This window comes from Aptenodytes patagonicus, chromosome 1 (genome assembly GCF_965638725.1).
Source record: "Aptenodytes patagonicus chromosome 1, bAptPat1.pri.cur, whole genome shotgun sequence".
Lineage (NCBI taxonomy): Eukaryota > Metazoa > Chordata > Aves > Sphenisciformes > Spheniscidae > Aptenodytes > Aptenodytes patagonicus.
Genome location: NC_134949.1, coordinates 127,896,668 through 128,185,025, shown reverse-complemented (window position 1 = coordinate 128,185,025; position 288,358 = coordinate 127,896,668). Strand labels below are relative to the sequence as shown.

General features: G+C 41.9%; 5 protein-coding genes across 5 annotated transcripts; 2 read left to right on the top strand and 3 right to left on the bottom strand.

Annotated features, from left to right (window-relative positions):
- The first annotated feature begins 125,721 nt into the window (after window positions 1-125,721).
- Window positions 125,722-140,782, top strand: ICOSLG (inducible T cell costimulator ligand). Its single transcript, XM_076354940.1, is given in 8 exon segments — window positions 125,722-125,742; window positions 125,744-125,838; window positions 129,270-129,310; window positions 131,294-131,656; window positions 132,150-132,434; window positions 133,996-134,172; window positions 135,298-135,333; window positions 138,147-140,782. Coding segments are annotated over 8 exon segments (1,014 nt in total). The 5' UTR covers window positions 125,722-125,736; the 3' UTR covers window positions 138,158-140,782.
- A 13,372-nt stretch (window positions 140,783-154,154) lies between these two features.
- Window positions 154,155-191,130, top strand: LOC143155908 (ICOS ligand-like). Its single transcript, XM_076328882.1, has 6 exons — window positions 154,155-154,226; window positions 178,796-178,879; window positions 179,296-179,348; window positions 185,108-185,452; window positions 186,649-186,684; window positions 189,468-191,130. The coding sequence occupies exons 2-6, from the start codon at window positions 178,872-178,874 to the stop codon at window positions 189,569-189,571; spliced, it is 546 nt and encodes a 181-aa protein (XP_076184997.1). The 5' UTR covers window positions 154,155-154,226; window positions 178,796-178,871; the 3' UTR covers window positions 189,572-191,130.
- Window positions 191,131-196,101: 4,971 nt separating this feature from the next.
- On the bottom strand, window positions 196,102-203,044 carry GATD3 (glutamine amidotransferase class 1 domain containing 3). Its single transcript, XM_076354935.1, has 7 exons — window positions 202,916-203,044; window positions 200,669-200,721; window positions 199,782-199,895; window positions 199,305-199,424; window positions 198,365-198,457; window positions 197,750-197,906; window positions 196,102-197,128 (listed from the first exon to the last, which is right to left on the bottom strand). The coding sequence occupies exons 1-7, from the start codon at window positions 203,027-203,029 to the stop codon at window positions 197,000-197,002; spliced, it is 780 nt and encodes a 259-aa protein (XP_076211050.1). The 5' UTR covers window positions 203,030-203,044; the 3' UTR covers window positions 196,102-196,999.
- Window positions 203,045-204,067: 1,023 nt separating this feature from the next.
- PWP2 (PWP2 small subunit processome component) lies at window positions 204,068-223,374 on the bottom strand. The gene is made up of 21 exons (XM_076354922.1): window positions 223,312-223,374; window positions 223,092-223,204; window positions 222,154-222,248; window positions 221,657-221,756; window positions 220,448-220,591; window positions 219,868-220,003; window positions 219,127-219,347; window positions 217,750-217,893; window positions 216,920-216,990; window positions 216,682-216,818; window positions 215,326-215,474; window positions 214,540-214,687; window positions 213,236-213,386; window positions 212,712-212,892; window positions 211,595-211,742; window positions 210,346-210,454; window positions 209,826-209,891; window positions 209,256-209,474; window positions 206,719-206,869; window positions 205,564-205,638; window positions 204,068-205,406 (listed from the first exon to the last, which is right to left on the bottom strand). Exons 1-21 carry the CDS (start codon window positions 223,327-223,329, stop codon window positions 205,247-205,249), a joined length of 2,736 nt encoding a protein of 911 aa, XP_076211037.1. The 5' UTR covers window positions 223,330-223,374; the 3' UTR covers window positions 204,068-205,246.
- A 2,097-nt stretch (window positions 223,375-225,471) lies between these two features.
- On the bottom strand, window positions 225,472-271,895 carry TRAPPC10 (trafficking protein particle complex subunit 10). Its single transcript, XM_076354953.1, has 23 exons — window positions 271,749-271,895; window positions 261,152-261,233; window positions 260,317-260,452; window positions 259,007-259,203; window positions 256,963-257,158; window positions 255,715-255,826; window positions 254,424-254,671; window positions 252,005-252,151; window positions 250,020-250,134; window positions 248,779-248,855; window positions 244,442-244,533; window positions 243,127-243,267; window positions 240,890-241,002; window positions 239,253-239,767; window positions 234,705-234,846; window positions 233,419-233,577; window positions 232,076-232,305; window positions 230,731-230,831; window positions 230,152-230,278; window positions 229,142-229,312; window positions 227,647-227,824; window positions 227,049-227,243; window positions 225,472-226,228 (listed from the first exon to the last, which is right to left on the bottom strand). Exons 1-23 carry the CDS (start codon window positions 271,837-271,839, stop codon window positions 225,990-225,992), a joined length of 3,804 nt encoding a protein of 1,267 aa, XP_076211068.1. The 5' UTR covers window positions 271,840-271,895; the 3' UTR covers window positions 225,472-225,989.
- Window positions 271,896-288,358: the final 16,463 nt, after the last annotated feature.

The following is a 288,358-nucleotide window of genomic DNA, read 5'->3' as shown; positions in this document are numbered from 1 at the left end:
AGGATGCTGAAACATGATTGTTTCCACTATTGGAGGCTGCCGTTTTTTAACGCCACACACTGCCTTAATGAGCTTCACCCCGAGTGCACGACTCAGCTGGCAGTGAAAAACAGGAAGCATTTTGGCACACATTTTCCCTTTGTGGGGTGAGAGAGGAAGCAGACGTGAGCCCTGGCTCAACAGTGACACAATTAAAATGGAAACAGAGAGCTGCCTTGCCCTTGGTGCAGTGTGAGATCAAACCTGAGTCACCCCTGTAGGCTGCCTCGCTGCCAAGACCCCCGGTTTGGATTGGAGACATACGAGAAATGTCCACGTTAGAACTCACATGTATGTGGTCTCCAGGGGCCTGAGACAGCAAAGTTCAGGGAAGTCTGTTTGCCGATTTCCACACGGTCTGGATTGAGTCCTATCTCTTCCCTTCTAGTGAGCAAGGATCCTTCCAACTAAGTGGGTGGAAAAATTTGTCAGGTGAAGACGGCTGCTGCATTTGGTGCTACGAGACTCTTTAAATGCCTATAGCATTAAAAAAAATAGTGGCATCTGTATTTACACTGAGTCACATGTGCCATGTAATTTACAAGTGCAGATATTCTGGACTTGGAAAAGCAAGGTATCTTTTGGTGGTAATTCCTGTAAGTGGGCCCATTTCAGCTGTTGGCAAAGATAGGATTTAATTCTCCCAGCTGTCTAGGTACTTTCCAAGTCCTCTTCATAGTTGTGTCTGAAAGACCCAATTGTTAATTCATCTTCATTGTACCCCTCTGATACGCAATCAGGCTAAGCTGTACCTAGTGATGACTTGGTCCATAAAACTGAATGTATCCATGAGCTGAAGAGGGGCTGACTGTATTCTTGACCAAATAAGTCATTTGGGAAAATATCCAGGAAAATGCTATTTAAGTGGGCCACTGGACTCAAAAAGTTCCTTTCCAAGGTTGTATTCCACTAGAGGCCACCATAAAGAAGAAGAGATATATCCCACTGGGTTGCATATTGCTTTCTCTGACTGTCCTCATCTACACATGGTCACATACAACCTGTTGGAAAAGCATGCCCCTTTCTCCAAATGGGACTACTCAGGTATGTGTACATTTACAAAGGCCTCTCCAGCACTGCCTGAGTACATGGACAAAAGAACGAGCTTCCTCTGTGACCTACTCTGTAAGTTGATAATAAAATATCACCCTCCTCTATCACAGATACCATACCCTTTGGACTGCTTGCCTCTCCAAAGGAAAAGTTGATGCTCAGTGTTGGGAACTGCTGTGCACCAGGAATGGAAGCTTTTGCATATGACTGCTTCTGCCCATGCTGCTCCCGGTTGCCTGCTACAGGCAGCCTAAGAACGGCTGCCTTTTCTTCTTAGCTTATGACAGGCTAACACTTTCCCCTCTGTAGCTACTAAGTGCCTAGATGGCTGTTGAGAATTTTTGGATGTTGGATTTCTTTCTTCATTTGGGATATTTTGTAATAGCAGCAAGCATGGGGGTGGGGGAGGGGACACTAACGTTTCTTTCTTTGGTAAATAATATTAAAAGCAACTTGGAAGCTATGCGGTTGTAAAAACAAAATATGATCCCATTCTACACCTTGGGATAATTTTTTTAATGCAAAGTGAGCAAAGGTGCATGAGAGAGCATTTTAGCATGACAGCATTAATCTATGTTTCATTGTGTCTGTCAGAACAGGGTTCATGAGGACAAAACCTGTGCTGAGCAGGAGCGTTCTCCTGAAACCGCAAATATGTTGTTTCTGAAAGATGGCAAGGTGAAATTTTTATCATCTTCATTAAACACCAAATCCTACCAGTCTTTACCAGCGGCCAAACAAAATTTCTGAGTTAGTGCTACAGAGACACTTCAGAAAGATAGCAAAATGCAAACTGATAGTGGTGTTAAGCACAGTCAGGATGTCATCTCTTTCTAACAAAAGGATATGCTTTCTGTCATAACATCATGGACAATGCCTATCTAAGGCAGTGTCACTCCAACAGCCAATTATTCCCACTTAGTGAGCAGAAACTGCATAATGAGATATGATGGCGCTTCCTGAGACGCAGAGAAAGAAGTAATTCAAAAAACCTCACTGGTTAATGCTCATCAGCTTCTGCACATTGTTCAGATGAACTGCTAAATCTTACGGAAAACTCTTCACCTCTCTCACCACAGTGGTCAGCCTTCATCTGCTCTGCATGCAAGGACTGAACGCCCATCAAGAACTGTTTGGTGTTTTCTCAGTGTAAATAAAAGAAGAAAGCATTTTGACAGTAAAGACCTTTGTCATCTGTAGATCTCCAAGCAATTTACAAAGAAGCCAATATCTCCATCTTGCAGATGGGAAAGCAGAAGACCAAAGATGAACTGATTGACCTGTGGTCACCCAGCAGCAAAGCCTGGAGAGCCCTGAAGTCCAGACCCCTAACAGAGGGCTCCATTCACAAATCCAGATGCAGAAAGAACATTTCAGGGAACAAATTCCAGCTTTGCTTTCCATATCATAACAACTATCTCCTTAAAAAGAAAAGTACTGATCGATACGAAATAAGACAGGTGGATGAGTGGTGGAAAGATGACATTTGATCACCTTAAATGGAAAATACAAGCAATGTAGACAGTCTACTCATATGTCATTGACAGGTACGAGTCTTTACAAGCCAGTTTTGCAAGAGTTTGTAGATCTTTTTTACGATTGTGTTTCAGCTTCAAATCTTATTGGCTTCTGCCCACAGACTTGTCATCTCTGGAAACCCCAGCTTATGTTGTGTAGGCCCTTTGAGGTCTCTGAAAACACATGGAATACAAAAAAGGCAGAAAAGAACTGGGAAGGGAGAGAAAGCAGAAGACAAAGCAGGGAAAGTAAAGAAAGAAAAAGAAATTTGAGAGAAAGAAAACAGGAGAATGAAGAAGATGAAGAGAAGGGAAGAGTCACGGAAGAAAAATAGGAGGAGAGATAGGGAAATTTGGTTTTAATTATGTTTATTGTAGTTCTTCATGCACAAAATTACAAAGTGAAAACAACATAAACAGCTCTGCTGCAGGCATGCTAGGAAACAATCCATAAAGCAAGAAAACGTTATACAGGAGGTTGTAGTGACTTACTGCATTATTCACTACGTAATAATTGCCCAAAATAAATTAATGAGCCTTTTTTCAATTAGTTTGGCAGATAACTGGAAAGACTTACAGGCTTCTTTGCTGCAGATACTTTACCTAAATAACAGATAAAAGACAACCAAGACCTTTAGAAGCTGGTTGTAAAAATAAGAAGTTAGATATCATCTGTGCAAGAGAGGCACCCCTGCCCCAGAGCAGGACCCATCATAGCAGGGAGGATATATTAATATAGCAGGAGGCAATCCCTGCTCAGAGAACTTGCAGAAAACAGCGGAAAGAAGAAAAAAGCTGTGCTGAAAAACATGAGAATAAAAGATTTTAAAAGTTCAAACCCTGAACCCCAACAAATTCACAAATTCACCTGTAAAGCTGGCCCACCTTTTGGCTACTCAGATAGTACAAGGGACAAGCTTGACAGGAATAGTCAAGTAATTTAGGTATGACAAGTTTTGACAGGGTACAGTCATGCTGCCCAGAGGACTGCGTTCTCCTCCCCACTGATTAAGGCCAACGAGGACCCAAATACTACAACCTTTCCAAATCTTCCCATTTCCACTCCACATTTAGGGCTTTCCCCCATATTCCTAAACCCATGCTCATTTTATTTTCTCTCTTGAAAGAAGGAAACATCAGAAAACCCTTTGACCTGAAGGGCTGAATGGAGAGTACCTCCTATCCACAGAAGATTTCTTTATTTCCCCCTAGAGTTTGGATGATGATCACAAAGATCTTTCTTTTAATTTCCTTATTACCTGTTTCTACCTTTGAACTTTTCTAATTTAGAAATCCATGATTCTTCATCGTCTTCATCTCAGATCTCTAGCTGCTGGATCTTCCCTGATAGCAGCTAACAAGGCTGGGATCATTAACTAAACAATCAGGGAGAAAATCTAGATACACGTTAATAGGAGGATATTCTTTCTCCTTATAGTACTGACAACATATCTTAAAGTTTCCTGTCAAAATGTCCTTGAAATCTGCTGAGTGTTATCCTTGCCAAACACATTGTCACAAAACTTCTGCTTGTTTCTAACAAAAGCCTCTGAACTGGTTGGTACAATTTCTGGCTTAAAAAAAAAAAAAAATTAAAAAATCAGCAAACTATCAATACCCAGGAACAATGTAAAATTATAATGAAGCATCTCCACTCCCAAAGGATATATGTGCATATAGAACTATCTCTGTGTGTCCACGTCCTGCACAGCGTGACTTGGCACCTGAGCTCTGAGCAGCTGGCACACCTGCAATGTCAAGAGTGCAGTGCATGTCACAGGAGGAGTTTCACGAGTCATCACACCAATAGCGATTAATTGGCGCAGCACGCCGGCAAAGCTTGGACCAGCCCAAGACTGTAGGGATTGGCATACTGTGCATCTTTTATACCGCCAACTGCCTCCGACACTCATTAAACACGCCTGCCCGATTGACCAGTCGAACACGATTGATGCATGCTACTTTCTGGAACAGTCTGTCTTCGCCTATGTCCTTAACCCGCTACACTAATACTGTATTTCTCTCTTAAAACCGTCTATCAGAGCAAAAAGGTGTCCATGGAAACCTTCCTTGCTTTACACTAGCTATGTAGTCTGTTGCTACACTTTCACATCAGATTTGTTACTGGTGCTTATTCACTTGGAATGAAACAGTAAACTTGTCTGGAGACGTCCTGAATTATTCATAGACAACATGTACAGAGATAAGTCAGGGCATGAGATGTACCTCGGTGTTGAAGCCAACATGGTATGTAAGAGTGAATGATGCTTGCGTGGCTTTGTGGGAGAGCTGCGTCTCAACCACTGTGAGTGACTAGGAATTGGGTAATGATCATTAAGACCTGCAAGCCAATTTGCCTTTGACAATGGAAGACGGGAAGTTTTGACACAGCAGCTGTCTTTGCCTCACTTTGATTGCGAACACAGCATTAAGGCCTGAAGTCACCTCCAGGTTTGTATTTAGACTTTCAAAGGAGCAGTTTTGTGGGCACATAGAGGCAAGTATATCTGATAGCGCTTAGACAGCTAATTACTTCATTATGCCTACCAAGGAAGTAGTTAGATAACTAAATATCATTGACTATGGCTATGGCGCTGCAGCCGGAAAACTATACATGGAAGTTGGATAAATCAGTTAATTCCAGATTTGTTACCCAGCATCAGCTTTGAGCTCATTTTTCACACAGTGAAGGTATATTCACCATACAAGTATTTGTGCTTTACAAACAATTTCTGCCTTCCTCTGAAGTCTGGTACCAAAAGAGCCAGAAGCTAGTATTTGTGAACCATTAGTGGACCTGCTTCGAAAATGATGGGTCCAGTTCTGGTTGCACATCACTCCAATACACATCATGTGACTTTGATCTCTAGTCTGAGTCTGCAGGATCAGAAATGGGCCCATTTATAAAGCCATCACCTAATCAGGTAGTCATGCTTTTCTAAAAAAACATGTGCATCTCTTACTCTGAGAAAAATTAAGTGAATTTTCCCTTGGCGATCTCCATCTGGGAGTATGTGGACTGGATGGCACAGAAAGCTAACACCAGCCTTCACAAGCCTCCAAGAGCTTGTCCATCGGTGTCTCATCAGCACTGCAATGACAGGCACTCCATGTCTGAACAGTGGAAAGATACTATATTTTCATGGTAGGTAAAATTGGGAGATGAAGTGATTCCGTACTGAAAACACTTCTGTAAACATTGGATGAAATAGTTAAGTTCTCATGTTCATCCTTGTCCAAAATAGGAAATTTTTTTTGAAATCACAAAATCTCTGAGAGAAGAGAAACTTGATTCTGACCCAGCTATAGCCATTAGCAGACTTAGGGAAGCATCCTAATTTGAAGACATTAGTCACAAAAGCAAGGTCCCACGTGCCACAGCACAAGATAATGGATTTAAAAATAAGAGAGCTACCTTCCTAAACCACCATTGGTTGACCAGTTTGACCACTGGGAAGAGACTTCTGTTTATACATGACATGTTCCTATTTAAATTAACTCAAACCTCCCTCTGTGCTATCTTTAGTTTAAAATCAGATTTATACCAGTTAGCAATTTTTCCCTGAAGCAGCTTACAGATCTATGCCATCCCAGTTGGTGTCTGATTTCAAGCTGTCAGTAGTGTAGTACTGCAAGATGTTTTTAACTTGAATTATATATATATATATCTTATATTTAAATGACTTTAGAATTGTGTATAGAGCCTTGTTTTTAAACACTTGTTCTCTTTCTGGAGATTGTGTACACGTGCACAGTTTGTTAGGAATCCAAGAATTTTATGATTCTAATACTCCTACGGAACATGACTAAATATTCAGCAATGCTTCAAATTAAGTTAATGCCCCACCCCAGAAGATCAGCTCTTCAAACAGCCTACATTCTTTCACCTGGGAGTGGAATAAAATCACAAAAAAAAAGAAAAGTAAATAAAGGAGTGAGATGGAAAGCATTTTGCTGTGCGATTATCCTGATTCTCGACTTGCACTCCCCGAGAAACAAGAGGGAAGAGCAATGCTTGAAATGTCCCTTGGTCATGGTAGGGAAAAATTGCTTACAGATCAGTACTATCATCCATACTCACCTTGACCAGTATCTTACTCTGGCAGGCCACTGAATCCAGAGAGAGATCCCAATGCCTTATGTTTTAAAAGCGTAACAGATAAGAATGAGATGCCCCTTACAGCATCACTTCTGCCAAGCTTTCACTGTGGGCTGCAGCAGAGGGGAGGAAGAGTTTTCAGGGCATCTTCTCTCCCATTATGCAGAAGAGCATTCTTCTCAGTGGTTTCCCCCAGACTACTCCATAAGGTGGCACTAAGCTTGAGTTCCTGGCTCCCAATGTAATTTTCACATATAACCTACCTATTTGGGGCAGAGGGTTGGGGGGGAGCATATTTGCACACATAGGCATATTTGAGAGTACGCTCATCCATCTGATTTGACCATTTCATATTTATTAGGCAAAAATTACAATGACACCAGACCTTCCTTCCAAGCTATCTGGGGGGAATAACTCAGAAATTTTGCAAGACTTTTCCTTTCTTCCCACTGTAATGATTTCATTACCATAAACCAGCCTGCTAGCAGACAAACCGGTGAATTTTGCCCCATGCTGAGCAAAGCTTTGGTGCAGGGTCCATATTTTGCCATTTAGCTCAAGACGAAACTCACATGTTTATCAGTCATACTTGGGAGCATTACTGCTCTTCAGCAGAGATTTTTGCCTTCTGAGGAGGCGGTTTGTGTTCCATACACCCTCTGAATCACATTCTGCTTTTTAGATTTTGGTATGCAATGATGACACAGCAAAATACACCCTTGTAATATAAAAGCATAATATTTTTCTAGCAACAGTTCATAAGGCTGTGACCAGCTGGTCCAAAATGGTTAGCCATGGTACATTCTCAAAGGGCTGCTGGTACTGCATCTCCTCAGAGTCTCTAATTCCCAGTTTTTAGGCTTGAAAAGAATGGAGCATCTTGCATGAAGGCATTCCGCTCTGGATCATACAGTAGTGGGAGTTTCAGAAGAGTGTAAGTTTCTCGACTGTAAGAAGCTCATCTTATATCTTGTGTCTTGTTCTCATAATGAGACAACATCTTTGACGATATCTATGTTGATGATATGGGGAGATAGGGCCACCCCTAAATTCTCTGCACCTCCAAAAAAGAGACAAATGTGAGCAAGGGAAACTCCATTGCACAGCATATGCTGCTACTTACTTACTTTGACTTGACATTGATGGATGCATTCAAGTATTTACAAGCTGCCTGATGAGATGACTCAGAGAAAGTTTGAAAGAAACAGCACGGCTGACACCCCTGCTTGAAGGGGGAGGAAGTGGGAGGGAAAGATTGCCTTGAGATCAGAGTTTGTGGTTTTTTAAAATGCTGCTGCTTCACAAGCCCACTCTTTGTGCTGGAGTAATTATGTGGGTGTACTAGGAAAAAAGGCTAAGCAGCTTGAGAAAGGTCTGCTGTGGGGAAACCCAAATTTAAAAAGCTTGAAGAAGTAGAGCAGCTCAGTAGTCCTGGAGGAGGACATGCAAGCCACCTTTGCAAGAGCCTAGAGCACTTACTGAGACAGTCCTGGGACAGTTTGGGGTGCAGGTCAGTCATCCCTGGGCAGCGAGCTCACCTTCCCATCATCCTGCCTGTACAACTCCTCCCTGCCGGGGAGGTCCCCCATCCTGTGGCACTGCAGGAGACCTAGATCAGCACGTTTCTCCTGTAACTCGAAGACTTCTTTAGTTGAGGGCTTCTGTGACCACGTGAGGATGTGAACAGGAGTAGGGACTGGAGGGTCAAAAAGCCATCCAGACCTCTTCCTCTCTCCCCTGCAATGTGTGTGGCTGGGCCTCAGAGACGTGCCCTGGTACTCACCAGCACCAAGCCCTCTTGCTTGGAGGCAGGCTAGACCCATGGCAAGGCACAGAGCAGCTGCCCTGGAGATTGTGTCTGTCATCACTGACGTTTTAATGAGCAGAAAACAGAAAGAAATGTGCATCCTGTTCTATGAATTACCATTTTTGAGCAGTCGGGCAGGAAATACCTGCATCAAGCTGGGAAGGCACTCCCATAAGCCATCGCATTTAACTCTTTCCCTCCATTTTTCTGACAGCTCGTGCAGGTCACAGAGCAACAGTGTAGAAAAAAAGCCAGAGAAGCTGGCTTTCTCCACAGATCCATATGGGAGTGATGCAACTCCACCTGTCCTTATACCACCTCCCCATGTCACAGCACAGGGAGGGGAGGTGCCCTTGTGAAGCCAGTGGTGCAAGGGAAGAGTGTGGTTAAAACTTGGACTTCATCCCCATCCTCAAGACAGCAATCCTCATACTGTAACCAGCATGGTAAGAAGAGCAAGTCCCCCAGGTAAACGGTTGGCACAGTTCCCCAGCGTGGAGGAAGAGGAGGAAAAAGACCATTTCAGCTACAGAGCGTATGCTACCCCTTACTGAGTCCTAACGGGAATTTTGTACAATGACAAACCAAGGATGCGAGCTATCTCTTGTATGCATTGCTGGTTTAATTCATGAGATAAGCTCCCTTCAGAGTCCATTTTGGGCAGCTCCAGAAACAAACTGGGAATGTCTGGAGCATCCTCTGTCTGCAGCTCACACCGGCGTGCCCAGGCGAGCTCCACGCCAGCTGTGGAGGCCTGGGTAGAGGTGCTGCTGTGGAAGTGGGAGCTTGGCCTGGATTAAGCACCCTGGGACCTACCCAGGCGCTGTAGCAGAGGCATACCCTAACTTGCAAAAGGAATGTGATGTATAAGAATTATTCTCCACCCAAGGAAATATCACATGCTACTATTTATATTCTTTTATATCCTCTAGGGGATTGAATACTTCTGGATGCTTCCTGTTCCTTCAAAAAAAAAAAAAAAAAGAAAGAAAGAAAAAAGGGGGAGAGATTGAGAAACTACTGGAAAATCCTAAGATGGCTGTCCTGTTCTGAAAAAATGAGAATATGTGTCTCTCAAAAGTTTTTTGTAAAAATCTCTAATTGCATTACAAGGTATTTTATTTCCTTGGAATTTCATTTTTCTGTCAGACTTCACTGAAAGGGATATTTTTCTTGTCAAATCTCGTGTAACTACAAAAAAAAGGCACATTTTCCTGAAACACTATGGTGGTGAAATTTCATTTGGAATGAAAGACATTACAGAAATGTAGGTGTATTGTTGTTGTTGAAAATAATTTTATGTAACAGAAAGTTGATGGACTTGTAGGTCTTTTTTGGACGTGAGATGTAGTTGTTACTCATTTCCCAATGCTCAGAGAACTAGCTGCCCCTGCTAACGCCAATGGGAGAACTTTGGTGGACTGCAGAGGGAACTGGTTTGGGCCACCAGTACCTCAACTTAATTCCTCCTTTCTTTTAGGAATACAAAAGAGCAAAACTCTGACTGGCAGAGTGCAGTGAGGAAATTAGCTTAATTGCTAAAGCAATAATGCTTAATACAAAGCATGACACATGAATAAAAAACAGGAGAAAGGAGCCTCTAGCTGCAAAAAAAAGCTGTATGAGGTTTTAAAATGTTCCCTTGCGTGCATATATGCAGTGTTTTGTACAGTAACCATAAAAATGACATGGTTGTTTTATACCTTTCAAGCACAAGCAACCTGTTTTGACTTTGTAGCACTTGGTGAGTCATTAGAGAAACTGATCTTACTAAAAGCTTTGCCATTTCTCTTGTTCTTACTGAGATCACTGAAAAAAAGGCTTGGGTGAGATACGTGCTGCAAAAACAAAATAATGTGCATGTTCACTGTCGCCCGATCCCTGCCGTGTGCCAGCTTGGGTAGCGGGCTTGCTCTGTCTTTGCCATCACCAAGCTAGGTGCTGGCTCCAGAGTCACTTATCTGAGACGGAGCCCCACTGGACTCACAGTATGCTTTCTCCCTTTCCCCAAGTGCATGGGGAGGGGAAAGGAGGGTATCTTTTTTCTCGTAAATAGGCTTAGACACTGTGTGATCTGGTGTAGCTGGTGAGTGTGACGGCACCTGGCTGAGCACAGTTCACCTGGCCATCCACCAGGTCCTGGCCACAGCACATCTGGGTACGCTAAGCCTCTCGCGTCGGAGTTGCAGATCCAGCCACTGCGCCCTTCACAGGTCCCTGGGCTCATCCCCTGCCTGGGACCTGCCTGCTGAGCCCTCTGCCCTGCAGAGCCCCTGCTCTGTGCCATCCTGAGCCCGGGCCTCCACCCCCGCTGGTGCAGAGCTTCCCTTTGCAGCTGAGCTCTGCATGGGGAACAGCACAAGTTAAAGCGAGAAGACAAAGACACCAGAAAAACTTTACCCAGAGTCCATGATCACACCATTGCTCTCCTTAATAATCAACCACCAGAAGTGAAAGCACTTTACAGGAAGAAAAGCAACAACTAACTTAAATAAATAAATAAAACCATAAATAAAGCATTGCAATCCTTCTCAAGATATTACTTTTTTTTCCCCAAGCAATCAATTAATGTTTCTGCAACAAAGAGGTTATCAGCTCGTGAGTAGGAAAGGATTGGTCTGACACGAGTGTGAGGGGGTTATGTTGCAGATGACATGTTGCAGAAAGTCCCCACATCCACCTCTCCCCCAAGATGTGGCAAATTGGATCCAAAAAATGGGAGAGGTCCCTGCACTATGGGATCATCTTATCTCTGAATCCAAACATCTGTGCATTTTATTTACTTATTTTTGAAGGCTGAATAAGCAGTTATGTGTGCAGAGAGGCAGCAGGGTATTCATTTGCTTTATTCTTCATACCTTCAATCTTACTCTGACTGGCTGTGTATGGTATTTTACCGCTGTGTACCAGTGGACTCTTTCACAGTGTCTGAAAGCTCGTCAATAAAAATAACTGCAACAAGAAAGGAACAGCTTTCCTATCGTGCGGCACTTTCAAGTTATCTCTTGATAGCAAGTGGTCAGATGTCACCACTATAAAACCATAGTATTCTGGGATAATGTATAACCCGAACAATAAATCCAGTATTGTATTCCTAGTCTTTCACATCAGATATGCAAGACCCAGTGTCACTGCTTTTCCCTTCAGTTTAACCAGGGTTGGTCTGTCTGCTTAAGCTGAATGTTCTTCTGACTCCTACTCCTTTCTAAAACTAACCCACTTCATCTGCTGCCTGAATAAAAAGCTTTGCGTTAGTCACGACATCTTCCTGCACTGTTTTATTCACAAAGTTTGACAGAAAAATACGTGTTATGAAACCAACTTTTAATGCTTGATGGAAATAGGTCCGAACCTGCCTGGGCAGCTGTCCTTCTGTGAAACTGAAGGCAGCATTAAGGGCTCCAATGCATTTTCACCCTACTAGACATGTTGCCAGGCTTAGGTACCCACTGAGCAGACCAAAGACCATCATGCTGGTGGACTAAAGGCCTGTCAAAGCCAGTATTTCACCTCTGAAGTGGTCAATAGTAAGTGCCCTGGGGGAGAAGAGGAGAAAAGGACAAGTAAACTGTGGTGATTGCACCCACAGTATATTCCCACCTTCCCTCAATCTGCTGCTTACAGAGTTCTCAAGCCAGATGTTGTCCTCACAGTTTTAATAGCTCTGGAAGTGCTTTTCTTCTAGGATTTTGGTCATTTTATGAAGCAATTCAGATTTTCCACCCCACAGTATCCTAAGTAATGACTTAAACATATTCAATGGTCATATGATGCATAAAACACTTTCTTAATTTGCTTCAAATCTTATGTCTGATAACACTGGAACCGGTTGCCCAGAGAGGCTGTAGGATCTGCATCCTTGGAGGTATTCAAAATCAGGCAAGACAAGGCCGTGATCTAATCTGGCCCTGCTTAGAGAGAGGGTTGGACCAGATTACCTCCAGGGGTCCCTTTCAGACTAAATTGTTCTGTCTTTATAACCTCTCAGGGTGTCCACCACCTTTTTTAGCATGAAATAGTGAAACACTGCTTTCTTTTCACTTTCTTCTTATCCACTCACCATGTCATTCATGATCCCATGAAGCACTGCAAACCAACAGCCCCTCTCTGCCCTTGCCAGGTCTCTCTTTTCCAAACTCAGAGAGGATTATTCTATTTAGCTTCTCCCTATAAAGGAGGTGCTCCATACCTTTGCTCATCCTTCCTGGCCTTCTCTGAACTTTTTTTACTTCTACTTCATCCCTTCTGAGGCAGGGAGGAGGCATCAAAACTCCCTGCAGTTTAAGAGGTGAGCAAACGAGGCACTTTCTACTATGGGAAAGTGGTATTTTCAGACTGTTAGCTAGACTTCTCCTAATAATCCCAGTCTGGTCAACTTTTTGAGAGCCACTGAGCCATGAGCCAACATTTTCTCCATAGTGACTCTTATTTCTCTCTTCTGAACTTGTTCTTGATTGTAGTCCCATCTTATAGCATCCTCACTCCTCTTCTTTCCCCGTGACTCCTCTTCACCCCTGCATTTCCCCATCAGCTGGGGCAACACCGGTGTTTGTGGGGCTGTATGGTAAGCCAGACAATCTCAGCAGCAGCTATCACCGCACCAGAACACTCTAGCTTGGAGGGGAAGGCTGCAGCTCCTTGGCAGCCTCAGTCAAGGCTGTAGAAAATGAGTATCATACCCACAAGACAATACTGCTGCTGTCCACCGCAGCCAACTCTGCTGCCCTGCCCTCTGCCCCACAGCCCTGCCCCTCTCCTGCAGCACCTCCAGGGCCCCTCTGACAGTGTCCTGCCATGCTTCAGAGCACTCCTCAGCAGAAACTATCCCCACAAAAAAAAAGTAACAGGTAGTTTTCTCTCAGGTTAACACCTCAAAATGGCTCTGCGAAGGAGCAGAGAACATCTGAGCCAATGTAGGGGATGGAGTGGGACTGTGAGAGAAGGACAGATGGTGGGACCGCACTGCAGCAGAGCCGTTGCATCAGCTTAGGCTGCCGTGGGACTGCAGCTGTGTACACGCTTATCCGAGAGGAGCCTGTGGAAGCTCATAGCCTGAGGAAGGAAGCTGCTAATGAGCATCTTTCCTTCTTCCCTTTCTCACATGCAAAAGTACAATTCTTCTAATGGTAACTGATAATAACTATAATATGTCATGATTACACCACATTTTTTCCCAGCAGATCCTTGTTGGCTTTACCTAAAGTCTGTCCTCACAAAGCTGTGTGAGGTATATAATATAGAAGGCTGTCTTACAGATAAATAAATTGAAATTTAGGGAACTAAAACTATGTGGTTGAGTTCATACAGTCCATTAGGAGCAAGCAAGAAACAGGACTTAAAGGTCTCAGCCTTCATTAATGCCTTTAAGTACTAGAAAAACTGCTTGTACAGAAGGAAGAATTCCTCCATGTAATACTGCTGGGGAGGAGAGTGCGGAGAAGCCTGATGCAGCTGTCTGAAGTAGATTCCTAATTCCTTTTTGTGCTTTTCAGGTACCTTATCAATAGCTGAGATGGTTGCCTTATCGTGTAGTATCTGGAGCCTTTCTTCCAGTTTCTCTTCCCTAAGTAGGATGGCTCAGGTTAGATGTCTCACACAGATCAGGAAACCAATTTTCTGTCTGGGACAGACTACTCCCCTTTTTCAGATTTCTCTTCAGAAATCCCTTCAGATTTCTCTTCAGAAATCTGAAAAAGATAAGCCCTGCTCTTCTAATAGGTAAGGGGACATCCTCCTCCCAGCCAAGGGTCTCTGCTCTCCAGCAATGACCCCTGCTAGCAATCTTCATGGGCCTGAGTCAGGAAAGCATTTCAACATCTTTTTACATCTATCCCCATTCAGGAAAGCACTGCAGTCAGAACCATTTGCACTCACTTGCAGACCCCCTGTACTGTCAATGAACTCTTGTAGAAAATGAGTATCATACCCACAAGACAATAAAAATAAAGCAGACCACTCTGACAATAAAGCGGCATAAGTGTAACATAATTGGTGGGACTTTCATGTTTGTCTAAGGTTTTAAATAGTCCGTATTTTTATATCATATGACTTCGAAAATGATATTTGTTCATGTAATTAGAGACTGCACTGTCACAAGGGAGCCAAATTCAGACTCTGTGTGCAACCTGAACATTGTCGTTTCCTGGCATCTGCTTAAAATATATTCTCAGTGCACTCTTTTATAGGTTTCTTTCCCCCTCTCCTATTCAATATTCTAAGATATTTTAAAAGTAAAAAATGATGCAGAGGGTAAAAAAGAAAACTATTCTCCTAACAACTATGGCAGTGCCAATCCTACATACCTCTAAACGTCGGCAGGAGAAGGTCTTTTTCTGCACACTCTGGGAGCTGTAATCACACCAAAGACACCACCAGCATCAACCATTTCTAGCTTTGCAGAGCCTGATCATAACCTGAACTGCCATCAGGAACTTAGACTGTCCCACCAAATCCTTTCCACCAGTAGATTCCAAGGTGAGTTAGGAAGAAAGGCAAGTATTACTGTCCCCATTTCATACTCACACAAGGGTACTGGTTTCCAGAGAAGTGAAGGGAGATATCTTGAGGAGGGAGGTCAGGAGCAGTAAAGTCATGGAAAAGCACAAGGCCCACCTAAATCTAAAACCAGACCATGACCATCCCCTGGAGTATGCTGCCTCCTATGGAGTTTTCCGTCATCAGAGGACACCCTACCACCCTGTTAAAGCACCCCACTCCATTTCAGTAAAAGCAAGAAGAATAAGATGGAGGCCTTTCTCATTCCTAATAATTTTTTTTTCCGCTCTGTAGCTGACTTACATGTAAACCACAGCCTACTTTTGCACCAAACGTTATTAAAAAGGAATGGTGCCACTTGTACGCTGAGGACCATAGCCCTGACTCACCCCAGGCCCACTGGGCCTTTAGGCCGTGACTGCTCCCTAAGGCAGCACTGGGGCCCCTGAGCCGAAGCAGGGCTCCAACCACATCGCAGCACCTCTTTCCCCATGCATTGAGCATGGAGGGCATGACAATGGCTCCCACTGCTCCTCCAAAGCAACCAGGCAGAGACAAATCGGGTTTCAATTTCATTTTGGTTTCGACTGCATATTGTACCTCCCATAAGAAAAAGCAAGGGCCTTCCCTAGGCTCCCCCAGGAAGGCCTTGTCCTGAAATTGGTGCAGGGAAGAGAGCTGTACAAATTGTTTTTCTATTAACGAAAACATGACGTGCAGAGCAACATGCTTGGCTCCAGAACCTGAAGATAAGGCAGGATGCGGGAATTGCCTCCCACCCTGGCCACGAACCCAGAACCACATCCTCTCTCTCAGGAACGACCCACTGTTTTTTCCTCTGTTGCCTACTACAGACCACGAGAATGGTGGACGTCCCACTCCAGCCTGAAAGGGACTGTTTACCCTGTTATGAATACCATGCCTCTGCAAAGTGGGATTTTTCAGCAGCCCACAACTAGTCAAATCACAGCCTCTGTAACCAGAGCGCAGAGACGCACTCCTGCTCTGCGAGGGCTCCCTTCCCATCCTGCAGCAGTTTTCTGCTTCTGATTGTTCAACAATGTGCTCGTCAAAACAAATACAAATGCAACCACTTTTCCGCCCTCTTGTTTTTAACTAGACAACGGTCTTTTCATATCCCCCAGATTAAAATACGAGATGGCTTCGCTTAAACCTGTAAACTAATATACATATTTTCATGCTGAGACAATGTTTAATGAGTTCAGTCCTGCCTACCTGAACAACTTCTATCTGACAGGCATTGCTTAGGTAGGTTCACAGTGATTAAAATCCAAACTTGAAAAGAATTACCTGGATACCCTTCATTATTATGGCAGCATCTTTAGTAAATAGGGAATCGTGGTTGGAGTTATAACAACACTATGTTGATTCCCATCTTCCTATATCAGCAACCCCACTAAAGCCCAGGACAAGTCTATCCTTAGGTGAGCAACTAGTGAGCATTCAATACCACTGGCATTCAGTTAGCAGCTCTTGTGCAAGCTCTGGAGGGGCTCAATTTCTACACTATTATTCTCCCTAAAATAGGACAAAACTCCATGAAGAGCAAGCCTTTTTACAGCTGTGATGGAGTCATACTCTCATTTATTCTAATAAAAGGATGAAGCCCAGAACAGTCAGAGTTGACAGTATAAATTAATCCCTCTTAATATTTGTCTTGCAGTTTAATCTCAAATGCCACTAACCAACATTTGTTTAAAAACAATCAACTGGTCTCTATTTCAATAGTGGTTTTGTATGCTCCAGAATCAATTTTCCCTATTTGTACTCTCTTCCATCCCTTCACAAGTTTAATCACCTTATTTAAAAATGTGCAAGAACTATAAATATCAGAAAAAGCAAACCTTTCAGCCATGAGGCTGAGTGGAGACATGCATATCAGTAAACACATTTCCTGAGTAATAGCACACTACGCAGTTTGTAAAATGCAATTACGCAGTAGCAACTCTTATCAGGAAACGTATTTACATTGATTCCTTGTAGCAATAGATCAAAGAACTTATTTTACTGACCTATATCTGTACTTAATTGTACAGCAGTTTCTTACATAAATAAGCAAATCGTCTTCCTTTTTCTGAATAATTTCCTACTAATGGACAGAAGTTTTCCTGACATAGGTGCTTTGCAAAGATTAATTTTTTAAAACTAAACCTGGTATCTGAATTTAATATAACTCATTGTTGGAAAATTGCAGACATCTGAAACATTGACTGTCTGTAGAGGAAAAGAAGAGCAGTACCCACAATGAGGCCACCGTCCTGAGAAGACATTAGCAGGTGGCCTTATCACAGAAATAGCTAGATTTTTTTTCTCTTGTCTGTTTTCTCTTTTGTCTCTACCCACCCATAAAACTGTCTAGAAAAGTGTAAGTAATATCCATCCAGCAGAGGACAACTGAGGAGCATGGAAGACCCCCAAGTCCTGGCTCCCATTCCTTTAGCAGCCAGGGGTCTGCAGGGTTTCTCTACCTCCCAGCCATCTAACCAGACTGCCATCAAGACAGGACTTCCAGGACAGCTGAGTAACCGATAGCCACTCCTTTATGGGGGATTTAAAACATTTTGTTTCCATTCTGCTTTAAAAAATCCCCACAAACAGTGTAAGGGCTCCCCATGTAGGATACATCACCTCTGGACTGTTGCCCTCCTTGCAGCCCTGCTCATTTAAGGGCCCTGAATCATTTAGCTGCTTCAGCACAGTCAGGAATACCTGCAAGTGCATTTGCAGCAATTAGCAGCACGCTCCAGACATCAGCTGTAGTTTTCTGTGATTATTTGTGTCAAGAGCAGCTGGGCTGAGAAGAGGAGCCACAGGTTGAAGACTGAGTGAGAAGGTCCAAGTCCACAGAGCAGCCCAAGGAACCGGTCCTTCTACCTCCCATTCTCTAGAGCTGCTATGGAAATTTCTACAAAATAAGCTTTGTTACAAGATGTCAACTTGTTAAGAACAGAGGTTCTTATGGAAATATAGCTGTTTAAGTGAAACTTTCAGTAAAAATAACAGCTTTTGTTGCTCCAGGAGCAAACATATCTACTCTGCCAGAGTTGGACCAGGGGTTTCAGTTTCAGGACTAGGTATGCTCCTGACCAGCATCGTTTGATGGAAAGGAGAAGGCATCTTCTCCAAGCCCACTCACTGGAGTAGTTTCCACTTTTTATATGTAAAAAACACCAGGAGCAGGAGCATGCGTCTGAGTCTCCCTTGTCCCAGAGGAGTGCTCAAACCCACACCCACACAGACATTATCTCTTAGAGAAGCGCAAGCAACTTATAAGGCCAGAGATATTTAAGGAGACCCATCACAGAGCAGCTGATGGACTGGTGTCAGGGGAATCCGTCCTGGTACATGAGAAACCCAGCTGAAGACAAAGAATGGTTTAAACCTGTTTCTCCAATAGTCCCAGTGTGAAGCACAAGCACCAGGATACCATCTACTCCAGAACAAACTTGCTCTTTTCCCTATTTGGAGAATACTTCTAGAGATCTGCTTCATCCCAGAACAACATGGGAACATTTCCCACCCAGCTCTGTTGTCTAAATTTGTTCTTGAAAATGGCAGAACCAGTTACACTAAGGTTTCCTTTGACAAATTTAAAAACAGAGTGACAAAATGATAAATCTTGGATTACCTCAATAATTGCAGCTAATTCATTACAGCTAATCAAAAAATGCAGGTCATTCACCTTCCAGGCAAGGAGTTTTCTATGTCTGGCACAGGCTTTGTTTAGGTGGAAAAATAAGTCATCTAACTTGTTTAATTTAATAACATCAGAGGAAGAAAATAATCAATGCCAAGTCCAAGTTGTGAAGGAATTTTGTGGATTTGAAATAGTTTTACAAGCCAACAAAACCAAAATATCATCTGTAAACTTCACAAAACCCTAAACTCAACTATCCCTAGTCTGTGGTTGTTACGGGAAAAGACATGATAGATTTATTAGTTGAATTGCGTGTGGAGGTTGATCTGTGTCAGCAGACAGTGCCATATGTGGCTGGCTTTCCTGTCATTTCTTACATAGATGCTCTGAAGTCTCTGAGTGACATTTACCAAGCTGTGCAGGAGAGCGTCACGCATGTCCCATTAATTCTAAGAGGAGATGTATCGCTGCACTTTTTTTGAAAATTTCCATCATAACTTAGATTGTCTAAGCATTTTGCATTTTCAATTAGCAATGGCACGGAAGTAGAATAAAAACTGATTACGGTTAATATCTGAGGTTGCAGAATGTTTGAAGAAGTTATTTTTGCTTGAAAGAAGGAAAGAAAGTGCCAGTCAACAAAGGCAACCACAGTTTGGAGTGCTGAAGAATAGTTTATATCTGTATCTACCTATATCAAGTAAAGATCCCTTTTAGTGTTGTTCTGGGCAGAAGGCTGGTTTGGGAGGCCGGTTTATTGACTGATTATTTTCTCTAACCCAGGATATTTCAATGATTGCTTTATGGAGCAAGAAACATACACCTTGGAAGGACAGGAGCAATTTCCTAGTTCAGGGGTTCTGCAGTCACACAGGAAAAGCATTCAAGAACTGAGGACAAATGTCACCAAATGCATGGCACTCGTCCCTGCCCTTGCAGGTGCCTCCTGAAAGAGAAGCAGCCTCATCCCGAGTACCACACTGGCTCTCGTTCCAGGGGGACACGCTATTGATGAACAAGTTACCAAGGAAATCAAAACTTTTGGACTCAATTTCCCTGAGAATAAGGAAGGCCACATAAGCTGGACAACATAGGCCAGTAGTTTTAAGTAAGTGGAAAATGATTAAAATATTTTAGACATGGTATAAAAACACTTGCCAAATTTTTTTTGGTTTAAAAACAGAAAGGCAGACGCTGTACCTCATTATCTTCTACAAGCCAGGCTGTCTGGCCATGCTCCCTTCATGCAACACCTCACAGTAGTCTTTATTATTGTTATTATTAACTTAAGTAAAGACTTTTTTTCATGAAAAAAAAATTTCCCATTTACCAGAACATTAAAAAAAGTATTAGTTACTACTGTTGACAAAAAACCTGATGTTTAAAATGATCTGTTAATCCATATGTGCTAAACTGTGCTTTGAAATGTGTTAATGTGAGTTTAACTAACGCATTTTGAAAACACCACCATTTTTCTCAGTTCACATATGTTCTACAGGAGTTAATGAAAAAGAAAGGAGGAAGCCCAAGATATTAAAAAAAATCCAACAGATGCTGATGGATGTAGTGGTCCCAAAGAGGCTACTGTTGTCCACACTGGCTATATATGGCTTAAGCTTCCCTTTACATCGAAATTGTGGGGAAGGAGAGGGTCTGCGATGTGCTGTGTAATTTAATGTCAGGCAAACTGCAGCCTATTTTTGAGACCAGAACCTAGCATTTGTAATAACCAGGTTGTTCATTTAACATGTACTGGCTTACTAAGTAAAGTAAAGACTGAGGTGGCAACAATGATAAACAGTAAATTTGTTTGTTCAGTAGGGAGCTGAAACGTGTCGGCTCATGCTTTGATCAAGTTAAATTGAGAGGTTTCAAAGTACACACAGGAAATGCTCCAACAGATAAACTTTGTCCCTGGAGGCTCGTCCTAGCCACTTCTCAGCCTCCTGCACTCTGTTATCTGTTTTGGCAGTTCTGTAACTTTAAACTCAGAGAATCCGCGGAGAAAAGTGACAGTGATAAAGGTCAAGAGTTGACTTCTAGGGTGATGGACAACATAAAGTCTTGGTCTTAAAAGACAGGTTATTGGGCAGTTGTTGGTCCTTTACAAAAAAAAAAAAAAAAGGAAAATAAATGGAAAATTAAGTGGTTTTTAAAAACATTTGCTTTAAATGCAGTTAAGGTGGTAAATCATTTCTGCAAAGCAGTATCCCCACCTGCTGTGGAGATCAGTACTATGAAGCCTGGCTCCTGAAAGACCTGAGCCTCAGACTCGATTGACTTTAAATCAAAGAAGCAACAAGCTTTCCCTGAAATGCTCCCCATGGACAGGCGTTTATAAATAAACACTTTCTTACAAGCGGGTTCTCCGCTGTCTGAAATGGTGCCTATTCGCACTGCAGCCTACCCCTCTGTGAGAGCACTACCTGGCAGGTTATTTTCGCAAAGCTTGTATGAACTTGATTTTCTTTGAGAGATCAATTGGTTGAAATTCGTCAATAGGTTCAAAAGATTTCGGGGGTGTGGAAGTGACGGAAATACAAGCATACGCAGCAGGATTGCATAAGCCTCATTTCTGCAGGAATCAGGATAAAAAGTTGCAGCAATATAAAAATAAATAACTGAGCAGGCATAATTCCTACAAAATACCAGTAGCTAGCCAAAACTTCATTTCTGCTGAGGGCAAAAGGAAAGGGGAGAGCTGTCATGTTCCTTAGCGTTTAGGTACTTTAGCCTGTGATATCTACTTCTTGAGAAGTGAGGACATATCACACATAAAAACGTTTCTCTCTGAAATAAGGAACATAGTATCTTCTTATCCTATGAGGGAATAATAAAATCTCCAGAAATTGGCAGAGGAAATACCATTTTTCTGTTGCTAATCATTCATTTAATTCATGGCAGCAATACAGATCTATTCATGGAACTCAATGCTACTAATGCTGACTTTTGTCCATCGTACGCAGTGTTTAAAGCTGACAAGTTCTTTCACTGGTAGGGATATCAATGCAAACACAACTACATAGATCAGAGAGGTACCTGCCTCTGTATGATGAAATAGTTTCCACGGCCATAATACTTCAGAGTGTCCCATCTTGACCCTAAAGGGAGCTAACTGGCAAAATCACACTCTAGGTACTAAATCTGAATTAACCACCAGCACAGTTAGTACGCAGCATCTCATATGTATTTCAGAAGCTAACTTCTATTAAATCCCTCGCAAAAATACGTTGCTGAGGTGGGGTTTTAATACATCTGAAAAAGATCTAGTTTATTTTAAAAATAATCCAATATTCTAAGAATAGTAAAGGCAGCAATTTTGCAGTATTGAAGAATATAATAATTTCTTATTTTATTGATGACATATGGCACCATAGACACAGAGAATTATTTCCTCATTGATATAGGACCAGCTAAAAAATCCTGCTGTTTGGCAGAGCACAATCCCTAAGCCGGGGAAGTGACCTATTGACTGAAAAGCAACAACAAAGCTATCTGGTCTGCTAGTCCAGTTAATTTCTCTGATATACTTACCTTTTGCAGGAGTTAAATATTAGAAACTTCAAGTACAATCCCAGAATCCCACAAGTACCTGCTTCTCTTAATTTTCAGTTTGGCTTTGTTTTTAAACAGTATTGTCTTCCATCTATCTTGTAGTCTTTAAATCCTGTCACATGTAAGATATTTCCCTTCAAAGAAGAACACGTGTACAAACAAGAAATTTTCATTCTCTCTGATAACTTGGGACGGTGACCATGACTGCTGCTGACTACTGTGCCCAGGATAATACGCCATGGTGGATACGGTACGTATTTGTCACTGAACAGCTAGGTTAAAATTCAAATGGTTGCTGCCTGTTTCTTCTCTTATTTAGTAACTTTATTCGCACTCTTATCTCTACACAGTCTTCTGGACAGTCCCTTTGTGCTTATGGTTTTCCTGACCCCTTCATTATCCTACATTAACTTCTTGTTAAAGACTTTCCTGCTGTGAAACCTAGAAACTTTCTTCCTTCCCCCAGTGAGATCTTAACTTAGAAAGAACAGTTATAGCAATAATTCAATTGGGGGAAGAAAAAAAAACCACAGCTGCTTAGCCACGCTATTCAGCACTACTCTTTTTTTTTTTTTCAGCCCTCTTACTTAAATTTTTCACTTTTTTTTAGGAATAGAAACTGTGTGGAGCAGAAATTTTGTTCTCATCTTTGTTGAAAACACATAGCACTAATTATTCATGCAAAAGTAGTTCTAAATTTAAACGAAAAGTAAACCATAACCTGAAACCATTTTTATTTAGAGCTAACAATCACTCCAGACAATTCATAGCAGTTTTGACTGTGAGTTCACAAGCTTAGCTTCTTGCTTGAGATAGATCAAAAATACTCCCAAAATAAACTTTCCTACAGTATTTCCATCAAAACCATAAAAAGAGCTAGAGACGAAAAATCTTCGAAGTCTTTTGCACCAAGGCAAGAGGTCAAAGTGCTTGTACAAATTGGTAAAGAAGTCGTGTTTTATCAGTGACACTGCAATTACAGAGGTTTGATTTCTGTTTGTAGGACAAGGTCCTCTCATTGATGGAGAACCCACCAGGCATGGAAAGAAAGGGATCTTTGTCTGAGCAGCAGCACATGACAGGCATCCTTGTGACCGGCCAACTGACGCAGCTCAGGCTGCCGTCGCTCGGGCTCTCCCAGCTCTTGCTACGCTCCACTCCCATGAGCTGGAGCCCAGTCAGCTCTTCACCAAAACAAAACCAAAAAAACCCAACCCACGACAGCAGCCTTTGAAAGAGGTGGCTGTGTTCAGGGTCAAAATTAATAAATAAAGAAAGAAAGAACAAACTACAGCCCCCTGGGCAGTGCTTGGCCGGGCTGTTCCCAGAACAAGCCTGTTTATAGATTGCAGCAGGTATCTTTCTCAGAGCTGAAGGGCTCTCCAATGAAGCAATTTTTTTGTTTTTTTTCTCAGGCATTTCAATGGGAAAGTTAAAAATAAATGAAACGAATCAAAGCCTTTTGGCTGTCACTGTTTCAGCTGATGCCTCCTTTAGCAAAACACAAGTTTGATATGGTGCCTGAGAGCTCTTCACGAGACAAAATGGGCTTCTCCACACAAGATTTTACAAATGCAGCCTTCCTTCCTTATGACTTTGAGTAATGTTTTGCTTCTGAATGTTTATGTTTCCCAGCTATCAGTGAATATATGAAATAGCTCTTCTGTGCAGTAGGAAGCAACCTAATAAGCCTGAGCTCCACAAGGCTGCTGGGGGAGAGTTTACAAATGCTTGGAGAGCACGTGTAAGAGCAACATAGGCGGACGGTACCACTCAAGGGAGTCCTCTGCCAGAGCCGGGGACAGCACTGAGCCTGGAGAGGAATAGGCAACCAACCTGAGCAAAAGGGGCGCCTTAACTTCCAGCTGGATGTAGGTACCCAAACCTGTGGTCTCAGTTGTGGTCTTGCTAGGTCTGAGGGAAAATCTATAGGCAAAAGAATGTAAGGTGGACTGATCTGGGGTTTACAGGGACAGTCTTACCCTAATTAGGCACTACAGGAAGTGCATGAATGGGGGAATAAATAACATGTTGAAACAATAGAGAGTTGGGGAAGAAAACAATCTCTTTGGGGTTAAAATTGTATTAAATTATTGGTTTTATCTGGGGAGGGAGGCCGGGGACAAAACAACATTGAAGGAGACTGAAGGGACTGAAGATGACTTTCCAGGAGGGAGAGAAGCACCAGCAGACAGGGAATAGAGGTAAAAGAGACCAATGTCAACACAGTCTCCCCAAGAAATTCAATTCAGCTCTTGCAGTGAGTGGAAGTTTAGCTCTCCCTGCAAGGCCCAAGCTAAAAGAGGGGCTGGAGAGGTGCATTGCTCTGTTAGGTACAGAGCCAGCAGTAAAAGCTACTGTGTGGATGAACTTCTCAGCCACTGTAGGACAACAGGGTGAATGCCACATTTATAAGTGGTCCAAAAAGAAGCAAATAATTATGTAAAGGAAGCAAATGGGGGTGCAGTGTTTTGAAAGTCTTCTCATACTAGGTATTTTCCTGTGGTTTTGCAAGAATGGAGTGGCACAAGTGCCATTAATAAAAAGGCCCCTGCCACCAGAGATCATGTAAAGATGAATTCAATACAGACATTTCACAGGGGTGGTCCATAGACTAAGGGAACAATATCTGTGAGACCTGAGCGTGACGTAAATGGCATGAAATAAGGGGGTGGAAACTGCTGGTTTTGGCTGGGATAGAGTTAATTTTCTTCATAGTAGCTAGTATGGGGCTGTGTTTTTGATTTGCGCTTAAAACAGTGTTGATAATTCAGGGATGTTTTAGTTAATTGCTGAGCAGCGCTGACACAGAGTCAAGGCCTTTTCTGCTTCTCACACCGCCCCACCAGCCAGTAGGCTGGGGGTGCACAAGCAGTTGGGAGGGGACATGGCTGGGACAGCTGACCCCAACTGGCCAAAGGGATATTCCACACCATGTGATGTCATGCTCAGCATATAAAGCTGGGGGAAGAAGAAGGAAAGGGCGATGTTCGGAGTTATGGCATTTTGTCTTCCCAAATAACTGTTATGCATGATGGAGCCCTGCTTTCCTGGAGATGGCTGAACACCTGCCTGCCCATGGGAAGTGGTGAATGAATTCCTTGTTTTGCTTTGCTTGTGTGCGCGCAGCTTTTGCTTTACCTATTAAATTTTTTTTATCTCAACCCACGAGTTTTTTCACTTTTACTCTTCTGATTTTGTCCCCCATCCCACCGGGGGGGAGCAAGCGAGTGTCTGGGTGGTGCTTAGTTGCCGGCATTTCACAGGAAGCCAGAACACTTTTTTGATGGTATAATGGGTAAGAGGATTTACACACTGCCAAAGGCTGCTGCCCTACTGGTCAAGGCAGGGGTACAAAGTTCATCATTCCACAAAATCTATCGCACTGCCCAAAATTTTAGTCTGAGAGTACTCAAGAGCAGTCTGTGAGCAAACTGTGCAGGGATGGCCAGCCCACAAGGATTCAGCTCTTAACAGACTGCCTGAGAAACAGCAGTAGTTGATGAAAACCTGAAGATTGGGAGTGAGATGACAATATGGACAAAATTAATTTGTCCACAGACATCCCCCAAGGATTGATCCTGTCCTCCCACAATTTTAAAGCTCAAGTTAGGAGGTGACATAGTCTACATCATGCACTCTAAAAAAGACCTAGGAAACAGCATGGTCAAGGAGAAGAGGAGGCACTGGCCTTAGTCTATAGACTGCCTATATGCAACTTGTTGCCATTGCCAAAATGGCCCCAGCAAACCACCTTCCTCTTAAGTTGTATTCTCCTATAGCTACAATGTAGGAACCAGAAACGGAATATGAGCTCAGGAAAAGCCTGGTCACTTTCTTTAAAGCACAGAGTTCCCAAATGCACAATTTTGAAACCATCTCAAAATCATATAATAAGTGAAAAAATACCCGCCCAGGTATGATTTCTGTGGAGGCAAAGGGACTACAGGCACTGTTCTTCTTTTGCATATGAATGGACCTGGATCTGCATCACCATGCTGATGGAATGTGCATCATTCTTTGGCTATGGAGGAAGTCTTTAAGCAAACTACACTTGGGAAACTGCTTTGTCAAAAGTAAAGCAAACTTTGGAACCCAAACTATATGCATACCAATTTAAAAGGGAAGAAAGGAAGTATTGGTACAGAATTTACAGAAAGTAAATACCATTCTGTTCAGCCTCAGAATGAAACATGGACAACATTTATCACAGAGCCTGCTGAGGACAAGACCATGTACAAAGTCTTCTGGCTACTAGTACAGGGGCTGTGACTGCATGCTCCTGGCACTGCTACCCAGGTAAGGGAGAGCACTCAGTACTAGACAGAGCTGTGTTCAAAGACATAAATAGCAGTTACAATGGTTAGGGACTGAAAAATCAAGAAGGTCCAGAGGTGTTTTAGAGCAGGCTCGTGTAAAGATCAGCACTGAAGGCACTTTTAAGGTTCATAGCAGATACCAAAATGCTGATTGGGATGAGCAAGAGAGGCCATGGGAAATTGTCCAGGCCTCCAACTCTCCTTTCTTCACCCCCAAGCAAGACAGAAGTACTCCTTATTTACACTGAATCAGGGATTCACTCATATCATTTTGCAAGGTGGCGTTATCACCAGTGGCATCTCCCTGTCCTGGACTGCACACCTCTTGGAAATGGCTTGTTTATGAACTCTTGCCCTCAATTCCCTGCGATAGCCTCACTCCTGCTAACCTTGTAGTTATACGTAGCAAATCCATTTCTGCCAGATGCAGTCAGACAGAGCAGGGCAGATAGCCACAGCTCAGCGTACAAGACATCAAGCAGTTCATAGTGCAGTACAAGACTTGATCGGTAACGATTCTGCCCCGGTGCCCCTGAGTCCAGTGCATCAGTGAAACAGTGCCAGCACCACACAGCACCACTATACATGGAAGCAAAAGCAGACTGGCCTACACTTCCCATGGGCAGATCACAGAATTGACTCAGAGGAGGGGACACTTGGCCACCGCCCAGGAAGACCTAGGGCAGGCGGGGGGTCATGGGAGGAAGCAGCTGAACCTGGCCAGGGGACACACCAGAACTAAAGCCAAAGGGGCTCTAGGTCACCAGGAACACCCTCCAGAGACTGTTTCCCTTCAGAATTATACCTTGGGTATAATTGTTGGCCAGAGGGGGAAGGGAGACATGCCCAGCGGTGCCCTGTGAAGGCCATGCTGGTCAGAGAGCGGGGCTGGGCTGGGCTTCTCCTCTCACAGTGCTCAAACTCGCCGGGCACGGGGGACCGACAACTGGCTCCTCACCAGGACACCCTGCTTGACCATCCTCCAGTGGACACTAGCTCCTCCTGCTTCATCACTGCCTGCCAGGCTTCCCAACCACAGGGCTCGGCCAAGCAGCACCCAGGGCACGGGGCCAGCCGGTCTTCTCCCCCGATTAGTCCCCAGCTGTGGGGTATTCCTCCACCTCCCTCCAAAATCCCACAGCAGTCTAGCAGACAGGGAAAGCAGCACGAGGCTGGCTAGCCCCAGGCTTCCTGGCCCTTCAGGAGGAAGGCGGCAGGCCCTCTTACACCATCCTTCAATAATTTACTAGACAGGCACTAACAGCTTCCCCCTCTGTTGCAACAAGCAAGTCAAAAACAGTACAGCAGAAGCATCCATCTCTGACATTCCTGCAGGTTTTCTGTAATGGATCACTTTTGATTAATTAGAGAAACAAGTTTGAAACAGCCTGCAGGATACTTGATGTATGCTTGTGTCTCAAACTGGAACAGGAAACCAAATCTCTCTCTCTACAACATGAACATAAAAACTTTGCACTTATTGTTTCTACTTTCACAGAGGTACTCTTGTCTCTGCTATTCATGTAGGAAAGAAAAAAATATCTAAAATATTTTTGTTATCGTGCTAGACATAAAAATGTAAAAATTTTTTTTTGGTTCACCTTTTCCTCTCTGATCTGTGAGTGCAGAGCCATTGCTTGACAAAATGTAACACAAACACACAGCATACAATTTCTCCTGTAGGTTTACTGCCTAGAGTTTCATCAGCTAACAATTGAGCCAGGGTGCTGGCTTCCTACAGCTTGTTACCATTTTGACAGTTGAAGACTGCTTGTAAGCACAGATTATCTTTGACAAAGTCCCACATCTGCATGACGCTGAATGTGGTACCAATCTCAGCCTGCACGTGCAACATCAATTCTGGAGTCTCTTGAACAGCAGTACATACAGAGAAGAAAACGTCTTAAGATGCTCACTCGGAGACTTTTTGTTAATTTTATTATATGTTGCCCCACCCACAAAAAAAATCAAAAAACTGTTAAAGACAGCAACTTTCTCCATTTTTTTTCCTAAGGAATTAGTCTAAGGCCTTGCACACTTTCCCACGCTCACAGATTGCAGGTTATAAATGCGTGGGAGTAATGCAGTTTCGATCAGTCAGGTAGGCTGGGTTTCTGTTAGCTGGCTGCATACCTTTGAGCCCTATCAGCACACAGTGATCAGTGGAATTCCTGGCATTTTTGTCATAGCATCAGAGGCAGTACTTTACAGAGTAAATACCAATGACCTGCTGTTCTGTCAGGGCTCTGTACTTACCTTTTATTTTCAAGTCAAAGGTTAGGCCTATTTATGTAAATCCTCAGCCATGGGCCAAGTAATCTGACCTCCTGGTTTTCATTCTCCTAATTGTTTCAGGTATTTTTCTTGAAAAGTTTGGTCAGTTAAAGCTAGGGATCTTTTTTAAGGCGCCTTTGAAGGGCTCTAGGGGCTTTCATAGCCCACCCAGTTTGCAAAGTGGAAACATCAGTGACCTGATGCCCTGGGCACTTATTTAAAATTCATTACCAGGAAATAAGGTTTTGATATATAGCCCCTCCATTCTGAAGAATATCTTAGGGAACACATGCATGCCATTTTTTACTTTGGATTATGTGATCTCTGAAGCCACATAAAGAGGCAATAATCAATTATACTCCTGTTTGCCCTTCATTTCTAATAAGAACGTTATTCAGCTGTAGATAGTTTTGACTTTCCACATGCTGGCCACTGCTTACAATTCCTTTGTTACTTCACACTTTGCCGTGTCATTTTATTCATAAAAGGGTGTCCAACGCTGTTTAACATGAAAAAGAAACTTACTGGTTTTCAACCCTTTTCTCTGAGATTCAGCACTGGTTATATTCTAAGATTAAAAAGCAAGATGAATATCTTCCGAATACGAGAGAAATACAGCCAGTTTACTCAAACATAAAGGAGTACAGCTACCCTAGATTTTGTCCTATCATCCATGGGCATAGAAGCTACCTATTTCCCATATGACCAAGAACAGCCATACATAACTCCATTGTGGGAGGTATATTAGAACTTGAAACCCTTATCAGATCATTACTTCCTCTTCTGACCATGGATAGTCCACATAAAATGCATGCTATCACATTTCAGCATTTATTTCTGCCCTATTCTTGCTCCCATTAAATGTCACTTTAAGGTATGCACTGGAAAAGGATAATTAATATAAGAAGAATATGTTCTTTAAATGGTGCTGGTACCAGAGCTCATGCTGCCGTCATGCAGCAGCTCTAACCTGGAACTTGACTTCTGCATTTTAGGCCCGTGGGGACTGAATGCACAATCAGAGAGCTGAAGTTTCAACTTCTGGGGCATTCATTATACGGTTAATTCTCCAGGTGTATTCCTTTTAATTATTGGAATAGTCATTTGTCTGCTCCTGGTGAAAAAGGGATTGCAAGAAACCAGGCTAAATGAAAAGCACCATTTACATTCTTCACTGCTATGTGCTATTGCCTTGAATTACAATGTTCATTTTTTCAACCCTCAGGTAACTACAGCCTCATTCTGAGGAAAAAAAATATTTCCTGCATCCCATACCCAGGAACAAAGGAACACTGAGAAATCATTAAGGAAGGAAGGTCACATCCCTCCATCTGAAACCATTAGTAGCTAAAACATGTAGGCTGGGCTAGAGTTAACAGAAATTGTTAAGGCAAACAGATGAGAGACAGAAGCTTAAAATAATGACAATGGTCAGCAAGTGGAAATAGAAGTCAAACTGTCAGAAAAGGTGAAATTACAGGCAGGCTGTCAGGCCTTCACAAAATGTGGAACCCACACTTGGGAGAGAAACTGTTTCTTGGGACTTCTCCCCACCTTTCATGATTTCACAGGCCACTTCCCACGCTCGGCTACAATTGCTCAATATCTCTGCAGCAACTACAACTATTACTTACATGCCAAAGTCTGAAAATACTTTTACTTTCTTTGAGCTGAAGGAGTCGGCATCGTTTGGTAAGGCAAGTTCCCAGGCAACACCGTTTGAGACCATGCTCTGAAGCACTGCTTCCCACTAGTAATCCCAAAGTGCACATTTTTATTGATACTTCTGGACCCCTTAAAGGAGAAGAGAGGACCAAATCATTATCACACTGAGCTCTATTGCTTTTTTCACATAGCCATCTTCCTAACATAAAATGGAAGTAACTGCATAGCCTGCCTATGCCCAGAGGATGAGTGATGTTATTAAGATTCACCACAAGCACTTTTAGCACATGTGATCAAACTCTCCATGCCTCTGTCAGCCTTGCCTCCACCAACACTGAATGCATAGTATACGTCGGGCTACAAAACAGCCGAATGGAGGGCATGGAAGAAAGCCCATGGGGTTGGGGATAGTGAGACCTTCTCTCCTTGGGACCAGCCAGCATAGGAAGAGGCTGAGACATTGACACCTGCACATTTTTCTTCCCAAGATATGCCCAAATTAAGTTAGCATCACCCCAGCTGCACTGCAGGGTGTCTTTGTACCTCTTTATATGCCTTCGTTGCCTTGACCTGAGTGGGAGCTGTTGGGACAGTGGGATTTAAGCCTTCCAAGCTAGGACCCACAGCATTTCACAAACCCAGGTGGACACATTATGCTGCTGAGTGCAAAGTCCAGCCTTTCTGAGCACAGTCTGACTGTGAAGGAGAAAGCAGGTCCAGCAGTACACTACAAAATAGTTTCAGTTAAAGAGTCCATACTCAGATAAACTTGGATATAAAGTACATAAGGGGACTGGAGGTCTATAAGCGGATGCAGTGGAGCAGGAGGAAGGGTAAACTGCTGTAGGTTGACGTTCCCCAAGAGCTCGGCTAATCCAAGTCCTGCCATTTCCTTCTCACCCCAGCCACAAATTCCAGCTAGCCCTTGCGTGCCAGTACTAGGCCTTGCTATGACCCTGCCATGAGCTGGTTCAGGGAGTTAAATGAGGTAAAAAGTAACTCTGCAGGAAAAAGCAGTAGTCTTCAATCAGTTTAACTCCCTGAACTGGCTCATGACAAGATGAGACAAATATCAGTGCTGGCAAGGAGAGAGGGAGCAAGGTGCAGGACCAAACTGTGATAGCTCTGACTTAGATAGATCTAAATTGCCTTGGACATCCGCCCCTAGACAAAGAGCTAAGCTAGTTTGTGTAATGTCACAAGCATGAAATAATTCCCCAAGCTACTGCTCACGTTTCTATTTATACAGCAAGCCCCTGCTTCAGAAAAGAAGAGTGCAGGAGGACACATCTTTCTGAGGCAACAAACATTTTTCTTCAATGCAGGAAAAAACATCTTATTCTGCACACCTCTCAAACACAACTGCCAGCTACGCCTACAACCTGTTTGACCCTTAATTTTTCTGCTGGGCCCCTAACCAGATGTAAGAGCTGAACTCCGAGGGCTGTTCAGCAGGGCTTGAACAGCTGATCAGATCTCTGCCAACTTTTACAGGCTTGTTGAAAGACAAAAAGAGCATTCCAGTTCAGCTCAGTTGGGCTAGCTAAACCACAGCATTCCCAACTGAGTCCAGCAGGTTTTGACTCAGCGCTATTGTTCTTAAGCACATGGTAGACACAACTCTTACTTGCTTCTTTCTTTGTTGTTTTGTTTTGTTCTAAAGCATTGCCTCTCATTCCTCTGCCATTCCTGGCAATGTTTCATGGGATTTTGTTTTTTAAACACACAGCTCTTGGAACCAACAATTCTTCTACAGATATTTCCACTTCCCTCTGTAGACATTCCTTTTCTCTTTAGAGACAGTGAGATCTTATACCACTTTTGACTAAAAGATACATGATCCTTGACAGCATCTTGGCCTTACTCCAGAAAAGCACAGTTTTATTTAATGTCCATGTAAACCTGTCTAGAAGTCATAGATAGAGATATAAGCCATTTTCCGTTGATATTTCATTTACCAGTAAAAAGTTTTTAATGTACTTACAGCAAATGTCCACCTCCATACTATAAGTTAACTTAAGTTTTCCTACTTACTCTTTCACAAGGCTTTTGATTTTGTTATATACAAAGCTAGTTGTGCATAGGGTGCACCCAGCAGCCTACCCATTGACTTGGTTATCGTGTTTAAAACCCATCATGATCCTCAGTACTTTATATGGTGTTTACTAGTGCAACACCACCAGTTTTGTCTTCTTGGTCAAAGGCACAGAAAATGTAACCCATGTCCTACTGCAGCCATAACATTTTGTACACTTCCCGAACACAGCCCAGATCCCACAATTACAGATTATAGCCTTGGGATCCCCATTCGTACAGCCATAAGAGCGGTGCCTCAAAGCTGTGTTCACTGGGCACTGACGCACTTGCAGCCCTGATCCCCCGGCATGACCTCTGGCTGCATGCTACCTATGGGATGGTGAACTCCCCAGTGCACCTTGCAGGCCTGGTCCCATAGCCATCCCAACCAGCCTACTTGCTGCACCTCGGCTCCTTCCCTGCCCATGTGCACCTGGGCTTCCTTCTCAAGGAAAGCAGGGCACGCGTTGGCATGGTGCAAACCAGCATGTCCCCACAAGCAGACACATGGCCAGAAGCCATGGCTGTGTGGTGCACTGCAATGTATCCTGCAATGTACATACAGTCCTTGTGTTTGGGACAAAAATCTTCCGTCAGAGAAGGTGTGAGGACAGCACAAGTGGGAATAGCCATGCAAGCTTGCATAGCTGCCTTAATCCTGTGACACAGCATCTCTTAGTTATTGATCTAAACACCCTTCTTACATCCAACATGTCTTTCCTCTCTTTCACTCTCTGCCAGTGGTCTGAACAAGAAGTCTGGGCTTTAACCAGAAGTTCATACCCAGGAGAAATGGAAGGGTTTCCAGCCCTGTCTTCACGCTGTTTGGCTAGGGTGTGAAACGAGGCTTCATTCTCAGGGGGGATATTTGGGTCACAGTCAGTGGTGGAGATGACCTACTTCAGTATCCTTGGGAATTACTTTTACTCTCCATTTCTTACCCAAGAGCCAGGCCCAGGCAGATGTATTACTGCAGTATTGCAACTGTCCCAGTAAAACCTGCCAGCCCTGACTGATCTTGGCACCCCTCCTAATACCCCTGGAACCATTCACCCCTTCTGGCTGGGCTGCTGGCATGGGAATAGACAGAGCATCTCAGCAAGCCGCACCAGGCCATCCTTGCCCTTTGGTACACGCACAGGATCGGCCCATTACAGAGGGCCGTTTCAGCATATGCAACGCAATTATGTCAATATCAAGACACAGTGGATTTCTCTCCAACGTAATTACATCAAATCAAGAAAAAAGTCCTACTTCCTACAGCAGTAAGTTGACTCCCTTCCCCCCCAGATACGGCATTAACCTTCTCCACTCCAGCAACCTACTCACCAAATTGCTGATAGCTACTAATTAAAAAGGTTTTTAACTGACTGCGAAACTGGACTGAGTCAAATGATGAGCATCATTGCTATAGACATGAATTTTAATTTGGATTTCTGAAGTGGGGGGGTTTATATATATATATATACACACACACACATCTTTACTTACATGTTTTTGTATATTACGCAGAGCAGGGCCCTCCTGTGTGTGGGTATGGAGAGAATGACACAGCTTGTGAATTCAAAATTCAGATGCCAAATGGAAGCTGAAGAATTTTTAATCCCTTAAAAATGCTCCTTCCACAAACTAGGAAGAAGTCAATTTTGCAGGATTCCCCCAGAAAGGACAGACTGCCTACGGGAGATTTCTTCCACTCTGGCCTCTGTTGACAAGATCACAGGTCTGGACCCTGTCAGCTGAGATGTCATAGTTGAAAGCAGCTATAGTTTTGAAGCTCAGAGCCAGAGGTAATAAGACTTTGAAAAGAGGAGCTAGCGTCAACTCTCACTAGATGACTCAGGACATTTCAGTTTTCTCCTGAAGAGCTTTGGATTTAATTTGTTCATGTTTTCACACCCAAAAAGGAAGCAGATTCAGAAGTTGAAGTCTGGTCTGGATGGCAGCAAAAAATGCTTGAAATGCAACTTGAGTGAACCCTAGAGGCTCAATATACAGAAGGTACCTTCTTCAGTAGCAACTGAAAATATCATGCTTATGTTACAGAAAATATGCAGCCCTTGTTCTTTGAAGACAATTTCAAAAATAATTTTTCACATAAGAAATAAATGAGAAATTTTGTGAAAAGAAAAGAAACTGCAATTTGCTGGGGCCTGGCAGAATTTACTGTAGCACTGCACAGACATATTCTGTCCTATTTATAAAGAGACAAAGTGTCTCTCCAAAAAGTCTTCCTCCGTTCATTTCTACACAAGCATGGCTTACATTCCCCTTCTAAGGACAGAGCCTCCTTTCCCTAAGATGTCGTTCTGCCTCCTCACAAGTGAAGTTCTTCCCCATTTACTTCCTCCTTAAAGAAATAAGCAAACAAATCAAAGGGAGATATTTTTTCTACATTTGTTTTCTATCTGGCTATGAATTAATTGATTTAAACTGATAGGCCAGAGGCAGATTTTTGGTTTTCTAAGATCTTATCATTTGAATCTTAGTTTATACAAAATGAGCAAGAGAAGTCAACTATGCCTCAGTCATCAGGGTTTTCAGGGGGAAGGGAGAAATGGAGATGGTTTTCTAAAATCTGTTTTTGATTCATCTCAGAGGCAAATCAGTTTTCTTTCACTCTAGCAAAGCAAGGTGTAGAACCATTCCATCACTGGTCTCTTTTTAAAAGGATTTCAACAAGAGATATGAACTGTGCCTTCATTTTCAATCTATAGAAGAGCCACAGAAGTGTTTCTTTAAAGGAAAGAGGTGTTAAGAAATGTTATTGAAATGTGGGAAAATAAATAACTTTTATCCCTCATGATCAATATCACTAAAGGCGAGGATACTGTCAGAAGCATAAATCTGAGACAGAGCTGAAACTCCCCCTGTTGGCATCTGGTAGGCAAACAAGGGCAATACCTGAAAACCATCTTCCCTATGTCTTCAGAAATCTTTTGGGATTTATTTAAAATGAACAGGTACAAATCTTCAGTTATTTGCTCCTTAATGCCAGCCAGGAGAGAAAGTAGCCAGGTTCTCTAAAATCTGTGCCGCTGTTTCTCACTGCGCCTCGTGCTTGGCAAACTGTGAGATCTGAAAGCGGAATATACCCACATAATGGTGCAGGCTGGTGAGGAGAAACTGCAATGTAAGAAGGAAAATTAACCACAGGGTGCAGTTCAGTGGAAAATAAAACATTAAAGGAAAAGGAGCCTCAAACCATCCTGAGAGTTTGGGGAGGAGGGAGCAATGCCTGCTCAGTAGAGATGACAGGCATCAGGCAGTGCTTTTGCTAACAGCTTGTGAATTTATCCTTGGGTTCACAAGGCGGTGATGACACTATCAGTCAATTCAGCCATTGTCAAAAAACCCCCACAAATAAACAAATTGATCTATGGAGCTGGTCCCTATCCAATGGCAGAAAAAAAAAATAGAGAGAGGAAGAATTACAGGTGTTAGTCTGGCTATGGGTAGAAAATGACTCTAAAGTCATTGAATCCACCTAATAAGCCCACTCACTTTGTGTCAGGAAAGCTACATATCCTGGAGGGATTCTTCAGGGGCCGAGTTTCAGTCATTCTGCCAACTGCATTTGCTGTAATTTGGAGCAAATTCCTACAGTGCTTTCTTTTTTTTTTTTCCTCTCATAATTAGCTTCCCAGACCATCTTTATACACATGGATTAGGGTTAGCACAGGCAGTACTGTTCGCCTGCAGACTGAACATATGCTGTGGGTCTTCTTGTTCCTTCCTTGTATCTAATGGTTCTTCTAACTCTCGAAATTCAGAGGAATGCATCTGAGGAGGCCAAAGACAAGAACTAACAAGACTGTTAGCACTGCAGAGCCACTACAACTGTGAGAAAACAAATCAACGCCTATTCTGCTGTGTGGACCACCAACACCTACATCTGCTAACCCACTAAGTGTAGAAACATTACTTTTGACATTGATGTCAAAACCATACAGATACTGTTTGATGGTCGAGTGTATCTAGCATTGAGTTTGCCATACAGAAATGTAGGCAGATTGCTGTTGTGGAAATTATTGTAAATTATTGTAAAAAAGTCCTCTTCGTATAAAATAACCTCACCATTACATGGCTGAGCGAGGAATTTATGTGACTGTGGAAAGGGCTGGACAGCAGTCTTGTGACATGCGTGATCTGGGAGGAGACGTCCCAGCCCTCTCTCATAAAAGGCAGGAGAATAGAGAGGATTGCCTTAAACCATGTCCAGTTTATTCTTACCAAGGGAGGGAGCATTTTGCAGTTAGGATCAAATTCTGTGCTTTAATGCATACTGAATGTGTCCTTTCCTCTACAGCAGTCCTACTGACCCAAGTGCAGACCCTTGAGGAGTGAAGTGCTATCCACGATGACTACAGATGGCAGAATCTCATTCTGCTGGATTGACCCTGCATTTCTGCAGTTCCTGCTGTAGCTGTGCTACACTGGCAGGAGGACTGCTCTGATCTTTCTCTTCTTATGAAATCATTATCCCAGGAAAAGCTAGCTAGTCATTAAATATTAAATGAATAATGAAATTAAACTCAGTACATGCAGTTGTTCTGACAATTCACTTCACTGACAGCAGAATTTTGTTCCTACTTTTCGAATGAAAATGTGGAAAGACTAAAAAAGTATTTTAGCACTACACTAAGAAGCAAATATCATTTCTGTCTGTTCACCCAGGGGAGGAAGAGTTAATCACAGGTGCACTACCCCACAATGTACCACATGATGAGCAGGAAGTCAAGTTCAAACATCCTTCATACAGTCACAGTACCCACCAGCACAGAATTTCTCACCTCAGTGCAATGCCCCTTTGGCCTCCCCTCTTCTCAATTCATGTTTGTGACCAAAGGGGAGCACACAAACACTACAGGCACCTGACACAGCCGTAAGGAGCTCACCAGTCGCTCCCCATGTTGTGGCATTTCTGAACTGGAGCAAACCCCATATGGACCTTGCCCGTGATGGAAATTGTATTTAAAACAAACAGTCATTTTATGATGAGCCATTCAGAAGGGTGCTTGGAGGTCCTATCAAGCCCCCGGAGGGTACAGGGTTGACAAAGGCACTGGAAAAAAGCCAGCAGATGGCAGCAGGCAATTAGCGTAGGAAGTGGGACCACCTCCAGGTGCCTGGGGCAGAAGGTCCCTGCAGAGCAGCCCCTGGCAGCTGGGTGTCCTGAGTGGGACATCCATCCTGAGTGTCCTATATGGGGGCCACCATACATAGATGCACTATGCAACATCTGTAGAAGCATTTGTTAGTCACCTAATTTCAATTTGGAGGCATTAGTAGTGGTTGTCCCAAGATGCTGATGTGCTAGAATAATGTGTCCTGGACACTGAAATTGTAAGGGATCACCTGTATCAGCTGAATGTTCAGAAGTCCATGGGTCCTGATGGGATTCATCCCAGAGTACTGAAGGAGCTAGCGGATGTTATGCAGGACCCCTCTCGATCATCTACCAAAGGTCTTGGGAGTCTGGGAAGGTCCCTGCTGACTGGAAGCTAGCCAATGTTATTCCGATCTACAAAAACGGCGTGAGGGAAGACCCAGGGAACTACAGACCTGTTAGTCTAACCTCAGCTCCTGGAAAAATTATGAAGATTATACTGGGTACTATTGAAAGGCCTTTAAAGAATAATGCAGTCATCAGGCACAGTCAACGTGGGTTCACAAAGGGAAAGTCCTGTTTAACTAATTTGATATCCTTCTATGATAAGATCGTCTGCCTAGTGGGTGAAGGGAAGGTGGTAGATGGAGTTGTTCTGGATTTTAGTAAGGCTTTTGATACTGTCCCTCACAGCATCCTTCTGGACGAGTTGTCCAGCTGTGGGATGAGTGGGTTCACGGTGCGCTGGGTGAAGAACTGGCTGAAGGGCAGAGCTCAAAGGGTTGTAGCGAATGGGGCTACATATGGCTGGCGACCGGTGACCAGCAGCGTTCTGAAGGGTTCAATTCTAGGGCCAGTTCTGTTCAATATATTTATTAACGATGTGGATGCAGGAGTTGAATGCACCATTAGCAAGTTTGCTGATGATACCAAACTGGGAGGTGCTGTTGACGCTCTTGAGGGACAAGAGGCCTTGCAGAGGGATCTAGATAGGTTGGAGCATTGGGCAATGATTAATGGGATGAAGTTTAACAAGTCAAAATGCCGGATTCTGTACCTAGTACGGAGTAACACTGGGCACAAGTATAAATTGGGAGAGGAGTGGCTGGAGAGCAGCCCTGCAGAAAGGGATCTGGGGGTGCTGGTCGACAGCAGGCTCAATAGGAGTCAGCAGCGTGCCCTGGCAGCCAAGAGGGCAAACCGCACCCTGGGGTGCATCAAACACAGCGTAACCAGCCGGTCAAAAGCGGTGATTATCCCGTTGTATTCAGCGTTGGTGTGGCCTCACCTGGAATACTGTGTGCAGGTCTGGACCCCACAATTTAAGAAGGACATGAAGGTCCTTGAATGCGTCCAGAGGAGGGCAACAAAGCTGGTGAAGGGGCTGGAAGGAATGTCCTGTGAGGAGCGGCTAAGGGCTTTGGGCTTGTCTAGTTTGGAGAAAAGGAGGCTGAGGGGCGACCTCATTGCTCTCTACAGCTTCCTGAGGAGGGGAAGTGGAGAGGGAGGTGCTGAGCTCTTCTCCCTGTGATAGGACGCGTGGGAATGGTTCAAAACTGTGCCAGGGGAGGTTTAGACTGGACATTAGGAAGCATTTCTTTACCAAGAGGGTGGTCAAACACTGGAACAGGCTTCCTAGAGAGGTGGTCGATGCCAGGCCCCAAGCCTGTCAGTGTTTAAGAGGCATTTGGACAATGCCCTTAACAACATGCTTTGACTTCTGGTCAGCCCTGAAGTGGCCAAGCAGTTGGACTGGATGATCATTGTAGGTACCTTCCAGCTGAGCTATTCTATTCTATTCTTCTATTCTATTCTATTCTATTCTATTCTATTCTATTCTATTCTATTCTATTGCCATCTGCAGCACCATGTGTCCCCAACACCACACAGAAGAAGACACAGAGTGTCCACCAAGGAGAGCAAGGCTGTGGACAACACTTACAGCAGGCCCTATGTCTACATGGAGGCTGTTGATCAGGAGTTTCCTTCCTGGGTGTCAGCTGCAGCTCAGCAAGGTGACCTGGCACTTACCCAGATGGGAGGTGCTCACAGCCCCATTGACACTGCTCCTGAGAGCAACAGTGAAGAGTTGAGAGTGGCAGCTTCAGCAGTTTTGCTGACGTCATGAAGCTGTGCTCTGAGCAACAGCACTTCATCCCAGGAGAAGAATAGCCACAAAAAGTTTGAATGTGGTTTCACGCCCATTCATGAGCTGCACACAATGAGCAAATTTCCTTTGAGCATCCCTTATATTCCTACACAGGAGTCCTAAGGCTACCACTGGCCTGGCCTTAAGACCACCTGAGCATCCACTCTCATTTCTCAAATGTGTTTACAACCAAATACCTAATTTTACTTCAGGATTGCTTCAGATGCTAATGCATTCATCTTTATTCCTTTAGAACAAACTGTTTGTAGTTTCATAGGTTTTGTTCTTTTCTGAAGGTGCTATCTGTAAATGGATTAACTTTACTTTCAGCCCCAAGTGCTTCTGTGGAAGCATTTCAAAGTGAAGGAACTTTGGAAAAATAATCTTCTGGAGTGCTTCAAGAAAATTGAAAATCACATTAAGTGACTTTGAATTATTGCAGTGTATTAAATGACTTAAATGCTTAAAGCTGGAATTTTTCAAGGTTCTTCTAAGTGTTCAGAGAGAGAAATATATAACATAATACACCTTAATGCTTTCACTAGTTCTTTAGTCTCAAATCAAGTGCTTTAAATGATTACAATGCTATGCTTTATTCATAAAAGGTGAAATTCATTCATTCTGCATAAATCCTGACTCATCAGTCACGGCAGCAAGTAGGAAATGGAGGGAAGATAAACTGCACTGTTCAAAATAAGCAGACTAGCAGAGTGATTCAGAGCACTTAAAATTAGGCTCCCGTTCTGAATCATCCTCTAGAGAAGTCTCTCTTTCTCCAATATCTTCAAGGGGAGTTTAGGAGGCAAGCCTGCTTTGGCTGAAGTAAGCCGTTGTGAATTAGCCCTTTCACTCAGACCATCAGTTCCATCACAGATCCATAACATTCTGCTTGTGGATCCTCTAGCTACACAGCTTCACCATGGGGTTAAGGAAAACAGAGGGGGTTTTGCCAGTCATCCACATCTAGAGCGAATTCTCATTTTCCTGAATGTTGCAATCATCCTTGAAAAATGTAGAACACAATCAGCAGGAAAAAAACCCTTGCAAACAAAGGAAAAAGAGAGAAGAGCTGAATAAACAATAAAAATTTCAGTGCCAAAGGACATTGGTCTTTGTTGCCTGTGACAGCACGACACACGAGATCTTTCCCTCATTCTTACTGCAATAAGTGATGAAGAAAAACCTGCCTGCAAATATTTATTCATATTTGAAATACATCAGTTTGACCATATTTACAGTCAGTATGTATCCACTTTATTTGATCATTCAAGCACCCACATTCTACTGAGCTGTATATTTAACAGTAAAATTCACAATTTGCACTGCTTGGTGTGCTACAGAAGCCATTCAATCAGAGAATAGAAATTATTTGACCACAAATTTGCAACTGTAAATATTTATATCTAAGCATTTGTAAATGATGTGCAGTACAAGAATAATTGCCAAATCAATTCAAAAGGCAAAACTGAATAAATTAATGGCTATAAATTATTCATGAATTTTACCTTCTCATACAGCAAGTTCATTATTTCTCTGTGTAACCAGTAAGCAGATAATATGTCTGAGTGCATTTAAAATATCGATTAGTCTTCTGGATACACTATTCAGAGCATTTAATCAACAGAAGATTTCAATAAATATTAAATTTGCATTTGGGGAAAATATAAGAAATCTCGGGTTTAGGGATAATGCATGCTTATTCCAGAGTATAAGGAAAAAGTATTTGCAATTTATCCAAAATATCAAGAGAATTTTCCATAGCTACTGAGCTCAGACGAGTGTAATAGTAAAGTGCTCAAGAATTAATTGGCCAGGAATCTTGCAGACTGGAAGGACTGAATTCCAGAGAAGAGATTTGATTGATCTTGGGAAGATCAATCCAAAAGACAGACCCTAAGAATATTCCAATGAGCTACACTCTGTGGAGAAGCCATAATTTTCTCCAAAGGTCAGAGAAATCTCACATTTCTCTTGTAAGGAAGAAAAGCCACAAGACACACTTCTAATACCTTGGCGATCCTGGGAAACCCTGGGAACGGGGTGGAGGCAGGAAATGACAGCAGCTCCTGGGGGGGGTTGCTGTTCCATTGTGAGATGGGGCTCAAGGACAGACCAGGAACGTCGGCCTCAGCTGCTCCGCTTGGCTCACTTACCCCCACAGCTGGGCATGGGTTTCGCCTCGCAGACCCTCACGTAGCAAACCTTGCTGCCAGTCACATGCCCAGGCATCACATCTGTGCTGGAACTGCCCGTGAACCCAGCGCATCTCAAGAGCTACCCACCCCTGCCTTTGACTTTCCTTGGGGACGGTGCGTTAAGTCCTGTTTCTGACTTCAGGTGACGATTTATAACAGAAGTGCTGTAGGTCTATGTAATTTGTGCACTACTGGTAGGAAAAACAAGCACAATAGTCTCTCTGGGAGACATCTTCCTGGTTACTAAGGTAAAAATACCAGGAACAAGACTTGGAGTGATGGGGGTTTGTCAGCTAAGTCAGTCAGAAATGCTTTTAAAGTTTTGCAGAGGCCGAGGCTGTTGATAATGATTTTATATTAGATTGGTTTATCCCAATTATTTCCACTTGTTTTCTCATGTGTGGTTTAGCTGTGTATGTGTTTGTACGAGAGAGAGGACGAAAAAAAGTAAAAAACCTTGCCTGTCACATTTAACTACAGCTGCAGAGAAGGTCCAGTCTGAGATCTTATCTTCAGAGTGAGATACCATTCTACAGTTAACCCATGCAGCAACTTCAAAAAGCAGATTGTTGATGATAGCTTCTGGTTTATGAGACCAGATAGTCCAACCTTACAGATTACTTTATAGTATGAGGAGGTGTGTACATCTGCTTTGCTTATAAACTTCAAGTATGGAGATATTTCCAGATAAGACAAACTTATCTCTGCAAGCAAAGCAGTGAGCAGAGGCTGCAACACAAAGGGTGTCCACAGACAGACAAGATGTAGTAGCTACTAGATTTTGAATGTTTGACTCGGCTAGCCTGCTTCTCCATGCTTTGCTTAATTTTGATGATGCATTCAGATTAGCAAAGGAAACATTTTTAAGTATGCACAAACCTACAAGGAGTTTGAAGACATACAGCATTACTGCAAGCAACAGAAAGGAAGGAGTCATAGAAATTAAAGGCCGTGAGGAACTTCAAGGATGTAACCTAGCCCAGCCTTCCTTTGATGAGTCAGGAGAAAAGGAGGCTCAAGGGAGACCTTATCACTCTCTACAACTACCTGAAAGGTTGTAGCGAAGTGGGTGTCAGTCTCTTCTCCCAAGTAACAAGCAATAGGACGAGAGGAAACGGCCTCAAGTTGCACCAGGGGAGGTTTAGATTGGATGTGAGGAAAAATGTCTTCACCGAAAGGGCTGTCAAGCATTGGAACAGGCTGCCCAGGGAAGTGGTTGAGTCACCATCCCTGGAGGTATTTAAAAGACGTGTAGATGTGGTGCTTAGGGAGATGGTTTAGTGGTGGACTTGGCAGTGCTAGGTTAACGGCTGGACTTGATGATCTTAAAGGTCTTTTCCAACCTAAATGATTCTATGATTCTATGAGTCTATGACTAAATATTAATAGGTTATACCTAAAAGAAGTTTGTGAAACTCCTAAAGGAAGAGGTTAGCATTGAGAGGGACCCCAGACTGCCCAGTAAAACTCATTCCACTCTTTCATCATACAGGCTGTTCTGCTTCCACTGAAATCCACCTTAAATTTCCTTTTGCTGTAAACCAAGCTCCTATTGTCCTGTCCTTTCTCCAGCAGTTGTGGACAACCACTGATCACCATCTCCTTTATGAAAAGGTCTTCATATTTTAAAACTTCTCCTGCTCCCCCTTTGGTTTCTCTTCTCCTGACTGAACAACTCTAGTCCCTTCAGCCTTCTTCACAGGTCATGTTCGCTAACCCTGCCCCCAGTCTTCTTGTTCTTCTCTCCACTTTTATTTGCTTAAAGTAGTATAACTCCAGCTAGGTATACAGTTCCATCACTAGCACCAATTCAGGCAAATGATACACCATCACATCTTAAACGTGGCATGGCTGTCAAGTCATCTGTGTATTTGTAACTGTCATGGGGTTCGCTGTTTTCAGTAGATTGTGGTGCTAATGTGGAAGGGCTTAAACCAAGCTTTGAGAAGCTAAAATGAAAAGCTAAACTACTGGCAAATTTGTGAAATACATAGTACACAGGGAAGAAATTTTTTCTGTTTAAGTGTGCACCAGCTAAAGAGTTATGTACAGATAAGGAAAGCCCTGGGAAACTAAGGAAGATATCTGTATTCCTTGTGCTTTAAGAAAAAAGAAAGACAGAGTCTATGTGCAAGACCGTTCTTAGCTGGTCCACACTGCTGTTAATAAAGTGCGGAATTCAGATGAATTCAACATACAAATCATGTGTTCATCATCAATCTATGTCAGTCAAGTCATTTGGATAGATGTAGCCACAAAAAATTACCTTAGCCTGGGTGGGTTTCCTTGGGCTCCTCCATAGACTACAAGAGTCCTAGGAAGACTCCCTGGGATGTCCTCTGCAGCACCGTGTCTCCCTCCACTGAACAATTCACTCTCACAGAGCAAGTTCAAGGAGATGAGGCACTCCACACTACACGTGGGCTTTATGAGCTGTTACGCTAGGCCTGTATCAACTAATTCAAAATGAAGATGGAGATGTCTTTAAGCTGACTGTCACAAGCCAACCTACCTTTACTAAGATCTAGCTATAATGAACGAGTTAGTTTTGTAAAAATAAATGGAGCAGCTCCGCAAAGAATAAGGGGGCATCAGACCTAAATGAGGCATTTATTGTAGAATTACTGGTAAAGGACTTCTAAGACTACCAAATTATTTAAAATTCAACTTCAGCCTAGGGTGACATTTCAATTTTTTGCAATACCATGTTGCTGACTAATACATACTGTTGTTCCATTCCCATCTCTATATCTTCCTCTGCCATACTGCTGCTTAACAGACTCTACCCACCTGGCATTTGTATTCCCCTTCCTAAATGTCACAGTTGGTACATTGAACATCCTTTTGTTCATTCACCTATTCATCTCTCTGTCTGACAAATTCTCTATTCATCTCCCTGTCTGACCAAGATCATTTTGAACTCTGATCATGTCCTCCAGAAGATCTTGCAACACCACCAACTGAAGTGTCAAATTTTAAAAGCATCTCTTCCATCAGTCAAATTGTTTGTAAAAAAGGGAGATATTTTTGCATCTCATTGTACATCAGAAGTAGCATAAGATGTATTAGATGCCTTCTAGCTTGATAGCACTGACTCTCTTCTCTGAGAATAATTTCTAGCCATTTGTGAAACTGGCTGACAGTGATTATCATTTGGCATTCCCATGAACGAACTAAAAAACCATGGTCATATGGAGTGCAGACCAGTTGTATTTTTCATAGAGTCTGGAGACCATTCAGGGCAGGAATGTGAGGAATCTGACTGAACTTGATTTGTGAATGTGTTTGAGTTTGCAAATCCCCATTTAAAAAATGGACCACATTCTGTCATCACTGACTCAGGGGAGAGCTCGCTCACGGCAAGCCAGAGCCGAACATTTTGCACATTCACTTGAAGATGAAACAGAGAAAACATTCAGCTGTATACTTGAAACTTTAAAAGCCCCACACAGTCACAGAAACAAGACTTCAGGTTAACTGTAAGTCACTGTTAATGTATATTAACGACAAACCACACGTGTAGCATCAGCGCAGTCCCTTCACTGGGTTCTTCCAGTCAAGAACCATTTTATCCAGGTGTCCTTGTCAGGGGGAATAATCACAGTGCAGGCTCCTCCCTCCTCATCTTCAGTCTATACAGCTAAGGGGGAGGCAAGAGCTCCAGATAAGCATTTGAAAAGCATGAATGTTTGTTAAAGCTTTTTTAAGCTTCACTTTTGTTCAAGGGCACAGTACAGCAAATCTCTGGAGCACTTCCTCATTTTGTTCAAGCTGAGCTTAGCAATACAGGGGTTCTGGAAACCTGCAGTTCCTGATGAATACCAGGAAGATTTTCAAGTTTCCTATCAGATGTGTATTAATTTGATTCAGTCCAAGCTTTGGGAAAAGTTTCTAGACAGCAAGAGGAAGAGCTGTAGCTGTCATGCGCCAATTTTCCCACTGGCATGTCCAACACCCTGGGCTAACCCAGGCTCTTGCTGGTCCCATTGGCCTAATGCTCCATGTCCTCCCTTGCGTGGGGTGGCCAAGCAAAGTTTCCCCACTCCACAGCTGTCAAAATTAAGAATATTCCTCACTTGCTTTCCATGGTATTGCTTCTGCACACCCTGCTGTACCTCCTGCACTACCATCACCTGCCTTCCTCACTCCTTCCCTCTGCAACATATACATGGGGATCCCTACCTATATAATCTGCCTTCTCCCTATAGTGCCATCTCTTTGCTTTATGGGTTTTTTTCCCCAAATTTTCCAGGCTGCACACCCACAGAAAAGATAGAATGATAAACAAACCCTAAATATCTTACCAAGAGCAAATTACTGTAAGAGAGAGATCTATTGAAGCAAGCGTTCCTCTGATTTATCACGCCACTCCCTCATTCCTATTGCTCACTCCTACTACTAAAGCTACACCGAGCCAGCAATCTCTACAAAGAAAGAGCTTGACCTTTATATTTTCCAATAAAGCATGTAGCAAGCTTTGGTGCAATATCACCAGATTTTGTTCAAATAGATTATCCTATCCCTACAGACACAACACGAGAACCCAAACCACAATGAAAGGGTTTGCTGCTGTAGATTGTTACTTAATAATGGGTGCATGCACACTGAAGACTGAGCCAAACTGAGACTATTTGTCTAACCATTAATTTTTTAGAATTACTGAGAAGCAGTTTCAAAATCACTAAGAATCACAACACTGACTTGAAAAGGAATCTGAACAAGACTCTTACTATCGCCATGGATACAACTGATGTAGACTCAGGATTTAAACAAAAAACCTGGAACTTCATATTTATACTGTTGGACAGACTAGCTCATTTAATATTAATAATATTTAGAATATGTCCTACTTATAAAGAAAACTGTAATCAAAATACAAGGCAAATCTTGCTCTGTTTTTGTTGGAATACAAGAATGACAGAAACGTTCATCATTTGTTACTTCATTTTTATGCTTGCGTACTGCCTGTGACATCAACACAATGCAACACAACAGTGAGGTAAACTGATAGTGATGTTTCGAATGCAAGATAACCATGTGATCTTTTAAACATTTTGAGAGTAACTATTACTTTCCTGTATTCCCATCATGCCTGAATGTCAAACAAACCACACCTCTGATTTAACACAAACACTATGCGTTGGCTTTATTATGACCCAGATTATAAAAATGTTCGGACACTTTACTCCCAGAGATTTTGGTGAGCTTTAGGTATTTGAATGCCTTTAATAATGCGGACCCCTGACTTCAGTTTACCGTCAGTGATGGATCAAAAACAGTGGAATGTCAATGGGTGTTTGGTCTTGTTCCAGCCTCAGCACTTCTCATGTCTCTATTTATCATTTTTCCGTCACTGATGCCTTCAGAGCCTTGTGGAAGACCTCAGCTGCAGAAGCCGATGCAGCTACAGACACACAGTACTAATTGCAGAGAGCAGGCACAGCTGAAGGGGGGGCAGGAATGATTTTCTCTGGTGCCTTCATGTAAACTTTTTTTAAGATAGCATAAAAAGCCCAGCTGTAGCAGGCTGAACTAAATATGCATTCAGCCCAGCATCCTGGCTTGGACAGTGACCACGTGCCTAGAGAAAGGTGTAAGAACAAGGTAATGACAACATGGTATTACTTTGACATACTCTCCCGGTTTCCAGCAATTTCTTGAGCTAAACGTAGGTTTTGCTTATAGTTCTTGACAAGATCTTCTTCTGTGATGCCTCTATCTGCTTTCTAAGCATTGAATTACATTGTGCCCTGTGGCAGGGAGCGTCACACTTCATCATGATGTGGAATCCAACTCCTTACAAAAAGAGTGGGCTTAAATGATGCTTCTACTTTCCCCAGGTTGATGGCCCTCTCCACTCCAACATTATTTTTCATAAACAGATGTAAATAGGAACATGTAGTAATTACACATCGCAAACATACATACTCCATAAAGTCATAGAATGGTTTGGGTTGGAAGGGACCTTTAAAGATCACCCAGTCCAACCTCCTTTCCAATCCTCTTTCAGGTGCCTTTCAATTTAGACACCTGAAATCAAGGGCTAAGTCCATCTACCCAGATGTGTTCAGACAATTGCAAGCAATTCTAGCCAGAAGCCATGGTAGCTACATTTGCTCAGTATAGTATCACAGACAAAAAGTCCTTCTCTGCTTCCTTTTCTCCCCATAAAATTTCACCTGGGACCCAAAAATAACTTTCTGGATAACAGAAATTGATACATATTGCCATAAAATGTTTCCATTCAGCAAGCTAGTATTTCTGGCAAAAACCAAACCCAAACCTCTTTAGTGAGGAATTTCAAAGTAGCTCTAATGAATGACTTAACTAGGCTCCCCAGGCCTTGCTCACGGTTCAATATATGCACTGATCTCTGCCTGATGGCATTTGGCTTAGTTTTGTATCCCTGAAAAATAAACAGAAGGTTTGCCAGTGGCTTCAGTGAGAACAGATGGAGGCTATAAAGAAATCAAGACAATTTCCTTCTGGAAGCCAGTAGCTTTCTGTTAATAGAGGAATCCAGAGGAAGAGAAAGCAGCATGACCTGTGGAAACATTTCGTTATCTCAAAACGTCCAGCCTTTTGAAATGGAGGATGTGTAATTAAAATGCAGAGATTGGAAAAAAAAAGAAAAAATATCTGAGTGTGCATAGTAGCAGCCCTGGAAGCGGCTGCTGCGGGCCAGGAGAGGGAGGCAGGGAAACGGCAATGGGCACTGAGCCATAAAAGCCCTCTCAGAGGTGGGCAAGAGAGGGCTGTGCTGTGCTCTCTGTCTGGTGTCCAGCAGGACCGGTGTCCAGCACCAGCTTGGCTCACACACATTGGCTGACGTGCTTTTTCTAGGGAGGGCCTGATGAGGAAATGAGAAAGGAAAAATATTTTCTAAAGTCCTCTGCATCCATTTTCAGTAAAATAAGGAAGCAAGAAACCTGCAGTTGCCGAGTGTCTGATGTGTCAAATCCAGGACTGATGGTACAGCTTTTTGCAACTTTTTTCTAGCTTCATTGTACACTAAAAATACATTATGCCATTGCCTAAAAGGTTTCATCAATGCTTCTAGTGCGCTAGGAAGTGAGCGATTCTCTTTATCCTGACACACAAAAGTCTCAGTTCCTCATTAACCTTTCTGCAGGATGTGATCTCCTGTAGTTCTGCAGAAGAGACTTTGCTTGGCTGGGGGGTTCTTGTTTCCTCTTACTTCATAGCTCTACAGGGAAATAACTGGTGGTTTTGAAGAAAAAGAAAGGAAGTAAAAATGGCAAGGGAACAACAGAAGCATCTCTATTATTTTTCTACAGTAGGTTATCTCTAGATTACTGTGCAATTGCCTCATATTTAAAGAAACCTAAGGGGAAATCAAGCAGTTCACACACAGTCCAAAATTCTGTATTAGATTATATCTGAATCAGACGACATTTAAAGCCCATTATAGCTAGAATAGGATCACACACATGCGCAGCCATCCATATCATTTTTGCAGCAACACAGCTCCCTCACTGCTCTGCATGAGGGGGACCACAAGCTCATGAATGCATCCAGAGCAGGAGAACAGCAACGTGACCTCACTACTGCATCACAGAGCTCCAGGCAGGGCCAGCTGGCCTCACCACAAGGCGGGTCTGCGCGGAGGCTAACCCTGAGCAGCCCCCTTCCCCTCCCAGGTCCATCACCATGCTCCCCCATCTCAACACTTCAGGAGGCTGTGAGAAGAGTTCAGGCCCATCAAGTCTTCCAGTTCGGTCTATGAACTGCACGTAAAACAGCTAGATGCTATCTTTTCACCTACTTCTTGTCATATCCTCAGTTGTCTTACCTCTTCCTGAAGGTGTGCCTTCACCACCTACCGAGATCCCCTTATTCAGCTACAAAGGGGTCTCAGCTCACCTTCAGGACCTCTCTCGTCCTCCCAGAGACACTATACTATTGGCCTGCCACAGGCCCTATTTCTGAGTCCCAGGAGACATAAGCATGCCCAGGACCTCAGGCAGAGGTGGCCTCCTCATGCCACTACCAACCCACTTGCTCTCCACTCACCTCCCAGCAGCTCACAGTCACTTGGCTTCTTCCCTCCAGCATCCAAAGCCCAGCAGGTGAAGCAACTGGGGCTAAACAAGCACTCAAGTAGCATTTTTGTACCTTCATAAGCCAGTCTGGGAATTATTTGTGCAAAGGAATCTCTCATGATTGACATACGAACAGTGGCTGTACTATATGTTGTTTCCCAAGCCAATTACTGGCTGTAAACAGTTGTATGAAGTGAGGGAGGTGACAGAGAAAGGGCTGGGCAGCTTGTCCCTCTTGCTGAGCTACACATCCAGACAATTAGCCAGAGCGTGTCACATATCTTTAATCTGCACACAAAGGTATTTTACCCAATAACTTTCTGTAGAAAGTAAATAGACCAAATACATTAAAGCACCATAAGCAATCTTATCATTAATGTGATTTTTCACATTTTTTTCAGACATTCATCAAATATTTATAAGATGTATTCCAGTGATAAAAAAACCCATCCAAAATGCAAGTGCACATGCTGTTTCCAAAAACTGCTTTGCCACTTTCTCGCAGCCTTTCGAAAACGGTGTGCATGGAGGACGTTCACGGGCACCCAGCAAGGAGCTGCGCCTTGCTCTGTAGCTCTTACCTGGGGTGGGCTGCCGGGACATACCACAGCCTCAGCAAGGAGCTGGCCTACAAATTACAACAGAATCCGACCCAAACATTTTAAACATTATTCTTTATGGCTGTAGTTCATTCTTCCTGTCTAGCTCCACTATTCTAATCTTTTATGGCAGGACTTTGTCATATATTATAGATACCTTTTTACCGTTCACAGGCAAAGGTAGCAGTGGATAAACGTTTGATTTCCTCCCTAGCCAATGGGCAGCTGCTGCCTAGGAAGTGATAAATGAAATTATAAAGCTGTAATCAAAGTCTTATTGTATATTATGAGAAGAGTCATATATCAAAGCTAGGTTCTGAGGTTTCCAATTTGAGTGATTTACATGATTTTATATCTTTCTTGATCATAAAAGGAACCTCAAAAGCCTAAATCTTACCACGCTGTTCACTTTCTTGACATCCTACTGCATTGTGTGATTTTTGCTTAAATAAAAACGCAAAACCTTGGTAAAAGACCATAGATGTCATCCTGTAAAATCAAATAGAGCACGTGGAGCCAAATTCCAGAAACAATGAGAAATGAGAATATTTTTCAAAAGAGAACCCTTGAGGGTTTTTTGACTGAACACACACATATAAAAATGAAGATTTTTTGGTACATTTTGAATGCCATTTAAAATATATTAAAAAAAAAAAAGAAAAAGAAGTAAGCAACCAAACTCCTCGTCCTTTGCATATACTTTTAATGAAAGCAGTATCTCGTCCTGGTTGTTTTCTTAGGTTGTTTTTGAAAAATGGAAATCCTTCCTGCTAACGGGCACAACTGAAAATGAACTGTTTGAGCTCAAATGTTTCCTAAGCGTGCCAAGAACAGACCATAAAGTGAAAAAAAATGAACTAATTAGTTTACTTGTCTCCTAAAACTAAACTAACAAGCAAAAGCCTTTAAAGAACACCGTTCAGAAATACTGATATCAAAGGAAGAGACTGCTGATAATCCTGGATTCTTTTGCAATGATTGATTCCATATTTTATTGCACAATTTATAAAGAGAATTGCAGCAATTGGAGTCCTTACATTACCACAAGAGATTAAAAGATTTTCTTATCAGACAATTCAGAATTGTGATGATTCACACCTTCATTATTTCTTGAAACACTCCAGCTTCCTCCACAAGTACAGCAAAGGTTTTGCATGACTACATCCCTTAAACTAAACAGTGCTCATGTCATTTTCCCACGGTGCTCAGAACAAGCTAGGGGTGAAAGAGTAACCCTTTCGAGCCAGTTAAACAACCGTGATTATTTTAAAATAAATGAAGAGGAGCCTGGTTATTTACGACTATGTGCTCATGTTTTATGCATGCCTTACCTTGGAGACATTTGATAGCCCCCTAGAACACTTTGTTAGCTGTAGTCTTCAATAATCGTTTGGTAAGAAGGTCACATTGGCCTATTAGCGCCCAAAAGGTGGAGATTCGAAGACACAGTATAATAACAGAACAAATGGAAAGACACTGGAAAATTATTTTCACTGACAGGGTTTCCACGCAAGCATAAAACCTGGGTCAGGGGGAGTCACTTCAGTTAAAAGTACATGCCAGTACTTCTCACTGCCAGGTTAAATTAAAGAAATGCCCAGCCTTGCTGTGCAGCATAGAAAAACAGAATGAGAATGAGCCACCTGCAAGGAATTTCTTAAAATCAGCAAAAAGGAGCCATCATACTCACAGAGAGTTTTGCTGGATGCCCAACCAAACACTAGCACAGATCAGACTGCCCTTATCTTCAGGTCTGCAAAAAAGATGGAAACTGAGACCCAGATAGGAGGTAAGCACCTGAAACTCAGTGAGGAGATCCAGGGAAGACTTTTCTGTTTTTCATACACTTTTCTTGAGAACCAGCTGTACACAAATGTCTCGTTCTCCACACTTGCTCCACAGCATCCTCGTATGAAATTATGTTTTGGTTCTGTAACAGGGCAGCACCCTTTCCACAGAAGTGGCTTTTATCAGGAACATCAGTGCTTCCTGGGTAAAACTGGGTCGGGGTACCCATTCAGGCTTGTAAATGATGATGAGGTGCTGCGTTACGAGTCCTGACTTAGGGACTGTGTATTTTAACCTCGCATTTCCCCCATTATTAACTTCAAATTATGCCCCCAAAGAAGTCAAGGGAGGAGCACCTCTTCACTTCTGTAATATCCCCCATTAAGAAATACTGAGAAGAAATTAATTTGGATACTGCCAATCACACAGAAGTTGCCAAGTCTGATGCACAGACTCGGGGACGGCATGCTTTCTTCTGCGTATAGTCTTGAGGTAGGAAAGATGAAAGCTCTCCCTACCCCCTACCACACACGCGCGCTTCGTTCAGGAGGTTGCAGTTCTGTTTTGAACACAAAGTATACCTACTACGCACAAACCAGTGACCACTGGTACTTCTCCAATTGTAATCATCTCATTCAGTTGTGTGGCTTATGGAGGCTTGGAGTGTTTTCTCCCTGGGATGTCACAGCGCGAAATGAACTCACCTTCTGTATCACCTTCTATTCTGAGAATCCCTAAAAGGGCCCTTCAGTGACTTCCCAACCTCCATTTAAAGGTTCTTTCTAACTGAGGGTTTCATGGGTCAAATATTTAATAGAATATGAGCCCCGTAGCTCATTTAGCTTTGTAGATAGCATATTGTGCTTGAGTCTCTCATCCATTCATTCACTTGCATTACATCATAAAGGTATTTTTTAGAAATAAAACATGAATAGGGAGATTTTTTTTTTTTTAAAGCTTAGCGATTAGCTGGAGATTAGAATTCAATTGAACAGTTTAGTTAAATATGGGTTTGTGTGTGTTGATACGGCTACCCATTGTCACAGCAGGTATGAGATGTTTGGCAGTTTCCCAGCTTTGCTCTCCAGTGGGGGTTTGTAGCAATGCAAAAAAGCAGTGTCCCACCTTTCAGTGAAATAAAATATTTCTCAGAAAATTCTTATTGAAATCTTGCCAGTTTTAAGAGAGAGAAATTTTCATGAAACTATTTTTGTATTTTTGTTTGTTCCAAAGCTTTACATTTTTTTGACAGAAATGTCTGGGTTTTGTTATTTATATATAGTTGGGGTTTGTTCCCCCTTCAAGCTAGCTCTGAGGAATCAATATCAGAAGAAATAATTAGGGAAGCCAACAGTCAGCTGCTTTCTCTGAAGAATATTGGGCAGATGACAAACCCACTACAAAATTTGGCACACTATTTATGGGCAGGAAATTTTCACGGAGAAACAACATTCTAGAGATCATGCTAAAGTTGTGTGATAGTTTTTCCTACTAAAACTGAAGGACCGGAATGACAGACAGACAAAAATGAACCAACTTCTGTGCTCTCTCCTTATCACGATGGTAACTCATACATTTCTCAGCGTGAGGTATCTCTCTTTCTGAGCAGTAGCAACATTACTAAATGGTACTCTGAATGAGAGAGATTTTTGAAATAATCTATTCCAGGTTAGCCTATCATTACCAATAAAATATCTGTGATGTGCACAAAACGTGTAATTTGAGAGCTTTTTTTCCACTGGTGTAACTCTTTTGCTCTTTTAACTCTCAAAAATATAAAAAATGCTCTCAGAAATATTTCCAGCAGCCTTTCTGGACTGAGCAGCTCTCTAGGTATTAATAAAAAGTCATGCTCAGCTGTGCCGTTACCAGTGTACAGTGAACACATTTAGCACATTAAGCCTTGATGACATGGTAAAAACAGAGAGTCAAACAAACTCTAACATCTACTCCTGCATTAGGAAACTCCATAGTTACGGTAAGTCCCGAAGCACGATAGTAGCAGTGCCGCTTGCTAAACACACAAAGTAGAGGCAAAAGACCCCAAACCAGCTGTCTATGTCACCCATGGAGCAACCAGTGCATGGTGCAGAAGGGCATTATGGTGCGGGCATGGTGAACGCTGTAGCACCCACCTAAGCAGACCGTGCACGCCAAGGGATGGCACCACGGCATTTCTTCATGTCCTCCATGATGTCCCTGTGCCACAGCTCTGCTTTGCCCCTGGAAGTCTGACCTTGCGCTTGTGAAAGCAGGAGCAGAAAAGACACCTCGATTTCAATAATCCCAGATCAAACTCTAAAGGCATGTGATGAAGGCAATGCATGTGCACCTACAGAGCGCTGCAGCAAGGTGAAGCCACGTTTCCCAAAGATACGGATCACACGCTGGTGTAGTGTTACAAATGCTGCACCAAGAGATCCTTTCTGCCAACACCTAAGCAATGGCAAGGAAGCACGACGATGCAGGTTCAGCTCTGTGTCCTGCCAGAAACCTGACTTCACACACTTGTCTCCTCTATGACCCGACTAACCCAGCAAGTGACAGCCTCGTTATAAATATCCAAGAATCATGAGGTTGTCACTTTCCCACTGTCACAGCTAATTAACTTCTAGGAATAACTATGGGAACTATTTTATTTCACCATCCCAAACATGGGCCTGGGGTAAATGTGTGTATCTGCCCTGCCTGAATCGGCTGAGAAAAAACACCCCTCTGCTAAACACCGGGGCAGATCGCTGCCTGTGGGTATGTGCCGTGTATTCAGGGCTCTGTAATTGGCTAGAAGCAGCACCAAGATTTACACCACCGTTTTCAGTCACTTGCACATGGTGGCACTTGTGGACAGAGGAGAGGTAAAAGAGCTCGTTTGTGTAAAACCCTTGAAAAGTACGCGCATACCTCAAAAAAAAGGTGTATATAAACTGTCATTTCAGTTTAGAAAAATCCAGGCATAGTCCCATAATTAGGAACAGCTAAATTGCCTGCTTTTTAGTCAACGGCACAAGGAGAAATTTATTTCATTTAATAAACTGCTCTTAATGACTGCTGTTCGTTTGCTTTCTAAATCTCAAAGTAATCATGTACTGCAAGCACAAAATGCTGGCAAGGGGGGTTGTATCCCAAACCTAAACGACAAAAAAATCTCTTTGGTTTTCCAGTTTGAGGGTAGCTTTTCCCCAGCAGCCCGTTACCGCTGACCTGCGAGCCTCCTGCCAGCTCCTGGTCAAAAAGAGGGACCTTGACTTACAGAGTGAAGGGCTGCCAAGAACATGAAACCCACACTTATATCTCGGGGACACCAGAAAGCTGTAAACTGGCTGTTTATAGAGTAGCAATTGTTTTATAATAATTGTCCGCTATACCTGCATCCTGTTCCTGTTCCAGGAGTTTACAATAGATCAATGTACCCAAAGTGTTTATATCCAGATCAACCTGAAGCGACACAGTTTAAAGACCTTTTCTTCCCCTCAGCTGGACTGCCCAAAGAAAGCAGCCCCCATAAGGAATTTGTTCTCCCCACAAAGAAGGATTACGAACAAGCAATGATCTCTTGCTCATTCTGCCCGTGTGCGAGCGCTGGAGCACGGAAAGGACGGTACAAGTACAAACAGCAGGAGGGAGGCCATATCGTTTGTGATTTCCTTTTTGCAGCAGCTTTTGGAGCTACACGGTGACTTTCCAGACAGCTTTCCAGGAACTGCCAGCTGGAATGCCAACGCAGAGAAGCCACGCTTTGTACAGGGACATGTGTGCGCTCATATACATACACAAAGCCTCTGAACTGACTGCAGGAAAGGGTTTTTTCCGAACAGCAGGATAAGTAATGTGTGGAAATTACCCGACTGCAAAATCCTCGCGAAGATCAGCCCCTTCGATTTTACCACGGTAGCAAGGTGATCCCACCCACAGCTGGGACAAATGCTATTGCTTTTACCTCACTATCTGGTGGCAAAAACTATTTTAAATTCATAGACAGAAAAAAATGACAGCGCTGAGAGGTTGAAGTTAGAGTGAGCCAAGAGTAGGAAGTGCTGCACATTGTATCCTAGAAACAGCTTTCAGTTCCTCAGTCCTTTTTAGTTATTCATTGTAGAAAGAAGGTCGGAAGAACTGGTGCAGATAAAGTAGATATCAGCTGAATTTTTGCCAAGCGGTCATTAATCCCCAAAATTTCAATCATATTTTCATTAAAATTTAACAGCAGAGACATGCCCTGAAGTATACAAACACAACTGAGCTTGTGCTTCAGGAATGTGTTTATGTATACAGGGGTGGGAAAAACAATAGCTGGATGGAAGGAGCTGCCTGAGACATTCCTTCACCTACAGCCATGAAAAATAAGGCCACTCAAATGATGAAATTATGTCATGTGCTTTTCACCTGTAGTTTACACCATGAAAACACACATGTGAAAGACTGAACACATTATGATCTCAGGGAACATATCTTTGCCCAGATGAGGATGAGGATGGTTCTCTCCAAAGAAGGAAGTTGATTTCTTTCCTCATTATGAGAGAGAATCTAGTCATGTTTTTAACGGTCCTATGAGAAAGAGTACTTTGCCTTGGAGAACTAAACAAAGTTGAGTGAGAACCCAGTAGATTAAAAAGCAGTCTTGGAATGATATGCAGATGCTAGTTAAGATGTAGACATGTCTGAGAAAATATCCAGCCCCTCCTTATGCATCTTCTATCTTCCAAAACATATATCAAGCTTAAAATGGAGCAAAAGTCCTGCACATCCTTAATGAAATCTAAAGTGACAAGGAATTCACCTGTTCTCAGATTCCTCTCCCTTTTGAAACTGAGTCACGATTGCTTTGGTGAGAGGAGTTAGCATGTTTTGCAAGTTTATATCACGTCCAATGGGGAGACAGTGATTAAAAATGGATCGTTCTCTTTGGGTTTAGCTTTATCCAAGGCTGAACCTTCAAATAGAAATTCCAGTATGTATGAGGGGAGGAAAAATCTAACTGGGGAAAGGGGGAAGAATGTAGCTTGCAAATTCAGAATTATTCCATCAAAGATAACTAGATTGTCTTTTTCATAGCAGGAATTAGAAGTGACAGATGGTCTTGTTGCCGAACCAAAGGTGTAGAGATCCTGAGATTCAATCTATATTTCTGGCTCTGAAACAGATTTTCTGTGCAAGATAGGGCAAAAAAAATCAACATTTCCGTAATGGCCAGCATTTGCAGACTTCATCTGAAACACCTAAGACCTGATTTTTAAAAAAGCAGACTGGGAGCCCTAGTTTACTTTCAGTGGGAGGGACAAACGTAAAGCCACTCTGAAAAGACAGCTTCTTTCTCTCACATTGGATAATAAAAGCTGAAAATATAAAAACTTAAAAGTGGTGCCAAATCTTGAAAACTCTGACCAACAGCCTTGCTGAGCAGTAGTTTTCCTATCTGTGAAACAGAGATGTTCTTCCGTTTATCCGCTTCCAATATTCCTGTATGTCCACAGGACAACGCAACCTCAGACAAGAGAAACAGAGCAGAGGTAACACCAATAACAATACCTACAGGTAAGACACCTTTTACATTTTCCATTATATAAGCCTGCCTTCAACTAAATCTCACCAACTTTGTTCACATGCATTGAAATTGCCTATTATGGTGCTGAATTGCATTAAGCTGAATTTCAATTTTATTTCTGTATGCGGATATATTTTTAGTTAGCTTACACGGTTCACTCGTTTCTGAAAATGGTAAATCAACTTCACTTTTTCTCCAACCTCAACATTAAAATAAATACCACCATAAAACTAAAACTCTCCAGTAATTCTGTGCTTTTGACCAGAGATTAAAAGTTCAGCAAAGATGTGGGTGAAACCAGTGGTGGTATTCACAACCCATGCGAAAATCCACTCAGGTTCTTCTGTACAAGGCTCTGAGGTCCCAAGATAGGCACACACACACTCAGCTGATGGGGCTGAGCAGGACTTCCCTGCTTGCGACATCTTCCAACAAGCTGATGATGCTGCAGCACTGGGCAGAGGAGCTGAGGCCCAAAGCACCTCCCAATGCACCCTGCTCCCCCCCCCCCCGATCCTCGTGCTTCAGCAATGTGGAGGAGAAGCAGCGCAGCTGGCATGGAGAAGGAGCTAGGAAGAGGCTTAGCCTCTCCTACAGGACAAAAGGGGAGTGAGGGGCTGAGGGGGAGCAGCCCAAACTGCAGAATGGAGAAATGGAGACATTCAATGAGGACGAAAGGGCTACAGGGAAGGCAGCAACTGGCACAAGAAAAGGTGCAAAATGGATCAGCTGAGGAAAGATGGTACTAGGAAGAAAGTAAAAACCTAGACTGAAACCCGGTATTTCTCCATCATCATCATCAGACTGTGAAGAACAACAACAAAACACGGGCTTATCCGTCAAGTTCCCAAACAACCTCATGGCTGATCACTCTGTTACCCTAATTGGTAAAGTTCTCTGCTTTACATCTAAATTTTAAAGCTGTTAATGGAACACGAAGGCATAAATTTAGTTCCAGATGATGGATTTTCTTTTATCATTTTGCTGCATTTTAAAACTGAGCATTTTTTAGAAAAAGGTGTGGTTGTGAAATCAAGTGCTATAAGAATTTAGTCTATGCTAGGATTAAACGTTCTTGCGCAGATTTAATCCGACATCCTCAAACATGTATTTTGACGCTGTCTTCATTCTTTATGTATCTGAAAGTTACATGACCTCACACTATCATTTATATTGACTGAAAATATATTTTTTCAAGTTCATATGTTTTTTCTGCTTTTTGTAGTGTGAAGACTTTGCACAAGTTCTGTCATATAGCACTCTGAGGATGTATCTGGTTAAAATGAGCTTCTGCTGCTGGACCCCTTCTCTGCCACCTTCAAAAAAATTCCATGCACCTTTGTGTTTTTGCTGAAGTCCAAAGCAAAAATAAAAACCCAGAACAAAATCCCCTTTTTTCTTTTTGCAGATATACAAAAATGACTTTTCTTTCTATCAGTGCAATTATTTGGAAACAATACTCTTTCCAAGACAAGTCAAAAATTACAAGATAAATAAGTGCAAAATAAAAGTACTATCTCTTTATGATACTTTGTTAGCTTGTGAAAGAGAGAAGCTGAGTATTTGCTGCCCTCAAGTGGTGTCCTATTTTTTTCTTTCTACAGGCATTCACAGTGCTGCTTCATCCTTTTTATAGCTTAAGTTCAGGATTTTTTGAAAGAAAATTGAAAGCTTGGAGCAAACAGAATTCAGCTTTCATTCAGAAAACTTAAGTTTTTAAAAATATATATTTCTTCTTAAATACTGAAAAGATGTTTGATAAGCCTGATATTGGATATGCTTCATCTCTGCTCTACTGCATTGTAGAAAAGAAGGATGTCGGCATACATAACCACACAAAATATGGGCTCCAAAAAAACTTAATATTGCTGATTATTCTTTCGTGGCTTTGAGTTTTGGGCTATCCAAAACAAACCAAGAAATATGATGTGAGAAAAATGTTCTTGCTTAAAGAGGCCATTTCTAAATTGTAATGGGGAAAATTTGAGTTTGCCATATCTTTACAGAAGATGATGTTGAATTACTGACGATGGGCTGAAAACGTCAGGGAAAATGGCATTCCTATCATACTTCAAAGGTGGGTATAACTCATTTAGGAGCTAATAGCTCAAAGACAGCTGGAACAGATTCCACTCAGCTGAAATGAGCAACAAGAATTGCATGTTCAAACTGCATTAACTGAGAAAATATACTCTTTCCAAATACACTCTGAACAGAAACCTTCTGTAGCAATCCAAATGCCTTATTACAATCTTCACCTGTTTTTCCAAGCCAGCACCAATTCCTGTTGCCTGGAGAGCAATTAAGAGCTCCCTGTATCGGAGCTTGTTTTATTCACGCTCTGCATCCAGGAGTATTAAGGAACTGCAGAACTACCCTATTGCATCAGACTATTAATATGTGTCATCGGACCATTCAGAGGCCATGAGTGCCAGGTCCCATGGTGGTATGTCATACAGATACAAAGTAAACAGATGGTGCCTCAAGGATAATACACACTCTTGGTTACAAGAAGATGCGGCAATCAGACAAAAAGCAAAATTGGGGAATAGGAGCAGGACAAAATAAGTGAGGAGAGCAAGTCCTGCACAGTTCCCTATGTCTTTATGTAATAAAAAACATCTGCATATTAACATGAAATAACAGCTCTGGATGCATTTATGTTTTCCTCCCTCTCCAATTTTATCCTGACATCCCTGTCCCTCTCTGACATATGTTGCAATCCTATTGTGAAACCAGTCATTTTCTGAAATGTCTGAAAATAGCAGGTGGGCATGACATGAAATGACTAAACACCCATCATTTGGGACTGACTCCAAAGGAGATGTAAATTGCACATTAAAAAAAAAAAAAAAGGAAAAGGAAAAAGGACGGTAAACAGTGCGGTCTTTTCTATTTACTTCTAAGACCATACATATCCTGAACTGGGATAACTGCATCCTTCTGGATCCTTGCCTGGACAACCCCTGCTCCTGCCCCCGTTGCTGTTGGGAGCCTGGCTGGTGCCAAGGCAATGCCAGGGAGGTGCCTCTGCGGCTCTGGGGAACCAGCGTGAGATGCAGAGCCTGACATAACCTGACATAATACGCAGAGCAAAACATTTCGTTAGTGTGCAACTGTGCTGCCAGTGCTGCAAGCCAAGAAGCTCAGCCTCGACTGCCCTCTCACCTGACTTACCCCCTCAAAGCCCAGATTTAACCCTGACATTTGGCTTGTCTGCTTTTTACAGAGCTCCCTTTCCTTTCAGTTTGTGAAACCACACCATTTTTTGTATTTATTTTTGAAGCCATGCAAGAATACACGTCCGGTCACTCAGAACACACTTGTTTTCAGTTGGCAAAGTCAGAGTCGCAGCAATTGCACTTTGGGTTTGCTTGGCAATGTTAGCAACTGCTTCTCTTACATTTCTTCAGGCCACTACAGCTCCATTTCAGAAAGCCCTCAGGTGAGTGTTCCTGCTCCCTGTGAGTGTGTGAGCACAGTGAGTAACAGGAACACGCGCCCATCTCTGCAAACACCCTCTTCAGCTGAGGGCTGTTGGGGATACAAGGCAAATCTATTCCTAGGCCATTTCCCATAGAAGATTTCCTTCAATTCTGATCAGCTGTGTTTTACCACATTGTCTGTGGCAGGACATCAGCAGTGTTTTAAGGGCTCTTACAAAGGGGCAGTAACGAAGCTTAGGGTTCAATCTGTGCCAGGCAGAAAAGCTACAGAGATCTCCTACCTCCCTGCACCCTGCCTGGATCTGGCAGCACTTGCAGAGGAGCTGTCTTGGAGCTCAGGCCAGCCACCCCAGGGACTTCTCAGTGCAGTGAGTTGTCAGAGCATGCCTAGGGCAGACACCTGGACCATTTTCCTCAGGGTTGACAGCACCAGAGATCTGTGCTGCAGTGGTCTTGTAAGGCCTTGACCTGTCACCACTTGTTGCCAGAAAAGAGCTTTCCTCATCATGCTCAACAAGCACAGGCAGATGATCAGACAGAAATGGATACAATAAAGGCGCACAATGACTAGAAATATGTTTGAGGTTCCCAGATGGGGAAGCAGCAAAGCAGAACCCACCTCAGGCCTCAGCCAGCCTTATAAAAAAATACAAAACAAAACAAACAAAAAAACCCACCACGCAGCAGAGAACTTTCGTTGCAACACTTGCATTTGTTCAGTGAACAAGTTGCTGGGAGTGGCATTTCCCAAAGAGTTCACTTGTCTGAGGAGCAGTGTAGCACAACGTGGCTGCAACAGAAAAGTCCATCGTATTATGCAATGGGAAACCTTTGGGGCATTTCATGAAGCAACCAAGTGGGAGAGCCGAAGGGTTTAACAGAATGCCTATAACTCCAGTCATTGTGTGAAAACATCCAAACGTTTATTCTAAATAAAATATAAACATCTAATCAGACTTACAAATAGTCTATCTTTTAACTCCAATACTTTATGTTCCTATGACAGTTTTTAAGATTATATAACTTGTCAAGTAACACAGTCCTTGTCTTCATCACACCACACCTGGTTTTCAGTAGTAGCAGATGTCATGCAAGTATCAAAAGACATGCATGAGGAAAAGAACCCAGCCTAAAATGCCATCACTGGAAAGATCGGCATAGTTAAGTCTCCTGAGTTGGAAAAAAGGCAATCTATCTCCAGAGATGCTTTCTTGCAAGGAAGCCCTCAGGATTTGCAACGTGTAAAGACATTGCTCCTGGAGATGTCTCTATCACCCTACTCTGTATCTGACCCCCAAAAATCTTTGTTCAAAGAGAGGAGTAATCACAAAGGGTTTTGTTTTGTTTTAGTTACTCGACCAGTAACAAATATAGTATGTCTAATTGTAGATGAAGAAGGGCATAGTTAGGGATTTCCTACTAGTGCTATCAATGTTAAGCACCTGTCAGTCCAGGAAAAGTAACTGAATACATCACAGGGAAATCATGAGCCACTACCAAGGAACCTTTTTCTTCCTAAATCCTCCAGTTCCCAGTTCAGGCATTGGCAATGCTGTTACCCTGGAAATCTTCACACTGTAGTCAGCATTGCATGGCATTCACTGCTTTGTGTTCCTGCTCCTGTTTTTACCATCGCCCCCACCATTAGTTCATTCCTGTGTAGTTTCAGCCCTTCTTCTGCTTTAGAGAGGAAGGAGCTACAGTAAACAGTAGATAAGGACCCCACTCATCAGGACCATTTAATTTTTCCTGCTATATTGTAAAACTGTAAAACCCTAAATGGAAAAGTTTGATGGAAGAAGCCAAGAAACCAGCGTGCATGTGTGTGTGCTCAAATGCTCGCTCTCTAGCAGTACCTGCAGCATCTCTGTAAATAATTTCCCTGGCAAGGAGTGAATGTAGTTTCAGAGACTATGACTCTTTTATTATTCCCTAATAAATGTATGAGAAACACAGTGCCAATGGTCAGCTGGGCAGAACACACACCAGGACAGAATTTATGATTAAACAGGCAAACAAAGTAGCACTTACATTTCTGAGCCTACAAATCTGCACAAGCACTGAAGCAAGAGTAACAACAATAAAGCCCATAAACAAACCTATTGATAGGGAACAGGGCAGAGAAAAGAAAGGTGGAGCTTTCGCTGTCTTGTTGGGAAGAAAGGACACATGCTCTTGCCAGGAGTTTACACAAAGCCAACTGTGAACTGCCGTGGCTCCTGTGACAGAATAGGGCTGTGAAGAGGCCTTGAACTACAAGTTAAGCAGCAAAATATGAGTTGCATACTCATGTTATTGACCCAAGAACTCACACACCAATGTGTGAGATGTTAAAGGTGCCTTAATTAAGGAAAGGCACATTTGTGGCTCACTTATTCCATCCAACAGGAGAAGTTCTAGTTTGCAGGCAGATCCAACCCAAGGGAAAGGCAGACAGACAGCAAGAGGAGCTGAACTGTTGCAGGAAAAAAAACATGCTATGCACAGACACTTGCACAGAACAAGGTAAAGGACCAGCAGCTGGCTGAGAATGGAGGTGTCACAGTCCAAAGCACCATCTACACAAAGTGATACAAAAAGCAAGGTTAAAAATACCCGGCCTATGAGCAACAGGGGGAAGGAGCCTAAATGACTTCCTCTGGTCAGAAGAGGCAGAGGCAAGCATAAAGCCATAGGAGAGTCATCCTGAACCAACTATAACTTATTGGAAGGATATCTTAACTCAGCACTCCTGGGCTGTGGCCCCTTCTTTGGGGTGTCTGGGGCAACCCAACCCTGGGACTGCAATGCCAGGGTTCTGTCCCTCAGCAGCAGCAGTCCCAGGTGTAAGCGATGGCCAGGATCGAGCACCAGCTGAGGCCCAGACACAAGCACCTCCCTACAGCAAAGCAGCCCCAGCCCCAGGACACCGCACAAAACTGGGAAACCTGAGTCCAGCTGTCAGATTAGCAAGCACGCGATGGAAAAGGTGCTAGGTGACTCTGCAGCAAGACACAGGTTACAGCAGGCAGCCACAGCAATAGGGTTAGAAGTGAGGGTAACTGGGAAGTGGAAACTGCCAAGTTTGAGCATGTAGACAGGCAGTCTGTGGACAGTGCCAAGGCGAGGGAAAACCACCCCAGCTGCTCTGGGTTGGAAGTATCAAAAGAAGCAGGATGCATCAGCAACATGAAAGCCCTGCAGAACATATGTCCTCGAATGAAACAGCAGTCAGTTCCCCCACCAGGAAGAAGAGGACAGGCAATCAAAAGTCTTCATGCTGGAAAGAACGGGAAGATTTAAAAGCCCATAACTGGGGCAGAGCAAAAGTCCACGTTCCCCAAGTCAACTCTGTGCCCAAGTACCAGGCAAACAGTGGCAAAGAGAAGCCCAAAGCACCACGGAAAGCAGAAAGGTGATTTGAGGTGTACGGTTCTACTTTATTCCTTGTCTTCATTCAAATATTTAATCTTACTGTTTAATAGTTTGATTATGGAAAACAACAGGGTGTCTGGATAAGGCACTGAATGAGGACTATGGTTTAATTTCTTATCTCCTCTACTGTCTCGAGACATGACTTTGGCAAATGCTTTTCTCCTCTGCACCACCATTTCACTTCCTAAATTTGGCTATTCTTGCATACTTAGATAAGAGAAATTTCTAGTCAAGCTTTCCCTTACTGTGAGTTTTTACAGTGCCTAGCACAACAGGGCTTTGAGCCTAACTTAGACCTCTAAGTGCTACTAAATTCAAAAATGGTCACTTACACATTTTACAACGCCTGAGTGCATCCACTAGTGCAGATGGAGCCTCATACTAATGTAGAAAAAGTAGATCATTTTACCAGAGAAAGATTATTTGTAAAACAGGCAGAACCAGTCAGCTGATGTGAACACCACAATACGGGGTCTATCACGATTACATACATTAAAATGTTTATTACAGATTTAGGAAAGAAACTAGAAGCAGATGCCTTATTTTGCTTCAACCGCCATGAGGCTAATGAGCCCAGGCAATGCAAAATGTGTTTGATTAAAGGTTAGTTTGTTATTAGTACTCAATTGTTTCCAGAATTGTTAACTTGCTCATGGCAATAATATAACCTATGTATTGTAGATGGTACATGAAGATTTCCACTTATATAAAGTGACCCCCAAAGTCTGTTTTGACTGCAGAATGGAAACTGTTGATTTTAGCTGGTAATGGCTGAGCGGTAAGGAGGATGAGGAATGCCACGTTCCTGCTGGGCCAAGGGAACCTCTGGAGAAGCCAGGAAGCCCTTTTTGGACTCCGTACAAAGCCAGCAGTACATGGGGCAAGGTGGCTGACAGCATGTGCACAACGCATGGGACCAGCATATCCATCTTATTGTGGCACTGGCCCTGGTCTCATTAGTGCTGCTGAGAGCCCTGGGGCAGTGCCAGGCTGATACTGCATCCAGGATGCAATTCGTTGTCTGTGCTGCAGGACCGGTTGCATGGTGTATGGACACGTATTCAATCCCTGAATCTGCACTACTGCCTTGAGCTTTGCCAGTGGCTGCTGTCGTTTCAGGCTGTGGTGGCTTTCCCATGGCTTTCTGCATGAGTGAGACCTCAAAGTGCCTTTTGAAACAAAGACCTAATCACTATGAAGCAAATTGCATTTAAAATCTAAGTTTACATGTGCGAATCTTGGCCCAAATCTTAAAAAAATATATTCCTGACAATGCTAATTATTATTTTTCCACATAATTGTAGGAGAGAGGGTGCCAAGTATGAAAGATAAGGGAACGCAGCTGGGCTGAAGGCAGCAGGATCTGCGCGTTCTGCCAGAAGGCAGATTGAGTGGTACTTCTTCTACAGCTCCACTCACTCGCCTTGGTGGAGACCTCCTACACAAAGGTGTACAGTAGCACTTCAAAATACTCCCCATGGGAGACAGAAAGATGGATGGGGAAACAAACATGCAAAAAAGGTAACTGGAAACCAGATGAATAAGCAGTATAAAAACACAGTATGTCTGTGGTCTACACTGTTTCTATTCCTCTTACCTATCTGTGACACTAGGTAAACAGATTTATAGTTGGATCTGTTCATTATTAAAGAAAATTGACCAAATTCCTGGTCTGCAAAAGAGTTACTATCTCTATAAGTTGTCCCCACTTTGGAGTTCATTTCTCTGTGATAAATGGCTATTGATGCAAGGTAACAGATGCTCTAGTCTTTCACGCCTTGCCTAGATCACAGGGTAGGTGAAGGAGGAGGGGCAGGTGTTAGGGATTATGGACTGCAGCAGGTCAGTGAGATCCCTTGATATGGCAGAAAGGGTATTTCCAGCTATGGCCCAAGAACCAGAAATAAAAAGGGGATTTCTGACATTGTGGATACCATTTCCAATCACCATTGCATTTATTTAAAAAAAAATCAACCACACAAAACTCAAGACACCTCGAGGTCTGCCAAGGATTGATTCGCTATGTGACTGCAACCAAGTTCCTCCCCTTCTAGGTGCTTCTGTTTGCTTTGTCTTACCCATTTCATTCTTTGGGACAGGGAATATTTTCTTGTCCGTGTTTTCACAGAAACTAGAGCAAGGGCACTCCAGTCTTGAGTGATATACCTTGCTGATATTTTAATATTGATATCTGAAGATTCATTTAGAGCAGATGGCCTCAAAGTCTTAGACTTCAAATAAGCAAGAAAGTTAAACGCTGGTTCTGGTTAAGAGCACTTTGACTAAATGCAGGGCTCCGAATCCGTAGGCAGCTCGATGGAACCGATTTAACCACTGGTAGCCCCTCAGGTGAGAAATGTAAGCTGCTTCCATAAAGCAGTTGCAGCATTTCCTTCCACAGAAAGCAGCTAGCTCTGCTGCCTACAGTGATTCCTTACTGGTCTGCACAAAGCACAGCTGACCGACAGATGCTGCCGAGTCTGGGGAAAAGAGAGGGAGGGAGGAAAGTGGCACTGAAGTAGTTGCACGGAAGAAAAGCTAAAAGAAGAAAACAGAAACTAACATTTCAAGCAAGAAATTAAAAAAACATTGAAACAGGAAAATGATGGGAAATGCAACGTTCAAAGGGACCTGTCAGAAGATAAGCAAAGAAAGTTCTTTTTTCCTATTAAGTGAAAGAACGGTAACTACTTTGAAGCAGATACTTAAAAAATAATTCAGTGCTTCCTACATTTATTTATTTTATGCAGTTGCCAAGCCCACCTATTTTATCCCCAATGGAAAAGTGGTGGGATTTGTAACACTTTGTAGTTATGAGTATCACGTATTTTACCCTTAAAGTACAGTCATAGGGTTTATTTTATTTGTGCCTCACAACTGATTCTTTAAAGTGTGTAATATATGCTGTTATTCATTAAAAATGCTGGTTGACCAATGACCACATATGCCTAAAGGGGAAAAAAAAAAAAGAGAGAGATTACAGAGAAATTGTCTATTTAGAATTAGCTTTCCCAATCTAGGTTTATCTCCCCATTCTCAATAGATTTCCTTGTACAGATCCCACGAGTTGCTCATCCCTAGTCCCAAAGCAAATTCTGTATCCATTTCACTTAATTCTACGTTTATTCATTTCAATGCTATTTTTTCACTTCTGACACTTTGTAAAATGATTTTCATTTTTTCAAGTGATGTGAATTGTACCATTCATTTTGCTGACCTTACAAAAGTAAGAACCTTTATTTTTACAAGTCTCCAATTAGCGTTCAAAATGTCTGTACCACAGTTCCTATAGCCATGTAAACGTGGCTGAGAAGATTAAACGGTCTAGTTAATTTGCTGATTCCAGCAGAATTGTTCAGACCTACTTAAGGTGTCTGCATTTAAACCAAATGATTCATACAGTGACAGTGAAAACCAGAGGAATTCCTAATTATTCTAACTGCAAAGTGTTAGTGGTAATGTAAAAAGATTATAGATGGTTTCTAAAGGAATTTCAGCTTGTCGGGTCAGCCTTTTTTTGTATTAAAGCATTGTAACAAACCACAGCCAATACCTGTGCTTTATTAGCTACCTCTGGTTTTCAACCGCTGTAGGTTTTAGTTCTCAGCATCCTTCCTTGCCCCACAGATTGAGACTGACTAGGTTGGATACTTCTGTCAGAACAGGAATTTACTTTTAGCTGCAGTTTTGAAATAGCTGTTGTATCCTTTCGTTTGTTTTGTTCGCTTTATTCTGAACTCCTTTCCTGTTTCTTCAGTAGTTTTGAAATGACCGGTTTTCTTGCAAGTGGGTGCATAAGTCTCCATCGCATCTAATGGGATCGCACCTGGAAACAGACAAATTGTTTCTATACCTGTATATGGAGACTCGCAATATCTCTGAGAATATAAAATACTCTTCAATTTCTATAGCACTTCTTGCAGGCATCAAAATAGGAACACACTTCCCTGCAATATTGAAAGTGATTAATAAACAGAGATTTGACTTCACCTCCTCCTGAACTAGTAAGCAGTAGTTACAGCTAACTGCCCTTTCTTGATATCACACCAACTGGTCTCTGGAGGATCAGATAACCCTTTAGAGAATTATTTTTCTTTCCTGGAACGCTTTAAGCAAAACTTCTAGGAGAAAGAGACAGACTGTATTCTTAGATGACTTGATATGAGTCAAGTCTTACATCCATATCTCAAGCAGGCAGCCATCCTAGCTGGAAATTTGGCCAAAGTGGCTCACAAAAGCCGTGTCAATAATCAAACGGAAATCTCTGGACCCAGTGCAAAGGGTACAGCTGAAGCTGTGTGGTGTGCATTACACAGGGTGTCAGAGCAGATGCTGTAATAGTTCAGATGTTCGTGAGATACGGTGTTTATGTCCTCACAGTCTTTTGAAGACAGGCACCAACTCTTTCTTGCCCTGGCCCTAGTCAGCTCCCACGCAGAGGTGCATATTTATAGGTTGGTGTTGTGCTCAAGCTAATAGTAATAAGCCCAGGGAGCCCTACCTCTGTAGGCAGAAAAATCTCACTAATACGAAATCCCACAAGAAGGATTATGAAGATAGCTGGGGTAAGACAGCTGTCACAATATTTACTTTACATATGAAAGAAAGAAACTTCTTAGACATTTTTAAATTGTAACAGCTTAATTTGATAATAATAATTTATAATAGACATGCCGGTAGAAGTTTGAGAACAGGATATTCACAGAAAGAATCAGGTTGCATGCAACATTACAATTTCAATAGAAAGAAAATGTTATTTAACAAATCTAAAGGAAATCAAGTCAATTTACCACTGAAGCCACATATGGTGAGTTTCAGCAGAAAACAAAGTCATAACTTCTTGGAGGAAAAAAAGGCTTTTAACAGATGTATAAAGAGAACTCTAGCTTCTCCAGCACAGCCAGTTCTGGTTTAGTTTGTGCTAAACACATACATATATTTACAAAATAATACCACTGTCAAATATAGATACATTAAAAAGAAGGGACGGGGGGGAAGTCTTTGAAATAAAGTACTCCAGCTGAAATTGTTTTTGGCAGGAGATATGCAGGAAGCTTAAAAGTATAGTATATACCACACAAGTCGCATTTAATAAATTCCTTAAGTCTGGTATGCAGGTTTCAGTTTGTTCAGAATGTCAGCTGAGACAGACTCAGTTTGCCCACTTAGCCTTGATGAAAAAACATCAAGACAAACCATTTCCCTGCAGGAAAATTATCATATTGGGTATATCTCTACAAAGACTGATTAGTCTCTACTGGAAGAGAGTGTTACCATAGAATCAACCTCTTCTGTTTCGACTCATCAGAAAAGCATGCAGAAATCATAATAAGCACAAGCCAAATAATCCATGTAAAATTACCATACTGGAGGAGTTTCTCATATACAGGTCTGATTTGCTTGAGTCTTGAGAAGTTTCAGGTTTTCTGCTCTAAAATAACTTCTCAGTCAGGAAATATGAGGGTCTATAAAAATGAGCACTTTTGAATACATATCTGTTACACACATTTTGAAATCCATTTCAGAGAAATAAAGACAAAAAGAAGTGTTAGTTCCAAGTAAGCAGCAAATATCTATCATTTGTTCATAATTTTTAACTTGTGTTGGGGAAACATCCTTCTGAGACACACCAACCCCTTCCCTCCCTCCCCTGCTTTTCTACTCTCTAGAAGAAACTTCCACTCCATTTTGCTATTACTCCCAAGTATCTGCAAGATCAAATGGTCTCATGCCCCTTGATACATATTTTCTTCTTTCATCCCACCCTGAATAAACAAATCCTTTGTTTGGTCTATAATACTCATTTTGGCTGAAGTTCTTACTTCAAACCTCCCCTTCAAGCACAGACACACTTTTTCTATGTTTCAGATCTTAAAGTCTTTCTCTTAACAAAGAGCTGAGAAGAGAAAGGAAAGAATAAAAGATGGTTTGTTCCACTGTGGAAATCCCTCATACTCTGTTCTGAGAGGATCTCCTGCCTCACATATTTACCAATTCCAGATGTTTCCATGAGAGGATTAATTCCCCCCCCCCCCAATTAACTTAATTGTTCTATAGCGTCCTGCAGGATATGGAGAGGGGAAAAAGAAGGTATTTTCCTCTTGACCCTTAGCTGCAAAACAATTTGTACCCTGAATTTTGGAACAACTTCTGCAATGCTCCCGCAGTGTAAACACACGAGCTATTCTCTGCCTCCAAACTGTCTCATTTCATTAAAGACATCAAATTGGTTTTATTCAAGGATATAACAGCAGTGAGTTCCTAAAATGCCCATTTGTGTTGGTTTCTCCCCTAAATTTTCTTGCATATCAACATGCATTTGGGAGGTTTTTAAACTTCAGACATCTGCAATTTACTTTGTAAAACAATAAGAGCACAGTGAGACAAACGAAGTAGTATATGAACAACATAAATCGGACTGGTAGAGCTAGCTGGCAATGCATAATGAGTTTTTTCAGCAGGTAGACTCCAGAAATCTTACTTCATTTATTTCAAGAACGCGCTGTGAACTTACTGAATGCAGCATATATCTGGAGCCAGAATATACTTCAGAGATAACTTAATTAGCTGTGCTGTTCAAAGATGCAGTTCTGTTCAATAGAACCTTATAAAAAAACCCAACAGTGAAATTTAAAACACTAAGCATGCTTTAGTGACGATATTTTTTCTTGTAACATATAAAGAGCATCATATACTGTGATGTTATATAAGTGTTTATCACCAGATAATGAACTGAGGTACCTGAGCTACCTTCAGTATTTTTAAAAACCAAACATTATTCATCCACCTGCAATCTCTAAAACTTCTTAGCTACATACATACTTTTCTGTGCTTCTTCAGCATACAACTACCCAGTATCCCTTCGTGCAGGAGTCGCACAACCCACTGTGATTGCCCGAACTCCAGAGGAATTCCCCCACCCCCACAAATTCAAGCTACCCATTGCAAAACACGTTGCAAGATCAGCCAAACTTTGAAGACCAAAAGGCGAGGCTGTCACACACAACAGGGATGTAAGAGCAGACTAACTTCCTCGGTACAGGCTTTTCCTTTTAAAATTAACCTACTTTCTACTTCCCAAATAAATAACCTGTTAGAAGTATATATTAGGTTATAGAACAGGGCTGCTTTTCCTGAATATATGCTTCTAGGAAAGCAGCTGCCCCAGCAAGCCACTTTTCAGATAGTTTCAATTTTCTCTCTCTCCCTCATCTGGCCTCTATTATTTCCAGGAATTTGTTTAAATGAATGCTGATCAGTAAGAGCTATTTACCCTAACTTCTCATTAATTAAGTGTAGAAGTATAATCACTAACAAACACTAAAGCACAGTGTACTTGAGTTATTTTATGTCCTCTTCAAAAAAAAGGCCAACAGAAATAAAGAAATCAACAGGCAGGATTGAAAAGTAATTAGTGATTTTAGGTTCCCAAAAGGAAAAAGCTTGAAGAAGTCTGTTGTCATCATCTTTTCTCCATAAATCAGGTTCTTAGAAAATCCATCCAATTAGAAACATGCATACAGGTGGAAACTCTCCTCTCTTCCAGATTCATAAATAAAAATGCATAGCTGGATCTAAATCTCTTTACCTTGCACAAATAGAAATGGCTATTAGAAACAATTATATAATTAACTAATTAACGTAACAGCTCACCATTAATACCATTTTTAGTCTTACATTTAGAAGAAGCAGAATAGCAAATTATCATTCTGTTGCCAGCAGAGCACCAGGAAGCTCTTCAGAAACAGCGTGAAATGTGAAACTTCACTTTCTTGCCCAAGGGGTGCTTTTTCCGCCCCCCCGCCCCATTCCTGCACTAGTCAGTACTGCAGAAGAGATAAATGTGTAAGATACAGAATTACTATATTGATTAACCTATCAGGCTGCAACTCCTTCAGTATGTCGCCATTCTGCGACTGGATACTGGGGTCCCAGTTCTGATCTCGCTGGTCAGGAGAAGGAGAAATGTAATTAAAACCAGAGGAATTGCTTCAGCACAAAACAGATAGAAGAGCATCCCTCCCTTGGCACCTACAACTGCCTCCCCAGGTTAAGTGATGGAGAGCAGCTTCCCCTAGACTGGAGCACAGACTGCAAAGCAAGGCAGTTTGGAGGGGAATGTGGGCTATTTTTATTTGCTATTTAATTTGGAGCCCTTACGTTTCATAATTTCAAGAAAATTTAAGTGTTTATCTTTCACTTGTGTAAGTGCAAGCTAAAATACACAATGGTATGACACCAAGACTGACATCATATATACCACGTGAAGTCATGAGAGCTGTCAACACTGTGCTATATTTGTACGGAATTTAAAAAGTTTTTTACAGAGACATCTCACCTTTTCACTGCCACACAGGTCTTCTCCTTTTCCTTTTCTTTTATACATACTAACATGCATAATTTATTTTCCCATGTGTATAGATCCTAGCCTTTATTTAACCCCTCTGGTTGCCCCCATAAATAAGGGCTTCATTCAAAGAAGTACGACCTTTTTTGTCTCCTTTTCCTGTTCAAGAGCTCACTGTAACACCTTCTAAATGACAGCAAATAAGTTCAAAAATACCTGCTTTTAACCTTCCACTTCATCACAAATTAAACAGAACACACACACACACACACACGTTTATTTTTTCTTCATGCAAGGCAAAACCATTCAGCCTGTGACCTATCGAACAGGTACAGTTCCTTGGTTAAGGAAGAAAAAAATAAGGCTGCATCGTGCTTTGCCAGGATGGCAAAGCAATGTGGTTCTAAACCAATTCTAAAATTTCAGTCCTAAAAGCATTCTCACTGTTCCTTTTTATAAGTTTTTCAGCATTTTATGATCAGCTGGTGACAAAAGATGGAAATCACTTACTCACTTGCATACTCATATTCATCTACATTTTTTCCCTGGGGCAGGACCATCTTTGCAGGGAGTCCAGCAGAAGTCCCATTTGAAGACCCCCTACACTGGCTTTTAAAGAGAGTTTCATTTTCATTATTGCATATAAATCACACCTCTAATCCCTAAACTACTCTGACTGCTGGATTACACCCTGAAGGACATAACCAGTAGCAATAATAATTTGCAGCAAGCTAGAAGAGATTTGAGTAATTTCAAACAAATACATGCTCTAGCAAAAAAGGCAAGTTACAACCTTCTTTTTAGTTACGTGTATTAGGGAGCATTTTCCCAATTGCATACAATTCCCCAGGATTAGAAGACGTGTCCCAGAATGAGCCATGGATTGCCATCACTGCTGGTAGGGTCGCTCTTGCTCTGAAGTCCTTTGAGGAGGTGGCGGGTGGGGAATGATGTAGGAACAATGATCATTAAGGTTTTAAATCAAAAGATGTGGTGAGGTGATTTACGTAATTCAGTTGGAACCCTTTGGATGTCCACATCCGTAATGACATCCACCCAGTTAAAATGGGCCTCGTCCTCATACATTTACCTCTAGATAAAACATTGCCATTAGCTCCATTTTGTACCACTGCAAAAGGCCCAACGCTAAGATCCCCCAAAATACATTTCTCTGGAGCCATCCTCTACATTAAATCGGGCATGGGCTTCTTGGTGAAAAAGAGGGACACGGAAGTAACAGCAATACACTGTGAAAAATACTGGTATTATTATAAAAAGTAGTATTACAGAGGGTAGCACCTATGCAGTATGCAGCAGGATGCTCCTTATATAAACAAAATAATCCAAGACCATTAGTTAATACTTACCTTCCTTCTTTCAGAAATGTCTTAAGCTAAATAAATTAGGTGATATTGTTTCTTAAATTTGAACAAGCTAAAACTCACCCGCCAATATCTCTGAATTCAGAAGGATCATGAAAAGCCATTAGCTATGATGTAGGAGATCTTTATAGATGTTGTATCTAGTTTGGAGCTCCACTTCTACTTTTGCTTGGTTTGACATACTACCCCTCCAGCACTCCCCTGCTTTCTAAATTGATTAAATCACTGTGACTGATGGCAAAGGGGTTGGGACAGCAACACAGACATTCGTTAGACTGAGTAAAATTCACCAAAGGAACATTTTGTGACACACCAAATACTGGCAACACTGAGCACATACTAAATTCTGGTGTCAGTTAAAACTTTTTAAGTTGTATTTCTCAAAATTACACCTAGAATAACCCCACTTCCAGTTGAACAAAAGAAGTTGGGTCTCATAGAAAGCCATTATAGGAACGATAAGAAGTGCAAGAAAAATATATTGATTAGAAAAGCAAGAAACCTCCTCAAACTTGCACAAATTACTGCATAGGAGCACCTGAAGGGCAGATTGTGAGGAAGGACAGCACTGCAGAGTCAGAATTTGTAGCATTCCTTTACCACATTATTCACTAACAGCTGAATAATGCTAAAAGTCAGGGCACAGCCAGGCTATCTGTCATGACACTGTTACAGAGGTTTCAAAAGCCACTCTTCCTCAGCTAGAAGTTGCCATGCCTCAGAGGAGAGGTAGCAATTGATTGCATGATGGTTCCTACTTTGCTATGATGCAAATAAAATTGGTTCTGTTAATCTACTGAAGATCAGGACTGTACCCACACTGCAACCAGCGCATCTCAGTGGAGCTGACAGTGGCTGTTTCACAGTCTCTTCAGCCAGGAATACGAATGCTCATCTGATCGTAAAATAGTTTTAGGTAGCATTTACCTAAATTGCATGAGATACAAGGAAAACCATCTGAGCTTCTGTGTAACTCCACTCTTTCCCCAGGAGCGCACAAGTAGCAACCTACCTTCCACCGCACCGGGTAGACTAATGCTATTTTTAACGGCATTGCTCTTACTGTTGTTCTAACCCACCATACGAATTTAACAGCACAGTTACAGCTACCCCTACTTTAGCTTTGTGTTTAGCTTAACCCGCAGGTTATTTGTTTTGTGGTTTGTTTTCTAGTCAGTCTCATACCCCAGCTCCAGGAGGCAGTTTGTTGAAAGAACGGAAACCGCGAACAGCAGACGCTGCCAGAGACCAGGTATACACGAGAAACCTCTGCATCTGGGGAGGGCATCCCTGGGGGAAAACTCCCGGGGCAGAAGACATAAGCAGGACTGGAGGCAACGTCCCAGAATACTGATGAAGAAACAGCCTGAAGGAACGAGTTTCCAACAACAGGACAGAAATACAGGACTGGCAGGGGCAGGGTCATCCAATCAAACTCAGCCACAGTAACAGGCACCGCAGAACAACGTGCCATTGAGAGGCCACAGATCGTCCGCTCCCTGTGCCACCACCTATGTGTAATAAATTCATAGAAAGGTAGGGCTAGGGGGTACATCCGCAGATCATCTAGTGTACCCTCCCTCCACCAAGGAAGGATCCCATGCATTCAGACCACATCTGGCAGACGTTTGCCAAACCTTCTCTTAAGACTCCCATGAAGGAGCTGCCATGCCCGGAGAAGCTGAGAGGGACCTAAATCAGTTGGGACAGCGGTGTTTCCATGCAAGCACCCTCTCTCTTAAGCCGGCAGGACTTTGACATGGGTGTCATAGCCTCCATTTGCCACAAACACCCAACCAAAAATTCTGGGCTCCAACCCTGAACAACGGGATGAGCTCAGTTTTCAGAAGGCACATTGAGAGATACATTCAGGGATGTTCAAGTTCTCAACGGTGGCACTTTTCTCCTTTCTTTTTCTGGCAGATGAGAATTCTCTTACTAGTGCCCAGAGATTTCAGAACTCAACTCCTGTTTTCCAGCAGGAAACTAAACTCTTTGGTTGCTCTCCTTCAAACTCTGAACTGAAGTTTCTCAAAATTTAGCTTTTATTTCATGGGAAATTCCATATTTTTCAATGGAGTTTTATTCTAAAAGGGAAAGGAAAATAGAATTTCCAAATTTTCCCATGGAATAAAAACTTTGAAATTTGTTTCTTTAAGAGAGAATAACTAGGAATTTTCAAGCGTTATTTAGAAATTCTATATCGCTTAATTCATATGTACTGTTCCATTCTTTCATGATATGCCAGGAACTGACTATAACTCATATTAATTCATAAAACATTTAATTTTATATTCAATTTTGAAAATCATTAATAACAGTGGTGATTCAATACACACTGAAGGTTTAGCTCTCTACTTAAAACTTCTTTCTCTTTGCTGAAAGTTTCATCACATTTTTACTAAGAGAACACATATAAAAGATGAAATCAAATTTCAAGCAAAATATGCAATTTCTTTTTGCACCTTTTTATTGTTTTGAAACATTTTCTGAAATGGAAATATGTTTTTAAAATTCTTCTTGAAATTTCTTGAAAAAGAAATTATGTGGGCAAATTTCCACATAGAAAATTCATCAGATTTTTCTGACAAACTCTTTTCTGGCTAATTGCGTTGGGATTTTCATGAGGAGGGCCCCTAAAAACCTCACTGACTTGAATATGGAATTTGGTTTCCTCTGTATACTTCCTTTTGGGATCTTCAGTGTACATACTTCCCCAGTACGGGCTTTTCCTTTTAAAATTAACCTGGTTTCCATTTCCCAAATAAGTAAATCATAACAGCCATATATTAGGTTGCAGAAAGTGGTTGCTTTTATTGAAAATACACATCCAGGAAAGCAGGTGCCCCAGCAAGTCCTTTTTACAACAGTTTCGAATTTCTGCCTCTTCTTTGTTATTTCCAGGCATTTGTTTCAGTGAATGCTGATCAGTAAGAGCTATTTACCTTACTTTCTCCTTACCTTTAGCGGGGTCACCCCTGAGGAACTGCAGCCCATGAGTGACCCATGGCGGGCAGGGACACTAAGAAGCAGCAGAGCAGCAGGAAAACCCCAAGAAGCAAAGAGCAGCCAAAAGAAACAGCTGTGCACGTGGCCCCAGCCCTCCTGCCCTGCCCAGCGCTTTGCTGCAGGGACCGGGGTGGGTTGAGTGTAACCCATGGCGAAAATACAGGGAGGTGAGGCTAGAAAAGAGGGATGATAGGTGTTTGGCTTCTGCTGAGCCCAGGGAAGGGGGAGGAAAGGTGTTTACTGAAGTGTTTATTTGATTGGTTTTGTCCTCCTTTTTCTCAACACCAGAACCCAGGTGATCAGAAATTTGTGTTAACTGGCAATAAATTAGATTAAGTAAAAATTCCCCAATAAGTGCCTGTTTTGCCTGCAACAATTGCCTCAGTCACTTAGGCTTCTCTGCCTGCTTTTGAATTTATGACAAAATAAAACCAGCCTTATAAGCACAATGACAAAACAAGTCATAATTTCACAAGTAAACACTCACCACTCTGCTAATAGCACTAATGTGCATGTGTTAAAATGAAGATCCTAGAGCTTTTACAGAAATATATTTCACATCCACCTACTGTAAACAACATCAGACTTTTTACACCATGACAAATCAAAATGCACAGGCTGCTTATTCTTAGAACAAAAAGGTACTGAACGTTTCTATCACAGATAATTAAATAAAATAATACATCTAAGCTCACCATATATTCACATGAAACTATTTTTAAGATTTAAAACAGTCTTTTCTTATGGACAGAGTTCATTTTCCTACCTCTCAGCTTCCTGACTTGGCATTAACTCACGACCAAAGTACCATAACCAACATTAGGAGCTTGGCATACACCTAGTCTGACTGGAGGCACATACACTGCTGAAGTCCGAACGTCCTAAATACCATCTTCCACTTAAGGGATCCTGATGGTCTAAAGCGCATATTTGGTATGTCAGAAAATCAGGCTGCCACACGCTGTCGGATTGAAGACCTTAAAGATTTTCTATCATCTCAGATCATTTTTCACAGAAGGCTGTCATGGGCAGCTATGTACAAACCCGACCAAAGCTGCAGTCTCCAAGGCTGACCACCTGCAACGGATTACATGCTTACAGGAACGAGGCAGGCATGGAGGAGTGAAGGGCATCAAAATCTCAACCTATAGGGCAGCAAAAAACCACACATTTTATCATAGGTACAAAGTACTGATCCAGGCAGGAACCTAAGGCGTGAAATAGGCCCCATTCCCACCTCCCTCCTGGATATTTTACAAAGGCAGAACCTGCGCAAAGGAACGCTTTAGCTGAAATTTAAAATCGCACAGGTTCCAGGTCTGGATCAAAACAGGATTTCTCCACTGCCTCACAAAGGTCAAAAATGCTTCTGCACAAGACCGTTCCTCAAGCTGGAAAATCAGATTTCTTTTCACCACAGGAGCATGAATATGAAGGGAAAAGCCCATCTTCCCTGGCAGATCCAGACAGGAAGAAGGGGAAGGCTATTCAGGCAAGTCACCTCTAAGCACCAGGCTGTAGAGCATGGGGCAGCCAGATGAGAAGGGTCCATGTGCCCAGGTAAATTGGGAAAATGCCTCGGCAGCCATCCTGGTGCGGGTCAGGAGCAATGCCTTGCACTGCTGAGCAGGGAGTCAGGACACATGCAAGCACAGGGTGCAGCTGGGCACACGGGTCAGCGTAACAGAGGGGCCGCACTTCCATTGACCACTGGTACAAAACCAAACAACCACCCTGGACATCAAGCTTGAGCCTGAGGTGAGGAAACATTCATTCCCATCATGTACACCCATTTGTGACTTTTCCTCCTAATCTGAGCTCATCTAAAAGGAAGAAACTTCAAATCTTAGTTGTTTGTGTCTAGAGAGAAAAAGGGAGGTAGCAAAGAAAAGAAAGCAGGTATTAATGTGTCAGAGAACACTCTTCTACTTTCATACAAACTCCTTTATAAATTTCTTGAAAGAACCTTTTGTTAGTTAACTGAGGGGTTTCTTACCTTTTTTTACTGTGTTCTCATGTTTGTTTCTTGTGTTTTGGATTGTACAAAATTAAATTCTGCTTCCTCAGCCAGTAAGCAATTAACAGATACCGTAAACTGAGTCATGAGGTTTGTATTTTCTCATTCTTGTTATCAACTTGATATCTTCCCTCCCTCCTCCCACTCTCCAGGTTTACGAAGGAGGCCACTATGTGGCAGCCCAGTACCAAAAACAGATGGATGACAGGGTCAGCAGTGTCCCTGTGTGAATTTATCATGGCACTAAATACATAGGGAGCAAATATTCAACTCTTTTTGCTGTGATCACAGATGCCAGCAGTGAGAGAGACATGATTACTTGCACCGCTACTGTAGAACACTCCATGCAGGTGCAGTCAAATGCTGTGTTAAGGATCTTCTCTCAACCACCTTTCCAGGGAAATACTTCGCAGAATAACGGATCTGACAAAATGGCTTTGTGAAGTTCAACTTAAAATTACCTTTCTCAGTATCGTTCCTTTCTTTTAATGTGATATTTCCAAATTGTGCATTCCCCATAATTCAGTATATGATTTTTATATTAGAAAGGTAATATACTGACTCTTACATAGTCATTAAATAACTTTTAGCACCTTCCACTACTCCCTATGACAAGCACTGCAGCTGATATGATGGTAACTTTAAAAAATAAACAAGTTCACAAAAAACAAAACCTACCATTGTGAAGGAGACTCATGCAGGGAAAACACCAGAATCAGAGTCAGACAGAATATTAGCATAATAGTTCAATTAAAAGACCCAAAAGTGTACCTGTGTATTCTCATTTCTGAAGTGTGAATGATGATTTCCTTTTGGAAAATTCTAAAAGTGTCCAGAGACCTCCAAATCTGGGTGCCCTGCATCATAACTCCCTCTATATCCTGTACAAATAAGCAAGTCTACGAAAATAGGGCTTTTCTCTCATTGTAAATATGCCCTGACATGACTTTAGCCTCTTCAGCTGTGATCTCATCTTACCTAGCAAGCTGAGTAGATCTACACGTCTGGTCATTATTTTGATGGAGGCAGCCAAGGAAAACATCGGCTTGTACCACAGCTGTGTGGCTGATTCAGTAGATGGCACTCTTTCTTCTGACTCAGCACTGAGTCACTGGTGGGGCTCAGCGCTATGGGGCATAGTATTTCCGAAGGAGCCGTATTTCCGCTAAAATACAAACTAAGATCCAGCTGAGGGCTAAACACAGTTCTTGCCAGCCAGGACAGTGAGCACAACAGCCTTCCACGTGTAAAATTTCAGAAAGCCAAAGAGTATTTTGTTTCCTGCTCAACACAGAAACAAGATGATTTCATCCAATTATGAAAAATAAAACCTTCACATCAAGCAGTAGCACTCTTCCCTTCACATCAAGCAGTAGCACTGTTCTGCCTTCCCCGGGGATCAGCCTCCTCACCACATACGCACACTGAGAATTAGACCTCTAGGCTTACTCCTCCCACCCACATTTGCCTTACCAAGTAGAGCCATATACAGGCCATATACTCCACCACAGCTCCTCTTCTGTCGCTGCAGGACGGAGCTGGAAGCACTGGATGCATGGCCCTAACTGATGGCATTCAGGTACAGAGGAAGGCACCACCATGTAAGCCCAGTTCTCCTCTAGAAAAGCCTACGGCCACAGTAATGGGGCATGATCTGATGTGAGGGTAACAGTAGGAAATGTTGCAGAGTCTCCACAGCTCACTCAACAGCTCAATACTGTCCTGCCTTACCGCACATTTTTATTCTCACAGAGAGTTTCCCGATGAAGTACAGGGTAGAAAGGTCTCCATCTATAAACCCCTGCAAGAGTTCATTTCTGTTTAACAGCATGTGTGAAAAATGCATTTTTTTGTTGGAGTTAGACTCCCAAACACTGAATAGTACAACAGACCCTGGCCTTTGTCCATTATACATGCCAGGACACCACAGGAGAAATTGCTTCAGCTGTTTTCTGGTGCCCAGGGCCAGATGCTCCATTTCTGCCCTGATTTCACCTAAACCCTCCCATGTGCTCTCCTCTGGAACATCCAGTGGAAGATCTGGTGGGGCTGGCCATGGGCCACGCTGCCCCACTCAGCCCCAGACCCTCCTTCTTTTCGCCACTGCTCTGTCCCTCCTGTGGCGGGAACCAGTCCATCACCAGCACATGCTGCCCATCCTGGCACCACAGCAGCTTGTCCACTAGCCTCTGAAACATTGACAGGTCTCTGGGTGGTCCCCAAGAAAGCATAGCCCACAGGCTGCAGAAAGTTCAGTCAGTGCTCGGGACTCTTGTGACCTGAGCACAGGTACCAATAACTGACTCTTAAATCCAGATCAGATGCCCAATGCCCCAAGTCTTCCAGCTATAGGTACCATGGTATCAAGCATACAATCAGCAGGTTGTTTTAAAAGAATAAATTCCACAGGGAAATGCACAGGACTCACAGCTATCACATTCATTTATTGAAACTATGAAAAGATGAAGATGGTACAGATGTTCTCACCACAGCTGGCTTCTGCTTTGTCTGATGGCCCATTTCCACACAGCCTTCCCCTGCAAGGTAGGGAAGTATTCTGATGGTCTGCTTATTCCAGTGCTAGCTTTAGGTTGACAGATAACCACGCAAAAGTCTTTAAGGAGACTTCTAGGTCATTCACAGGCCCCATTTTAGAGGTCTGGTGTGGTTGCTTAACTGTATGCTAGATTGTCATATATTTACATATATTTACAAAGTACATGTGGCTTTCTCACCAATGCAGCTAGGATTGACTGGAAAGCACACTCACTAATCTCCAATTTTAACTCAGTAAAACATTTTTCCGTAGGAAAATGCCAATTCCTGAAAAATATGCACATATATTCTGCAGGAACAGATTGATTGAATCAAATCTTCTAACAGCGACCAGACACACTTCCTAGGGAAACCTGCCTGGTTTCCTGCTAGCTTGCTGGCCTCCCTGGAAGCCTCCCTGGTGAGCAGCATGTCTGGGCTCGTGGGCTCCCTGCTGTGATCGCCATGGGGAGCCCTGTCCTTTCCTATTTAAAATGTTGAAATAAAATCTTTCTTCTGTTAATTAAATGAAGTTTCATATTCCTGCTCTGTGGGAAGTGAAAAATTTCAAGATATTTAATTTCAATACAGAAAGAATGTGAGAGTGGCCATAAACTTGGCCATTTCTCCCACTACTGGAATTTGAGGTTCTGACAAAGCCCTTCTTACACATAGTGCTTACTCCATTGCCCACTTCTGGCTGGGTAAAGAGAACTGGTGGAAATCCAAACCTGATAAATTAACATTTGCAAAAAATTAAACTAACCAACTGTTGTGAGTTTAACAACAAACAGGAGCCTAGATTCCCAGGAGACCAACCGTGGAGAGCAGCTGGCAATAAAACTTGATTGCATGTGGAAGTGGTTAGGAAAACAAAACAAAACAAAAATAAAACTTCTGCACGCAAACTCAAACTTCTATTCTCACCCAGGCCTTGGGGAAAAAAAAATCAAGTAGTCAAAAGAACAACTTAATTTTTACACAGCACTTTCCATCTGTGAATCTTAGAAAGTTTAATAAAGGAGGTCCCCTTTTACAAATACAGAAGCACACACAAAAAATAAAAAATAAGGAAGACCAGCACGCCAGTGACAGGTATATAATCCAAGTTTCCTAGACACAGCCCAGCACCCAACCTTCAAGAGTTTATCAAGGTGAGTTTTAGATTCAGATTCTCAGGGCATAAACCTTTTGCTCTTCTTCATAGTCAGTTGCTGCCTGTGACCCCTGGACTGTTCCGCTCATGCTGCCAACAGGCAGAACAGCCACTGAAGCTAGCAGGATTTTCAAATACAGCAAGTTTGTTCAGCCAGGCTGATGCTAACGTGATCACCTTCTCCCTCCTAAAAGCCAGTTACACGAACTCTTCCTCTTTAGGAACATCTTGTATGGCTGATATCTTCATCCCTCTGGGTGAAGGTGCAATCAAGATACATACTTTTTGGTCTTGGAGCCTGTGCTCCAACCACAGATTTCCTACATAGGGAAATGGCAGTGGTTCGAACTGCTAGAAACTCAGGAGATTCACTTGATTTCCTGCCTTTTCCATTAAAGGAACAAGTTTTCATGGGCCCTCAGTAACTGGTTCAGAGCACGGCATCTGTCTAGACTGCATACACACACACACGCTCTTACACAGAGAGGATTGCCTTTGCCCATCTCAGAGCACAGTCAAAGTCCAGAGGCCTCTGCCCTGGATCCTAAGGGAGCATTTTAGCTGCAAGCATTATAACATCTAGGGCAGCATGAGATAATGTTTTGGCTATCTGATTGTAGCAATTTACACAACAAGCGTGTGATTCTTTTGTGGCTGGTGTTAACATTTCAGATTAGGGCTGTAAAGTGTGTCGAGAGAAATGAACTAGACATCTGGTCATACTGTTGGAATTTATGTGGGAAGCAAGAGAAGCATCTGCAAACCACTGAAAAACAAGTTTTAAACATGGAGAAGGGGAAAATAACGTAGTTTAGCAGGCATGGATGGCAGGTAAGAGGAGGCTGCTCCTCCTGCTACATTGTCCACCATGCTACCTACACCATTGCTAAGCAATGTAAATGCAAGGAGCATTTCCATGTGAAAAGATACAGAGGAATTAGCTAAACCACTTGTGCAGAGAACAGCATGATCAGATTTTGTATGGCAAGAAACAGACTTCCAAAACAGATTAAAACTCCTCTTAAAGACCAAAGCTCTGTCTTGACACAGCCTTGCTACGAGCATGACGCATACACCCCTCCTTGAAAGGAATGCATTAGGGTAGGCGTTGAAGGAAAGCTTGGTATCAAAGATGAGCAAATTAATTTCTATCCTGATTTTTTTTTTCCATTAAGAGTCATCACTTTTTGATTTTGCTGCTGCCATTTCTTCAATGCAATACTTGGGAAACTGGGAAATAGTTTCTTCTGCGGGAAGAGAACCTAGGTTTTCTTGGTTCCAAGCCAACACGCGAGCCACCAGATCATAGCGCCTTTCTGCACAGAAGGGTCAGTTACAGGCACAAGAGAAATGTCCCATTTGAAAACCAAATCAGAGAAGAAACTCAACAGTTACAAATTTTCTTGTTCATTTGTTGGTAATAGGGAGATTTTTGAAGGGAGGAAGATGTAGTGGATTACAGTGACAGCATAGCATTTTTTTTTAATTCTCAGCATATTTAAAAGCTCACAGTTCACACTGCTCACAAAAGTGGCAGCTCCAGCAGCAGAGACATCTTCCAACCCTAGACATTTATTATAGACTTTAGAAGAAAAACTTCTTCCAGTAGAGGACATGATGCCAATTCTAAATTTGTAGCTACCTCTTAAAGGGAAGGAAGGGTTTCCCTGCAGTCCTAAAAAGATGCTTACTGAGGCAGAGCAAATTAACCCAATCATTAAGACCTGTCCTTTGAATGATGCATTATTTTCATCTGCAAGGAAACATCTCCCACCTGGGGGAGTCACAGATCCGAATTCTTCCTTTCAAACTTAAGACTCGACATGGACACCTTTCTCACAAAATGGACTTGCAGATTAGATAGGCAATACTAATAATTCTCAGACAGAGAAAGGAACTGAACATAAAATTTCTAGCACCTGCAGGAGTGCTTTGAGTATTGAGCAATCAACTCGAGCAAAAGCAGACAGTAGCCATGAACTCATAATGCCCTATCAAACTGAGTGCCAAAAAAAAAGGTAGGCAGTGGAACACCTTGTCTTGCAATTTCCAGTGAAATTCCAATTTCCCCAATGCAAAAAGCGAGCGCTTGCAAAACTTAACGTAAGAATCCTTTGAACCTTCATATTTTATGGGAGTTCCTGAGTTAGGAGCATCTGAGTTTTGCAGATTTAAAACTTTGGGCTTTGACTATGTAAGGTACAGTTAAATACTTCTCATTGCTACTACTATAGTGAGCATATTCCACCAGTTAATAGGGTAACAAACTTCGAAATGTAGGCATATGGGCAGCATGGGAATTCAAGTGAACTCATGTGTTCCTGAGGGATGGAACAGCCTCATGCCATCAAAGGTGAAAATTGTTAATGACTAGAAGCCCAACATCTGTTACACCACCTTATGAACTTTCATGTGAAAACATACTCCATATGAAACCCTGGTAGGAAGCATGGCCTCATGAGCTCTACTCAGGCTGACAGGACGCCCTGACCATCTCTGCCTGGCACCATGCCCAGCCTCCGATTTCACCTATCAAATGAAGTAGGGGTGCACAGTACTTCAGTAAAATACCAACCTGACACCATCACGGAATCTTGTACTTTTCCTGCTTTTAGACTACATCATTATTTAATATTGATTTATATTTTACTCTTTTTCCTTTAACAGTAGAAAGCTTAGCTAACGAGACTGTTGCTGAGACTTATTTTGCTTTATCACCACTTGGGAACCTCGGTTTTATAAAAGACAGATATTTGTTAAGAAAAAAATGAGCTGTTTTGAATTTCAACAGTGTTCACTGTGATAACAATAGTCAAAAACTCCAACAACAAGCAGAAACAGAAGATCCCTCTCACCCTGAAAAATTTATATCCAATTTGCAACAGTTTTTCTTCCAAGACTTCTACTTATCTCCAACAAACTAAATCTTAGTAAGAAAAGGTGACAGGAACTACAACATAGCTCTGAAATGTCAAGTATAAGCATAACAGTTACAAGACGCAAGTGATTCCACTTGGAATTTTTCTGGATACACTTTTTAACATATAAAGAAAACATTACAAACCCACTGTCCTCATTAGAAAGGACTCTGCCTCACATCCCTTTGTATTTTAGGAACAGAAATTGTTGAAACTTGCACACTCTGATGCCCTAATGAGGCTTAAGACAGAGGCCATTCCTCCAGCTAAGGTGGCTGTATTGATGAGGGTGTGTAGATACCTACAGTTAAAGGGTGTGAAATACACAACCATGCTTCCAAGCACGGGTCTGGTTGGAGACAAAGGCTTTCAGAAGCTCTGCCAGCACTGAAAGTGCAAACTATTTAGTACATTCACTGACAGTGCTGGCAGAAGGGACAGGATGCGGAATTAAAGGTGGAAGAGAAAGGCATGGAGAGGAAGGCGAGGGGGGAAATGTACAGGACAGTGCAAGCACTAAGTCAGAGGAGCTCTGAAGATAACGAAGGAAGCACTACGTTGTCTACAGAGAGCCAGGGAGAAGGGCTCCTTTTTCTGAATGTGTGTGAGTGAGTGCCTCTTCACAACTGCCATGCAGCCTGAAGGCTTCACCCTACGTTATTAGTATGGGAAAATGAATTAAAACTTTCACAGATTTGTTGTTTGAAAACCTTTCATGACTTTTTAACAGAGTTAGAAACACTGGCACAGTCCGAGTGAATCAGTGCAGCCCCACCAGTGCCTACCTCCCTCAAGAAAGAAGAAACCATACATACATAACTTCGCTGGTTAAGAAAAGAAAAATACCATACTCCTAATTAGTTCAAAAAATATGCAAAGGCCAAGCCCTGGGAAAGAGTTGCAGAAATTTAGTTAACTGGCATTTGCATGGATAAATTTTATCTTGATTGTATATTCATTAAAGAAATGCTGTGGGTGTTGTTCACCTGACTCAGTATAGACCGTTCCGTTTATGCTATCGTCCATGAACTACTTTACGATGCACTGAGAGAAACAGGCACCTCTAGGGTACAACTTCTCTCCTCCTAAGGCAGAGAGCTAAAGCATGTCAGATAAATCACACCCTGAAATGCCTGTTTCTCTCCACTGACTGTAATTGGAGCCCAGGGAGATGAGCTCAGATAAAGATATCCTCTGCAAATGTCTGAAGACATGAAGAATATGCAAGATGATTCCCGCCCTAGCTAAAGGCTTCAGGAGACCACAACAAACCAACTGTTGGTTTGAAACAGAAATGTCACACTTCAAGGCAGGAGCTACACCAATAATCCAATGAGGCAGAGTTACCGAACTATTTAGTACATTCATAGGGCACAGTTCCTCCTGCTCTGCAAGTAATCCCGAAGGCTTTTGACCAGACTGCCTGTGTGGCAATGGGTTGGATGACTCCTGGTGGATACACCACATCCTGTCACTGGTCAGGAAGAAATCTGAGGACTTCCAAGTCCCTTGAGGACAAATTACTCAGAGAAAAGTCTTGAAGGGTTTTGTTATTATTATTATTTAAAGTGTAAGTGCCTTAAAATAGCATGACCAGGAAGGGTGTATTCGGGGAGTTGCCATCTGACAGATGTTGGTAGTTAAGAAAAACTCTTGAATCTAGCCCAAAGACCAACTGACTGAAATAGGCTTGACACCCAGATCTAACCAGTGAAACAAATGCCCAAATCTCTCCATCCTCTGGTGCCTGGGTGCCAGATGTCTCAGCGTCTAGTCAACAGCAGAGAGGCCACAAAGTACTTCCTCGCTGTTACAAACAAAACCCAGTCCTGGCATGTGTCAGTTAATAAATGTGCCTTTCAGTGCTTAACGTTGTGGTTCCCAAAACAGCCCAAGCAGCAGGAAAGGAGAATTAGTGTCTTTCCAGAAAGGACACAGCAGTGAGTCACAATCTCAGCACTGCTGTGAGTCACTTTGACAGTGCTGCTGACTGGCTCGGCTACGAACATAAAATGACAAAACATTCCCTTTGCATTAGAGATCATGGGCAAATCCCCAAATCCAGATTAGAAGATGTCTGCGGTCCAACTCTGTATCCAGACAGGAACCTCCCCTCTGCTTCTGCTCATTTTCATGACGATAGGAAGTAGAGAGGAGCTGAAAGCTGAGACAACTGGATCACAGCTATCTTTGCAGCTCTGCTCCATCACCCACTGAAGCAATGAGCTACACCAAAATCCTGACTTTTCACTTACTACAGTACGTGCTGCTTCCCAAGATACAGCCTGTGGTTTACAAAGAGTCTGCTTGAGTTAGGTATCATGCTGTGAAATCTGTTGTCTGCATTTTCACCAAACAAAAGTTGTCCATGGCACAGGCCCTACGTGCAGTTAAGCATAGAAGGGAAGAGATGAAATTTCCACCAGCGGCACATGACCAGGCAGTTAGAGCACTGAAGAGGGCAGCAGTTGCCCCCTCCAAACACCACAGGTATAGTCCAGCTAGGACTGCTGCTGATGCCCTCCACCGCCACCGACCCTGGCACAAGAGCTTCTGCTCTACCCTTGTAAGAAGAGCACGTGTGTCTACTTGAATGAGGCTTTCTTTCTCTCACCGGCTCTGTTCTCTTAACATGAACTTCAGCAAAGCCCTTGGCAGTCATCCCTCTGCCTCACGGGGAGGAGCAAGGTGTCCATGGCCTGGGGCAGGACAACCCTCCCCAGGCACAGGGGTCACAGGGAACAGGCAGGAGATTTTCGTTGCCTTCCACCGGGCAGCAAAAGTCATCCTCATTAGGACAAATCTCTAATAAATATCATTTTGCCTAATCTAGGTCAAAACATTATGGCTTGGTTGGAGTCGCTGTCTTCCCTGTAAACAGATGACTTCCCTGAGCAGAGGTTGCACCTTCACTGGAAAGCCTTCAGTTTTCAGGTAGCGATGTCACATAACTTAAGCCCTGGGCTTAATTGGTAAGATGATCCCGGAAAAAGGTGCTCCTAAAGACACTGTCTGCTGAGCCAACCAGACCATTCATCCCCAGCCTTTCCTCTCACTTGTATCAGAGTGAAGTGAAGCAAAGTAGATAAACCCAGAGGTTTCCCAAACCCGCTGCAACAGTGAAATGTGAAATGAGTCCTGCAGGCAAATCTGAACCCTCGCATTAAGGCACCTCTGGTGTTTCTGGGAGGCTTTTGTGTATAGATAAAGTAGCAGGTCACAGCTTAAAGAAACCACAGTAGTTCATGGCATGATATAATTCAATAGTATTCTGGCATTTAGATGATGACTAAAAAGCATTTCATTATACGAAATCCTCAAATCACAAACACTACCTCACAATTTCAGATTACTTATTTTCGCGAGTGAGTAAAACTGAGCAGGGAACAAATCATTCTCACTAGTGAGAGACTTACCTGGATGCCTTATCCAGTTACTTCAGGATGTCTACAATTTGAAACTCTGTTCATTGCATCTCAAAGTCAAATTCCCTTGGAAGAGGAAGGAAAAGCATGCATGCAAGAAAAAACATATATCTAGAAAACAAAGGTTTTAATTCAGATTGTGCATGAGTTGCATTTTCCAGCTGTTCCTGTCAGTATTTTGCTGCCAGAAAGCCATAATTCTTTGACTCCACTTCTGAAATTATTTTTTAATATAAAGTTTATGGAAAAGACAAAGGAAAGAGCTGCTAAAACCTTTTCTTTACTATTTAATTTTCGGTAAGGTACATAATAGTTCAGAGAAAGTGGTATCCAAGCAACAGGTTTGAAAGGGGCAAAGTCTTAAAAGATTGTTCAGTCAATTATCTTAGCCTGAACATGCTGTTAACTGGCATAATTGCCTTTGATGCAAAACACACTTTTCTTCTTATAGTTATAAATAATCACAGTATATCCAAAAGCTATATTAATAATGAAAAATACCATCTCCTGGAGTATTCTTCTCACATCCAGCACACACTCACATACATTTTCTCCACTAGCCAGAGCATCATATCTCAGAGTAACTAAAAGCTGCCACCTTGAAGCAATATATTATTTTGATTTTCAGTTAACTATAGCCAGCAAAGTGATATCTCTTCTGCATTCATAACATACTTAATGTCAGATCTATCTGTCTCAAAGGACTAAAAATAATTTTTCACTGTTTTATTCCCTTAGCTCCATTGAACTAACGTAGCTGAAAGATAGTGAGTGGGATTCTATATAGGCATTATTAAAGAAACAATGAGTAACGTAATACCATACTACAGAATCTTTCTGATCAGAAGAATATATGTTAACCATGGACTAAGTGTTCCCCTGTGATCGCTGAGTCAAGGTTAGGGGTGATGATTCATAAGCCAGAAAGAATACAGTTCGACTTTCAGAGTTTCCACAGTTGGCAGATAGTAAAAAGAAATCTTTCTATTCCTGCGATGAATATATTTGATGGAAAGACAGCAAATGGATAATCTTAGAATGCTGTATCTGCAGAACTGGGCAACAGTCCTGGAAATACTCATATTTAACAAGCACAATGCTCTTCACACATGTAAAATGGTGTGTGTGCGTATGTACTTGGAGCATTAAGCTTTGGTTCAAAAACCAGAACTGCACCTTATGACATGACAACCCTCCTTCAAAACTACCATAGACGAGGCTGTTTTTCATACAGAATTAAAAATTAAAAGACTTCTCCCAGAGGAAGATATCTGGCAGCGTAGAAGCGAGCTGCTAGAAGACGGGTTACCAGGCAGCAAGAGAGCATCAGCAGGGAGATACAGCTATCAACCTTCTCTCCCTAATCCAGAGCTACTCCGGCAGAACCTGAGCCTTCGCTTTGGCAAACCAACTCTTCAGGCACAGTTTATGAAAGCACAGAAATGAAGAAGGGCATATGGCATCTGCCTGGTTCCTAGCAGAATTTCTCAACTCAAACCTCTTCCCATCTGCACTGCCCTGTGCCAGAGAGATCCTGGGTACAACGTGCTGATGGGGAGACTTCTCCTCCATTGCTCCCAGCCTGCAGACAAGCCCATGCAGGTCAGGGCAGGAGCACACCACAGAGTCTTGGCAGCCCCTCCATCTCAAACTGGCCATTTGGCACCGAGCGATCCAATACACCTCCCTGGTGATTTCACCAATCCTTTGTGAAGGGGGCAGTTGAAAAATCACCTTTTGTCTTAAATAGGAGACAAAATTTTGTGTCTGTCATATCAATATGTGAAGCATAAGGAATGAATTACACTTGGAGATGAATACAGAGAATTGAAATGATGGTGGGCCAGCCTTGCAGCTACTTCTCACCCTGGTTTGGCTCCAAGGTGATTTTTGTTTTCCACTCAGCTAGTTCAAGTCAACCTAAGCCTCAGGACAATTCATGCAGCTCCCAGAGCTGGGAACCAATTTGTGTGGCAAGCCTCTTCTTTTGGAAGAGGCTTTCCAGATAAAGGTTCTTTAATGTGGCATGAAAGATTTCCTTCAATCCTCCATACTTACTTTAAATGGACCTTTTCAATAACTCTCAAATCTGATACTTGACTTAAAGAGGAAAACACCTTAAAATGTTCCCTGGCATAAAAGCTCTGCCTGTGACAGTTTTGATCATTATTCTGTAAAGAATTTTTCAACTTGCAAATTCACACATGGAAGATTCAGCAAAGCTTGCCACCACCTTGACTGTAAACAAACCCGTTCAGACAAAGCAAATGTCTTTTCTGGCTGGGAAGGTAGGTAAGAAAGAGTTGCATTACTTGTGTAATGTATATTGAAACCAACATCCTGAGGCATATCATTGCTCAAATACCCTTTATACAGACACATCAATAAGAAGAAAGAAGACGGGTCATTGTCAGGACTTGATAGAGATCATAAACAATGTTCAAAACAAAGCTGGGGACAACAATGACTTTGCAGTAGGTGACTGCAAAATACGGGTTACTAACAGGGGCTGAGGAGAGGGACCCATTGGTCAGAACCCGTGTAAATAAAGCTATATAGGAATTATAAACTACCTTTGCATGTGATATCAAAAGTTGCAAAAACAAGGAAAGTGTATTTACCAGGTAACAGAGTCCCTTTTACAGTTATCAGCTAAGACACACTCTCAAACAAGATCACACAGAACATATTAAGTGTGTCTGTCCTGCTTGAAGCATATGGGACTGTGTGTTCTGAGGAGAGTTCAGGACACAAAGAACAGGTCTCAATAAATATCTGGTGGGTACAGTCCAGACACTTTTGTTTTAAAAGTCAGTCTGAAAAATGTTAATACGATTCTTTAGTTTTTCCTGTACATTCAATGGCTGATACACTGCGTCTTTTAAATACAGTTTTGCTACCGAGCTCTGCATTGGTAACTGATTTCAGATGCAATTTTTCTTTGTTAATTACAAAGTCATTTCAAATTAGAACTCCTGCTTTGAGACTGTGTACTTTGTTGAACCTTAAATTTCATCATTTTTCATACAATTCTGAAAGCAGATACAAAATAATACACAAAGTGGATGCCTCAGAACGAAACGTAAATGAAGGACAAGACTAAAATCTCTATCCTAAGCCAATAACCAATAAGTAGTTGGCAGGTGCTGTTCGAGCTTGCCACCTACACACATAAAATTTGACAGCGAATGAAAGCCAAGTAATGTACTTGTGTTTAACCCCAAGCCCTCCAAATTCACTGTTGGGACTGACATTTGGGAACAGATTTTCAAAAAACCACTTATTCGGGTGCCTAAATTGGAGCTAGCTTCTTTTGCAAAAATGCAGTACACTGAAGTATTCAAGAAGCTCAGCTGTATTTCGCTCAGCTGAAGTGGCACACCAAACTTTCTGTACTAAGAGAAGGAGGTTATAGCAAAGGATTTAGTGTGCAACTGGGATGTAGATGATGCCAGTTCAATTCTCTTCTACATCTTAGATATCCTACCTGATCGTGAACAAGCACCTCTATCCTTGAAACAGAGATCCCATCCTTAAAATAATAACACCACCTCACAGCAATGTTGTAAATTAAATATACACAATCTAACATGCAGCTGTCAAAACTATGGCAACAGAGTCAATAAAAGTATTTTATATGGATTCACAAGCTGACCTTCCATAGTCATCCTCCCAACAGATTCTCTGTTTCAGCCTACAAATTCCCTCTTCTTCTTTCTTGCTTTAGATGCCTGCAGTTGATAAAGCTTCCTTGAGGTGCAAGATCTCACATCTTGCTATGCGGGCTTAATGAAGTCTCTTGGGACACCTGGGCTGTGAGAACAATCCAGTCCCAGAGGATATCTCTGGAAGCCCAGATCAACCCAGCTCAAACCTCTGTGCGAACATGCTGAGTTAAGTTCATTCTTGCAGCTCAGCGCAATACAATGCAGTCACACAACCGCAAGGCTGAGTTAGTGAAGGAGTGCTATGGGAAACGGGACCCCTCAGGCTTACTAGCCCCACGTGGGGCTGTTTGGGCAGGGAGTCAGAGGAGCAAGGGTACCAGGGCGTGGGGCTCCAATGCACCGCTGGCTAGGAGACCTTGCTGGTTTAGACACCTGTAACCAAAATTTTCTCTATCGCCTTCTTTGGCAGAGAATGAACATTTTGCTTACAATAATGGTTACTTCAGAAACCTCTTTATTTCCTAGCTCCACATAAGCCTACACTCTAATTGTACTTCTTTTCCTTAATGCAGTGTTAAGTCTTCAGGCACATTTAAAGGCTGGAAAGAACATTAACTGCCTTGTATATATTTTTAGGAGACATTTTGATGTCTTTGTATCTTAGATAGAACTCAGTTGGACTTTTTTTTCTAGAAACAACTAAGTTGTCAACAAGATTAAAATATGAGTATTAAATCCTTTAAAGCATTTAGATAAGTTTGTGGATAGGAATAGGAGAGTTGTTTGTTTTTTCGGAGACACAGGATATTCAAAACTGTGCTATGGTTTAAAAACTAAAGAAAACCTTTACTGAGAAAAGGTCACTGGACCTTCACAACCCATCTACAGGTCCAAGGCTAGAACCCACTAATAAAATGATAAAAATATTCTTTGACACCCCCAACACAGTTCAGACCTAAAATTCTCTCTTACATATACATTTTAAAATTTCATCTTTATCACTGATTTCCCTCAAATGTGGCCAATTCATTCATGTTTGAGAAATAAATCATATTTGAGCAGGGGAGAGATGCAGTAAAACATTAAACAAAAGCCATAATTGAAAATCTGACAAGTTCAACACAAAACATGTTTAATACATTTTGTTCAGATTTGGTAAAGCACAGCCTCTTTCTCTGCAGAGCTACAAAGCTATGGATGAGCTTACAAGAAACTTAAGGGGCCAAGCTCACAAATCATTACTCAAGCATTAGTCCCCGCAATGCAAACGTTCCTGTTCCTTTTAATGGTTTTCATAATGTGAATAAGAATTACTTTCAGAAGACAGACTCTGTCAGGATGAATTGATACTAAATGGGAGTTTAGGTAAAGAAATGCTATTACAGCTCCATAACACAACCAAGTTGCAATGAATACCACCAGATCTTTACACTCCTCTGGAAAATGCAGAGGAGCACAGCTCTCCAGCAGCAGCCTACAAGACCCATGAAGTACCAGCAGATGGTGCTATGAAGGCAGGCAGGTTTAAAATAAGAATCAGCTTTTATGAATGTAAATTTGACAAGCACCAACTAGAAAATATCTTCAGTAAAGATATCACAGTAATATAATAACTTATTCCTTCCTTCAGAGGAGAATACAGCATAATAAAGGGGCAATTTCCTCCCTAACTCATCTGCTTTCAGGTGATGCTGCTTTCATTGTAATAGTACTGCTTTGTTTCAAGAGCACAAGTGCCAGTAATCATACAGTGATGTCCTCATTACCCATCAATATGTCTTGAAGGCATCATTCCTTCTTGATATTTCACAGATTTGCCTTGAAGGCAAGAACAGTTCAAGTCATTCATCTATGAAAGCAAAGACATTCTCAGTGTTGTTAGAAATGGTGAAAAATTTGGATACGTGATTCCAGTGGCTCCTCTTTTCCTTTTGCTTGGCAGCGTAAAATAGTACTGACTGAATAAATCTTACATTTAATTTTTTTTATATTCTCTATTTAACAGTTTCCAGAGTAGGACTCCTCCTCACAGCAGGGTTTCAGCATGTACAGGTGCAGTCACACAGCTACAGAAACATGAAGCACAACCTAAAATGAAATTGCAACACTGGAAAGCAGGAGTGGGATCACTAGCAGAAGAAATTGGCAATAAACCAAATCAAGCTATTTAATTTCATTTATAGCAGGTAAGAGAATTAGTTGTATATTAATCTAATAAGTATAGCATGAGTTTTACATGATCAGGATTGCTATGAAAAATGACTGTGGATTAAAATGTGGGCCACAGCTCTAGATGCTCCCCTCACAGAATGAAAGCACTTCTACCTAATGATAATAATCATTTCTTTTAACTTCTGTCTTCACAAACTTCTACCTATGAAGCTCCATAAGCTGCTACATGAGCTTTTACCTTCTACTCTTACCTTGCACAGCAGGAATAACTAACTTTTAACCATGCTGTTCTCCCAGAGCAGAAGGGCTGCTCCAGTAGCCTGAGAATTTTTAGGACTCTGCTTTTTCTGTGGTTTTGTCTAAACAAAAACTTTTCTCTGGCTTTCTGGCACCAGGTAGAGAGGAACCGGGGCCCAGCATGTTACCTCTGACCTACCACCTACCAGCCCTGGGTCCTGAAGCCCCCAAACAGGCAAGGCGATCTGTCTCCTAACTCAGAGTAGGGGAGGGATCCCCACCACGTGAGCTGCACCAGGGTGCACAACAGGGACATGCCAGGGCGAGCCAATGTGCTCTGGTTGGCCTCGGCTTACTGGACTTACTGATCCAATGCAGAAAAAAAACAACCACCTATTGCCAAAATGTAGCTATTTGGTGTATGTTTCTACATTTATTTATTTACAGAAGTTTATTTCATAACATCTTTGCTAAACCGAGAGCCAAATCTCCCTACAACATAAAATGCAGTATGTGCTTCTCTCTTTGGCTTAGGAACCGTGTCAGCTTTAATTAAGTATTTAATCATTAGGTGCCTCTCCGAGGACTTAGAAGACCTGAGTTTCCTGGCCCAGCTCAGGTTTTTGGTCCATGATGAGACGTCCCAGCTGGCAGCGGGGAGATGTATCAGCACCAGAGGGGAAGGAAGGGCAGCGCAGAGTCCCACTGACCAGAGGCAGCACTGCTGGGCTGCAGTAGCAGGGACAGACGGGGCTGTGGTGAAAGAGAGGAGTGAGGAAGGTCTGAGTTGCTGGTACCCGAGGCAGAGCTGCTGAGGGGGTGTCTGAGAAGAGGGGTGGAGGAAGGGGAGAAGGATGGGAAAGAGAAGGGGAACGCAGCATCCTGGATGGGTGCAATCTGGGAACAACTGGAAACCGGTAACTCCTGACACCACACCACTAACCCTAATTAACACCCCTGGACATGAAAGACTTAATTAGCGTAGAGTATGAGCTTGACACTCTTGTGTTGGTTTGGATAAGCTCAGACCATCACAGTGCACAGGAGCAGGATTTCAGTCTCACCAACTGCCAACCCAGTATATTTCATCAGCACTAGATCTTTTTAAGCTAGTCTGTGTACATATGTGAGGAAGTGGGCAACATTTTTCCTCACTAATCGAAGAACCCGTCCTTTTCCTGTCCATTTTGAGACACAGGTTAGACCAGCTTTCAGGACGTACATTACGAAGCTGTTCATCTGCACGAACGGACTTCCCCCTGCACATTTTAGTATCAGTCGCTAGCCAGCTACTTTACATCAAGGTTTTTCTTCGGTAACTAGTTTCACAATGAGAATATCCAAGCTTAAATTCTTCTCTTGCCCCAGCATTTAGCTCCAGGCAGAGAAAGGGCTGCAGTGGCAGGCAGCAGCTGCAAAGCAGGCACCATTCAGTGGGGATGCTTTGAGCATGGCACAAATCATGCCACCTCAGGTGGCAGCATGACTGATGCCCTCCAGGCTCCGGATCCAGGTTAGGCACACCACTCGCATCCCACGCTGGGTCACAGAGCAGGAAAGAGGCCACGGCGGATGGGTGGGATACAAGCGGGGAGGATAGGGAGTGAAGTTGTGGCTGGATGGGTGAGACAGTTGTGCAAACGAAAGACCCGCTTATTATGAATTAGTAAGCAAGCCCATTCAAGTTAGTGGGCAAACGCATTCTCCTGTTGCAATCGGACCTCCCAGTTGCAGTGCAAACACATTCTGTCCATCATTCATTCAGTGGTGGATCATATGCTGTCTCGACAACACTTCTAACTGGAGAGGGGATCTCCACTTTAGCTCCCATAGATTTGGGGGAAGTTCTAATGTGGGCCTGAACTCTGCTGCTTACCCCTGACTCCACACTAGGTCAAATCAAGGCACAAGCCCCAGATACTAGACATATTTCAAGTCAGAATTAATTTCTTTTTTCTTTTTCTTTTTCATATAGGGACCATCTCTGGTTTTGACAGAAGAGTTTACTAGCACTGTTTCAGTTTAGTCTTACAATTTAGTTCCTATTCATATTAAATACTTGTAACTTCTCTCTTTATTGTTTTATGATCAATACGAGAGAAGCAGAGAACAACCACACACCTCACTCATTCCAGCAGAACACACATGTATTTGCTGTATCGATAGAACAATTCATTTGTTGGTTTAGCACTCATTAGTTCCTATGATCTCCCCCTCGTCATTAAACTTTTCTCTGATGCCTTGCCTGATTTTAGTGGGAGCTTAAATCAATAAAGGACTGTGAACTCTAAACCAAGTCTGTTTTCACTAAGATTTTTTTTTGACTCTTGCCTCTAAAATATTTCTATCTGTTTCAAAGTGAAAGGTCCAAAATTATAATGAGGTGGTTTCCTCGTAGTGAAACACTAGTTTCCCACCAATTTCTTTAAGATTTGCATGCAATCTGAAAGTTCACCTTGCTAAATATCTTTGTCAATCCCAAACCTTTCATTACCTTGATGAAGAAAATACATGATATTGACACTGTTCCTGGATTAATATTTCCATCATCTCCACTGCAGTTAATTGTCTACATTTGTTTCCCTTGGAATAGTGGCTAGAGACAATAAGTCAAGTTGTAATCTTGTGTATGTTAGATATTATCTTAACTGGAACTGATGCAATAAATTGACATTTACTTTCTGCCTCAGTTTCTTGGATGTGGGCGTTTGTTTGGGTAAGAGATCAGCCTCAGGGTCTTAATAGGTACATTTTCCCCCCATGAATAATCTTTAACCTCCTCATCTATAGCAGGAAAGTATTCTCTCGTTCCACTAGAACATTCTACCTTTAGTCTTATTTTATTTTCAGTCCTCCACAACAGCGTTACTAATGGCATCTACCAGCACAACAGATCCCTCCAGCACAAAACCTAACACTTTTCCTAGGACATTATACAGAATATGATGGGTTTAATTCCTCTTCTTACCACACCAAAAAGAAAAACCCTGAAGTGCAAGCAGCAGGCAGCGGATTTAGAAAGTTTGCTCAATGAACAAGGGGAGCATTTTGCAGCTGCAGAGCACGTTTCAGCTAAGGGTCTCAAAACATAAAATAAGTTTCATAGCAGCCTTGCTGAGATAGGGTTATGTGAGATGTGAGGTTTATTTAATTAAGGTTTAGTTGATAAATGAGAATAATGTTTGGGTTTTGGAGAGGAAATCATGACAGTGACAAACAAGTATATTTCTTATTCATTAAGTGAATTTTGTGGTGTTTCTGAAGCAGACTTTTATAATAAGCTGTGAAGACAGCCATGGATAAGCTTTTTCAAACCAGACAATGTCAAAAAACCTGTAACCATATTATGTCAAACGGTAATTGATTTCGTATCGACTAGCGGTGTCATAAATTTGTATCAAGGGACTGAGGAGCAAAACACACCACAAAGGCAAAAGGGAGCAATTGTGTGGAAAATAAGTGACAGGATTGTTGAACCAACTCTATCTGATATTGCATGGGAAGATGACTTGCCATTCAGGCAGAAAATATATGCCAAAAAAATCCTTAAACTAGGCAGTTAGTTAATACACTCAAGTTCACAGATGTTTTAATCAAGTGCAGCCTAGATGATTGAAACTGTAACTGTTTGCTATCCTGAGTAAAAGACATCAAAATAAATCTTCAGCATTAAATCCTGACATGAATATGGACCTTCTAAGAAGGCAAAATTTTACAATAAAATTAGCAAAGGCATTTCTCGATAACTCAATTAGCTTAAAGAAATGTATGGTTTTCCACAGATCACCAACAATCTATCTCTTTTAGGAGCTAAAAACCCCTTTACATTTACCACTAAAAACTTAAGCTTTGTATACATCAGGCAATACACAGATTCCGATAGTTCTATTGCCGTAGAATATTACCAGATGACTAACAAAATGCATGTTGCTCTTCATGTTTATAAGCATACAAATAGATAAATGGATACCAGCTTATTTTTAAAAAATGTTTAGGGACATTTGAAAATGTTTTTGACCATTTCATGTGATGATAAGTTGTGTCATCTTCATCTATACTTACACTACACGGTATGCCTGCTTGCACACCCCTTACGTAAACTGGGAACATCTCCAAGAGGGAAAACTTATCTTGTAAATAAATAACAAATCTCTCTCCCCTCTCTCTCCAACATCTCTGTTGGTACTACCCGGGGAAAGCCTGTGCCTACTAGGAACGAATCTACAAATCCACCTGGGCGCCCCCCTTTCCCTTCCAGCACATCCCATGGTATGGGGAGCCCGCACCTCTGCATTGCAAGGCACTGTCCTAGTCCTGCAAACACCATGGAGGAGCTGGAGGAGACAGGAGCATCATCTCACCGACTCAGGTCGGCGAAAGAAACTGTGGCTTTCCAAAGCCTTTTGGAAAGTGGAAAGCCTTTGGGAGAGTGGAAATGGAAGGGAAGATCGGGTCCTATTGCGTGGTGCAGACAGAGTGGGTCTGCCTGATGTCTGTCTTGGCGGCCTGAATAGTCCTGGGAAATTCATGCCACAACCCCTTAAAATGGAAGTGTAGGTCCAGTGAGCTGCCCTGCAAATAGATTGAAACTGTTTGGCTAAGGTTGCATGGTGGAGGAAATAAAGAGCTTCTCGTTTGCCCAGGAAAAAGGACCCAGGAATCTCAGTAGATGACAGAGGGGGTTAAAAACTGGGGTAATGAAAGAGGGAAAGTTAAATGTCACAACCTGCAGGGAGCACACAGGGCTATGTTAGTGCTGTCGAGTCAGCCAAGGGCTCCCACTAGTGTTATTCTTTATTTCAGTTCCATCACTTGAAAAAGGAGCTAAAAGTAGGGGATTATTAAAGAGAAGAAAAAGTACGGTAAGAAAAAGCAGCTGTCATAACAGCTAGGCTGATGGATACTTTCACACTTGATTCATCAGTTTTAAACCTGATCCATGCTGTTAGTTCCTCAAAGCTTATACCACCTGGAAATTTCTTGTTGAAAATAATCAGATGCCATTGCCAGCACCTAATGAAGAAATGCAACACTGTGAAAAACTATCAGCAACATATGTGTTAGCCGCCATCTTCAGAACAGGCACTCTGGAGAAGGATAGATGTTGAGGTGATCTGTCACCGCTGTCTGTGGCTCCTTCTAGGGGCAATCATGAGCATGCTACGCCTGGTCCTCAAAATACATGGTGTTGGGATACAGAAAGGATCTGAAGCCAAGGGGAAATCTGTCTGGCTAAAAACATTTAAGGGGGGGCGGGGGGGTTCAAATCAAAGCTGCAAGTTGAAGATCCTGCTCTTAAAAACAAATCATGCAGATTTGGATGCCGGATCGGGCAATAGCAGGTAACATTAGAAAGTGAAAGTCTTGGGAGCGGTGCTAAAGCTGACACATCTGGAAGCAGATATTTCCGTAACTGACTATTTAGGATGGTTTGTATTAGACAGTCAGCAATTTGCACTGCTTAATAATAACAAATACTTTTTGCCAGATATTTTTGTGTAACACTGAGCATTTCTAATGTTGGAGCCTTTCCAATGTTCCAGCAAAGTCCACGGTTTTAGAAATATATCTTCTAACACACTGAAGTACATCCCTGCCTTGGATTTTCTTTTCTAGCAAACATGATGAGCATGCACTAATAAGTGCTACTAACTGGGGAACTATGAGCTTCTCAGGTTTTTGGTCTACGTGTACAAAAATTGGATATCTAAATAGGAAGGAAACACAGGAAGAAACAGAAGTTTTCACATTTGGACTAGATATAGACATAAGGCACAATTAACTTCTTTGTATTTTCATTGAAATCTGCATCTAGTCCAGCAATTTCCAGGCTCACATCCTACATCCCTTGTTAAATAGAGACTTTGTATTTGTTCCCTGTGTATCATGAGTGGCTGGCATGGCTTGGGAGAGCAACCAGACTGCTTTTTGCTCACACTCAGCAGACCACTGAGAAAACTGTAAAGTACCAACTATTTTACATAAAAAAGGCATGGAAAAAAAAACCATGAGGTAACTCCACTAGAACACACAAGAGAGAGATTTCTGGCTCTTCATATCTCTTGGCTTATCTAAGAAAAGCACAACCAAATGCACAGCTCAGAGAAAGCTACACAAATCTAGATGAGAGACAAATATTTTGTGTGTAAACATGCTGCAATGACCTACCTAACACATGGTCAATTTTCTGCTTTTTTTAATTAAATTTTTAATTCAGGTTTGTGCACATACATATTTTTGAGTACATGGTATTCACCAAATATATTAGGACAAATTGCCTGTGGGACAGCAGTTAGGTAAGAACTAGGGAAGAAGCTGTGACTTTAAAACCCCAATTCTATTTCTCAGTACAAAATGGAATTCTACAAACAAGAGTCAGGCCAACATTTACAGTGTTGATACTGTAGATGCTGCCTCATTCAGTTTTCTATCAGGGACACTAATTTTCAGTTAGGTATTAAAATAATGGAAATTATTTGAAGATGGTTAAAAGATGAGAAGAAAGACGACTTCTGGGCCCCAGGAAATCCACCAGCTCTGCCTGGGGCAACCTTTGGACATGCCAAAATCGGTGGCAAACCTTTGATTCCTTACTACTGGGGGGGCTGGCACTGTGTACCATCCTGCCTTTTGCCAAGCACAGCAACACCCCAAGTTAAAAACCTGTCCTTAGCACGTGCTGTCCTTCTACAGGAGGGAAGAATCCAACCCAGGGAAAGGTTGTGGGCATGAACATGAAGAACAACCTCATGTCCCGTGAATGTCCAGAGAAAACTGCTGAATGTTTTTTCCTTCTCCCCAGTAGGCAAACTGCCCAATTTTGGGGACCATTAATCTTCCCAAATGCCCTACATAGGGTGCAGCCTTTACTGCCTTGATGAAATTACTTTCTTTTTTAAAAAAACATTTCCTGCCTCCTGAACCCCAAAGAAATGGTGTTTTTTCTCAATACAGTTAGGCCCTAGCCCAATGTTGATTTGAGTCAGTCAGAGCTCTTTTTCTTACTTTTCTGGAAGCTGTCTTAGAAAATAAGATGAAACATATAAGTAGATTTATGGACACATGTAGCATTGCTGCCCCTAATGAAAGTACAAACTTCTTCGTGCCTCCAGGCCTACCACACACCGAGTTTTGCATAAACAAATAGTATTTTCTTTTTTAATCTTCCTGAACTTGTGTTCATTTAAAGTTACGCGCTTTATCAAAGGTGAGATATGTACCAGCATCTTGAGTTAAAAAAAAACAAAAGAAAGTCTGAGAGAAAAAGGTCATTGTCTTGGGTTTGATTTTAAGAGGAGGAGTAAAAAATTAAGTTGAGCCATTGATGGAAATGGACCTGTACAACACTGAAACTACACTGTTTCATATGAACAGGTGCTACTGCTTCAAGTGGTTGGATGCCCTTGACACTTCCGTGAGAGTCAAAGCTATGAGTAACTGGCTATGTTTTATGTATCTGTGCTTGAGCACCCACAGGCCGCTAAAGAGAAATATGAAATAGCAGGCACAGCTGAAGTGCTGCTATGCTCAGGCATCTGTAAGAAAGCTCTGTTGTCTTTGACAGGTTAACTGAAAGGGGTGATGTTATTACTGAACCAGATCAATCCTACACTGTCTTCCTTTGTCCGTATCTTTATAATAAGACATGCCTTTGTTTTCAAAACAGATCTTGCACTTTCTTCTAAAAAGGGAATCAAGTTCAATTAGCCTTGACCTTTCAATCACGTGTTTTGCAATCCTTTAAAGAGATTTTTCAAGTTAAAGAAGGAAAAGGTATTTTCTTGTGACCCAGAATATAACTTCTGTATTAGGTGCACCCACGACTTCTATTTACAGCACCAGAAAAATGAAGATTAACCCCAGTGATCATTTCGAATTGTGGTTTTTGATGACTAGACCCTAACTATTTTTTTAACAGAGATAAAAACATTACTATAGCAGATTTCATCCTACTGAAACAGGCTTGCTTTTCCAAATCATCTTAGCAAGCACCTTAGGAGTACAAAGCCAGAGGTGTCCACAGTCAGCAGTTAAAACCCGGTTTCAAAGTGGAGCAAGGGGAGGAGGAAAAGCCTCTGCCTGCTCCTGCCCATTCGCCCTGTCCCCAGGAGGGGGAAGCCGAGCTCCGCCAGTTGCAGAATTAAAGTTGCAGTGAAATAAAGTGAACTGTGGGTAGGATATTTTTTCCTTAACATCAACTATTCTTATGCTTGCTCCCATGCATGGAGTTAAAATGCTCCTAGTGGCTTCTCCCAGGGACCCCCACCGTGGACAAGCATCTTTCTAACCTCACTGATAAAGCTGTAAGTTTTGGGTCAGAGAGGATTTTTTTTTTTCTAAGCAATTTTCCTCTTGAGCAATAGGAGGATCAAGCTGACATGAACCACACCGTCTTTCTGGCTCTCCTTTCACCCACACAAACGTGCTGCTCAGAGCTTTAATGAGGAGTCCCGAGCCCAAGAGTCAGTTTAAATTAACATAAAATGCAACTGTTGCTGTTACGCAGGGCCAACAGCTTGTCTGGAATGGTTCTTCTCCATACCGAGGAGGATCAGGCTACTTTCAGATAAGGCCATTTTAACTGCTGGAAATGAGGAGAATGATTCAGTTGCCTGAACACTTTCATGCCACTGGAGACACCCCGGTCTCCAGGTAGGAGCAGACTTCCCATAGGTCCACGCCGTACCCCCAGACCTGTCTCAGATACCCAGGGGCATCCGCCCCGGCACCGCTGCCCACCTTTGGGCAACCAAATCCTCCACTTGGACGTGCTGCCTGTCCACCCCACACGGCAGGGTTTGGTCTGTGGGTAGATGTAAGCGGCACACAGGGTGCAAGCTGAAGTGTGGGATTTGGCTTAGAAAATGAAACCCTTTCGCGAAGTATAGTAACCGCAATGAAGTGCCGGCTGCGTGTTTATCTCCAGCGTGTAAAACCATTACTTCTGAAGTCGCTACCTAGTGTTTCAGCTGCTCCAAGAATACAAAGCCCTTGTAACTGTTTTATGAGCTTCTCGGGCCATGAGGAGATCCGAGTAACAAAGGACAACGTGTGTTGGATGGATCATTTAATTAAGGAAGAGCAGGCTGCCTGCAGACAGGGAGCAATTCCCCCACACAGAGGAGCCAGCCCTGCTGCCACGCAGTGATGCAGCCTCCACAGCAAGTACCACTTCAGACCTGTCCTCCTGGCATTTGGCTCACGCCAAATAAATCTAATCAAGTACATATTATTATCCTCAGCGGGCAACTTTAAGCATTCAGACAATTATGCAAAGCAATTTTTTAATTCAGAGCAGAATCATCTTGAGAGATATCTGCCTTCATCTGCCTGAGGGCAAAAACCAGTGTCCTTTCCCTTTTGATAATACTGCAAAAGATGAGCATACCTGACAAGCCTTAGGGTCAGCAAACAAACATGGTATGAAATCATGGATTGACTGAGCAAATTCTTCCTCACTGGTTTTAATGAGGAAACAGCACACACAGTAGAAGCACATCTTACTCCTGCTAGACTGTGATATGCACACAAAGCTGCCCCCCTTCTAATGCGTTACAGCTAGCCTAAAAAGCTTGACTAGAAATCAAAAAAGATTTTTTAATAAAGAGGTATTTAGCAAAAGATGTCAAGGTTCTCCCACAATACAGTATTTCTAGTTTTCCTTGGTATATTAGCCCTGAACTTTTTTATTCATCATACTTTCAAGCCTTTCTCAAAATGACCAAAAGCAAGCAAAGCAAAAGATATAAAAAACTTCTTTTATACAAAAGACTTGGAACATTTTTTGCATCCTAGTTCTCTGCTGTGCCTTTCTTTGTATTTGTATAATGCATAGCCTTTTGGTTCTTGTGGGAAATGCCAGTACGCAAGCAGTATATAGTATTGTTGGCCCAGAATTTTTGGACATTCCTATTGAAAAAAAGTCTCCTTGTTGAGTATACATCATCAGGGAGTAGAAAACTTATTCTGTGCATGCCAATTTTTGTTTAAAATTAAATAAAATTTGGCATTGTGATTTATATTTCCAATATAGAAGCAGTTGCTTGAATAGCAGAGTTTCTAAGTGTACACATGATTTAATGATACACAAGACTCACTGCAACCGCCTCCATTCCAGGAGCTTATATTTCCCACCAGGAACTGCTGAATATTTTCTTCCACATTAGCACAATTCAATGCAACAAAAATTATTCTGTTAAACTATTTTTTAATTATGCCTGTTGGAAAAATCCTTACCTATACAGAAACTATGTTAACATTGTGCAATTCAGTGTCTGACTGCATGCCAGCTCATTTCCCTGCCAGTGCCAGTGCCAATGCCAATACCAATGCCAGCTCTGTGGCGTAAACCCTGCGCATTCGGTTCTGTGGCACGGTGATTCAAAATCTGGGGCTTTAGGTAATGGAAGTTTTTTTATGCCAGTCCTTCTACTGGTCCATACCTTTCCTGGCCATGTCAACAAAAAGGTGGAAAGACTGGTTTTGTGATGCCAAACACATTAACCCTTCATACGTGCATATTCCTCATCACTGGGGTTTTTTAAGTGCTGCACACAGCCCCGTCTGCTGACAACCTGGTTTGGGGTTGGCAAGTGTGGGAGCGGCACCAGTGCCACAGCGCACAGTCCTCTCTCTCCCTCACTTTTCTTTATTTTGAAGGATCTCTCTGGAGTGACTTATATACAGACTGGATTAGCCCTATGCAAACTTTAGCTTGTACATTCTTTTGTGCTTGCATTTATGTTAATTCCTTTTTTGTACACCTGTAGGCACCACCAGGTTTCAAGAAACGGTGTGCCGTCTGCTATACTGCCTCATACCAGGGACCCTGTGTCGCTTGCAAATACCAAGCACATCCCAAAATTCAATCCTGGTTAACAGGGTAGGTCCCGGACGACTGGAGGTTTGCCAATGTGACGCCCATCTACAGGAAGGGCCGGAAGGAGGATCCGGGGAACTACAGGCCTGTCAGCCTGACCTCGGTGCCGGGGAAGATTATGGAGCGGTTCATCTTGAGGGCGCTCACAAGGCATGTGCGGGACAACCAGGGGATCAGGCCCAGCCAGCACGGGTTCATGAGAGGCAGGTCCTGCTTGACCAACCTGATCTCCTTCTACGACCAGGTGACCCGCCTAGTGGATGAGGGAAAGTCTGTGGATGTGGTCTACCTGGACTTCAGCAAGGCCTTTGACACCGTCTCCCACAGCATTCTCCTAGAGAAGCTGGCGGCTCACGGCTTAGACAGGTGGACTCTGCACTGGGTCAAAAACTGGCTGGACGGCCGGGCCCAGAGAGTTGTGGTGAATGGAGTTACATCCAGTTGGCGGCCGGTCACGAGCGGTGTTCCCCAGGGCTCAGTTTTGGGGCCGGTCTTGTTTAATATCTTTATCAATGATCTGGATGAGGGGATTGAGTGCACCCTCAGTAAGTTTGCAGACGACACCAAGTTGGGCGGGAGTGTTGATCTGCTCGAGGGTAGGAAGGCTCTGCAGAGGGACCTGGACAGGCTGGATCGATGGGCCCAGGCCAACTGTATGAGGTTCAACAAGGCCAAGTGCCGGGTCCTGCATTTCGGCCACAACAACCCCATGCAGCGCTACAGGCTTGGGGAAGAGTGGCTGGAAAGCTGCCTGTCGGAAAAGGACCTGGGGGTGTTGGTCGACAGCCGGCTGAACATGAGCTGGCAGTGTGCCCAGGGGGCCAAGAAGGCCAACAGCATCCTGGCTTGTATCAGAAACAGTGTGACCAGCAGGACTAGGGAAGTGATCGTCCCCCTGTACTCAGCACTGGTGAGGCCACACCTCGAATACTGTGTTCAGTTTTGGGCCCCTCACTACAAGAAGGACATTGAGGTGCTGGAGCGTGTCCAGAGAAGGGCAACGAAGCTGGTGAAGGGTCTGGAGAAGAAGTCCTATGAGGAGCGGCTGAGGGAACTGGGGTTGTTTAGCCTGGAGAAAAGGAGGCTCAGGGAAGACCTCATCGCACTCCACAACTACCTGAAAGGAGGTTGTAGCGAGGTGGGGGTCGGTCTCTTCTCCCAAGTGACTAGTGATAGGACGAGAGGAAATGGCCTCAAGTTGCGGCAGGGGAGGTTTAGATTGGATGTAAGGAAAAATTTCTTTACTGAAAGAGTGCTTAAACATTGGAACAGGCTGCCCAGGGAAGTGGTTGAGTCCCCATCCCTGGAGGTATTTAAAAGACAAGTAGATGAGGTGCTTAGGGACATGGTTTAGTGGGCATGGTGGTGTTGGGTCGACAGTTGGACTCGATGATCTTAGAGGTCTTTTCCAACCTCAATGATTCTATGATTCTATGATTCATCTCAGCCTGTCCCCTGATCTCATCCAGATCCCGGGCCTGAAAGGGACCTGGTGGAAGTGGCTGCTTCTTGCAGTCTGTGGCCTCATGCTGGCCTTGAATGTCCCCCCTGGCGTTCTCTCTCCGATACACGTCATTAAGCCAAAGTTACAAAAAATTTTATACATGTTAGAAGCAGCATATTCGCTCTCAAACTCCACTGCCACATCTTTCTATACACAAAAGAGAGGATTTGAGAGCCTCTTTTCACGAGGTTGAGTCAGCGAGCCCTCGCGTGCCCTACCCCATTCCCGCCTCTCTGGCCTCTTCCCCGTGCCACCCCGCGGGCTGGCATGCCCACCAGCACTACCAGTTCCTGGCAGAGCTGGGGGAGGCCGCTCCTCTGGGTGTTTGTGGATAATCTTGTTTTAACAGGCAACAATAAGCGGTTTCTTGCCTGTTTAAAGTACTCAGAATATCCACTGCTTCCCCACGTTACTCATGCTCAGAGTTTGGTGGGTAGGTCCTTCCCGACTGAAGCCCATTTTGTCCTTCAGGGGTGACAATGTTTTCTTTCAAAAGGCAGACCCAATTTATTTCCCTGTTCTTTAAGCCTCTCAGCTCCTGTCCTAGGTGGGGGCAGCAGCCTCTGCGGTGCCTCTCTCCAGCCAAAACAGCAACCACTCATTAGATTAAAGATGAAGGGTGGGTCTGAGCTTGAACCTACCCAAAGTTTGAAGCAGAGGACCTACAAGGATGAGAGAGAGTAAATGGCTAATGTTGGAAGCCTGAAATCCATCTTGCACAAATTAAACCCAGAATATTACACTAGGATCCAGATCGGAACTTCCTCGTAGCTGTGGGAAGTCCTAGACGAAGTTCTTGGCCTAAGTCTGTTATGGATTAATGATAAGTGACTTTAAAATGGCACACAGGCAGCCACAGAGTCTGTGCATGCCACAGGCATCTGACTGTGTTTCTAGTTTTGGCACACTAATCATTACATATGAACTAATAAAGTGAAAACATTCAGATTTTAGTATGCCCTGTGTTTATCACTTTACAGCACCTATTTCCTCAAGAATTTCAATGCTTTTATGAGAAATAGGTGATCCTAATAACAGTTCTTCGAAACCAGAAACAGCTCTGTACCTGATATTAAAAGGACTATAAACCATCCATGCTAGTAAAGCTTTATAAATCTTGTACTGCTATTACAGTATTATTTGTTGGAGAAGCCCATCCCCACAGACTTGGGATGCTGATTCTTAGAAAGCATGAGCACCATCCGTTCATGTTGACTTCAGCAGAAGTTGCTGACACTTGGTCCTCAGATCAAGAAGCAGATAAACACTATCACAGCAGTACTCTGGGACAGCGTGGGCTCAAAATGACAGCAAGAGGGGTTATTAACTGGAAAAATTACATATCTGAAGGTTAATCTTGAAAAATGACATCAAACATTTTTTTCAATTACTCTAATACATTTTTTGAGTAATTACATATTTAAGCATGCATTCTTGAAGAACCACAGCCACATTCCTTTTGTCTCCCTGTCTCTGGGTTGAAAAAGACCCTGTTTATGTGAGCTTGCTTTTTTCTATAATGTACTGGTAAAGATTTTCACATGAAAAGCCAGTGCTGCTTATCGTGCTAGGATGTGCTAGGATGACCAGATTACAAAGTCTTTATTTCCTTACAAAAAATTAAGGGGAGAAGAGGGATAGAAAAGAAGGTAAATGACCCAATGAGGGAGCAGATACTCACTAGAGTTAGCAAAAAAAAAAAAGGGGGGGACTCAGGGTAATGGCGGTTAAAAAATAACCACCATTTGCTTAAAAGATACTGGTCAACTCAGTAATGTCAGAAACACCATCTTCTTTAGCAGTCAGGGTATTCTTTGACAAAAATGTCAAATTTTCACACATGATTTTGAGTTACAATTTTTGTTTCAAATTATAAATGTTCCAGAAATGCCAAATTGCACAAAAAGTTGACCCACCATCATTTCCCAAATTGAGAGAAGAGGGTTGTTGCCCTATCTAGCCCACAATAAGAAGACTATGTTTAATGGCATCACTGCCCCACACGGTATTAAAACCTGTGGGGTTTAATTGCAGCCAATTGCGTATTTTTCTCTTCTAAAGACAAAGGCCTTGACCGTACAAAGAGGTCATGTGGATAGCATCCAGAACATGATAACCACAGGAAGCAGCACATCATCTGTTCAGAGGTGACCAGCCAGGGGGTTTATGTATGTTTTAGAGTCCTCCAGACACCTACACGCCTGTTATTGTATCTATAGCTGTCACGCATTTGAGGCCAAACTTGGATTTAGAGTTTGGAACCTCTAAGGAGCAGTTTAGACATGGATAAAATGGGTTGCCATGACTTCAGTGCCTTAGTTCAAAGCTGCTCCTGTAAGACAGCACCTGAGCGGCTGCTCAGGCGTATGGGCTAAGGGTCTAGAGCCAACAGAGTGGACTATATCTCACTTCCAGCCCTAGTTTTTCTGGTTAAACACCCAGCTATTCCTATCATCCTCTTAGTTTTACTATTGAAGAACAATGCATACCCTGTTATGTGTATGTACTTTAGCATCATATTAGGATCTGATCCTCTGGTAGACCAGGTCCTCTAACTTCCTTGGTTTGAGGCTTTTAAAATTTTTCTCACCTGACCTGAAACTTCATAGTATTGTCCTCAGGCTGAAAAGGGCAAAGATACCTCTGCAATCTCCATTCAATAGTAAGATACCAGCTATTTTAAACATATATACTTTCCAATTACACAGAATGCTTCTAGGAGAAATGCAGCCACTAGACAGGATTGCCTCACATTTCCTGCATTCCCAGAATTTGTTTTTTTTTACTTGAGAACAAGTCTATTCCCAGAACCACATCTCATAATGAATTAAATTAACACATAAACTGCAAAAGAGGTTCATCGTCACTGCGCTTAGCTTGGTATACAATGAAAACCCTGTTAAACCATTTTGAACTCTTCCCTTCGACAAATAAAATACGCTTATTTTAACTATTCAAAGATGACAAAAGACAATAAGGTCACATTTTTATTTAGCTAATTCACAAGCAGATAGCACTTGTTTGGGCACAATCATGACTAAGCTTCAGTATCTATTTCTACCACAGTCACTATAAAAACATCCTTGCACCTTTTAAGAACATGATAAACATTCCTAATACAATAGAGTTGTATTTGATAACACTGTCTACCGGCACACTTGAAATACAGACCTAACAAAGTCTTCCCTCGCTTGGACTAATAATCCCCCCAGCACTAAGGGAACTGCTCCATCAACATTTGCAAGTACAGTTATATGGTAGATACATAAGGACTGTAGCCGCCACTGACTAAAAAAGACTGCCTCTCAGATCAGGGGCTATCCAAAATTTATGAGATTTCTGAGGCATTTCAGTATTAAGTCCTGGTCTGGAGCTCACTGAAATAAATAAGATCTTCTTGTTGACTCTTAATGGCCTTGACTCAGATCTAGATTGCAACTTTGCTTATTCATGTTTCTTCCATGGTGCTGTGAAAAAAAACACCTTTTTTTCCTTCCACAACCATATTATTGTCTTTTTTTGCTATGAGGCTGAGATTGTTTCTATGCTATTTCATTAGCTACACAGAGACAGTGTATACGCTACTCTTTGTGGTGATTCAGTAGACCACTGAGGTCTTGATTCTGTAAATACCTTATTGGGGTAGCCCCACTGAACCCTGTATGTACTCAGTTATAAGACCTACTTGCCTGGAGGATGGAAACCTCCAGCAGTATCCATCAGGTCTTTTACATAAACACTAGCATATAAAAATATTTTTCTCTTTAATATTTTCATCCATCAGGTCTTTTACATAAACACTAGCATATAAAAATATTTTTCTCTTTAATATTTTCATCCATCAGGTCTTTTACATAAACACTAGCATATAAAAATATTTTTCTCTTTAATATTTTCAAACACTTATCTAAACAATGTTTATTTATAATTAAAAGTAGCTCAATGTTTCTCATTTTGGAAAGACCATACAGGACTGTGAGTCTGAGAAAGGAGCAGGATTTCTCAGTCCACAAGTTTAAAGCTTTATTTTGAGTCTTGGTGAATTAAGGGGAAAATCATACTGTAAACACACTTGAAAGCATTTTATCTTGTTTCTAAAGGTGTATTTGAAAAGTTCTTCACATCTGAATAAAAATAGGATAATAATCAGAAAATGTAATCTCCTGAGAGCTGACAGGAAAACAGAAAATAAAGCCAATGTAACCAGTACAATCCCATCTGTACACTACTCTCTTGTTCTGGGCAACCTCAGTTCACAGCCAGTCTGACAACAGGTGATAGGCAGACGCAGGACCAAAACAACCACATTAAATTATAGACACGCTATTATTTTACTGGGTAATTGTTAGAGATAGCTGCACTCAGCACTTGAGGAAAGGCCATACAGATCACGCTCAAAGCAAGTACCATGGCCAGCTGGGAGGAGACTGAGCTCTGCTGGCACCTTCTAGATGTCGGCCCCAGACTAACTCACCTTGTAGCCTTGGCCCTGGCTCAAAGTCCCTCACCTTCTTGGCAAAGACAGTGACCAGCGTCACCAGACCTCACTCTTCTCAGCATGCTACACGCCCCTCGGCAGAGTAATAACCCTGCCTGTCTCTCAATGCAGCTTCAAAGGCAGCCCAGCCATATAGCCAACCATGTATTCAATAGCTGGACCTCATCATACCGCACAAATCCAGTGAAACACCACCAATTTCCATAGCACCCTCATAACAAGCTTTTTAGACACTTTCTCAGTCTGCCACTGGTCAGCCAAAAGTTAATCTTTTCTACAAAATATGACTCAGACAGAAAATGCTCTGGGCCATGATACTAGAGCGGCAGATATTCCCCCCTGCAGGACTCGCTTTCCTTTTAATGACTTTCCAAATATTTTTTCCCTCCAGTGGGAACAAGAAGAACGCCAGATGGATATCTTTTGCTTGGGCAAGACCATACTGGATTGGCTTCACACCAAACCACAGTCAGAGACATGAACCAAAGATTCTCAGTGAAAATTAAAACACACTGTTAGGGGGTAATACAGGAACAAAGACATTCAGGAGCCATGGGGATATAAACAGTCCAGACAACTTACTGAAGTTTGTAGTTGGCTGGAAAAAAAAACTTACTGGCACAGAGTCTTACGTAGAAACAAAGAGAGTAATGCCTTGATTAATCCCAAGGAGGTAGTAAAGTTACAAACACTTGTAATACATGTCAGATATATATCTTATGCTGTAGTCTAAATAGCAGAACTTTCAGGGACAGAAATATCCCAAATACTCTTCAACGATTTCCACTGCTGACGAAGCTAGCAACATTTCCATTAAGAATGGATGCTGTCCATCAGTCCTACAATGAATGACTTGGGCACTCGGACGCTTTCGCAGATCCTTGCAACTAGCAGCTGTACTTATTTAGAAGTGCGCAATATTCTGCACAACATTTTCCATTGTGTCACAGAATAGCTGCTACACCATTTTCATCTGTGTTTTCACAGCCTCTTCTGCTTTTGTGGTTGTGTGGGTGGACAGGCATGGGCAGTACATGAGTCGCAGCGAGGAACCCGTACACGTGTGAGCGCGGACAGAGGAAGTCGCTATGCATGCATGCTCGACTGAGACCCTTCCAACTGTGATTCCAGGAAAACCTTGCATGGCCCCAGGTGGAAAAACAGGTGTTCGGATGGTAAAATTAGCACGAATAGGGAAACTGGACGCTTCTACTGCATATCCTCTCATAGGGATATAGTCACGGGAAAGATACAGCATTTTAACAAAATGTCATCTTAGCTTTCTTGTGGATCCATGCTGGCCTCATGCACACATGCATATATATGTGCATTTCCCTTGCCATAGTCCTGGTACTCTGAAAGCAGAGCACAATGTGGATTGCATCTGCTGCGTAGATATATGAGCAACATGCAGGAGAACTGGGATTCCTCCCCTCCCCTAAAATATAATCAAGGCACAACCTGGTCCATTTGAAAACAAAAATAAATAAAAATTTATTTATTTATTTATTTATTTATTTAAGACCCAACACTTTCTCTAGAGCAGTCTTATGAGCTGTAAGGACAATGCTCCTTTCAACCAAGGATGGTATGTTATACCCTGAGCGGGGGTGAAAACCACTAGGGCAAGAAAAACAACCCCAACCTTTCCTTTAGTTTATAGACAAGTTGCTTGGCAAACTTCTCCCAGGAACTCCTCAACCATCTGTTGTCTTCTCTCCCGCAGCCAAAATAAGCGAAATTCTAGCAACAGACCCTAAACAAACACAAGGACTCTTCAGGGAGATGTGCAACAGCACAAACCTCTAGCTGTCCTACTTTTGGAAATGAAGTAGGACTGACTGGAATAAGGGAAACGACCACTGCTGAGAGGAGCTGTGTCAGTCCCTAAAACAGTCGTCCAGAAGGTCCAAACATCGCTTAGCAGCTTTTTTCTCCTAACAAAACTCCCAAGGTTTTGAGAGGGAGGACGGACGAGGGACACAGCTGTACACACATCAGCAGTCCTTTACTTGCAGTCTCACTGCATGCCAGACACATATGCACATACAAACATGCACACGCGGGGAAAGCGGAATGCACATTTCTGCACCCCAGCTGAGGTACAGCGGGAGCAGTCAGTATGTTAATCCTATTTGTTGCAGAATGGCAGACTTAGACAGATTCTGCTAATACAAACATACTTAAAGAGAGGAATAAAAGGGATCACAACTCCTCATTCACACTAGGGAGAAATAACTCCTAACAAGCGCTGTAGAAAACTAGCCTGTAATCTCTTAACTATTCAGAATAGGATCTTAAATCATCTGGTGCAAGTTGTCTCCCAGCAACCCCAGACCTCAAAGGCTGAATGACTGCACAGCGCTTTCAATAATGACATAAATATTTGTCTTTACAAAGACAATATTTCCTTGTTTCCACTTAGAGCTAGCATTAACTGTTATGAACTAGCACACTTAAAAATACCCTTCCTGTTCAGCCAAGAACTTTTCAAATGTAGGTACTTAAGACCCTTTTAAAAAATGATCTGCTGGTCAAGAGAGCAAATTATTTGCATTTTTTTAATAATAAAACTGGGAACCACCACAAGTACAACTGTAGCAGGATTTTTTTCCTGAGGCATAGTACAAATGTAAAGATGTTGGAGGAAGGCATGAACTCTAGCCCATCTTTCTTTTCTTCTCACAAGATCAGTTCCTACAAAGTTTAACTTGGAGCTTAATTTGGGTTTATTTATGCGAGTCACCTGGTCTTAAAAATGGGTTTACCAGGGTTTTGTATGTCTGCCTGCCTGCCTTTCTGTTCTTCTTTTTACATTTTCCACTTAACATTTAGGGAAGATCCAGTCTGTTAACATCAGTGCAACGAAGACAGCATTTTCAATGCGCTGCTAAGAAGAGACAGAAGAGTTCATAGGCTTAAAATTTGTCTGATATGTAGCTCTTCTGGTGGAGCAGAGGTAAAGGACCTGATTCTGCACCTTTAAAGCCTATCAATCAGTCTTTTTTTTCATTGTACTGACTTTGGATTTGGTTTCTATTTCACCATTAGTTGCAATGCTGTACAGGTGAAGAACAGTAGGTCGTGTCAATAATTCGTCAAACTGCGGAAGAGCAAGAAACGTAATGAAAGGTCAATGTTCACAAGCAGCAGAAACATACTTCAGAGCAATGCAGCGGCACAAAGGCTATCAAACGGCTGGCTAAGGGAGAGTAGAGAGGAGGCAGCCAGTCTAACAAGGCTCTTCACTCCAGCACAGAAATGAGAAGGGAAGCCAACGACTGGAAGCAATTCCGGGCCACTGCCAAGGGAAAGTGAGGAAGAAGTTGTTAAGAGTAAGAACGATGAGCTCTGGGAATGAACCAGCCACTAACATAAAACAGCATGTGGATCTGCTTCTCTTGGGGGTTGTAGGTTAAACCTGGAGGCCTTCTGGAGGCAATGCTCTAGCCAAGCATTTGCTGGAGACCTCAGGGCCTTTTGACTCTGGTGGCTTACAGGAGCCAAAATAGCAGGTTTAATGGTCCCTTTGGCCTCTGCAAAGTCACCATGTCAAATACAGACCCCTAACAAGACAGGGGATGAGTGGGGTACCCATGGGGGCAAATGTGCCAGAGTCCCCCAGCTGCTGTTGCCTCTGCTACTGCCTTTGGGATCAGAATGACGGTGTCTGAAGGGAGCCTGGGTGGAGGTGGCAGGGAAGTATGTCAGCCTTGGGGGCCAGCCAGCTTTCTTATCATTCTGGTGCAGCATATTCGGAAAGCAAAGTCGGGGGTTTTCTTTGTTCTTTGCAGCAAAGGGAGTCTTGTGGCTGAAACCAACTGCTCCAGGAGCTGCGGTTACATCAGGTCCCAGAAGTGCTGATGGCTGGGGAAGATGAAGGGCTGGAGCCAGATGGCAGAGCAGGGGGGACTGTAGCCAGCACTCTCCTGAACAGGGTCCCCTCAGCTGTCACGAAGTCAGGGATCAATGTTTGCTTTGCAGTGCTGGCTGTGCAGCATGACCACGCAAGTGTTAGTACATCAGCTCTTTGCCTCTTACTACTGGTGAGCTTGTACCCCATGTTCCTGCGTTGCCCAAAACAGTGGAGTCCCAGTCTCCTCTGGAATCAGGCTCTAGTACAGATCATGACCAGGTTTGGACAGAGTCCCCAGGCTCAGAGCTGCTCATACCTGGAGGTGGCTATGGTGGTCCACTGAGGGGCTCACGTTGGCTCCGAGAGCTTTTGGACAGTACAGCCCCCTGCAGAAGTCCATGCCCTTGCTCCCTTGCCTGTCCCTGCTCAGTGCGCGGCCCTGGGTACCAGAGCAACTGCTCCCCTACAGTTTGGGCAAATGAGAAAGTTACTCTGGAGAAAGCTTACGTATGAACTTGTGGTGCACCAGCTGCTTGACAAGAATCGCCCGGGAGTGTGTTGTCACATAGCAAAGTTCATCTCCTTTTCACTGCTTTTCAGAGAATTTCAGGGAAGTAGCATGAGAATGGGCAGTGTCCACAGAGCAGCTGACACCCTGCCAGTTCACATCCTGCTTTACCCTGGGAAAAAATACTTCTGTGTCATTAAAGACAAAAAATCATCTTAAATATTATCAAATTATGGCAGATCATAACTTCTTTTAATAGAAAAGAGGAAAGTCTTCAAAATTTCTCCTTCAGAAATGAAAGTCAGGATGAATTATCTCTGAGATTTGTCTAGACAAAGATCGCATTATTGCCTTGACCCGTCACGGGAGCACTTACCAGCTCTCTGTGATGTAGATCTTCTTTTCCAAATCTCTTTTTTATTCTTTCTTTCTCTCTCTCTCATTTTTTCCTACTAAACCTCCACTACTAAGAAATACATCAGATTACCTCAAAGGGAAAAATAAAGTTGCAATCGATAAGCTGAAAAACAAAACTGAGAAATAAAAAGTCACTTCTCTCAATCTGAGCTGTAACTGGTATAGCAGTGTACATTGCTCCACCAAAGCTTGCCTACATTACACCATACCAACATCAGTGATAGGAAAAGGACAAAGAGACCATATTGCAATATTAGCCAGAGACAAGGGCAAGAAAAAAAAAAGAAGTAAAGCAGTCAGGAGGGCTAGAATTAAAACGTTACAAAATGTTGCACATATGCAAACAATGGTGCAAGAAAGTTCAGCACTGGGGGCCGAAGGAAGACGTTGGAGAGCTGATCATCAGTTGATGAGCCATGCGGTATTGCTTCTTGTTTACTTTCTGGGGCAAGCCCTGCCCTGGTGAGAACAGAAGAAAGAGGGCTGCGCAACCACGGCTGCATTTCATGGCATGACAGCATACACAAAACCAGAGAGTATTCGCAGGTAGATCCCCACCCATACTCATTGGAAGACTGACAGCTAATGACATGCCTCTAATTGTAACGCTCTTCAGCCTATTATACCAATTATGGAATCAGTCTTAATATCCTGACCGCTACATCTCCTAAAAGACTGGGCTTTTAGGGGAATTCAGCCAAACCACTCATCTGTCCTACAACCACATTTTCAAAAGCCAGTATGCCACACTATGCTCTATCTACACTTTGTATTGCAAGTGGTGTCAGAGGGAATTTTTTGAGTCATTTAAGGGCCAGAACAGCTTTTCACAATAAAATGGAACTACAGTTCTCATCAAATCTGCTCCTAGTGGTAGTAACATTTTTGATCAAATAATTCAATAAACAACATAAGACATACAGATTTCAGTTCCTGTTCCTCACTATGTGGCACCCATATCACATCCTGTTGTGTTACATGGTTTCTTATTGACTCTGCTATGAGGAGAAATAAACCTTTTTCTAAATTTTCTCATTTCTAATTCTAAAGACAACACTAAAACATTATTTTAGGTATGTGATGGGCATTGTTTTGGTCTGGACACTAACGTATCCAGGAACACAGTTGTGTTTTTCTTTGAAGGAGGAATATTTTCATATCAGAGATTATTTTCCAAAATTTTCTAGATTCTTTAGCTCATGGCAATGGCTTATAGCAGGACAGATGCATGTTTGCTTTCTACTGTAGTATTAAGAATATTGTTTACTATACCTGTTGTTCTTAAAATAGCTTTCTATATGGTCCATTTAGACTGTCAGTTTGGAACACTATATCAATTTCCAAACCCATGCTTAATATGTTTCAGTATCTCAAATCAGAGCTCATTCACTTTAACAATGTAATATTGACATAATCAAAAACATAAGCAAGTTACAATTAGATCTATAAAATGACTGACAGTATTTTTTCTTTTAATCTGCTTCTTAAAATTCTTGATGTCCAGTGAGGTATAAAAACAAAATCTTTAGTTTGTACAACAAATACCTGTACTGCATTTTATACTTATGTCCTTAGAGTAAATCTGAGTCTTGAGCCTTTACATAAGTATATTTGCATTTGAAAATATCTCACCTGTTCAGCTATTGCCAAGATGGCTCTTAAGCATTTTCTCTGAACATTTCATTAGCTCTCTTCCCAGAAGATCATGATGATCAGAAACAGAGATCTTAATTGTACGACATTGTATGAATCTAATCTTATTGCAGTTTGGGAAGGCTGAGGTTTGAAATTAGTTTTGGTAGGTCCTATATACTTTAATGTTTTAGTTCTAACGAGATCAGTCGCTTTTTGCATCATGAACTCCCTCTTCATGCTCTCTGTAGAGAGTTTGCCAGTCATTGGGATCCAGGCTTAGCCGTGATGGATTTTTTTAATTGCTCAGAGGATTTCCAATGTGCTGTGTCTTACGTGGGATAAGAAATGGCATGCTAAAGAAGTTGCCCTGGAAACCAACATCTTCCTTTCGCAGAAGGAAAACTTCAGCTGCATGGTCTCAGACAAACCTGCTCCTTCTCTTCCTTAGCTAAAGGCATCTGCATCTGACTTAGTCTGAGTTTGTTCTTCAGCTGTGCCCACTCTCTTGTCACTCTTACGATTAATATATTAAACCTGGGCAAAAGAAAATAATCCTTCTCCAGAAGGCATTTCACACTCCAAAACCTGTGAACTCCATTTCCACAACAGTTTCTTTGCTGCATTATCTAGCATCCTTAGCAAATGAGCTTTTGCCACTTGTGATCAGAGCAAAGCATGTCTGGCAGAGATGAAGCTGAGTAAAGGAGCAGAGGGCAATTCAGACAGCAAGAGCACTCCTTTGCTTGGGATCACTCACAACACAGGAGATCCACGCAGGACAACGTGCGCTAAGTAGGAGAGGCTCAAGAGACATTTGCAGCAATTACATAACTGTTCTCAATACTTTTTTTTTTCAACACACCCACACACAGTGAGCAGGTGAAAGTATTGCCAAATTATTCCCTTGCTTTTCTTAAAACAACAGGAAATCAACTATCATTATGCATGACTAATAAAGGACTGTGAATACCAGTGGCTCCTTTCTAACAACATAATTAAATATATCATAGTCCTTTCCTTCTCTGGGTATAAATACATCGGTTGCCATTACTGCCATGCACACAGAGCAAGTCTTGCCCGAAACTGGTATTTTACAGTGCTACAAGTGTCCTCTTTTGCATGGGGCAGTCTTGAAATTTGGGTGTTAAAAGTGATCTTTTTGGCCAATGAGTGCTTAGTGCGACAACAAAATGTGAGACAGGGAGCAAACAGACAGACTATAGTTTTCTCTTAGTTCATTCACTTCTCTCAAGTGTATTTCTTGGCAGTTCTTTTCCATAGCATCAAGCCAAGCTCACCATCTCAAAGGGTCTTCTCAGAATCACAAAACATCTTATCTGGAACCACATCTTTTCCCTCATTTCATCACCAGTCTGTTCTCGGCAGTCAGCTTTGCTGTTTTACTCCAGATGTCTCCACTAGTCAAGGAAACTATTTGCTTTTGTGCAAAGTGTTCTCCCCTCATCCTCTATTTTTAAGATGCAATGTCTCTCTTCCACTTGCTACTTCTGCTAGCTTCTCTGTAGACAAAGTGTTGGAAAAGTGTTGCAAAATCGTTCACGCCTCATACCTTCTTTTTCTCTTTACCCATACATAAAATTGCACAAGTGGCCAAAGCTACTGTGATTTTTCTGCTGACTTTTTTCTCAGTTGCAAGTCATACTTTACTAGCTTTAGTGTCATGCACTGAAATCTCCACAGTGCAAAAGCCAGGTATTTGTGGAGACCATTCCGTAAGGATTTGGTATATTTCATATGTCACAGCACAGTCATACGTTTACTGATGGAAGAACAAGAGGGCTACACAATCCCTATTCCATTTGAGTATGATTTTGCTCGTCTGGCATCAGTATGCTCAATATGGACTGCTTCTACAGCAGCAGTGATCTGCTACTTGAAGTGTTACTTCTTAATGTTTTCCAAGAAGAAAGGAGGTTTATGATCCTTAGGGCAATGATCAGTCCATTTTGTAAGGCTATTTTTGATTGCTCTACCACTTTACATTATTTGAATTATGCCTTTTGCCTCCTTTTTCTAATATCAGATTAGCTTACTTGCTCTGTGACTCCTTTTAGTCTTTCTATTAATTTCTGCTCCTTCTTCTGCTATACCTTCTGTGCAGGTGACATACCAAAAGGCAAACAATTTGCTTTGCGGTTGTTTAGTGAGGTGTTAGTTTAGGTGTTTAGTGCGCCAGCCAAACATGACAGAGAACATACAAGCACCATAACCCACGCTGGGTAGGCTGTAGTACTTTCACTTGATTGCTTTACGTTGAAGATCGATGATGAGCATTTGCTTTTTTTCCTCCACTGCAATCTCATTTGCAGGTATTTTCCACCCTTTTAATTACACTCTGATATGTGATGCAGCAGAGTGCTTCTCTGCTTGTGACCCTTTTCCCGGCAATCATCTCATGTACTAGTAGCGCTGCGATCATGGAGACTTTGATTAGATTTTTGGTAGAGAACCTGTGCACTAAAAACATGACTAGGAAATACATGCTAGCTCATTTTTACATAGTTTTCCACCATTTACATTTTCATCATGATGATTTTAAAGCTTTTTATCCCAGAATTTATTTGCTGAAAACATGTATTCCATGGTCCTGTAGACTCTGATGTTTCTGTCGTACCTGAATTTAACACTGATTTCTCCCCTTATAGTGAATGAGTACCGTCCAACTAATGCCAGTGAGGCCGTTGCTGTTAATACTAGGGTACTACCTGGTGTTTCTGACTTAAGATGAAGACCAATTAGGCTTGAGGTCAGCTGTTCGTTTTCCAAGTACTTCTTCTGGTCCTGTAAAAATAGCTGCAGATTTTTATTTTTCTGTATTCTGGGGTAAGCCCCCCAAACCATCACTTCAAGGTTTTTCTAGTTAAAGTTATTCTCCAGTTGCGTGCAGAGCATGAGCTGGATCATTTTGCTCATCTAGAAAAATGTACCTGTTTAACACATGGTACGTGAAAGTTTGAGTAGTCCCTACTCTAGGTACTCCTTTTTTAATGTGTTTTCTTTAACTGTGTCTCCATTGTTGTCTGCAAACTTGCTATGCCTTCATCACATATTTGTTTGCATGTTACCTCATTGCCTCCTGTTTTGTCTTGGCCTGTTTGTGCATGATGGGGAAAGGTTCAGTGCAGGCAACCGACTGGTGATCATACCTCTCTTTTGGTTTTGTCACCGTGTCATTGTGCCTACTGCTAATGACAGAGGCATCTGCTTTTCAAATGGGTGACACGCTCTAGCCGCCCTAAAAACTTTTCAGCATTCAGTTATCCTCTGCTACTAATTTTACGTGCATTTCTTTCATGGCTGTCCTGCTCCAAAAATGGTTCAAGTCCTCCGCATCACATACAGTCGTGTCACCCATTTTTCAGTTATCCCCAAAGGTTTTCAAATTGCCTGAGATTTTCTTTTCTTCCATATATGTAGAGAGAGGTATGTCTGTTGCATAAAGTCTAGTCAGTCTCTCCGGATTCTCAATATATGCGCTGTTGAGCTTGCCACTGAAGATGTGTGTTTTGCAGATACACCTGTTCTCTTCAAACGCGTGATACCTGTTTGAAAACAATCAGCTCTCTAGCTCTCTGGTATGGAGATCGCTCCTCTGTCTCACAGCCTGGGAAAATTAGAGTATTGGTTTCCTCCTCTTTTTTTTTTTCCAGTTCTTCCCAATGTTTCTAGTTTCAAAGTCCATGGGCAATGTATTTGCCACGCACAAGCCATAGGAGTTAGTTTCTTCTTCTGACAGCCTTAAATGCCTTAACTTAATTGCGTCAAGTGGTGCAGACACACATAAGAGAGGACAAATTAACTGTCAACAATAAGGTTTTTTCACAAATACTCTACTTTAGGAGCTCAGCTGTCTGCCTCTCTCCCACGCTGGGACACACACACGTGCACACATGCACACAGGAGGAGGGACCAAATGGCTCGTCTTTGAGCCACTTCTATGTCTCAAACGGAGAGTGCAGCAGCTACCTAAGATTGCACCTATGTACAACTGGAATGGGTTTTGCACTTTAACAACCTCAAACATCTCCATTTTCTGAAGCTAAGATCCATCTTTCCTGTTACAAGCACTGTAATTTTAGAAGCCCGATCAGACAGCTTTGCATGCGATTTGCCTTGTGACTATCCTATATTGTAGCTTTTTTAACAAAAGAAAACAAATAAATATACATTTTCACATTACTAAAACTAGACCTTGGGAAATGAAAACAACTGCTGATAAAAATTCACAGTATTCTCTGATAAAGAGGAAGTCTTGTCATAACTTTCAGAGCCACGCAGAAGCAGCAGTAGTGACTTTGAACCACATCTTAGTAGTAGCTTTGATAAATAACTTTGAAGTTGTCTCTTCTTTGAGGTGGAGGTTGCACCAGGTAACCTTCAGAAGTGCTTTCCTGCCTGATTTTTTCTATAGGCATATGGCAGTAAGGATGAGGAGCCACATCTTTGATGAAACTTTTTGCATAGGCTTTTCAAACATCCTTGCCTGTCACCGTTCATCTTATCTTTGATGTGATACTTGTAGGGGAAAGATCACGTAACTGAGGTCTGTATTTTGACCCTAAGCCAAATACCCCGACTTATTGCTAGTAAGTGACATATTAACCAATCTACATCTAAAAGAATAAAAATATATTGCTATTCAGTGTAAATAGAAGGAACCACATCAGCTGCAATGATCCTCCACTGCAGCTGCTTCTCCTTTTTTGGTTGTGTGGAAAGAAATAGGGGAGCACTCCCCAAGGAACATCTTGTATCTAATGGCAGTGATTTGGCAGTGAGAGCCTGCTTTTATTAACTGCAGGGTTGTTCAGCGTGTAGCATAGGAATGGAGTCACTGGCAGAAGAATATCCTTATATTTCAAGCCCTTTGGGGAATTCTGCAGGTGGGGGCAACTTAGGACCTGCCTAAGGCTGAGCCTTAATGAAACACCATTTGGAAGGGAAATAGAAGACAAAGTTGCCTTATAGATTAAAAACTCATCAGGGATTTCAGGCAATGCAGATTCAAAAGCCTGGCGCAGGCAGAGAAGAGGTTTGCACCTGACCTGGGTTTCCAAATCCCAAAGAGTCTCCTGGCTGTGGAGACACATTTGCCTTTCTTCCTTATTCCGAAATTCCTTTCCACCAAAATTGGTACGCATGTGTAGTAATAGGCTGTTCTTATTCATCATGTGTGAGAAGAGCACGATAGAAACCATCGCAAAGAACAGCAGAAGAGCGCATTCAAACTATGCATTTTAGAAAGAACAAATTTATATCCAGAACTCTAAAAATTCACCCGTAAAGTTAAGCCACAAGCATTTAAAGTCAGGAAGCTTTTAGCCACGAAAAAACGATTCCACGTGCATCCCTGTTCACCAAGTGCCTGTTATTAAAACAGCACCTAAAATATCAAATGAGTAGTTCCCAAACTAGGATATTCCATCAGGAAATATTTCAGTGAGAGATGTGAATTGGCTGCTGCCAATATGTTCTGATTCAACCATAATTCCGTAGGAATGTTTACCTTCCTTTAAATTTAATGTAAATTTAAGTCTACCCTCCCAAACTGATCACTGATTTGCAGCCTATCAGCGATACACAGAGAGGCTGAAGCAACGTCGGCTTTAAGACTCAAAACTGCGAGCCCCCCTTCTTGCTGCTGGCTGGCAGCGGAAACAGCATTGAGACCTGCGGGTCTTGCACAAGCCTGGGGTTTCTTCTCCATCGCGGACAAAGTAATTGGCATTCCCAGGGTGACTCAGAACTGAGAACAAATAAAACGTTAATGCGGCAATCTTTTTTAAGGACTGTCACTGCGGCGTTTGTTTGCAGCGTGGCAGTGACAGCTTTGTGGAGTGCCACAAACATACGTGTTGGCGAAGGAAGTGCCTGACAGTAAACAAGCCAAACGCAGCCACTGATGTGGAGCCAGAAATTAAACTGCTGGTGAACGTGAACCACAGCTTTCAAGTAGCCGACTACTCCTCCAGCACCCCTTACCAACGCGATTCTGTCAGAACTTTTACCTTCTATGTCTTCAGGTGTGGTCATGCATCGTATCAAATCACGTTTAGGGTTATTTACTATTTATGCAATCGTAAACCTAACATCTTTTGAAAGGTATTTTGAAGCACAACTCAACAACAGAGCCCTGGTTCCCTGGCAGGCTTCGCAAAGGCCCGCGCCCCCAGCCGGATTGCAGTGCACGGCCCCCTCCCCTGAGCGGGGCCCTGGGACCGGCTTCCACCGCCTCGCAGGACCAACACGATGCTGCTCTCTCCGCGCTGTCACAAAAGCCGGCGGCCGGCCCTGGCTCCCCGGGCCCTCCCCAGCGGCGCCCAGAGCCGGCGGCGAGGGGCGCCCCGCCTGATGGGGCAACAGGCGGCCTCCCCGCCCGGAGCGACGGCTTTGCGGGGGTCGGGAGCCCCTGCCCCGGCGAGGCTTTGGAAAGGGGTCAGCGGGGGTGGGCGGGCGCCTGAGACCCTCCGCACCTCCGGGACGGGGCCGGGCTCTCTCGGACCGCAGCGCCCGGCGTGCGGGGCCGAAGTCGGGACAGGTGCCGGCCCTCAAGCCCAGCGGAGGGCTTTGCCGGCGGTCCGGGTGCCGGTCGCAAGGCGCCCCGGTAGCAGGGCTGGCCGCGCACCGGCTCCGGGCGCGCACGGAAGGCGGAAATCCCCGGCGGGAGGAGGCGTGGGAGGGAAAGGGGAATGGCTTAAACCGGGCAGCCGTCGGCTCGGCTCGGCACGGCTTGGCTCGGCACGGCTCGGGCAGCCACCCGCCTCCTGCGCCGCTGCGATGGAGCCGCGAGGGTGAGTGCCGGCCCGGGGTCCCGGGGGAGCTGCCGCCCCTTCCCGCGTGTCGCTGGGGCACGGGGGGCACAAGCCGGCTGTTTGCCGGGGCGCTGGCGGGCGGCTTGCTCGGGGGCAGGGAGATACACGCCCCCCCTTAGAAAAATCCGAGTTTCATCGCAATGCAGCGGGCAGGAAAAGTTCTGGTGGGGGTGGGCTGCTTAAATGGAGACAGGGGCGAGGCGGTGCTAAGGGGTCCTCTCCCGACCCCCGGTCCCGGGACAGCGGGTTGCGGCGTTAAACGTGCCCGGCAGCTGCCGCCCGCCGGCACGGCGCTGGCCGCGCGGCCGGGGCGGGCGGCTCTCCCGGGCGCCCGTAGCCGCGGGGGAGGCGGGTTTCGCGAGGCACCCTCGGCGGCCGGGGCGCACCTGGCACAGCGGGTCAGCCCACGCAGAGGCCCCGCCCGTCTGTAGCTCGCGATCTGCCCCGCCGAAGGCTCCAGGCGATTCATCGGCATTTGCCGGAGCCCTTCGGCCCGAACGCGAGCGGTGGGAGAAGGCGAGCCGGCCCGCCGGCTTTTATCGCCCAGATGGGCGTTGCCTTACGGCAGGCGTTAGAAAAGCTTCGCAGAAAACCTCTTTAGGGCGCCTGCTGATGCGAGCAGAGCGATGTCGCTACAAGGTTTGGGGATAAAGCGAATCTCAGCAGTCGAGCAAAAGCCCCAAAGTTGTTACTGCAAGCATCGGGACATCTTTTGTCCAGCTAGTCTGTGCCAGAACAGCAACATCCCATGACTCTAAAATAAATAGCGCATGAAAAAGTTGAGATGCTGGTAGGAAGAATAATCTCACCAAACAAGAATGTATGAAAGAGGAAGTGCAACTTTCTCCCGTTTCACATGACATTTTAAAAAACGTATAGAGAGTGAAGGTGTGGGAAAGAATTGAAAAAGGAAAAAAAAAATTAAAAAATTAAAATTTTATAACAAATAAATAAAGGAGAGAGAGAACCTAAGAAACTAATGCAGTTACAGCTGCGCTTAGTGGAGCTCACTGCCAGCGTGATGGGTGCAGGAGCTGAGTGTACATAGGGGGCAAAAGGGAGGTTTCTCTGCAGGCAAGAGCGTTTCTCCCTTTTTCCAACAGGAGCTTGGCATTAAAGCTATTCCAGGGGAACACAGTGGGCTGACACTGCCCCCACACTACCACAGCTGCAACCTCCTCCAAGTAAGAGGATGAGCATCTCTAGATCCATCCAGTCTTAACTGTGACATCATTTATTAGAATAAGAAATCAAGACGTGCTTTGTATACATACATTAGAGAATCAGTTCTGGCTGACTAGCTAAATGTTTGTTGGCATCAACGAATGCTTGCCATGGGAAATCCCCTGAAGAGTCCCATAAAGATCAGTCAATTGTTGTTCTCCGTTTAATTCAAATAACTGACTATATCCATAGTTTCTAACTTGGGCGGGGAACAATAAAACAAACAGCCACGGGATTAAGAATGATTAAGAACTACATTAAGGTGAGCTTGTCAAGACAGACCTCTACAAGCCTGGCACAAAAGTGATGGCTCCTGCACAGTGTACAAATACGACAGAGATACGATACAAGACCGTGTGCAAAAGCCACCAAAAGTCACTGCCAGAGACAGAGCAGAGCTGCCTCCCTGGAGTGTTTAGGTACCATTACTTGGGAGACTTACTTTAGGGCTGATTGCGGATTTACTAAAATAAGTGTTAGAGCAGAAATGTTCCACTCTGGGCATCGACTTAAACTTTTGAAACCTAATCTATGAAACCATTTCAAAGGACACAGAAAAGGAAAAGAAAGTGTTTTCTTCATATCAAAGTAATACAGTTCACACTGACTCTTCCCTAAACATTCCCCATCCCATTCTCTGGAGATGGGACTTCAAGTGGAGGTAGATTTTGTCGGGAATGTCCTCTGCTTTCTCCGTGGGAAGCCAAATACGTTTGGGACGATCATAATTTTCTTGGGGGCAGGTGGGAATTAGAGACCCTCCGCAGCAGCAGAGGAGACCCAAGTTGTGCCCAGGCAGCTGGTAGAAGTAAAGCTGGGCAGAAGCGATGCTGTGCCTGGGAGGTGGCAGACGAATCCTGATGCTCGGCTGGACAAAGGGGCAGGAGCTGTGGGGAAAGGGCAGGAGGCCTGGAAGAGAGAGGGGATGGTGTAAAGCACAGCTGATGGGGGGGAAAAGCGAGGTGAGAAATGGCTGCTGGGGGAGTAGGCTTAGGTTAGGGCTTGGAGGGAGGAGGGTCAGGCAGGGCAGGGTTGGTTTGGAGGGAAGAAGGCAAGCAGTCTGGGTGGGAGACCCTGGAGCTCGCTCCTGGGTAGACATGGGCTGCTGGGGGCAGCTCTCCCTGTTGCCCCAGCCCTTGGCTCAGTGTTGGACCTGGCTGAGGGTTGAGAACAACTGGGGAGGGGAACCAAGCTGCACTCAGGTAGCGTGGCCTCACAGTCCTGCTTGCTTGCAAAACCGAGCTGGGGAAACTGGGCATGAGCAGGTGCTCGTCTCCCTCTGCCCATCGGCTCAGCTTTGCAACCTTATTGCACCCGGGGCAATATCAAGGGGGCAACTGTAGCCACACAGCTCCCATTCCAAAACCTTTCCAGTATCTTCCTTTCCTTTCCCACAGCAGTCTGGTGGAAGGAGAGCACAACGTATAGCTAGGCATGGGGATGAAAGGCTATTTTAAAGTAACTGTCAGGAAAGCGCTGCACGTTTATCTTTCTTAAAGCCCTATGGGACGAGAGTTAAATCACCTGGACTTTATAGATAGGTTAAACTGGGTTTTCCTATAGAGCATCCAGCAGGTGTAACTCCCTTGGGAAACTCCTGCATAGATTTGCCCCTCCAGAGTAATCAAACATGCCAAATTCTTTCCAGCAAAACCTTTGCGCAGCTCCCTGCTATCAGCACGTTTCCTGTTTACACATTTTTACTGAGCGCACAAAACAGTGGGCAGCATGGTCAGCTGCTTGTCATCCTTTAACCCAATAAAACCATAACTCATTGAGTTTCAGCAAAACAGTGGGATGCAGGGCTTTGACCTGGATTTAGGCCTGTGCAGCTGTGTTCCTTCCCAGTGATCCAGATATCCCCCAGGGCCTATTTGTCCAGCAAGTCTATATGGTTCATCTTTCACAAGAAAGACAGGCACAACACCAGCTTCATGCCTTCTGCTCCGATTCCAATATTAGTGTGTTTTACTGCTATTCGTGGCCTTGGCCACCCACCCACAGAGTTATGTCGTTTGAACAGAAGTTTTGCAGCTGTCAAAAATGCAAATACTTAATGGGACATTACATAGTAGCAGTACCTAATTTACTTACTTCTGCTACTATACTGAAACAATCAATATTGGCTTTAGTGCAACAGAGATGCTAAAGCCTATCATGTAACGCTGTTTGCTTTTTTATTTTAGCTATGGATTTCTGTTACTGCTCCTTCATATCCCGAGAGCTGGTAAGTTCAGAATGCTTCAGTTGAAAATGAAGCTGCCCTCCCTTAATGTGTTTGGCCAAATATATGGAGTATTTGTAATATGTACAATATAAACATCTGTGTGTTTTCAGCAAGACACTTCAGAATTCCTCAGTGTGACATGCATCAGGGAAAGAAGAAGAAAAAATCAGTTTCTATCAGTTTCAGTACGGAGAATAGCAAAGGACCTTGTGGATGCTCTTGCTTAGATTGCTCTGCTTGCTTTACAGACATCCCTGCATATTTATCTCTGCCAACAAAAGGCCTCAGAAGTGGGGTAATAAGGGCTGTTGATAAGCAGATCTAACATGCCTGGATAAAGCCCATACTCGTATTATGATTAGAATTATACGTCACTGTATCAAGTACCCAATACTAGTAACTCTTTTACTACCGTTCCAAAAATCCCTTTCAAAACAAAGGTAGGGTTAAAGGACATCACTTGGTGATATTTAAATGTTTTCAGAGTTATCTCCCCTCTGTTCTTGCTTAATCACCGAGAAGGACCTCAACAAAGTCATCAAGGAAAGTCCCCAGCCCCAAAATCAGGACAAAGCGTACCAGATTCAGTTTCAATAGATGCCGCCTGGCCTGTTCCTAAATAACGCCAGTGATGGAGATGCCCCCGTCTTCCCAGGCAATGCTTTCCAGAGTATCACTTTTCCTGCTGCTACGAGTGGTTTCCCAAAGTCTGAGCTGCAGCATCCTTGTTGCAGTTCAAGCCCGTTACTTCTCGTCTCACCCAGCAGAGGATAAGGGCCTGGAGAACATACTGCCTTCCTCCCTGCAAGTACTACATTTGCTTCAGTGGTATTTTTAAGCCAGGGTGCCCAACTCAGATGTGTAGATGAGCTATTTCTGAGTCCAGTGCACCAACACAAAGACGTGTCCCCCTTTAACATTGCCTCCTCCCTCCCACCTCACCATGCACTGTTTCCACATTTCCAAACCCTCACTTCTGTCATCTTTTTTTCCCTAATTCACCCACCTGCATAATCCCTTCACCCAGCTGTAATCTCTCCCATCCAACCCCATGCCTGGCCCCCCCCTCACCCCCTAGTCTGACATTTTTACAACGCACACACTGCTTTGGTCTCAGCAACCAGTTGCACCAGAGAGGTTTTGGCTGCTAGAGTGGAGGAGAGGTGATGCATCCCTCCCAGCAGGGAGGCTGCGGCCAGAGCCACCCTAGCCCTTTTCGGAGTAGCTGACCTGCACCTTCTGCATCGCTCGTCAGCCAGTTCATGCCTTCTCATTGCTCACCAGGAGGAGAGGTTGCCTTTCCTAGGTCTGGAGGCCAGGAAAAGCGCCCTGAAAGCCAGATACTGTGCTGGCCTACCTCAAGTGGCCATGAGAGGTTGTAAATGTCTAATGAATGTGTCACTGGAGGTATCTGGACATGCTGGTTTGCCAGCTGGGTATATTTGTTGAGAGGGTGACACCGATGGTAGCAATAAAATGTGATCGCTATGATATGTCCACTTTGAGAAACACTGTTTTTACTCCCCTTTTTAATTTTTTGGGTCTCAAAATAATGGTAGCACTCTTTTTCTTATCAGTGTTTCCACTTCTTGTGATTAACCTGATGTTATTTGGCATTTTTCTTAATTAAAAAGTGATTATTAAAGCATTAGGACTTGAATACGTGTCTGCAGTCAGTCAGCAAAGAGAAACACGCAGGTACCTATGGGGCTGGGAACGCTTAGACTGGTTGGTCCTCAGAGAAAGAAATAAGCAGAAGGCTTTATATTGTAAAAGGCCCCTTTGGAAAATGTACAGACAAACAGACATGGAGAGAATTAGCCACCGGCAGGTCAGGAGGTAGGAATGACTATGAAGTGAGCACACTCACCTGCCTGTTATAAATACTAATACTGGATTCCACATGTGGTAGAATATACTTGAAAAGAATGACATTTTTTCCACATAACCTCCCTTTTTTTTCTCTCTCTTTTAATCTTGTAGTTATTGCACTGGAGGAGAAGATCATTGTCAGTAAACTTGGAGACAACGCTACACTGAGTTGCATTTATCGAGGAAGAGAATTGCACTTAAAAAATCTACGGGTATACTGGCAAATAGCTGATGATCAAGAGGAGTGTTCAGTTGTACATGCACTGATCTCTGGTCAAGACAACGAAAGTGAACAGTGTATTCACTTTAAAAACAGGACTCAGTTATTCTGGGATAGATTGAAAAATGGCGATTTTTCTCTGCTACTACTAAACGTCAGCCAGAGTGATGAACATAGGTACAAATGTGTAGTACTGCAGAAAACTGAATATACCAGAGTGATTCACCAGGCAGAAGTGGTTCTCAGTTTAGCTGGTAAGAACTTGTATCACTTGCACATATTTGCCCAAATTCTCATTCCAGCTTTTCAAATTCATGCCATTTCAAAATTACATTTAAGCATGCCCTTAACTTTGAAACATACTTCAGCCCTTTGCTGAAATGAAGTCTGCTTAATTTAAATGTTACGGATAGGGTTTCTAAAACTGGGAGAACACCCGTAACGGCTGTTTATCCAATGTGGGTTTTTTTTCATCTTGGTTTTCATTAATATAAGGGCTCTTGCACATGACTGGGTGACAGCAGTTTAAGAAGTTGCTTTCTTCCTTTGGGTTTGGCTTCAGCCTTCTGCCCTTCCAGTAATTCTCTCAGCTCTCTGGCTTACATACCAAACTTGCAGGTGTTTCCCTTTCAAGTCATGAAGGTCGTGTGAAACCCAGAACTTCTGCTTCAGAACCCACATCAAAATTTTGTCTTTTCGATACGTTTCAACATGTCGATGACTATTTCTTTTTCTCTTGCTCTCCAGCTAGTTATAGCCAACCAATACTCAGTGGACCGATAAGAAACAGTGACAGCACTGGAGAAGAGGTGACTTTCAGCTGCAAGTCTGGCAATGGATACCCAGAGCCCAATGTTTATTGGATAAATAAAACAGACAACAGCCACCTGCCTCCATCGCAGCTAAACATCACCCCCCACGCCGATGGCACTTACAGCGTTTTTAGCACGCTGAGGGTTAAAGCCACTTCTAACATGCAAATAGAGTGCTCCATAGAAAATAAAATACTGCGGGAAAATCTGTCAGCCAACTGTAAGTCCCTTCATGATACTTCATGTTTTCCAGATAGCAGATATATCAACCAGCGTCTCTCTGTAGATAGGCACTAACGAGGGGTACGCATTAATTCAGTAGTTCCCAAAAGTGCCGAGAAGAGCGCACTTGTTGTTTCAAGCTAGTTATGCTTAGCCATGGACTTTATGTTTACTTCTGACTTCTCCCACACTGAAGTGAACACCCCGTCAAGCGTGTTATGACAACGGCACTGAGAAGCTCTTGCGTCCGAGGCAGTCACCGGGCTGCCTTCAGGAACATGATGACTTGGGGAGTCAGGTTATTTTTCAGGGGGCACCATACAGTAGATCCACGATTCCTGAACCCCTACCCGACTTGCTTTTTACTCTGCCTAGTTTCGAAGTTCTGTTTTCAGTCTCCAAAACTCAATTTAACACAGCGCACTATATAAAGTAGGCCTGTAGCAAACAGGTAATATTAGCCCAGTAGAACAATACACTTAATAGCACAAGTATAAGAATCTATTTATTGCTGATATGAGTGATCAATAGCAAAAACAAGTATTTAGCCACTCTTCACAAAAACAGAAAGCTACTTAAAAAAAAGCTAATAAAAAAGTTATAGCTATAGTAGCAATAGTGAATTTCATGATTTCCAAACAGCTGTGTAGAGAAGCTTCCTGGAGTGGGAGAGCTTATCTGGAGGTGGCTGTTCAGTCTCATTGATGTTCCTGGTCCTGCCTCCCACCACACCTCTCTCGCACGGGTTTCTGCACCCTGGTGCAAGGAGGTTTGATTGTTTGCATAACTGTAGCTGGATACCCACAGTTAGTTTACCTGAACACACCAAGGAATCACATACTCTGGACTTAAGGACACTGATCCTACAAACGTAGCCAGGGGATATAGATTAAACTATTTCCAGGAACAAAAATTGTGTGCACAAGGAAAAATTGCACAAGTAGAGTGTTCATATGATAGCATACCCTTGCTGTCATCCCAAATTAAAAAGGAAAACTAAGTAACCTTGTCATTAGTTTCCTAATGGCATTCTGTCATATTGTATTCTGGGGGAAAAGACCTTCATCTTATTATTTTTTGTTGGTTTCTAAAAGAGCTACCATACTTGAAAGAGTAAGAGATGTGACTTGAAACCTTCAGTTTGCAGCAATCAGTGGAAATTTGTCACTAACTTTAGGGAAACAGGTTTTCACCCACTTTACTGAATACCATCAGATTTACATTACAGATTCTGTATAGATTTATTTTCAACTGAGTCTGGATACAAGCTCAAACATACCGTCTCCCAAGGCTGGCAGGAAAGAAGAACAAAAAGGAAGAAAGAGGGATGCATGCTGTATGACGACAGGGAGGAATAAACTGGCATTGTATCATTAGACATTGTAAGCTGGAGATGTGCCTTGCTCAGAAGGAACACCACCAGAACCACAGTGATATGAATAGCACAAATATTTAGTCTTTCAGAATTTTTTTGTGCATGTAAAATGCAGTCAAATATTTGCCTGGTATGAAATGTGAAAATTTACACCTTATTACATCCTTTTTCTATTTTATTCTAGACACACAGCAGAAGCAAAGTAATGGTTCTAGCACAGAAAGTCACAAAAACCTGGAAAAAAATGGACAAGGTGCTCAAGCAGCTGGCATCGTTTCCATTGTCGTTCTGATAGGTCTTCTAGTTGTTTTAACCTGCTGGCTGTGGAGACGGAGGTCCTCTAAACTAGTGTCCTACACAGGTAATGAGACCCTTCATTTGCATGACCCAATCTGAAGAATTCTTTTTCATTTGCCAAAATATTTAATGTCATCCAGAGCATTGCTAGAAGGTACGAGTAAATTCTCTGCAAACAGCAGCAGCAAATCATGCTGTTATGAAAATCCTGGGGTTCCCTGGGGAGGACATATAGTGCCCCAGAACATGTTATTCTTTATGGTTTTCTGGTAATGCACCTGAGCCTCACAGGAGCTGCCTACTGGATGTGAGAGTAACTCAGACTTTGTGCCTGTTCAGGCCATAGTTTCTGAGCTGTGATCCCTGCAGGCGGTTTCTGGACAAATGGAGAGGATGTTCCTCCATGGAACAGGACTGGGGTCAGTAGCTGTCTCTGCTTAGCACAATCCGAAGCAGAAATCAGAGGATGAGTCAATCCTGAGAGCTTTAGAATCACTGGCTGGGCAATTAAGTGTTCAAGATCCCACTGGGATCAAGCAGCTTTCTACAAGCTAGAAATAAAGCATGTCTCACTGTCACTCCATGTATACACGCGTACGCTTGTATTGCTGCATTTGCACGTGCGGGACTCTGATGCTTGGCAAGACAGAACAAAAGGCAGCTCTGAAAGACATCGTGTGATCCAGACTCATTCTGGATGGATCTGAGTACTTCTATAAGCCACTTTGCAGGTATATAAGAGCTAACATCTAAGAAAAGGGAGCAGGGGCAAGCACACTTTTCATGGAGAAAGACAAACCACATTTTCAATCCATGCCCTCGTCCTCGTGGCTAGCAAGCCCAGGTGCTTCAGAAAAGAGCAGGAAAAAGCAGGGTAGTGATCTTGCCCAACATCTGCAGTAGCTGTGCTAGGAGCCATGTCCTTCCCTCAGAAACAACCTGAGAGCGGTGCAGGACTCTGTCTCAAAACATGGAGCAGGACTGTTGCTTCAAGCCCAAAAATCTATCCTTGCTGAAATGGTGACCTACATTATAAACAAATAGAGTATGGACTGCATTTTGCTGTCCAAAGAGCATTTAGCACATTGAACCCTCAATTTTGGTGGATGTTGCTTAATATTAATCCCGTTTGGCTAAAGACTATAGTTATCTATCCTACATGTTTGAAACAGTGCATTTGTTTCAACAGATGTCCAACCAAATGAAGACAAAAGAGGACTCAACTGTAAGTATTAAAAATATGTTACAGTATTTGTCTCAAGAGTGACTTAACTTCATAGCTTCAGTACTCAAGTTCAGCACAAAGCCTTTGGGTTAGACTTGCTGGATGTTACAAACTCAAGCATGTAAAGCGGTGGCCCTGCTTCTTCTCTCAGCCCTGTCCTTGAGCTCTGCAAGTGTTGCCAAAGGCAGCCTGAGAGTCTCAGTTCCCAGAAGTTCCTTCAACAGTCAGGCCAAAGGACGTGACAATTTGACAGGGGACACAGAGCGTACAGTCTGAAGCCACCCTCTCCTCCTGTTCTACAACTGTGCTGCAGCTACTGTTGCCATCAAGACAGGAGGATTATGCTATAAACCAGGCAGAGCCAAACTTGGAAAATCTGTTTTAAATGCTCATTTTTCAAGTCTGGACAACACTGACCATTTATCACTTCATATCATGTCAGTGCCCATCACCAAATGGTTGTTCTCTGCCTTTTTAGGCACCATATCCTAGAAGGTCTTTAGCTGGGATACAGGAACATCATATGCCTCTTGTCTATGAACCTGAGCACGTATACACCCAATTTAAAAAGTACTAAGCACTCTCCTTTTCTAGAAAAAAAAACCCACAGTTTAGACCTTCAACATGTTCATATTTTTTATAAGCAAGAATGCAATACTGCAGGCCAGCTGGTTTACAAATTCATTTATCATTTATAGTGGGGGAAAAATAGAAACAGGGCAAAAAAATCCAAGACAAATTTGGAAAAACAAACTCAGCACAGGGGACTTGTGAAAGTACAGAGAGGATGAAGTATCTGCCTATTTTGTATCTCCTTTGGTAGTTTCTACTGAAGCAAATGACTGTTGCCTGGCTGTCTCTGCAGAACAGGCAGAAAATACTGTGGTTCCACCAAAACTGTAATAGTGAAAGCATAGTTTGCCCTAGCAGATGCTGTGAATGTACCCAATTCATAATATCAAGCAGAAGCAAAATAACGCTTAAATTAAAAAACTTTCTCTAGAACTTCTCTGTTGGTCATACAAACTGCGTTAACGGTCAGTTATTTCCCAGACCCATCACGCAACCCCAGCCTGAATCACAACATTTGTGTTTGCTAAACAACAAACAGGCATTACACTGTTTCCTGTAGAGCATAATGTAGAAAGGAGGATGGATTTTCTCCTTAAGATAGATTTCTCCTTTCATTCCTGTAAGCTGCATTAATATAACAGAAGCAGTTCACTTAAGGTCAGCTTTTTCTTCTCTGGACTTACTTATACTAGGCCCTATTTTATTAAATCCCTGGACTTAGTCCATGAGTAGAAAAACCTCTGTGATGTAAATAGGAGTAAATATTTATCTTATATTGAAGGCTGCTGTAGCGTTATTTGTTCATTAACAACAAAACAAAGACACTTGCCTTCCAGAAACTATCTTTTCCTTGGCATGTCTCTGCACCATTTGTGGAAGAGGAGGTGGGACAGCAGCTTTAGTTGTTCGCTGCTATCAGAAACTGTCCCACCGCCGAGGGGTGTTTTCTGCCAACAGAGCCATGTAAGGCATGGAAGGCAGTATCTTTTGGGCATCCCAATTTGAGGGCAACTTGGACCAATACCAGAGAAATTAGAATGATCTAGGGAACGTGGGCTCTGATGGAAGATTATGTTTGTTTAGGCTGGAGACAGCAAAGCTGATTAAGGACACAATAACAACCCTCTTCAGAGAGTCCTTAAAGAGGATGGGACAAGTTAGTTATTGTCCTAACCCAGCAGACACAGCACTTGAGGCACAACAGGCTTAAACAAAGGAGGTTTAAGCTACATGTTAGGAAAAAAGGCCTAAGAGTAGCGGTAGTTGAGCACCAAGGCAGAGAGTTTGTGGAGGCTGTCGAGTCTCCACCAGTCCAGGTTTGCTGCTGTTCTTTTTTTTTTCTTAACAAAAGAGGAAACCAGTGTCTGTCAGGAATTATTTAGAAATAGCTGGTACTACCTTGGGGCAAAAAGATGGGCTCTTGGAGAAATTCTAGCTTAATTCAATGATCATTTGAGATTTTCAAGCGAGTTGTGCGTGGTAGATGGCGAGTAAGGCACTGTGGAGGTCGCACCCCCAGGGACACTCTGCCACGGCATTTTGCTTTTCAGTACTGATGCAAGTGTTTCTGCTTCTGTGGGTTTCACTTTATAAAGAAGGTCAGATTGTTTCACGGGGGGTGGGAATCCTGAATACTGCAAAACCAAAAAGAGCCTACTGAGGCTAGCTTTGCTGTTACAAAGGAAAAGGTTTTGGAAACTATGGGGAAGGCAGGTTGCGAAGAAGTAACTTCATCCCGGTGGGGTTAGTCTCTCCAGACACCCATTACAGTCAGTGTGGCAGGATGATCCACTGAAGATAAACTCAGAGCTGGAGCAATTCTGAACTGCTCTCTGGAGGGATCCCTTCACTGCCTGTAGAGGAGCCTCAGGAAGCTGGTTTCCCTTGGCCACAGATAAGTTTTGTGTGTCTCGTTCTCTGAAGTAGCTTAAAACGAACCAAAGGTGACACTGACATACCTTCACAAGGGAGGGGCATGTTAGCAGGAGAGCACTTTTTACATTTGCAGAAGGAAAGGCACTTTCGGTCTGTGGCACAAGGGCAGAGGGCCCCCAGTGTCTCGGGTATCGAGGCAGGGCTTCACCCCGGCTGATTCTCTCTCAGCGGCATGAATACATCTTTTCCATAGCTTTGCAGCTTGTTCCACTGGTTACATAAGAAAAACAACTCTAGGACATGATTATTTCTGGGGCATTTTTTTTCTATTTTTTTTCTAAAAAGAAGTTGTTTTGTTTTTACAGCACCTGTCTAAATGGAAAGTCTGCCAACAATTTGGGCAGCTGGAGATGTGTCAAGAGAAGCATCACCCCCATCTCAGTGGCAGCATTGCTCGTGACAGATTTCTGCAGTGTGCCAAGAGAGATGGCAAAAAAGCTTCTTCAACACAAAAGACAGCAAAATGCGCTGGATTTCTGTTCCAGCCACTGGCTGTGTCTACACAACAGTTGTGTCACCACGCCAGCTGACCACTTTGGACAGCCCTCTCTGATAGTCTGTCAGTGTTTTGAGCTCCTGCACTGGGGAAAGCGGTAAGCCTGGGACCTAGCGACTCTGTGCCAGCGCGCTGAAAGCTGGTGAGTGCCCGGTCTCTCGTCACCACCACCGAGGACTTTGTTAGTAGCAGAAGCCACCGCATTTCAGGAGCATGGGAAGTTATTGCTGCTTCTCCTTACCCTGACAATAACTACTGAATGTGAAGAACGGCAGCTAAAAAAAAGAAAACTGAAGGACTCTCTGCAAAGTGAGATTTGTGATCTTTTCCACTTTTCTCTCTACATCCTTTCGTTGTCTTATTTCACCAGCTGCATATTATTGTGTACAGAACGAGGTAGAACACCTTGACCCAGTCCTGCAAAAATGGGAGTTGCTGTGACAGGGTTAAGCACTGAATGTGCTAACGTAAGGGAACATGCATTCTTTAAGTGCACTTGGTATCAACATTTTGTTTTTTACCGAATATTCCACCGGAAAAGGGGACTTCCACTTTTGACAGAAGCCAGTGCATACTGTGTGAAAGAACAGGCTGTGGAAATCTGACCAATTAAAAATAGTGCTCTCTGCTATGTTAATGTCAGGTTACCTGGACTTACCCTTTTCAGGATGGAACAAATGTGGTCAAGCTCTACTCGATTCAGCTGGTCTTTATTTAAGCACTCCCCTGCAGCTTCCAGGGAGGATTTTAAACTGAACCTCTCCTTGTGTCCTATCCCTCCACCCAAAAAAAAAAAAAAAAAAGAAAAAAGAGTGCAGACTATATCACTGTGTTGTCCATGAATGTCCAGAAAGCCAAGAACTGCACTTGTGCCAGTGCCCGTGCCTCGCTGGTTCAACCCTGAGTCAGCCAAGGGCGACCGGTTGAAAATAGCAAAGCAGTAAACTTTTCTGATGGTATGAGGTTTTGAAGGAGGAGGAATCTGTACTAGCTCTCTTGCCTAGGTGGGGCAGTTTTCCCCATCTTGTCACAGGGGGGTGGAGATGATGATTTTAAACTGAGCCCTGGGAACACCTGCCTTCTCCTGCACCAGTTGCTAGACTAAAATTCTACATTTTTTGTGAATAAGTCTCAGCCTTGTTTGTCCTAGCTCTGCATAGGGGAAGCACTCCAGTGTCAACTGTTGAGACAGGACATTGATTTTTCATATCGAGATCAGCTTTCAAATCCCAGCCAAGTGAAAATAAATTTTGTTGTCCTGTTCTCCCATCACGCGGAATCCAGAACCACTTGGCAATAGCACAATTAGCTTTTGTTGAAGCAGTACCCCCAGGGACGCTCAGAGTTGGGTAGCTGTGCACCACCACTGCGCCAGTATCTTGTGGGAGGGCTGCCCAGGCTCAGCCTCCACGGCATTTAAGAGAAGAGGCAGTTTAGATCTCACTTGATGCAATCTAGGCTTACTCACCAATTCGAACAGCATAGGGAAATTGTTGGGGTTTGGGGTTTGTTTGTTTGGTTTTTTTAAAAAAAAGCCAAGCTGCAACTAAATAATTAAGCTCCTGTCTAGATTGTAAGTAACTGTGTACAACTGTGGTTTTTAAAAGACATTTTATCTATTAATGTCAAAAAAGTATATTGCATATTTGCTAGTCTTGAATCATGTCTGTGAAAAATACTGTTTTATTTATTAATTTCACTTTTGTCCTCTGTTGCCTTCCACTCTACAGCTGTAACATACCCTATCAGGTAGGGCATTTAGCTCACAGCATTTGTCAGATAAGATTACTGAGGTGCCGTAAGTTACTTTAAATGTCAGCCTTTCCTTGTCTTCTCTCATGTCCCTTAATCTAGGTGTTAGATATTTTCTGAGTCCATATCTAGTTTTCAGCAAACCCTAAAGTGAATTTGCTTGAAGAAAGCATGCAAGCTTGCAGACACCTTACAAATGTGAACAACATCTGTGCAGATGTGAAGGGTAACCATTTCCTAGTGGTTCAGTAAGAAGTCCTGCAGACGTTTCCTCGCTATCTACCACATGAAGTTGTTTTGCGCAGCCTCTTTGGTGCTGCTGTAACTGACAGAAGCCTTTTCCAAAAACAGTTTTCCTCCTTTATATTCTGCAACTGCAAGAAGCTATAACGGTTTAGAGACGTAAGAAGTGACCTAGCAGTCGCTTTGCAATATGTTGTTAAGCTAATACAGACTAGTTGGATTTTCTTACTTCTGGGCTACTTCACGGTGCACACTGAATACATCCTAAATGCAACAGCCTACTCTTGCAAAACCCATATTTTCAGTTGGTTTAGTTTCCAGCTATTTTTGGAGGCAAGTAAATCCTAGATAGCAGTTGTTTGTTAGCATTCAAAGGACTTGGGAATTTTGTAATAACAAAGTTTGTCATCACGTACCATGTTTATATTTTAAATAAAATCCATTCATTCTTCTGGATGTTTGACTAAATCTATCAGCACGTAAAGACAAGTCACTCCAAACCATTGCCCCCAACCAAAGTGGCACTTTTACTTTCAACCACATCCCTCAGGGCACATGAGTGTTCCTTTCCAAAGCCCTCAGATGAGGAGAGACCGATGTAACACAGAGACTTGACAAGTTTGCTCTATTTTGGCTCGCACAACAGAATATTTTGAGCAAACTGAATGAAAGCCACACGGTAGCCTGAAGGCAGCACTAAGCCTAGGCTGATACATCCTTTTCTCACCCAACTTAACAACCCCTGGCAGAGCAAAGGTGCAACGCACCCTCCCGCTTCCAGAACTGAAACCGGCTCTTTGCACTGTCCCAGGTCTGTGTTGCACTTGGGCACCAGCATCCCTCTGTTTCCCCTCGTTAAAGATAGCAGCTCACATGAACGGCATGTCCCAAGCAACTTAAACACATGCACAGGAAAGCACCGCTTGATGCAGCTTTGTGGGAAGACTAAGAAATGGACTCACTTTCACAGAAAAGCGAAAGGCTTTTGTTGTGGCATGGCTGGTAAACCACAGATGAAAAGCCCTGAGAGAGAACATATGTTGCTACTTAGTGATCTGAATCCATCCACCTTGTAGTCAAATTCATTATTTAAATCTTTTCACCTGTGAGAGCTGAAATATCTCTTTTGCTCAAAAATGCATTCCCTTTTTCCACTTCAGCAACCCTGACTCCAAACACTTTTCTCAGTAGCCTCTTGTGCTACGTCAAAGAAACTTTATTAGTTGCTTTTCCAAATTGCGAAGTGAATCCTTTTTGTATTTGTAGCAAATATGCACAAAAGCTCACATTAGCCCATGAGGGTAATATCTCTAACCTCTTTCTTTTCCAGGGCAAGAGAAACTGCTCTAAAGAATAATTGAGTACAGCCCAACTCCACAGGGAGAGGACCCGCACACACACCACAGAAGTTAGTTAAGCTCTTGGGACTCTTCCTCTCAATGTGTGATGTGGCATTAAGACCTTCACCACATCCATTGGATGATATGAGATTAAACCACTGTAATCTGGTCCCCATCTAAGGATTATAAAAGGCACCCCACATGTTCCTTGAGGTGATCTCCTCTGCATCTGGCAGCCCAGGGGATTACAGGTCACAGACCAATAGCCTCTTATTCATCTTTCAAGACACGCTTACGTGACAACATGTCAATTTCTACAATTACCTTCCAACACAAAAAAAATGCTTCCAACACATCATGCGTTATCAGCACCGCCAATAAGCATAAGTAGTGTATCCAAACCAATGCCCTATGCTGCAAAACGCAAGTCCCTGGGAACCACTCATGACCTTACCATTAATCACAAACTCAAGCACTTTGTTAGGAAAAAGCCTGTCTCCCATTTTAGTCTGGCACAGAAAATTGCTGTGTAGAGATAGATGCTCCTGTATCAACAGAGACTTAGGCTGACCTTCCAACTTGCCAAAAATAGGTCCCAACAGTTTAGTAATAAAACACTAGTTCGTTTTCCTGTGATTTCAAGAAGTGCTGCTTGGGACCGTTTTATAATTGGAAATCTTGGACACAGAAATCACATGCTCAGGGTCGCACAAGGCTGTAGTGAACTCACATCTCCAGCATGCAGAGACCTTCTTCTCTCCTTTCACTTGCTGACTGGAAAGTCTACTTCTTTGCAGCATTCACCCCAGTAGACGTCATAAGTCAACAGAAGGCATTTGCTGGTTTTCAATAGGATTGCATATAAACTGCCAAACTACACTTTCTTATCTGTTGCACAAAAAAAGTCTGCTCTCAGAAAAACTGGAAAGAGGCAAAAGATGACAAAATGTCTTTCAGTCGAGATGGGAAAACTTTTAAGAATGTGTCAGTAAGAAGCAACACTAATGCAGCCATAACATAGACAGACAGTGAGTGCTAACATTTCCTTCTTAGTTTCTTCCGCTAGATCTGTGCTGTCACGTCATCCCTCTTACAAAGCTGAGTGTGTAGTTTCGAAACAAAATCAGGTTTGCTTGCAAAAATTTCTTTTCCACAGCATCATGCTGGATTAGAGGTAATTCTATTCCTCTCAATTCATCTCTTTATCAGTCAGACTTACCATTATTATTTTACCTAACTTCTAAAATACATCACTACTGCAGTCACAGTAACTAAGAAGAGGTCAAGGGATAAAGGTGTAAAATGTCTGAAGTGTTGCCAAAGCACTGTAGCTGCTTTTATAACACAAGGCAAACACACAGTATCTTTATCACTTATTGAAAATCTTATTAGCCAGCTCAGATCAGTCTGATAAACCGCCAGTGACATTAAACTCTGTGCCAGCAAAGTACCAGTAGTCCTGTCATAAACCTGGTCTTCTAAAGCCCTTTCTTTGGTTTTCCGTATGTATGCTCATATTTCCATCTCTGTCTGGCACTATCTGCAGCACAGAGGGTTGCTCTCTTATTCGAGATACATTATTGAATTCTCTTATCAGAATCATGAGAAAAATCCAGCCCTGTGTTTGTTCCTGATCTACTGAACCGGGCAACAGGGCTGGCCAGATCATGACCCTCCTTTCCAGGGAAATTCATTGACTGTTTCTACACAGGGTGAGGCAGGGAACCAGCACCCCAGGAGGGTCTCCAGGACTCCTGGCACCAGCTCACGTGAGAAGCGTGCCCAGAAACTGAAGGACTGGAGAAGCAGAGGAAGTGGCTGTAGAGACAGGCGAGTCTCCAGGGATCCCTGGCCAGGGTGAACCGCCGTGCCAGGTCTCTGCTCAGCAGGCGGGCACCCCATCAGGAGTCCTGGCATGCCAGGGCACAGCTCAGCTCTGAGGAGTAAGTGCCTTCGAGCAGGAAAAAGCAAAAGAATAAATAAAAAAAAACCCAAACTCTACACCCCTGTTCTGTTTAACTTCAGATTATTTTGTTTATTTATTTAAAGTTGAATTTTTCGTGATTACCATGAGGCAGACAGCTGCCTGAGAAGGTATTTCTCATGGAACAATTTGATCCAGCTGAGAGTAGGAACAAGAAAGAAAAGGAAAAAAGAATAAAAATCTTTTAATCTGCTCCAGCCCAGTGACACTTCACCAGTCCTCTGGAGATGAAGCTCTGTGTGGGAAATTATTATTTTTTTTCTTTTTTTAAAAAAGTAGCCCTTAAGAAGAGCTCCTACTAACAAGCATATGGCTCTGGCTGGCTGGAATTATCAACCACAAAACCCACCAGGCATGCACACAGTGAGCTAGTGCCTTTCATTAGCATTTTTGGCAACGCGGCGACTGCTGACAGGCTCCATACAATGTGTCTTAGCTTCATTTTTGAGCAATTCCTATTGCATCACAACATATCTGGATGGAAAGTTATTTCTAAACAAACAAAGTCAAACAGTTTCTCAGAAACAGAAAACTTTGCAAAAGAAAAATTTGTCATCCGCCAATTTCTGTGTCTGCATTTACTGCATCGGTAGGCCTTCAAGTCTTGGGAAACAGCAGTAGGTATTCTACAAGTCAGTTACCTCCGCTGGTAAGAAACAGTTTTTGCATTAAAACTGGTTTTAATGTCCCCAGGTCACAGGTGCTCAGGCTTGAGCACCCAGCAGCCGTGTGGGATCCCAAGCACAGAGGTGTGCCCCCACCCACATACTTTTCAGAAGCCTTAGGGGTGGAGTTGGAGGGCAGGGGAGGAAAGGAGTTTTGTTTTAGTCTCTAGGCAACGCTGCTCCGGACAGCTAGGAGGAAACCACTGAACTTCTGCACATAGGCAGAAGCCAGGTAGGAAGTTTGCTTTGAAGCTGGAAATGGACCCTAACCCCATCCTGTGCAAGTCTGGCTTTACAGCCCAGCACTCTTATACATCGCTCACAACATGTTTTACAAAGCATGCTATAATCTTAATCATTGCACACTCCGATGCTAGGATAGGGTAGAGCACTCAGCCTGGAGATAAAAAATTGTATAATGTATCTCCGCCGGCTGGAAACTCCATGCAAGCAGTCAGCATAATTACACAGAGGTGAGCGCAACAGAGCAGCATACCAAAGCATGTGTGAACAGAGATAAAGTGCAATGGAGCAGCATGCCAAATGCAGGGCAGATTTTGCCAGGAGGTGAGTGAGAAAGCATGCGGATCCTGCAACGAACACCTGTCCTTGTTTGAGTGGCAGGACTGCCACAGACTGAATGCAAACACAATCCCAACGTCACTGCTTTTGTTCAGACTATTTAGTTTTCAGGGAGGAAAGATTAGTATTCTATCTCCCCGCCACCCCAGCATGCCAAAGCTAATGTCACTGTTTACTGCCAAGACAGCACATACTTGTTTTGCGCTCTTGAGACGCTGCTCCCTGCAGGTTGGCAGAACATCAGCAACTTAATTACACAGGCAGTTATTAGAGCCTAATTGAACTTTCACGCTAGGAAAAATGGTGCTTCCTCTCATGAAACTTAACTAAAAAAAAAAAAAAAAAATCAATACTTTGTTTCTAGGTGAAGGCCAGGGAGAGATCTGGAGACTTACTGCTATATGCTTCCCCAGTCACGAAGTCTCTGCTCACTCTCATAGTCTCAGCCACAGAGAGGTATCGGGCTATAAGGGCCTTTGAACACTCACAGCATAGCGGCTGTTGCCAAACTAAATAATTTTCCCACTATTAGACCAATTTCTGATAGGTCAGGGGTAAAGGACTGCAGTAGCATCTGCAAAATGGGCACTTAAATTGCTACGAGTATTTACAGAGTATAACGTTCCAGAAACAAAAAGCTCTCTGCAAAAAAACAGCAAGAGTGGCTGGAGCTGCAGTACTACATTCAGCAAAGCTCAAATTTCATCAAGATCAGTAACAGGAGTTCCTTTGCCCCCCGGGACTGGAGCACCCTACATAGGAGGAGAGCGCTCCCACCATGGCCACAGCCGCTGCAAGAGCGGGAGCTGCACTGGGTAAGGAGCTAAACCAGAATGTTTTGTCTCAACACACACTAATGGTTCAGTCAACCCTGGAAGGCATCTGCCCTTAAGAGAACGTGTGAACCAGGTTGTCACAGGGATCGAAGGAAGAGAGATTTGCGTGCCTTAAGAAAAGCATTACGATTCATTTAGCCCTGCCTTGCACAAGGGAAGCAAGGCTCGGGGACACTCAAGCCGCTGTGGCTGTTGGCAGTTGCATAAGACACAGATGGCAGACAGGTCTTAAGGTTGGCATGCAGACTTCGTTCCTTGGGCAGGGCAGAAAATGGATTTAGAAGAAATCAGAGCTGCCAGTCTTCCTGGAAAGCAACCTAAACCCTGAACTGTAGGAATGCCCCAGGCAACTTCTCTTCCGTGGTAGAGAGTGGCAAACTGAACTCATGCACTTTATAGACCCAAAAATGAGGCCTGTAGGAAGAGTGTCACTCACGGAGGGTTGCATTCTTATATGCAACCATTTAATTGCTTGTGTTTAGAAATATATGCATTAGGTTTGGCAAAACTCGCACAAGGTACCACACAGCATACTTAGTGTTGTGTAAACCAAGTTTTAGGGGTTTTTTCCTATTGGATTTCATGGTTTCCCTGCCATGCCTAAATGAAAGAACCACTCCTATAATTAGCAACAGTCTGACCAATTGCATCTCTGAAGGATTGCAGACAGCATTACCGTGACTATGCTGAACCTCCAAAGTATGTACCTGTCTTCCCTGATGGAGAGTACAGGGTGGGCATTCGGTGCTTAGCTTATACAGTTAGCAGGGCCAGAGAGAAATCCAGTTATATCCCCAAATATTTTATTATAGTTGCAAACAAGCTGGTTGGAATGTGAAATATCTGTCAGAAGGTGGGTGTGCTCCCCATGCATTTCTAGACAGAGCAGAGCCCTCTCCTTACCATTACTGAGCCAGCCCCATGCACAAGACCAAACTCCCCACCACTTCAGCTTTCCACCCCAAGTAGGCTTGTGAGCCCTGTTTTGGCCAGCACAGGGTAGGACCACTTCCCTGGGGAGATTATTCCAATGGCTGATTGTTCTCATTGTGAAAAATTTTCACGATGAAGAAAAGAAAAAGAGTGGCTGAGAAAGAGATACACATCAGAGACTTGCACTCTTTGAGACGTGCCAGTGTCGTGGTTTAACCTCAGCCGGCAACTGAGCACCGCCAGAGTCCAGCACAGAGAGATGAAATGCAACAAAATGCTTTTTCACTGAATTGCTCAGAGGGCTGCAGAGACGGGGGGAAGGCAGCACCAGAAAAGTTGGGAAGGTCAACATACAGGTCGGGGGTGAGTCAAGCCCATGATGACAGTTTGCTCACCACAAGGATCTGCCAAGCACCAACCCCTTGCTGCAGCAAGGGGTATCCTTGCCCAGCTTACTCAGCCCCTCCCCGGCTCAGCTAACCAGGCAGGCCAGCCCATGTCATTTTGGCTAGTTTGGAGAAAAGGAGGCTGAGGGGCGACCTCATTGCTCTCTACAGCTTCCTGAGGAGGGGAAAAGGGAGGTGCTGAGCTCTTCTCCCTGGGATCCAGTGACGGGACGCATGGGAATGGTTCAAAGCTGCATCAGGGAACAGGCTCCCCAGAGAAGTGGTCACAGCACCAAGCCTGTCAGAGTTCATGAAGCGTCTGGTCAATGCTCTTAGTCATATGGTTCAGTTTTAGGAAGCCCTGTGAGGAGCAGGGAGTTGGACTCGATAATCCTTATGGGTCCCTTCCAGCTTGAGATATTCTATGATTCTAGGGGAGTTTCAGACTGGACATTAGGAAGCATTTCTTTACTGAGAGGGTGCTCAAACACTGGAACAGCCTTCCTAGATAGGTAGTCAATGCCCCAAGCCTGTCAGCATTTAAGAGGCACTTGGACAATGCCCTTAACATGCTTTGACTTTTGGTCAGCCCTTACGTGGTCAGGCAGTTGGACTACATGATCGTTGTAGGGCCCTTCCAAGTGAAGTATTTCCTTCTATGTCTAGCTTACGCTGAGAGGGAAGCAGAGAGGCACGGAGCAACTTACGTTTTCAATGCCTCCCAGTGCTTGCTGCTATTCCCTAGGAAAGCCAGAGGCCTCGTGGCAAATACAATCATGAACACGTTCGCAGAAAAACTGCGAATCCTCCATACTGAGTGTCTGAGATCCTGAGCACTCGGGCAGCCACCCACTTCAGAGTATTCTGAAAAAAGGGAAAAAGTGACTTCAAAGAGGAACAAGCAGCTAATCGATCATCCTGGAAGCTTTGCTGCTTAAGGGATCAGACTGACAGAAGTAGCAAAAGATCAGCTTTGCTCTCATTCCTTTCTCACAGACAAGCTGAATTTTTGTTCCCGTTTCTGCTTGCACATTCAGGTCATTAGGCCTCAGCCATGCATGCGTACTTCTTGCCAAGTATCTCCTATTGCCGGAACTTAAAAGAACAACATTTCTCATCTTGGATGGCAACACTGCTGCCATCATTACCTCTTCATTTGCAAATGAACATGCTTCTTCAATTTTTGCTACTCTAGTTGCACCATGAAAGGACCTCAGCAGTTGCTCAAATGGTTCAAAAGCCAGCATGAGCGCTCATTATTTCTTCATATCTCTGTGTCTGCCCTCATTCTGGGGTAAGAGTCCTAGCCACATAACGTGAACGGACTGCGTTACCTCAAATCAGCGGAAACAAGTGAAACCAGTCACAACGGGGGGTGCTTCTCACGAGCTGGAAAGCCTCAGTCTACAGCCAAATCCAAAATGGCAATTAAAGTACACAGATCTCAAGTGCTCACCAGTCTTTTTTTTTTTTTTCCCGCCTGGATTGAAGAAGGAATAAAGTTTAGCAAAATGAAGTAGAGAAGACAAGCATGGCAAGCTACAACTACTGCTGGTCTATACTGCCTTACCCACAAAAAAACTTGCTGTCTTCTGCTCAGAACAACAAATGGAGTTTGCACTTTCCTTCTGAAGTGAGCCTAAGTCTGTTTGTTTTATTTGGTTCATCTGATAACAAAAAGGGAGGGGGGGGGAAGAGAAAAACTCAAATTTATTGATAACACCAGGTAAGGTCATCAGTATTAATGATTAGTGATGCATAACAGTCAAAAATGTGTGACTCACTTTATTGGAGCACTCTGCCAGCAGGGTCAGAAGCCTGACTATAAACACAAGCGGAGGGAAAAATACAACTAAAAAGAGGAATATCGCAAGGTTACAACATGCTAACATAGCACTAAAGGAAATTACACAGGTCCCTTGTCCTGTGTACAGCAGTACTTAGTTGAATCCAAGTTTATACTCCAGATACTGGAGATTAAACTATATAAACCCTCCCTTCTTCCATCCGTTCACCTATATGTGGTGAAAACAGTCTGGCTTTGACTTGGAAAGCGTTCAATTCACAGTGTTTGAATTAGCAGATGTGTAGGCAACCATGTTTTGTAACAAAGCTAGGAAGTTGTCTAAAGTGGATTGCTGTATTCTGTGGAAAAGACGACTGTATTTTCCTTCCGTTGGAAGCCTTTTAGCAAATACGCAGGATACAGCAAATTGAGGGGGGGGGAAGTAAGCACATTTATACCACCTAAAAGCAGCCTGAAAAAGCTACTGATCATTTGAATACCTCCAAACACTGAAGTGAGCAGCCCCAAGAACTGAAAACCAACAAGGCATTAGGCGATGGTCTTTAGTACATGAATCAGCCTAAGGATTTGATGTTAGCTTGGTAGCTTGTCTCAACATGTTCATGTTCTGTGTTCGGTCCATCCCAATGAGTAGGAAGTAAGAAAAAACCACCAAGAGGCCTGCATGGATGAACAAGTCGCTCCTGGCAAAACTCAAACACAAAAAAGAAGCATACAGAGGGTGAAAGCAAGAGTGTGTAACCTGGAAGGAATAAAGAGACACTGTCCGAGTACACAGAAACATGGTTAAGAAAGCCAAAGTCCACCTGGAATTGGATCCAGTCAGGGATGTCAAAGACAACAAGAAAGGCCTCTATATGTACATAGGAGACAAAAGGACGGGAAGGCTAGGGAAAATGTGGGCCCAGTGCTAAAGGAGACAGGGGACCTGGTTACACAGGACATGGAAAAGGCTGAGATACTGAATGTATTCTTTGCCTCAGTCTTTACTAGCAAGACCGGCCTTCAAGAATCTCAGGTCCCAGAGACTGGGGGAAAGTCTGGAGCAAGGAAGATGTACCCTTGGTGGAAGAGGATCAGGTCAAGGAGTACTTAAGCAAACTGAACATACATAAGTCCACGGGCCCTGATGGGATACACCCATGAGTGCTGAGGGAGCTGGCAGATGTCATTGAGAGGCCACTCTCAATAATCTTTGATTGATCATGGCAACTGTGAGAAGCGCCAGAGGACTGGAAGAGAACAAATGTCACTCCTATCCTTAAGAGCAGCAAGAAGGAGGACCCAGAGAACTACAGGCCAGTCAGACTCACCTTGATCCCTGGGAAAGCGATAGAGCAGCTAATCCCAGAAACCACTTCCAGGCACATGAAGGACAAGAAAGTCATCAGGAGTAGTCAGCATGGCTTCACCAAGGGGAAGGCATTCTTGACCAATCTGAGAAACTTCTACGATGAAATGACTGGCTTGATAGGCAAGGGGAGAGCAATGGACATTGTCTACCCAGACTTTTGACACTGTCTCCCGTAAGGTCCTCATAGACAAGCTGATGAAGTATGGGCTGGATGAGCAGACAGTGAGCTGGCTGAACAGCCTGGCCCAGAGGGTAGTGATCAGTAACACAATCTAGTTGGAGGCCAGTAACTAGCAGTGTACCCCAGGGGTCAGTACTGGGTCCAGTCCTGTTCAAGACCTTCAATAATGATCTGGATGATGGGACAGAGTGCACCTTCAGCAAGTTTGCTGATGACACAAAACTGGGAGGCATGGCTGATAAGCCAGAGGGTCGTGCTGCCATCCAGAGGGACCTTGACAGGCTGGAGAAGTAGGCTGACAGGAATCTCATGCAGTTCTACAAGGAGAAGTGCAAAGTCGTGCACCTGGGGAGGAACAACCCCATGCACCAGTACATGCTGGGGGTCACCCAGCTTGAAAGCAGCTTTGCAGAAAGGACCCTAGGTGTGTGCTGTTGGGCAACAAGTTGAACATGAGCCAGCAATGTGCCCTTGTGACAAAGACAACTAATGGCATCCTGGGCTGCATTAGGCAAAGTATTGCCAGCAGGTCAAGGAGGTGATCCTTCCCCTCCCCTCAGCACTGGTGAGGCCACACCTGGAGTGCTGGGTCCAGTTCTGGGCTCCCCAGTACAAGAGAGAGATGGATCTACTGGAGAGAATGCAATGAAGGGCCACAAAGATGATGAAGAGACTGGAGCATCTCTCCTGTGAGCAAAAGCTGACAGAGCTGGGACTGTTCAGCCTGGAGATGAGAAGGCTCAAGGGGGATCTCATCAATGTATATAAATACCTCAAGGGAGGGTGTAAAGAGGACAAGCCAGGTTCTCTTCAGTAGTGCCCAGTGACAGGACCAGAGGCAACGGGCACAAACATACACAGGAGGCTCTGTCTGAAGATCAAGCAGGTGTCCCTGCTTGAGCAGGGGGGTTGGACCATATCACCTCCAGAGTTCCAACCTCAACCATTCTGTGATTCTGGAAAAGTTATGGCTAGATTTTGAGAGAACAAGAACAAACTGTATAGCCATAACAACAGCAATCTCCTTCAGGTGACTCAACCCATGCTAAGTTTAACAGGATTATGTTGGAAAAACAGGAAGAGTAGAAAGAAAAAAAAAAAAAATCAATCTTTTATCTGTCAAGATAAACAATTATAAGCCTGTATTGCATTGCTGTCAGGTCCTCATTTTATTTCATATTTAACTACACTCACTGTAGTGCAGTGGAACACTAAGCAGTCACAGGACCTCACTTCTGTCACATGAGCAATTAGCGAGCTTGGAAAACAAAAAACCCCAAAAACACAACCCCAAACCAAAAAACAACCACACACGCTGTACATATTGGTGTGGTTTATCCTGATGAGCAGTCATCACAGATCAGCATGATTTCTCTGTCATTACCACTGTAAATCAAGTTGAGTAATAGCTGTATGGCCATGCCCTCCAGATATGCAGCCTTCACTTCAGACCATTAGAAGACACAGGTCTGACTCCTGTATTTTTGTACACTGAGCAGTTTTGGAAGAATGCATTAGTAATCCAAATCCACTACCTCCTCCTGCAAGATGGGAGGATAGCAATAAGATGAGAAAAGGATGGAAGGGAAGACACAGGGGACACCTAGGCACAAAGCAGCCTTTCCGTTCTCATGATTTTTTTGCTAGATGGTACTTAATCACCATGCCAGTGCACTTCAAAGACAAAATGCAAGAAAAACACAGAGTATTTAGTGACATAGGATCTTAAAGGGTATGTCCTGAAAAAGGCTATTCAAATCAGCGGACACACTGAGGAATTACCTCAGCTGATGGTTTAAATTTAGGCTGGGCTACATAATACCTTAGAGACCTGTTCCAAGCATATAAAGAAGGAATTATCATATGAAGCATTAAGGATGCACCTTCAAATTCTTGAACTTGGTTATGGAGTGATTTTCTTTTACTTGGGAGTTAGACATAGCGTCTGTGAGTCAGATTCCAACAGTTGTGTTAACTTGGACAATACTTCTGCTTTGATGTAAGAGGAGCTCTTGGAGTAGTATGCTATCAAGAAATGAGCTTTCAGAAGAGCATGGGGAAAAAAAAAAAACACTACAACTTTCTCATGACATCAGTGCGGCCATAGATGTTTTTGGTACTTCATCAGGAATTTTACTCTCGGAAGCCTTCCACTTTTGTGCTTCAGTGCCAGACAGCGAATAACTTCTATGAACTCAGAAGTATTTTCCTCTGCACTGTCTTACCATTCATCTAATGTGAGTTGCATCAGGCATTCAAAGCTTTCCAAAAGTGAAGTGCCTCAGGAAATACTCAGGATCATCGCTGTCACAGGAGAGAATGAGCAATTCCATTACAGCATCATTTGAGTGAGAAACTGTGTATTGCTGAAATACTACCACAAAGCTGACTAATTTATCAAGCGTTACTTCTCAAACCATTAAGTAGAGCATGGGGGTTTTCTTCTGTTTTCTAGCGTAATGAAACATGATTTCCTAGAGTTTCTTCAGTCATTTAACTTCTGGCTTAATACTAAAAAAAAAAAAATCAGACTTACTTTAAAGTTTAAGCAATTTTTTTGTATGAGTGTTACATACCAATATTTAAATTCACCCAGCATGATTAAATAGCTATATCTCTGCTTAACCCAAGCAGAGGAGGAGTTCAGATGAATAAGAACAGTGTTTGGAATACTAAGTCTTTTAAATCAATTGGTATGCCTTTTATGGCATGTTTATATAATGAAAAGTTCAACACTAACAGTGCATTATAGGTGTATACACACACACACTTCTTAAAATGAACAAAGGGAGATGTCAGAAGGATTCGATTCAATGCAAGAGAGGCTACCCAGAAACTGGTAGTTTAAAGATGAGAGTTGAACAGGATCCACCTAATATACTTTTCCATTTCTGATGCACGAGTGCTGAATTGTGCAGTTATGTGCAACAAAACCCCAGTGAAGCAATGCATGCTAGCAAATGCCCATAGAAAGAAAACTTAAAATTCCTTTATGAAATGACATAGCAGAACATGCGAGGCACCCACACCCAAGTCGACAGCTCAGCAAGATGCAAGCAGGAGCTCTCTCTCTAGGAGAAAGAGAAAGGCTTCTACCACAGCTGGCTGAAAACATAAGGGGTAAGCATCAAAAGCAGAGAGCCAGTGAAATGACAGTGCTTGACTGCAGAGCAAATAAAAGAGGCAGAGCTTTTTTTGGACGATGTAGAGTTCGGAAAGGTATGCTTGGAAACTGCAAGTGGTAGCCCCTGTGTTCAGGTGTATAGGACACTAAATACATGAATGTCAGTTAAAACTAATTGTGAAGAGATGTGGGTTTTTTAAATTATTTTCTTTTCCTAATGGAAAGAACCAAAGTCTCAAGTGCCTGCTTGAGCTAAGAGGCAAGAGTTGTTTCAGAAGTATTACCAAAATCCTTATTCTGAACATCTTCAAGTGGCACATTCATGCAAAGAAATGCTTCTTGACAGGGACGTGTTTTAGTGGACAAAAGGTAGATAGTCCTCCTAGAAAGGACTGCAATACCAGAATGTTGCATTAAAGTTTGGGAAAAGATGAAAAGTGAAATATTGAATGTTCCTGAGCTTTTACTATTGGTAAAGTGGCAGCTAACAAAAGTCCTTAGGTCAGCTGAGCGTGTTATAGTGAGCGCTGCCAATAATTCCTTTTATTCCTCAGCTAGTCAAGAAACACAGCCCTCGATATCTGAGTCATTGCTCCACATCCTGCCCTGCTTCAGCACTTCCTCATTCAAGGCAGAGGCTCCTCGCAGCAGCACATTTGAATCTCAGCACATTCAGACAGGATACTGAGAGATTCTACCGAGGTAAGTAGGAGATCAAGTTTTCTATCTTGAAATACTGATATACTGATACTGCTGAAACTGCAGTATCTTGGCTATGCCCTTTTAGCTAAGTTCTTTTACAATTGCTTCAGATGACGTGAACGTGGGAAAAGTGAAAAAGAAACAATCTGGGTTTGGTTGTTTGGTTTGTGTTGGGTTTGTTGTTTGTTTTTTTTTTTTCCTTTGTCATAAGTGGCAGCTTGCTGGAGAGAAAAAATACAGATTGAGGGGTTTCCCAGTTAAAAGGTTTCAGCTCTGTAACTCCACTCCCCTTCACTGACTGCCAGCTGGGGTGCACTTAGACTGCAAAATGAGAAGTGAGGCTAAGGCTACCGGTAAAACAAAAGGCAGCTTTCACAGCTTTCACCTGACACCCCAAAAGGCATCTCCAACTAATTTATTCACTGAGTACAGTTTTGCCTTTATTTCTGCTCTTTATCTTTTTGCTTTTCTTTAGTCATTAAACTGACACACCAACAGAAGTGACCAAAGGGGGAGTTTCAGTTTAGTGAAGTTCAGAGAATGAACACTAGGCTGAAAATAATCACACTTACTACTTCGAAAAGTCAGCTGAGTAAGAGAAAGTGGTGAGTGTCTTATCTGAGCCTACTAGTCACACCAAAAACAAAACCTTGCATAACTTTTCAGGTTCTGAATGGTCACTGTTTACAAACTGACAGTGTGTAACAGCAGCTAAAACCCCCTGTGCGAGGAAGGTAAGGAGTCCCGTTGTACTGAGCAGCGCACACACAATCACTTAAGTTAGGGCTGCACAAAACTCTAGGTCTCAGTTTGCAGCTAGTGAAGAAATCAAGTGCAAGAGTGAAAAGACAAGAAAGAGGGCAAGCAACTGCAATTTGCCCAAGTCGTAAGCCACCATAGTTTGTGACAAGTGTTTGTGGACTTTGAAAAAGAAGATAAGATATTGTTGCACAAGTAGGTTTCAGGCAAATTTGTTCCCCTTGAGCTTTGATGGAAGGTTTATATTAGATGAATAAAAAAGAAAACACACAACCATAGATGTACATACCAGTCCATACAGCAGGGCATTTAAAATAACTTTTCCATTTTAAAATCTATTTTTATTCTTGATAGCTTGTCCCTCCTTCAGAAGCAACTGTACCCACCAAGGTAACGCAGGGAGAGAGGAGGGTAGAAGAGAGTCACCTTGGAAAAGTACAAAGCAACTGATGTCACGAAGCCTAATTTCCTGTACCTCTGTGTGAAATTGGAATTCGGGCCCCTCAAGAGCCAGCTCATACCAGACAATTTTGCCTTTTTGAAGACTAAATTGACAGAAGTATTTCACCAGTTGACTAAAACTGAATCCTGAGCGAGCAGTGAAACTACACAGCTATAGATTTCAGTTCTCATGAAATCAAAAAGCTTGCTATTGTTTTGAGTTTGACTTGATAATACAGGTGTTAAGCAACGTAAAGGCAGAGATCAGCACAGATTTTTCCTTCTAGAGACATTAATTAGTTATTTCTAGAAAGAGAGGAGGTGGTAGAAAATTTTCATCTCCAAGCCCTCTTTTTGTAATGCACACCAGGCCACTGAAATATTTACCAAATGAGTACTACAAAAAAGTCTCCAACATGCTGTCTGCAGTTATGAAAGTCCTAAAATGAGATTGCATTGATGTATACTACATTCAAGAGACTGATCTTTCGGTGGAAGTCGCCACTTCTTCACATTTTGTCTGCCAGAGAAGCCATTCCGGGGGGTGGGAGGCTGGAAGAACATTTTACTTTTCAAAAGAAAAAACCCTATATATTATTTTAAAAAAAAAAAAAAAAAAAGAAAAAACAACCACACACAACAGTGCAGTCAACTCTTTAGGGGGCTTGTTGGCTTTTCCCACCTTATCATTGTACATGACATCTATGGCTTACTGCTAGCACAAAACAGACATGGGTTTGTTGGAGCAGGTCCAGAGGAGGTCCACAAAAATAGTCAGTGGGCTGGAGCACCTCTCCTCTGAAGAAAGGCTCAGAGAGTTGGGGCTGTTCAGCCTGGAGAAGAGAAGACTCTGGGGAGACCTTATTGCAGCCTATCAGTACTTAAAGGGGGCCTTATAAGAAAGATGGAAAGAAACTTTTTACTAGGGCCTGTAGCGACAGGACAAGGGGCAATGGTTTTAAACTGAAAGAGGGTAGCTTTAGATTGGACATAAGACATTTGTTGTGATGAGGGTGGTGAGACACTGGAAGAGGTTGCCCAGAGAAGTTGTGAATGTCCCATCATTGGAAGTGTTCAAGATCAGGTTGGATGGGGCTTTAAGCAACCTGATCTAGTGGAAGACATCCCTGCCCGTGGCAGGGGGGTTAGACTACATGATCTTTAAGGGTCCCTTCCAACCCATTCTATGTTTTTATTGTTAGTATTTAAGAATCCTTTGAAAAAGTTGAGCTGGTTTCTGTCTCTCACACCCCCAGTTACATTCCTTCTCTGAACTGCGTTACAGCCTTCCTTCCCACTCAGGACGAGGAGCCCATAGAGCCAGCCGCCCCCTGCGGAAGCTGAGCATTCCTAAACACACACAGAAAGTAGCAGTCCAGTCCAGGTGATGGGACACTGAAGGCACACGTCAATGGTCAGAGCTTTGTTTCAACAGGCAAGAGAAAGGAGGAGAGGAAAAGCCTCTGAACAATGAGATACTTTTCTGCCATAGTCCATTAAATATACATAGACACACATACTGAATGTGAACATATATTCAGTGAAATACCTCATTGAACACTGACAATTTTCAGAGGCACATGGGGATGTATACACATTGCAGATGTACCTGCGGTCAGATTTTTCAAAGCAGCCTGAGCCTCAGAGACTTCCAGTCATTGATTTCAGTTCACATCTGCCCATATGTCTTTAAAGCAGCACCTCAGCACTTTCATGCACATCTTAACCACATGGCAAGGCATGGTGCAGAGGTGCCTGTGCTAACAGGGTCTGGAGAAGTGCCACTGCCTCCACGTTGCACTGGCATGAATTCCCTGTGTTGATGAGGAGTTACTAATTGCAGCTCCCCACCACACTCACAGGGCTCTGCTGCTCCTGGCCTGGGAGAGGAGCTCAGATCAGCACAGCACAGGGCTGCGTGGACACCCTCAGCCCTGGCCCGAGGCACCCATACCACCTATGGTGGTTAGCAGAGGCATACCATAACTCACACTAGCTTGGGTTTTTAACTGGGTTTATTGCTGGGAGGGAGAAAGGAGAGATTGGTTTTGATGGTGGGGGTTTGGGTTTGGGTTTTTTTTGTTTGGGTATTTTTCTCTTTAAGTTTTCCTTTTCCTTCCCGGTCACACAGAGTACTGAACAAATAAAGCTACAGCCACCTTCAGCATCACTAAAAGGAATGTCCATTTTATGGCTGTAGCTAATTTCAGATTTCGTTGTTCTCTCAGCTGCTTTTCCCTCTATTTTCTCTGTATTTTCTTTTTTCTAAACTCTGATTCCAACCACCAGACTTTTCTACCAGTCTGTCCCTATGCTAGTTGCTAAAGTCATCCGTAACAGAATAAAATAAATGGCTGGTACTAGGACAGTGTCTTCAAGGAGGTACCCAATAAGACCGAAGGAAGAAAGTGTATCGCCCTTAATCGTTAATCGTTTTCAAGATGCCTGCTGAGTAAGGGACAAGGGGTAAAGAAAATTAAAAAAGAAAAAAAATCATGAATTGGAGAAAATATAATCTATTCTAGATGGACTAGAATATATACAAGTCCTAAACTGCAGAGGTGTCCATGTGCCTATCAACCCCTAGGAATGCAGATTGCTCAGAACAACTCTGCCTCCCCAGCACAACAGTTTACAAACAATAAATACATAGCTAGCTCAAGGACTCCAAGCTAGACAGTTTCCAGGCATGGAAGACTTGCTCTGACTTTGTGCATGTTAAACTACACAACTTCTTACAAGGGATGTGACCGCAGTCTAAGTTCAGTTAAGATGTCTTAACATCCCAGAGCCAACTGTCTTAAAGCCATACTTTCTTTTAATCCCCCATCTGTGGGTTACCACTTTTTGGTTTTGCTTTTAATGCAACCACAGGAAAAAATTCCCTCATGAACAGCAGAAAAGCTCAACCCACCACAGCTTTTCTAGTTACAACATAAAAGCACCTTCGGCAACAGATACTACTTCAGTTCAGCCACTGTCTCAGAGGGTCCACCTCCTTGCAGGTGTGTGTGGGAGGGAAGCCCTCGAACCCGTGTTGGCAGCCTCCTGCCTTGCTAAGGCTTGTGCATAAACTCCAGCAAACGTTGCCTGTATATGATTTGTTTTACCACATCCTCTGGACCCTTTACTCTTAGTGTAAGTGAAGGTGGCTCAACTATGCCCTTTCAGCAAGAGGCTTGCTCTGTTAGCAGACAGGACAATGCGTAAGCAAGACTTCGAGAGGAGTAAAATGCCGTTTGCACAGATCTACAAAGGCATCAAGAGCTAACACCAAAATCTATGACTGCAGCATCCGTATAGCAATATACCCCTGGAAAGCAGAATTATTCATTCAACACACCCAGGCACCCAGCCCACCTACTGAGTGTAGCGGGCATTAATGCAGCACAACAGTAAGAGCACTCAGTAGCATCCTGAAGGAAAGCACCTGCAGTGGATGGAAACCACAGGACTTGGTGTCATTTGCAAGGATTTGTTTCAAGTATTTCAGTTTCAGTTACCGCAGTTTACCAAAGTTTCACTCTGAATTCACTTCTGTTCTATAAACAAAGAGTGCTGGTGACTGGTGTAATTTCACTTTTGCTTGGTGTAGTTGAAGAGTGCAACTTTAATGAAGAGTGGGGAGGATGGAAAAAATAGGCAAATTATTCATCCAGAGAACACTAGTTTTTTAATTTTTAAAATTATTTCTATAACTAGTTTTGCATGCAGGTATTTTCATCTCACACCTCCTTGTGTATATATTAATGTGCAGTTTTCTGTATGATTTTATTTCATTTAAAATTTCCTTGCAAGGTGGCTGGAAAGACTAGGCACAATGAGGTGAAAGAGACTGCTATTTGCTTGATTTTTTTCTCCCTCAGTTTATGAATAAAGTTAGTTAGTTGAGAAATACATTTGGACTCTACAACTAAGTGCGTTTGAAGTATCTCTTCACCTCTGGCTTCCCAGATGTCATTTCCTAACATATGAGTTTCTCTGTGTTCCACATTGCCACGTGCTTAAGTTCTGAGCCCGAAGTTTTTTGTAAAAGCAAACTTGCTTTCAGCTCCTTTCCTTGCCAGAGCAAGGTCAGCTGTCACCACAGTTAGAGAGCTGTCTGAGCTAGAGCCAAGCTGTTCCTTGCCATCGTTTCTGATAAGAGGATTATTTTATTTTGACATCAGGAAAGGGAAGAGCATCCAGAACTCCCTACAGCTCCCTTGCTGAGGCAGCCCAGCTTAAATTTGGTTGTTCCTTTTAAAGAGTAGATTTACAGGGTCCGTAGGGAGTTGCTGCATTTTGCCTCCTGCATCCTTGCATGCATGCAAACTGACTATTGTGTACATCTGCAGACTCAGCATGTTCCAGCTACCCAGCTTTGGAGAAGCTGGCATTGTCTTTTTCTTCCCCATTACAGCAAACTAACAGTGCAAAAAACACTGAACTGCAGCCAAAACACACTTGTCTTGCAGCTGCTGTCTCTTGCAGTTACCATAAACTTACTTCTTGAAAGGAGATAATTTCCTTTTACCCAAATGCACTTTACTATCCAGACAAGGACATATCTCTTAAATAGCTATTATAAGGGAATCTGTCTAATAGCCACATTCTTTCCCTCCACCCACCAGAAATACACATTTAGGACTTCCAAAGGAAAAAAGACAAAAAGAAAAAAGATGCCCAGGAGCATTTGTGAAACCCAAGAGATGAGAGGAGATGGTGACAGGGAGTGTCACCACTTTTCCAGCTCTACCGCATATCCAGCAAGGGCCATTCCATGATTAATTCAATCCCATGCACTCCTCACTCAATCACCCATAGCAATGCTTCTGACTACTCAGGCTGCAAGCTAAGTTTTCCTTGCAGCTGGCAGAATTAGAGTTAGTTAGCAGTGCTGCAGCCAGCTGCCTGGGGCAGCACAGTGTTTGGCACAGGCTAACCACACTAACTGCTGCGTCCTCCAACTCCTGTGCTGCCACACACTACTCATCTGTTAGCAAAATGCACAGCGGTGACTTAAAAGCTGGCTCAGACATCTGCACATCCTGCAGCAACTGCATTAGAGTTATATTTCCAAGAGATTTTTGAAAGCAGAGTGTGACCCTGTAGGAATTTGAGGCCCCTTTGTGCTAGGATCTATAGAGTAGAAGCTATTAGAGCTTCTGCTGTTTCCTATAGCAAAACTTATTTTCTTTTAGAGAGTGATTTTTTGTTTGACATGAGGAAGGAGTCTTTCCTGACAAGAAAGGCTGCAACAACATGCAGTTGAGAGGATGGGAATGAGAGCTCCCTGGGGTACCCCTGTTGTGCTGCATCTCTTGTATTTTCCAAGTCCTCTGCTGGGAGAGAGGGAGAAAAAAAAAATAAAAAAAACTTTGAGGATAAAAGGTTTCCCTGGAAAGGTCTCCTCTGCAAGACAGGCTGGGAAATAGCTGTGCCAAGCTAGAGAGTCAGGGGTCAGCATTTCATCTGTGACTAAAACTCATGTAAGTCCCTATACCGTAACACTAATTTTACTACCTCCTCCCCCCATTTTTTCGCTCCTCACAGAGGAGCGAATGAAGTGGAAAAGAGTGTGTTCATTTGTACTAGAGCATTGTCACCCACCCAGTAAGTATACTCTGGGGAAAGCTAACTCCATAAACAGCTCTTGGGCCCACAGTTAGGGTCCATTAAGGCCAAAGAGAGCAGCAGCACCTTGCTGAGCACAGACTCCTTTTATGGCACTAGGATGTGGCCATCCATGGTCTGGATGAAGCCTTAATATTCTCAAACCAAAAGCAAAATACCTAATTAAAGAGTTAGCAGGGATGTATGGTAGGTCTGGCTGGGGAATCTTTGAATTTCCTCATGGGAAACTTCTGTCCTCAAAGATTATCCTCCACACAATTAATTTCACCTTTTGAGTACCTAACTACAGCTGCAACTTTCATGGTGGTCATAGTATGAAGCCACTATATTAATTTACAGGTGTCTTCTGAATACTGCTTTCACAGCTGAAGCTGAACATCTTGATTCAGATGCAAAGTGACATGCACAAGCTGTTCTAAGCCAGTGCAACTCTTCTGGCTTGACACGGTTGGCAGTGTGTCCCTACCTCACCCCAACTACAGATCTGTTCCACACCTCAGAAGAAGGGAGAGAAGGATCCAAGTTAGCATAGCCTTGATTAAAATTCAGTTTTATTGTCTTGGTCCCCATTTTCCCTTACTTTTCTTCTGTGTTGAGAGAGGCATAAACAAGTTTCTACCCAGAAAGAGTCCTTGTTTCAAGGGTCATCTCCAGGGGATGTAAAAGTGCTGCTTCAGCTCCAATCCTCCTTGCATTTGCAGCCCATGGTACAGGAGATTTTGCAGTGGAGGAACTGTAAGAAATAGGGCACAGCTGAGGTAACACAAGTCACGGCTAAGACCACCATCAGCTCACTGCCAGCAAGGTACAGATCAGAGACACCCCATGACTTACCCTGTTTAGGCCAGGGCAAGTATTTCATCTCGGCTGGCTCCAGAGCCTGGGGGGCTGCAAGGCTGCAAAGCTAATCCTCAGACATTTTGCCTCCCCTGAACAACTGCTTAGAAATAGGGTTGCTTCAGTTCCTAAAACCTCTGTGTTTCACTTCAGAGCTGCTCTAAGGAGTTCACTGTCCTTCTCCAGCTGCCACCTCAGTTTTGTCTCTCATATGACTGTTTACAGCTTGGATGAAGGATTAAGAAAGACCAACATGTAGCATTTTTAGTTCAGTCCTCTAAATAAACAGTCCTAGAAGCCCCAAGGTCAGCTTTGAGGTCCTCAAAATCTGAGGCATTGTAAGATACATCCCCTTCCGACTACCAGATGGGAATTGAAGAGCCTCATTAGTTATGTAAGGGCTTTGAACTGCAGGCATGAGATCAGCATGTTAACATCTAGAGAAGACTTCCATGAGTGCTCAGAGGAAGCGCTTGAAAACTAGGCCATTCGAAGTTTTAGTTTGAGTACTTTCTATGAATTATTTCTCTCTTGTGTTGAGCCCATAAGCTTCTAATTTGTTTAGCCATTATCAGTTGAAGCACAGTACCAACCCACCTAATAATTGCTAGTTAACTCTCCACAAACATGTCAGCAAGGAGAGGAGAAAAGAGCTTGTTCCGTTACACATTCTCACAAACAGACATTTGTGTCTACAGAAAGGGCAGCTGTAACGTTTAATGGCATTTAATAGTGCTCTAAAGATCCAAACAAAGTATTTTGTTTGCCTGCATTATAATGAATCCTCAAGATGTTTGGCAGCTGCCGGTAAGCTAAGTACAATGCCATACCTAATCAATTATCACTTTGCACTTTCCTCTCTGAGGACATCATATCCCTTTTCCTGTGAAAGTTCGGTATGCAGTAAATTGCACACCAAGTCCCATTAAACACTCTTCTCCCAACTTCCCCAACTGAAATTACAAGATGCAGCTTGAGTAAGCAGTAGGTAATCTCCACATTCCCATCAAAGACCAATCAACTTCTCATTGAATGCATCAGCTATTTTTACTAGTAAGCAAATACAAATGGGAGAAAGAATCCCGTCTTTCCAAATCAAAGTTTCTGTATAGTTTTAACTCCAAGCTTAGTAATTTCTGAGGCCCCAAGTCTTGTCATACATTACCACAAATACTCAGAACTCAGGCTTTGGCTACCTCCAAAAGATGGGTTTTCATGAAGTGTTAGTAGCAAGAAAGGATGTGGATTCAGGCAGCTCACCTGTGGGAAGCAGGGGTGGCCCAGGCAGCACATCTCTTCCCAGCAGCATTAGGAAGACTCACTCAGCTGCTACATCTGTCAAGACTAAAAGCAAGTGGCATATTACAGTGACAAAAATCCTCCTGGCTACAGCTTTGTTAGACATCTCCCTAGAAGGGTCTACTTCCCTAGAATCTGATGGCAAAGCAGAAAATCAGTTGTTTACTCTAGCAGTAACAGCCGTGCATTGAGTAATATTGTGTTTTAGGAGGGTTTGACTGTATCAGAAAAACACTCATAAAGTACTTTGAGACATGCAAGACTGGACAACCATTCAATCCTAACAAAATATCCACAGCATGCTACAAGGTGCCAGAGAACCTAGCCAGATATACCTATATATGCCCATGCCTCTATACTCTAAAGTAGTATTTATCCACGTGCAGAGTATTTGACCTATGATTTTAAATGGATCTTCTGCAAGAACTAAATAAAGTAGTCTTTTTTTAAACAAGTGTAACAGGAGTTCTTAGTTAGAGAAACCCAAAGACAATCCTTTCAGCTGGTATTTTACATGTCTTGCCCTCACTTATGGAAAGCAGGGCTATTCACTGGTGTTTGCTGTTCTCAGAATGTGTATGATATGACAGAAAGATAAGATCTTGTCTCTGTCTCCGATTCGTGTAAATATGCACCTTAAGAGATCACTAAAGCAGAGACTATCAAAAGAGCTTGAGAGTAAACAGTTTTTAAGGATTATCACAACTAGGATGCCCAATGTTTATGTCATGGCTCTAGGTCATGTGGACAGAGAAACATTTGAGAAGACTGGCCCTGCAACTACATAGTCATAACCATCTGCTCAGTTATGGGTGGCCTCCCCAATTATATTGGTTGTCTGACATTCTTGGAGAAGATATCCAAGGATGCAGAGTTCTGAGATGGTATTATCAGAGGTTTCCACTCACACACATCTTTATTTTTTTATATTGCTGGAACAATACAGCGCATCTTTGTGCCCTTTATACTCCAAGCTGCCCAAGTAGCAGTTTGCTGCTGAACAACACACGCTTAATAGCATTTCCAAAATCAGTGGCACAGACCTAATCACTCTAATGCTCCAACCCACATATTCCTGGATTTCCAAAGAACAGTTATTATCTAGGTGATGCAAACCCTCATCACTTGTGTACAACTCCAGCCAAGAGCTTGAAGGATGCCAAAACAGATGTGCCACTGGCACCTGCTACTGTGCAGAAGAGCTTGTATCTTTGTTATGGCACTGTAGAGACTGAACCAGCTCCTCTGGCTACCCAGAGCTACTAGATTACAGCTAGTGGAGCTGCAGCCTGTTCAGCCATTGCAGAAGGAGCTACTGGGTCTGGATCATCCTGGGGAAAAAACCCTGATGTGAGATGCCATCAGAAGGTATTTCACAAGGTCTTAGTCAATGGAAGGGAAAGAGCAAGCATTCAAGGGAGATAAGTGTGTGTGGTGGGAGCAGGGAGATGTCATGAGGGGTTCTTCAGCTAGAGCACTGTCAAGACTTCTCAACAACACGAGTGAAGGTAAATGTTGCTGTTTTGGAAAGGAAAGGGCTCAGTCGCTCCTGCCACTACAGAGCAAAGGGGAGGAGGAAGGGATGGGAAGGGGTAAAGTAAGATTGCGGAGAAGCTGTCTCCGTCTTCTACCACCTTCTCCCCAAACAGCAAGCTGCCGATCCTTCCACCTTGGCGGCTGCTCCTTCCTCAGACTCTAGCTGCTCCTTGCAGACCAGTGCCCTAGGCAGCTGCCTCCTGTGCCTGAAGGAGGCTGCTATTTGCAGAACCAGGGGCTCAGTGCAGAGCCCCATCGTGCAGGACTAAATCCCTACAAAATTTCAAATTATTTTGCTTTAGATCAGTTCACTGATTGCAAAGGTGTTTGACTGTACCTATCATTCCTGAGGCTGATAATCTAATCCATTCACAAAGCTTACCTTCTCAATAAGGAAAGGTGAGGCCTAGAAACCAAACTGTAGGTCAGTGCAATGCACTGCTGAATTTGCAAGCCTTATTTGGGATGTGCATTTCACACTCTCAACTTCTACTTTGGGGCTAGTTGAAAATATACCGTAAAACTAAGTTTGCCTAAACTTTCACAGGGGGTTTCCTATATTGAAAGTGTAGAACCGCAGAGAGGCCAGGCTGATCTTTCACAGCATATGAAAGCTTGTGGTTTTGCACAAGCTGCTCCTCTTTCTTTTCAAGTCATTACTTACCAACATGCTTAAAACAGCATGAACATAAAAGTTCTGTTCAGCATCTCTGACACTGAGAAAGGTTAAGTTTGGTGGACTCAATTACAGAAAAGAGATGACAGCAGCTACCCGTGCACTGCTCTCCTAGCGTAGGTGTAGCCTGCCTACCTAGCCAGCAAGTTGCCTTCGTAACAGAGTTGTACAAAGTTCATCTAGTGACTCATTGCTAAGGTGCTTTGTTTGGGCCCAGGGCCATATCTAAAGTGACCCCCACCACAACCCTCAAGATGACCCTATTGTCCACTACCAAGTGACCATCAGATGCTATTACAACACAAGACATCTGTGTAGCATTCATAAACTTGACACCACCTGGTTGCTTTCAGGTATTAATTCTCCAGCTTACTTTCACCTATGTCCTACTTTCAAATGACAAGCATTACACTCTCTGATACTAAACATAGTAACTGGTGAAAGGTTACACGGCTACAGCTGAAGTAAGCTCCCTTTGAGGAAATGAAACAATTCGCTACCAGAGCTCCATTATCACTGAACTATATCACCTTGGAAAAGCAAACTACAGACCACTTGAAAACCAGCAACTTGTAGGACTCTCATCCCCCACATAGTTCTTGGGAGCGATAATCAATTTGCATATTGGGTTGTCATCTTTAAGTTCAAAGACTGGCTTATCTTTTCTATTCTCTCACAATCCAGAAAGATCAGTATCAGCCAATTGTATGAAGATGCAATTAACAGTTCACAACCCGGTTTCTTGAGAAAAGTAAGGCTTATGTGATCAAGCAAAGCACCTCCCTAATTCCTCCCTCTTCTCCCCAACATCCCTTGTAGCCCTTTGACAAGTCTTTCAAAAATAAGCAAAAAAAAAAACAACAAAAAAAAAAAAAACAGAGGAGATTGTTAGCACTGTTCTCAAGGCAAGAGAAAAGACAGAAACCAAGACAGCCCTGTAAAGTCAGCTCTTGTAAGAGTCCAGAGAACCTGTGTTAGAGAGCAAAAGCATTAACAGCAGGAGACATTAGAGAATCCATGCCAGAACCCATTTGCCTGTTCCATGCCCTTCTGTGCAGTTTTCTTCCAGCAATTATGGAACAACAGTTTGTCTTCCCTTGACACAGCCATTCTACTAGGGAATACAACATCCAGCACAAAGCATTTCCAGCTTGACTGCTGATAACTCTCTGTTCTTCGGGCATCCTTTGTAATATCATCTGTATTGCTGTTGTAGTAACATCAGTTGGACTTCCTAGTCTCTCTGATCTAGTTATTTCTTTCCTTGTGTTTAAGACAAACATGAGAGTTACACTCTGCAGCTCTTGCCCAAATAAGAAGTGCCCTGCTGGATCATGCAAGTCTAACTTAGTTCTTCATCTCCAGCAGTAACAACAAGAAACACTATTGAGCGATAGCATGGGTATCTCAGATAACGGCCAGGCTTACATTGTGCTTGTACTCCCCCAGCATCCACAATTCATGCAGTCCTGCACAAAGTAATGTTTTACTGCCTACGTGAGCTAATTAGGAGCAAAGCCAGAGCAGGGACACAAACATTGCCCAAGTCATAACAGCAATTAGCATTTGCTAACTTTAAGGATCAGATGTGTGAGGGGTACATAAGTTAAATGTACCTGTTTTTCAGAATCACCTCCTATAGCTCCACCTCAGGCCCTTCCTAGCACTGAGTTGCCACTGCAGACTAGCCCAGGTCATCCTTAGCTACATCTCATATGCTCCTGGAGTTCTTTGTCCTGTTGCATTGCCTCAACTCCATCACCACATTGCAGGGCTAAATCACACTACCATCTCTGGCACAACAGTCACCTCTGTGCTACAGGGGAGAAGAGGAACCATGTGGTCTAGCCCAACAGTTGACAAGTGGTTTCTCCAGATTTTCCTAGGCTTGGGACAGTGGTTTCTGCTGGCTTTTGCCTCTAACAGCTCCAAACTTGTCTGAGGCAACATTACTGCCCCAAAGCACACCAGAAGTTATTGTTTCAAAACAGAAATTGGATCCAACAGAGTTTGGGTCCAAAAACTTTTCTCACTGCCTCAGCTGTGATAGAGCTCTTAGAGTCACTGTTGAGAAGTGCATGAAATCTAAGCCATTATCAGTTCAAAATATGTTAGTGTATAAGCCAGCAGCCAGACACCCTATGGAGCAAAATATTAAAGGAGAAAAAGGGGGGAAAAAAAGAAGAGATCAGTTGTGCCCTGTGAAGATGAGGGCTTGCAAGGCTGCCAGTGCTGATTTGCAATAGGAAAATGAAGTCACAGAAAGACATTGCAGTAAGAAATGTGACAGCATAAGCAATTGTGGCTTCTATCTCACACTGTTCCTCTGCTTTCTTCCAGGGGAAAAGACCCTTCTACTGTAAAGTAGTCCACTGAGGGAAGGGGGAGAGAAGGAATGGGAGGAGGTGGGTTTGGATTTTTTTTAAAAAAAAACATAGCCCAAACAGAGCTGAGAGTCATCTTCCAATTCTGGAAGAGTAGCACTTCAGCCAAGTACAGCCCTCACCTAAAAATCATTCACAAGAAACTCTGTTGAAGTCCTACAGTTTCCAACAAGATAGTCAAGACACTGAACCACCACAGAAAAAGGAAAACAAGCACACACAGGTCCCCCCACCAAGTCACACACACAGTTAACAATGAAACAACTCGCAGTAGGTTCCCCACATATACCTGAAGGAGAGAGCAGGCAACGTGTGAAAATTAATTGTACACACACGGCTGTAGGAAGAATAGGATACTGTTGTCGGAAAAGGGTAAGGGGGAGGATGCCACCTCTTTCTTGTCCCACAGTTCTGAACAGAAACACATCTATAGGAAGCAAACACAAGTGGTCTTTCAGAGTGCTTTGAAAGAAAGGAGTTGCCTTCTTTGCTTCCAAAACCCAAGCTTGCTACTTTGAAAAGAAGCCAGCACCTCCCTGTGTGGTCGTGACTACAGATGGGGGTAAAAAATGCAATGCTATTGCACTGATAACAGAAAAAGCACTTTTGCTGGTGGGACAAGAATGAGAAAAGATCCGATCATGCTTAGAATGTTTGAAACGGGTGCTTCAGATTGTAGAATTATTTGGCTGAACTAGATCTGAACCGAGCATTAACAACAAAATCTGAAATCTTTAAGATTGAGAAACATTCCAGAGTAGAGGGCCTGCAGGAAGTGCTTATGATCCCCACTCTTCTTTTTCCTACTTACACAAATTGATTGTTCAAGATACTTCCTTCAGATGATAAATACATCTACCTCAGCTATCAAGCCAATAGTCTACAGTCCTCCAACACCTGGGCAAAGTAACTTGGACATCTCAACACAACTCTATGCTGTATGTTGTATGTACATCCCATTAACTCTATGTATGGCTGTTCTCCACTTGGAACAATTATTTACAGCTTAGCAAAACAAGCATGAAGTGCTTACCGATGCTCTTAGGGGCCCCTATTTAGGATCCTATTTGTGTCCATCTTTGATGGACAGAAGTTTCTTGGACATTAACATTCTCATGCTTGTAACAGCCATACAACTAGAAACTCTCTGCTCTGATTCTAGAGGAGATAGGTTTAAAAGACTGCATAGGCTTTAGCTTTGTAAATATTTTCAAAAAACAGGGATTGGGAAGGCAATTCCATTGGGAGGAGGGGGCGGGTTTAAGCCTGCAATATTAGGCAACTATCAGCCTTATTTTTGTCACTGGTTCAAGAGTTCTTGAACCACTAGGACTTAGTCTTTTTACTAGTACAAAAGTATTCCATGAGTACTTTGTGCTTTTCACTGGGTAACTATGGAAAAGGCCAAGATGGGCTCCTGGAGAAGGGATCAGTTCTTCCTTTTCTTATTTACATTCACTGCACTTATCTGTTTCCTTGCATAAGAAAAGGTGCCACCAGAACATGCAGGAATATCAGAGATACTTTGTTAGGACACAGGTAGTACTGGGTACATGCTGTGAATTACTCTCAGGGAAAGTTGTTCTATAAACAGTTCCTCCCTCCTCAAAAAGTTCTTACAAACTGCAGCTGCAGGTCTGTTTGCAACAATTAAAAGAAAACAAACCACAAACAAAACCCAGACATCTTCACTTTTGCTTTAACAGAGCAATGCTCCTAGAGAGACCAGCTCAGGCAGAGACTAGCTCCTTTCAGTTCAGTAGCTCCTACATCAGTGAGTTAATTAATAACATTGTTTGGCCCCAGGTTTTGTTCCAGGACTATAAAGACTTTATGATGAACAGTTGCTTATAAGCATGTTCAACAAACTGCATTTTGTAGCTTCGTAGAAAACCCCAGGATGTTATTCAGGTGGTTCCTCTCACTCAGAGGAGCCACTGCTGTAGAGTTTGTCTTCTAGGTGTACAAACCCTCAGCGAGGTGCCCAGCACGGCGCTCAGTCAGTTCACTCACAAGTTAACATCATCCTCTGAGGAAGAGCCAAGAGAAGTTACACCACCCTTGGTTAACCTCAGTTTCTTTTTCTCCTCTCACCCAGGCATCCTGAGCTTCCATTTTCAGACCCACCATTCCCAGTGTTTCCATGTCCAATGCAGCAACTACAACAGTGTTGGCTACTAATTAGCCTCATTTACCTGTGAAGCTCACCACTTTGTTGATGAATACTTAACACCTTCCTAGAGGACAATAATAAATATTTTCTGAACTTCATCCTTCGTCCAACTTTCTTCCTTTTCTCACCTGTCAGGAAATACAGATCCAACTGATTGTAGGGTTACGAGTCAGGGAGAAGATGTATTGTATAGTAACAGGTCTGATAGCTTATTTTTTCTCTGACCATTATATCTTAGTGGAATTGTGTATATGTATCACTAACATCATCTTGTCTTGAAGAAAGGTGGTTGCTCCAATATGCAAATTAAAAATAGCTAAGAGGAGAGAGAACTCACGATCCAGAAAAGCAACTTGTAGTCCTTGAGCCCGTTGCTGGCAACTGTTGCCAGCAAAAATAAGCATCTGCAGGCCGGGATTTTCCCTGCTCTCACAGCATTGAACTGGAAAGTAATTTTGGAGAATAGAAATTCTCTGGCATTAGGGTGTTATACTTCCTCCTAGACAAGGCATTGAACAAAAGTAATAAAGACATTTTATTGACTATCCCATCAGCTCAAAGCAGTCTCTTGAGCCTGAAATAGTTTCCCTTCTGCTTCCTAGGAAAGTCCCCCAGAATTTCCCTTTCTCCTTCTCCCTTGTGATCAGGCTTTATCCACTATACGAATTTGAAAGTTCAAAGGGAGGGAAGTTTTCCTCTTTCCTTCTTTGGACTGATGACATTTACCAAGGGGGTTTTATAATCCTGGCTTGGTGTGAAAGATAACTGCTGACTGAAGAGAAAAACCACACTTGTAAAATGGATAATATATTGAGCAAAACACAGCTAAAGCCATCACCACAAAACATTTATGTATTTTTTTTTATATACACTAAATGATGACAGTTTGTCAGTTTAAAAAAAAGATTTTTTTGCATTGGAGCTTTACAATATAAATAGCTCAATACTATTCTTACTTTGTGTTCAGTAACTCAATTATTGTTGAGTTATATCCTCCCTAAGTTTTATGGCCCTTCAGCTGCACTCTGTCAAGACACTGTACAGATGGGATAGAGAACAAAGATAAAAGGAATCACATTCATGAGCTTTTAGAGACTTATCAGCTGTAAGCAGTGGAAGAAATCAAAGACTCCTGAGATAACCTAGGTGCTAGGCAGAGAGCTAAGGTCAGACCACACACCTGCTTCAGCGTTTGCAGGACAGCAGGCCCAGCTTGAGACACAGGCAAAACACGCTCTTCTTTTAAATCACCAAGAGCCCTGCTGAACCAGAGGGCTGGTGGCTGTCCGGAGGTGGGAAGCACAAAGCATCTGCTGCTCCTGTGATGCCCATCCCTCCATAGCAGGAGGCAGCACCCCGTGTCACCTGTCTCTTTGCCAACCACTAGCCCTGCTCTGTCCTTTCCATGATTTCTAGCAGCAATACCCTCTTTAGCCTGCTTTTCCAAGAAGCCTGAACCAGCTCTGTACATGGGTAGCTGTGCATGTACCGGGGAGTCCTTGTCCCTCTGCAGGGGCTTAGCAACAAAGGAAGAGTTCAAATAATCATGAGATTTCCAATGTAGATGCAAGTTGAGCTTAGCCCACTGAACGATAGAGCTGCTAACTCTTTGCAGAAATTTAATCTAGGCGGAGACATTTCAGTGTAGGGATGTTTCGACAAGTAACAGATTAAACAACAGCATTAGACGATCCAGTCCTTCAATGAGAAAGAATTATTTCACATAGGGAATCTCTAATCCAGATGGCACAAAACCCTTTAAAGCAAATCATAACTACAGCGGGAGGGAAAGGCCATGAGACAGACATAGAAGAGCAAGGAGAAATTCCTGTCAACCACACCCATAATATGCAAGAACTTCCCATGTATTTAAATCCATTTTGGTTCTTCTTGCCTGTATCTAGTTTACGAGGAGCTATATACAGGGATTCATATCACTTGACATACTAGCTAAAGAAAAAAAATGTTTAGGTAATCAAGAGGGCCAGAGGAAGGGCAGCGAGATAACTATTTCACCCGTCTTCTCTCCTACCCCAACACAGCCTACAAAAGTTTCTCCTCAGCTTATGGCCAGCAAGAACCTCACACACACTCACAGGCAGTAAGAGGGCTAACTAAGTTTTTTCGAGGCTATGGCAATAAGTAGGCACCCACTGAAAGCCACTTTCACAGAAGTTGAGCTCTCTACTTCAAAGTGGTACTAGTAACCCAAACTGGATCATCTCTCTCTTCAAAGCCAGGTCTCATTGTCACAACTAGCTTCAGATCATCCATTTCAGAAATATTAGTATTGGTCAGCGTTGTATTAATCCAACAAACATTTTTACTGACATCAGTTAACCGAATAATGTCTCCAGGACTCCTCACATAAGTGAGTCTAAGCATCAGTTTAGCCGTTTGCTTGTTGAATAGAGTGCTCCAGAATCAGGTAGTGCCACTGATTTAAGGGTCAGTTTGAGCAGATGCCAGAGGAAAAAACCCACAGTAAAGAAGGAAAAATTAAAGTCCTTATTTCCACGTTAATGTTTTACTCTACAATACCTTTATCTTCAGAGGTTAAACAACAGTAAAACAAAACATCATCCAGAGAGTATTAGAAGCAGATATTCAGACAGGAACTGCCCCCAAAGTCAGAAAAAAATACACAATATTGATTCAGCTGAAGGAACCCTTGCCTCTTTCTGCATTGTCATTTGTGAGCTACTTCTTTAAGGCTATGGTTTTCTTAAAGGGAAAACAAAACCCCCACGCACACCTATGCCTTTTTCATGTAATGACAATCTCTTGAAAGAACAGCTCTTTATTCTTGAGAAGAATTTATTTATCAAAAGAGAAAAAACATTTTGTTGGAACTGGCAAGATAAAGAGCAGTGGAAACTCTCAGAAGAGTAAAAGGAATTGAGAAAAAGAGGAACTTTGGGGGGAGCTATCAGAAAGGCATTATAAAAAGGAACAATGACTTTTTGGTTTCTCTTCAGAAGTTTCATAAAAGGGCATGAGACCACCGCACACCACTAGTCACAGGAAATAAGCCTCACCCAGTAAGCACAAGGCCAGGCAAAGGGTGGGATACACCATATGCTGCTTAGGCTGTGCTTCCTGAGCTTCCACCCAGACAGCGTCAAATCTGCAGCACTCAGAAACCCAGGAGGACTTATGATATGCAAGACAGGGATAGGTGGGGCTGGGAACACTTGCTAGGGATCCAGAGGGCAGAGATTGCTCCCTAAGTCAAGAGTCTTTCCAACAGAAAGAAAGCAAATGAGAGGCACTGCCCTGCCATTCTATACAGCAGCGGCATTCTCTCGAAAACCTAACTGCTAAATCTAGCGCAAAAGTTATGTTACATAGAGGATAAAGCATGTTTTAAGAGAATGGGATGAGAGTCCGCTACTGAAAGTTACAGATAGTTGCTATGCAAAACTGCCTAACACAGACCCCACAGGCAGCAGTGACACAAGGTGCCTCTGAGATCTGTGTACAGACATCCTTCTAGTCCCTGGATTGACCTTCACCCAAGGGAATCAAGCAGATGACAGATATGAAATTCCTCAGAAATGACAGTTGGAAATATGGATGACGTGGATCTTGACTGCCTGAGAATTCAGTCAGACCAAACATAACATGAAACCACTAAATACCCACAAGACTGCAGCATCATTTGATCAGTGTTGAATTCTGCCCACTTGCATACAAGAGCGTGCATCCTTCCTTCCGAAACTTGAAATGAAACGTGCCACATTTAGCATCAGTCCCCTGAGCCACCCAAACCCTTCCCATTTTGCAAAGCCACAAACAACTTAGTTTAGTCTGAGAGCTATTTAGAAAGGTTATTCTGAAATCAAGAATAAAGTCTAATTTCCTGAGCATTCCAATTTATCAAGTGTGCTAGCTCATACACACTCCCTTTTTGGCCAGACCCATCCAGAGTTTTGCTGTTTTCCTCCAAACCTTTGGGAAGATGCTTGTGTGTTTGAATCCTGGAAACTCTGGTCAGATATAAACTGTAGTTTCTGTTTCCCCCCAATGTTTTATTTCTATGTGTGTGGATAAATTCCTCCTTACCAAAATTATTTATTCAAAGCCAGGGGAAGGTGTGTAAGTTCCTGCTGCAGTACTCTGTGTGGGGTACAGCTTTCCACTGGGAGCAAGTCATGTACCATCACTCATTCATTCTTTATTCCTGAGAAGGAATAACTTTTCAGATTAGATATGCATTTGATAACAATCTTTCAGTCCCCAGAGCCTGACTGTGGCCCACGATAAGCCTTAAATAGGCAATGGGAAATTCCAGCAGCACGGGGAAACATAAGCAAGCCCGAAGCCAGCACTCCACCCACCACACACCACCTCCACAGCATAGGTGGTGTGACTGGAGCACAGGGAGGGAAGAGAGAGAGCACAGACAGAGTATACAACTCTCCAGTGCACAGCAGATAAGGACAAGTTCAAAGAGATTTAAATAGCTATAAACTTTGCTAAAACAAACAGGAAAACCAGGCCAGCCACCCTCACAAGTGCATGCAGTTTGCTACAGTGCACCTGAAGATAAGGATCCCAATCCAAGACTCGGCTGCCACCACAGCACATTTTGCAGCCTGAAGCCCCAGACAGTCCCCCAGGAGGCAAAGGGCACTTCTTCGCACTGCCTTGAGCTGAGAGGGTGAATCACACAGCAGTTAGCTATGGAAACACTACCTGCCACTGCTCACCAGTCCCCAGAAAATGGCTTTCAAATTAGGGTAATTTATTTCAAAATCTAAAACCCTAAAAGAGAAAGCCACTGTCATTTTTGGGTACATGCCAGCATGTCCCTCACTGAGATCCCTTAAATATCTTTCCTTGAACTAATTATAGGACAGGTCTCTAAATGATGCCTCATTTTGTTTACAGGTTGCTTTCAGATAAGATCAGAAGTAATCACCCAGTTTCGGTACAGACTGTTGCATCATAAGAACTTTCTCTAAGAAGCCAGACCATAATTTTCACTTGCAAGCTCACTCATTAGCTTTCTACCAGCTGTTAGCTTTTACCTAAAGGCAAAAGGTCTGCATGGCTACATGAGCAGAGAGCATTTAAAGAAATGACAGAAAATTGCCTTATTGTGTATAAGGAATAGTAAGGTGACATTTCTCTGCTCAGGGTACTCTCAGGATTTCACGAAGTTGGGGAGAAAGGTCCCCCCCATCCTCTTACAAGCATCAGTAAGAACAGTCAGCTTGCACAAATCTGTTCTCAAAAGCCAAAGGCATGGGGGGGGGGGGAAGCAGAAACACTTGAAGCAACTATCAGTGACTAAGCTACAAAGCTTTGCCAGGTGCGGAACAAGCAGTTTCCTTCTTGGCAGTGGCCTTCATTCATCTGCTAGGTGATTTTGGCTAATCCTTTCAGAATTACTGGTGTCTTCTCCAGCTGGTGCATGTTCCAACTTGTATTACCATTCATTCAGTGCCCAGCTGCATTACCTATGTTACTCAGCCAGTACTGGAGGTTGGCAAATGACGCGGAAGAGCTGGCAAGCAAATCAATCCCTTCAATATAACATCCAAATTGTCATGTCCATTTAGTTCACAATGACTTTTAAATCAGTGTCACACTTGGTGGTCACCACACAGAGGTACCTCCTCTGTGTCAAAAGGGTTCCAGCTAAGCATCTCCCCCCCTGCCCTAGCCAGCACCTTTCTTCAGCCCATCATCCCATAACAGCCTCTCAGGATCCTTCTCTAGATTTTCCATTCCCAAGTCCTTTCTGGTCTAGATCCCAAACTGATCATTCTTTGCAGTGAAAGTATACAGGTGCACCGTGGCCACAAGCCATTGCTCGACTGATCAATGAAACCAGCTGGTTTTTCTGGTACCACAACCTGGCTGCTCAGCCACCAGAACTGCTGCCCTGCTGTATGACCACAGGTGGGTCACACTCCAGCTGTGCCATCCCTGATGATCAAACAGCTACCCACAGAATTCAGAGCAAGGTTTATGGCAATAGAAAAAAAAAAAAAAAATCTGCGTACAACATGGGCCCCTGGCTCATGCACAGCATCTCTACCCACAGCATTTTCCCCTCCTGCCACCCCAGCTGTCCTGACCAGCAGAGCTATTCACAGGGCAATGTCCTTAATATACTGCAGCAACACTATTTCCAGGGTTAACAGAGCACTTAAGGAAGATACCATTTTCTTAACTTATTTTAAAGTGAGAGTTTTAGTGCTCCAAAAGCATAAAGCCTTCAACAGTAGCATTTAGACCTTTTCTCCCCCTCACCCCTCCTGCACTGGAAAGAGACAACTTGAGACAATTTACTTTGGGACAAAGTCCTGTTATTCTACAGGCACTGGGAACATTTGGTTACTTGCCTACTTGATTAATTTAATTTTATTGCCGGCTGAACTAACGTGTTCAGTAAATGGCCTCACACACATGATGCAAAAGTTGGTGTCATCCAACATTGCCAAGAAGTTCAGAGTTTTGCAATTCAACCATATGCTTTAATTACGTCACATGCCTTAGTTATTTCAGGAAGGTTAGTGTGTTAAAGTTATTAATTAGTATTTTAATTCTTCAGGAAGTGATTCTTCATTGCAAAGCCTTACTCAGTTAATTGTTTTAACCTCTGAAATATTTTTCAGTCCTAACTAATTCCTTTGTCAGATTAAAATGAACAGTAAATGGATCAACTTCTAAATTTGAAAAAAGTTACAAGGAAAAAAATATTTGTTGGTTTTCTAAACTTCCATTTCATTCAAACCAGCACTTAAAAATAAGAAAAAAAAATGTGAAATATCAAATAGAAAGTAATTATTTTAAATGCTGATCCATGTGGTGACTGAAACATCTTATACCAGCTGAACTGCAGAGATGGGAACAGATCTCCCCTTTAGTGTACTAAGAACAATCCTTCTGGAGGCTCAGTGTAAACATTTTTGTTCCAAGCAGAGTCAGCTCAATCCAGAAAGAAATGTTATTTCAACTAAACAGCACTGGATTAAGCTAAATTAAGGGTCAGGTTCTCCAGCTAGACCAGTCTGAAGCATTCCTGCTGTTAGATACTGCTTCCTAAAACAAGACCTGCCTTACTGTTTCTTTATGCACAAGCTTAAACTTCGGTAGGGAAGTAACAAAAAGCACACTGATGGCAAGAGAGCTCAACATTCACATGCAATTCGGATGCAATTTGGTATTTCAGGTCTGATCCCACTTCCCCCCAAGTCCAAGACTTCTGTACAGGCGTTTGTGAGAACCAGAAAGCCCACAGGGACTCTGGGAGTAAGCCAGCCAAAGCCAGAAACGCAAACAAGCTGGCTGGGCTGGAACAACAACCTTCATGTGGTTCTTGAATCAGAATCAAAACTGTTACAAAAATGACTGTAACGTCCTTCAGAAGGACATCATTCCTAGGAGCTCTGACTTTTGGGTCATTGCTGTCCGCTGCTATTACGCCTTTACGCAGACCTGTTAGCTGGCCACACCTACCAAATTTTTAGTTCTTTCTGCATAGGGAAATATCATAAGGACCCCCTTTACCTCCAGAGAGAGTGGGCAGAGCCACAGTACCTCTACAGAGCACCAGCTGCCAGGCTGCCCTCCTTCAGCCTGGCAAGAGACCTTGCTGCTGCCTAACAGCAAGTTGGTGTGGAGCCCTGGTTCCTCCAGATCCACCTCGCTCTTGCCCCAGTGCCAGGCCAGAGTGCAGGATAAGTTTGCTCCTGGTATTTTTGCAGAGCAGCCTTATGTGGAGCAGAACACCTGTACAAAGCTGAGAGGGAGGATAAACTCCATGAGGCACTATGGAGAACTAGTCAGGCAGATAAGAGTGGCCATCAGTGCCCCAGTTTCATTTACAAAAGGCAGGCAGGAAGGAAACACATATGGAATAAGCTCACTTTGCATAAATTTATACCCTTGCTTGAAACAATAACCATTACAATGGGGAGGGAGGCAGCCACAGAAGTTCATCAAAAACATGCAGGACACACTGGTTTTAATGTCAAAGAAGCCAAAGATGGCAGATGGCTTGCACTGAGTATCAGGAAGGGGCTGGTAAATTAAGCATAAGCAGGGCTTGGCCATGAGGATAGAGGGAGAAACACAGAAATCCAGCTCTCAGGTCTTGCTCACCCCAGGAAGCACCATTGCACCAGGATCAATAAGCAGGAGAACAGCACCAGCCCCTTCCCCAGACAGAGCTGCCTCAGCGGGAAGAGGACCTTGGCTAAACCACTACTTCCACCATCAGCATTATCTCTGGAGCACACCGGGGAGGAACGATCACTCAGATATTTGTACTCCTTAAGCTACGAGATGCTATGAGGATGGGGACCCCCACCCTGCTCTGGGTTGGTTCCCCTCCCCCCACTTTGAGAAATTACATGACTTAACAGCCTCCTCAAAGAAGCAGCTCTTTTAAGCAGCATTTTCCTTATAGACTTATTAGCCATGTCTGTATTTTGTCAGTAGATATACAGCTTGGGTGGTATTTGGTAGCCTGAAGGATGGTGTCTACACCTCTTGATAAATACAATACCCATTAGGTTTCACCACCTCCTTTGATCTCAGCTGGCTATAGAACAAGAATCCCTTCACTGGGTTGAAAGCTCAGGGCTAGTCAGTGCACGGCTTGTGACTCACACCCATCCTACACATGAAAATAAATACACTCTGTGTATTGTAGAAGTGTATTCAGAGGGTAAATACAGACTGTTATATACACTCTCTGTATTAAATACACAGAGTGAAAGAAAACAGACTGAACCACAGCGAATGAAGTACTAGTAAATAACCTATCCCCTTCTGGAGAAATGCTTATGGCAACAAAAATTAAGATCCTTTCACTCTTTTACTTTTTCAGAGACAGAAGTAGCACCTAGAGTGCCTGGTGAAGCTCGCAACAGGGAGGGATTCCTAAGGGCTAGGAAGGCACAAAAATGAAATGGTAAGCTATGGTTTTCTTGTGCTACGAAGCAGCTGAAGTTTGGGGTCAGAGGGAATTTCATTTAATTACCAATAGAAAATAATCTCAAAAGCAAACTATGACTATGTATACATAATTAACTTTATCCACATGAGAATGCAAGCGGGAAGTATGAGTCTGGTGTTTGCAACTGAAGCCCCATCCCATTACAACCACTGAGAAACCTCAGATCTACAGCCAGGAGATAAAACCCACACCAAGACTAGATGACAAAACAAGACAGGGTTTCTAACCCATCCAGCTTCATAACCAAATTCTCTTCACAGATGAGGGAGTTGTGAAACAGGGCATAAATTACGCCCAAAGAAAAGGTCTTTGATCTCTGCTCTAGCATTCTAACAAAGCATTTGGCATTTTTCTCTCTCTCACTTTATTAGGGAGACTGCTCTCTGGATGGTTACCTGCTTACTGTTTGCATCTCTACGCAGAGGTAAATATACTATAATACACATCTAGGAGTTTGTGGAAGTATTTATATGTGAATACACAAACTGAGACTCTTGGAGCAAAACAAAACAAATACATGCTTTGCTTTGAATATATTTCATCACAGTCCAAGGTTTGCAAGTACAGGTAATAACCTTCAGATAAACCTCTATATCTGAAAGAAGTGGTTTCAAGGTTAAGGTGTTTCAGGCCCACAAATTTTTACCTAAAGTTCATCCTGCCCACATCCTTAAAAATACCCTACCATTTCTGTAATGTTAAGGATGACTTAGAATCTCATCCTTTACAACCCCCAACTGCCTTGCATCTGTTTTTGTATTTAAACTCATGAAGTTGCTGGGCTTGCTACAGGCATAACCAGGAAAGTGAAAGGACTGGAGCCCAGCAGCAGTCTCTCTGAACCTCTGCACATGCTCTGCCAAGTTCTAGCAGAGTTGGGTTTCTGACATTAGATATGCTCTTCCCTATGAAAGAGAGAGACTAGTATGTGCCAGTGAGGCAGTATTCTACAAGCTGCAGGGGCAACTCCCTGTAATTTCCTTATCTGAAGCTTAAATTCAGCAATATTAAGACTTCTGTGTGTGGTCAAGACACCTCTGTTTACCCAGAAGTGCCTCGCATTTACCAGGCACTGTGGTGGTTCAGGAGATTACACTTCATCTGAAACTAGTCTCCTTCTCTCTTCTGGAAGCACAACTGACATTTTTAGGGAAATCTTTCATGTGTCTCCACAGAGCAGTGTGAAAAGTCTATTGCCACTCAAGATGTGCTCTTTTGGTAGCTGAGTGTACCTGCAAGCATGCAGAGCCATCTAACTGACTACCCTCTGACTCTTTTTTTTCCTCCTCCCTAAAATAAGGGAATTCATGTTCAGTGTTTCTGAGCAAGCAACTGGGATTGCAAACAGCCCCCTACCCTCCCCACAATACTTTTGCATGTAGGTGAGACATGAGCCTGTAAGGAATCACACAACACTACCTTGCCAGAGTAACACATTTCAGTTTGAGCTCATAAGTATTCAGAAACCCAGGAAAGTCCCTGTTGCCTTGTTTCTAACGCTGGAATATTTTTCTGCTTAACCCATTACTTCCACTATTAAACTATTTTGCCTACTGTCAGAACTGCACTAACATCACCAGAGTGAACTTGAGAGACACACTCAAGAGCTTTCCACTTCCAGGCCCTTTATCCACAAGGCATAAACTCTAGATCACCTACTGGCATCCCAGATTCCTCTGGTACAAGCAATATATAATTAATAAACAAAGACGATTACCATAGATCATCTTTGCCGGGGGGAAAGGAGGGAGAAACAAAAAAGCCTAGTCTTTATGAGCTTCCCTGCACCACACCTTGGATACTGAAGCAGCAGTGTTTTCTCATTATAGGAATCTTACAGATTGGTTAAATTAGCACACTCAACTTCACCTTGATAGTCTTAAACATTTGGGCAATATTTAAAACACACAATTAAAAAAAAAAAACCACAAAATAAACTCAACTCACTTTACATTTGAATCTTACAACTGCAAGTGAAAGCTGTGTGCCAACACGCATTTTTTTCCAAGGTAGAGAACTGCACCTTCCACATGCAAAGCTTACTGGGTAGATCAGATGAATACTACTTGCTCTGCTTCACCCACCCCAGCAGCAGCTGCCACCATCCCCACTGCTCACTGCACAGCTGCTTCAGTCTTCTGGCCAGGAAGCTCTCTGCTTCCACACCTCCTGGAGCATCAATAGGCTCAGTGAGAAGCTTAACACAGCATCACCAACCTTCAGCATGACGTTACTCTTCTCAAGACTGGCTTCCATAAAGGCACTTATTTGACTTCTACCCAGAAGCCTGTTCTTCCCATCTACAAAAGACCTCATGCAGCTGTAAGCTCTGTTAAATAACTCATTACAGCCAGATTACAGTCACCTGTTCTTGTCGCAGGCAACTTCAGCAGCGCTTCCTTTTTTGCCTCCTGCTGCCCTGGTTTTACCAACTGAAAGCAGTATAGGGTAGGGTGGGTTGAACCGCCTGGATGCATACAGAGTCATTGCAAGTGTTACAAGGTTTGTACACCGTATCATGCAGGAAAGGAACAGCTACGCTAGGCTCAGATATGCTGGGCACCGCTGTCCTCCATCTTCAGAAAAAAAATAAAGAGCCAAAAAGCAAATAGGTGCACTTCTGAAACCAATATCAAATTTAGAAGCGACCGCAATCAGGAGATAAGACCAACACTCTTTCTCCCTCTTTTGCTCATTAAGCAAATGCTTATTGTCCATTTTTCTTAATAGAGCTACAAGATTTGTTGATTTCAGGATTATCTTTTCTTCATCTACATGCAACACCATACATTGCAAGCACTCTCTCCTAATGGCATCCTGTGGACAGGACTCTTCCCACCAGAAAGCTCTTCTGGAAGCTCACTTCTTCCAGGGCTTACAAAACACCTGCAGCAGCCTCAGGCACACTCATCTCCCCGCTGTGGTTAGCTAACCATGGTCAGCCATAACCACAGTCCACTTTCAGACCTGGCCTTGCCTCAGAGAGACTCTGCTGAGCACAGCCTTACTCAGCTCGCCAGGCCCAAACAGCTCAGGGACAGGTCTCAGGCTGCTCCCTCCCATCCCTGCACTTGCTCAGCTGGCGGTGGCCCTTCTAGGTGTGCTGCGTACAGCTGATGGTCCTGCCTGGGTATGTCACTCATTGCAGGGCTGAGGCAGTCTCCTTGGGGAACGTAGGGTCATACGTGCTGTGGCAGTAAGGGTACAGTACAGTGGAGGCTGAGCTTTATTACAAATAAAATAAGACCCTTGTTTGGATACTGTTGTAATTCAGGTTCCCCTTGAGAAGCAATACCTGCTCAGCGACTGATACAGGCTGAAAATGGTTGAGCTCTCCACACAGTAAAGGGAGTCTCCTTCCACTGACAACCAGAAATAGTACTGGGGATATGTGTTTTTTTCAGCTAAAAGTTTACATTGTTGGGCAAAAGTGGACTGGGATTTTCAGCTGAAAAATCTGAAAACCTAAGGAAGGCAGATGTTTGGTAACAGAGTTATAGATTCATAGAATCATTTAGGTTGGAAAAGACCTTTAAGATCATCAAGTCCAACCGTTAACCTAGCACTGCCAAGTCCACCACTAATCCATGTCCCTAAGCACCACATCTACACGTCTTTTAAATACTTCCAGGGATGGGGACTCAACCACTTCCCTGGGCAGCCTGTTCCAATGCTTGACAACCCTTTTGGTGAAGAAATTTTTCCTCACGTCCAATCTAAACCTCCCCTGGCACAACTTGAGGCCGTTTCCTCTTGTCCTATCACTGGTTACCTGGGAGAAGAGACCGACACCCACCTCGCTACAATCTTCTTTCAGGTAGTTGTAGAGAGCGATGAGGTCTCCCCTCAGCCTCCTTCTCTCCAGGCTAAACAACCCCAGTTCCCTCAGCCGCTCCTCATAGGACTTCTTCTCCAGACCCCTCACCAGCCTCGTTGCCCTTCTCTGGACACGCTCCAGCACCTCAGCGTCCTTCTTGTAGTGAGGGGCCCAAAACTGAACACAGTATTCGAGGTGCGGCCTCACCAGTGCCGAGTACAGGGGGACGATCACTTCCCTACTCCTGCTGGCCACACTATTTCTGATACAGGCCAGGACGCCATTGGCCTTCTTGGCTGCCTGGGCACGCTGCCGGCTCATGTTCAGCCGGCTGTCGACCAGCACCCCCAGGTCCTTTTCTGCTGGGCAGCTTTCCAGCCACTTTTCCCCAAGCCTGTAGCGCTGCATGGGGTTGTTGTGACCCAAGTGCAGGACCCGGCACTTGGCCTTGTTGAACCTCATACAGTTGGCCTGGGCCCATCGATCCAGCCTGTCCAGGTCCCTCTGCAGAGCCTTCCTACCCTCGAGCAGATCAACACTCCCGCCCAACTTGGTGTTGTCTGCAAATTTACTGAGGGTGCACTCGATCCCCTCGTCCAGATCATTGATAAAGATATTAAACAGAACTGGCCCCAGTACTGAGCCCTGGGGAACACCACTTGTGCCCAGCCGCCAACTGGATATATATCAAAGACATTATAATTGAAGGCACTTAGTTGGCTCTGTGATTTAGCTTTCTGAATTATCCTTTTCCTTCTGCTTTTTTGTCTGTCTGGATGGACACAATGTGACACCAAACAAGCCTCAAAACAGACACTGATTAATATAGAAACAGAGGCCCAAGCGTGTAACAAGCTGAGCCCTCGCTGATGTCAGTGACTTCAACAGGGAACTGGGACTCTCTTTGGTCTTTAGCCCAATATATTCACAGAGCTGGTGCAGGCCTAGAACATAGGAATGACAACACTGCGACCAAGAACATTTATTTCTATATTTAGTCTGATTACTTACCCCTTATGCTTCACAGAACTTTGGCCATGAAAACAGATTCAGTTGTTTCATGGTGAATTTTAGCTTTTCTTCTTGGCACAATTGCAGACTCATGCTGCTTTTGTTCTGCTCCCTGCTGGGGATGAGTTTTCCATCCAAATTAATTCATCTGCATTTTAATTTATAAAATCATTTTATGAAACAGGTTGGTCAAAGTGTTAATTTAAGCCCACAGCCTGTGCTGAAAATACCCAGTTGTCTATGCTTTACAAATGCATAGAAACCTTCTTCCACAACCCAGTCTTCCCCTAGAAAATATAACACCACAATCTAGTAAGAGTTGTCCTACATGATAGTGGCAGACTCCCCCGTTTGTGCAACTTTTAGTATATTTTCAATTAACTTGGAAGAATTTATAAAAATAATTAGTATCAAAGTTATTAAATGAACAGTGTGTATAAGTGAGATGCATGTGGCTTCCTGCCCTGCCTGTCCACCTGTTTGTTCACCAGCAGGCTACCCTCACCCCGGTTCTTGCATGTGATGGAATTGGTTGGTAAGGTTGGTAACATCTCTGCCCAATGTCCAGGCCACCCGTACAAAGTACCTGTCTCCCCGAGGCCTTGGAAAAGTCATTTACCTAAAGTGGGAATGACAGACCTTCTTTCTGGGGTACTGGGAGAGTAACTATACCAAAGAGTATGAGAGGCCACAGGACAGATGTTACCAAGAGTGTACCAAGCTAGATCTGTAGAAAAAAGTCCTGTTCTGTCAGACCCTCTGCAAGATGTCGCAGGGAAAGGGAGACGGGGGCCTCTAGCGCATTATTTACAAATCAGGAGCCATGATCTGACAGGCGAGCAATGGGAGTTGAGGGAGACCAAACTCATCCAGGACTTTTCTCTTGCTGATATAACACCCTTTTCACGCTTCTCCTTTTTTCAGCCAGACTTCCTACAAAACCAAAACTTGCTTAACCATGTCTGCCCATCTTCACTTCCCTGCATCCCCTTTTCCTCTTGTGAACTGACCGATCAATTAAAATCAAATCAGACACCTGATCTCAAAGACTAAGATCCCCAGAAGTTGGGAGAAAAATCACCAGTTAAGGAGACACGTTCAAGCAGCACCCACGCTGACAAAGTGAAGGCAACTTGCACACAGCAACAGCTGTCCTGCTGCACAGCTGGCCGGGCACCAAGCATACATGGCCCTCAGTCCTGGCGTAGCTCATACTGCATCCTGCCTGGCTGGGAGCAGGAGGACACGGGCAGAAGAAGGGGGAGGAAGAGAGGCGATAATGATGCAATGAAGCCAAATTGTAGGAAACCTGGTGTCCCTAGCACACTGAGAAAGTTGTCTGTTTTTTATTCCAGGTCAACCAGACACAACGTGCCACGCATTTGTTGGAGAAACCGTTGTTTTACCTTGCACCACCACCTCTCCTGGAGAGCTGATCCTTTCCAATTCAAGGCTCTACTGGCAGATAGAGTCTGTCTTAGTGCACTTTTTTCACAATGGGCAGGATTCGCTGAACTTCCAGGCCGAACGTTACCGTGGCAGAACTAGTCTTTTTTTGGACCAGATGAAGCATGGCAACTTTTCCTTAAAGCTCTCCAATGTCCAATTACTGGACACAGCTGTATATACTTGCATCTACAAACAGACTGGGGATCATCCCAACAAAACACAGAAATCTAAAATTAAACTCATTGTATCAGGTAAGATTTTTTTTTTTAGTTCAGAGGGAGGGAGTTGAGGGCAGCATTTCTTGTTGACAAGCCATATATGGCCATCAACTGGGATGACTTCAATTTTTAAAGCAAATCCTCACTCAGTTTCACTCTGTTCCTTGCTTTTGTTGGAAGAATAAGTGTGAAGGGGAAAAAAAATGCATCTTTGTTAAGCTTCAGCACAGCATATCCACAGAAGCAGCAGGACTCCTGAAGGCAAGCCGTCTGCCTCTTCCCCCTCCCTTCGCAGGAGACGTTAATGAATAATGAGATCTCCCTGACTTTTAAGCATTTGGTTATCTATGGGTTTGTTCTGTCCTGGATTTACCTTGTCCCAGAGGAACGGGAGAGTTTATTTCATTGTTTGCACTTGGGTCTGTGAAGCAGGATTAGTTTCATCTCTGGCAATTGGATCCAAAGTCCAGGCCATATACCCTTTCACATGAAAGACAGGCAGTTGCTAATTACCTTTTCCCTTGCAGCTGGAAGATCTGGATCTGGTGACAAGGCTGGACACCTTGGAATGCAACAACAATTATTATTTTTCTTCCTTAGGAAAATGAGTGAGACCATAACACATGCTTGAATAATGCCAAACAACTGAGCTAACGTGTTTGAACTACCTCCAAGCATGGCCAGCAGAATGATGGGGCATTGGGTTTGACCAGTTGACAAACTGAAAAAGCAAATTAGGAAAAGGGGATACACGTCAAAACAAGTCATAGATTTTTTTAAGGTGTCTTGCTTGAATAAATCAGCTGGAAACTTTATGGTCAACCACACACATTTAATTCTACTTAAAATAGAAAAAATTTGTTTTCAAGTAATATAAACCCTTTAATAACTTTGTTTTAATGCACATCATTCTCAAGAGAAAAATGTTTTTAAAATGTAAAGTGAAATGCTTTTGTTCAGAAAATTTCAAAGTGAAATATTTTGAAGTTTTCAAAATGAAAAAAAAGTGTTTTGAAAACACAGAATCAAAATGTTTTCATCATCTAATTTTTGGGAGCAGTAAGGTGTCTTTTACTCTGATTTAGTTCTGTGTTCGTATTTAAACTTCCAATTTGTTTGACAAATGTATTCTTTCTCAGAAAAAAACACTAACCCTTAGATCAATTATCAGTACCCTTTTTCTGTTCTAGGCTCAGACAAATAACTTTGATTGTTGTGGTTTTTTCCAGCTCCATCTAGCACTGAGGAAGCTCCTTCCCCTTCTGGTAAGGCAATAATCCTTAACCTGCTAAGTGTCTAAGTGATTATCCAGTGCTTTAATTTGAATTTGCAAGATTGGTAAAATGTGCTGAATAGAGAAAGTCCAATAGACTTATGGTGCTTGCTCTCTCCTACTAGTGTGTCTAGCAAAACACAGCTGTCCCAGACAGGGAAAAATATCTCCACCACTAAGACAGACCTAGACTGCAGAAAGAAGAATACTGAAGGGCCAGCGGTCACTAGTCCATAAAGATACTCACCATTACGGGCATCATAAAAATCAATAAAAACCAAGTAACACAGAGGCCATTCGGTTCTGGGAGTTCAGGCCTTTGTAAATTACCTTGGTATGAATGAACTACCAGATCAAGAGATTTGAGGGGTCCTTTTGGGTAAATAAGGTAATAAATATTCTAAAAATACATTATTAATTACTCCACATAAGCTCTTCTGGGAAAATTAAAGTAGATCTCATCCAAAGGCAATTCTGAAGTATAGTGCAGATGCTAATGTCTAGGTTTAATCATTACAGAGATTAGGGTCATTTGTAAAGACTTCTGGAGTGAATGCAATACAGAAGGGCTGTCCAGCTCTGACATGCCATCGTCAGTAAATTCTCCCATAAAAATCCTGCTTGTAAGCCAAATTATTCTTATTAGCTCTGCAAAATCTTAAATTGGTATCAAACCTGTAACATTTTATCATGTAAAAATCAATAGCTGCAATTTGTATTTTTTCAGTGTAGCTGAAAGATATAATCCATTACATAACAATAATTATATTACAGTTAACGTAATAAGTTCAGCCACAATATGACGTTACAGCTAGATTAAGCAGCAATAAACTCAAATAGAAACTAAGGAAGAGAAATGTTCCAGTGTTTTATCTCATGACCACACAGAAAAAATCAGCTCTGTACTTCGAGAGCAATAAACAACTTGAAAAATTACAGGAAATATCCTTTTTAGACCTAAGATGGCTCCTCTAGCTGGCTTAAAGGTCTTTAAAAAACATCAAGTTAAATTCAGTATGGTATCATGTGCCCCCAGGGACACAGCACCACACAGTAACGTTATAAAAGCAAACAGAACAGGAGCTAGAATATCTCTAGCTGTTACCTTCCACAAGAAATAAGAAATTATTGAGGATCAAACTTTTAATGCAGTAGCAATGGAAGTTTCTCAAAATCAAAAGGTAAGTAGGCTGTATTTAAAGGAGATAGTTGTGTATATGCTTGACTCAGCCGAAAACTTTCTGACAACTTTTCCTCAATATAAACTATTTTTTACCATGAAAAGGTATTTTCACTGGGGGAAAAAAAAAAAGTGATTGGGACAAGGGGGAGTGTTTCAACTTTGCTATAGGAGAACAAACTGACTCACACACTTCAGACACCTGAAGGTTCTTGTACTGCTGGATTTTGGGGGGCTTGGGGGTGGAGGAAAGAAAAAAAGCCTAACTTGTGAAACATAATTTTTTGCAAAAAGGAAAAAATATTTCCTATTGTCAACTTCTTCTAAAGAAAATCATCAGCCGCGGCTCCCATTTTTTTTATTTTCAGCAATTTCTTAAGAAAGGGAGGAAGAGAATCTGTTTTGTATTAGTTGTTACTTTGGAAGGGACTTAGAGTAAGTTAAACAACCTGCTGAGAACAAAGACACTGTGTGCAGAAATAGTTCTCTCACTTTGCAGTCACCATAACCAGATCAGCCGATATTTAATATTTTTATATAAAACAGAAGCAGTTTTGATCTGTTTTGCTTTTGCTTCATTTCTGTTTATTTGCTGGATTGATTATTTTTCATAATTAAAGAGCCTAATTTTACTGTCACTCTGGGTTTCTTGCGAGACTCCTTCTGGGTCAATCAAAACTTGTTTTAAGTTTTTTTCGGGGAAAAAATGAAAGTGCCTAGGCCTGGAAGAGGTCACAAGAGGCCAGGAGACTTGTTATAATCCTGCATTTACTTCAAAGCGTTACTGAGGACTATCCGATGTTTACTTGCTCTTTACACGTTAATACCGCATACTCCTTCTAGGAAGAGGGGGCGGAAGCGCCCCTACTAGCGATAAGTTAACTGCAGCGACATACTGAAAGCTGATACCGCAGCAATAGGAACAGCCTAAGAATTGGTACAGAAAACAATATGCAGCCTGATCTTCCCCGAGAAGGACTTGGACCTAAACACTTACAGGAAAAATTTCTCTACTGCTTAAGTCAGGGGTTGAAAATCTTTTTTTACTTGTGTACTACACCCAGCATGGGTTGCAGGTACCATCTGTGGCAAGGGTAACCTCTGCCCTGTGTCCACGTTGTGGCTTACATACCAATAGTGGTACACAGTGCTGCTACCACCTAAGCGTCTGTGGCCTAGACTTTTTAATACTTATTACCATTATTTATGGACTCTCAATCACAACGCCTACCTCAGGCCCTGAGTAGGTAGAATGAGAATGTATTTTATACTCTCTTAGTTGTTGTCGTTCTATCAGGATTTTAAACAAGTATTCTCAGTCATCCAGAAAAGGAAGTTGTATTCATTGCTGCTGAATGTCTGTGCCTTTTCTATGAAGGAGAAAAAATGATTTGTCACAGTACCTTGAGACTGTTTTTTTCTGGATAGTACACACACACACACAAAAAGGAGGATTTTGAAAATGAGCCAAAATCCACATGATTTTACAATCTTCCATCAATGCATTCATGTAAAATATATCGCACAAACTTCAAATACACTTCTTTTGTCAAGCCACCAGTTACATGCCGACTTTCTCTTTTTTAATTTCTCAGGACACAGTCAGATTTCCTCCAGAAGCCCTGCTGATGCGCCACGTCTGGCCATGCTTCCCCTCTCTTTCCACCTCCTGGTCACACTGGGGGTTTGGCACTTGTAACTGGGGAAGCCAAGCTTCTCTTTGGGAAGTTCTCACCAGAGGACCTCGCTGGGCAGAACAGCTCTGTAGGGTTAGCGTGACAACTGTTCCACAACCACGTGAAAGAAACACCAATAGCCGAAAACAGACCTAGCACTAGGTGTTTATGTCCCGCATTTTGGTGTTCCACAAAACCAAAGGCAGCAAAACTCAGAGGTGGCAAGTCTGCTTTTTCATTTGTTTCTTGGAGCCCAGTTTTAGTGCTGCCGGTATGAACGTTTTATTTTGGATTTTGTGGTTTTGCTTTAACGACAGGATAAAAGACTCGCAAAACTACAAGGTCACATTATAATTGACCCTAGTGAGATCTTTTGCCTAAGATCTCATCTGCTGTCCTTCAAGAGAACTGAAAGGAGAAGAAGGGGTAATTACCCTCTGTGTCAGCTAAAAACTGGAAGTAGGAAGACGCTCGCGTTTTGTGAAACATAAGGATGGAAACCTTGTGAAACTTGAGCCTGTGGAACTTCAGCTTCTATTTTTACTCTTAAGCGTCATAAGCTATCAGTAACAACATTTTTTCCACAAGAAATGAAGTATTTCTGCAGTGGAAGGGTGAAGCTGACCGAGAAAGATGATGGAAGTTCATAAAACATCAACATAGGGGAAGGAAGTGATGTATTATTACAAAATCCACTTCTAAATAAGCCAAAAGCTTTAGGAGGCTGAATTCAGTATTTTCTCTTTTTGTCATGACACACAGCAAGGTAAATGTGATCATCGTGCAAAAGCGGAATTCTTAAGCTAGAACTGTGCAGTAAGAAATTGTTACTGTGTCAATGTTACTTCTTTAAAAACAGTATCTTTGGAGGAAAAAAGAATTAAAAACTGGTCAGAATAATTGTAACTGATATCTATGCAAATTAAATGGGTTTAATTCTGGAAATGTTCAATTCAGGTAGCATAGATGTCCTGTGTAAAACTAAGTTTGAAAGGATCCTGTATACCAACAATATCAAGGAAGTGCAGTTTTCAGGCCAGAGCTGCTGCAACCGACCTATTACAGAACTGAGAAGCGTCCGGAGAACTACTCACCCGGGCTGGTGAAGAGCGGTGACTGCAACGCACTCCTTGTGGCTGAGCCCTCAAGCAGGGGGAAGTGACTCATAAGGACACACATAAAGTCGTTTTGTTTTGGAACGGTTCCACGCTCTTTCCAAAGGAAAGACAGGATTGTTTTTGCAAGGAAGGGAATAGAATAAAAAAGAGCTTAAAATGGTATCCATTGAGGTAAAGGGATAGTTACCTTTGACCTTCTTAACAAAGGGCCCTTTCCCCATGGTGGGAGAGAGACAAAATCCCACGCACAGCCTGTGCTGCTGCCGCAGTGAAGCTCAGTTGGTACTTAGGCTACCCTGGGTACAGAGCAGTGTAGCGTAACGGCTGGGGTCCCACTTCACAGAAAGATTTGAATGTAAAAATTGTGCATACTGTGACTGTCTTTTTGTGTCCTACCCTCCAAATGTTTGTCTCGGATTCCGTGTATTTTTCAAAACAGAAGTTGATTAAAAATAAAACTCTACCCCCCCAAAAAAAAAACCCTGATGAGAGCAATCGCTTGGTCTCTTAGAGTTCTTTATCTGTATTCCAGTTGTTCCTACAGTTAGCTAGGCACCCTGTGCAATCAGAATCAGAAAGTCCAAAAGGTGGCATCTGTACAGGTCTGTTGGTCCCAAAAGTCTGAACTGCTTGCCTTCGTCTCAAGGACCGTATGACTTCTAAAATCTAACAGCCACTTAAGCAGCCCTCCACTTTTCAAAAGGTTTTGAGGCACACGAACAACATGAACACCTCCACTCACAAGTGCAAGCTGTGTGAGTGCTTGTGTGATATAGCTGCATTTCCTGGGCAAGCAAATGAGTAATTACTTAAATACCTTTATGCGGGCATGCAGGGCTAGAACTGAGCCTCACTGCTGCAGAGACAGACAGCCCAGTCGTACATTTAAGAGCAGGCACTGTGCTGGCTGAAGTGATTCTCCCTGCCTGTGCAAACTGGCGTGAATCACAGTAAGCACGTGAGCAGATGAAGGTAGGAAGAATGAAGGGTGTGAGGAAGACGACTGGATGACCTCTAAATGTTGCTTACAATCCTACTTTTTTACGACTCAGATTTGCAGCAGCATTTGGGATGTTTAAACGTCCCTGTTTATTATATTTTCCCAGAGCTGTAGTCAATGCCATTCCCAGTAGTAATATATGACCGCCATTCCGATTTCCTGGGAGACTGCAAGCGAAGGTTTGAATGACTAGCAGACCTTGATTTGTCCTTCCTTGCCTGGGTGATGACACAGCAAGCATCTGTCTTAAAGTTCACTCAACGTGCAGAAGATGAGCAGCACATACTTCTTGTGTTTTCCAGAGTTTCATTGTGAATGAGAGGGATAGCTTTGAAAATGAAGAAGCACAAAAACAATTCACACATTTAAGAAGGAGGGATCTCCACTTCTCTCACTTGTAGTACCTTGGTGGCCCAGACCTACATATTTCATACAGCAAGAGCATAGGCTGATAATCTGCTACATTAAAGAAATTCTTAAGAGATCCTTGTACGTTATTCTTGCAAATGAATGGCTGTAAAAGCAAGTTCATTTTTTCATGTTTGACAGTGACACTGGTAAGAGACAAAAAGGAGTTAGTTTGCTCATCTTGTAGTTCATCTAAGTTTACAGTGAGGTCAGTTTAACTGGTTAATGCTTTTCACCAAGCTCCTTTCAGTTCCATATGATGTGGGAGAAACGGCCCATACAGATCATCAGCAAGAAATGGATGTAATACATTTGATGCAGAATTTTCACCATTATTTCAGCTAAGTCTGAGGGCAGTCGTTCACATAGCATGATACTCAGCAGTTGAACAAAGGGTACTGAAGAATACTGAAAATAAGCATGGAAGGTGATTATTTTTAAATATGCAGCAGGAAATCATGTTGCTATGGGTAATGCAATCCTCGTTGCAACTTCTGTTTCAACTTCTGGGATTGTCCAGGTTTAGTCCCTTCTCTTCCCCTCTCTATCTCTTTCTGCAGAGAATCTGACCACCACTGAAATCACCTTGAGAAAGATAACCAAATACCAGTTCCTTAATTCTTCTGAGAGCTAAGGCTGACCCATACAACGAGCAAGCTTCCCCTCAGCCACTGCAGGCCACAGGAAGGAGGAAGAAAAACAGCTCAAACAAAAGACTCAAGCCCTGGAACACAGGCAACTCTCAATTACTTGCAGATGAAGGATTATCTAAGCTCCTACTCTGAAAAAATAAAAAACTATATATGTATACACACACATATAAGATATTGCTGGCTTGCAAACGCACAGACCCTTGAAGAAACAGTGTGTTTCCTTCCAGGAGTATTTGTTGGCCTGATAAAAGTCCCTCCCTACAAACCTTGGTTTTAGGTCACCTTGGCTGTAATAGCACTATTATTTAAAAAGGGAAAAAAAAACCCAAAACCAAAACAAACAACAAAAAAACCCCCACTGTGTACTTTTATGACTTTATACTAAACTTTTCCTCATTTTTCACTGATAATGATACCATAGGAAGGCTTCAGAGCTTAACGTAAGCATGTTTGATACTATACTTTCAGGGAGATAAGTAAGTCACTGTGTTGAAGAAACGAGTCTTAACAAGACAGCGGGACAAATGCATTCATTGCGATGGAACTGGACTTCCTATTTATTTTTGTTAAACAAGTAGGAAGCAGTATTTGTTTGATTCCCTCCATGCGTCCAACATGTCAACACAAAAATGTCATACAGAAAACAACAGCTGGAATATATTGTGCCTGGGTAAGTGAAAACCCGCACAGAACATTGTTCACAAAGTGCCCCCTGCCGGCATCTTATGAATCCAAAACGTGTCTCCATTGTAGCCACAAACCGAAGGGTAAAAACGAAAAATGCATCTCAATCCCTAACTCTCGTTTCTGCTTTTAGAAGAAAAAAGCACCACTGTCAAATCTGTGAACACTGCAACAATCCGCAGAGAAACATTTCATAAAACGGTTTTTGTGTGTGAGCATCAATGAGGGCAAAATGGGGCAGGCAGAAACACAACTGAGAAGTAACAACTCCTCCCCACACCCCACAAGTTAAACCCATCACATCACTAGAAAACCAGCCCAAGCAGGAAGGGCGTTTATTTTCACTCCCTTTCAGTAGGACAAAGTTTTTAAATGCTTTCTGAGGATGAAAAATGGCAGGATCCATAAGCCAGATATTGCAGGCCTCCTTGTGGAGGCTTGAAGAATACACATTCTTTTACTTCTTATTTCTGATAGCGTTTGACAAAACATATTAATCATAAACTTCTACCCGCTTGGCTGAAACTAGCAAACCCCTCAGCAGCTCCAAACAGCCCTGTGGAAGAGAAGGAAAAACCCAGCTTGGCAGACAAATGTCTCTATTAATCTCTAAACGCACATGGAATTTCCCTCCAAATTTACACTGGCTGAAAGCCAAGATGACAATCTTACATCTTCCACCAAAGTTAAGAGATCTTCTATTAATAAAAAAAATATTTTAAAATGTGTGTAGCAAAGGTTTGTACTCAGCACATTACTGTGAAATTAGAAAGAATAAAAAAATGAAAGGCAATTCTGGTGCATGATTCTTTCTCCCTTAAAAAGTGTTCTCTCTGAATGATGGGAAAAAAGAAGGGTAAAAAGATGCTCTAAAATGTGATTATTTCTGAAAATAAAATTTTGTCTTTGATTTCCCCGGTGCATATCTGTTTGTCCCATGCCCACTAAATGCCCAAGCTTCCAGCACTGACAACACTGTATGGGTAGCTCGCTTTTTGCAACTACCTTGAAAAACGTTTCAGGCACTGAGGAGGAGCTGGTTCCTTAGTTACTCTCGTTACAACTCACAGCCCTAGCCCTCAAACTGTCACTGATACTGAGACCATCATTTTAGAGCATTGCTGTTATTTAGCAGATGAGATGTTTTGTCAAATCAGGTGAGCTTTTCAGTTTGCATACTTGATTCTAAGCACGTGCTACTGCGATAATCCAACCTGGAAGCCACCAGGTCAGGGATCCACATGACCACCACTGCATCTGCTCAGAAAGGTACACAGTAGATTATTAGTAGTCCTCATTATTTGGGTATCTGGATTCAAAAAAGAATGTCAGAGGACTGTAAAAAAAGGCAACATCTGGATGATCTACCAACCAATTTGCAACAGCTGGTCACTGCATAACAACAGCAATTTCTTCCAAAAATCATCTTTTTCTCAGGACACCTGAATCTGAGATTCAGAATCTAAGACAGCTTTATGCCACCACAGCTGCACTTACTAGGAACTGCAGATATGAGAAACCCTAAATACGTATACACAATCTGCTGTGGTGAGGGGAGCTAATGGAAAGATTTAACTCGCAGTCCCTGACGGGAAGAGTTGAGCTCAATTTAGCTCACTCTTATAGCAGAGGAAGGTACCGGTAACACAGGCAGCAGCTGTTCTCCCTCTGCTCCAGGGATTTCAGTACCATCTCTGTTTTGTGATACTTTCTTATGTGACCAAATTTCTTTTAACTTGCAGAGGTAGGAAAGACACACATTTTAAAATGTCACTACATTTTATATGAATAATGACTTCCCGTACTCTGCTAAACCTTTGTGTATAAAATTGATATTAAAAACATCCACTTATGTACAAGCAAAGCTTATGAAGGAAAGGCTTTATCTGCACTGAATTACACAGTGACAGTATTTTAAGTTATCTTTCTTACCACCTTGATACTGAAAATTTCCTAAAGAATTTGATGCACAAGCAAAAAAGTTTCAGAATATGTCCAAAATCCACTTTATGAACCATGCCTGCTACCATCATGACTTGGTTTCTGTGCATGGTTTCTTCACCCACACTGGAGTTTGTGACCTGCACAAGAGATCTCTATGAAATCCTCCAAGAAAACAGTGCCATCTTTGAAGTACAAATTCAGATCTTCTAAATCCTAACATGACTTTTAGTGACAAAAATCACATGCTAAGAGGCTCCAGAAGCAAAAACACTTAATCCGTGAACACTGACTGAGCAAGATGAGCGTGACCACCACTCATATTCAAGCTTCATTCCTCCTCTTTGCTCCCCCCAATAAAAAAAATTAATTCCACATCCCTAGCAAGTCTTCAGCCACAGGCAGTATTTACCATACTCCAACCCAATCGAAGGCTTGTAGATTTCATTTATGAAACACACAATTCTCCCTTAAAAATACAGGTTCCCTTCAGCATGTCTGTCATGTAAAAGGAACTTTAATACAAGGTAAGGGGTGTCATTTTGTTTGTTTGTTTTAATTTGAGAAATGTTGCTTCCTGCTGAATAGAAAGGTGACGAATAACTTGGAAGGGGGGGGAACGACACTCTGCTGGATTCTGTACGGAAAAAAAGGCATAAAGAGAACTGAAAAGTAGAAAAACCGCTAGAATATATCAAGCAGCGTAAGTTATCAGAGGCAGCTGTCAAACAAAAGTGAAGGGACAAGGATGAGATAAAGGCAGAAATTTATTTATTTATACATCATTATTCCAGACATTGAATAATATTTCTTTGGAGAAAGCTTTATTGCCCTAAAGCAGGGAAAGTAAGGATAATTTGAGATTGTTTTTTTCCATCCACTGCTAGTCATGCAGCTATTTTAACATGGGTATTATCCTTAAAAATTGTGCGTCACATCAGCGGATATTTTCTCCTTCAAGACCTTTTTAGCTATAATGGGCCAATGGATGAATTTTTCGAAGTGCTAGTGTTGTGACAGTTAAGATGTATCCTGCTGCTGATTGATATTCAGAATGGCTTCTTTGTAAAAACAGGATTCTTTGAAATGGAAAACCAAAACATTAATCTTCTAATTAATACCAAGCTAAAATTAAGATGTGGAAGATGTCTATTCCCTTGACAACCGATCCTGGCTTTTAGTTCACAGATACAGGCCTGAGCACATAAACCTGAAACCACGCACTAATTCCTCTCTACTCACATTCTTCGTCTGCTAGATACGCTGCCACTGCATCTGCTATGTCCCTACAACGTATCTGCCCTCAGCTTCTGAAAGGGCCTTTAGTCTCTTTTCATCCCCACAGAAATGATGTCACACTGGTGCGTGGGGAGGACTGGTTTCAGAATACGTCCGCACAGCTCTCTCCAGCTGAAAAAGCTCAAGAAAATGCTCTGTGTCTCAGGCCAGGCTGTTTGTACTCTGTAAGCCCTTCTGCAGGCCCCTCTCTCAGAAAGGGCATGGAAAACCCTGCAGCAGGGAATCAATCAGCTCCGCATCAGCATTCACTAGAGTGTGAACAGGACAAGCAGGTGAAAATGCTTCCATTGGTCCATATTATGTTTGGTACTACACCCTAAATTTAAACATTTCTGATTTTTTTTTTTTTTATTTGCCAGTTAATTTTAGCACATTCTTTACCATGGCCCCAATGCCATCGAAGATATTATGTAATTCTGCTTCGCACATAAATGCTGGGGTAGTCACCACCTTGTTTTTTGTATCCACGTGAGCTTCGTAAAAGGGAGTTAAGGAAAACACAGCCTATATCTCACTTGCAGATGCTGTCTGCAAAATAAACCATCATTGACAAAACCTCACAACTCCACTATCCTATAAAAAAGCACCGCCAAATATATTATACCATCCAGCTGTAGACAGCTGCAACCTATAATCCAAGATACTAGAAGCTATTTTTCCAGAAATACAAACACTGCAAGAGCAATCTGTGGGAACTCAGAAACACAAGAAAAACTATGAAATTTACCGACTGTAATAAAATGTCTCTGAGCACAGTTTGATTACAGCATTAGCCTTCAGGAAAAGAAAAAAAAAATCTCAAAGAGAACTGACCAAATGTAACTCATGCCAGTTTCATGTGCAAATTCACTCAGCATTTACTGCATTACCGGGTGTCCAAGGGAGTTCTAAAGCAGCGACTGAGAACGACTTCTAACTACACAGCTGTGTACGGAAAACAATGTTTTCTAATCATGCGCTGCATTACATGCCATCTTCTATACACTGTATATTCCCACTAAACTGTAAGTGGGAAAGCATAGGTCCTGCATGTATTCATGACTGTAACGACACACTACTAAACTGTCTCTCAACATGAAAATTAACAGGAAAGGATATAGTTACTTCTTTCACACAATGCTTTCCTCCCAGTTCTTTAATGGCTCCTGCAGTCCCGGCATAAGGCCACTTGCCACCTTCCTCTTCTTCATGGCCCACAGTTACTTCAGCACCAGAGAGAACCTTTGCTGCCAACACTGGTGAAATGCAGCAAAGACTGCAACAAAAGGAATTATAAGAGCGATTCTACAACAGCACTCTTTCAGAACTTGGTCATCATTGAAAGGATTCAAATGGACATGGTCTTACAAATCTGAAAGACATCACAAGGCAACTTCCACTCAGCATTTTCTTAGCCTCTTCTTTGACAAATGCCTACACACACACGCATCTTGAAAAACACATTTAAAAAAATAAGCTACAACTGATACAAAACAGAAGATGCTTTTTCTAGTTCCAGCAGTAACAGCTGCACATTTCCACAAAACATACCTTGTCTCCATGCTCACACTATCAAAGTTCAAGGTCAGGTTGGATGGGGCTTTGAGCAACCTGGTCTAGTAGAAGGTGTCCCTGCCCATGGCAGGGCGGTTGGAACTAGATGATCTTTAAGGTCCCTTCCAACCCAAACCATTCTATGATTCTATGAAATGCCCCTCCAACTAACATACGTACCCAATAGGTTTGCCTGCTTTGTGGAAGTCTTTCAAGACACGTTCAACTTCTCTGTTCACCTTGCAATCTTTCCCATCAACAGCAAAGGTAGATCTGCCACAACAAGAAACTTTATACATACCTCAGTATAAACCTACAAGAGATGCCTAACTGCCCTGAGACTGGCTCTCAAGGGTCATCACAAACTTAATAGCTTCTAAAAGGTGGTTCAAAACGCCTGTAGTTGACCATCAATGCTTTAGCCAAAATGATTCACTTCTAAGGCTTTGGTATGTCAGAAAGTTCCTTACTTGATATAAACGTCTAGAAAGAAGAATTATCAGCTTTCTAGGATTACGAAGAAGTAGAACAACAATGTTTTCAAAGAAGAAAAATACATAAGAAAAGGGAAATAACATTCAGGTTTCTCAAAGCCAACAAAATGGCAGGTCAGTAACAAGATAATCAGTATTCCACATGGCTAACGCTTTTTTTTTTCCCTTTTTTTTTTTTTTTTGAGCTAGCTGCTGTTTTATTGTTACTAATGCAAGAGGGGAATTTCTGGTAGGCAGACATGAAGAAACAGAATAATAACACCAGGAACACCTGAAACTATTGAAGTTTTACCTTCACCTCCCTCAGTCAGGCCCAAAAAGAATCACCACAAGGGTGAAGGAAAAAGGACTTCTTGTGCATTATCTAAACTCCAGAATTCTCACCAACATTGTTCGGAAAATTTAAAATATGACAATGCCAGTAAGAATTATAACTGGAAACTATCATGAACAGCACAACTTAACTCCAACACTTTGAAAGGAGTTTTCCTTATTAAGTAGTGGTTACATATGTAGTAAATAAGGCCATTTATTGCTTCCTGATTTTATTGTGTGAATCATAGCTGATTATGAATAGTTGATCATGAGTATTTAGTTGAGGAGTCTAATGCTTAGTTGGCACTCACAAGTTTTTAGCAGCTCCAAATCCACCAGGGAATATCACAGCATCATGGTCTGCTGTAGTAAGCTTAGCCAGGCTTGCAATTTTACCACGAGCAATCCTTGCAGATTCCACTAAAACGTTCCTTGAAGAACCAGAAATAAAACAATGAGAAGAATTAAGCATTTGCACACAGAAGAGCATAAAGAAAGTTTTGGCAAAGGAAGAGGAGGGGGAGGAAGGAAGGAAGCAAGAACAGTGGTACTCAAAAACTGAAGCTATCGATGCTTCCGAAATACTACTACTGGGAAACACAGGCATTAAGAGACTATATAATCAAGTCTAGAAAACTCTTAATATTTTCTCTCCGATCAAAATACCAGCTACCATAAAGCTACTAAAGCCAGTCAGTAAAGTGCTACAAGCGCAGTTACAGGCTGCTATGTCGCCTAAGCGACTGAGACTCAGCAGTCACAGAAAACACAGCAAACACAGACTTTACCTTGACTCAGCTTCAGCTGGTTGCCCTTTACTGTGGTCAATGACATGCATCTGAGGAACATCTGGAGCATACATCTGAACCTCAGCTCCCCCACGACTAAGGTGTACCAGTATGCTACAAAAACGGAGATAAAACATGCTGAAAACCTTAGAAGAAAGGCTTTATCTGGCCCCTGAGTCTTGCTACAAATATTCCACCACCTGATTTTGAAAGAAGAGGAAAAACACACATCCATCCAAAGCATATGAGCATGTAGCAGCAAAATCCCTGTATGTAACACCAAAGTGCAAAGCAGAACAGAAAGTCACTTTGGAGGCAGGGTCAGGTAAGCTAGAGACAAGTTTCTTTGTTCAGTGCTCTTAGGCAGGCAACCAGGAACAATAAAAACTTCCTTTCTCATTGCAAGTCCCCAGGTGTTACTGAAGAGTCCCACAATTAACATACCTATGTGAACATTTAATCCAGGTCTAGGTGAAACATCTCTTAGCAATGGATACTAAGAGTTAATAATTCAACTTGAGTATTAACAATTCTAGTGTTAGATTTAGCCCCAGGAACAGAAACTCAAAGTGATTATGAAATGAAGTCTCTACTTAACTCTCTTGAGACTGATTCTGGAACTCTGAATTTCTGTTTCTGAAGGAAAGACAGTCTCTCTCAAACTCACTGCTCTGGCATCGCATGCATTGTGCTGCACCTTTGGACAGTCACCGACTACTGCAAGAATGCGTCCTGAGCTCCCAATTATGCTGTGAGAAAACTGTGAAGCTTCATCATACATCTTTTAGGGCAATTTTGATGGCCAGAGAGAGAAAAACTGAATTCAACAGACTGCTGTAATGTAAAGGAGACTTTTTTGGAGCCTACAGTTTCATAAAGCAACTTACGCTGAGGCCTCATGGATTTCTGTGCCATCGTAGACACCACAACCAGATAGGACCTGCAGTAAGAAAATCAAGAGTATTTCAGGTGGTAAAAGCTTTCTACAGGATCTTTCACAAGCTTTGTAAGATTTAAAAAAACAAAAAAACCCAAAACCAACAAACCTCCCTCCACCCCCCAAAAAGAACAACTTAGCAACAAGCTCTTTACCAAGCCAGTCAACACCATGCTATTAGCACTGGTGTCGCCATTTGACATACTGCAGAAGAGGCATTTCCTATTTATAGCTATTCATCACAGACAAGTCTCAGAAATAACTAAAATTTACTTATTGGCTTGTGCATTTATTCCTTAGAGTTAATAAACTGACGTGATATCCTTAGGTATGTTTTTATTGTGCACATAATGGGTTATTCTGAGTGTTGTACATCTATTTATGAAGTGTCCATATCAGCGTGAAATACCTTCTCATCCAGATGCACATCAGACAGAAGTAGGACAGAAATGCACTTCGAGGTGGCACTTAGGACAAACTATTTTACCTGCTGCTGCAATTTGCCTGAGGATCCACATCAGAGATCAATAGCTAAATCATTTCTAATCCAATTATGCTATATTAGCCATACTTTTCCTTATTACCATGGTAATAATACTTTCAGTTTGTTTATACACACTGGAGAATAAAAAGCACAAAGCAATCAGCTATCCTTGTGTGGGTGGAGAGTGTCTTGCACAAAGTAGAAGCAAGGAGAAAAAACATTTTAGAACACCCAGAAAAAAAAAAGAGATTATAAGAACAAAACAAACCCCAAAAAATCCAAAGGATTTTCTAGCTCCTAAAAGTATATATATGAACTTTTGTGGGTTTTTTTTTGTTTGGATGTTTGTTTTTAAAGAAAAAAAATCCAGTTAAAAAGAACCCATTTATTAACTTTATTCTCTTCCCTCCTGGTTTTCTCTCAGTTTTTAGAAGCTTGGAAGTTTTTAATCACAGACAAATGAACGGAAACTCACAACTGAAACTGTCTTAGTTAGAAACATTGGACTCAAAGGGGCTTTCAGATCACAACATCCAATCCTCTGCTCTCACAGGCATGACATCCTACCATCGCTTCAGCAGATGAGTAAGATCCATGAATATCTTTCTGTCCGTGTTAATTCTAACTACAATTTTGCTGCTCTGATATTTAAGAGCCACCTTCTACCTTCCAACTTTTTATTTAATCTTTCATTTAACTTAGACTGAATAAACATACAAGCAACTGTGCTAAAGTTATCTTCTGTAAGCAATGCTTTTTAAATGTTTTTGAAACTCACTGAAACTAAAGCACTAAAACACTACCCTCTTCTGTTATTTCAGTACCTGCTTGGTGACAAATCTGTCTTCTACCATAATCAGAAATTTACGTCGCTAATCTCAACAATAACATTTGTTTTCCACTCTCTATTTAAAAAGCTATCGTTTGCTAAAATGACAGCATTCCTGGTAAGTTACCTGTTAGACATTTGGACCAGCATTCTGCCCATTCCTGAACCAACTCTGCCCCAAACAGATTTCTTCATGCAGGTAATGCCTTCTTATTTCTTTACATTTTATGCTGTCAAGACTATACAAAGCTCGAGCTTCAAAGACCGTCCCTTGAGCTCCAAAACTGTGTATCCATTTGAGATGCTATCTACAACCTAAATTTTCTTCTGGCAACCTGTGGCTCCTCCGTCTCCTCACTTTCTTTTATATTTTTAACATGCTCTAGCTCCTTCGTGCACAAGGGCATAACCCAGTTTAAACGCTTTCCTGTACACTGCCAGTACCTCCCCCAATTACGTTGTAAATTATTCCAAGTTCAGCTCCTTGTAACTCAACTCCAGGCCAGTAACAACGATACAGAAGCCAATTCTTACGTGTTTCCCACTCCTGGCCTTGCTTCCTCCAAGTTACTCAATTCTAAACAGCTTTATCGTGTCAATATCGGCTTCTCCCAAGGTTTTCCAGCTGCCGCAGCCACCAGGCGAGTCTCTCCTCGGCCCGACGCCAGGCCAAACCCTCCCACCAGCAGCCCCACCGCCGGAGCGAACCCAGCTGCAGAGGCGCCCTTCCGTCGGCACGGGGCTGAGGGCGGATGGGGACAGCCAGGCAATAAAAACCCCTTTCTCCTCGGACCTGCTGCGCTGCCCCGGCCCCCGCCCCCAGCCCGCGGCCGCCGGGGCCTCCTCCCGGCGCGGCGCGGCGCGGCCCCGCGGCCGTTACTCACCACAGCGACGCGGGCGGCGCGGGGGCGCCGAGCGGAGCAGTGGAAGGCGGCGAGGCCGCCGGGCGCTGCCCGCCGCAGCGCGGTGCACAGGGCCGGCCCGCAGGAGGCCAGCATGGCCGCGGGTGGTGGGAGCGGGCGGCGGAGCGGGGGCGGCGGTGCGGGGAGCCGGGCAGGCCGCTGGGGGCGGGCCGCGCCGAGAGGCCGCTGCGCCCTTGGCGGCGCCGGCGGGGGCGCCCCCTGGAGGCGGAGAGGGGCAGCGCCCGCCCGCGCTGGGGCCTGCAGGCCCTCGGTCCCTTCGCTACCTCATTTAGTGATAGCAATAGTAGCAGTAGTAAAAAAAGTAAAACGCGCATGGGAATAAATCCTTGGGACTTGTTTTGAACACCAGCACCAGGCTCCTTTTGCAAGTGAGAGGGAGCAGCCACAAGGTGCGCGCAGCCTGAGCGCGGCAGGGGCAGGGGGAGCACACCAGTACAAGGGCAGCAAGAGGCTCCCGAGACTATAGCCGTTAATAAAAACAGGATAAACAAACCAACATCCTGCCTGCTACAGGTCATATAGTTTGAGAAAAGAATACAGTCTTTAAAAAAGCATGCAAAGACAACATGTATATGAAAACCAGTAAAGTGGATTAAGAAGTAACAACTATGTTATATGTCAGGTAACACGATCATGTTTTTCACGTTAGTTTAAGCACTTCAGTTTTACAAGGATCCCAAGACGGATTTTTCTTTTTCCTGCACTACTTCACTATTCAGGCTGGACGGGGCTCTGAGCAACCTGATCTAGTTGAAGATGTCCCTGCCCACGGCAGGGGGGTTGGGCTAGATGACCTTTAAAGGTCCCTTCCAACCCAAACCATTCTATGATTCTATGATACTTCTTCCCTACCCACCCATGCCTCCCTTCTACCTAGGGCAGAAAGCCTACTTTCTGCCACGGTAGGAGGAGGTGGCAGAGGGGTGGAGAATGACAAGCAATTCCAAATCCCAACGCAGTAACACACAGCATCTTCCGCGAGCACTGCTCCAGCCCACCCAGCTACTCCTTCACCCCTCCGAGACCCTGAAACACTGGCACAACCATGAACTGGACCAGCAACCGGAGATATTTTTAAACATTTTACCATAAGAAAAACAAAACAAATCACTTTGCTATGTTTTATTCAAGTGGCAAGTGCATATTTATTTTGTATAATGAAATTCTACAAACCGACTATATGTGCCCACTCTGTATTTTGGACTTTGTTTTTTCTTCAGCAGTTTTTAATATTCATACCTCTCCTCTCTTCCAAGAGTGGAAAGAGACCAGAAAACAAATCCAAAAGAATACACTGAAAAAATCAATTCTAGCTCATTATTAATATTTGCAGTATCTTCATTAACAAAGCCCTTTCAACATGTGGCTTGAAAGCATCACAAGCATGGATCTAGTTCTTTCTGTTCAGTACCTCACTGTTGCTATTAGCCAATTCTCATGCCAATTCACAAAAGCAAGGAAACCAAAAGTTTCAGATTTTCAAATGTTAATAAAAACATTTTAAAAAAACAAGACAAGAAAGGGCTTTCATGAGAGAAAGAAACATTTGTAACACGTTCTCTTACAGTTTAAGTTAGATTGAGTTAACAATTTCCAAAAAAAATTTTACTGCAGTATCTCAGATTAATTAATTAAACCCCTGCAGAAGTTACATAGCACAGTAAACTTTTTTTCCCATATTCGTTGTTACAGGTATATCATTTATCCTCATTATTGAAACTTCATCAGGTTTGGAAGCTATAGAACTAAGAAAAATGGGTCCATTTATTCCTAACAGTGTTCCAGTAATATGTACATAGTAAAACCAATTAAAACAACATTTGAAACAAGTTGAGAGCAATATGTAGACCTCCAATTAAGAATGACGTAAAAAAGGATTAAAAAAAAAGTCCATCACAAAGTATGACAAGACTGCATTACAAATAACTCACAATACTTAGTCTATGTACAATGCATTTGTCATAAAAAATGCACTTCTTCCAGTCATATTTCTGACTTCACTGATATAAGACTACATTTTTGTGTTACTTGAAATCAGGAAGAGTAAAAAAAAGATATCAATGAATCAAGAAATCAGTGCTGTCAAGCTGTTATGGCCAAAGGGTACACCAAATACACCACGGATGGCACTCTGTCTATCCTACATTTCACCCACTTCTATAACTCACATGTAACTCCATCCACACTGTTAAAAAGAGTTAAAATATGCCACTATGAGGGCCACTCACTCTCAGTGAATACCACTGCATAAAATTACTTTATCTTAGGTTTTCTCCCTCCCATGAAGAGTAACTAGGAACTAAGATTGTCTTTATGAACTTCTTGCATAAGATAATCACTGTCAGAATCCAAGTCGTCTTCATCTACCAATGTTTCTTCTGCCAGACGTTTCATGCCCCGCTGTTGTGAAACGGCCAATGCGTATTTAATATTGTAGATATTCCATTCGCAGCTGTAAAAATAAATAGCAACATGTTAGAAACAAGATTCCATTTTTCTCTTAAAAGAAGACTGTCTCGAAAGTTCCAATACCACGTTATCATCCCCCAAATTACTCCACGCTTTTGTGCAGGGTTTTGATTTAAGCTTTTAAATGTAACAATACATACAGTTTGGAAACATCTTCAAAATGACGTTGGATGCTTTTCTGAAGGAACTGAATCACAGGGAGCAGCTTCACTGACCTTGAACGGAGAAAACATGCAACTTGCAGTGCAATTTATATTTACATATGGATAGCTAGAACTTTTCTATATTCTCAAAATTTTAACAAGCATACATGCTAACTTTTAAACATGATCGTTTTAAGATAATAGTAAATAAACAAAAACTTTTTGCTTTTGACTCTGCCCCCAATGGTTATACTCAATACAAGTAATATTATTGCCAGAAATATTTTTTTTTCCTAATGTCACAATGCAGCTTGAAGAACTAATTCTGCTTGCTGTAATGATGACAGTTCCTTCCAGCTACTACAATACTTTCTGAACAAGGAATAGTTTGTTTTAAATCATCCTTTTCTACTTTATCAGCAACAAAAGGAGAAAATTTGTTCCAGTCATTTCAGTAACTAAAACATTAATACCCATGTTGAAGCAAGGAAGGAGTTACACAATGCACTGTTTCTTTAACCTGCAGGACTCCCTCTCAGATTGCCTCTCACTTAGCCTATTTTAAATTTGTAAATTTGCCTATTTTTGTTCCCAAAAGTTCATAAACTCAATACTGTGGGTGGGCTGAATATAATTCATATGGCAGGCACGTGTAGTTGTAAAGAACTATGTAGGAAAGCAGAATACTAACAAGCTAAAAGTGCATGCTGTAATCACAAGATAAATCTACAAAATGCAGTCAGTACCTGCACATTATCTTTCAGTTATATTTAATATGCGTAATTGTTTAAAAACACAATTGCCAAAATCCTATCACTCTTGAAATCTTTATGCATTTATAGGGTAAGCAAGCTATGCAGTTTTACCTGTAATATTTTAAAAATGTTTTTGCAATTTATCCTCACAAATCCTATTATGCATTCCAATTGTATTAAGTTGTAAGAAGATGTATTAAATTAAAATGTAAATTTTATAAATAAATGTAAATATTTAAGTAATATTTCTTAAATATACATGTAATAAATGTAAATTAAGTAGTTTTAATTGTTGTATATGCATCTATCTAGAATGTCGGTAACTGTTAATTAAAAACCTCAAACCGACAGGTATTTTAAAATGCTTGTCAGCTTTTTGACTTTCACAATATCTCACCTTGTTTTCAGTTTCTGCCCATGCAGCATGAGCAACTTATGAGCCCAAATAAGATAGAACTCTAAATGACAAGATATCTCAAATGCAGAGGCCAGGAACTCCAATACTTTCTCCACGTACAGGTCTGGGAGTGATGAACAGACAACATCAACTGTGCAAAAAGAGAAAAAAAGCCCACAGACATCAGAGTTGGATTACTATCTGGAATAACATGAAAGAGACCATAGGAAAGCATATAGGGAAGGAGAAGAAAGCACCCTCTTGGAAACTATTTGATATTTAATATTGTATTTCAGGGTACAGTACCACAGTCTCTCAGGAGGCAAGTCTTTCCTCTTTGAGCCTTCCAATCACTACTGTATTTAAAAGCAAGAACTTAACTCCCCCCCTCCCCAAGTTCTTCCTCCTACCAGAATACTCTCCCCACCTTCTCTCCTTCAGAACTTTTACTTCCATCCTTTCCTCCTCTTTCGGTGTAACTAGACTTTATTGAAGTTGCTTCTGACTTCATACGAATTTCTGTATTCAGTGGAACTAGTTAGGCATAATAATCAGAGGCAATAAAGGCTACTTGTCAAGATAGCAAAGTCGCCTGCTCACAGAGGAAGTGTCTGAATGCTGTTAGTAATTGCGCAGCACAAAGCAGCGCGATTTATAAGCATTCAAAATAATCTCACATGTAACTATGATGACCTCATTATATATAAACTCTCAAAAATAATCAACTCCTATTTTCTGCAGCCCAACTGGCCTACGTAACATTCAACAGTGAAAAAAAGTTTTCTGCTTTTAAAGAAACAGGCACACATTCATTCTGTTAACAGTGGATTACAACGCCTGAAATTTCCATGCCTCATCCTCTGCTTCTGAGGTTTTGGCACCTGCCTATTTACCCAGCGTTGCCTGGGTACATGGAGTTTTGGTTAACTTCAGTAAAAGAGAACTAAGTTTTGCCAGACAGAGGCAAACACCATTATGCCAACGCAGGTATGCAAAAGGTGGTTTACCCTGACATGCGTAATTATCAGGCTTGCTACCTAGGGAATAAGGTAAGAAAACCCTACAAAGCGGTTGCCTTGCAACACATCTGATTTCAGACTCGAGCATGTTTTGACTAGATAAAAGGAATTTTTATTTGTTACACGTGAAACACTGGAAGGAAATAAATACTTTTTACTGGGGCAACAACACTGAGGTAAAGGTAAGAAAATATACTTTAGAGTTACTATGACAGAACTGTTAATGAAGTTATGAAGTTAAGTAGAATACACTACTGAAAGTTTATTTTTAAGGTCGTGTCTACCATCTATAGCTAATGAATGTGCACATTAGTTACCAAAATGATGAAAGGGGGCTAAAGAATGACTTCGGTATATGTCCTCCAAAGCTGAGCGACATCTTACCTGTTTCTTTTGTCTCTTGACATGTCACAACTGTGAAAGCATCTGTCTCTTGTTAAAAAGAGTTTGGCACTTAACTAATAATCTGTTTGGTTTGTGCGAACACAACCCTCTATAAGGACCATATTTACATTTGTTTAGAAGGATGAATTTCACAAACACTGTAAGTAAAGGAACAAAAATCATCAGAACTTCAAAGGGCTGACAGTTGCAGAGTTGCTCCAAATTTTGGCAGTCCAAAGCAAGACTAATTTAGAGCAGCTGGCACAGAGCTTTATCCAGTTGAGTGCTGAACACTTCCACGGATGGAGACTCCACTACCTCCCTTGTCAACATGCTGCAGTACTTGACAACCCCCAACATATTTATTGTTTTTAATATCTAGTTGGAATTTCCCATGCTGCGAGAGGTCTGTTGCCTCTTGTCATATCATTGTGCAACTCCAGGTCTGGTTCTGCCTTTTTTCTAACATCCCGTTAGGCACCTGAAGACAGTAAAAATATTCCCCTTCTCTTCTAAAGACTGAACAAACCCAGCTCTCTTAAGCCTCTCCTCAGCTGTCATGCACTCTGGCCCTCCAATCATTTTCCAAGCCCTCCATCAGATGCTCCAGACTATCAATGTCTTTCTCGTACTGGCGAGCCCAAAACTATGCACGGTACTCCTGATGTGCTCTCACAAGTGCTCGATAAAGAGCACTGATTGCTTTTCTCAAACTGCCAACTACATCCTTGGTAGTACAGCCCAGCATCCAGTTGACTGCCTGAATCATGCAGGCACACTGCTAACTCATGTTAAATTTGCTGTGCCCCTCTAACATCGGCTGCTTCTGAGAACTGACATCCAAAAAACTTTACCTGCATATCCAGACCTGATCAAATTCCATGTTCAAAAGTCACTCGATGAACATGCAGTAAAATTAAAACATAAGTTAACACCGAAGAGCCTACTTTTTTTACAGAAGACTATCCCTTCCTCTTTAGTCTTCAGCTACAGTAAAGTCCTTAAATATCAATGTTGTAACTCCCCTCCCTGCCCCGCCCCGAGCTAAATTCTGCCCTTTACACTTCAACTTATTTGGCTTACACATCTCTGCTAACAGCTAGCTCAGTCAAATTTCATGGAAGATCCACTTACTTTCATTGCTAGGTACAGCCTCTATGACCTCCTGAATTAATTTCTTCTCATTCAGCTTGAAGGCCATGATGATAGCCATAGTGTAGTCCTTCTGATGCAGTGTTTTGCGTATATTGCTGGGTGTGACATCAATATCCAGCTCAAAAGGATCAAAAATTAGCCCAGAGTCCAGTGAATAGATAAGAAGACCCTCTGTGGTGGTGGCTGCCCAGCTTCGTCCTAGAAGAGAAGTAACAATATTTAAGAACAAAGCTGGGTTTTCTAGGATAGAAACAAGATGACTCTTCACTGCTTACAAGAGTGGCTAAGACTGAAAACCATGCATCATTGATGGACCTGTCAGCAATGACGATGCTTGTAAAAACCACCAGCTGACAGTGATGTACACTTAAGTTTCCTAATTATCCACTGAACAGGAAACTAGACTAGAAACCTAGCAGCATTGTATAACATCTGGAGAGACCATCTCCAAGGCATTTGTACTTCATTATTACTCCTCTAATGCTCTACTCTTTTGCTTGTTTTATATGGAATAAAAAAAAAAATCCTACATTAATTGTCAATACTCACCTGTAGGAGAGAATCGCAGGCAAGTTACTCTTATTTCTGGTTTAAAGTGTCGGTAACTCATGTCACCTAAAAAAGAAGTTTAGAAGTGATTTACCAAAAGTTCACAGTCTAGCTATCAACTCTAACTATGCTGTTATCATTATGCTGAAGAATAACGCGTAACATGCCAAAACCTGGCAGAGTTAAAGACAAGGTGAGTAAAGGACAGTCCATGTCCAAGAAATCTTACAGCTAAAATAAGTGGTGGGACTGAATTTTGCTCTTTGAAAATGAAATCAGGACTGCTGGGTTCCATACCCAGGAGACCACAGTACCTCCCGTTTCCTGTCGCTTCTACTATGCAAAAGGACCCACCCATACAACTCGTGTAACAGATCCCTGCAGCTACAGAACGTTCAGGTAATACTAACTTTAAAACTGAGCTGAACAATTCAAACCCTTCTCATCTGGTATCGACTCTACGTCAAAGATTTTGATCCACATAAAACTAGTAACAAGACGGCAAAGCCAAAAGCCGTACCTCTTTTTACTCCAGGAAGAGGAATGGCAACACCATCTTCACCTCCAGCCCCTTCATCGATCAGAGCCATGCTGCCAAATTCCGTCATTTTTCTCCGATCTAAGTACTCCTAGAAAAACATGTAAGTTCCATTCACTGCACTGAATCTCCTCTCAAACATCTGTATTAGCTGAAAATTCTCCATAACATTCAGCAGTTATCTAGTGATTATTTCTTTGCACTTTCTTCCAAAAGTTTCTCCAAAATCATGGAGAAAACTGTCAATTTCACAACAGCAGGCAGCAGTGTCCGACCGCGGATGAGAATCAGACTGCTTCACTCTTAAGGCCTCAGAACAGCACAACTCAGTTTAGACTGCGGTTTCACATTATTATATTGTTGTTCTACTTAAGAGATGCACTATTTCCTCAGATGCAGCCCTACCCTCCCTCCCCCTCCATAACTGTACCATGCTAATGTAAGGGCTGTGTAGCCACACAGCTATGCAAATAATGTTTTAGGGACCTCCCTGCCCCCCATTTTTAAACACCCACCCCCTCCAGGATTCTTTTCCAGTTGGCACACTTCTGGTATCCTTTTTAAGCCACATGCTGAGCTATGCTAGCACAACAGAGGGCAGCAGAGAAACGAAGGCTGCTTCACAAACCACTGCTGTCAAAGAAATATACTTGGAACCACAGTCAAATACAGCCCGACACGAACACTGGAACAATCATCATTCTTCCAGGTAAGGGGATGTTAAGAAAGGTTACTGGAATTTTTACCTTCTGATGCTTTTCATCATTCATTTTACTTTTAAAGGAATTTAATTTTGCATTTGGCAACGTTCAGAAACCAAGTTTGTAAAGGTCAGTGATGATGTTCTGCGTCCTCAATAAAATCCTTTATCTCTTTGCTAACACAAGCAACTGACACCCAGGGAAAGTTAGCTTAGTACAAAATATTGATCATTTAAATTTTCATATTTTCTCTTCAATTTTAAGTGCCAACTGACTTAACTATGCTTAAGAGTTCTGCTCATTCAATACAAACACACTGCAATCTGGCAAGACTCTAGCTAGCTGCATGTCAGGAATTAATTTTGTTTCCCGAGAAGTATTTCCTTAGCACTCTCCCGCACAAAACCAAGAAAATGAACCCATGCTTAACAAAACATTCATGAATCCCACTTAAATGAGATGTTACACCAAAACAAAGTATTGGGGGTGGAGAGGGGAAATGAAAAAACCTGACCTCTGTGGTCACATACCTCCATTGCATCTAAAGAAAAGTTGCATGAGATTTCAAATTTTTTCATAAGAATCTGTTCCTTGACATTATATATACAGACAAATTTTGACAATCCACCCGCCAAAACAGACTGACCATCTGCCGAGTAACACAGAGTAGTAAAAGATCTAGTAAAGAAAAAGAGAAAGTAGTTAATTTCACTGCCACATCTGAGCTAAAAGACATGAGTACAGTGTGAAGACACAGACCATTCCATGGAAAAAGTGGAGATCTTCATTCACACAATATGTACTTAACACACAAAACCATTTACCACAAACAAGTACTTGGTGCTTTACTATGAATCACAAACAATTTAGAACTTCAACAGCTTTTTGAAGTACTTCCATACTTCTGATTCTGAGTCGCAGCTCAATGAATGAGCTCTCAACTACACCCTACACAACACTAAGGATGGTCAGAAGAGCTAGAGAAAAGCCAACGTCATGGCATGTTTTAAAGACATGGTTGAGAGCTCATCACCAAAAAAATACTTTTTTTTTTCTTTTCCCAAAAAGTCATTGTTTCCTTTTTTCATTTTGTTTTGAGGGGGAGCAATACAGAAAAAAAAAAGAGACTCAAGGGAAAAAGAGAAAAATGAAACACATGACTTCTATATTATGCTTTTTGACAGTACACAAATTCAACTTGCCTTTAAACATTACTTCACATGACTAGTAACATGTAATAAAACCCACAGCGTATTTACTTTTTTTAAAAAATGTAACAGTTTCTACATACCAGTAGTTACATACTAGTACCTACGTAATAAGATATCCACTCAAAAACCTATCACATTTGGCCAATGAACAACTTGTCACGAGAAGCTTAATATTATGCTGGCAACCCACGTTTATAACTGACGAAAAAGAACAGATGCTCAGAATGATGCTGATCAGTGGGTGAACACAGCAAAAGACAACAAGGATCCATCCAGATGTCAAGTCAGGCAGTCTTTTAAAATCCAACATCAGAACCAAAATATTTGAACAGCAGATGCACTCTGAAATCTTCACGTAAAAACCAAATGGAAAGAAACAATTCAAAAGCAAAAGCCAGTGTGGCACCCTCTTTTCACTGCGATCTCATTTACTTACTTTCCCTTGGCTGCTTGTTTGGCAGTAATTTTATCAAGCTCCTTCCTTCCCATCTGAAGATCATGCCTTCCCTCAATTGAGCCAGTTTGCACTGCATTTTCATGATCCCAAAATGTTATCTGTCCATTCAAAGCAGCAACTGCAAGCTCCTTGCCGTCAGGCCGGAAAGCAACAACAAGAACTGCAAAGAATTTAATTAACAGTTAAAAATGCAGTCAGATCTTTTCCTAAGAAAATACCCTATATTTTTCTAGGATCTTATCTCAACTATCAGAAAAAGCTTAAGAGTAACAAGTATGACTGTACGTCTTCTCTGGACAACATACAAATGTTCGGCTAATCATAAAGCTAGAGCTAGTATTAAATATAAAAGATTTCTTGCACTGCTAAGTACTATAGAGAACTATCTCAACTTTTGGTTTTCATTACCAAGAATGAGGCTTGCTGTATTTGACACGTTCTGTTGTTCATTCTTGAAATATTTTGATATTTTTATATTTGATATAAGATGAAATAAAGGTTACCATCCGAGTTCAATATTAGTGTCTCCTTAGTTCTCCAGCTGTCTAACATATCCCATAACTTGACAGTTTTATCCCAAGAGGCACTAGCTAGAACACATTTCATTGGGTTAAAGGACAAACTGCTGATGGGGCCCTCATGACCTGATAAGACCTAATAAAAGAAGAAAAGATAAAATGGAATTAGGTGAAAGAAACTGAAATACATGTAGTCTGCATTCAGTAAACTCTAAATGTAACAATGAAACCATGCCTAACTTGTCCACACATGCTTGAGGTCACTTTTGGACATGTAGCATGATACATATCAGTGATTCTCAACTTTTTATTTTCAGAAGTTTTAAAAAAATTCACAGAAGTGCTAGCCACTCTTACGCACACATATAGTCTCTTTAGAGACCAAGACTTAGGAACACGGTGTGTTTTTTTCCCGCCTTCTTATCAGAACAATCAGACCAACTATGAAAAAGCAAGTCATTGCTCTGAGAATTCAGCTGAAAACATTTAAGAAAAAACACTAATAAAAACTGTGAATAATACATGATTCTTATGGCATGGAGCTCCTACTCCTCTCAGAAGAAATCAAGGAAAGAAACTAAACTCAAAACTCTGGAGAGCCACTCAAGTATATGCTGAGTTACTATTAGTTATCTGTATTCAACAGCTATGCCAAATTAAACACAGGAATCGCTGAGTTCATCTACTTGTGCAAGGTGTACACTATGCTTAAGAATTGGAACTAGCAAGTGAGCTTGATTTGCTCAGAAGTAGTGTCCCTCCTTTATTACATCTACTCTCAAGAGAATGCATTTCAAACTAGCAGCAAGACAGTGGGGATTTAACTTAATAGTTTTCTCGCCCTACACAATAAAAACCTGCTACACAAGAAATCATGTCCCTGCTCTGCTCCAGCAAAACTGTCCATGAAATCTGTATCGATCTTAGGACAGCACGTACAATTTCTTCATTACCTGCAGAAAATATATAGAAAAGAACATCTCTGAATAACTACTGGAGGAAAGACTCACATGCCCATGTGTTAGCTCGGCAATACTGATGTTACTTCATCAGCTAGGAAGAGCTCATTACTCAAAAATTCTAAAAACGATTTCTCACTCAAATCCAGGATGGCCTCCATGCAATAAATCAAAAATTGCTGAGAATAACATAGTGTAGCTCCAGTTCTTGAATATAACAAAACACTTCATGTTGTATTAAAACCCTCCGACTAATCCCAAAGTTACTTAGTATCATCACGATCTGTATCATGTGTTAAATTCAAGCCCTCCAACATTGTAGGTCCTTACATCCAGCAGTCTTCCACTCTGCATTGACCAGATGAATATTTCAAAGGAATCCTGGGAACCAGCTGACACAATCTCACCACTGGAGTCCACAGCTAAACAAGAGAACTGACTTGGTCGTGGAGATGTAAAGGTACGGAAATTGCGGTACCTGTTGTAAACGTGAAAATAAATTATGAGAACATTTTAGGTAGATTTAAACGTGTTTTACGAACATATTTAAAAAAGGATTTAATTTTACTTGTAAAGTCTTTTAAGCTATCCACAGAAAAAATATTCTTCGTATAAAATTAGATGCAATGCCTTAGCATGATTCCAAGACTCAAAAAAGGTACTATTAACTCTGCAGAAGTAACAGACAAAAATACTCAAACAGAAGAGCTTTCTTCTATTACATAGCGTACGTTCATTCTTTAGAAAACACGGGCTTGTTTACACATCCAGTTCTGTACACAGTTGTATTACAATGGCTCAACCACTAAAACTATGGCAAACGTTCTGTTAGACGGATGCCTTCTCCCCATTTGAGTAGTAGAGCCAGACAATGATCTTAATGGATTTCCAGCTTCTCTGAGAAAAGTTCTTCCAGAATTTCTTTACAGAAACTGGATGAAGTGACAGGATTCCTAATTACTATCTAAATTTGAATCAAAGGCTGAACCAAAAATCAATAAAGCAGTACTCACATTTGTGCAACTTCAACCCGAAACAAGCAATCAGCAGCTTGCTGTATTTTGGGGGGTGAAAGCTTAAGACTAAATGAGACACAAAAGCTTTATAAAGAGTTACCTGTGTAGATCAAAGGCACGCACTGTTCCATCTAGGGAAGCACTCAAAATGACATAACCGTTGGAAGTAAAAGTCACAGCAGTTACACCACTGGTATGTTCTGTAAAAGTGACAAAACAAAAGCTGCTTGAAGTGTTCCACACTTTCACCTGCAAGAGAGACAAGAAAAGCCTTCTTAGCACCTCCATCATCAGTTCAGAGAGGAAGTAAGGGTAAGGCAGCAGAAGAGTAAAGAAAAGTTAGTCCTAAAACTCTGCAAGAGCATAAAGGACTTTCAGTACCATCAGTGAGGAATTCTGTGCAAATGAGACAAACAGGGCCAGAGCTTATCATTAAACCCCTAAAGACACATATACCACATGAAAATCTAAGTGGAGAGAGACACAAAAAAAATTTAAAACAAAGCTAATTTTCAAGGAAAGCTGTAGCACTTGGTGAGCATCTCAGGCTCCCAAGCTTTGGACTGTCCACTAATAAGACAAGTGTCAAATTCAAAACCAACTGCGAAGCCATTCCAGAAGTTACAATTAAGATGTTATTTCAATCTTTTTTCAAACAAAAATGTTATGCGTTTAGCTACCTACAGTTTGAGACTTCTGGGGTTTGGCCAATTTTAAATCTGAATGGCAGAAACCATGAAGTGGCAGGTCTTTTTTCTGACATTCAGAAGTTTTGATAGGAAACAAGATACTATCTTTGTCCCATTGATGTGCCAAGAGATTGTGGGATTACTCCACAAAACATCTTTAAAAAAAAAAAGTACACGTACACCTAGCCTACCACTTCAATACAAGTCAACCATGAGGAGAGAAGCTAATTTTTCTTTTAAATAGCAAGCTTCTGCAATGGTACATTTCAGAAAAATCTGTTTAGGAATTGCACTTTCATAAATAATTTGAAATTAATTTTGCATCAAAGCCACTTATTAAAAGGGCATGAATTCGCTGACATTCATTCATCCCAAAGTATCATGGAAACACTACAAGCATACATAAATTAATATTTGATGAATTAGATATTTTTGTGTTTACGGTGACTGCATACATAAATTAACATTTGATGAATTAGATCTTTTCGTGTTTATGGTGACTGCAACTATAATAATTAAAAAATGATCTGCTAAAAAGCATATGTGATGCAATTTGCAGAGGATACTAGTAACAGCAAATCAAAATATATACGTGCTCTAGAGAGAAAAATCAAAACATTTAAGCGAGGACAAAAAATTATTACTTTATATTAAGAAAAATATGTATTGGTTACACTAACAGAGCTTTCTACATGAAACGGAAATTCAAGCTGCTTACTATGTTATTAAGACTTAAGTTCATATTTCAGTGACACTGTATCACTTACTTTCCCATCCTCCCCTCCAGTTACTATGTATTGTCCATCTGGAGAATATGCTAACGAAACCATGCTGTTGAAATGTCCCTGCTGCTTCAGCACGTAGGACTCGCTTTGCCATTCCCACACCAGGAGCTGACCCAAACCTATAAACACATGAGAAGAATTAACCAGAATTATGAACACAATGATGAGACTCTGCAAATGCAAGCCACAAAACACACAGAGACCAAAAAAATTTACAAACCTGAACATCCAAAGGCAATCCAGTCACCAGTACAGTTGATAGAAATCGAGGCTATCCTTTGGTCTGAAATACTGAAATAAGAGAATTACCCAATAAACAAACTTGTGTTTTCATGCCTTCTGTGATAAAACTTCAAATCTAGGGTTTATTTCCTCTGTTCAAGCAAGTCTTTGACGACTTTACTGAATTTCTGTATCACTGTAACATCAAAAGCAGCATACATGTTCTTTCCTTTACTATAGTCAAAAACATCAAACAGACAATACTGCCTTATTCGGAATGAAGAGAGACTATCTACATCCCAAAGACATACTTGCCAGCACCAAGTAAAACTCCCCACATTCAATTAAAAAAAAAAAAAAAAGTAGTATTTTATTTATACAGGGAAATTATGCATTCTTTAGCTTGCACCATGCAGCCATGGAAAAGAATTATGGTTTTATTTTTCAACTTACCAACAATTTACAGATAATTTTACATATACAGAACTTTTATTTTCAGATACTATCTTTATCTTCTACAAAGAAACTGACAACATGAAGTCCAAAGCATTGAAGAAATCTATAGCCGACAACTAACTACTCAGGAGTTCCTAATTCAGACCTCACTTTTCCATAATAAGCTATGGAATGGAGTTGTACGGTATTTTAAGTCTAAATATGATTCTGCCCTTCCAGAAATTACAATACTAAATAGATACTCATGTTTAAGATTTTTGTGCTCTGATTACTCATCCTTCACTACTAAACGTAGTGTGTTCTCAGCCAAACAAACAAACCAACCCCACACACAAAACCAAACCAAAAAACAACCACAATCCCATAGCTCACCTCAAGGAGTGGATCAGATTGAAATCTGGAAGCTCATGGAGGTGAAAGATTCCAGAGGCAAAACCAGTGACTAAAAGGTGTGTTTTCTTGTGATAAGCTGCAGATGTCAGGTTATTAAAGTCTCCCTCTTTATTGAAAAAATACCTGGCATCAAAGAAGTAAGAAATAAAGCAAACAATGCAGAAGAAAAGGATGCTGTTATAGTTGCATTTCAATATAGGTCAAATATTTTCATCAAGGTATCCTACAATAAAACTAAAAAGCAGTAGTTCCAGGAATTGCTAAATATATGTACTTTACATAGCTAGCCAATTCTCTTCTTTTCCTCAATGTTTACAGCTGCTACAGTAATCTGATTATCAAAAGTGACACTTGATCACATGCAATGAAAGGGACTAAAAGTTAACCTCAGAGGAACGCGTTGTGCATTTCCTTTCAACCATCTAATACCAATACGGGTGACTCATGAATTCACTGGTTATCCTATACGTGAGTCATCTTACAGAGGAAGGAATTGAAGCAATAGTCATAAATATTATACACCTGGTGAAGAAGGTTTCTGCAGTTTCTTTGTAGCTATCTCTCTTACTGGAACTAAACAGATAAGCACCACATGACGATCAAATAAAAGAGCATCTGAACATTATCCAAGAGTTGTACACTCCAAATTCCTTCAGTCTGGTAGTGATGTTCCCTGAGGCTAATTCCAACCTGGGTTGGGGTAGGGTACTTTCTTTATGCTTCCTTTACAGTCAGAAAAACTGAGAACAGAAGCCTGATGTCAGGTGTTCCCAACTGGCCCCTACATGCATTCTGTCTCTCCCTCACTCCACTGACAAAAGATTGCCTATGAATGTTATCCTTCTTCAAGCAAAGCTAAATGCTGTGACTATCTTAAAACTGGATTATTCTTTGTAATAGAAGTCTCCTTTGATGTGGACAGATAGGGAGATCCTTCAGGAAGGCATCTCCAAGTAGTTTACCAGAGAGGCTGATGAGCTATCTTTATCAAACGTTGCTGGCACCTCTTGAAGTCAACCAATCTCTTCTCCTCTATACTTAGAGGATACTGTACTAATGATCTCCTTACACTTTTTGAGTTTCAAACACTAAAACATACACCATAAGTCAGTATTTCTTATATTACTAAAATTACACTGACTTGTTATTCTGAAGGTGAAGGGTATCGCCCTTCATATAGTCAAGATATGACAAAAAGGTGTTCTACTGAAACTATTTAAAATGGTATCTATAGTAAATTACTAAATCCTGGGCAGAGTTTTATACTGCTTTGCATGAGTGATAAGGGGTGAAAAAAAGCCCAATATAGTAAATCCCCATAACAACTCTGTCTTTGGAAAACTGAAAATCACTTACTTTGCAACACGTGAATATTTAACCTTATCTCTAGTCTCTTGCTCATTTGGATTGGCTTTCCCACGAATTTCTTCACCCTTCGGTTCTTCAAGAAACTCTTCATCATTTTTTTCTGCATTCTCTTCCCTAGCTGCATCTTTAGGGGGCATGGGCTTCAAACCATCGAGCTCTGTATCACACTGCCACACACAGAGAGCTGCATCCTGGCTAATTGTGTACAGCTAGAATACAAACACAAACATACGATTATCATGTAATACCTATGTTTTGTACTCTGCTGTCTTGTTACGAATATAGAATTGCAGAAAGGTTAGCAAGTCTGCACTCTAGGATAATGTATTACTTCGACCTCTGGAATTCAAAGTGCTTTGATCTGGAAAATTCTCTTGTCCTGAGAAACTGGTGATTTACTCTACCTGCCCTCAGAGAAATTTTGAAAAGACCAAAGGCAATTTGGTTACCAGTTGGCATTACAGCTAATTTTTTTTTTTTCATATTTACAACTATAACTTTTTGGAGGAGCAATTTTAAATAACTTACTCTGCTTTTAAAGTTTACTTCTTCAAATGTTCACGGAATTGTAAACTCCTGATCACAGCAGAGGAGCCGAGAGACATACTACTTACGCATTTTCTAAATTCTGAGATATTATCAAAATAGTCAGCATCCTTACCTACAGGTAAGATTCTGCTTCAACTATTTTAATATTAAAATTCAAGAATGTTGTGTGATTATACATACATCTAGACTGTTCTCTTCAAAAAAGCAGGCTACTATTATATCCTTATGCCCTCCAAGCGAGTAGTAGATCAAGTTTGCCCATCGTTCTGCTCCAAACACCCATGTAGACATGTCCTTGCTCCCTACTGCAAAACACCTACAAAAGAAAAGGCAATTTGAATTAGAACACTGGTTTGCAAAACTCTTCACTGGGTGGAGAACGTTCTGAATGGGAAGACACCAGTCACCACTTTACACACAACAGTTGTAAACTGAGGTTGGCAACTCTAGCAAAGGTAGATGGGATTAAACACATTCAAAAGGTCAACCATGCTCACATTCCTGAGATATGTTCCTTTTATTGATCACTAGGCATTTTTAAGCAAGAATGCATTGTTGATCCCTAACACATGCATATTTTATACTTTCTGGTCTGCCTAATTATAGTATTTTTTTAATTCAAGATAGAATTAGAAACAGAAGAGCCAAAAAGAATTTTTAAAGCTAGTACAATATTTCAGGCCAAAGAAAATGGACTGTAACATGCATACAAATATTAACAATGTGAGCAGGTAGACAGTGCTTTAGTTTAACAACTCACTTGGAATCATCAGTCCAGTCGATACAAGTTGTTTCATCATATGGACCGTAATAAGTTTTGTCCAGAACAAACGCATTAAATTCTCGTTTCCTCCCAGGAGCATGGTACATAAGAGCAACATTGTCTTTTGTAATTACAAATTTCCTGTCATATGGGGGGAAAAAGTATAATTGCACACAAAGCTGTTAAAGCAAACAATTTTTCAGTACAGACTGCAATACAACAAAACAAGACAATATTAAAAAGGTTTCTGCGTTACTGAAGTGATAAATATGGACTGCTTTTGAATTAAAAACAGAAAGTTATTTGCAGATTGATACTATCCTCCAGCTTCATGAACGCAGGTATACCTAACGCATTATAAAACAGAAGACCTTCAGGAAAAATCACTTAAGTTGAATAATGAAATATTTATTCTCTAATTCTCACAACGGAAGGAAAAGTTCAAATATTCAAAACAGGATATTCTATTTCAACCTCTCTTCACCTCCATATATTGGCCACTTTCACAAACACAAAGCATCTGCATCCCTGTTACACATATCCTCTGATCTGGTCCTGTTGCCAGTACAATTCCCTAACACAGAACTGTGACTCCAACTTTCAAGCAAAATCAAGCAAAATCTCATTCATGACCACTTTAAGTCAATCCAACTGAGGAATGCCGCCAAAAGGCAAACTCCGCACTTTTTCCTCTCACCCTTCTGACACCTCTAACATTTCTGTCACCATGCAGTGACCATGCAGTCAAGGGACGTGAAAAGAGGCACTTGATTCAGAGAACTGCCTCTTTCAGTAGCGCAGTTGTCTTAGACTAACCCAAGTCAGCAGTGAAGCTGCATTGCCACGAGTGCCATCGTGCAACTCTGAAGCACTGATTGTCCCTCCCGTGGGCTCTTTCACCTTACCCACGATACGTAAGGACAGCGAAGACTCACAGCAAATCTTCTATGTTTCTAAGAGTTCCACCATAGACAGACAACATCTGTGACAGGCAACTTTCCAGCTAGTATCTGCTTCCAAGGCTTTGCTTTTCCTCCTTCCTTTCCCTCTCAACTTTACAGATAAAGTGACTCTGATCAGCAAAAAATCTCCCCTATGTTAATCAATAGGTATCATCTCCAGACTGGTCAGAACGTCTTAATAATTACAACGAGTTTATGGGGTAATTTCTGTTGGTTTGTACTAAAGCATGCACATTTTACTTACTTGCCATCAGGGGAAAAGCTGACACTGTGAACTGGCTTGTGAAAATAAAAGTGATGTATCACACATTTACCGATCAAACTGACAAGCAAGGCAGCTCCCTCTGTAAGGACAGAAAAAGAAGGATCATGGAAATAATCCAGTTCCCAAAGAAACCACAACCCTAGCAAGCTTAGCTTCTTTCCTTAAAGAGGGGAGGAGAAAAAAAAGGAAGAAAAAAAAAAAAAGTACCTCCTCAGAAACTTTTCAAGACAGTGTGCGTAACGTTATTAAGAAGAAACATACAATCAAAATTACAAGTCACTTGCTAAATTCTGTAAATAAGTTATTTTTAAGTGCTGTAAATAAAGACACCTTCCCCTGAAATTCTAACATAATTTTCAAAGCAGAGCACTTGTAATTTGTGTTAAGGTTGAATACCTAGCAATACAGACTTTCCTCTTCAGCCTGTATTTTTATTTCATTCTTTTATGAAATAAATGCCTCCTTTACGAAAGTACCTTCATCAATTAGTATGGCAAGACTTCCATCTGGAGAGAGCCCCACGCACACAATATTAAGCCGTGTAGCCAACGGGAATGTCTCACACTTATTACTGCAAGAAAAAGATAAAACGGTGAATTGGGTACAAGGATGTAGAAATAATAGTCATCTTTGGCATCAGTAAAATATGGTTTGATACCTATGTTAAAGGCACTGAAACAACTTAGATGTAAAACCCCCACGACTTTCTTTAGCTGCCACAATCCCATAAACACCAACTACGTAAGAGATAGGCTCCTGACCAGAATCCTTATAATGGGCATCAATCACAACTCTGGCCTATAGGAAAAGGCAGATGACAGTCTAGGCTTTGCCGTGTATGAGAGACAGTACAAGACAGAAGCACACAAAGAAACTATATGACTAAATCAAATCCAAGCCATTTTTTCCCCCTTTGTTTCTAAAACACATCTTTACATACTACTTATGCTATTCTCCCCACAGACCTACGTACAGAAAACCTGCACCGTGCAACACCTCGAGAGTTATTCTACTAGGCAGGCTTCTACCTTTCAACGCTAAGCCGGAAACTTTTCAGGACATTTTGGGAAGGCAAACCATTTTTGAGAACCCCAGCCCGTGCCAGCTGCACCCCCACGCCCCGCAGCGCGCTCGTCCTTTCACGTAGGACTGCGGGAGCCGGCGGTGCGGGCTGCACCGTTCTCCTCCCCCGCGCACTGTGGACAACGCGGACTTGGCTGCCCCCGTGCCGCCCTCGGGCCGGGCTCCACAACCCCCTGCGAGCTTTACTCCCACCCCCCAAAAAAACGTGCCGGCAGTACCAGGCCCTTCTCCCCTCCCCCCCGCCGGCAGGCGGCCCGGGCAGAGGCTGGCGGAGTGCTAGGCCGGCGGGCCTGAGGGGGGAGGGAGGGGGCAGAGGCTGGGGCTCGCTTACTTCTTCAGGTCGAAGACGGAGATCCTGTTCCCGACGGGGCTGATGAGGGCGCTGCCATCGCGGGTGAAGCTGAGGTTCCCGCGGCGGTACACGGTGCCCAGCAGGCCGGAGAACTGCGAGGGGAGGAGGGGGAAGGAAAAAAGCAGTGGCCGGTTAAAGGAGCAGGGAGAGGAAGGCAGGGGCCGCCGTCCCACGCGGGCGCCCGCCGCCGGGCACTCACCCGGTACGCGAACTTCATGGCGGCGGCGGCCCCACGTGGGGAGCGCGTGGAACCGCTGCCGGCAGGCGTAGCCACGGAACAACGGCGGCGACGCAGGGGCGGGCGCGCGGCGGCCCCGCGCGTGCGCTCGGCGAGGAGGCGGCGGTGGCTTCCCGCCGTGGGCGGGGCCGGGCCGGGCCGGGCGGTCGGTGGCGGGCGGAGCCGCCGGTAGCGGGCGGAGCCGCCGGCAGCGCGGCGGGCGGGGAGCGCGCCGCAGAGGCCGGCCCTCCCCTCCGGCGTTACGCGGTAGAGGAGGGGAATCGCTGCCGGAAAGACGGGCGGGCCCCGCGATGAAGCGCGTCCGGCGTTCTCGGTCTCCCCTTGCCCGCACGCGCTCCTTGGCGCAGGCCGTGCCGTCACCTGGCCGCTGCAGCCAGGGCCGTTGTTGGCGAATTCGGCCGTCGTCGTCTCTTGTCAGGGTAGCGCCGTTGGGCCCGCGGCTCCCGGCCGTGAGAGGATCCAGGGGGGCCAAAGCGGGAGCGTGAACGAGTGCCGAAGCCCAGGCGGCGGGCCGCGCCTGTCGGCGCGCTTCGATGGTGGCAGCGGGGCCACTCGAAAGCCGAGAAGCGGCAGCCCCGAGGCTGCTCCCCTGCGGAGACCGGGCAGCTCTTTCCCAGAAAGCGGCAACCCCGTCAGATAGCCGAAGAGCACACGCTTCAGACCGCTGTTCTAAGTAGGTCCCCTTACTTCATTTTAGAAAATAGTTTTCCGTTAAAGTAGCTGAAGTAGCTAAAACGGATGAAACAATCACTCCTTTAAACGAAAGGAAAAGAGGAGAAGTCACAGCAGCAGAGAAGTTGGATTTCTTTTTAAAACATGTATATTTAGAACTGCAACGCTTACAATTTCATTAAACAATCTTAGTACAATGTGTTTAATCTAACAGTATATTACAGAACAATGTGAAAAATGATTCAATAGCAAACCATGAAAATGGAATTAATTATAATACCTGCAGTGTCAAAGTCACTAACTTGTTACCTTTTCCAGTCAAAGAATCCCAGCAGTCATTCGCACTAAATGATGCTTTGGGGTTTATCCAGAATAAAATGGCATGATTTCCACAGAGAAAGGGCATTCCTTCACAGAAAGAAGATGCGTAACAAGAACATTTTCAGCTAGTAGGTCTACTTTATACATTTATTTTAGACATACTGGTTTTTTTTAAATAAAAAATAATAAAAAAAAAGTTTAGACCAGTGCAGGGTGCCTATTCCTTTTTCAACTTAATTGCGATTCTTTTTGGAAAGAGGGTTTGGTTTTTTCTTCCCCTTTATAATTTAGCAGAACCTGAGTTTAGAAAAAAACAACAACAATGAACTTGTCTAATGAGCAGTTCCTCACTTTAGCTTTACTGACAAATATTTGATACGAGACAGTTTTCCTCTGTGGAGTCTGTTGACAACGCACCATTATAGATCTGCAAGTAGAAAAGGTCATTCTCACATTAAATGCACAAGTTTCAATATCCGAAGCAGGACATCAGAAGGAGTTGTAATTTTTCCAGTCACAGGTGGATTTGCAACATTCACAAAAATTACACTTTTTTTCTTTTTTTACATTTTTTGTATTTACATTTCAGATATAAATAATGAAATTCTTTAAGTTACATGTTTTAACTTTGCTTCACAATTATTCTACATCTGCAAGCTTTCCTGTATCAAACCAACCGCTTTCTTCCATCATGAATGTGGAAGTCTGGCCTCTAATCGGTAATAATTACACTAAGCCTTTATGATGAAAGGTTGACTGTTCAAGTATCATATCATACTGAAATTTTTGCCCCAATTTAAAAATTGGGGCAGCAAACCAAGCCACTTAGAAATGGTAGTAAAAGAAATTAATCTGGGAACTCAGTAAGCCAAATAATTTATTATTAAATTCTATCAATATCTTTCTTTGGTAAGAACTATGCAAGAGGATGACCCAACCCCCACCCCCCAAAAATCATATAATATGTGACATCACAGTGTCTATTCTGTGAAGGAGAAAGCCTCAAAAAATTAAGGAATTTTGTTCAGCTAAGATTGTTTATAGCAGTAGCTCTTCCATGCATCTAAGTATGCAAACGATGAAGTTGAACAGAAAATTGCAATGGCAGGAATTAACGATGATCAAACAAACAAACAAACAAAGCCAGAAAAGCAACTACTACACCAGTGAATGTGCTGTTGTATGCTTTGTTGTGTTTCTGGCACGTGTGTGGAAAAGCCTGTAAATTATTACATAAAAATCCAAGGTTTGGATAATTATATCATCCAACTCTAAATTCTAAAATACGTAGGAAGCATGAAAACAAACCTCTCAGCTGCCAGACAAAAATAAAGAAGTGGTCCAAATATTTGGATTTTTTGTTTTTGTTGCCCTGTGTTGTGATGCAGGATGTGACTGAAGGGAGAAAACCCAATAGCTTACACAAAACGTACTAAAATGGCAATATAAACTAGCTGACACAAGCTTCACTGTACATTTAAATTGATACAATTGTCTGGTGCTTCCATGGCCAGTACGTGTTGAGTGCCATAGGTCTCCGTAGAGTTAGAATGTTACCACAAAGACTAACCAGGTCATAATCCTTTAAAGTGCTTTCATATCCAGTTTCTAACGGTTTTTGTTTTCCTTGTTTTCATACCGGGTTGTCACGTGATATTGACTTCCAGAACATGGTCATCCTTGCTGGGAATGACAAGTATTTGCATAGCCGTGCTGCAGTTGAAGACCTGACCAGATGAAAAGGATTGCAGACGGGGCATTGGCAAACCTTTGTGTTCCCCACTAGCTGCAGAATGCAAGCTACCTCTGCTCCTTATGCTGCTGCTGTCAGCTTGATCATCCACATTCTTGTCCACAGATAGGTTATCATTTTCAATCCAGCTATCTGTTTAAAACAAAAACCCACAGTTTCATTCTATGGAGTGATTAAACAACTTAAAAATTATTTCAGAGCTCAGACGCACAGTCAACTTACCACATGTTAACAGTTACTGATCATCTCTGCTGAGGTAACACTCTGCGCACATTTTTGGCCAGCAGCAGATGTAACCGTGAATTATATTGGTTTCTAAGGAAAATTTAAGTAGCATTACCTCACATTTGTCACAGGCTAGGAGGGTGCACACTGGCAGTTCCTGGAGCTCCGCTGACAAACGCTAAGTTGCTTGCACGAGTGAATTCTCACTACAGTGCTGGGACTACTCAACAGCACAGATAAATACTCTAGGTGGCTGTGACAATTTAAACTCTTCATCTAATCTGGCTTATACGCCACAAATTTTCAGCAGTTTCTATTTCGTACTTAATCCTTTCAAAAACTGGGAAAAAATTTCAAAGCTAATGAAGACACAGTAGATGTGCAGCTTACAGACAATTAAACCGCAGGATTAGAGAGTTACCAAATAGTTTCCACTTGATTATAAATCCAGTGACAACTAATTTGCACACTAAGCTTTAAAGGAAATATAAGAAAACAATGCATTTATTATTCCTCCTCACAGATTAAGGCTGCAACCCGAATTCAAAGTTCCTGTTAGAGCAACATTTTATAAGTTCCAAATCAGAACTGTGAGTGAAGGTAAGTAACAAAGACACCTAAGAGTACTTCGTCAATACACTTCCTCGCCTTGCTTTTCTCTTTACACAAGAACACAGGAGAAGCAGAATCATTTCTGTAAGTAGCCATGTAGTCAAGATAGCTTTACCAGCATCAAGTTGCATGGAGTGAGCAGAATGGTGAGGGAGGTATTTAAACAATCTGACATCAGGAAAAGGTAGATATCCAGCAAACAGTGGCATCACTTCCATGTGAACTTTGTGAGTTGCTCGAGCTGCTACAGGCATAGATATCACTCCAGAACTTTTTCCACAGACTGCCCAGTTACTACTGTTGTCAACAACTGCAAGAATAAAGAGCAAACACTAAGAAGATCTTTTCTGAAAAATGAAGAACCCTCAGTATAGTTTTAGAGCACTTTTAAAATCAGTATTTTAGCAACGTCTAAAAGCCCATCGGCTTCTATGTGTGAAGAGCTGTGCAAGGTAAGAAAACAGGTCTACACAAAAGGGACCATAGTTGGGCCTCAAGCAAGTATCCATCCAGTCTGAACAGCATTTATATTCCACTTGAAGACAGATTAATGAGGAAAAAATAAAATCTTCTCAGTCTAGCAAAATGAAAACTGCTTTACTGAGCAACCATACTCACAATACAAGAACATATGCCATTACAAGTCTGGCAGATGTCATTATCAAGACAAAACTGGGGAATTTTGTCAATATGCTTAAGGAAAATATTCTTACCTTCATACATAAGTTTTGTTGTGCAATATCCATCTGATTCTGTTAATGCTTCATCTCTGTCAACCTCTGAGAGGTCAACAAGTCGGGTGATTGACACCTCTAAAGAGCAGAGTGAGCCCGTTTTACAATACTCTGCCCCCAATGGCGGAAAAATTTCAGTTTTCACATGATACAATGTCTGTCAGGAAGAAAACAGTGCTGTTATCAAGAAAAAAGGGGCGGTTTACTTGTGTTTAAACTGAACTGGACAATTGATACAGTACAAACTTAACTTTACATTTAACATCCATTAAATCTTTTTAATGCAAGATTCAGTTATAAGTAATGTTCACTTCATTATCTTGCTCAGTTTGAGAAAATAAGCAAACCAAATTTGATTCAATCTATTTTTGATACCAGCAGCAAGCACACCACTTTTCCCTCCACTTCTGTGCTTTAACTCAGCCTTTCAATGCTCCTAAACGGATACTAATCTTCATACTATTGAAACAAACTTTTACTAGTTTCTTGGCTCCTCGCTTTCCAGACACATCACTCAAATTCTGAGTAATACAGGAGGACTACTTCATCACTCTTACCATCATAGTCCCCAGAATAACGATGCTGACATTATCAAAGAGCTAATTTTTAATTACCACAGAATTTCTACCAAAAAAACCCCACGGTTTAACACAGTTAGCTCTCTTTAAAAACTCCAGAAAGATGCTGATACAGGTGCTAACAAATGCTAGTTACATGCCAGTAGGTAAACAAATACCTAAAATATTGCTCAATGCCAGTTTGTAATAGCAGGTAGAAAACATAGCAACACTGAAGACAGACAAAAAGATTTCATCAAATGAGAGTCTTCTCACATTGCTACTTTTTACCCAAGCATCAAAAAGGGTAACACAAGACTGAACTTAGAGATGAGATTAAATAATGTTGATAGAATTCCTTTAATAGGAAGTTATACCTAGCCTATAAGCTTCCTAGCTGATCAAAGGAATAAAAAGTTTGCCCATAAAGGGAAAGAAGAAACATTTAAGATAATGGCCTACAAAACCCTAAATATTTCATTAGAGGAGCTCATCTCAAGCACTACAAAAAACAACTCAAATGCTTTCAATAGCAAAGATTTTTTGGAAATTGCAATTTGCTTTGGAGAGCGCAGTCTTAAGCCAGCAGGGAAAAAGCAGCTCAGTAATCTAAGGACAGTCTCCATGGCACAAGCCCAGGAAGGCAAAAACACACAGAAAAAAAAATGAAACAAGACCAAGGAAACTTGTGCAAATGTTCCCTCCCACCACCCCATTCCAGTGGCAAGTGTATGATTCCACCATATCATATCAGGCTTCAGTTCTATCACTCAACAAACTAGCTTTCCAATGATTCCAAGTAGGTATCAATCTCATTACGTAAACAGATGTTTTCTAATACATTTCTTGACTTTCCCTGTCCACATATTAGGAAACCATGTTCAGTTAACATATGCTATACTTAGAAGAGTACTTACAAAAAAATTTTCCACTTGGAATTCATAAGTGAACGGCTTCAGGGTAAGAGACTGTTCTTCAGAGGTAGCTGGACAAAAGCTGACTGAAAACAGGCACTGCAAGGAGAGAGGAAGCTCTTTTGTCCACTTCAATTCCCATACAAAGAATATTGATTGCTTACTGTATATGACCTGAAAGAGAATGTTTATAGTATTAGCTCCTTCCTTCCTCTGAGAAAGAAGTGGAAATGCACATACATATGTTTGTTCTGGCATTAATATAGTTTACAAAAACAAATTACCCATTTAGGGTTAAATAAATCATTAGGGAAAATATGCAACCAAAATAACTAATAATGAATTTTTTTAACATTGCACATCTAATTAAAAGGAGGGATACATTTCACTGTCAGAATCAATGTTTCAAAAGGGAACACTTCACATTCAAGTAGGTGTGAAAAATATTTTATTCAAAAGTCAAGTTTAATAAAGATAATAATAATGTTTGTATATACTTTTCCTAGGCACCAAGAATGACCAATTTAGTATCATGTTCAGACAAGGCTGAAAGAAACTTAAAGGGGACTGTTTTGCAACTTAACTAGTTTACAGCTGTATTTAATTGAAAAACAGTCTCCACCTGATTTTTTTTCCCAAAACCTAATGATATACTGCAGCTATGAGATGAACAAATTAAATGTTAACAGTGATATTAGCGATATTACATTTGTATAGCTGTTGTTCAAGCAGCTATGTAGTGGTTTGCATGAGGCAAATGGACAAGTTTGAAAACTTATCTAATAATCTTTGCAAGTTTTAGAATTTTATCTGAGATCTACAGGTGTAAATGCCTTCTAGAGCATCTTTAAGAATCAAAGTTTCTCAGAGGACTACAAAGGTCTGACCTAACATCAGCTATCGGCCTTACTTACCACAAAATCTATGTGCAGAAGTGCTAATAATGTCACTTACAAGAACTTTCACCAGGCTGTCCTCCCAATGAGCTCATAAACCACCAAGTGAATCTTTACCTGTTGAGATTCAGGGTTCAGAGGTACCAGCTGCAAATCTGTACAGTCAGCAGAATTTTTTAGGCTATTGTCTGAAAGCTGGAAACAGAGTCCTGACAAATTCTGTACACAGACTTGCACATATTTCCTGAAAAACATGACGGAGTTTGGTCAACAAAAGTTGAATAGTTATATTGAAAGAGTACATGTCCATAAAACTGTTTTCAAAGTGCACAGCTCAAGCAAAACCAGAATGGCAGGTATATTTGTTTCTTTCAATCTTTTCCTCAATACTTATGAGTCTGTAGAAACAAGGCTGTAAAACATCCTCTTTCATATTAAACGAAAACAAGTAACTATACAGAAATAGGTTAGCCTGGTTTATCTTGTGGTCTTGTTTCCAAAATAGCTGAAACCATAAATTTGTTTTAATGTTATGAAAGAACACTAGAGGAAATGCACAAGCTTCCAATGGGAAGCTGTGTAAGATAACAAAAGCCCAACTTAAAAAAACAGGCTGCTATAAATATTACTTATGAAACTTGAGCTCCATATTTTTTAAGAAAGAAACAAACAATAAATACTTCAGGAGTACATTACCGTTTGCCAGCTGACAATAAGGAATGCTTGGCATTAAAAGGTATGCAGAATGTTAATGCAATAATAGTGGAGTAAATTGACCAAGGACAATCGATGGTTACCTAAAGGAAAAAGGGAACAAAGTTCTTATTTGTAATGGTCTTTGGCATAACGATTATGCTTTTCTTCTCATTTCTAAGCAAAACTTTTCTCAGCAAGTGTCTACATCTAATGCATCCAGAAGGGGAAGAAGAAAAAAAAAAATTAAAAAAGAAAAATCAGTATGTCAAAAACTGATCTGACAAAATATTAGGGTTTTGTTTTCCTGTGAGCAGGATATGAAATCTCGAAGAAGCTTTTCCTGTGGAAACTGACATACCCAGTTCTGAAGACTAGAAATAAAGGAAGGGGCGTAGAAGAAAGAAAAGATAAAAGGACACTAACAATACCAATAGCATCTTAATACAATAATCTGGTAACAAGTCAATATCAAATAAATTGCTGTAAGAACTATTACTGAAATGTCTTTATAATGCTTTATTAAATACAAGCTCAAAATATTTTAAAAAATGCATTTAATGTATATTTGTTTTAACTTGAAGCAGCACATTTAACTGAAGAATTCCTCCTGAAGTGAATGCTGCCATTCTTCCAATTGTAAAGCATATATATTTAACAATATTTTTAAATGCAGAGAAAAAAAAAAATCTTTTGTCACATCACATTTTATCAGTGCTAGTCTATAGCTATTCCTTTTACCCGACTCTTCACACACAAGGATACATGGCAGCACACTTGGTCAATTTTAACAAGGAGTAATACTGTGAAAGGTGATGATTTCAAGATCATTTTGCTGTCAGCTGAAAAGCTGCTTTCCATACTACTTATTTTATTCACCTTTCATAACGAAAATTAAGAGGAAAGCTACCTCCAACTAAATAATGTGACAGCTTGAAACACTACAGTGTTAAGTACCTCAACACAGCATACAGATTCTTTGCAAGTGGAAGAAATATTCTTCCCATGAGTCAGAAGGGAGAACTGCCTTGCCTTGCCATGCCACCTTTTACAAAGACACAAGTATCCTTCATCCTATATAAACTGCGAGTGTTAGAACATTAGAACTCAGATTACCAGCCAGTGGAACAGTTGGCAATATAGTAAACATAAATATAAGCAGAAATATACACTATGTTTTCTTTACATTTATAACATTTGCTATGATTTTTGCATGTACGTCTTTTAAGGGAAAATTAGTTCAATGCAAGCAGGTGTGTGTCCCCCATCACCACCACTTCTATTTTATGAAGTGTATGCCCCTGTGATCAAATAGATTTCATAATAAAAACATTAAATTACATCTTACTTTTTGGTCGACAGTAGCCATGCAGTTGTCCTGTTTCTGCTTCTCTTTGTTTTTTCTGGGAACTTCTTTATTTGTAGTATTTTCTTTCTCCGCTACAGATTCTGTGGCTGATGGCAAATACATGACTTCTAGTTCAAATTCAATCACATGATATGCAGGAGCTACTGGCAAACTGATGCTTGTGATCTTTTCAGAAGACTGAATCCTTAGTGATGATTCTGAGATCTTTTCTATAGTTGTGTAGAATGGGGAAAAAAGAAGTTTTAAAACACGTTCATCCCTTCCCAATTTTCATTTTAATCTGTAAGTAAGTAGGAAAACTAGCCTAAAAAGCTAAGCGTCATAGAAAAATACATGGTGCCGTAACCATTTCCTAGCAAGACCTCCATGTCTGCAAAAACAGCAACAAGAAACCATGTTATATAACTCCACGGTATCCTCTTCAAATGAGCTATAATCTGCACATCTTAAATACCAATGCTGCTCACAACTTCCCAATAGTAATGCTCGAGCCTTCTTAAATTGCAGGAAGGTAACCACCACATTCCGTGTAGTACTCCCTTCCAATGTTCAAGAAGGAACTAAGAGGACAGTTTGTTAACAAGCTTCAAACTAGTTAAAGAGCAGCTTTAGTCCATCATATGACACCTATTGAAGTTTTTACAACATCCTGCACCTCCTTAGTCTCATAATTTCACTTCAAGCAAACTTACAACTTAGTGAACACACATGTATCAATATTCTTGGTCACCATTCGTCATCTATCTTTAAAATACTACACACGGGGTGCCTCTTTATAGTCTATTTTAATCTTAATTTCATCAAGTCTGTTAAGACTGTTCTTCCCATTTACGTAGAAGTTCCTTGTGTGTGAGCAACTGAGGAGACTATACAGTACTTATGTTCGGGGAAAAAAAGGAACTAGGATGTCATCTGTTTAAATGAAACACCGGCCAAAGGAAATGCTCCATTTACATAGAGCGCTACATAAAAACCTACTCAGAACTACTTCACAATAAAAATGGTCTAGTCAAAACAGAGCCCGCATAGTAATAAAAGGTCACCATGATTCACTTGGAAATCGTGACAGATGTTCACCTCAGCAGCAGTATCACCATGCCTACTGAATTTCATCAATGAAAGTTCATACTACTACTTTGAGGGTGAAAGTTCGAGACCTTTCTTGCACTGAAGTACTCAGCTGCAAGTCCCTAGAATTGTTCTTAATAACGACTATTGAAAAAGACAGTGTCAGTGTTCTTAATACTGTAAGTACAGGTTTACTTCAGGATTACTGAATTTTCAGCCATTTAAAGATTATGACTTTTTACTTCGTCGCTTACCTCTGGTGTTGGAATAGATCACTGCCTTGCTTTCCGGATGGTACAGAATAGGCATGGCATCCGCGTTACTGAGCTGCAAAGTATCCCCATTCTTCATGGTGTAGTGACCAGTAGTCACTGTGAATTTCACCTTCTGGGGAATGCCAGCCAAAAGGCTATCTGAAGAAGAAAGCAGAAATTGTTAACAGATTCCAGTACTCATCAGTAGATGGTTACAATGCACTGCTAAGGCTTGTTAGCAATATTCCCAGACAATTTGTCACAAATGTTACAGTAACTTAAAAGTGTGGGGGTTTGGTGTTATGCAACACATTAAACCTTGTTCAGATACATCGGTGTGGAGAAACCGGTTGTTTCAACTTGAGTGACCAAAACCAGTTTCTTAGATGGCTTAGACCAGCTGGCTCACAAACTGTGTGCCTCTGGCAGCACAGAATTCAGTGAAATACAATAATCCCAAATAATTTTCTAAGCTTTTTGTTAAGTTCTCCAGGTTGTAGACAGCTTTATATTTTTGCACCTACAATGCCAGTCATACCCACATGCTGTATTTACATAATCAAGATAACAAGAATGCCAGTACGCACACAGACTCTCAAATATCTGAATCACAACCACCAATTTCACAGGGGTAGCTGATTTGATTAATGCCCAATATGCCTGTCCTTCCTTCGCCACACATTGCGACCCCTGTCACCGGAACGATACCACAAAATGCGTATTAACTCCTCAACTGCCTCAGTTAGTAGCCTGAAAACAAAATCACTAACTTCCATTTATAAACTTTAATAAACTCTACAACAAGTAATGCTCAGCTGTCCATGAAACAATGGATGTATTCAGTATTAAATTTTAATAAGTTGATATTATCACCTCTAGTAGAGAATCCCAGTTCTTACGCATTTCTTGTAAATACCAAAGAGACTGCAGCGTCACAGAACTAACCAACAGGGAGCTCAGTCAATTACAAATTTAAATATTCACTTCTCCTAACCAGTGTGGCAGCTCAAATCATACCTGATATTTAAGTGACACTACATGTTCAAATTCATGTTCAGAAGTGACATTACGTGTTTCAGAGTCAAGCACTGGAATTAGTTGTTGAAAACTAGCCATCATTGACAGAGCATACTTGATGGATAATTTGAAAAGTGAGAATTTATTTTAGACTCAAAATTAAGAGTAAGGCAAAAAAAATCTGAATAATATTCAAGCCAGAAAACGCTTTCTCTAGTCCCACGAGAGTACAATCATCAAAACAACTTCAGCATAGCAACTGTACCTACCAGTCGTCGGTTCCACTTTTAGCTGGGGCTCCTGAGAATATACATCATACTGCACAATTGGGTAAAAATGAAGAAGGACAAACTGTACTTTCCCCACTGAAGTGCACAGTTGCCTGAGCGTGTATGTCCCAGGTTCTTTGGCCTTTGAAGAAAACATTTGAACGGATTTTTCAATTTAGGAAATACTTCTAGAACAAACCCTCTACTAAAGAACAGCATGTTTTGAGCTCGTTTTTATCAGATACTTTGCATTTGTAAATTAAAACAACAGACTTGTTCTCTGAGTAAGTGACAAGATTTTCACAGAGAGGCACCTTTTGCCCCATTAAGATAGACGCTTTAGAGTGCTGGCTGATTCAAGAAAAAACATCGTAAGTGACAAGTACCAATAATCAGAATGACTAATATAGTAGCTATGCCGTCAAATTGTTATTTTGGGGTGCTTTTTGTCTTGTTTGTTGGGTTCCCCCCCCAAGTGCCACATACATTAAAATATAATTATATTTATTAAGTACTGAAATGATATTTAGTGAGCAGTGAAGTGCTTATTTGGCTAACATTCATAAAATCCTACAACATTTATATAAGGCACAGCTTTCAGCTCAAGCTATCGATTTCACACACTCCCCACCCCACACCCTGTGTGAATGCTTACAAAAAAGTAATACATACATATTTAATTTCAAACTCTTCCCTTATCCTGAAGAATGGGATTCTGGATGCTTTTCAACAACATTATAAAAAGCAAATCTGTAACATCTGCTAGTATATTTATTTTTGATTCTATTTGCTCTTAGCTACTACTGCTAGGGAATGGGAAATGTTTTCTTTTTCCATGTGCCATTTTACCATGTGTAATATATAAACATTGATGCTGGATATAATTAAATCTAAAGAATAAGATTAGAAGTTATGGAGAAAAGCTGTAACAATTTAACATTCAAACCTCACTTACACAGTTATATACAAAGCAAATCCTGACTCAAATTCGGTATTATGCATTTTGACATTAAAATCACTAAAGTTTATCCCTTGAATACTTTATAAACAGAAAAGCACAAGTGAAGTCTTTCATAATATATACATACTTGAAACCTCAACATGGGATGGGAATATCAGTCTGAAGAATTCAGATAATGCTTTCTGATCTCTTTTAAAGCTTGAAAAAAATACACTGGAAGGTTGCTATCAGCATAAACAATGCTAATCACCAGCCTAAGATCTACAGAAAGAATCAAACTCCCTCTGCATCTTGGAAGCACAGTCATTCCTCTTTCTGCAAAAGTAGTGCAAGTAAGCATTACTGTAAGAAAATTTAGAAAACAAGTTGTCAGCAGTTTCTATCCTCTAGCCAGCTATGTAATCCAGTAGAAGTGACACAGTATACTACTACAAGGATAATGGATTTTTAGTAAATATTTTGTAAATACTGCAACTCAAATCTAGAGAAGCTTTCATCATGTTATCTAGTAATGTCAAAATTATAACATATTCAGATTTTCCCTTTAAGGGCAGATAAGTCATGCTTTGAACAACTGTATAAAGATAAGTAGGATTCACACTGAGCAGTCTTCCCATGCAAAGTTCGTTCAAGAAAGGAAGGCTGGGAAAATAGGAAAGTTAGGCGTAAGGCTGTCCATCCTCCAGTAGCCACCAGAAGCATGCAGAACAAGGCAAATTTAAAGCAGAGCTATATCTAGCTTTTTATCCATATCTCTTCTTCCATGGTTTCAGATTGCTTCCTGATCCCACTAAGCCAAAATGCCTGCTCAGAACAGTCTCTAACAGCTTTCTTCTCATAAGGCTCCTTCACCTGAAATCCAGTGCTACATACATGTTAATTTATTTTACAGAAAACTACATTTGCAGCCACAAAGACCTCTGACATCTCCAGATCCCATTAACTTGTCCCAATCCTTTGAGAGAATGAGAAACCTAAAAAGTTAGGTCAGTAGGTAGTTCAAGTGACATTACTGCCATTTCACATTGTATCATCAGGGACTCGAACTCAACTTCCATCTTGAGGTACCTGCTATCCACACAGGTTCCACAATGGGCGTGTGCACATGTACCAAGCGCATCTCTCTAGGGCTTTCTGCCCCAACACTGGAGGAATGGAAAGGCAGAATATGTAAGCCTACAGAAAGCTTCACTCTAAACAAAGTTCTATGACAAGATAGAAATTAACAATTAAAAAAAGGAAAGAAAAAAAAAAAAAAAGAGGCGGCAGTTAAAATCTCAGGTTTGGAGCACCTAAAATATGCTAAGAATGCTAAAGAAACCTGCTGGCCAGCTCTCTCTAGCTATCAATTTTTAGTCATCAAAAACAGATATGTAGATTCTTATTTCAAAATCAGTTTAAAAAAAAAGAGACCCAAAAGGGACCAAAGCTAATTTAAACCAATTAGAAAATGGCAGGGCTAGCAGGCATATATACCAGATGTGACTGCAAAACACTTTCTCTCTTCATAGCATCCATATCCTTTCCAATATACAGGCTGGATAATGCTCAGAAAATGAAGCAGCTATGAAACACCTGTTGCATTCCTCATTGTGCTGCCCCATCTCCTGTTAATCATTCAGATGCTGCACGGAATTTCTCAGTATTCTCTCACTCAAATTTTCCCTACTCTGATGTTCATCACTGTAGCATTGAACTCTACTAAATACTTCCCTATGAAGGGTTACAGAGGTGGGGAGTGAGATAGAAAGTATTTAAAGAAACCCAAAGAACAGAACAACATGATCATTGAGGCCAGAAGCTCCTACTCCTGGAACGCCAGACATGGTGAAGTCTCGCTTTTGAAAATGCTTGGCATTTCACTTCCTAGGACTAAGTTGGCAGGTAAATGCCTTTCCCCATTTCATTAAAACAAGCAAACCAACCACAGTTCAACACAGTACAAGGCCACAGAATGAGTGGCAGATTAAAAAAAAAAAAACAAAAACAAAACACCACCAAAAAACCACCCCAACGAACCAACAGGATTGGTACTCAAGGCCTGCTGATTTCCAGTTACTATGCATCTAGTAGTAATGCAATGTGAACAGAAGTGATAAGCACTACTGTCCTTAAATATTTCAGCAATTACTGAGAGTACTTAGCTTGCTGAGGAATAATGGGAAGAAAAAAAAAGGATTACTCCGAGTATTAAGCTGACTTAGAGTGCATGTGTGTGCACACAGTCGGGAACTGAGGGAGTTTCATATACAACGCTATATGGCAGAAGCAGGACTGTAATCCATTTTCTGAGGGTGGCATTTAGATGGTGACACTATTTTCACAGGTGTTTGCTCACGCAAATTTAGTCCTCCTGTAGCAGAGAATCCTTATGTTCTTCTCTTCTCATTCCTTATGTGATTAAGATGAATAATGGCGGCAATTTTAATTCTGACATCTTCTAAATTAAAATATTTGAAGCTGAGCTTAACTTTGTCATATTTTTTTGCAGGTAGGTTTACTACATCCACCAAGCGATAAAATATTCTACCACCCTCCACAATGAAGAACAAGCTATCAACCAAATTCAACCACAGTCACTTACCAAGGGCTAGAAAATGCATTCCCATCAAAATTCTTAAACATTATTCTCAATGAGCTCAACAGCGAAGGCAGACTTCATGAGCAGTACATTATCTTGTATATGAATTTATCAGTTTAATTTCTGGCAGCGATAATCAAGATGTTTAAAATAAGTTTTGGAAGGCTGACTCAAATGATTGCGAATAGGAGAGTCACCTGTACATTTAGGCATAAATAAAACAGCTTCTTTCAAGGGAAATTAAGGTCTAGAACAATGAAAAGAAAGCCACAAGGGGAATGGCATCACCCAAGCTGTAACAGGAAGCAATACAGGTACCACTTGCCAGCACTATGCTCTTCCTCAGTGTCCTGGTTTCAGCTGGGACAGAGTTAATTTTCTTTCTAGTAGCTGGTATAGTGCTGTGTTTTGGATTTGTGCTGAAAACAGTGTTGATAATTCAGGGATGTTTTAGTTACTGCTGAGCAGCGCTTACACAGAATCAAGGCCTTTTCTGCTTCTCACCCCACCCCACCAGCGAGTAGGCTGGGGGTGCACAATAAGTTGGGAGGGGACACGGCTGGGACAGCTGACCCCAACTGACCAGAGGGATATTCCACACCATATGACGTCATGCTCAACATATAAAGCTGAAGGAAGAAGGAGGAAGGGGGGGGACATTCGGAGTGATGGTGTTTGTCTTCCCAAGTCACCGTTACGCGTGATGGAGCCCTGCTTTCCTGGAGATGGCTGAACACCTGCCTGCCCATGGGAAGGAGTGAATGAATTCCTTGTTTGCTTGTGCACGCGCGGCTTTTGCTTTGCCTATTAAACTGTCTTTATCTCAACCCACGACTTTTCTCACTTTTACCCTTCCAATTCTCTCCCCCATCCCACCGGGGGGGGAGTGAGCGAGCAAGCAGCTGTGTGGTGTTTAGTTGCCAGCTGGGGTTAAGCCACGACACTCAGCCAGTGCTTTTAATTCTTCTTTCATGAGTGCTACATTCACTCAACTATAAAAACATACCTGAGTATTGAATGTTATTTTATTGACCCCTGGTTCCAGTATTAAGTTGTTGCATTTCAACACATGAGCCCCATCTTCTAAAGTCACCCCTGAGGGCACATCCAGTGAACTGCTGCTCTCTTGCCTTCGTAGTAGCATGTGCACATTTTTGCAGATAATTCCTGCTGTGTTCAAAGAGTTATCTGAGGGACTCCGTTCATACATTTCATACAGCTCCAGTGCTGGCAAGTTGTTTCTTGACAAAGGAAAGCCTGCAACTTCATTTGGAAAGCTGATAACACCATTGGAAGTTTTGTGCTTAGTGAGCCACTCAGCTGTTTTTCTGTAACTATTTTTTTCAATGCTGAAGTGAACATGGATGGCAATCTGATCCACTCGGACAGGGATGGGCATTTGGCTCAGCAAAGTCAACTCAATAGACAACTTTCCACCCACATGGACAACAGCATTTGGAGGGTCAAAATGTAGAGTTTTCAACTGCGCGAAGGAGTGCATAGGCAATATAACCTTTTGACCTGGAAAAAAAAAAAAACAACCAGGGATTTTATTCTTCTCCAGTGCTGCTGGAGATCAGCAAGTCTTTTCTCTTAAAAATTTAACCCCTAGAATTAAACGGATGAACAACTTTTCACAATGAATCCTTTCACAACAAATCAATACTTTCATATTTTAGATTTATCTTGCACAGAAATGAGACAAAGATGCTGAGATTTGTTTTCTAACAGTTACATCTACTACAATTTTAGTACTCAGGCTATTAAAGACAACTAAACTAAGAGATAAGCGTCTAAGCAGAAGTTTAACATTTCACTACTATATAAAGTGTTCTAGATGAACACAGTAGCATAAAGTGACAAACTTCCCAGAGTGCATAAATTAAGAGCAAGTAAAAGTTTAAGAAACTAATGATCGGACTGGTGCCTTGAGCCATCAGCTTTACCATACAACGGTTTTTCATTCTCTTTTCTAGATTCCAAAAAACCAACGCTGAGGCATTACCAAAACTTAATTAAGAAGCAAGTCTAAAATAACATATTACTTATAGCACATCCATTCATCAAGAAAAACTTCTGCATAAAAATGAACAGTCTTTAGATCTACAGGAAGTATTCTGTATGAATTGGAATGATGATTAATATCTGCGGACAAGGTATTACTGAAGCAGCAGGAAGAATAAAGAGAAGAGGTAGGATGGTCAAAATAATAAGCTGCAAGTGGATGGGAACAGATCTAACACCAAAACCAAAGAAGTATCATCACAGAGCTACCAGGTGCGTGCCAGCAATGTAGAGACAAAGATAAGTTAGGAATTGAAAAAAAACCAAGACAAGATAAATTATGAGCTGTCAAAGCAGAGAAGCAGATAAGTGAAATCTTAATAAGTGAAACACTTAATAAGTGAAACAAAGACTTTCCGGTATTCAGGATGAAAATGTTAATTACCCTTTCATCTTTGACTATTCTTAATTATTGCAGAAGTTTTATAAATGTTCTGGAGATTACAAGAAAAGAACCACGTTGGATCAGAAGTTATACACAAGGTAATGAAAACAATCAGGAAAAGCCTTCCAATCTACTTTTAGGGAAAGATCAGATTAGAGCAGCTTAAGTTTTAAGTATGTAAGAACCAGCCTTACCTTGGTTCTCTGCTTGCTGATTGGCAAAATCTAGAATTTCTCGGCAAAAGCTTTTGCGTTCATCTTCTGTCAAGTGATTATCACCAGCTAAAAGGCTGCTTGTTTGAAGATAACTAACAAAGTTAAGGAAACATGAGGTAGAAACCTACAACATTCAGAAATTTGACTGAAAACGAGACAGGTCAAGTACTGCTTTTCTAATCTTTTAATACAAGAGCTGCTTTTATCACCACCACACTCTTCCATTAGAAAAGAAACAACGGAAGATTTACCATCATCTGAGAATATTGCAAAATCTCTACTTTTTGCAGACCTACTAAAATATGATCCATTATTAACCTGCGCAATCTTTCCCCATCTAAAAAGATCAGTGAACACAGAAAACTCATTATTTGACAACAGATAAACGCAGCACGCAAGTTAAAGACCCAGTGTGTTGCATTACGCTGCCCAACATTTAGAATTAAATAACTTGAGTATTTGATTATATTCCAATTTACTTGGTTGAGAATCTGCCAGCTGTTACAGCATCACTTACCATCACTAAGTCATAAGACATTCTTCATACTTTTAAGTGCTGGGGATACAAATGTTCATTTAAGTATTTAGCTAAGACTGCAATATTACTGGCTCAGATTCTTTAAGAGCATTTACACTGCAGCAGAAAAATTTAAGAGTGTTTAAAAGCAATGTAAGAATTTTCAAAGGAGGCAGACATTTATAATATCTAAGTCTAGTTCTAAAACAAACAAACAAAAGAACAAAACCCAAAATAAACTACAAATTTGAATTTAGCTTAACTGATTTTCAGCCACAGTAAGATTCCTATTACCGTCACTTAGAGACTAAAATATGAGCTTCTTAGGCAAAGGAAAAAAAAACAAAACAAAACCAAATCCCAACAACTCTAAAAAAAGCTAGAAGGACCATTCACAAAAAGCTGTCTTTCCTTGCAATTTCCACAAGAACTGTCCTTCAGAGAGTACTCTGTTCAGCTAACCACCCCAGTTTGGAACACCTAGAGGAATTCCATTTGTAACTATGGCACCAATGAAAGCAGTACCCTTCCCCCAAAACACCAAAAAATGATGAAAATTTGCCATTTTGCTATAGTACATGATATTATGCGCACAGCACAACAGTTCAGATTAGAACCAAGTTACTTAATTTAGCTACCAAATTTAAGCAACAACATATGAGGCTAAAATGAAAAGCAGAATTCAAATTGTGCTGTTTCTAATGCCAAAAAGAATACAACAAAACACCTGAGGCCAGCCACTAGACTTTTCCACACACACACATCCCTGTGTGTGGCAACATCCCTGTGTGTGTGTGGAATCCCTGTGATTCATGCTTCTCATCTTGAAAGTAGCAACAGTACAGCAACACAGACAGATTTAATATTTAAACAAATACAGTTGTAGTGGATAGAGTTGGTGTGTGAAAATAATGCAGAGACTATCAAAATGAAGAATTTGAAGCCTGTCAAACATTATGATTGGGCCAAATCATTCCCTCAAAGTATTATTTAGCATTTATGTGGCATTTATAGAGAAGATTTCATTCACACATTGAAGACTGAGCTTTTACACAACTTAAAAGCAAAGAACTCCCACTCCCTTCTGAAGCAGAGATGAAAGCCAGAAACAAAAAATAAATAACAGCAAAAAATATTACAACACCACACCAAAGCCACAAGATTTTCATCTTCCAAGCCTCTGTTTTAACTTTTGGAAAAAGTCACCATTACAAATACCAGAAGAGTCCTTGCCAGGTCAGATACAGGAAAAAGGTAGTAGCACTTATAGAAAGAAAGCCCAGAAATTAAGCTCCTGAATATAGGAAGACACTATAATGCCATATTTACCAAATGAAAAAACAGTACCACATAAAAACTTCCATAATGATGAAGTACAAACAGAATCATAAAAAACCTCTATGATATCTGGTGAACTAATGACAAATTTCACACTATCCATGTTGCACCACTCTCTAGAGCCTAGACATATTTAAAACGGACAGCAACAACCGTATGCAAAAGGTTTTAAGTGAACCAGATGTTAAAAAAATAAAAATGAAAAAATAAATAACCCAACCCTCACCAAACGAACAGCAACAATGGACACAAGAAATAACTCAGCTCTCTGATGTTTGGCAGTTAGAGATATATCGGAAAAATAATCAGAAGTATTATTTTCTCCTGTCTTGATTTTTCTGGCTCGCCTTTTAGAGGATACTTTTCTATTTGCCCAAGGTGTTTCTGACATTCAGCTAACTGTTTTCTCGTATGTGTGACAAGCAATGCCCAGCCCTCAGCAAGGTAAGTTTTCAGTGCTCCTTGAAGATAGACTTCTGCCTTCTGAGGACCTTTCTTCCTCCTTTAAAAATAAAGAAATGAGTACAGAGTGATATAAAGAACCTTTGCAGCCATGAAAACACTCTACACATTTTCAAAAAGTGGTGATGGGAGAGGAGCATTGCATATGAATGCAGAACAAGATGCAGTGAACCATTATACTGATCAACATATTGGCCTGCCTTTATGCGATTCACTTAAGCAAGCTGAACTGCAATTAGTGTAAATATACCATGCCAATGAAAGGCTTCATATACAGATCTATCCCAAGTCAGAGCAAGTGAGGTGAAGCTACCTCCCACAAATGCGACAAAAGCCGTCTCAAGCTTCTGACAGTTAACTAAAAATATGCTTACTCAACAGTTTTAAAGCAGGAAAATGCTTCAATGAAAACATCATTTTATCACTACACAGCAGTTCCATGGTAGTCTTTAAACCTAACATTATTCCCTCAGGTGAAAATTTAAGTTAATTTAGGAGAATCTATTGCAGCTAGAAGATCAGACTGCTTTTAGTGAACATAGGCGAGAAGCATGCCCAAACATGTTTTCCCAAAAAACCACTTAGGACTCCCAAATTCTTCTAAATAAGAAAAATAAACAGAAAACCAATGCAGGAGGTTCCTTTAGTGGAATTTAACAGCAGGGATAGCCACAAAAAAAAAAAAAATTTGGAAATTAGGAATAAAATCACTGTAAGTTTCACAGTGGGGGAAACAAACATTTTTGCAATCATAACCTCAAATATGAAACTGATTACTCTCCAAAGAACATGTTTTCTGGCTTTTCTTAGGTGTATATATATACACATATGTAGTTAAGGTAACTATAAACTTTGAAACAAGTCAGAAGCCACATTACAAAGCAGGCTATAGTAAATGCAAAGTTATGTCTCTCCTCCCCCCGCCCCGTTGCCCTTTTCTCTCTAGGAGAAGAAAGGATCAAGCTAAAGAACATCGGACAGTTACAGGTAAGAGTACTAAAACATGAGGTGATAATTAGGGTTTGATATAAAGAGATTGCCGGTGTTCTTTTTCTTTTTTTTTTTTGCTGAAATACAGCCCGAAACTTAGGGTACGTTCACATTTTAAAAAATACTTTTTAAAACTCCTTTTTAAGTACAGCATATTTTCCTCAAGGATTACATTCAAACTTTTCAAAGCTAATGCATTTAACACATTTTAAACATTCATTTACATATAAAACTCTGCCAAGTCCTTTCCCACAAGCTTAGCTGAGCGAATTCTTCCAATATTTGTGTACATTTCAATGGTGGCATGGGACAGATCCTGTTTAAAAGAAAAGAAACTGTTATAAGCTTTATATATTTTTAGTAGCTATATGGTATTTCACACAAACTCATAGCCAGTAACTCTGTTACCACAACAAAATGACCAGAATGAATCACTTTTTAGATTTCCCCTTGCCCCCAGTACACAATATAGAGCAGTTTGTAACAGGTCATCTTCACTTTTTCTACAGTTGGTCATTATCCCTATCTGTGTTACAAATAGCAGAAGAAAAAAGCCTGTTAAAAATTCGGTAAGACAACTCAAACCCACCAAAATAACAGATGAGATACAGTTTCAAGCACTTCTTTACACTTGAATCCTCCTGTCTTTTTTTGAAAGCACCTATTTCTCAGTGACTATATGTCATTAGATTATCATTGCAGGATTGTGTAGTGTATCATTCCAGGATACACCACAGCATAACATATTTAGAATAGTATTAGAGCTTGCCCCAGAGACTCACAACTAATACTTCAAAACTAAATCAACTACACACAGAACATGGTACATGATTCTTTCACTAAAGCTGCACGTAATACCACTAAGTATAAGAAAGTTTGCAGTATGTAAACATACTATTAAACGCAAAATGCTAAGTTACAATCAGAATAAGTATTTTCGCAAGAGCGCCTTAAAGGAATTTTGCCTGAAGCTATGCAATCCCAAATTGAAGTTTCTCATTCATCTTTAAGCTTAATTTCCAATGCAGCCAAGCTGTCTACATGTCACCTTCCTCACCTTGCCCTAAGCTTGTAATAACAGCAACAAATCTTTCTCACAAAACTAGCAGTTACAACACACACTGTATACCACCACCAAACTTTTTTCTCAAGTATATAATACTCTCTGGCCAGATACATAAAAAACATTTCACATCATATTTACAAACCCGCAGCCTCTTCTGACTGTCAGCAACCTTCCACATAAGCTCATTCTCCTTCACTTAGAATCATAGAATCATTAAGGTTGGAAAAGACCCATAAGATCGTCGAGTCCAACCGTCAACCCAACACCACCATGCCCACTAAACCATGTCCCTAAGCACCTCATCTACACGTCTTTTAAATACCTCCAGGGATGGGGACTCCACCACTTCCCTGGGCAGCCTGTTCCAATGTTTCACCACTCTTTCAGTAAAGAAATTTTTCCTCACGTCCAATCTAAACCTCCCCTGGTACAACTTGAGGCTATTTCCTCTCATCCTATCACTAGTCACTTGGGAGAAGAGACCAACCCCCACCTCGCTACAACCTCCTTTCAGGTAGTTGTGGAGTGCGATGAGGTCTTCCCTGAGCCTCCTTTTCTCCAGGCTAAACAACCCCAGTTCCCTCAGCCGCTCCCCATAAGACTTGTTCTCCAGACCCCTCACCAGCTTCGTTGCCCTTCTCTGGACACGCTCCAGCACCTCAATGTCCTTCTTGTAGTGAGGGGCCCAAAACTGAACACAGTATTCGAGGTGTGGCCTCACCAGGGCCAAGTACAGGGGCACAATCACTTCCCTACTCCTGTTGGTCACACTGTTTCTGATACAGGCCAGGATGCCATTGGCCTTCTTGGCCACCTGGGCACACTGCCGGCTCATGTTCAGCCGGCTGTCAACCAACACCCCCAGGTCCTTTTCCGACAGGCAGCTTTCCAGCCACTCTTCCCCAAGCCTGTAGTGCTGCATGGGGTTGTTGTGGCCGAAGTGCAGGACCCGGCACTCGGCCTTGTTGAACCTCATACAGTTGGCCTGGGCCCATCGATCCAGCCTGTCCAGGTCCCTCTGCAGAGCCTTCCTACCCTCGAGCAGATCAACACTCCCGCCCAACTTGGTGTCGTCTGCAAATTTACTGAGGGTGCACTCAATCCCCTCATCCAGATCATTGATAAAGATATTGAACAAAACCGGCCCCAAAACTGAGCCCTGGAGAACACCGCTCATGACCGGCCGCCAACTGGATGTAACTCCATTCACCACAACTCCCTGGGCCCGGCCGTCCAGCCAGTTTTTTACCCAGCACAGAGTACACCTGTCTAAGCCGTGAGCCGCCAGCTTCTCTAGGAGAATGCTGTGGGAGACGGTGTCAAAGGCCTTGCTGAAGTCCAGGCAGACCACAGCCACAGCCTTTCCCTCATCCACTAGGCGGGTCATCTGGTCATAGAAGGAGATCAGGTTGGTCAAGCAGGACCTGCCTCTCATGAACCCGTGCTGGCTGGGCCTGATCCCCTGGTTGTCCCGCTCATGCCTTGTGAGCGCCCTCAAGATGAACCGCTCCATAATCTTCCCCGGCACCGAGGTCAGGCTGACAGGCCTGTAGTTCCCCGGATCCTCCTTCTGGCCCTTCCTGCAGATGGGCGTCACATTGGCAAACCTCCAGTCGTCCGGGACCTACCCCGTTAACCAGGACTGCTGATAAATGATGGAGAGTGGCTTGGCAAAATACTTAGTGTATTAATATACTTAATACTTAGTGTATTAAGAACTATTCTATCCTTCAAAACAAATTGCTTAAGAGCTTCCAACTGCCTAAATATTTTGCAGAGTATCTGTCAAAAAGCATCTATTCCTATGGGGCAGGAAATGACCTAAAATGAGCTCCCAAAGCCTTTCTTAGGCCATTTTTAATGTTTCTTATGGAGGGCCTAGAAAAATCACTTCTTTCTTTCTTTAAGAACTCACAACAATATCCTACAATAAACTAAGTGATCACTCCTTAAGAGATCAGTATAACCAGAGAGGTCTTAGACACCAGCTACACATACAAATGAAAACCTACGTTCCCCCAAAATTAAGGTACAAGCCAACATGCTTGTAGAAGATTTGACAGTCTTACAAAATATTCTGAAGTTGTTGCATGAGACTAGCCATTGAATGAGAACAAAGCCTTTTCTGGTAATAAAAGCTCATCACTTCTTGCTTTCAACATGTCTGAAAAGCTGCATTTAACTTTCCAGACTCAATTAAATCTTAAATGCAAATAAATTATCTTAGCTGTGTCTGGAAATTTTAACTAATTCTATGTTCTGCTCCACTGAATACATGGACAAAGTATGGGCATACATAAATTGTATATATTTATGTGACAACTACATAGAAAACAATCTTTTATAGTGTATATGATATCTGAATTTCTGTTGCATAAAAGTGCAGTCAGAAATACAAACAGGAATGGCAATTCTTTCATTAGCAAACTCTGCAGATCCCCCTTAGTTTCTTAAATTTAGGAAGATACTGCTGAATTTAGCAGAGATCTTCAGATGCAAGTTGAAACTGAATACGTAAGAGCAGCTAGCAATTCTGAAGATTTTAGTTTTGGTCTAGGTATCCAACTAGTCTTATAAAGAAGTGAAGTACAAAAATGAAACCTGGTATCTTCAGACAAAAATCTTCTGAGACTTTTTCTTTCAATAAAACTTTGTAAAAATAAGCACCACCTAGTTTACAGATTAAAAAAAAATTAAAATTGCTCAGTTTTCCTCCAACTTTTCCCCAGAAAATTTTAATGGCAGTACTGCAAATATAAGAAATTTCAGAGGAAAATTATTTAAGGGGGAAAAAGAAAATCCCAAACCCCCCAAAACCAAACACACTCTTGTGACAGCCAGGGTTTTTTTGTTTTATTTAACAATCTTTTATAAAAAAAACCTGAAGATCATTACAATGGCTCCTCAATAAGGGAGCTGTCAGGAAATAAACATGCATATTAAAGCACAATGAGAACTCTAATGCTTCAATCTATGCCAGCTCCAACCGTATTATCCACAGACGTCCCACAGTTTATATAAAAAAAATCAACAGTGTAACGTAAACCATGTAACACCCATTGCAAGATGCAAGGCTAAACCATTCAAAAGGAAGCTGAATTCACACATCAATATTCTTCTGCGGAAGATTCAATTAATTCTGAATTTGGGATAGTAGAATATGATAGCCATGAAATTGGCTTTTTTAATAACTAAGTATACATACTTATAGATAATAACCTCCAACTCGTAACTGCAAATATTAAAGTTAATCCCAATATTTGAAACTTGGGGCCCATACAGGGTTCCAGCTGTAAAACAAATCAGCTTTGTTGTGTTTAGTGTGTAAGCAATAACCTTGATACCAAAATACAGAAATACAGATTTATGTTCTCAATGTAAATTCTTCTCTTGTTGTCCCCTAAATGTCTCTTCTCAGGTTTGAAGATTTTGGCCCTACTCAATCTATAATGTAAACATGCAAAACTAATATAAATAACCAAAACTCATACTTACTAAGTAGTGTTTTTCAAAAGCTTCTACAGATGATAAGGCCTCTTTAAGTTTCTTATAAGGGCTCTGTGATGCATTGGCTTTAGAAAAAAGCAGAACAAGAGGTGTCACTTACAAATACATTCCTATTTGAATAACACCCCCCCAGCTTTTTTCTTCAGTAGAAAGTGGAGAGAAAACTTAAAACTAATTTTATATGGGGAAACGTCACTAACACTTAGAGACAGAGCATGAGTTTCTTCCCCAGGCTCTAAAATAAGATCAAGAAAGGCTGCTTCACAACTGCCTGTGTGTGCACACACATACGAGTGATGTTCAGGGTAGCAGGTAAAGGCAAGCAGTAATATAGTAACTGTACTAACTTCTCCACACAGTATTTCATAACATTTATTCAACCTAGAAACACACACAACTGTACTTAAATACCACACTGTGCCAAGAGTAATATTCTCACAACTCCCCACTGCTGGATTTATAAATCAGCATGACAGAAGCATAGTGTAACGTAAAGACATTTTACTACTTTAAACAATGTACTTCAAAGCAAAATGGTTAGCAAGACCAAGTTTTTTTCTGAAGTAGCTTGCTCAATTTAAAAGTCTTTGCCAGATCAAATATGTGTCAATATTTCTAGAAGGAAAAAGCCCCCATTTTAAATAAATACAACAGGCACCATAGTACTGAATTAAGAATCATACATCATCATTCCTGCAAGAGCAAGTGAAGCGTCAGCCTGTCAGCTAATGCTTCAAAGATACTAATTGTTCCAGCATATTTAACATCTGAAAGCTTCTTTCCTTCAGAAATACCTTTGCAAGTGGTAAAATCCACAAGGAGTAAATAAATTTGATTGTTCAGCCACTCAAATAACAGCACTTTGTAGCTCCAGTTGCAGGTTATCTATTGGCATCAAATCAAGGATGCTCCATTTCTTTTTAAAATAATTTCAATACTTGTCTGAAAGTATTAAAAACTTTATTCAAAACCAGTACTGTTCAAGACTATTTACCTAAATGCTGATAAATGGAGCATTAATGGAAAAACTTATACTTGCAACAGTAAGGAGATGCATTGATAATTTAAAGTACTAGACACACATTAAAAGAACTTGTAAGAGATAAGAGTTTATTAATGTTTATATATATGTAGGGATACTGGGAAATTATTATTATTGATGTATTTATATGCCATATATTTAAGACAGTGTCAGTTATTAGAAAGAACGCGTACATTCCTGGTAATACCTGTTTCAGGGCGTTCTGCTCCCAACCCTGCTAACAGATCAACAGTTCTGTTAAGGTCTTCTGAATTGGGTCCCTTCTCTGATGCAAGTCCACACAGATAACCCAGAGATTTTAACTATAAGAGAAACCAGATGCTTGTTTTCAATAGGCTACAAAATCAATATAAAACTCCTTTTATTCTATTACATCATTCCTACAAGACATTTCCACTGCTGTCATATTACACTGCTTATAAGATCTGTATTAAGGTTGCTTCATGGAAGAAAGTAGAGAACCTTTCAAAAGTAACTGTTATTCTCACAGTAGAAATTAATTTTATTAAGAATTAAATTGCATATGTTACTGACTCAAATAACATTGGAACACATGCATATACACACGTCTTTACATGCATAACACCTAATCAGAATAAATCCTTCTGTTTGTCCACATAAACATGGACAAAGCTTGAGATGTTTGGCAGTTGTCACCAAAGATCATTTCTAATAACTGTGTCTGTATTTCTGAAAACTACATAATCAAGAAATGCAGGCAGTCTCCAGTACACTGATTAGACAAGCTTGCAAATTCACCCAAAGTATTGTATTCACAATGCCACACAGCTACCATAAAACCCCTTCTAGACAGCAGCTGGTACATTTGATAGCCAGAAGTCAACAGAGGATACTGTCTTAAAGCAGTTCAGTTCTGTTGGTCATTTGGTTAATTCATTTAGAGTAACTCAATCAACTACCAAGGTAAGCCTGCAAAAGAAAAAAGGTCTCAGCTTGTCATATTACTCTACAGGATATAAAATAGGGATGGCCATTAACTTTTTTTTTTTTTTAAATTCCACTTAATTTTGTCGCTAGTTTATAAGTTTCTTTCATTCAGTCTGTTCCACCTTACTGCTACTCATTATCCTACAATTTTTCCCTTTACCCTTTGTGTTAGAAGAGCTATGAATGGGAGGAACATTTCCAACTCAGGTACACACCTTCCGTAGAAACATGTAAGGAGCATGGGAAGAATCTGATGCACCCATCACCACTTCAAACAATTCTTTGTTTCCTTTATTCTGATCTTCCCCCCTCCCTTTTTTTTTTTTAAACAGTAACTCTTCAAGGTGAAATCGTCTTTCCTTGCTTTTGTAGTAAGACAAGGACCTCCTGGGGTCAGTTAGAGGATTCCTAAGTCTACTGAAATATGAACAAACTATGATTAAAACAAAGTATTCTACAGGCTATGCAAACAAGAGGATGAGCTTATGCTGGTCTTCAAAAATATCCACAAAGATCCCAGTATGCTATTTCAGTAGTTTCTGGAGTTTGTCATATTTCTAAACTGTTTTTCAACAGTGGAAAGCAGTAGCAACCTTAGACACCAACATTTTCATAGAAACGGAATAACTGGAACTTGAAAAGGCATTCAGGTAATTAGGGAAGGGGCTAACCAAACTGAAAAGGCCACTTTATAACTTTTACTTTATGGTAAGGGTTGGTAACTGAAAAATTGCAAATTATTACTTATTTGCCTCTTTCACAAGCTGCCAAGGGTAACACCTTCAGTGAAGTTAGGGGTCTATTACTGCCATACTAACATACTGAAGAAATAATGGACTATGTAAACAGATTGCTGTAATCTCTATTTATAATGGTAAATGCATCCACATCTGGGCAGCTTCTCCTGCTATAACTGAAATTCATGCTCCTTCTCTCAGTCGACAGGGACTGAGTTCATTCTGGAGTTTAATTAGCCAGTCATTATCAAACTAGTGGTGAGGGAGGGGGGGGACAAAGAGGTGAACACACCTTAGTTATTCCCAGGCCTCATCTGGCAGAAGAAAAAGTGGATATAAACCTGGATGTCTCATCTAGACCAGACTTAAGACAATATACAGAACCCCATATTAAATTCTACAATAAAAAGTGCAAAATCTGTTCCACAGAAACAAATGGTCTACTTCAAAATTGTTATACCACAACTGCAACACCTCATTTGCTTACCTTCTCAGTGGCATAGCTCCATAAGCCAACTGTGTGGGAAACATTTGCATCTATTTGAGCCCTATCACAGCAGCCTTCTATCCTTTGTAAGACTTCCAAACAACTCAAAAATACCCAACAATCCAAAGCTCCAGGAGGAACAGAGACCTGAAGATGAACAGATAAAATTAACTGGGAAATAAACATTAGTCAGATGAGAAAATACTTCAGCAAAATACTTTTCTTGATACAACATAGCAGAGCCTCTTGGAAGAGCTTACTCTAAGAATACATAAAAAACAGGCCAACTCTTACCACCTCCTGAATGATTTATATTTATTAGTTCATGAAACAAGGACAGCTAAGCAACTAAACAGTCATTATATTAACTAGACTTGATACATTCACCAAGTTGAAAGAGAAGGAAGAGGACTAATAAGTACTATTACTTTGAAAAATTCCAAAAATTTGGAAACTAAGCCTAAGGAAAGCAGAGTTAGGAAAAATTTCTGTAAATATGCTACTACTTTCCTAAGGAGACATCAGATCTAACTGAGACTGAAATTAAAAGTACAATAAGTAGATTAAAAAACCTGAAAAAAAAGAAATTAGTCTACGTTTCCTTCACAACAATGAGTTTGTTAATCAAAGGATAAGACAACTGTCATGGAAAATTAATTGAAGAATGGAGATAAAAACAAACAAACAAAAAGACACAGATTGGGGGGGTGGGGGAGACGGAGACCAAGAAGGGATTATCAGTCAGGACATGACAGAGAAAGACCGGAGAGTTTGACACTAGAATATTTCAAGAATCAAGATAAAAATGAGCATAACTAAAGATCTAGAATATAATGACAATAATGGTGTCTCAAAATCCTGTTCATAAACAATGCAAAAATACTCCTTTTAGAAAGACTGTGAAAGTCTTGAAACCCATAATAAACCAGGTAATTGACTGATGTGATAGGAAAGTTCAACATACAAGCACAATGCATTTGAGGAAAAAAAAAAACAAAACCCAACTGAATTCTGAAAGAATTTTCAGGAAGATGAAGGTCATAAGAACAGAGTAGTTTAGATTTCCGCTATGTGTTCAGTGGTGTCAAGCCACATCAAGAGGTTTGCCTGTATTAAGAAAAAAGATCACAACAGGGAGAAACACATGGTATGCACAAATAAATGTCACTGTCTCACAGCCTGAACACCTGCATTCAGTTTGAATCACCACATGAAGACAGAAACAGCAGAAATAAGAGACAATGCAGAGAAGAGCCCCAAACATTGGAGGCACAGGACAGACTTGGGGTGGAGCTAAAGGGGAACTGCAGGAAGTACCTTCAGAGGTTTAGAAGGCTGAATGTGTTTATTTTGGAAAGAAAAAAAAAACCACACCCACAAAACATAACTACGTGTTAGTTTTAGAATACATGAGGTTTCGGCAACGCATCTGAAGTAGATTTTTCTGTTTTTAAATGCAGATGAACAGATGGAACTTACTACCACAATGTCAGACAGGCAAAAGTTAGCAGCTACTGTTATTATAGCACAGACAAAACTAAGAGAACCAGACACCCACAGCATTAAGGACATGGATGAGTCACAAGGTGAAATCCAGAAACATTTTCATGCACACTATGCTGTTCTTAAAGATGTATTTCAATTCATAGACATCTGTGGTCATACATGGGGGATGATCAGTGTACATCATCCCTGATAAAGCCTCTTTAGAGGATTAAAAAACACCAGCAGAAGGTAAAGTATGGAGGGAGGAGGGGTAAAGCATGGAGGCATGCAACATGACAAAAAGCTTTGAGCACTGTCACTTGTTTCTCTCTCTCTCCTCTGTCATTGGATGAGATAGCCAGAGACATGTGAGTAAAACAGAAAAGCATTTACTGGGCACCAAAAGGAATCAAAAAGTAAGAACTACAGAAGGAGATCAAAGCAGCATCCAACTTGCATGGCAGTAAGAAGCCCTACTGTAGATACTGTTTCTAGTTCAAAACTGCTTTTTATTACAGACTACTAGCCTGCATATCAGCATATTAACCACTCTACCTTATTTTCTTCATACAACACTGTTACAGATTTAAATGATGGGAACTACAGTTCAAGAGACTGGTAATAAATCCAGGAAAGAAGCAGACAAATTATCTACCAGCTTAAAGAAGTTAACTTTCCAGGTGAAGACTAGAATATTTTAACTAAATACAGGTTTGGTTTTCGGATATGATGTCTCCAAATTTCTTTCTGAAGACATCCTCATGATGAAACATTCAACTGTAGCACTGCTACAATCTCTTATTACAGCATAATTTTGATAACTCACAGGCAGTGCTTACTGTATTCTGGTCACTGACATCTAAACTTCAAAAACCTTGTTAGATCATCATTGGATAAAATCATTCACAAAATGGAATATATTACACTGACTCACTTCTAATAGCTTGAGTTCTTGCACACAGTTGTGAAGAAGCTCCAATGCTCGCTGGGAAACCTCCCATGGCCTCTGCAGGAAGATTAGTAACGTGCACTGACGAGAAAATAGGTAACTACGCAAGTCCAGTAGAGTAGCTTCTTGATTCTGAATTAGCTCTCTCTTCTCCATGTCTATTGGTTTTCGGAGAATTAAACCATTCCAGCTCCTCACTGGCTGGCAAAAAAATGTCAGCCAGTTTGCACCATCTAAGTAAATAAAGTTAATAACCAAGAATCAACCACTGCTTTCTATCAAAGCCTCTTCTTCCTCCCTTCCAGAGGTTGCGAGCTGGCTTATTCTTTCTCAAGTTTATCATATGGATAAACGACTTAATGTCTTAACTTCAAAAACAAAACAAAAAACCAGCAGAACTTCCACAGCTAAGTAGATAACTGAACTTCAGAACATTCAAACCCCATAGGCATTTTGTCTTAATTGCATAGTTGTTATTAGTATAGCGGCAATCAGTTTGTGAAGTATTTTTTTGCAATTAAGCCTACATGAAGTTCAAAACAAACAAGCTTTATCTACTTAAGTATTTCTTACTCAGCCATCGTGGATAGATGTGCCCCCACTTTCAGGTATAGCATCAGGTTCAGTCAGGACAAATATATTTCACTGCAATTACTCCTGCACTATATTTTTACCAGATTCGTAACACATACCTGATTAAATCTGTTATACAACAACATATGCTTTAGCTCATTAGAACAGTTTAAAGTTATTTGATACTTCTTGCACACTAATTTTTCTTAACGAGAAAGTTAAATCTTCTCTAGTGCAGATTAAGCACGTATTTCTATTCAGTTTTGTAGTGATTACCAAATGTCTCATGTAATTTGAGGCAAAACTGAATGCATTTCTCCAGGAAGCTCTTTATCGAATAACTTAGCAGTGAGCTGTGAAAACAGCAACTGTATCTCAGCCAGATCAATACTTAGGTAATTACAGAGTTTCAGGGCCCCGTTTGTAACTATCATCGAGTAAGAGCAAAACGCAGGTTTTCATTAAAAATTGCTTCTAAGCCTCAGAGATGAAAAACAAAACTTTAATAGACTGTAACTGATGTACACTTGAGTTTATATACAGCATAAAACAAGAGCACAAACTGCCTAGTGCATCTTCACTGCAATGTACCATCTTTTTCTCCCATGTACACGTATGGTACCCAAAGCACTGGGTTGTTTAGTGGAAGCATAGTGAAGAAATTAATAGACTTAACATTTATTTAACATTTTAAGACACTTACCGCCAGCCCCAAAGTTGACAACGTATTGAGAAAACAAGGCATCCAGTTCATCATACTGCACTAGCGCATCCTCAAATTGCTGCAGCATCTCAAAGACAAAGGCCAGTTCTTCCTTTTGACACACAAGCAATACAAGGAGCATGTTACTCATATTAGACATGTCTGGTATTACCACCTGCCCCCATCCACACACAGAGCTCCGGGAACTACTTTTTCCAACATTCTTCCCCTTCCAGTATTCACACATATAGGAAAACCTGCCATTGTAGCAGATGCATCATTTCTTCCTAACGCAGGGAGGTTCACAAAAGAAGATTAAATCATACAGCTACGCCAGTAAATTCTGCTGTGAATCCAGATCCTGATTCACTACAAGATATTGTTCATATATCTATTAAAAGTTCGAGTTTAAAAAAAAAAAATTGCTGAAGACTCATCTCCCATAATAGTAATAATTTTTTCCCCTCTGTTTACACTGTGAAGGCACTAACTGCAGTATCAATAAAGATTCAGTTGTACACAGAGAAGAGAGCCAAAGTGGTAAGTAGAAAAAGTCTGAGAATTAGATATATCATATGCAAGAGGTAGTGCATGAAGTCAAAGGAGACATGAAGATGAGGTGGAATTGGTGTGGAGAACGGCACCGTACAGGGACCAAAAAATTCCAAAGGAATCAAGACCTTTAATTCTATTGGACAAGACTTTCTTGCTTTTCTCTATATCAGCTAAAACAAAGACATATTTAGAAATCTAAAAAAAACTGAATTCAAGGCATTCTCTATATGGATTACTTCAAAATAGACACTTTTCTAAAAATCATCTCCATACATACTGATAATAATCTAAACAAAGAAAGCATAGCAACTTTCATATTAAATACCAATTACAAGTTTCAGTGTCTTTGCACAGGCACAGTAATGGGACATTTAATGGGACATTTACTCAAAATTCAAGAGCAACTACTGAAACACCTTCTAGATGCAATTTGTTTGCTTCAGTTGAGGTTCATAAAACTTTGACAAGCCTGAAAAGATTCTGCTTCCGTAATAGCACTGTATTACAACGTAACACAAACCTGCTGCAAACAAGATCTAAAAATGCTGCTTTTATACCAGTCTTCATATTTCCTGCCCCAACCCTCAAAGAATGAGCTGAACATTAAAAGTACCAGAAAGCCAGCTACAACCAAAAAAAGTCATTATTAAAACTAGGACTCAAGTACTTTCTTCAGTAAAAAGAGACTCTTACCTGGACCATGAAATACTCGCAGAAGCTCCACCCTGGCTCAGTCCTTTTCTCTCTCAAAGTTCTCATGTCATCTTCAAACTTGCCTAAGTTTTTGGTAAAAGACATGAGAAGCAACGTCCTGAGTTTGGTCAGGAAGGCATTCCAAGATTCCTGAGAACGGGAAGAGTCTTTCAAAGGGTCGGAAAGTACCACACATCTGTAAAGAGATTGATAAAAACTATTTTTGAGGAGGTAAACATAAAATTCACATATAAATGCACAGCTGAATACTGTGCATACCTGACAGATTCAGAGTGAACAAAATTTCGTTTTTCATTCAACACTAATCAGAGGAAAAAAACCAAGGTTGAGCATTATGTTTGTTTGTTTGGGGGTGGGTATGTTGGGGTTTGGGGGGGTTTCTGTTTGGTTGGGTTTTGGTGGCTTTTTAAAAACTTTTCCAGGTATGTTTAAGTCTGTGATATAGTTTATGAGAAGAGTTAAGTGTTTTCCACAAAATGAGTACTATAAGTGTAAAAGTAAAATATGAGTACTATAAGTACTTATATATAAATATATAAAAATATATATACTTTTATATATATACACATACTTATAAAAATAAGTACTATAAGTGTAAAAGTAAAAGCTTTACTTTTTTGAAGCAAATAATGGATATATTATTCCAATTACTTAAACATAATGCTGTAGCTGTCCAAGAAAAAAAAAGTAGTCTGCTTAGCAATACAAATCAGCAGAATGGTAATTATAGTTACTCCTGGCAGGGATTATGCAAGGTACAAATCAAGATCCATTAGATCACATACAGTCAGCCTTTCCTAAGTCACTTAAAATAATCCTCCATAATATACTCTTACAGTATCTCAATTTGTTCTTACACATCCTATGTGCTAAAACTTCCTCTATATTTCTCAGAAAATACATAAATAAATAAACAGAGCCCATTAATTCACAAATAAATCAGCCTTTTTTTAGAGCATTTTCTTTCCTCAGCTTTTCTATCACAATTTAGTAACATTCAAAAAGCTATCGATAGCTCTAAAGACAGGAAAATCTCTCATCCAAGTAAAACACCATTTCTGGTTAGAAAGTCATCTTATCCTATGGCAAAATGATTAAACCAAGCCAATCAATCAGTTAGAAACCAAAAGCAAACTGAATCAGAGGTGTTCAAACTATTTGCCCAAATAATCCTGTAATATACCAAACACTGTCTAGGTACAAAGAAAGTGCTGCCAGTGTACAGCGTTTTATAACATGCTGACCTGCCAGTCACTGTCAGCTCACAGCAAGGTACAACGAGTGCTTCCATCTACTTTTTTAAACTTCATGTTTATCCTGTCACTCATTCTTAGGGGGAAAATCTCCTGTTTAAAGTTAACTCTTAAGGTTAAAATAAAAAAATGTAGTATCTAATAGATTCAGTGCAATGTTTCAGAATAAGGAAGGCAGTATCTATTAAAGTTGGTTTCAAATTAAGATTTGTGCATTTTGTTGACTTTAATGAAAGCAGAAACAGTGTCATATATTCATTATTTTCCTTAGAATAAAAACATCTGAAGAAACTGGCTTTAAGTCAATTATCTCATAGCGGAAAGGTGATTAAGTGAAAGGCAGAAAGTACAATGGTAAAAAAATAAGCCCTATCGGCTTCATATTGCCCTCTCACCGCACTCCCACTACCTGTAATTCTGGTAACATTTTTGCAAGCACCTAAGCAAACAAAAAACTCTGAAGTTCCAAAAACTGGTTATTACCACACTGTTCCCCTTAAACCTCTCTTAGCCAGGAGGAGATACTTGAAAACTTTTTGAAACACATTTCAAAGCCACCACGAATCCAGGAAGAACTGAAAATAAACTTCTCCCTTTATTCCTTGTGTCAGCCTTCTTCAAAGCATAGGCCTTATGGCACCATCAGTTTGAATGCTGGACATCAAGGAAAGTCCTTAAATGAGCAAGGAACCTGTTACATAGGGTATTGAGTTCTTAAATCAGCACACTAGTCAAAAAGTTAAAATGTTTGCAAGTAGAAGAATGCTTACCTGTCACTTTGTTTGTTACAGAAGTCATTTCTTATTTTATCTACTATAGAGGTTCGGGGAAGGATATTTGTTTTGTTCTTTTTCTTGGCATCACTCTCAACTACCACAATTAGCCAGTCCACTGAGTTGTGAGCTTTGAGAACATTCTGCCACTTGGTGATGTCATCCTTGACTGTAGTTTTGTACACTTCCGTGTCCTGGGATAAGAAGTGGTGAATCATCAAATCAAACAGACATTCTAAACAATTTCAAAAGGCAAATTTTGTTCCAACAGAAGACAAACAGAAAGACACATCAAATAGAATTAGTGACAGTAAGTTCACTTACTGAAAGAAATCGAATGAGGTGAAGTATAGTAAGGTTTTGGTCTTTGAATTTAATTTATTTCTAGTATTTTGGTTAACAGTAAATTTATCTTAGTAGTTGGTATATTATCATTCTTTAGATTACTGAAATTAAGATTTTTAAACATAATTTAAACTCTTATTTTACACATTCTTGAACTTTACAACAAAAACATGTTTGAAATTACAAAGCTGAACTGTTTTATTCTCACCTAGTAACAGAAGTGTGATATTTGTGCCTTCTAACTGCTCAAATCTTAATCTGTTTAAAAGCTTTTTCATACCAATCAAAAAACCACAGAAGCATTGTTTGGCACTTTTTTGGCTTCTGGGTTGGTTTTAAACAGATCAATTCAGACAACTCTTAAGGCTGTTCTGGATACTTTTTGATTGGTCACAGATCAGATGTCACCTTTGTCCTTCAACTGGATAATTAATTCCTAACAGAGGCCAACCAAAAAGCAGTGAACTGTAGATAAACAGGATTAAGACATTCCAAAACTTGCCCAGTTTAGATTGCTGACATGTACTAATACCTGACATATACAGAAGATGAACCAAAGAAAAAATATGTATCTTAAGATTTAACCTCGTGAATAGATCATAACTGAAATACTCTGGCCACATTTCCATATTATGAAGCAAGTGTGCTGTGCTACTGTAGTAACACTGTTAGATGTTGGTTTTTTTCGTGACAAAGTACTGAAAATAGGTTATTCAAAAGCCTGTCCTCTTAAGCATCAAGCAACATTACAAAGAAATACTGCTTATGGTAAAAAGTACTCAAACTGACCAAGTTTTGTTTCCAGTAATATTGGGTATGCGTGCTTATGCAATGCAGACTTAATTGTTGAAATAAGCATGAAAAGCAAATGAAAAATACCAGAGAGCACAAGTAGAAAGTCAAAACAATTTCATTTTTAAATCTGAGTACTCAGTTTTTCATGATGTTTTCCTAATACTTACACAACATTCTGTCCAATAAATATGAAGAAAGGGAAACGTCAAAAGGGCCTTATTCCCCTCTTTGGGTAGTAGCTCCTCTTTAAACTGAACAAAGTTAGATTCTAGATGAATCATCTTTGGAGCACGGCCATAAGACCTACAAAGTTTAAAAACTGAAATTAGTGGACAAGACATACATAGCAGAAAACAAAAATGAACACTTTGGGGAAGAGGAATAAACTGAAACACTCCAGTATTGGAAACTCACAAACTACGCTTACTACAGTTTGTATAAAGTTAACTAAAATTTGGTATCACTTGAAATGACAGATGCTCCTTTTTGCAAGAAGAGGAGCTAGAAGCTTTTCAGCTTTCATTAAAAGATTTTCTGTATCTCTAGGACCTCTAAAAGTAAAAAATTCCAAATAAGAAAATTCCCAAAATATTTTTTTCCAATCAGAAAACAGTGTGCCATACCAAACTTTTTGCAGGAAAGTACATCTAATTCCACATAAGTTCTACCTATAGTCTCATTAAGAAGAAAGCATGTCACTTTCAGAACATGGCTGCCAAAGCACATCAAAGCACACACCAATACAAAGCCATAAACCACAAAACCAAAAAGAGAAATACAGCATTACTATCATTTTTCGTTAGGTGAAGTTCAACATAGCTGAGTGGAAATGATCATACTGAACAACGTTTACCTTAATTATCTAAGTTCTCCTTTCCTCAAGTCAGCTGCTATATTCAACTCAATTTATGGTAAGAGCTTCTCAGAGCACAATGAATACACACTTTCCCAAGTCTAAAAACACACACTGAAAGAGTATCACAGAATAAAATGTAAGTTTACCTCCTCCATTCCATGGGTTCTCTAGGAAGCTGCTGAGAAAGTGTAGGATATAAGGAAGTAAATAAATTCTGATCTCCAGCACCTAAAAGTAAAAGGCATTAATCTATTATCATGTGCAAATTCTAGAAAAGAGATGAATAAGCTACACTACTAATGGTTTGTTGTTTCAATAAAAAGATGCAATTTTGTCTGCTATGTGAAAACTGGAGTCTAGCACTGAACTAGACTTTTTTAAAATCACATGCTCTCACGACCTAATACAACACTTTAACAAGGCACATAATACATATACTGTTATAACTTCCTTTTATGATTTTCCACATAGCTACATAATCCATATACCAAAGAGAGTATCATCCACATAGCTGATCCAACTCTAAAAACTAAACAAGCAACTCCTTAGCCAGAATCATTGGCTAAACAAAGTATATTTAAAAAACCTCAAGAATTTAGCCTTCACAAACCAGAAGACTGGTTAGACAGTGGCTCACATCCCTTCCATAGCTGGGCCTACCATGAGAAAATTAGCATTAGCACATGTTCTGTGCTTTACTGGGTTTGATTCCTCTCTCCCCCTTATTCTGGGACTGCTGTTAACACGAAGCAGCTCCCTGCCCTCCACGCTGTTCTTGCTGTCTTCAGAAACATCAGGTCTGTTAACACGGTGGAGCTGGCCCTACACTGACACACAGATCTGTGGTTAGGCTTTAATCACTTGGGCTTTGAACAACTGCATTAAATGCAACACCATTGGAGTATATACAAGTATATACTTATATACAAGTATATACTTATATACAAGATGGAACAAAATGTAGGGTCTACCATACGAAAAAATATATTATCAGTAGCCTATGAATATCAATTCTTAAATTCTGTTCTTATCCTTTAGGTACAGGGAGGACATGACAAGGAAAAGACAGGCTTAAAGTAAGTTCTTCCAACTTCTGATGGTTATCAGCATCTTTGAGCAAAGAGATGGTAAACTCTAGAACAAGGTACTTCGTCAGACATGTTTGAATCCAAACTGACCAGTTGACCATACTAGCCAATGCATAATGCCCAAATAGTCTTTCATAATACTTAAACAGAAGACACAGCATTTGACATCTGGCAAACGGACACATCCAAATGAGAAGGGAGTAAGGTCAAAAATATATTTGCCACTGCATCTGATCATAGTTCTAAAATCTGTTATGTCACGTGCACTCTCTAAATCTGGGAGAATGAGCTGGCCCATACTAGTTTAATGGTATTGCTTATTAAATCTCTCATGTGCGTGTTGCCCTGAGTTGTCACAGCTATTGCTCCCTTCCCTCTACTTCTTCCTTACTGCCTTGTCTTTGACTGGCTGCATTCTCCTCTACCAGAGACTGTTTAATTCTAAAAAATCCTTTATTTCCTCCTATGGAGGCACTCTACTCTTGCCCCTCCTCCCCCCGCCCTTCCCCAGGATCTCTTGAGCTGAAGAGCTACATTTTCCAATTAAGATTTTAACAGGCATATAGGCAATTCCACTATTTCCTGGTAGTTTTCCACCCGTTTCCATTTTACAATCATCTGCCATCGCACAGCCCAACCTGAACAGAAAGACCTTCTTACCTTCCTGTGGAACAGGGAGCTAAGGCTGGAGAAGAACCTGACATCCTTTCTTCTCCCTCCCACCACACAATCTCATCCATCTCCTGACACACAGCCAGGCATCACCTCCACAGTAGCTTAGAACGCTTTAGTTCATCTTGGGAACCCTCTTCCCAATTTTCTCATATATACTATTTTGATTAGCAGCCACCAGCATAATTCTATCACTGCACAATAAAAATAATAATAATAAAAAAATTTAAAGTCTGATTAAATGCCAGAACAAGCAAAACCAGCTCTTCTGATGTCTGACCACAATAGCTATTATTCAGTGATACAATTTCCTAGAACAGTTAAAAAACAAAATGCAAACAAAAAAACCCACTCTATTATTAGTGCTTTAGCCTTAAGTCTCCAGAAAGCTACTAAACACTTTATTCTTGACTCTTCACCTTCATCCTGTTCTGTCTGAATTAAGTGTACCATACCAAATCTTACTTAAGACTATAAACAAATGTCTAAAATGAATACCGAAGCAAGTGTTAGTCATATTGTTAATGCTGTTTTATACCAAGTTACAACATGTCTATGAGCTAGGCCATGGAGAACAGTCTCTTGATTTGCAACTCATTACTGCCCATAGAAAGGGAAATATAGCTTAGTGATTTAGCAACAGCATGATGACCACATCAAAATGACAGTCCATGAAGCTTGGAGCCCGACTGAAAGAAAGAACTATGTATTTTACCTCTGGAGCATAACAAAGTGCTTTTTCTATACTGCACCTAAAAATCCAATGTAGGCCACAAAAAAGTTTCAGAATTCAACATCTTGAGTAAAAAGGACTACCCCAGAATACAGAGGAGCTACTAAATGATAATGTTTAAGCACCCTGCTATTCCAGACAACCGCATCACATTATCAGCTTAAGAAAAGTATATTCATTTTAAAACCAGCCAATTTTTCCTCCTGCATTGGTTTTGAGGGCATATAAAAGACACGTAAGAATGTGTTTTATCATCAAGGCAAGACTATCCTCCAGGATTAGAAGAAAAGGGAGAACAGACCTTCAATGCAAAATACATTGGCTATCTTTTGAACACAGACCAAACACTGCTACCACATACTACAAACACCCAAAGGGCTATAACATTTCAGGTTCCGCTCACCTAGACCCTGCATCTACTGTAATCAGCACATTTGAGCTGCTTGAGTCAAGGACACTAAAAATGAAGTTATTGGCAGGCAACACTAGCACAGCACTGACACAGGACAAACATCAAGACTAGTTAGTAGTAAGGACTTTTAAGGACCATAAGATTGGCAAGATGCACATTAAATTGTTAACTGCTTGCTACTGGACTGCGGGGTGGGAGGGGACCACCTCACAGCAAGCAGACAAGTAAGAGCACAACCTTCCCAAATAACAGAACAAAAAATCCTGAAAGATCCCTCCAGTTTTGGAGTGGTGTTGTGCAAGATTCCTATGACTCAACAGACCTTGAGCATGGTAGAAGTCTCATTTTGTTCTCTATACATGCCTCTGAAGCATTAGTAGTTGCTGCACCCATGATCTACTTTCCAAAATATAAAAAAAAAACCCGAAACCATATCACTACAGGATTTTTTGCTTGTATCTGACTGAATTCTATGAATTTTGAATGAAACATGCCAAAACCACAAGTAACCCTGGAATTCAAACTTACGGCAAACCCCAAAAGTCTGCACAAAAGTCTGAGAATTGCCTCAAAGATTTTGTTGTAGGTGTTTGGGGTTTTTTTTGGGGGGTGGGGCAGGTTGTATGTTTGTTTTGATTGGGGATTGTTGGTTGGTTGGTTGTTTCGGGGGGTTTATTTTGGGGGTTAAAAAACAACAACAGCAAAAATAGACTAATGTGGCCAGATGCCTAAGCACAACTGTATCACAGCAAATTCATTTCAGTGGATGGATCTCAACACTAAGCCCTCACTCAAAGGATCCTCAGTAATGGAGGAAAGAAGCTCCTAGCTAAAGTGTAAAGGATAATCAGATACAGCTGAAAAGAAGGAAGGATACACGTAAATGGGAAAGAAAAGTAATTTTGGAATCCTATCATTCCTAAAACCATGCAGCCTTCTAGAGAAGGGTTTTTTTTCCTTTTAGAATCAACAGAATTAAATAAGACCTAAATATCCCAATAGAGATGGTAACTAGGGAGCAACATTAAAGAGTCATCCTTTATCACTTAAAACACAATAAGAAGTGCGCATCCTGTGTTTTATTATATTAAGTTTGTCTGGTACAAATATTTTATAAATAATATTAATCTAATTAGATTTAATAGATATATAATATTTTAAATTTATACATATTTATGTACAATTTTAAAATGTATTCTATAACTTCTCTAATTTATATTACAAATCTAATAAGTCTTTTTGATTGTTTTATTTAAAGACTTGATTTTTTTTTTTTTTAAAGAATAGAAAAAACTGCTAATCCATAGCCTCTGGAGCACCCATCTCAGCTTTTATACCATGTATGTCTGAATTAATCTACTCCCCATCTGGATGTCACCACACACACCAAATTCAGAAAAAACACAGTAATTCTTTAAGCGATGCCACTCCAATTATAGGGTGGTTCTGTATGTGAAGTGGTAAAAACTTACTTGAACTAACAAAATAATAGAAAGCAGTAATGCTCAAATGATATACACTAAACGGAAACACTTCTGGAGAAAGGGAAGAAAGGAAAAAGCACGTGTCTCCTTTCCACATTACAAAGTTCAGAAGGCATGCCCTTTGCCACTTATTTAAACACTTCACAAACATATTAAGACAAACAGGTATCTGTCCAGAAATCAAATCCAAATAAAGCTGCAGAACCTTAAAAGGGTTTTACGATAAGCCTAAATCAAACACTGAATCAGACAGAAATGTTTAACTTACGCTATGACCTTCAAAGACTTGATGTCCACCAAATTGACATCCAAAATGTTAAGATAGCCAGGTCAGGCAAAAGAGGAACAAAACTTACTCAAATGAATCTTGACTGTGAACCTAGCTGCAAAAACTTGTTATGTAAACCAAGTAAAGAATGTCTGTATCTTTTGTTCAAGGACAGGCTGTATCTCTATATAGCAGCTCATAACCACAAACCTAATCCTGGGGAAAAATTCTGAAAATTACGTTAGCCAAGAACTGAAATGGACACCTAATGCCAAAACACCCTTTGTTTAGGTTATAGCGTAATGCAAAGGTGGCTGAGCATCCTAGTCAATACAGCTCCAGAAGAAAACATGAATGTTCAAACTACTAATTTTTAAAATTTTATGCTATTGGTCCCATATTTTTCTTTCCGCTGTTCTTTCCTCCTTGTCTTTCTCCCTGAAGTTTTGGTAGATCAAGTCAACGCAGCCATCCTCCGTCCCTCTGCCCCTGTCTAGTTCTGCTGCAAATCCGTACAGGAATGACATGAGAACCAGAATGACCACCTTACCAGGACTCCCAAGAGGAACACGCACTCTTTGTGGCAGCTGTCTGATACAAAAGAACCATAAAATATTGACATTTTTTAGTTTGATGCCTGCCTAAAATCCTCAAGAATCTATTTTTTCCTAACACTTTCCAAATTTCTTAGATGCTTATAGGCTTTGTCACTGCAGTATCTGAATATCCCACAATTTTTTTTTTCCTCTAGAGGAAATTATCCCAACCCACTAACTGCACAGGCAGTGTAAAATGAAGACTCCTGAGGTCAGATGACTAAAGCAGACAAATATTTTTCTTTGATACCAATGACAAACCCAGTCAACTGAGATAAAAGGCTTCAAATACCTTTAAAAGAACTCAGTGCCAAGAAAATACTTTGGTGTGGTTTGGTTTAGTTTGTATGCCCAAATATCAGTCACAGCTAATCTTTCTGATCCCACTTATTTTTACACTGGTAAAAAGTTCTGCTGTGAATGTTTTTTCATAATTCACTAGCCTATTACAAGTGGATCCACCTGGAGTTTTGGAAGGCTGGTGGGGTTTTTGTATTTGTTTCTTTTAAAGGTCCTCCTCGCCCCCAACCCAGATTCATATTCAAAAGAGGTCTAAAAACCAAAACACAAAACAGTTTAATTGCTCTATAAAAATCTTAGCTGATTCACTAGTAGCCTGCAGAAGAAAATCCTTTTAGTGAAACTTTACACTTTTACTTGCTGCTGCACTACTAAATCTGTAAAATAGGGGTTAACACTAACAAGAATATGCTGCTGCTTCTCATGACATATGTAATAAGATATTTAAGTACAGAATAATATTATCAACTACATGATAGTGATGACTTACAATGCAGACAGGAGTCCTGTTTGAGAACAGGGAAAATGCATTTATAGGATATAGCTGTTTAAAGGGTCTCGCTAGCAGCAAATCATTCTAATCACTTGGGCTACATTCCGCTTCCTGTTGGCACATTTCTCATTACGTCAACCTACTGGTAACAGAAGAATGTTTGAATCAAGCTCTTCCAGTCCCAGAACAATACTCTTAACTGCAGGCATTTATTTTCACTCCAAAAAGGTGTAAAATTCTTCCCACCCCCCTTTACTTTCATTAACCTTTTCTGTTTACGCTGCTCTTGTAGATATTTGCAACCTTTTTCCACTCTCGGGCCTACAGTGATTTTGCTGATAGTTTTGCTCTTGCTGTATTCACAGCACATTCTTAACATGGACCAGATGAAAGCGACGCATCCCATTCTCTCCAAAGATTTATATATAAAGTTCATTGTACTAAGACAGAGTATCGACAGTGAGAAAAAATATGCACGCATACACAATATATAAACAGATACTACAAGCTGATAAGGAATATTCAACAACTGCATGAAGATAATTACAAAAGAACAGCTTGGTAGGAAAGCTCTGAAAAAACTATTACTTCCTTCATTTAGCAGGATTGTCTTCAGTCTTCAACTTCCTCTTCATATGGAAAGACAGAGCTAATAATTTAAGTGCAAACCAGCTACAAAAGGATGACTTCTTTCATCAGAACACTTGGTTGATATATACGTGCAAGAACATTATATTAACGTTCCAAAGACTTTCTCAAATTAAAATTTCAAATAGGACTCATGAGAAGGAAGCAACATTGTTTGGTTTCCTAGGAAAGTAATCTGCATTGTTTTAAACATTATGTCTGCATTGTTTTAAAGATTATGTCAAGTCAACATTGCAAAGAATGCAATGCAATTTGGGAAACTACCCGAGTTCAAGATGTCTGATGCAAACGCTCAACTTGCCTCTTCAAATAAAAAACAATTAATGATGCTAAAAATAGTATTTCTACAGCAGTGAGAAAGCTAGAAGCTGACTCAAAATGCTTTGTAAACATACAAGGTCTGGTTAACAATGAAGATAAATTGCTACAAACTTGAATTGAGAGTTTGCAAGGTAACATGCCAGAGTGAGCATAACCACAGCTGAACAGTGAAACTCCCCAGTGGGTTTACAATCTAGTAAGACCAACAGTATTAAAACGTGACTCAAACTAATTTGGAAAGGAGTCATCATGGCACTCAGTCCTAACTGACAAGAATGATTTAATACTACATGGGATGCTACCATCTTGAGAAAAAGGAAAAAAACATAAAGGAACAGCATCTTTCCATGAATATACTACTTTTTCCACACTTACAAAATATGGTTGTCTGTTTGCCTAGAGAAAACATCTTTAGAAGTTTTTGGGTAGACAGTTTGCCTAGCTGAATTCTATTAATCTAAACTCTCTATTAAAACTATGGGGTTTTGCCAGTAATACAAATACCATAAATACAAGGCCAATGCATCTACAGACAAATCCTGAGGACAAAACCATTAAATTATGGTACTAACATGAAAAGAGTAGTGACAAAAACTGTATTTGCAATTGGCATCAAATATACAAGCCACGTGAAAATTGCCATTTTTATTCTATAGGCCAAGGCCTGTACATACATAGAGTGCTGAGTTCAGGATTGTACCAATATAGCAAATAACTACTCTTACAATACAGACTAACTCACACATTTGAAAGCATAACTCTCTTTACCAAAGAAACATTCCTTTCAGAGTACCGTCAAATTTATTTCAAATAGATAAAAACATGTGTTTACAAAACATCTCTGGCATGCACAGTGTTGAAAATAAGTTTTGTTCCAAACAAAACTCTCTCTTCAGTTCTCCCTTATTAAGAATAAACCCTAAGAGTTAACAGGAGTATTTCATGATACAAATGTTTACCTGACAGAGATTAATCTAAATCTTGCAGCAAAAGGAAATACTTGTGTTCTGAGACACAACCTCACTTAACCTTCACTCTTCCTTCATATAATCAGAAACTAGCCATCCCCTTGCAGGTCTGTTTTCTTCTCATGCACACCTGCTAGGTGGGGCAGTTATCCCAGACAACTCCAACTGCCTGAATTCGGAACCACAAAACAAAAGATAAACTGTATTTGTTGAACAGCTTCTAATATCGTGGCTTTGAATGCGTTTTCCAACAAACCAATACCGAGCCAACAATTCTTTCCCTGGAAGACCAAGCTTCACCTCCTCATAAATCACCGGCAATACAATGCTTAGAAGAGCTTTCCTTCAAGTAAGTCATTTTTGTTGAATGCATTTGTTTGAAATACTACGGTCTCTTAAGTACTCCACTTCTCTGGACAGAGAAAAAAGGAAACTAAAACAGCTAAAGCAAAACGCATCCCCCATTAAAAGCAAATGTTTTAGTTTAAAAATGGTAGCAAGTCACCCTTACTACATTCACCAGAGAGGTCATCTCTGAGCACTTTTGCTCAATTAGCCTTATTTTCTGAATTAGGTTGTCTCAGACCAAGCCATTGTAGTCCATACCAGTAAAGATATTGCTGTCATCCTTGTTCACAGCACCAGAAATGATTCCTTTAGTCCAGAGCAAGGCATACAAATGATACATAACGTCCACCTCATATCTCATTTTTAAGTATGCTGCTACCATACTGTACGGTGATAAGTCCAAAACATTTTGCAACCATAAAGTATGCTCACTCACTATATGAGATTAACATTATTTTCAATATCAGATAATTGGGCTTGACTGAAATCTGATTAAATTTAATGATTGGAATTTTGAAAACGTCCTTGCACAAAGAGGCCAGAGTTCTTTTCTGCATTTACCAACAAAAAGGCAAGCCTGAGGTAAAACTGCATGTACTTCAACAGACTGAAAGATATGTTACTTATTCAAATCATACAGGAACAGTAAGGACTGACATGCACCACCACCACCACCACCACCACCCCCCCCCACACACACACACAGACTCTCCAATTCTGAATACAGGATAAAGCAGGCAAATCTAAAAAGCAATCCACCACAGCCTGAACAGTCACATAACACCAACAAGGAAGGCAACGATATCCTCCAGATGTTTCCGATATGTACATTTTTCTGAATTTAAATCTGAAGTGAAATGGATTTCAAAAGTCTTGACGTAGGTGAGTACAGAAGATTCAATACAGATACCACTGACTTCAGTTTATGAACTGCATCCAAAAAAAAAAAAGAAAAAGTTTAAGAAAGAAAAAAGCACATTTATAAAATAGTCTGAAGAAAATATAAATACAGAGTTCCATAATTATATAGTTATGAGGTTACAGTCGGGTATTTTTTCTAAACACCAGTATCAGTCTAAAACCTTAATCATCAATAAATGCTTACTTCGTAGTAAGACAACACACACCTGTGAAATAGTTTCTATTTCACATGCACATAAAGCATTCCCAGTGTTTTACTGATAAAGTGCAAATATGTACTTTGTTATGTCATCGATAGAGATACTTTTGACTAAGAACGAACAGGCACTGGTTACCTTTTGTTTAAAAAAAAAAAAAAAAGGCAAGCAGAATTCTCTACGCTCATCTCATTCACCTTACTTTTTTATTAAGAGCATTATAGATGTAGTTAGAATGGAATAGACTATTTCAGCTGGAAGGGCCCTACAACGATCTTCTAAGTCCAACTGCCTGACCAGTTCAGGGCTGACCAAGTTAAAGCACGTTGTTAGGGGCACTGTCCAAATGCCTCTTCAACACTGACAGGCTTGGGGTATCGACCACCTCTCTAGGAAGCCTGTTCCAGTGTTTGACCACCCTCTCAGTAAAGAAACGCTTCCTAATGTCCAGCCTAGTTCACGTGCTTGTTTTAAGTGAACTTTGTGTGCAACCCCCTATACCTGTAAGAGCATAGGAGCTCACGTTTTACATCAGGACCGGCATGCACGCGTCCCAGCTGCCTGCCTCTGACACCTGAAAGAACTAATTCATCGCTGGAACCATGTGATCCGGTTTGTTAAATAAACTGTCTCAGAGATGAAACCAAAGCACAGTAGTTAAAGATTAAATTAGAATGTCAGTGGGAATCCATCAGTGGGAATCTCTCCTCACCACTGAGGATGTCTTACTTCTCACGACTTCTCTTACCCAGAGCAAAACTACACAAAGCTCGCTGGCAAGAAGCTTGGGGTTTAAGATTTATTGTCATATTTGAACCTCTTCCCCTATGCACATGTAAGCACGACATTCGTTTTTGTTATTTACTATAGCCCTGAAACACACAGAAACAAACCCAAGTTTGCCCACCGCCATTAAAAGGGGGGGAAACCAGCAAAGAGGCAAAACCCGCCATCAGAGCCCTTTGCGGGCGCCGTGTCCCTCAGCCCCCAGCGCCGGCACCCAGAGCTGCGGGCAGCCCGGCACCTCCGCCGGGGCGCGCCTCCAAAAGGGCCGCTCTCCGCCTCGCCCCGCTCCCGCCTTCCCCGCCGTGTCAGCGCCCCGCACAGCCCCCGGGCTTCAGCGCCGCGGGCCCGCCCGCCGCCGGCACACCGCCGGACCCCGCCCCGGGCCGCCCTTCACCCGGGCCCGGAGGGGGGCACCGGCCAGAGCCCCCCACACCGCTCCGGACGGCCATTGCTGCCCCTCCCCGGCAGCGACCGCTAACGCCCGTCTGGGGGCGCGGGGCGCACTCACAGGTCACGATGGGCTTGTTCTCCATGGTGTAGATCACCGGGGGCTTCTCCCTGCCCTCCTCCTCGGCGGCCGCCGCCGCGGCGGGGTCCATGAGCGGGCGGGGTCCTCAGCCCCGGCTCCCCCGCCCGCTCGGCGCCATGGAAACGCCGCCGCCGCCGCTCCCCCCCGCCGGGGGGCTGGGACGGGCCGCTCCGCCTCGGGGCCTGCTGGCGCCCCCCCCCCGCCTCCCCCCACCCCCTTCCCCGCGTCCCCACAGCGCCGCTCCGGAGGGGAAGGCGGGCGAGCTCATCCGCTTCCTGGATCACCGGCTGAACATTACCGCTTCCGGGGAGCGCCGCGGCACGCCGGCGAGGGGCGACGCGGCCCGGGCCCAGCGCGGCCACGCAGGGGTTAACCCGGAAAACGGGTGAAATAAAGGGGAAGCGCGGGGCCGGGGGGCGCTGGGAAAGGGGCGGCGGGGCGCGCCTGCGCAGAGCGGACGGAGCGCAGCCCAGCCCCCCCCCGCCCCGGGGTATGGGAGGGGCGGGCGGGCGCTCGCTCGCTCGCTCGGTGCGGCTGACTGGCGGGGGAGCGGGGCCGGCGCTGAGGCGCGGCCGGGCTGCTTTCTGTGCCGCCGCTCCGCTCCGCTCCGGGCTTGGAGCAGCCGTTCTCGGGCGGAGTCGTTGGGGCCGGCCTGCGCTGCCCGAAGCCACAGGTGGCCGGAGGCAGGGTTACCTGGTCGTCCGCGGCCTGCCTCCCCCCTCCGTCCCTCCGCCCGGGGCCGGGCCGGGGGAGGCCGTGCTCTGCCGGCCGGCGGGAGCCCCAGGGCGCTGGGAGGGAGGCTGCCGCTGCCGGCTGCTCTGAGGCGACTGTCGGAGAGAGCCCGGACTTCAGCACTGATAAAATTGACTCTTGTTTTACTGTCGAGTGAGATCCTGTGCTTTTGGTTTGGTTTTAATAAACCCGCTGTTCACCTTGGTCATGTGCGGTTTCTTCAGAATCAAGAATCCTAAACTTAAAGAGGATTTAGGCTTACTATCTCAAACAGAAGTAAATAAGATACAGAAGAGCATGCTGAAAGTAGTCTACCATAAGGGGTAAAAAATGAAAAACGTATGTAAAACCTAATGTCACCCAAAGTAGGACTGTAAATAATCTGTGTATTAATCGTAACTGTTTATTGCACACTGATGATGTGCTGAGGTGGTTTGGGTGTTGTGTCCAAGTATTTCCAGAAGTCAATTTGTTCAGCATTTTCTTTCAGCAAAGCCTTAACCCTATTTCCTGGGCTTATAATGTTTCAAAAATAATTACAGCATCCTCGTAACATGTTTCATCCCATACTGCAGATGAATATTTGCAGTTTTCTCTCTCCTGTTTTGCTTTGGGGATTAATGATTGTTTCCAATTCTTTACATCAGCATTTGCACAGAACTTCTCTTTCACCTTGGTTAAAACAAGACTTGTTTCCTTGGCACAGTCAAATACAAAATTCTTTACAAGGCCAAAACTTTTAAGAATCTTACATAACACAATAAAATGTTATATCTGATTTTCAGGTTCAGCTGAGCACCTGGACACTAACAATTTTTCATTACTTTTTTTTTTTTTGGTGCTGTGAGAGTCAAGATGTATCATGGCGCAATTTTATTTTAAAAATGATAGCACTTATACATAATTTTACAGTGTAAGTATGTGGCAAATACATGATTTACTGAAACAAAAGAAAAACTGTTATATGCATGTGCAAAAAATGATTAATTGCTTCCAGTAGGCTCCAAAGCAACTCATTTCATGCATCTGTCAAACAGTCCATCTGCACAGTCCTAAACAACGCAGGTAGCAAAACAGGCAAACCCAAGTCAAATAAGCAGGAATCTCTTCCAACAATCTCCCCTTACTGTAGAGTGCTTGTCCCCTTTTCTCAGAGATTAGAGCTAGGGTCAATAGTTCATTGGGATTAAAGTTTTAATCACCACAGAATGTCATATATATTCTCGTAAGTTTTTATAGTTGCAGTATAGCTGTTTCTAGTAAACAAAAAAAAAACAAAAACCCCAACCCTGTCCTAGCCTTGCTAGCTGTTTTTGATAGCAAGTGAAGCAAATACATCTGCATTTGTGGTTTATTCCCACACCATCTCCCCCCCCCCCCCCCCAAAAAAAAAAGGCGAAAGAGAGACAGACCCATTAATCTAGGCAAGAAGATTTAGAAGACTAAGGAAAACAACTTTTCACTGTGTTCTCAGGTGTTCAATTGCCAAAAAATATTTGAAAGTTAACTTGTTGGCTGGTCTCTGAAAGAAAAAGTAGATCTTTAATAGCAAACTATATGGGGAAAAATTAAAGCATTTGGAAATTGGGAGTTCGACAACCTTGTGCTTATACCGTGCATTTTGAAATGAGTGGATGAAATTTTCCTTTTGGGGGAAATGTGGGAAAGGGAAAAAGGGATCATGTGAATTGCAATTAGAATTTTCCTTTTCCTCTTTCCTTTACATCAACAGTGTCTAAAATACTATCTGTCTCTACTGGAAATGATAGATGTCTTAAGTGAACGTTAATTTTGTATCCACAAAACCCTATCATATCGTAGACACCAGGCCAGCACGGTGCTACAGTTCTCTCCAATTTTTCAACCTTAAGTGCTTGGCAAGATAAAATCACATTCACACACACAAAAAGTTCTCTTTAGCAAAGCAATTAGCAAGTCCTCTTCACCATTTCAGTTTGTTGGGTATCAGGTGCCTGAAACTTTTCCCTAGTCACATCAGCAGAGCAGAATTATAAGTCACATCAGCAGAGCAGAATTATACTTGCACTTCAAATGAAGAATCAGTGAGAGTGGAGGAGCTGGACTTGAGGTAGTTTATAGCCAGCCAGAGCCTGTGCAAATGTTTCTCCGAAGTATCAGCAGTATCACTGTTATTACCGCAGTAGGCTCAGTGCCCAAGTAGGTCACCACTGGGGTGGATCTCGACTTCGAGGTGCAGTATAAAGCAGCAGATTAACCTAGGCGGTATCTGTATGACTGGATGAAAAGACTGCATATATGTTACTAGAGCAAGAAGAGATTTCTGGTTTCTGAGTCTGTGTGCACCTCAGCTTCCTCCGAATTTCAGGTTGGTGCGGACAGAAGTGTGCACCGGCCCTTCCGTTCCTCTACTCCACAGTCCGGCTTCTGTGCAAAGGCAGCGGAGGCGTGCTGGCTGAACAGGGCTGTAGCACACGCCGTCGGCTCCCTTAGATGGATATTTACGGGAACAGGGCTCTTGGTGCGTGAGAACACACTAGCAGGAAAAACAACCTTGGGAAAAAATGGACCCTCTCCCAAAGCAAGGCGCACAAACTCACTCATTACTTCTGAAAATGCAGACTCCGCTCTTCGTGCTAACTTTGTTTAACGGCACTTCGTTAACTGTTTCAATAGTAATACCTGGTGTTTATTCTTCCTACTTTTACTTTGTATATGCACTATGATCTTGCAGGCAGGTCACTTCCCCCTCATTTCACAACTTCTCTCTGCAATAGGATTTATAAGGTATCATAGAGAATTCAAAATTTTCTCCATCAAAATTTGGCATGGTTGCAGTTGTTAATGTCCTGCTGTAATGTTTGTTCTTATTGATGACTTAAAGATTTATACACCCAATAGTCACTGCCATCAGGCAATCCCGTCAGTATAACATGGATCATGTTACATGGCTCGTTTTGGGTTAGGCGAGTTTCACGGGCAGTTTCTGTGGCTTTTGGGAACTCTCCCTCCTGGAGGAGGAATGAAGTCTGACTTGAAAGGTGGGGATTGTTTCAGAGGAAGAAACTGGTTTCAGATGTGCCGTATGTGTATATTGTATGGTGGTTAATGTAAACAATTAAAGGGTTAAATTTCTCATTGTCCCCTTCTATCATATTCCATATATTCTGAAGCACAAACCCACATGGCACAGGTGTCAGGCAAACAGGGGAAGTCAACATATCCCACACCTTTTTCTGCTCCTGAATTTCCATTTCCTTCTTTTTCCCTCAGCTCTTCTGTTACTGGTTTGTTTAAATGATATTCTCTGCAAGGCAGGACAAGGAATTTCATTATCTCTGTAAAATATTTAGCACTTTAACTTGACCAAAATAAAACACAGCTACAGTCTGAAGTACAGTATCAGAGAGATTAATGAGCTCAGTAACTGCAAGAGAAGCAGCAGTGGTTTTGTGAGGAACTGGATCCTCTGTCTCAGGTCTCCCAAAGGGCTAGCAGGTTAATTAAACCCTGGCTCATTGTTATAACACTAAATCCTAAAATATAACATCAGTCTTCGGGTCCCTACTGGGACAACCTTTGTTGAAATTCTTTCAAATATTTAAGAAGCAGGAAAAAGGAAGGAAAGCAGTTAAATTGTATCCCTAATTGCCTCACGTTTTGATGGAAAGTCCATTACAGGGGGAAATCCACTTTTGAAAATCTTCCTGCTGAGTTTGAAGATGATACCAACCACCCTATTTTGGGGAGGCAGAGAGAGAAAAGAAGACAAAGAGAATGGTGTTGAGGAAGGGAAATGATCCCCAGCAGGCAAGGGTGTGACAGGAGGAAAATATAATTCCCGTGCCAGGTTTTGATCAGGATGAAGACAAAACCAGCAGCGTCCACAGTGTAATTTGATCCTCTCTCTTCAGTTTTGTCTGACTGCCTGATAGCCTTCAAGATAATGGAGGCCCAGGAGTATCACGGTAGATGCTAGGATCCCAGGATTTGCTAGCAGTAACAGTCGTGAATGTAAAATTCCTTGTTCCCTCTAATTCACATATCCCACTGCTCCCATTTGATGACCTCCAAATAAAGATTTTTCATGAAAGAGCGTATATTTATTCTCTACATCCAACCACACTATATCATTTCTTTCTGTTTCGTGTGGTGGATTGACCCTGGCCAGCAGCCACACAACCGCTCGCTCGCTCCCCCATCCCCAGCGGGACAGGGGGAGAAAAGAAGAAGAAGAAAAGTGAGAAAACACATGGGTTGAGATAAAGACAGTTTAATAGGTGAAGGAAAGAGACAGAAAATGAAGCAAAGGAAATCACTCACCACCTCCCACAAGCAGACCAATGCCCAGCCAGTCTGAACAGCAGCCACCTTGAAAGCCAAAAATATCCCCTCTTCTTCCTGTACCCCAGTTTTTACTGCTGAGTGTGACGTTATGGCATTATATGGTATGCAAAAGCCCTTGGGCCAGCTGGGGTCTCCCAATCTCTTGCCCACCCCAACCTACTCACTGGAGGAGAATAGTGGGAAAAAGAGAAAGCCCTGACGCTGTGCAAGCTCTGTTCAGCAACAGCCAAAACTTCAGTGTGTTAGCAACACCATTTTAGCCACAAATTCAAAACACAGTGCTATATGAGCCGCTATGAAGAAAGTTAACTCCATCCCAGCCAGACACAGTGCAATATCTAAATCGTTTAGATCACCATTATGCCAACTTTCAATTGCATGGAGGGTCTTGAAGATGTCTTCCCAAAGCTTCTCAGTGTAGGTACAAAAATTAGTACCAGTTACACTCTGCCCAACTCTTCTTGTTTTTACCACAATGAGCCATTTAACAGGTTGGGTTGGTTTCCCTGAGATAGTTCAGTGTGATGGACTGTGCCAGAGATATTCAGGAAACAATACCCTGAGTTTGACGTATTATCACCACTACTTAAAACAGAGCCTGTAAGCAGATGAACAGTTCTGGGTGAAATGGTAGGAGATAGCTTACACATCTGGTGTTTTACCAAAAGTTCAAATCCTGTCTGACCTGAAAATGGTTACAGAAGAGAAACTTCATAGGCAGAATGAATATTTGAATGTTCAACTTTATCATTATCTGGACAGTAGCAAGGTTTGGAAAGAAAAATTCAGAAGGAATTTCTATAGAAACCCTCCTTATTGAAGATGAGCATCAACTTCTACCTCTGGGAAAAGTTTAAAGACATTGTTCCAATGATCAGGTTAGAACAGAAAACCTTGCTTGTAGGGATTTCTCTCCTTTTCTTCCGACGGATTTGGTAATAAACATTTTGGGAGAAACTGATACGGGAATTCATGGACATCCAGTGAGATGCCCTGCAGTTGCTCTTCTCATTCACTCTGTACAGTGTTTGGGATTAGAAAATCTACTCATTAACTGTAACTAAGTTTTATACAAGTACCGAAGGAAACCTTAGCCCAAAGGAAGAATTACTTGAGGAGTCAGATCTAGAAGCAGATGTATAGTTTTATGTTTTCATTTCAATTTGTGGACGGCAGCCCGAAAACTGGCACCAAACCGCGTAGTCTAGTGCCGCCAGCTTGTGGCCCATCAGTGAACAGCGCTCTGGCACACAGACGCGAACCTGCGTCAACTGACAGTATTCTATACGTTTTTTCTGATAATTCCTGTTAATCAAATTACTGTAAAAATGAGACGCAATGTGTTTGCCCCATTAAATAATTAATTGAAGTCATTCCTCTACACTTTAAGTACTTTCATTTCTTTGCCTAGACCTTGAGATTTTAAGGTGATCCTAACATTGAAACCAGAAGTTATTGATATATGCATTTGATATTAGCTTAGCAATGGTTTTACACGTCATTGTAGTACAAGAGAAAAAAATATGGTTGATTCACTCTGTGATTAACACATCTGTGTATGAAAGCAAGTAAAAATTAGTGCTGGAGGCATACTTAACTTTTTGTCATCTCTGGATCATAACCAATAAAACACTTCTGCATGCCGTCAGTTGATTATTTTTAACTGAATGAGTTTTCCATAGGAAATTCTGTTTTTAATTAACTAATTTCATGAATTCACAGCCACCTGCAGAAACATAGAGAAAAATTGTTAAGATTTGGGAATTTGGGAAAATTCTTTTATAACATTGTAAAGTGAATTATTTTTTCAAAATGAACACTTTAAAAGCCACCTTGTCTTTTTGAATTAGTATGTCAGCCACAAATCATTAGCTGTACATAATAATCAGAATTTTGGCTTTTTATTTCATATCGTTGGGAAAGAATCATTGACTGAAATTTATTTAATAGCAACAAAACCAGTATGGGGAATCCATTTCCATACCAGCTCTATTCAAGAGCATTTTCATTCCATCCACAGATGTCTGTCTGTGTTTCTGCAGCAGAAAATGCTGTGTTGTGTGAACTGCCCCCCATCACCAGAGTTATGAAAATATGGGGAATGCAGAGGAGGTTGTAGTAACTTTGCTGAAGAGCTGCATGTGTCCTTCCTTTGAAACCCCTAAATGACCACCAAGACAAACCAGAGGGACAAGGTTGAAATGTGGGATGAAAGACCTTCAAGAAGGTCAGGAAGAGCTAACAACCTGAAGAAGTGTCAAGAAAAGAAAAGAGAAATCATTTAAGGAAGGAGTCTACAGAAAAACTGGCCAGCAAGCCAGGGCAGAGCAGCTGGAGCAAGGAGGGGAAGATGCTACCTAGCCTGGAAGGGAGGATCAGTAGCACGCTATTTCTCCGATATAATCTTCATAATCTTTTCAACATCAGTCTTCGTCTTCTGGGACTCAAAGAAACCTCCTTTCCCCTCCTTTCCTGGCAATGCCTCCCTTTCTAGCACGCCTTAAGACAGACTTTCCTCCTCTCCCAAACATCTTGCTTTGAATAGCTCTCAAAAATCCTACTCATCCAGGGAAGCTGCTACAAAAAGGCAGCGTGTTTGAGTTATCAGAGGCAGCTTCACCTTGCAGGCATGAGGAGAAAGGCATTTGAACTCACAGATCAAATGCTGAGTATGTTACACTTACCCACCTTGGTAAAGAAGTTGTTGTTCAAAGTATGAAATTTTGAGTATGAACTTTGAGTATGGAAGTATGAACATCGTTGTCGGGATGATAATGTTAGGTGTCTAACGGTGCAAACAACTGTGCTTTCTCCCCCTGTGCCACACAAACAAAATAAAAGAAAGAAGAGGAAAAAGTAGACACGACAGCTCTCACTCCAAGCTAATCCTGAAGACCAGAGGAATTCAACCTGGTCATGTTTACAGCTGAGCCATCACTTGCCTCCTTTTCTTCTCACCTAGCAGGTCATTTATATCCATTTCCTGAGTCACCCAAAGTTATTTAGAAATTAACTAGTAATAGTGCAGTGATCATAGAGCCTTTTACAGCTCTGCTGAAATCCAAACAGCTTTTCAACCAGCACACTTCCAGCGTGGGCAGAAACAAGGTCAGGTGCCAGCAGACAGAGAAGGCCCTCAAACCCCCAGGAGTTCCTGTAGCTCTGGAGTATTTTCAGGATGTCAGTCCCGGACCCGAGCAGCAGAACGGGAACAATTCAATGGCCAGCAGGGAGGCACTAAGGCTAATTAGCTGGTCTTAAACGACGAGATCCAAACCGATAGCATCCAGCACGCTCTCCAGCATTTCATGGGTGCTACTTCTCTGTATCACCCACCTCTGAACCTGCTCCCTTAGCAGCCCCTTTTTTCATATTATCCAGCCCTGCCGAATGTGCAGCCATAGTAGCTATTGCGAGGTAGTCAGCTATTGCGGCACGAAAATTGAAAGCGAGTATCCTACCTCAAGAGAGAGAAGGCTTGTATGAGGAGTTTCATTCTCATTTATGCCAAAAGCATGAGTGGGAGAGAGTCCAAGGCAGAGTCCTAGGGCAGTCATACCTCAAGGTGGTTTTGGGCTTCCTCTTGAGACCGAAGACCTTAGAAGAAAAGGACTTATTTCTTATTTATCTGGAAAGTTATACTGTCCTGAGAGGAGGAGTTAGAAGTGCAGAAAGATAAAAATTTCAACGCTGTCCGTACTTTGGAAAAGGGGGAGGTAAGACACCACCACAGGATGTTTCCATGCACAGCTCGAGTACAGGGGCTTTGGAATCACTGCTAGCAAGGTGACTGCATTGCCAGATACGAGCAACCTGTCATGACCTGCCACGAAGGCTTAGAGAAACCATGATTTATTTAACCTGTGTCACAGTCAGAGAGCTCCCTGTTCCCAACTCAGGAGGTAAATCACTGTTACTTAAGTTGTTTTAACAGCTATACACTGCGGTCCATGCACCTGTACACCCTCAGCTGGGGACTGTACAGACCGCACAAAAGACAACCCTTTCCTCCAGCCTATATTCATGACTCTATTCATTTTCACTTAATACACTATTAGAAACATAGATGCGTGGTCATTTCTAGAAGTCACTTTAGAAAACACATTAAAGGAAACATTAATAAAATAAACCTTTACAAACTAATTATGGTTTTTGCACAAAAATATCATAACAGAGTAGTTGTGGGTTGTTACTTCTCTTCATTTATCATCCTGCTTAGGACTAGCTTCTGAAGAGTACAGGTGAAGTTCGTAAGAGCTAGACCGTAAAATTTCTAATTTGATTTTCCAGGCAATAAGGGTCTTTGTTTGTCCATCACACTAGCCTGGGGAAGAGCTCACATGTCCAAGGTATAATTAAAAATTGATGGGAAGAGGGAAGGAGGGAATCTTAAAGTGAGTTACACCATTATTTAAATACTCTTCACTGAATTCATCAAGGGAAAGCTCATTTCAAAATTAGCATGTCAAAAGCTATTAGTTATGAAATTAAAATGCAGTATTAATTAGAAATGAGATTCCCTTGCAAGCTTACCTTAGGTAGGGTCCTCCCTGGGTGGCAAAATGGAAGTACTACAAGAATAATGAATTCTGAAGAAGAGGCCCAGAAAGCCATCACAATAAGTCTGGAAGTAAATATTCAGGTAAGAACCCTCCACTTTAGAGTCCTTAATTTTTTCCCTGCTCTGGATCAGTAGAACTGCATTCTGCAGTGACATGACAGGTATAATCAAACTCATCATCCTGAGTTTGGATGGAGAGAGGACGGGTTTTACGCGTGCACTGGAATGTAGTTATGAAGACATCAGATGTTTTCATGCGTGGGAGCAGGGATGGAGCGTGGTTTTTGGTATCTGAAGTGTTCACAGGAGTGAGTCCCATTAGGAGGAGACTTTTTTCTTACACCACCATCAAATGGTAAGGTGCTCTATTAGCACTAGCCTTCACTTTTGAAGAAAAGGCTTGATACCCTAATTGCCATGGTAACAGTACACCTCACAGAGGGTTAAACTGACAGTTGCCACCTCTTAATTTCAGTGTATATGTGATTTCACAGAGAAAGAGAAGAACTAAGCAACCAGAGACACAACAGTACTGTAAGTTTTGAGATCACCTCGAATACTGTGTTCAGTTTTGGGCCCCTCACTACAAGAAAGACATCGAGGTGCTGGAGCGTGTCCAGAGAAGGGCAACAAAGCTGGTGAAGGGTCTGGAGCACAAGGGTCTTATGAGGAGCAGCTGAGGGAACTGGGATTGTTTAGCCTGGAGAGAAGGCGGCTCAGGGGAGACCTCATCGCTCTCTACAACTACCTGAAAGGAGGTTGTAGCGAGGTGGGTGTCGGTCTCTTCTCCCAAGTAACAAGTGAGAGGAGGAGAGGAAACAGCCTCAAGTTACGCCAGGGGAGGTTTAGATTGGACATGGGGAAAAAATTCTTTACTGAAAGAGTGGTGAAACATTGGAACAGGCTGCCCAGGGAAGTGGTTGAGTCCCCATCCCTGGAGGTATTTAAAAGATGTGTAGATGTGGCACTTAGGGACATGGTTTAGTGGTGGACTTGGCAGTGTTAGGTTTGCAGTTGGACTCGATGACCTTAAAGGTCTTTTCCAACCTAAACGATTCTATGATTATTTCACAAAGACATCCAGCAGCATGGGCTTTTTCTGCCACAGATTTCTATTTCAGGGTTTGATCCTATTAGACATTGGTGCTCTTAGTAAAGCTATTAAGACAGCTGTAAAACAAGAGATATCATTGACGGGCGAGAAAGGACAATGAGATCTCTCATCAATTCTTGTTCTGACCACTGCTGCCCCGCAAAGAATAAGGCAGTAAATATTTCTAATGGATGATGCTACTTACGTCCAGAATCCTCTAGTAGCACTGCAATCAACTGTTCACTACTTTTACCATCCTATGTTAGTCTTTTTCAGCTGTGTCTGAAGATGGAAAGGCATGGTGAACCTAGCACCAAACTGAAGTTGAGTAAGACTGAGCTTGCACCCCCCCGAGTGGGAGCGAGTACTCTTTTGTCCCAGGTTGCACACCAAGTTCTCTTCCTTGGAAAGGCCATTCACCCTTCTGATGGGTGGATTAGCAAATCTCTTCTGGCCCGGGGGACAGCCAGAGAGGCAAACCTGGGTGTGCTGACGGTTTGGGTGCTGCTTCTGAATCTGTGCTGAAATCTCAGAGAAGCCCAAAAGAATTAAATACTCGACTCCCATCAGACTGAAAAGGAAGTCACGTGCCTAATCCTATTAGTGCCTGTGAAATTCCCAGACCTAATATTAGCTCCAAAGGTTGCTTCACTGAGAGATCCCTCTGAGAGTAAGAAAAAAAATAAATACTGCTTCAGTGCAATTTGTTCTCCCTAACCACGTTATCGCATTGGAGTTAACAGGAATAATTTATGTTCCATTATGTGTGGTACTCAATTTAGATAGGCCAACTGCCTTCTTGTACGGTTGCCAGCAAAAGAGTGCATAGTCTCAGGAAATAACAAGTCTGCAGGTTTCCCATCTCGCTGCGGTTCTGGGCCGGGGGTGGTGGTGGTATGTCGTTTGTCTGTTCCCATCTGACAGGGAACTAACCCTGGTCTGAGCAAATTTCCCTCCCCAAAAATACAGGGTTCCACTCTGCAGCACATGGTTGTGTCTTGTCCACACCTCACAGCTGCAGAATATTCAAAAGCCCTTTCACGGGAGCACTTCTTAGCAGTTTGAGAAGGTCTTCTCCATCCTTTAGTGAGCCATTAACATTAAATTCATCAGATAAGAAATAGGGGATTTGTCAGGCAAACTCATTTATCGTGTTCAGTTAGTGAGTCTTGCTCTGAACCTACCTGCTGGCAGGCAGAAAGCAATGCTTCCCCATCCTTCCGTACTGCAGAAGAGGCAGATTATGCCATTATAACCCCAATAAATGCTCTGTACTGAAAACCTTCAACTTCTTAAAAAAAGGATAAAAAGTTAATAGGGACCTTTAAAATACCGGAGATTTGGAATAAAGCTTTGTAAATGATGGGAATTGCATGATTACGTGCTGGGTGTAACAAGGGAGGAACAAAGCAGCAAAACAGGGAAAAAGACCTAACGAAGAGGGAGAGCTTAGTCCGCCCATTCGGCATCGACTGCGTTTTCCTCATGCCTCATTTTTGTGCAACTGCTTAAAGTAATGCCTTACAGCTGGAAGAAAGCCAACTTGTGCATAAAATGAGTTGGCCTCGTTTGCTCAGACATGACACTTGCAGAGGTTGTGTGAAGAGAGGAGTAACTGCAGTGGGAAGGATCTTCCCCCAGGGAGCCCCAGATCGGCTCAGCTCTGTGGCACAGCGGACCCCACTTCTGCAACCTGCAAACCAGCTTTGCTCTACGGAGGCAAAGTGCAGAAGAGGGTGGTCGTTAGGTCTGCAGTCCTCCGCCTACTGTTCTCTCTTGCCTACGAAGAGGTAAGAGTAACCGTCAGCTGTATGGGGCTATTTTCTGGCTGCTAATCCCTAAGGAGACAATTATACACACCCCAGTCACCACAATGGTCTGAACAGGATTTAGCTCAAATAAACTCATCATCTTAAATGTCACCATGTAAATGGAAATGTTTGATGGCCAAACAAGCTGCAGGGCCCATATTCTGCTCCACGAGTCCTGCCTGTCTGGATTATAAAGTGGAGAGCTTTGACCAGATAGAATAAGGTGCAGCGTTGTCCTCCTTTCTGAAAACCACCATGAAAGGGCTCACACTTCCCCGCTGTGATGGGGGAACACGAATGCCAGGGGAGAGCCCGAACCACTGCCACGAGAGCCTTTTCTCCATGGACTGGAAGAAGCAGCATGTAACAGCATACTTAAGTGTATCTGCATGGTAGAGGTTTACAATTAAAAGATGCAGCTTCCAGCTCTAATTTTGACTATATAACTTTGCTACAGCTGAATTAAAAGATGGGAGAAAAGGAGAGTGTAGCACTTTCCTGACTTTGACAAGGAGCTTTGAGCTGATGGGAAGCATACAAGAAATAGCATTTTCCCGAAAATACCTCTAGAGTTTGTGCTTCATTGCAGCCAGCGTGGGAGATTTATATGTGTTCTTAAACCCTGCCTAGTTTCTCTCTTCTACTGATTTTCCTCATAAATGGAGCAACTACTAGCACATAGCCACTTATAACTTAATTGGACAAATAAATAAAAGAGATGTCACAAGACAAGTAGGCCACCGCTGAATTTGGCTTTTGCAAAGGTTGCCCTACATCATCAGCAAGATGAAAAACAGAGGCAGTTCACGTCACAAGTCACAGTGAAGAAAAACAACCTGTCCTCAGAGTCAACTGTGCTCTGTACCGTGTTCTTCGCGATCAGTTTCTGCCCGTTATGTCCTGTCAGTTACGTGCCTGTGTCTGTGCAGAGGCAGTTACCACAGACGGCAAGGTGGCATCTGCTTTCGGCAGTCTGCTTTCTAGCAAATGCCTTGGGAAGCAATGTGGTTTGCCTTTCCAGCACTGAGCAGAAATGCCTGCTCCAGCCATGCCACCTCAGGTGGCACAGCTCCAGTCCCAGCAGGCTCATCATCTAGCCCACCGCAGTTTTACCCCTTTGGCACACACCTTTATCACAGCAGGAACATAACGATGTTGGCATTATAGGGGATATATCTATAGAACAGACTATTTCAGTTGGAAGGGCCCTACAATGATCATCCAGTCCAACTGCCTGACCAATTCAGGGCTGACCAAAAGTCAAAGCGTGTTGTTAAGGGCATTGTCCAAATGCCTCTTAAACACTGACAGGCTTGGGGCATCGACCACCTCTCTAGGAAGCCTGTTCCAGTGTTTGACCACCCTCTCGGTAAAGAAATGCTTCCTAATGTCCAGTCTAAACCTCCCCTGGCGCAGCTTTGAACCGTTCCCACGCGTCCTGTCACAGGGAGAAGAGCTCAGCACCTCCCTCTCCACTTCCCCTCCTCAGGAAGCCGTACAGAGCAACGAGGTCGCCCCTCAGCCTCCTTTTCTCCAAACTAGACAAGCCCAAAGCCCTTAGCCGCTCCTCACAGGACATGCCTTCCAGCCCCTTCACCAGCTTTGTTGCCCTCCTCTGGACGCATTCAAGGACCCTGAATCTATCGATGATACAATATATTGATATCATACCATATATCATATAATATACCAATATCATATATGATATTATTGTGGCTGACCAATAAACCCCTAGAAGGGAAGACAACTCAGTGGAGATGGGCAAGGGTGGTGCGCCCGTGAAGCTGAGGGAATAATGCAGGGTGTGACTGACCACAGCTGTTGTAAAGCAAGCTGACTTTAGCTCAACACAAAGGGGACCAGAGGGTGGCCTTTATTTTAGATAAACAGCTATCAACAGTTGAGTGGATCAACTGGCGGTGTAAACACCTCCCTGAGTTAGCCAGACCAGCATAGGGGGAATGAATCCGTAGCTCAGGCCCACATAGAATATAAAATCTAAATAACTAGCAAAAGAGTTCTGAAGAGAGCAACGGGCTTGAGCTGGCTTCAACCTGTGTGTTCCTCACTGGCAAGGGGATGCCCAGCGTTGTGACGGTGAGCATATTAGAGAGATCGGTAGTGGAGATCACATTGGCATTGTGCTTGAACGGTGTATTGCAGTTGCTGTATTTTGCTGAGCATAACTTACATTTGTATTGTGTTGTGTTTTCAGTATAATTTGTATCACGTTGCTAAATCAGAAATCCCGTGTAACAACTATCTTCAAATAAGTAAAGTTGATATTAAACATTACACCCTCCACATGTGAGGTATCTGAAAGAACCCAGGCAGGGAGTATTAGACTCTGACATACATATATATATATATATATATATAAAAATTATAGATTCATGATTGTTAATCCATAGGGTGGCAAAATCCAGAAGAGTATTTCATTAACCCATACCACAGTTATTAAGCTTATATCTACCTATAAAAATCTGTTATACTTACATAAAGTTTTGTTTCATAAATGCACTCAATCTGTCAAGCCTCTCAGGAACAGGTTCCAGTTTTAGAAGTATGTAGAAAGTGCATTCACCTGTTCCTCCCCCCAAAAAGCACTCTGCCCAACGTAACTGCAGTCAGGAATGCAGCGCGTCTAAAACGTGATCTTGCTCCCAATGCAGCAGCTGGTGTCTGTGTTGAGGACACGGCATCGCTTTTATGGAATTCCAGGCTGTTTTCCCAAATATATTGATGCAGTATTGGAAGAAAAAGGGTGGAATAAGTGAGATTAAAGAATCTAGAAGAGCTACACCCAGAAAGTGCCACCAGCACCACAGTGGACTTCCTACTGTGTTTGCAATTTAAAGAGGACATGTAAGAAGCTCCCACAACCTAAAGGTCACTGTGATGTGGACTGCTTAGTACAGAAACAAACCGCCTAACAACATTCCCCGTGCCTTCATCCAAGTACCAAACTTCTTCTTCCATTTCCACAGCTACCTTACACAGTGGTGCCCATCAAACACTGTGGTGACATGCTACCCCATTAACCCTCCCTTGTCCACACACCCCACTGCCTGACTGCTTCTGCTTCTCCAGTACGTGTAGTTGTGATCTCTGACACCGGCTGGTTCAACAAGAGAAAACAGCTCAGGAAAGAGGACCTGCAGAAGGGCAGGTCGATCGGCGATGAGGGAAGGCAGGTACCTCTGAGGACAAGAATTAACAACAGCAGTGTCTCTTCTGTAGCGCGTGGCAAGACAGCACACACTAAGGAACAGAGCTCTGCCATCAGCTGGGGCTTTGCTTTTCATGGCTTGGCTTTTGCACGCGTGTACGAAGGATCATACCATCTTAATCAAATGAATTCTTTATTATGCTGTACTGATAAAAACTTCAACCCATATTTTTCTCCTTAAAGCTGAAAAAACTAGTTCTGGAACAGAGCATTAAAAATTCCAGATCAAAATCATCGGCCTTTAAAAAACAAATTATGGATCTGAGGAGATTCAGTGGAGGCACAGAGACAAGAAAAGCTGTATTTGTGCAAACTAGGAAAGTAACAAAAAATAAGTTTCTGCTTGCGTACTCTTAGAATCGGAGCCCATCCTCTCCACAAAAAAAGGTCTGCCCATACTGTGACACACGGTGCAACTGACCTGTCATTTTAAGGCAGCTCAGCACAACCTGGAATATTCGAAGGAGCAAAGGATCGGGGAAGGGAAAACCTACAGGAGAAACCAAGAACTCGGCGCTTGCAGAGTCTAGCAAAAAGATGACAGAGGAACATGATGATATATGCCTGTCAGTTGTTGCAGGCACAAATAGCGTAATGAAGAGCTAACGCCTTAGGGGACCAAGCAGGTACAGAAGCAGGCCACTGATATACTACAGGTAGAAATTGTAGAGATCTACTTCTGTGGGGCGGTCTTCTGATAAAAATATGGGGAAGGGAGCAAAAATGCCAAGTGATCTTCCAGCGGGTCTTCAGCTTTCAGGTGGGAGTGTATGATGTGGCACACAGCTGAGGAAGGGGGAAGGTCTTTATCTTCCAGTGAAAAATAGAAACTTGAAA

Coding starts and splice junctions, on each gene's coding strand:
- TRAPPC10 (XM_076354953.1), bottom strand. CDS start 271,839: ATGGACCCCGCCGCGGCGGCGGCCGCCGAGGAGGAGGGCAGGGAGAAG. Junction 259,204..260,316: donor TTTATTGGACAGAATGTTGT/GTAAGTATTAGG, acceptor TTCTTATCCCAG/GACACGGAAGTGTACAAAAC. Junction 230,832..232,075: donor TGGCTACTGTCGACCAAAAA/GTAAGATGTAAT, acceptor TTTTTCCTTTAG/GTAACCATCGATTGTCCTTG.
- PWP2 (XM_076354922.1), bottom strand. Junction 217,894..219,126: donor AAATATTCACGTGTTGCAAA/GTAAGTGATTTT, acceptor CTTTGATGCCAG/GTATTTTTTCAATAAAGAGG. Junction 209,892..210,345: donor TCTTCCTGGAGTAAAAAGAG/GTACGGCTTTTG, acceptor CTTCTTTTTTAG/GTGACATGAGTTACCGACAC.
- LOC143155908 (XM_076328882.1), top strand. Junction 179,349..185,107: donor GTTTGCATCTCTACGCAGAG/GTAAATATACTA, acceptor TTTTTATTCCAG/GTCAACCAGACACAACGTGC. Junction 186,685..189,467: donor GGAAGCTCCTTCCCCTTCTG/GTAAGGCAATAA, acceptor TTAATTTCTCAG/GACACAGTCAGATTTCCTCC.
- GATD3 (XM_076354935.1), bottom strand. CDS start 203,029: ATGCTGGCCTCCTGCGGGCCGGCCCTGTGCACCGCGCTGCGGCGGGCA. Junction 199,896..200,668: donor GAAATCCATGAGGCCTCAGC/GTAAGTTGCTTT, acceptor CCGTTTTTGTAG/CATACTGGTACACCTTAGTC. Junction 197,907..198,364: donor AAAGCAGGCAAACCTATTGG/GTACGTATGTTA, acceptor CTTTTGTTGCAG/TCTTTGCTGCATTTCACCAG.